General features: G+C 39.3%; 5 protein-coding genes and 1 pseudogene across 10 annotated transcripts; 2 read left to right on the top strand and 4 right to left on the bottom strand.

Moving 5' to 3' along the window:
• Positions 1–1,679: 1,679 nt before the first annotated feature.
• LOC306666416 (glutathione S-transferase A4) lies at positions 1,680–15,695 on the bottom strand. Its single transcript, XM_079148482.1, has 7 exons — positions 15,573–15,695; positions 14,542–14,645; positions 9,285–9,336; positions 7,866–7,998; positions 5,835–5,976; positions 4,156–4,287; positions 1,680–2,260 (listed from the first exon to the last, which is right to left on the bottom strand). The coding sequence occupies exons 2-7, from the start codon at positions 14,626–14,628 to the stop codon at positions 2,138–2,140; spliced, it is 669 nt and encodes a 222-aa protein (XP_079004608.1). The 5' UTR covers positions 14,629–14,645; positions 15,573–15,695; the 3' UTR covers positions 1,680–2,137.
• A 5,982-nt stretch (positions 15,696–21,677) lies between these two features.
• On the bottom strand, positions 21,678–55,953 carry CILK1 (ciliogenesis associated kinase 1). Its single transcript, XM_079147640.1, has 13 exons — positions 55,818–55,953; positions 52,707–52,761; positions 47,054–47,175; positions 46,015–46,094; positions 37,318–37,450; positions 36,500–36,671; positions 34,935–35,102; positions 30,797–31,117; positions 28,936–29,126; positions 28,646–28,794; positions 25,821–25,949; positions 23,374–23,496; positions 21,678–22,437 (listed from the first exon to the last, which is right to left on the bottom strand). Exons 1-13 carry the CDS (start codon positions 55,916–55,918, stop codon positions 22,283–22,285), a joined length of 1,899 nt encoding a protein of 632 aa, XP_079003766.1. The 5' UTR covers positions 55,919–55,953; the 3' UTR covers positions 21,678–22,282.
• Positions 55,948–73,412, bottom strand: LOC306665972 (uncharacterized protein; the record flags this gene model as incomplete). The annotated part of the gene is made up of 2 exons (XM_079147676.1): positions 73,197–73,412; positions 55,948–56,090 (listed from the first exon to the last, which is right to left on the bottom strand). The coding sequence occupies exon 2, from the start codon at positions 56,065–56,067 to the stop codon at positions 55,948–55,950; it is 120 nt and encodes a 39-aa protein (XP_079003802.1). The 5' UTR covers positions 56,068–56,090; positions 73,197–73,412.
• A 121-nt stretch (positions 73,413–73,533) lies between these two features.
• FBXO9 (F-box protein 9) lies at positions 73,534–120,737 on the top strand. Of its 2 annotated transcripts, none has more exons than XM_079147647.1 (13): positions 73,534–73,664; positions 81,314–81,400; positions 83,458–83,616; positions 86,234–86,291; positions 89,353–89,452; positions 92,086–92,216; positions 92,967–93,081; positions 114,981–115,099; positions 115,304–115,394; positions 116,037–116,132; positions 116,452–116,545; positions 117,955–118,106; positions 120,102–120,737. In XM_079147647.1, the coding sequence occupies exons 3-13, from the start codon at positions 83,470–83,472 to the stop codon at positions 120,208–120,210; spliced, it is 1,212 nt and encodes a 403-aa protein (XP_079003773.1). In that variant the 5' UTR covers positions 73,534–73,664; positions 81,314–81,400; positions 83,458–83,469; the 3' UTR covers positions 120,211–120,737. The 2 variants fall into 2 exon arrangements, with proteins under 2 accessions (XP_079003773.1, XP_079003772.1); XM_079147646.1 differs by lacking the exon at positions 73,534–73,664 and adding an exon at positions 75,843–76,533.
• Positions 120,738–138,927: 18,190 nt separating this feature from the next.
• Positions 138,928–140,054, top strand: LOC306665931 (RNA-binding protein 3-like; annotated as a pseudogene). The gene has a single exon. The product of its transcript is annotated as an RNA-binding protein 3-like (transcript).
• Positions 140,055–166,012: 25,958 nt separating this feature from the next.
• On the bottom strand, positions 166,013–185,274 carry GCM1 (glial cells missing transcription factor 1). 4 transcript variants are annotated; one of them, XM_079147648.1, is made up of 6 exons: positions 185,217–185,274; positions 181,347–181,518; positions 171,732–171,984; positions 170,593–170,705; positions 169,384–169,512; positions 166,013–167,804 (listed from the first exon to the last, which is right to left on the bottom strand). In XM_079147648.1, the coding sequence occupies exons 2-6, from the start codon at positions 181,419–181,421 to the stop codon at positions 167,064–167,066; spliced, it is 1,311 nt and encodes a 436-aa protein (XP_079003774.1). In that variant the 5' UTR covers positions 181,422–181,518; positions 185,217–185,274; the 3' UTR covers positions 166,013–167,063. The 4 variants fall into 4 exon arrangements, with proteins under 4 accessions (XP_079003774.1, XP_079003775.1, XP_079003776.1 ...); XM_079147649.1 differs by lacking the exon at positions 185,217–185,274 and adding an exon at positions 172,728–172,846 and having other exon boundaries at positions 181,347–181,407; XM_079147650.1 differs by lacking the exons at positions 181,347–181,518; positions 185,217–185,274 and adding an exon at positions 176,376–176,787.
• Between the last annotated feature and the right edge of the window lie 58,519 nt (positions 185,275–243,793).

Here is a 243,793-nt window from a genome sequence, read left to right as displayed (position 1 = left end):
AATGTTTGCAAAATGACTAAATAGTAAGGAGTTGATTAATATCAGGCAATGGTATTAGATTTTAAAAATACACCAAAATGATAGTACGAAATAGCCCAAATTTGCTGCCATTCCATAAAACTCAGTAATATAATCTCTTGAGTGTGATCAAGTCGATGTTTTATACTCATATGTAAATCAATCTCTGGATGAGTGTAATATGTTTCTCCTCCCAGAAGAGTTCAGAGGGAGCAGTCCACAAGACTGCCTTCGCTTCTGACACCAAATGCAAGTTCAAGGGCTTCCCCAAACCGCCCTCAGTTTCAATAATTCACTAGAAGGACTCACAGAGACCTGTTATACTCACAGCGATAGTTTATTACACAGAAAGGATTCAGATGAAAATCAGCCAAGGAAAGAGATGCAGAGAGCAGGGTCCAGGAGGTTCCAATTCTGGGCTTCTCAAGTTCTCTTTCCGCGGAGTCATAGGCAGTGTGAATTTCTCCTGGCAATAATGTGTGACAATATACATGGGGTATCATCAACTGGGGAAGCTCACCTGACCCCTGCTTCCGGGGGTCTGTGATGTGGGAAATTGAGCACCCAAGCTGGTCTGTTTTCACCCTCTCCAAAGTTGAGATGATACTACCTGACCCAAAGCCCCAACCTTGTGTCACACTACAGGTATAGCTCAAGGTGCTTACCCTAAATCACACCATTACTGCCAGCAAAGGCGATGCTGTCGGCCACACATTGCACAGGTTTAAACACTGTTTCCCAGAGGCAAAGGCCAGTCTCTCTTGGAGCAAGGTGAAATGCTTTCCTATTCACTTCCACATTTTCTTGTGTTGGTTACTACAATTAGGGGCCTGACTGGAGCTGGGACATCTCTCAGATGCAGCCCAGGACATCTTGGTTCCTCAGATTGCTCAGGTGCTGCTCTTGCCACCATCTTTGGTCTTCCAGAAATTTCAAATATCAGTGATAAGAGTACTCACAAAAGACAGTAGTGACCTCCCTGTTTGTGCTGGATTCCCTCTAACAGAAAACACCGAGGCCTTTGTGCTGTGACAGATATTACCAATCACCCTGCAATTGTCTTTTTTTTCTTTTTATTCCCTGTGAGTAAATGATCCCTCATATAGTGAGGGATGAACATGTCCTTTCTACTAGACCCTCATCAAGAACTTGGCTATGAGACCTTCTTTGAAAACTTGCCTTTCTGGACTTTTTAATATCTGAATAGTTGATATTTGAAATTCTTCCTTTTCCAAAATTCCTTTCTGTTATCTACATGTGTATCACCTCCACCCTGTGGTAAATGTTTCTAGATCAGAGGCTCCATTTTATGATTCTGCCCCCTGCACTCTGCCTGGCATACAATAGGTGCTCAATTAGGATTTGAGAGGCAACACGTGTTTCAAGGCAGTATTAATAGACCATACTTAGTTCTGAAATGCAAATTAGAAGCCTATACATAACATTTGGGTAGTAAAATGATAAAATATATATTTCATTTTCTTCTACCTATGTCAAATAAGACTGGAAGGATATATCAAGAATAACTGTATTTGCTTGTGAGAAGAACTCAGTTTCTAGGAGGCAGAGTTGTAAAGACTTTCAAGACTACAGCTTGCTTGACTTTCGAGTCATGTAAATATTTTCTATATTCCATAATGATTAATGAAAAGATTCTAGCAATAGGGCAATAATTGGCAAATTCTTTATTTTGGCTAATATCAACTGCATTCACTACTACCATTTCTTTAGCTCTTAGCAGAGTCATTCACTAGAAGTTGAATTGTTATTAGACACTGAAAATCAGGACAAGACTGGAGCGGGGGTTTAGATAGAAAGAGGAGAAAAAAGCTCAGGGGAGAACATGGGATCCTGCCAATTATCAGAATGGACTAAAATAGGACATGATAACTTGACCAGATCTAACTCAAGTGCTGGCCTTCCCAAAAAAAATGTTTTCCAAAAAATGTTCCATAACAATTATTCACTGGTCAAAAAAAGGTTGGCATTTTTCAAAGAGAAGATCTCCTAGACATGAAAGACCCGACTCAACCATAGCACTACTATAGAGCTGAGAGCAATTAAGACAGCACTGCAGACACAGCCGTCTCTGGGAACAAGCAGAGATGGCCAGGTTATTTTATGGCATAAAGATGTTGTACACGGTTCTCACGTAGATTTCATCAGGAGGGGGCTTCTTCTTGCTTCCAGGCTCAAGGAATCTTTTAATTGTAGGGAAATTACTTAATTTCACCGTGTACTCCTAAAAAGGAAAGCATACAAGTTCAAAGTTAAGAGCAAGAGAATTAGTAACTATGAAAATATGGTTGTGTTAAATGTCTCATTAAAATTTGTTCAATAACTATCTGTTGAAGGGATTCTACCAGAACTGCAGTCCAACATCTGTCTAAGGTCTGATCTTGTGTAATGATTATTTGCAATCTCTGCCTCCAATGGCAGCATCACCAGGGTTTATGCAAAACCATGTTTCACACAGGATGAGAATTCTCTTCAGAGGCAGCAAAATTAAAAAAAGAAAAAAAAAAAAAACTTAAAGAAGGATTGTAATACTTGGCTTAAAGAGAAAAAAAGGAAGGAAAAAGTACACAGGAAATGCTTCAAGGGTATTGATGTGCTCAGAGGACATGCATGATCCATTTACATAAGAGTGCTTCAAAAGTCATAAGATGGTACAATTTCTATTTTGATTCTGCTTCCTTGTTCTTTTTACTCCTATTAGCAAATGAGTTCTCATTTTGGCTATGTGTGGGAGATGGCCAGCGGCATGCTTCATAGTTGGGCACTCAGACACCAGATATTTATATAAACTGTAATGAAAGAATAAAAAATGTGGTTTTCGCTCAGAGTCAAATCTTAAAATTCTCAGCAATTGAGAAGTTCATTTGCTCTATGAAAAATAACAAAGTATATTTAGTATGTATATGAAGGCATGTATACTCAATTGTTTTTAAAATCTTTTAAAATTGTTTTATTAAAAATATTTATTTTAATATTTCTTAAAAATCTTTTAAAATTCTCTTATTAAATTATCTTACTTTAAAAGATTCATTTTAAATTAAGGTCATTTATTTTTAAGATACTATTAAATGACTATTATGTGCAAGACACAGCTTAATTGGTATACATACAAAAAACATAAATACACATGTCACTAATATTAACAAAACCCTAATATGTCAATTAATATACAAATATTACAATCTTTTTTCATTACTTATTTAAGATCTATTTGTGTTATCTAATTTTGAATATTTTATCAATATTTGAAAGCTTGCTCCAAAGGATCTGTCATTTCAAGATTTACCTGGAGTTCATATTTATGTAAATAAAACGTGTATAACTTTAAACTATCCTTTAGTTAATACAGGAATAACCCTTTAATTAACATTTCTATCAGATTCTGAAGTCCTTTAATGTTGGCACCCCATCTGCTCAGAGATTAAAATTATGTTTCCATAGATGTGCATGGGCTTTAAAAGGAAGTTGTCAACATCATGGATATAAAGTATCAAGGTCCTGGTGCCACAGTTTACCAAAAAAGTTAGGTATTTATCATTTAACCTAGACTTTTTAAATCTTTCACGTATATTCAAAGTATAGTATTTCACTGCCTATTAGTTACGTAAAGCTAAAATGAAAACTTCTTTCATGCTTTCATGACCATGAGCTTTTAACTGTTAGGATTTAAGAACCAGAAAAACAGTTTCAAGTTTATACCTTCATTTCCTTTTACTTAAAATAACCCTCACCACACCCCCCCCCCCTTTTTTTTTTTTTTTTTTTTTTTTTGGTATCAGGGGCTGAACCAGGGGTACTTAACTACTGAGTCACATCCTCAGCCCTTTTTTAAATATTTTATTTAGAAACAGGGTCTCCCTAAGTTACTTAGGGCCTCAATAAGTTGCTGACTCTGGTTTTTTGCAATCCCCCTGCCTCAGCTTCCCAAACCACTGGGATTATAGGCATGGGCATGCACCATCACACCTGGCTACTAAATAGGATCTAGAAATGAATCTCCTTCTCTGTTTCACTCACACACACACGCATGCACACACACCGCACACACACACACCCTTCAAAAACTGAAGCTAGGCCCAAGAGTTCTGGGCCAGTCTTCCAATATACCATTTTATTTACCTGGAGGAAAGGAAATGCAGACAGGATATTAGGAATTTTCTCTTCTAGAGCCAAAATGGTCTGTAGTAGAATCACATCAGCAAGGCTCAGCTGATTACCAACAAGAAAGTTTTGTCCATGACCCCTTAAAATCTGTCCGGTATAAAAGGTTTACATTGGTTATGATATTCCATATGCAAAAGCTGATGAAGCTGTTTTATCAGTGTGGTATCTAACAAGGAGTTTAAATTGTGGTCTTGTCCTTTTATCCTTTTATAACAACATCAATGAAGAGGACACCCCTATATCTAAGGTGGGGAGAAAGAGCACAAACAGGTGTAAAAATTAAAGCAGCCTTAAATATCTGCTCTAGATCAGAATGAGACACTGAAAGGGGGAAGGAAAAACTCAGTTTCTGGACTTGGACTTGCATTCAAAAAGGAATAAAGCCACAGAAATGAACTGATGAGTCCCTGCAGCTCAGGGAGGGGTAGAGTGATATAAGGAACCTAAATGATAAGTCTTCTCCATGGGGTCTACTCGCTTCCCACTCTGTGAACCTTGGGACTTGTAGCAATAAACCAAACCTGACCATGTAAATAAACCTTTCACAACTCCCCTAACAGAGAAAATGAAAAGCTTAAGTTCATGCTGACTCCATTTTGAGAGTAACACATAGATACAGGGATTTGTAAGAACAGATTCTGATTTGGGAGAGGCAAAGAACAGTGGTGACAAGGTGTTCTCCATTTCTCAGTGAACTTTTGGATGTCCACAAGAATTTGTGTGTGTGTACATATGTGTGTGTGTGGGGGGGGGTGCCTGACAGAGACTCTGAATGCGACTCTAAACCAAATATAGCTACTAGGGCCAGACTGGTAAAGCATGGTGAATCCAGAATTTGTAGGCAGAGGCCAAGAGTTTCATTCTGGTTCTCCGTTTTCTAGCCATGTACCTTGCACAGGTCACTGGATCTGATTCCATTCATTACGTACATGAAGGATAACAATTTTTACTTCATAGCTGTGTTATGAGGAGTCCTAACATGGGCCACTGGTCCACTAGACTCACCAATGACTCTTTCCTACTTTACAAAGTGCTTATAGGAAAGACACCATGAAACCAAGCTAGCGAAGACCACCCTCCCCCATTCAATGCCAATTCTTGAAGATAGACAGAGGGAGTTTGTCAAATACGTCTTTCCATAATTTTATATACTCTTGTTTTGTGTTTCATTGAAAGATTTTTAAAAAATTCCTTCTAATTCAGGAAAAAAAGTAATTTAAAGCTCAAAGAAATAAGTATGGTAATACCAAGTAGAAAACTGTAAAACAAGAAGAGCAAAGGGAAGAGAAAATGGAAATGAGTCTCCTCACATCAGGAAGGAGACGATCAGGTAGGATGTTAGATCCTGAGAGCTGTCTAACAAGTGTTTGCTGACTGAATGAATAAGGTAGTTTCTCTTTTCTCCCTTAAGCAAGGTAAGTGTTAGATGAATTATGAATAATAATATAGTCCTCATAGAGTCTGAAGGGTTCCAGGGCTTCAGCTTAGTATTGATGGCCATGATTAGCTGGTTCTTAGGAGTCTGTTAACTTTTAGGTTAGTCCAGCTGGGCTCACCTTACACTGCCCTGAACAAAAAAGGGCATCTATGATGCCCCGTGGGGTAATGTGGGTTCATAGGCTTTTGCCACCTACCTTTTCAAACACAGGAAAGTATCTAATTATGGCCTTCTGGGCCATGTTAACCACTTCCTTTTGTTGATCATCTGGCTTTAAGAAAGGATGCATGATGAGCAGTTCCAGCAGATCCAGTGTCCCCTCCACATACATGTCAATCCTTCAAACAGAAAAGCAGGTGTTTCAGTCCTCCTCCTTGAACTCAACAGCTTTCACCTCAAAGAACACAGAGTGCTTTTTCTTAAGGCTCTGGCAACTTAAGTGCCAAGGAACATTTGCCTAAAACTGTCTGAAGAGCAAAAGTGCAGAGTACACTCTAGTTACAGCTCAAAAACATCCTTCACAAATCAGAACTCTGACAGTCACAGCTGCCCTCTCTCCCCAGCTCCTACTCCCCCACCCTCACCCCAACATCCACACCCTGGTCTCCTGGTGTGCAATGAACTTTACATTTGTTAAAATAATGAATATCATTTAAAGAATGCTTGGAGCACATCAGGCATGATGCCAAACACTCTGCATCCATTATCTCATTGAATCCCATTACACCATGTAGTGTCCTGTACATTATTATTATACCCAGTGTATTGGAAACTGGGGTTTAACCCTTTGCCCAGGATCATGCATTGGGGAGGTGCAAGGACCAGGTTCTCAGTTCAACTATAATGCAATGCATGCTATCCCAGGCTTTGAATGTCTGTTTCCCATTCTTAATATTCAAAGAGAGTAAATTTGCAAGAAAGTTAAAAGGTAGCACTGAAGTATTTAAAGATGCTGAAATCTGAAATAATGACATCTTAGATATATCAGATTTCAATTCCTATCATTTTACTTGAGTCTGATCATAAACCCAAAGACACAATCCTGAAATATTAAAATCCTGATTGTTAAATCCTGGAAGTCAAATTTTCTATCTAGGTTATTTTTTTGACAGAGTGTCTTTTTATAGACACCCCCCACCCTCACTATTTTAAGTTGCCAGCACTATTGTTTATAATTCAATATCCATGTATTTCATTTTTGTATCATTTCCAATATTGGAGGTATAAATTATGATAAGAATTTCAGAGAATTCTAATTCATTTTATGTATGTTTTGCATTTTTGACTCCCTAAAGGTACATTATCCCAAGGTTGGCTTTGTGTCTAAGCAGTGTGCACATACATAAAAACGTTGAAATTTTTCCAGTAAATGAAGAGATGGCCTTTGTGTACATCTGCATTTGTGAGAGATAAAATTTCTCAATTATCTCAGCTCTCTGGGTGACTGACTCTGTGGTGGTCGCTCACTGCAGCATATGGCCAATCTTGTCAAAGGTCATAGGTGGTCTCTCACAATATTCCAGATGACCACAGTTGAGAAGCTATGTGTACACATTTACCAACCACAGTGACATGAATTTATATGCTTTGGTTTTGGGCCTATTTTTTTTAATAAATATTGTTTTTCTGCTCATAAATATTATATCCATGTGACTGTTAGTTTACCTGAGTATTTATGTTTGCAAAAATATCTGGTAACAGATATTTTTTAATTGTGTAAAGTAGAAAAACATGTTCTGCCATGTTTTTATGTTTCTCAAATGAAAACACTTTAAAAATGTAAATAAATATTGTTTTAAATTTAAATTTTATATATTTATTTATTTTTGTGTGGTGCTGAGGATCTAACCCAGTGCCTCACACATGCTAAGCAAGTGCTCTGCCACTGAGCTACAGCCCTAGCCCCAATAAATATCTTTTTAAAGAATTTTTTAAAATTAGTTTGTCCAGAATTATATTTTTAGGATTTTGTTCTTTTGGGATTTTAGACTTAGGGATTTTAGACTTTTTGGAATTTTGATGTTTGGGACTGTGTCTTTAGGAATTATGGTCCAAACTTATTTTACTCAGACTTTCTATACTGAATTTCCAACCCATCTTCATAGCCTTTCTGGAGTTATGTCCCCTGTTCACACTAATGAGGCAGGCTTTAAAGGACATGGGGTGTGCTACAGAGGGTTGCTCATCAGCTAAGGCTCCAGAAAGGGCATCAGAGGAGCAACAGTACAGGGTTCTCTCCTTGAGGTCCTTGCCAAACAGCTGGTGCTTTTCTGCTATGTAGTGCAGAATGCTTCGGGTCTGGACCAACTTCATCCCGTCAATTTCAACCATAGGCACTTGTTGGAACAGCAAGTGGTTACCTGGAAACAGGAGCCTAGAGTTAGAATTGATCTCTTCTTCCTGTTCTCCAACCCCTAAAAAAGGGTTCTACTGAATGAAAAGGAAAAGTGGAACCATCACCTTAGGAAATACCATTAAGCTCCCTGATGAAAGTTAACTTCAATTTCAAACTTCATCCAGGGGAGCAGGTTTAACCATAAAAGAAGATTGAAAACTAACACTTCCCTTTTTTACTTTCACCCCATCAAAAATACCTACCACCAAGACAAGGGATTGGGGAGATCACATATTGAAGATACTTGTTCAGAGCTGCAACAGTCAATATAGTATCCGACAGCTACGCGAAGCTATTTATATCTATATTAGAACAATTAAAATACTAAAAATTAAAATCCAGTTCTTCTGTCACGTTAGACACATTTCAATTTTTCGGTGGTCACGTGTGGCTGGTGGTGGCATCACTGGCTAGTGTAGAACAGGACCTTTCTGTCACTGTGGAGTATACTGAACAGCACTGAGAGAATCTGATCATGAAACCTAAGGTACTGCAGATTCTCAGGTATTCCTGCTGGCTTCTCTTGTTCTAAAGTGACAGACCACTTACTACTAAGTTTGCTATCACTGGTTGAAAAGTAACCCAGAGCCTTCTCCACACTTATATCAAACACCTCCCATACATGCAACTTTGGGATGAGATGTGGATAAAGGATTCAGCACAGCCTTCAAACAGCTGGGGCACTGGATTCAGACCAGTGTCACACACAATAGATGGCATTACAACCCTGGAGAGCTACAGCTCCCTAAAGGGAGCCTTGACTTGGGCCTGGGCCCTGCTGATGGGCTGGGAGGGAATTGCTCATAGGGTTGGTAGGATTCCTTAAGGACATGCTGGTGGTTCCCATGCAGGGGATGGGTACGGAGGGAGCAGGGCTGGCCAAGGGCTAAAGGGAAGCCTTTTGTGGATCTCACTTTCATTTGATAAGTAGATGGTACAAGATGAGAAGAAGGGGAGAAGCAAAACGGAGAGGGAAAAGAGCAGAAAGGTTGGGAGGGCGAGGGGAGGAGACAGGCATGGAGAAGGGCTGTTCACCTGGATGGGGAGGAAATGCTCCTGCCCTTCAGTACACTTTTATTAGAACTCCTGAGCAAGAAGTGACTTCCTGGTAATTGCAGCTGTGTATTCCCTCTTACTTTTCTGGTTTTAGGAATCTATTCTTAATATTTCTCACATCCTTGCCCTTCCACATAAATACCAGTTCTTTAAAAACAGCAGTACTCTAGACAATGGTTTCATTTGCATACTCACCATCCTGCAACTTGTGCAACTGTTCTTTCGTTTCCAGAAATTCTTCATCAAACTAAATTAAAAAAAAAAAAAAAAAAGATACCCCCGGGCCCCAAGAAGGTCAATGTCATTAGAGGTGCAGGACTGAAAACATCAATTTAAATTGCTTCAGGAAGCTGCGACCAAGAGCATACTTAGCATCCATGTCTTGGTTCCTAAATATCACTGCCCACTAACATGATCCAGAGCTCTTACAAGAAAACGTTGATACTGTTATGCCAGAAAGCAAGGAAGTGCTCAAAAATGAATGCTACATGGCACAGGAAAAGGCATGGAGGATCCTATTTTAGAGGGATTCCCTAACCAAATGTGAGACAAATCGAGCATGAAAAGAATGATGTCAGGTATAGATTATAACACACAACAAAATCTCTATGCCCATAAATGATGATTCTAAAACAATAGGGGAAGTGGGTAAAAGATCTGTTATGCAAAATTAGTGCTAACTGATGAAGTATTAATGCTAATGAATGATAAAATTAGCAAATCACCAATTTGCATCTTCCAGTGTAATAACTAATTCTGACAAGTATCATAATGAGTGCTGAAATCATTGGGGTAGAAAATATTCACTCATTCTCCAAGTATCACCCCAAAGTTACTTAACTATGATAAAGGAAAAATGTGTCCTTACAATGGAAGGGTCTGGAGATCTCACTGTCTATCTAATGATCAAACTGAGCTCTGCAAAGGGGAGACTTAAGACATCCGGGTGCTTTCTGTCCTGACAGACAAAGAAGAGCACAGTGACACCTGTAAAAACATTTCAAAAAACATTTCACCTGAATTTAATCACAAGGTAGAAATCAGGCATATCCAGGATGTGGGACATTCTGTGACATAATGACCTGGACTCTTGTCCTCAATAAGAAGAGACTAAAGAGACAGAACCACCAAATGCCTAACTCTAGATTAGAACCTAGATGAGGGGACATTGTTATAACTGCTAATTAACATGTAATAGTTACAGAAACATTTGACAATAAGAAAAATCTGAGTATGGACTGCATATTAGATGTTAGGGACTTATTGTTAATTTTCTTAATTGTTCTTTATCAGAACAATTATTTATTCTTTCTTCCTTCAAATGATTCAGAAAAAATACAGAGAGGAAGGGAGAATGTAAATGTAGCAAAGTGTGAACAACTGGTGCACTGAGTTGAAAGGCATGCTATCACAACATTTCTGTAGGTTTGAAAGTTTTCAAATTTAAAAGTTGTGGGGAGAAAAAGGAATGAAAATGAGGCCCTCTTCTGGTGACATTATGAAATGCATTCTGAAATGCTCCCTATCAATACACTTTGTGACCAGAGTCCCCACTGGCTCTGAGCCTGCACTGCACGCCCAGGTCATTCCAGGGAGGGTGGAGCTGAGTGTAGCAGCAGCAGGCCTCAGTTCATCCACCTGAGCTGGCTGATGTGGATGAAGCAGGGTGACCAGGTGTAGGTGTGGCTTCTGCTACTCACCAGGGTCTTCAAAGTGCAAGGAAAGGGGTCCTAACTCCCCAGAGGATCTTCATCTGAGGCCCACAGGGCAGTAGCAATGAATAGGCAACCACATTAGGACATTTGTCCTAACTCCTGGAAGGTCAGAGGTGATCAAGCAGCTTTCTCTCCATACTATTGTTTCTCAAGCTTTTGATCATGATCACTTAAAACACAAGGGAAAGTAGGGGGACACACATATGCCTGGGAGACTCACATTCAGTACTTGAGAGGGCCCACAAGTATGTAATTTTTAAAACAAGAATGATTCTGATTTTTTTTTTATACTCCTGAGAACACATGTGCTAAATAAATGCTATCCCTCACTAGGGTTACTTTGTATCAAGCTTCATAAACCATTGGTATGTAAGAGAAACAGGCACTGGCAAGCAGGGCAGGAGAAACAGAAGGAAGGAAAAATCCTAAGTAACAGCCTATGGCTGCAGGGATAGAGACAGCATCTTGATTTCTATCCACCCAGTCACTTGTCTTTTCTCCCTACTCCAGGGTACAGTTCCCACATAGAATTCTATAGAGAACTGACCTCTTCCACATGGAACATTCTTTCTTCTAAGTGAATTGCTCAGAAGTCCTGAATCAGGAGTTCCTGGCCTTTAACTTTTCTCTTTTATATGTGTTACTCTCCCTCTTAACATGGGTATTTGCTGGGTTTCTGAGGGGTCTTCAGACAAATGAAGTCCAAAGCATTAAAGCATCAAAGACAGCACAACAAAGACCAACAACCAGCTCAGAGCAATGTCAGCAAGGGCTCAAACCAAGTGCCTGAGAGGAGATGCCGATTCCCTGAATCAGGACAGCTGATTTTCAGCAGATGCTAGCCACCTCAAGCCACCTCATTACTTAGGTGTGTGTGTGCTTTCCACAATAGGACCAACCACTCAGTCCTGGGTCACTGGAAATCACAAACTTGTCTAGTGGATGCCTGAGAATAAATTTAGCTAAAAATGTCTTTTTGTAAAGAGATAGGGAGTGACCCTCAACACCATCTTTTAGGAACTGCTACTATAAACCATATGGTTGGCAGCACAAGGAGGATCAATCTAGTTCCCTTCACCCTGGAGATCCCACTGGGCTCATTATTCTGACCTATCAGCCTGTGCAGTATGATTGGTCTTTGGTAGGTGATTATATGACCTAAGTTCTTTTTGTAAACTTATTTAAGGCTGGGATTCTATTACTATAAGGAAGACTCTTGACTCATAAGAGAGTAGGAAGGGCAGAGAGGAACGAAGACAGGGAAAAGAGGATGTTATGACATACATATATAAGACATCTATCAAAACCTATAAAACAAATCAAGAACTACAAAATACGAAGCCTACTAGAATTAGACAAGTGACAAAGAAGTAAAGTCAATCAGGTTCAGGTCCTGGGACCACAATTTCTTTCATTCTCTTCTTCATACAATTAGAAAATAAAAGCTAAGACAACAGGGGATGGTGGGGAAGTTCTTATTCAGATCCAGCAATTGCTGCTCTGTAGAAATTAGGGCCAGTATCATCAGATCTTTTAATTTCTTAAGAGAAGTCAGAAGCAAGATTTGTTTATAAAAATGATGTCAACCAATTTAGAAAACTGTAAAATACTGTGTGGAAAGTTATAACAACATGCAAAATAAAAACAAAAACCCATATTTGTTATCTTTGGAAATTGCTAGAGTAACAACCAATTGTCCTGAAAATTGATAAAGAGAATCAAACATTTACCAAGATTTTTCTATATGTACCATATTTAAAAATTAAATAAAGAGTGAAAATTATTCGTTATAAGGGAATCATCACTAATAAATTTAGGTGAAATGATAGAAAAATTGCTATTGTGTAATTCTAACAATGATGATGATCAGTAGCTGCTAAAAGCACCAGTTGAAAAAGTGATGGGTAAATTATAATGTGTGCATCAGGCTGACATCACAGGAAATAGTGGTCAAGCTCAGTGTCACTGAAAACCAGACAACAGACATTATGCAGCCCCTGATGTGGTATAATAGAAGTATGCTCTCAGTTGCCCTCCTAATGTAGTCTGGAAAGAGAAAAAGAAAAAAAAAAAAAAAAAAAACTAAGAAAGAAAAAAATCTGAATTTATTCACACCACTGGAGTCAATGTGCAACTTATAGGAAATATAGAGAAGAGAGGAGGTATTAAAACAAGAGCAGCCTCTTTTTATCACATTATCTCACAATGACTCCCAGAGGGTAGATAGGCCAAATCCAGAATGGGTGAGATTCTACAAGGCAGGGTTTTTCACAAATAAATGACTTAGAAACAAATGCAGATACCTAGCACCCAGATCTTGGCTTCTAATATAATTTTCTACTATAAGGGACCAGGTCCCCTTGGAGAAATACTTGATTCTATTAGAGCAGTGAAAATACAAGATAAGCATAGAACATCTCATAGTGTCAGAACGTAATGAAGTGCTGAGAAAAAGAAAAAAAGGAAAAGAGCCCCACTGGACAAAGCTGGAACAACCTGAGCAATAACTAAATGGTGTGTGTGTGCACGGGTGTATGTGTGTGTGTAGCAAATCTTCCTTACATAAAAATTCCAAATGTGAACACTCCCTCCGCCAGGAGGTGGAGTTTTAGTTCCCATCATGTTGAGTGTGGGCTGAACTTAATGATTTGCTTCCAAAGAATACAGGGAAAAACAGTAACAACAATGGAGGAATGTGACAGACCTTAACCAAAAAATCATGATTAACAGCTCTAGTGATGATTCACGTTGATATCATCTAACCCAGGCTAAGACGCAAAGAGAACATCAGTTTGGCACTTCCTGCCCTCAAACTAATAAATCCATCTAATCATGGGAAAACATCAGACATGGAGAACATAGTCTACAAAAATATAGTCAAGGAGTCAAAATAAAAAAAAGGCTGAGTAACTATCACAGATTGAGGGCAAGTAAAGAAACATACAAATATGGTGTTGAATCATGGAACAGAAAAAGGACATTAGTGGAAAAAAATAATGAAAGCAAATAAAGTCTGTAGTTAGTCACACATTTCTTAGTTTGACATGTCAGATGTTATTATTAAGGAAGAGAATGTTACATGGCACAATTTTACAACTTTCTATAAATCGGGAATTATTGCTAACTATAAAGTTTATTTTTAAAATTTGGAGGAAACTTGTAGAATTTTAAAATACTGAAAGACACAAAACTAAATGCAATATGTTGACCTTGTTTAGATATGGACTAGAATAAACTACTAAAAAATCGGAGACAATCAGACAGAGTGTTAGATGATAAAAAGTAATTATTTACTTCATTGGGTGTGAGAATGCTATTGTTTAAGTTTTAAATTCCCAACCTGTTAGAGAGAAATATGGAAGTACATTCTTCCCAGATGAAATGATAGATTTTTGGATTTTACTTTAAAATGCTCCCACAAAACAAGAGGAGCTTGACCAAATAGGATTAGTATAAAGTTAAAGATTGTTGGAGCTGGATGATGGGCGCCTGCATAGAATTTATGGCAATGCTCTATGTGGTCTGTATTTGAACTTTTCATAATAAGAAACTAACGGAACAAAAATGCCATGTGGACCAAGGCTCCCAAGTATGCAAGGAAGATGCCAAGGTTGCCAGTTGACCCAAAGCACAACTGTGATTTTGGTGGAGGATGAATAGGTACTCCAAAACTTATTGTTTCCTCAAAGGTCTCAAAGTTGTATGGCAAATCTGTGAAGAAACAGCAGAGAGGGTACCTCGACTCCAGCAGCAGCTAAAACCCATCTTACGGATTCCATGCGGCCTCTTCCGTTGGGGTAGTGGAGCTTGGGCCTCGCTGCCATGATGGCTTTTCAGGCTTCTGAAAAACAAATGCAGCAGACAGCTCCTCACACACGTTCTTAGTGCAGCGTCCTCCGCCAGTGCTCAGGGGCTATATGAATATTCAGGATTTTGGAACAGGAAATTGTTTTCTTTTATTGCTGCATTTCCCCTTACTCTAAAAAAACACACCACCATTTTAAAACATGGAATAAAGAAAAAGCAACAGATTTGGCTTTCATATTGTTTCTATTTATGATTTCTTGTTCTGGATCCTGGGAACCTGGGGGCGAGTTGTTGTAAAGACATTTGTGCTAGCAGTACGGTATGTCACAGATTCACCATATCATTACGATGTTTTTTGACCTTGAGAATCTTAGGATTTTTCCAAATTCAGCTTGGAGGGGCAAGTCACAGAGGGCCGCGGAGGCGAACTGCATGCACACTGGAATCTAAGTATTCATGTTTCACATGCATCCTCATACGTTATCACAGCAACTGGGAGGTGAACAGGCCAAACATTGCTATTGTCCGCAAGAAGTGAATTTCGGTGGCTCTCCCGGCCCCGCACGTGTCCAGTCCCTGCTAGGAATCTCTCTGGCTTGCAAAATGCGCCCAGGCCACACTTGGCTCTCTGAAAACTAGACTTTCAGCTCAATCTATGAAGGGCTGGCAGGAGTCGCCTGGTCGCCTGAGGCAATCTGAGCCTCCCTTCCCCTGGATTCAGACTTCGCAAAGGGGGGTTATAAACGTACACAGAGCCAAGAATGACCCAACCCCAACATAGGGGCCCGCGTCTGCCCAAATGGGGGCGAAGATGCAAAAGACAAGAGGGAGGAAGACAAGGAAAGGACTGAAGAATGAGGGCGTGAGGGATGGATGGGGCGGTCAGGGGCTCGGAGAATCGCCGGGAGGAGAAACAACAAGAGGGGAAAGGGCGGGCAGGGACGGTGGGAGGGAGACAGACCTGGGGTCCACTCGGAGCGCCACGAACTGCACAAAGCGCTCGGCCAGCTGTCTGCAGCGAGGTGGGCGGAGCGCCAGAAGGCGGGGCTCTCCACATGGGCGAGGCTCCGGGAGGACTTCACCAATAGAGACGGCAATATTTAGCATGCCCCACCCAGCTGCAAGGGATTCTGGATACTGTGAAAAAAAATCCCCAATTTAAGCCACTTTCATTTAGATTTTAGCATTTTGGGGGAAACAAAATTACCTTTACTGTGAATATGTTAGGTTTTGTTTTAGTTGCAATATATTGTTATATGCAAAACATGGAGGACAAACTCAACCTATGCGTAAAGTTATGAATCTCTTCAGGTTTATATAGCCTGTGTCCCGCACCGTTCTCTCGGATGTGAGGGCGATCTGGCTGCGACATCTGTCACCCCATTGATCGCCAGGGTTGATTCGGCTGATCTGGCTGGCTAGGCGGGTGTCCCCTTCCTCCCTCACCGCTCCATGTGCGTCCCTCCCGAAGCTGCGCGCTCGGTCGAAGAGGACGACCTTCCCCGATAGAGGAGGACCGTTCTTCGGTCAAGGGTATACGAGTAGCTGCGCTCCCCTGCTAGAACCTCCAAACAAGCTCTCAAGGTCCATTTGTAGGAGAACGTAGGGTAGTCAAGCTTCCAAGACTCCAGACACATCCAAATGAGGCGCTGCACGTGGCAGTCTGCCTTTCTTTTGACCATCAAACTGCAAAATGTACGTAGTGTTTTTGGATTTTTGTGTTTTTCTCCCTTCCTTTCTTCTTTTTTTTCCTCCCTCATAAGAAAGCAACGTTCCAGCTCTTAGGAACGTCATAGAGGTGTACTTACCTTTTAAATGTTGTTAATTAGGCAAAAGACTTCAAGTAGCTATCTAGTTTTACATAAGTACTCTCAACCCATATATGATTAGATCTGTTTTTTTCCTAGTCTTGTACAGACATACCTTTTCCCCCCGCTTTTTTTCTTCCTTTATCCCAATGGTCATCTTAAGCAATCCCTTCAATCTGGACACTTCAGAGGAGTACTATAAGCCTCAGGGCCAAACAGCACCTTAACTGAGGACATTGGGGTTTTAATGGGCGTGGTGTTAAAAAAGAAATTTAGCTCATGAATAAGTTAAAACTTTAAAAATTTCAACTACCAAGCCTATATTAATGGAAAAGAATACAAAATTCACATGAATTTTAAAGTTAAAAATATATAACTGGCCTGAGGATGTGGCTCAGTTGCAGAACAAATATTTGCCTGGCATATTTGATCCCCAGCCATATATATTGTTTACACATATATAAACAATTTTTGTTCTTTTTAGAGGCAGCTTTTGCTATTTCTCAGACTATAACATGTTACTGATTATTGTCTTCACCCATGAGGGGCTCTTGAGAGTATCTTAACCCGATCAGATTTTATTTTTAGTAGATTGCTCTGACAGGAGTGTGGAGAATGAATTAGAAATGTGCCAGTATAGAAAGAGAGCTCTGTTAAGTGTCTGCGTGAACTCAGGTAGCATTGTGAGCTTGAAGAAGATGGAAAAGACCAGATATAGATAGAAGGCAGAGGATTGACTCATGAGGGAAGGAAGAAAGAGGAAAAGTCTAGAATAATGCCCCAATACCAATTCTCTCTCTCTCTCTCTCTCTCTCTCTCTCTCTCTCTCTCTCACCCACACACACACACACATTTCCTTTCATACCTCCCTACTTTTCATAATATTGTCATCTAACATATTATTTATTTGTTTATCTGTCTGTAGATTTATAGAATGTAAATTCCAAGAGGTTAGGGATTTTTGTCTTTGGATTTTTGTTTATTTGTTTCCCTTTTCGAACTCTGCTTAGTATGGGGTAAACATTCAGAGAAAACTTGTTGAATGAATGAATGAACAATGCTTTCATTTCTAGCTCAGTAAATTCCAGAGGAGGAAGACAAAGTTTTGGAGAAATTTTGTATCTTTTGTTCCAATCAATCATCCACCTAGAAATGGCTACTAGACAGTAGAATACTCAGTTATGACTTAGAAGAAAGGACTAATAATGGATCAAACTAGCAGCAGGACAAGTCAAATAAAAGAAAAAGCAATTCTAGAACAATTATGCACCCCAGGAGTCAGGAAAGTCACTTTTACACTAACAGCATGTGTCTAATTTCATCTTCCTAATTCTGACCTAACGGAGATTATTCAGATTAACATGGGTAAGAAACTACATTTTCCAAACTTCCTGAAAGTGATCATCTTTTTATTGAAGTTTTATTTATTTTCAAATAAAAAAAGAACACAATATAAAAATCAGGTGCTACCACAGGCTTAAATAGCAATGCTTTATCCCCTTCGTCCTGAAAGTGATCATTCTTCATTAATTTTTTTCCATCAAATCTTTGTACAGGAATAAGGATTCACTTAACTGAGCTAGGTGAACAAGTGTCATTATTCAACTTTGCTTAGTTCTAACTGGTTTAATCTTATATTGCTGATATGCGACTATCGTTCTTAATCTTCAAAAATGGCTGAGGTCTTGAAGGTGCTAGGCTTTTGAAGGGTCAGGATTGCCAAAAGTTTAGACAAATACTCAAAATGTACCGTAGGGGTCAGCCATGTTCTGATGGTGAAAGGCACATTTAGGGCTTCATCATTATGTGTGTTTGGTAGATCATGTTCCTACAAAATTCTCTTAAGCATTCAGAGAATGTTTAGAAAATGAATTTCCTGTAGCATTCTGTATGTGGTTCATGAATTATGGATTTCTTTTGAAGGTTTCAGTTGTACATATGAATTTGCAGTGAAATGGTAAAAAAACAAGCATGATGAAATCAGCAACAAAAAATTGCTTTGATCGGCTTTTTAAAAAAATCCCCTTTCACCTAATTAGATAAAGGTTAAGTTTTAAAAAATCCTCCACATTGCACAATAACTCTTCATATTGCTACTCCAAGTGTATGCTTCCAATTTCACAGCAGTTAACACTATACTAAGCATTAAGAAAGAGTTATAAATATCAGAGTTCCAAATGAGTAACCAAAATATGAAAATAAGAAACTACTAAAGTTTTCTTTCTCTTTTTATTCTTTTGCAGTGCTGGGAATAAAACCCAGTGCCTTGCAATGCTAAGTACCATACCACTGAGTTCCAGCTCCAATCCTAAAGTTTTTTGATGAAGAATATGAAAACAAAAACAAAATACTCAAATCAGGTTTTTCTTAAACTGTAACTTTATTTGGAGCAGGAGAATTTTCCTTACATAAAGTTAACATTATTAAACACCTTAGGACAAACTATTCAAAAAATGACATTTTATTTCAGAATGGTCTTGCTTCAGTGGTTTCTGCCCTCCAATCTTCTCACTATTATGAATTTGCTTTATAAATAAATATATTCTCTCAGTTACTCCACTGTAATCAACTCCAATCTGTATTGACATAACAGATGTATTTGTTCAGGTCATTTTAAATTCACATTAGCAGAGTGTCTTTAAGGAATCGATAATACAGGTCAATGTGATATTTGCCCCCAATTTGTCTCCTTGATGGCTTCCATGAGAAGGTCCTCACAATAAATTATATAAATGTACAGTACATTTGGTTGGAAATTGTAAAAATAATTCTAAAAACTAAGCACATATATTAAATAAACAAGTTGCTACAATATGCTTAAAATGATATAAAACAATTAGTATGTCAAACATTTTCTTATAAACATATTGCTTTTGGCCATACACTGAGCTGAAGTACACAGCCTGCATTTCATAGTTTTATCTTCCTCTCCTACATGGCACAAAAGGATGGCTTGATGGTGTACGGAAGTGCTACTTTATATGAAAACCAGATGCCCATTAATTCCAACAGTACCTGTATTTGCACTTAAAAATGAGACAATTGCTTTGTCTAACACACGTTACCTTGATGATACTCAATTTCGTATAATTTCAGAAGATGACAGTGTCTTTTTTTAGATCTATGTGGTCCTCAGGCAAGCACATGTCCAAAAAATTGTTTCAAGTTCAATTTTATGCCTATTTCAATCCTACCATACTTAAGCTGGGTGAGGGCTTGGTAATGAAAGGAATTTTATTGTAAAATGAACAATCATGCCAAGAGTAGTTCTTATGGAAATGCAGTTTCCCTCCTGTGCTCACTGTGCCCCTCAGTACACCACTGTCACCAAACCTTTGGACATGGAATAAGAGCCACCCTGTACCATATCTGACATCCCAGAAAGCTTTCTGACAATAAATGAGGTATAGTCATTGGATAGGTACATAAGAACTCATCACTCCTGTTGGTGTCTTGCATTTCATTTTATAATTCTATAACAAATAAAAATATATGCAACAGATAACTTTTTATTTTCACTTAACAAAAAATGGTCCCTATTTCCTTTTACACTATATAGCTTATATATACAATTTGTCCTTTACCTATTTGGGGGAGGGATAACAAAGAGTTCTGTATGGGATTTTGCTAGCTCTTTAGAATTTAGATTATTTCTTCAGTCTTCAGTTTTTTCAACTGCATATCAGCTTTTAACTTGCATGTGAATAAATGTGTTGAGCTTCCCAAGGGAAGTTGTTTGCTGGCAAACTAAGGAAAGGGTAAAAGGAAGAAAATGAAGTATTCTCTGAAGGTGGGCTTTATAAAAGTATTAGGAAAACAATTTTACAATGTATAACAACCAGGTAACTCAGCTTTTCAATTTTAAAATAGTAATGACCTAAACACGAGCTAGAATACAGAGAATATGGCATTGACAATCCATTTGCTTATCTAAGGGGTATTTACAATTTAAAACCGGCTTTCCAGTAAGCTGGGCAAGGTTTCAGATTAATTTACCTTTTATATATAATACAAGGAGAAAAATAAATATTAACCTCACAATAAAGGACTCATCTCTGAAAACACATTTTCTGTTGCTTTAGATAACAAGTTAAGAATATAATACAGAAATGAATTCAGCTTCAAGTTGTGCTTGCATATACATTTTCTGAAGCTTTGCCGCCAGCTTGTTAACAGGAAAATATTATCTGTCAGATTCACATCCATTATGTGCTTCTCTCATGGCCTTCAGCATCATAGTGCTTGGTCAAGTATATTTCTGAGTCAGATTCTCCAAAGCATAAATTACTCCCTGATTTTAGTTAGAGCCCTTTGGAAGTCATGATAATGTGTTCAGGCTGCAACATATCACTAATACATCAAGCAATCATTTGCCAACTTACTAGGTTGAACCCTATGAAAGTATCTATATTCACCTTAACCTATCATTTCAACCTACAAATTAGATCGCTTCATATGGTTCACCTTGCTGTATCTTGGAACCTGGGACCAAAAGAGAGTAGTTTGAGCCCTGGGAGAATGTGAATCGATAATGCTGTTGAGGTCACTATCGCATTCACTGGTGATGACTGTCCCTTTTGCCTCTGAGGTAACCGTGAGTGGAGGCAGACGTGCTATACAGAGATGGATGAGAGTGGACATTCTGTCTTTTTCTGTCTCCAAACTAGCTTTGTCATTTGCAAAACTGCTGTAAACATTCCTCTCAATGGAACAGCCTCTATCCAACAAATAGACTTCTCACTCTTGAAAGAAACTATGCAGGTTAGGAGTTCAAATGTGACACCCTATGGATACTAACATCACAGTAACCATGGCTGCCTAGGTAAGTGGGACTCCTCTAAATCTTTTCTTTTCCCCAAATTGTCCTGAGAATTTGGCTAGGGCAGAAGATTATTTATGAGCTGCTCCTAACCACATCTGGAGAACTGAGCTGAATGCAAAATTCCAACTCAGTTATTACAATAAAAAAATTTTCTGTTGCTTTGAAACTTGGTAGTTTTGATCATGCATCTTGACCAGGACATAAGTTTAATTGATGTGTTTTGTGAACCTTACTGTTGAGAACATTTGACCTGAAAAGTTGCCTTTTATATATGATTTGTGTTTGTGTGTATACAATTTAATTTCAAAAATTGAAGAAAATAGAATGTAACAGCTTAGTATGACTAAACTTGCTTTCATTTGGAAATCTGTAATCACATTAAAATTTTGTATGTAGAGTTCTTTTGTTCTGGGGAACAAAAATAAAACGAAATGAATTTTAATAGTACTTTTAAAATAGCACAGTGGTATAAAAAAAAATCAAACTGATGATAGGGTATTAAGAAAAGCAGAAGATCACTTTCCTAAGGTCAATCCAAGAAAGCCTGAAACACCTAACGAGCCACATTTAAATGTAATCACTTCACAATACTCGCACATATCGAGTAAATAACCCTTAAAATAGCCTTAAAATTGCACCCCTGTTGCAATACTGCATCAATAGTATTACATTTTTCAAAATCTGTATAAAATATTACCTGGAACCCCAAAGGAAAAACACTTAATCTTTAAAAAGTTCATTACAAAGTTGACTGTATAAAATGCTAAAACATAACCCATATGTACAAAATGCTGTTGTTTAAGAAAATAATGGGACCCAGTTTTAGAATAAAATAATTTTATACAAAAAAGGGTACTGCATTCAAATCAATGTTAAAAAAAAAACTTTAAAAAAGAATATTGAAATGTCTTAGTTCAGAAGAATAACTGAACTAACAACTGGTTTGCCTTTATATATCATCAGCATGTCTCTTGCAGGTGGAACACAGTCAATCAAGGGAAAGTGTCCTCTCCCTGACCAAGAGCCTCATTGCGGAGACAGTCATCGCCGAGATGGGTACTTGGAAGCCCAGTCTGTCCTGCCATGCACTGGCTGGGCGGCTGGAGGCCGTGGGATCAACCCAGGATTGCTTCTAGGCTGGGTGTGGAAAAAAGGTCGCCCAGGATGAGGTCTCATAGCCTTCAGGGAAGAATAACCTGCAATGGAAGAGAAAGACTAGTCTGATTGATAAGAGACCCAAACAATCAAAGTACAGATAAATACCTCATGGTAACAAAAATATCAGAAAATGAGAAATTCAAAAGGACCATTTGCCCCCTTCTCTAGTTTTCCCATTCTCAGTTAAGAAAAGTTGTCGAGCCAAAAATACAGGTGTCAATCTTGACCCCTTTCTTTTTCTCATATCCCACTCACCAGTTCTACCAAATCAACTACTGATATGATGTCCTCAGCTAGCATCATTTCCTGCCTGGATAACTAAAACAGACTCCTTCCTCTTACTTAGTCAAATGATAACCAAAAACTTGAGCAAGACTGTGAAACTGGTGGTCAGATAATGTTACTCTGCTCAAAAGCTTCCAGTGGCTCCCTTGTCCTTTAGAGTCAGTGAAAACATGCTTACAGTGGTTTGCTGCAGGGCCTCATACCCTTGGGCCGCTCAGTCACCCCTATCCTCCTCTTGCTACTTTTCACTCTTGCTCCTCCTACACTCTGACCTCCTTGCTAGTCCTTGAGTTTGCCAGGCATGTTCTGCTTCAAAGCCTATGCACTCAAGAATCCCATGTCTGCAACAGTCTCACCCATTTTGCATGCTTGTTCATGCTTCCTTCAGATCTTTACTCAATGACTCCTTTGCAGAAAGTTCTTCTTTGGCTTCTTTGCCTAAAATTACAATCTGTACCACACACTCCCACAATCCCTACACTTCCTGCCTGTTTTATTTTTTCCTTAGCACTCATGAGCATCTGCCTTACTATATGTTATACTTATTCAACTCACTCATGGTCTGCAGAGTGTGAGTTTTCCCAGGGCCAGGAGTTCTAGCTCATTCCAGGCTTACAACATGACTGGTACAAAGCAATTGTTCAGTTAACTATTGAATCAATTAATGAATAATTTGAAATAGAACCTACCTGGGGAAGGATCTGGAATAGATGCTAGGTGTACCCTCTGCATAGCAGAACCAATTTCTTTTTTCAGAAAGGAAGGGATATAATTTCCAGTCAGTCCACTAGAACTTGTAGAGCCGGAACCAACTAATTTGCAAAAGCAAAAGCTCATTACTACAAAGACACAGCTATATGACACCAACAGAGTCAAAGGACAACTGTGCAGAAAATAAAGAATTAAAATTTTACTTTTAGGGGTAAAAAAAAAAAAAGTATGATGAAAACAGTGAATTCTGAGTAGAGCATTCTACCATGCCACACTGTCAGGAAGGTGCGGCGGGGCGAAGACAGTGCTACTCCCATAGCTGGCAACCAAGCTGGGGGTTGCTTGTTAAATGAAAAAGGACTATTTGAAGCAGGGCACACACCTGTAATCCCCAATATTTGGGAGGCTGTGGCAGGAGGATAGAAAGTTTGAGGCCAGCCTGGGTAACTTAGTGAGACCCTGTCTCAGAATTAAAAATAAAAAGGGTTGGGGATATAGCTAAGTGGTAAGTGCCCCTGGATTGAATCCCCAGTACCAGGAAAAGAAAAAAAAGAAAGATGATATGTAACATATTTCTTTATTTTTTGTAAAAGTAAGCTTAGCCAGTTCTGAAATTTGCTTTTTCCACTCATATAATATCCTTCTTTGTCAGTATACACAAATTCTAAATTATAGCTAAACATAACTAATTTAACCATTTGCTTATAAGAATTATCTTAATTATTTAGGTATTATAAATAATTAAACACTAAATACTTTTATTGATAATCACGAAATTATCCTTAATAAAAATATGAACTACATTTGTTGTTGATGTTATTTCCATGTAAGTGTGTTAAAGGCAGGTACTGTGTGCTACTCATCTTTGTGTTCTGGGAGGTTAATGATATGACTTGCATATAGCAGTAATCAATTAATATTGGGGGGGTGAATATCTATAATGCTAATTAGGACTTAAAGGAACAAAATAATGATGAAAAATGTTATTACTAGCCATTACACAAACAGAAGTTCCATCCCTGAGGAGTTAATAAGTGGTGCGGTTGCTCTCTCAGCCATTGTGTAGGACAGAGTGGGAAAATGGGAAAACAGCCTGGAATGCATGTGTGAGGAACTATGCTGTCAGCTGGAGCATATTTTGCAGTTTTGGTGAATAAAAGCGATATGAAGAAGACCAGGAAGAGAATTTGAAGAAGTTAGCCACAAAAGGGAAAAAGAAGTAGAATCAACACACACAAAAAAAGACATTGAACCCCATCAGTAAACAAGACATGCACATTTAAATCACAGTAAGATACCATTTCACATTCATCAGATTAGCACAAAGTTTAGACTTGACAGAACCAAGTGCTATCAAGGGTGAAGCACAACTCCCATACCCTGCTGGAGAGCAATTTGGCAATATCTGTAAAGCCAAAGATAAGTATACCCTTTAACCTAAAGTATTTATTCCAGCAGAGAAACCCTTGCATGTGTGCACAATAGAGATACAATACTGTTCATTTCAGCACTCTTTCTAATAGCAAACTGTAAACAACTTACATGGTTGTCAAGAAGAGAAGGAATAAATAACGATCTAGTATAATAAGTTATGGTATTACACAGTTGTATAGTCTATAATGATATATGTACATATATATGTAATATATAATTGCTACACACATATTTATTAAAATAATTGAAGTGATGACCCAGGATTGACCCGTTTAAACTTGAAAACATGTAAAACCACACTATGAATCTTACAGATTTCTAAAAAATGCATGGGAATAATAAACACCTAAATCAGACTGGTGTGAGGCAGTTGGGAAATAGAGAGGGAAAGCTAGACACTAGGCTTCATGTATATGCAAAATTTGACTTCTTATACCAGGTGGTGGGTACATGGGTACTGATATATTACTTCTCATTTTTTGTGTGCTCCTTAAAATAAAGGAACCCTAAAGGGTGAAGAAGGTGAGGAGAAGTGAAGTCCAGTGTTTACTTGGCAATACTGAAGGGGAAGTAGCACTTGGCAGGGGTTCCCTCAGTGTGGGAAACAACATGGCCAACAGGGCTACCAAGAATGGGGTTAGCATTGCCAAATTTTGAGGACTCGTTTAACGGAAAACACTGAGGAAGCCTTTCCAAATAGTCCACCTTCCAACCAGCAAGAATGCTGATGCCCTAGGCCTAAGGCTGGGTCATCAGACCAAGTACCTTCTGGATCAAGGAAAATGGCCCCATGTCAACGTCTACCTCAGAAGGGCCACTGCCCACAGCACACCAGAGCCTTACTCCCTAGCTCTCCTTGAGGGCAGAACCCCATGGGAGCTTGCCGAGCCCCATGGTACGCTGCCAAGAAAGGCCTTGTCCCATTTCTCTCACTTTGCCACAAATAGAGAATCTGCTTTTTGTCATTTAGGAATTAGTAATAATTACTCACCTGAATTTATTTTGCTGATTACTGATACTGTCCCTGAAGACTTTCCAGACAAACCAGAACTGGACCATGGGTTTGATGGAATGAAGTCTTTGCCTGGATTTGGGAGCATGCCATTTCTTATATTTATTCCTAGTAGAAAAGAAATGGTTTTAAAAAAGCAAATAGATAAAGTAACTATAGTACATTTATACAATGGAATACTATTCACTCCTAAAAAAAGAATGAGATCTTGCTATTTGCCACAACATGGATGAGCCTGGCAGACATTATGCTAAGTGAAATACACCAGAAAGAAAAATATTGCATGATCTCGCTTACATATGGGATCTACAAAAAAAATAAATAATTAAAAATTAGTATACAGAGACAACAGACCAGGGGTGGTAGTTTCCAGGGGTGGAATGGGCAAAAGAACAAGGGAGATGATGTAGGTCATAAAAAATACAAACAGCACATATGTAGGATGAATGAGTGTAAAGATCTGATGTATAACACAAGGACCATAGGTAATAAAACTGTACTACACATGGGATTTGTACTAAATGAGTAAATTTTAGCTCTTCTTGCCACTGAGGGAAAAATTCTAACTACATGAGATGCTGGGTGTTATTTGCCACTTCTTACTAGCTACATGTTATCCATAATATCATGTCATGTGCCTTATTTATACACAATATAGTTTATTTAAAATGCAAAATACACATTTAATCTTGTACCCAGACATCACATATGAAATTGAACCCAATTGTTCAAAAACTTCCTATGGTGCAAAAATCAAAGCAAAATCTGACTGATGATGTCATTTAACAGAGGGTAAAGGAAAGATACCATCACTGAGGTTAATATAAGTCTTACTCATGGGTGGCCTGAGAGATATCTCTTGCCCCTTGTCTTGACCTTCTGGCACTGTCCTGACTTTGGTGGTCCTGGACATTCTAATCTTCCCCTTTCCCAGAAAGCTTTCTTCCTGTCATCTGTCCAGGTTCTTTTCCATCCCCTTCCCCACCCCGACACCCAGCTCTGAAACCTGCTGCTCTCCTCTTTCTTTGTCCTCTGAGGCTCCATCTTCTTACCTGACCTGGACCATCCTCACCATCATGTGCTGATGACGTTGGTTTGTACCAACAACCCTCACAAACTCTGGTCCCTCACATCCAAAGCCTCCCAGAACAAGTCACCTTGACTTTGACCTTAGTCAACTTGACCTCAAGAATCATCACTTTCCCTCTAAGTTTAGAAGTGGTCCCACTTCTGTGATCCCACTTATGTCAGACACTCCAACTACTTTTCAGAACTGAAGGCCTAAATACCTCTTTTATCCTTCTCCTGCTGCCCCCACAGCCAAAAAAGAAATAACTCTCCAATTCACTCCTTGATCTTTTTGCGTGTGGTTTCCTCACGGCTGGATCCCTCTGTACCTATCATCTGTCTCTCTTCTTTCAGGTCATGCTGGGAACTATCAGGCCAATCTTCTAGAACATAGTGTCAATCCCTATGAAGTCTGGCAGTATTTGCCCTGTTCCTAACCTGACAGTGAAAAATTGAATGCACAGGGGGACCTGAAGTGCCCACTGATCCCTTCCCTGCTGACTGTACCCCCAGCTCAGGCTACCACTTCCCTTGCCAGGTGACAGCTGTGGCTTACAGGCCCTCACTCACTCAGATGCATATAAACCCAATTCACTCTTTCAGTTAACACCCTTCAAAGCTTCCCATTGCTCGTGAAATGAACCCAAATTTCTTACAAGGCCCCAAAAGATGTCTCACTCGACACTACACCACCTCCTCTCTCACCATGCTCTGGGCACACTGGCTTCAGCTGTTCCTCTCACAGGTTGATCCCTTTCCTGCCTTTAGGCCTTTGTGCTGCTGTGTTTCTGCTGCCTCATCTTTTCTTCCTTCGCTTCTGCATATTTGGTTCTTTCTCATTCTGTGGGGACTCAGCTAAGAGTCACTTGCTCAGAGAGGCCTTTCCTGACCACTCTATCACCATCTTTGATTACTGCTTGTCTATTCACTGAAGTATCTCTGCCACCACTGGGATCTAAGCTATATGTGCATGAGGACTTTGTCTCCAGGCTGCTGTGTGAAGCCACTGTGGAGGCTCAGACGTGAAGGAGCTCTGTGGAGTTGTGCATCTTAGGGGCCCTGCTTGGCTGTTTTGTTCACGATAGTATTCCCAGTACTTAGCATACAACAGGTGCTCAAAACATATTTACTAATTAAATGAATTTGTTAGTTTAGACACAAAGAATCTAGAGAGAGGCTCAGGCACCCACCAAACTATATCATTGATACTTAAGCCCTGTAGTATTGCCAGAGGGTGTGACTGAGCTCTTGTCATGGTTTCCTGACTGGCAGTTTCTCCTAAACCTGTCCTGATGGAGAGCTTCAGATGTATTGCCTACTTCTCAGCAATTCCTCCCTCCTCTGAGGCTGCACTTAGTTTCCTATACCAAATTTATTGCCTCAGGTGACAACCCAAGGTAAAAATATGAGAACCAGAACTCAGCAGATATTCCTATGATGTTGCCAACAAGTCCGGCAGAGGCCAGTGTGCCCAGGGCATAGCAAGAGAGGAGGCTATAGTAGGTTCCTGAGGCATCTTTTGACCTTGTAAAAAATTTGGATTTTAATTCATGAGCAGTGTGAAGCTCTTGAAGGGTTTTAAGTGGAGAAGTGACAAGATATTATCTATATTTGTGTACTGAGTTGATGCAAGAACCAATTTGAAAGAACTTGTCTCTCAAACCAGAATCTTTGTGATTCTAAGGACAAGATTTTTTTTATCACTGATCAAAGTAAAGGCAAGTCATTCATGTTACCAGGCAAGTATCGAGAGTGCTTCAAGTAATGCTGTTTGGCTGCAGATCTCAGAGTTGGTGTGTCTCGCCTCTGATAAGAAGTCTGGATAGGGGCACTATTTCCTGTACCCACGGGCTCAGAGGGCTTCAGGTCCAAAACACTCTCAAATCTGAATCAAAGAATATGGTTTAAATCAGAGAGAGAGAGAGAGAGAGAGAGAGAGAGAGAGAGAGAAACACACCATCTGACAGGTACAGATAATCGGAAGTCCCAGATTCACTCTATTCATAGGTATAAGCAGCACACTTACCTGCAGAGAGCATCATCGGTCTGTCTTTTTTTGTTTTTCAGGTCAATCCTGGTGAAGGATGGACTGAAATCCAAGTCATCCAATTCAGCCCAATCATCGGAATCCTTTGTTGACCTGGAAATAAGACCCCATCTTCTCCTACTCTTTGGCTTGATCTCACCATTTTTGTGTTCCAGGCCAGCTAGGATTTTCTGTGCATATAAGGACAGAAAAGCAATACTTGGCATTAATGGAGTTCATCTGTGAATAATTCCTCCCGTGAACTTCCTTTGTAATGAGAAGGAGGATCCTGAGGCACAACATTCTTCAATATTCACTGCTTATTTGAAGGGACAGTTGTGGAAAACGCATTCCCAGACCTCCTGTCTCTCACCTTCCCTGACAGATTACATTGGATGCCTTCCATCGAGTGTACTAAGCTATGCAACACAAAAAAGGAATCTTAGAATTCCTCTTACACACTGGAAGATGGCTGGATTCTCACTTGGGCCTCATCCCTGAGAGTTACTATGATTTCTACTGTTACCATAGAGACGTAAGAGATTATAGCTAAGGTGTCAGCCATCCTGCTCTTTTATAGAAAACAGTGCCAACAACGCCTGCTTTGCCTTCTCAGTAGATCTGGACACTATCTTTTGACTACAAAATAGCTACAACAGCAAATTTCCAAACAGGCACCACCATCAAATCATGGGCTAGGATAAAGTGAGCAATGTACCAACCCTGCCACCTCTGGCAGCATCCACACTTAGTTGGTTGGGAGCCCACACTCAGTGAATACTAGTTGACAGAAAAGGTACCTCTTTTGCATAAAAGTTTTAGAGTCATATTCTTCAGACAGTATTACAAAGCTAATGATAACTACAATCCCTTGTCAGGTTATCATTCTACTGAATCTAACACTCATTGTTTCCTTTTACATAACCAGTCCAATAAAAGAAAGATCTGGGCTCAATTAATAGCTCAGCATTACCAAAATCAATTTACAGCAGTAATATGAATAGCAACCAGGAGGCATCTTATGAACTTATTTATTTATTTATTTATTTTGGTACTGGGGATTAAACCCATGGGTACTTTGTCACTGAGCTACATTCTCAGACCTTTTTTTTTTTTTATTTTGAGACAGGGTCTCATTAAGTTGCTTAGGCTGGCCTCGAACTTGCAATCCTCTTGCCTCAGCCTACTGAGTTGCTGGGATTACAGGCATGCACCACTGTGCCTCCCTGTGATTTTCGAAACATCTTCCCAAGCATCATGACCTTTGATCCTCATGAACAACACTGCCTGGAGGGCAAGACATGTATTATGATCTTCTTTTTATAGATGAGAAAACTGAGTATATAGGGATTAATAATAACAACGACCACTAATACTTACTGAGTTCTAACTATGTGCCAGGTGCTATTCTAAATTCTTCTGAAGTATTAACTCATTTAGTTCTTAAACAATTATATCAAAAAAGGCTATTATTAGTTGTATCTTACAGACAAGGTGATGAAGATTGGAAAAGCCAGGTAACCTGCTCAGTGTCACTGAGCTATTGAATACCAGGGCTGAGATTTGAGACTCTGGTGATCTGGCTGCAGAGTCTAGTTCTCAGCCCTTACCTCAACTGACTCCAGGAATGGCACCATTATCAAGAGGCAGAGCCTGAACTTGAATTTAGACCTTGAACCAAAGGTCTCTTCACAATTCCTATTGAGACCTTGAACCAAATTCTCTTCACAAATGCTCCTGCAAAAACAATGTTTTATATTTGGGCCTTATGTAGTAAAAAAGAAAATATTTCATACATTATGTGTGGTTAGAAGAGGAGTAAGTGAGACACAAAATTCATGGGTGAATTCTCGCTACTTACGGATTGAGGATTCTTGCTGTGGAGGGATGGGAAGAGCAGCGGGCTTGGCTTGTCCTCCTGAAGATGACTCAGGTGCTCTGTCCTGGAGGCTTCTGCTTTGTAGGGGTAGATGAGATGCTGAGGGGGCTGGCCGGCTTGATGCTGTCGGGAAGAGATTCTCGTGTGTGGCTTGGTTGGGGGTTGGGCAGGAGGGACCGGCTTGATGAGAGGAGGTGGGCCTTTTTTTTCCAGGATGTCTTTCTGTGACTTTCCTGAATCCTGAAGGCTCTGTGTAGTGCTGCCCAGTGGGTGTCCAACCTGGAAGTAAGGATATCGAAGTGCCTGGAATGACAAATGAGGTGTTAGGAGAAAAGTCTAGCCTGGAGGATAAACGCCATCATGATCACTGGGTAATAGCACATGTGACCAGTTCACTGCAGATTTCTAGCCCAAACCAACTCTAAGACAGCACTCTGAATTAGTAATATCCCTTGTGACTTTCCTTATCTAAGATAACATAAAATTTATGTAGTACTTGCAACACTTAAAATTATTTGGATGAAGTAGTCAGTTACACTGCTACTTTTGAGGAGCATTCTGGCTCAACACAGATCCTGATTTTGTAACTCCCTTGCTATGCGTGTTAAGTATGGTATTTTATGCTTCTAAGCCCATTTTTTCATTCTTCATAAAGAGAACAAAATGAAACAGAAAGAGACAAATATCATGACCTGGGAAGACTCTGAAAAATCAAGTTCAAAATAAGCAAGTACATCTGCTTTTCTCTCAGAAGTACCAATAGTATAACACATTAAACCTCCCTGGCAAGACAAGGTTTAGTTGCCAGTTGATCTGGATTATCAAGTTTTCAGGATAGCCAAGGGATAAATCTTAAATTTCTAGGGCTTATAAATCTTTCTGAAACTTTTTTACCTGTATTCCCTTCTTTGTTTGACATTGTTGAAAATAACAATATTTCTTTATGAGTCCGAGATATAATCATAAACATCTATAACAATTACATTAAGTGTAGATACAGAGGCAAATAATATGGGTACTGTTGCTGAGGTCCTGAAGTCTAGCTTTTAACTTAGAAAGTCTTCTCTGTAGTCCTAGGCGTTCAAGCAAGTCTGGATTGATCTGGGGTATTTTTAGTTTTTCTGACACTATTCTTAAAAGCACACATTTCTCTCTTGATTCCCTGTTACAGAATCTTTTTTCTTTCCATCTCTTGCATCATTTTAAAAAATGATTCAGCTGGGCACAGTGGTGCATGTCCGTACACCTAGTGGCTCAGGAGGTTGAAGCAAGAGGATCACAAGTTCGAAGTCAGCCTCAGCAACTTAGTGAGGCCCTAAACAACTTAGCAAGAACCTGTCTCAAAATTAAAAATAAAAAGGACTGAGGATAAGGCTCAGTGGCAAAGTATCCCTGGGTCCAATTCCTGATACCCCCAAAAAAAAGACTTTAAAAGTGGTTCATCGGCAATCTTCCTTTCTGCCCTGAAGCAGATGGTGAATCTCACCATCAGTGGGACATTTCAGAAAGCTTTCCAACCCTCTTAACAAGCCGGAGTCCTACTTAGGGCAGTAGATTGTAACACTTTCTTCACTGAGTACTTGGAAAAGTGCTTTTCTACACTTCTTCATCCCCCCACCCCCCAACTATCATCTCTCCAACTACCACAAATTCTAACATCACATTATCATGTTCCTTATAGATCCCCACCACTTTTTATTAATCAAATCATCTCTGATTCAAATTAGTCACTTATGAAGCAGGAAGCATCACAATACCAGACCTTAAATTATATACTACAGAGCTATAGTAACAAAGAGAGCATGGTATTGGTACAAAAACAGACATGAAAACCAAAGGACAGAATAGAAGACCCAGAGACAAACCTACATAAATACAGTTATCTCATATGAGACAAAGGTGCCATACACATATATTGGAGAAAAGATAGCCTCTTCAACAAATGGTGATGAGAAAACTGGAAATCCATATATAGTAGAATGAAATTCAACACTTATCTCTCACCCTCCACAAAACTGAAAATCCTAACTGGAAATCCATGTGTAGTAGAATGAAATTTAACCCCTATCTCTCACTCAAAGTGGATCAAGGATCTAGGCATTAGACCAGAGACCCTTCATCTACTAGAAGAAAAAGTAGGTCCAACTCTCCATCATACCAGCTTCAGAACTGACTTCCTCAACAAGACTCCTAAAGTGTAAGAAGTAAAATCAAGAATCAATAAATGAGATGGTATCAAATTAAAAAGCTTCTTCAGAGCAAAGGAAACAATCAAGAGCATGAAGAGAAAACCTTCAGGATGGAAGAAAATCTTTGCCACCTGCACCTCAGATAGAGCATTAATCTCCAGGATATATAAAGAACTCAAAAACCTTAACTCCAAAAACACAAATAACCCAATCAATAAATGGGCAAAGGAACTGGACAGAAACTTCACAGAAGAAATACGACTGGTCAAAAAATATATGAAAAAATATTCAAAATCTCTAGCAATTAGATGCAAATTAAAATGACACTGAGATTTCATGTCACTCCAGCCAGAATGGCAATTATCAAGAATACAAGCAACAATAAATGTTGGCGAGGATCTGGGAAAAAGGTACCCTCACATATTGCTAGTGGGACTGAAAATTGGTGCAACTACTATGGAAAGCAGTATGGAGATTCCTCAGAAAACCTGGAATGGAACCACATTTGACCTAGTTATACTACTCCTCAGCATATACCCAAAGGACTTAAAATCAGCATATTACAGTGACACAGTCACATAATGTCTGTAGCAGCTCAATTCACAATAGCAAAGCTATGGAACCAACCCAGGTGCCCTTCGGTAGATAAAAGGATAAGGAAAATGAGCTGTATTTACACAATGGAATATTACTCAGCCTTAAAGAAGAATGAAATTATGGCACTTACAGGTAAATGGATGGAACTGGAGACTATCATACTAAGTGAAATAAGCCAGGCCCCAAAAATCAAAAGCCAAATGGTCTCTGATATGTGGATGCTAACACACAATAAGGTGAGAGGAAGGGAAAAACAGAAATTCATTGGATTAGACAAAGGGGAATGAAAGGAAGGGAAGGGGATGGTATTGGGAAAGAGTAGAATGAATCCGACATAACTTTCCTAGGTTCGTATATGAATACATGACCACTGAAACTCCACACCATATATAACCACAAGAATGGAAGCTATGCTCCATGCATGTATAAAATGTCAAAATACACTTTACTGTCATATATATCTAAAACAACAAAGAAAAAAAAGAACTGGTCACTTATTAGATCCTCCGAGCAGTTGAGAAAAGGTCAAGTACAACGAATGCAACAGGAGGCTTGCAGCAGGCAGGTGAGTGGTCAGAGCTCACTGCATCACATCTCTTTTGGGTGCACTTCATAATCTATGTCAAAGCAGCCTGGGGGAGGGTGGGTGAGAAGCCAGGAGGCATGAAGTCAGTCAGAGACCTGCTGTCTACACAACAGGACTGCAGCTGGTCACACTCTCCATACTAGTTACTAGATGAGCGATCAGGGAAAAATCACTTGAACTTTCTGAGATTCCGTTTTCTCACCTATGGAAGTGAAAACAAAAATGCCTATCTCATGGAGTCCTCCTTAGGTTAAAATCACCTAAGATACACTCACGAGTTGGTGAGATGTAAAGTGCTATAAAATATGAATTGCAGAAATTTAGCCTGACTCTATCCCATCTGTCATTCTCTCAAGAAGTTTAAGGTTACCTTTCAATAACCAGCACTGGCTAATAACATTAAACTACTCTACAATCTTAATCCATAGAGAATATATTTACAAACACTTTCCAAAGACAGATGAATATATCTGTTTGTTTTAACTTCCACATATATATTGATATATCCTATGAATATATGCTATTTTTCAAAGCAACTATATTGTTTAAACTTAACCTCTTTAATGATACACTGTAAGTTTCAAACTATTTTAAGTTCTTATACCTGATACAGTAATGTAGCACTAGTGGTATTTAATACCATTTGTCACCTATAATACTAAATATGTCTCATGTGATTTATAGAAATCATTCAGTTAGATATGAACTTTACAAGAAATCTATCAAAAAGCAGAAAATGGAGGAAAACCTGACTAGCTGTTGGTCGTTTCTTGGGATCCCACTGAAGCATGTCTCTCAGGAGCTGAATCGCTTCACTACTAGCATTTGGAATCAGGGTCTTCAAGTTGTTGGGTATGCACTGGGGCCAGTGAAAGTTCATAGCACTTGAAAGTTGGTAGCCTTCAGGCCAGTCAGTCTGAAAGAAGGAAAACGACAGAAAGTCTTTCTTGGCTCATTGCTGTGCCTCAAGTGTGTATTCTTCACGTGTGCCCATCAGGGAAAGCAATCGTGCCACGGCCCTGCCACAGTGATCATGGCAGCAGCATATGTCATGAGACCCATGCCATATTCATGAAGAGACTCTGAAGAATATGAATTCCGGAAGAGATACGCCAAATTGTTTTATAACCTCTATATAAGATAGCCCATCTCTTGAATTTGGGGATTAAACATAATTAGTATTTCCCCGACTGTGTGTCAGGAGACAGAGACTTTAGAAATTGCTAATGAGATATTTGTGGGGAAAAGACAAAATAAAACACCTTGTTCCTGGTTAAATGTTTGAAACCCTCCATATTATCATAACCCCAACTTGATGATTTGAAATACACGTGCTGAGGAAACCAAAGGTAAAGTCAGCAGTTGTACCTCATCTCTGGCTCCCACTTTTTCATGCATCGAAATTTGTGGGGGACTGGGGTTGCAGCTCAGTGGTAGAGCACTTGCCTAGCACATGTGAGGCACTGGGTTCGATCCTCAGCATCACATTAAAAAAATAAATAAAATATGTCCATCTACAACTAAAAAAAAAAATATATTAAACAAAAAAAACCTGTGGGATACTGAATGCTGGAACGAATAACAAAAAATGCGGAGCAACTGGTCTTTAAGGTTCCTTCTAGTTCTAACACTACTGTTCCGTAAGACACACCTTGATATAACTGCCTCCTCCCCGCTTTTTTCCAAAGCCAAATGGCACTGTGTATCTTAAAACATCCATTCACTTAGATAGTTCCTAAGAGAACATTTAATGGAACTGAATATCAAAAAATAATTCAATATAAATCCTATATTTAAGAATATCACTGGTCTTAATAGAGAAAATAGGTCATTTAAAAAAATACCACAATAATACAGAATAAAAAAAGACACAAGAAAAGTACAGATATAGATAGGCAGAGGAGGAAGAAATGCCAGCAGGGGAATTTGGAAACCTTGGAGAAGCAGCAATAATGATTCATTCAAATGATTAAGAAAATTTTTGAGGTTCTCGCTCATTCCAGTAATGGTGCTGGGACATAAATAAACACAAGATAAATCTCTGCCAAATGAGTTTACGGTGCAAGAGAGATATAAAAACAGATAGTTACACTAATAATGCAGAACACAGAAGATGAAACAGTGTGGAGGGAGGTTACTGGGGGCCTGGGAAGAAGAGCAGGATTTGGTCACAGAGAGACATTCAGACAGAGTGCATGTGAAAGGTGCAAAAGAGAAATTTCAGGGAACACAGGAGATCTGGAGTGGAAAAGAGGGGAAGGGGTCTGAAAAGTCAGGAGCTTTGGTTCACAGGCCTTTGTTTCACATCATTACCTTTTTTGGTGTCCCCAACAGTTGGCAAATTTTGAATATCGTGTCAATTTCACTGGCCCCAGGGAAGAGTGGCCTGAGGGTGTACACCTCTGCCATGATGCAGCCCACAGCCCAGATGTCAATAGGGGAGCTGTAGTTGGTAGACCTCAGGAGAACTTCTGGAGCCCTGTACCTGGAGGGACAAAGTTAACTGCTAGCTATCACTTCCACTGGCCAGAAATTAAATAACAAGCAATTCTCGATAAAAGTTTATATATTTGTTTTCTTCCTGGTTCAGTGTGGTACATGAACTTTTTAAGGACTTGATTTCTGCCATGGCTGCTGTCAAAAAGCAATGCTTCTCTATTCACATTATTTTCTATTGAGCATTTCTCTACAGAAGTCTTTTCTATAGCATCTTTGAGAGAAAGAGACAGGAGAGAAAGGGAAAGAGAACATAAAACTTGTGTGAGGGCTACTTCTTGATCATGGCGAACTGTATATCAGCTCCTAGGGTCGGAAAGTTTTAGTAATAGCAATTAGACTTTCAGATAGGTCTTTGGAGAATCTTTTATGACTCTTTTTTGAAACTGTCCTCAGGAAGACCCATATATAACATCTTATTTATACTATGGAGAAAGATGATGGGTTTCCTTTAAAAAATTATTTACATCCAAGTTTTTAACCTTGTCCAATGCCAACACACTTACAGTATTTCAGACTGCACTCCTCCTCTTGTGAAAAGTTAATGTTTATGATTGACAATCAACCCTCAATAGAAAGGTATCTTTTTGAATAAGTGCTATTAAGAAATTTTGAGAAAAATAAAAAGTATTCACCATCTGGTAGACACGTAGTCTGTGTATGGAGGTCTTGATCGGATTTCTCGGGCCAATCCAAAGTCTGCGATTTTCACAAGTTCTGGTCCCATACAGAGGAGGTTCTCAGGCTTTAAGTCTCGATGGAAAAAGCCTGGAGGAACAGTGAAGGATCCAAATGCAAGTCTGCTGCATTACTCTTTGTAGCCATACTGCTCTTCTCATGACAGTTACAATTTTAAAAGCACTCTGATATGATACCAAAGACTGTGTCCATCCTCCAGATGATGCACAAAGTTTTGCACTTCTCACAGACTTCAGTCATTTCCCTTTGCAAAATCATTTAAAAATTGATCATCTTCTTATAGAATTGTTTTCTTTTACAAGAGAAAACTTCTCTTAAAATATCAAAGTCCATGAACTCAGAAAACTATAAAACAAACTCACTCGAGGGAAAAATACTATTCTTGCTTTGCCCAAATCAGTCAGAAAAAAAAAAATTGAGATTGAAACCATTTCAAAAGAAAATAGTGTTAATGGGTATTGAGTTTATACTACAGTTACAATTTTTTTTTCTAAAAGACAAAGGATTTATGAATATGATCTTCTCATACCTGAGATTCTGCTGCATGTTTTGACACACATTTAAATGTTAAGTGCTTATTACTTTGCCTAAGGAAGAAGTACAGAGGTGTATCTGTAGCTCACACAGTGAAAGGCAAAGGAAACTCATCAAATGAGAAGCCCATGTCAGCTGCAGAGGTGCTCCGGAGGCACAGGCAGGAGATATTTAACATGGCAGTCTTTTAGGTTTGCTCAGACACCTAGTGATCAGTAATTTTTACCCACTTCCTGACTGTATTACCAACACAGACAGCATTCAGTATGACTCTAAATCTCAATGGGATGCCCAAATTGGAAATTGGTTGATGCTGCTGATGGTGCTATTATACGCCACCATTATCAAAGCTGTGAAAGCTGGACTAACTACCACATTATGAGAGAAATTAATAGCCATCACTGGAAACCTACACTATTCCTAGACCACCTCTGTGCTGACAATTTACATTTCTAACGTGCCATCTCTACTCAAGATCAGCATCTCTAATAAGATAGCACCTGTCAACCCTGTATCAGCTTGGGCACACTGCTTTTCTCCTCTCCCAAATCATTTCTCAAATCTTTGATAAAATTGCTAGATACCTTGTAGTCATGTTGAGTCCATTCTTCCACAGACAGTGATGGGATTGTGTTGCATTTTCCATCAAAGTGCATCCTACCCATCCCTGTCTTCCTTTTCAAGCATCCCCCACACTTTATCTCTTGTCTCTCACTGCCTTATAGAGTTCTCACAGGCTCCCCTCGCTCTGGCCTCCCTGGATTTCCACACATCCTGAAAATTTAGGCGCCTTCTTTCCCTTGTCATGCTTCCGTGCACACACACATAAACACTTTCCATCACATTTTTAAGATTATTTAAAATGTTTTCATCCTCCTTAAACAGATAAATGTATTTTCTAACACTTTTCATCAATTTGTGTAAAATGTGTTCCAGTCAGGTAAAATTCTTCATTCCCTTTAAGTTCATTGCATGTATTCCTATTAATGCTGTTGGGCTTTTTTTTTTTTTTGTCTATCTCAATCCCAATTTTGTCATCCTTCAAGACTTATTTTGAATTTCCTTGTTTCCATGAAGCCATTCTAATATGCTAGACTTCTTCATTCCTTTATTCTACCAAGAAATATTCAGAAGGGCCATGCCAGGCAATTGGTCAGCTCTGTGGATTCAGAAGCAATCCAGATGGCTGTGGATCTTAGATCTCTCTATGCCTCTGTGCATACAATAGGCCCTCCCTCTGAACTTCTTTAGAGTTCTGTCATTTTGAGATATGTCATTTTTCTTAAATTAGATGGAAGCATGTTAAGGGAAGAGGCCACAATTATATTTCTGCTGAATGCCTAGCACAAGGGCAGGAGCATGGTGGTCTCATAATAAATTCTTGTTGATTAAACAAAGGACTTGTGTGGGTTTGCAGGGAACATGAAGGAGCTTAACAATGACATATCTACCTGGGCCAAGAAGGCAAGGTCAACAGAGAGCAGAGTAGAGCTGAGGGGAGAGGAAAAGGAAGAGGGCTCACAAGACAGGAATCTACCACTGAGAGAGAAGAGTAGGGGCTCTGCAGCAGTGTGGAGACAACGAGGGAGGGCACAGAGCTGAATGTCCATGACACAGAGGGGGTTCCAGCAGAACTAAACCTATTAGTCAAGTTCATTTTCCAAAGACTGTCTCTGCTCTAGGGAAACGGCAACTGTGACACGGTTACATGTGAAAATGCACTACGTGAAATGTACCACAGAAAGCAACGGTGTTTTAGTGAATGGACATTCCTCCCTGTTATCATTCTAAAGACAACAGGGTTTAGTATTAGGTCCAACTTCCACATGGACAATATTATGGCAGAAGGATGGATCTGCATGGTAACAGCTTAGATGGACAGATGAATATGGTTACGGAGCCTATAACCCAGCTCACATGTAAGAGGATGGAGGTACAGAACTTATCAAATGCATTCAAGATGGACACAAGTGAGAGGAGGAAGTTCTTCCTTTCCACCTCAGTGCTGCTGCTTTTTCATAACCCAAGGCATTGATAAGATCAAAGGAGACAGCCCTGGGTTACAGAGACAGGTACAAGTTGGTGGTTGTTATAGCATAGGTGTGTGTGTGTGTATACTGTAAAATTATATGTGTAGGTCATTGCTTTACTCTTCATCCTGCCATCTGATAATATACCTAATAGGCTTCCAAATACCAGTTCCTTGAAGTATCCCAATCAAATTAATAGCAAATCAAACCTAAATTACAATAAGAACCATACTTGAGGTTGTCAACTTGACAAGTACAAAGAGTAATTCAATATTAGTCAAGAATGGCCTTTAAAATGAAAGAAAAGAATTTCTGATAAGGACAAATTTGGATGACTTATTATCAGCCTAATTAAATAACGTGTATCCCCGTCCCCCAGCGTGGGTGATGTCTGTTCTAAGCCTCGCTGTAACTGAGTCATTGTGTTTGGACCCTCTGTTCAGAGTACCCTGCAGCTCCCAGAAGACTGGCTATGTGCTCCCATCTTGGACTTGGTTGAAGAGTGTGTAAAGATGGAAACAGCTGTTCAAGAATGACCTTTATGAATATACCTAGGAGGATTCCATTCACTCTTGGAAAAGATATGAACTGTGAGGCCAGGGTTTATAAAAACTTAGGGCATTAAAAACACTCCAGTGAAAAAGAAATGGCAGAAACCATTTTCTTACTGAACAGATGGGAAAACTGAGTCATGGAAGGGGCGGGGTAGATGAATTATTCACAATCTCACCAAGAAATGTGTCATAGCTCTATCAGTGTCAAGCTCTACTCTTTCCATATAGTTAAATCATGATCTGTGGTTTTGGTCCTCTCAAGACCAGATTAATGTTATTTCTCCTTCTTTTTCCTCCTCAAATTGGGGTAATTATTATTTCCAAACTAATGTAGTATTTCTCTTATAATGACTCACCTGTCCTCCAGCCTCTCCCATCCCAAGGCAACTCCTTCCATAACCATCTATAACAGCTAGCTCAACAAATCCAGGTCTTCTCCCAGTTCAGTTCATCCTACCACATTGACTTGTACTTGGATAAGCATCATCCTTGAACTCCTGACCTGGTTCTCTGTATCCACCAGAGTTGTGCTCCTGTAAACACCAGCCTCCTCCCCACAAAGCCAGGCTCTATCCTCTCCCACTGCTGACTCCTCTCCTCCTCCTTCCACAGAGAACATGCACACAAATGAAATGAGGAGAATGAGGATTCCAAGTCCCCACACATCCTTCTAAGCAGCTTCCCTTTTACACTCCTAATTGTTTCCCTCCAAAACAATTAGAGGAAAAATGGCAAGGAAAAAACATTAATTGCAAAAGGCTCTTATTAAGAGTGACTGCTAAAAACTGTCAGTTGACATATGTTGTACCTACTATACAATCTTCAAGTATAAGTCTTTATAATATATCCATGGATATGTCTGTAGAATATATAATCCTCTTAAAGAATAAGATCACAACTACCTTTTAATAGCCTTATGCCCCTGAGTTCTATTTCTTAGGAATTAAAAGTCTAAGGCCCTTATGTGATACACAGTGACATTTTTTCTGTTTTAACAAAACATTACTATTTCCATGTAAAAGGCAAAGCAGCTTAATAATTAAGTGTACAGACCTACCAGGCTGATTTCAAATCCCAATGCTGTTACTCGATATCTGGAAAGTCACTCAACTCTCTGTGACTCACTTTCCCCACCTGGGGGGAAAATAGCACATACCTCATGGGTTATTTTTTTTCCAAGATTAAATACATTTAAAGCTTTTAGAGCTGTGCTTTGCACATCAGCACCTTGGAAGAGTTAGTCATTATTAGTACTAGTATTAGAAAATTCTTTCATTTTACCCTCCCAATAACCTGTTAGAATGCACAGCATAGAACCATCTTTTTTTTTTTTTTTTTCCAGATAAGAATTAAGGCTTGTAGGCTATTGATATGCCCCAACTGTGAAGTGCTTTAGGTATTTTTTCCTATTACTGGAGGAAAGAAATAATAAGCAGGTGCATGTGCACTTAGCCAAAGTCAAGTCAATACCATACAAAACCCATAAGTTTCTAAAAATTTATCAATGAACATGGGCCAGGCCCTGTTCAATTAGTATCCATACCACTTAAAATTGTTAAGGTGGCGCTACAACTCTGATCTGATTCCTAGCTGGGTACACGTTCTGCTGATGAGCACAATGTGATCGCAACAATGGGCCCATTTCTTCCTCTGGATTCCTGATTGACAATGGAAATCCTTATAGCTGGGTAACTCAGAGATCACACCACAGCAGAGTGCTGTTATGATAAAAACCTTCTTGTTCAAAACTGGGAACAGACCTATAATCTAAGCTCAGGATACTGCATGCCAGTTGAACAACAGAGGGATTTTCCCTTTCATCCTGGCAGAAAAATCTGTTGTGCTTACTTTTTTGTTAATAAAAATGGTCAAGGAAAACTCAAGGCTTTCTTCCTGCACCACACTGATATAATTCACTAACAAATTATAATTCATTAACAAATCTGATATAAACATATGGAAATGACCAGAGAATAGTTAAACACTATAAATTTATGTAGCATACCTTCCCGCTGTAAATGTAAATGTTTTGATTTTTTTTTTTTTTTGAAGACCATAAGAACTGTGATGCACAGAAATGTAAAGGACTGGGTCAAGGTCATGCACAGCCAGACAGTGGTAAGACAAAGAAGCAGAGAACTACCTCTTGGGGCAAAACTTTGTCCTAATGCATTTCTATTACCTGCACACGGAAGTATGACCTAGATATTTGTAAAGGCAGGTCAAAGATGAAATGGCCAGTTTGTTTTAATTATTTAATTTCTGGGAAGTACATATACTTTGACATTGTTCAGTCAGTACCAAGTAGAGCTGCATGTTCATTCCCAGTGGGGGAAATACTCAGTGACATGAAATATGGCCATAGCAACTACCTGCAGTGCTGTTCTTCCCTCTCAGAGGAGTCTACTCCCCAAGGCAGAATGTACCTTCCCACAGTGAGAACAAGCTACCAGGGAAGTGTCTGAGACTCATAAGACATCTTTGTGAAGTGTTTTAGATATTTTTTTTTCCTCATCACTCAAGGAAAGAAATAATATGGAAGTACATGCATACTTAACCAAAGTCAAGTCAATAACATACAAAAACTATAAGTTTCTAAAAACCATTTATCAATGAACTTGGAACAGAACCTGTACAAGTAGTATCCATCCCACTTAGAATCATTATTTTCTTCATCTCATACTGTCTTGTTCTCTTTGAGAACTGACAGGTTTTTGTAGTGAATCACAACAGATGGGCACAAACAATCTGAACTATCTTCACTCTAACACTCTATTGTAATGGGACCTCTGATTTTTAAGCCTCTCTGAACTTCAGTTTCCCCTTCTTTGAAAGGAATAGATACCATCTGTTCTCTTTACCTGAGAAGTTGGTAAGGACATAAATAAGGTAACAGATGAGGCTTTATTAAGCTCCAAGTAGAACTGTACACATGACTTCTGGGGAAAAGTGTCCAAAAGGTATCTTTGGTAACGGCAAAGGTACTGAGGTCATAAAAGCAGAGGTCTGATCTTCTCCATAAGCTGAGCCTTCCCTTGCACTGTTTCTACACACTGTAACTGTCTGAGGCATGCAAGGACAGAGTTCCAAAGGGCTGTTTTGATAAAGGGTGTTAAATTCTATTTTAAATATGTGTATGTTTGTACATGCATGTATACTCGTGTACATGGGATGAGAGAGAGAGAGAGAGAAAGAGAGAGAGAGAGAGTGTGTGTGTGTGTGTGTAAACTATGTGGTCTTATAGATGGGATGCATATATATATGGGTATGGGGGATGATGTGTGGTACATATGTGTTTGCATCTAGATATAGATTTGAGTAAGTAGTGGTGTCACACACCTGTAATCCCAGCAACTCGGGAGGCTGAGCCACGAGGATGCTTCAGCAAATTAGTGAGACCCCATCTCAAAATAAAAATAAAAAGGGCTGGGGATGTAGCTGGGGGTGGGGGTGGGAATCCTATCTATCTATCTATAAAGCTATATAGATATCCATTTGATTAGGTAAAGACCTGGATGAAACAAATATCTGAGTCTTATAACAAGTAGCAAAAAGGGGAAAAAAAAAAAAAGCTGAAGAATACTTATTTTCTTTTATGTCTACTCAGTTTCTAGTACTGAGCAAATAGCCTGAAGACCTAAAATGTTGTGATCAACTCACCTGAAAGCATGCTGGTTGACCTCTGTCTCTTGAAAAACACTTTTGACATCTCATTATTTCTTTTTCTTGAGCTCTTAAATTTAGTAAGTGTCCTTCTAATTGTCCTTAAGACACCATGCCAGAAGTTTTCAGTGTTTTGCAGATTCATACTATGCCCTGTGATTTCTTGTGGATAAAGGCTAAAGTGGTAGCTCCATGAATGTCAGTGGAATCATAGGTGAACTGTACCAGAGGCTTTTTACTAGAACTGGTTCCGATCTGACTCAATCTTGCCTGGGTCATACTGACCACTCACCACGTGCCTGAAGCTGACAGGGATTTGTGTAGACAGCTTTTGTTGGGCTGTCTGTGTTCCATTTAATCTCTAACTGGGAGGGGCAACTTAGGAGGTAAAGAGAAAGCTGGTGATGATCCCAGATGAACTGTGCCACCGTGTGCAACACAAGACTTTTCTCCTCACTGCCAATTTACATCAAATCTAAACAGACTGTGTTGTCAAAGGGTTTCAATCCAGTCTCCTTATTGAGTAACAAAATTCATTTGTTGGTGAGGTATTTGCAATGGCAACGACATGCTCAGACTGAGAGTGAATGTATTTCTGCCTGTGCAAAATCAGTCACTTGCCCATCTGTCTGTATGTTTAAATGACCTCAAGTGACCTTCTCAGAGGACTTCTGGCTCCATCCATAAATATGTCCATCTGGCAGCTCTGTGATCACATGGTTATTGATCCAACCTCATGTGGGTCTGCCTCCAGTTAGTAACTGGATGCAGTTAGTTGCTAGAGATTGCAACCTCAAACTCATTGTTGCTTAAAACCTTTCAAAAGCTCAGCTAAGAAGAAAAAATCAAAAGGGAGGATTTCCTAAAGGGTACAGAGCTGTCTTGTCCTCTGGATATTCTAAATCTCTCCCTGTACTAACGGATCATCCCTGGTTTTTATGATCAGGTGATCTAATTAGCCTACATTGAGGAATATGACATAAAATTGCCCTAAGCAGCCATCACTACATTTTCTACAAAGTCATGTGACATACTGTCCCCTCTAAAGGGTTCATGACAGAAGTTTCTCTTTGGTCTTGATATCAAGAATAGTTCTGCTTCTCTTGTGCAACTGATCTGTTTTTACCTCGGGGAAGAATGTATGTTCTAATTGGTTACATTTCACATTTTGCTTGATATGACAAGAAGCTCAGAACCAAATCTGTAGCCTGCTTCTACTGAAATAAAAGTTGCTGGTATGCATTTTAAGGATTAACCTCACTCCTGGCTTATCTATACCTTGTTTTGCTTTTGCTTCTTTCTTCATTTTGCTAATTTTTAATTTATTTTATTCTTCTGTGTCACATAAATCCTATGTCAAGTCATTTTTAAATGCTTTCAAAACAAACTGAAATATAAATACCTTAGAAAAATGAGAAACCACAGGGAAGGGATGTTAGTGGGTTAAACATAACACCTGAAATGTCTCAGAATTCTAATTTGAAGTCTCTCATTAATACACCTGGTCAGGATAATTCTTAGGTCGATACTAACAAGCATAATGTTAAAACTTAAAGAACAAAAATACGACATGCCTGGATGAATATGTCAAAATGAACCCCACTATCATCTATAACTAAAATGCGCTAATAAAAACATTTTTAAAAAAAGAATAAAAAACACAAGGACTTGATAATTGAGGAAAATTCAGAAATCAAATTCCAAAAGATAATATGTTCCAAAATCCATCAGCAGTCTCTTGACTCTTCAATCTCTTTTGGGGATTAGTTACAAAAGACACTAGTGCTTCCTACATCTTCTACTTGATGATATTTCACTGCTATTTGAAAGCACAATGCTCCACATCACCTACCATGCTTGTGAATAAATGCAAGTCCTTGCAATATCTGATACATGATATTCCTTATAGCAGACTCAGGAAACAACTTGTTCCTGTATGGACAGAGGAATACAAAGTTATAAATTCCTATGTATTAAAAGGAAACTTCTGCATTCATATCCTTTTGATTACATAGTAAGAAATTAAGAAAACATTTGCTGGTATACTAATTTTTGGCCAGTTCCTTTGATGATAAATACCAAAGAAAATCAATCATTTGTCCATATAAGGGAGCTACCTTATAAACATCAAATATATTCAGTTATATTATGAAGAAAAGATTAAACATTTTACAATACAAAAAATAATCCCTCCAATGTAACATATAAAAATCTAAAAAATTCTCTCTTTATGATATAAACTAAAACTTTAAAAAATTATTGTGGGGACAGTTTGAGGTCTTTTAGATGAAGCCCTTATGAGCTGTAATGGATGCTAACATTTTTCCCTGGTCAACAAACCTCACAGCTCCAGTGCTGTTGTTGACAATCAAGATGATATTTTTTCACTCAAATCCCCCAAAGGGATGCTCTGAATGGCATTCACTTTGCCACCAAGGAAGTCTGCCCAAGAGGTTCTACATGGTCCACCCTCAAGGTTCAAAATTACCATAGTAGGTAAGTTTTTTATTAGCCTCCCCTTACCAGCATGCAAGCACCTAAGCACTGCAGCAGGTCAGAAGCCAAAATAAACCTAGAATTTTTCAACAGAGGTCTCAAATTAAATGAAGCTGTGTCCACCCCGACTTGTAGTTGCTCTGCCTATACATCCTCACGGGAATGCAGAATTGTAGACCTTCTATAAGCTCTATGAGCTTCTTTGGGGGATTAAATCTTTAAAATCTGAAAACTGCTTCTCTGAAAGCAACTTCCCTGAAGCTATCACTGTGCCCAGTAGTTTGACCTTTTCATGACCAGAGAAAGAACTGGGAGACTGAGATAAACAAAAGGAGAAAGAAAGCACATCTACTTTGCAATATTTGTTTCTAAGATCATGACGACCCCAACGATACCTTTCTTTAATGAGTTGGTACAGATTTTCCTTCATGTATTCGAAGATAAAATAAAGATGATCATTTTCCCTGATAACTTCTTTTAATTTTACTACATTGGCATGGTTGAGCTTCTTCAGTGACTAAAACAGGAGGAAGAAAATGCAAAAAATTTAGAGAAGATCTGTTGTTGAAAAAAAAAAAAAGTGATCCTATATGTGCTCAGGAAGAATGCCTAATTTAGAACCACAGACATGCATGCCATAAGTGATATTTTATTATATTTAATTACCAGTATTTCCTTGAAATCAATAGTAACTCTACCTAGAAAAACTGTTTTGATGAACTGACTAGAAGATAAGTATTCCATTAGACCAGTAACTGGTATTCCTGGCAGCACCCAGCACTCGGCAATAAGCCAGGGTTATTTTAGGCTCAGCCCCTCCAGACCATGGAATTCATTCAGGCTGTGGAAATAGCCAGGAGGGAACCAATATAGGAAGCTGAAGCTTTGAATTTTCTAGCACTGGAGAATGCAGCTGCTTTGGGCTGAGATCACCAGCTAACAGTGTGCTGAGACTTTAAATAGGATATTGCTCAAATAGGTGGAGGCTGACAGCCTGATTCTCTTGACTTCTGCTGACGTGTGTCCATGAGACCTAGAAGGCTCCTTCTTACAACATGAGTTTTAATTACAGAGGAGGAAAGAGATGCTTTGTGGGAAAGGACCTGCAGTTAAGATGAGAGAAATTCCTCTGCTTCCAAGAGCAAAGATAAAAAAAAAAGTCAGGCAGTAGATGAGGAACAAGAGGGGAGTACATAAAACAGTACACGACCTGGTCACTCATGCTCACACGTGTGTGGTTTTGTGAGCCCATGTGAGTACAGCCACATGCACACTTCTTTCTGTTTGCATCATTAGTTCAGCCAGTGGTAAACAAAAACTTTATTGGTTAGCAGCAATATACAACATCCAGACACACACAACTGTTGGTTTGCTCATTGGATAATCAGAATTTGATGGTTTGTTTCCTTAAAGGAAGCCTCCAAGGTTCACTCTGGTCAGTAAAATGAATCTTTAATTCAAATAGACTTTTCCTCATAGAGCACTGAATCCAATAATAATAAATCATAAACCCCTTGTTATCTTTGAATTCATTTAAAAGAACATCCCTTTTATAAAAATGAACAAAATGTTTAAAGATGGAAGTGTTAAAAAATGAATATCCAAATCTGGAAGGACATTCAGTAACCAAGTACCCAAGGGATCAGAGCTTGGGAATGTGTAATATGATCAAGTTACTTCAAGCAGCTGGGAAGAGGGAGGGAATATGGTCAGTGAATGAGGACACAATAAGACTATTCTGGAACTTCTTCCCCAAAGACAAGCTCCTGCCAAGACACTTCTCTGGCACAGATTCTCAGCTGTCTTAGCCAGATCCTTCCAGAATGACCCAACCAGGATGATTATTTCTTGTAGTTGGGTTGGATTCCTGGTTCTCCATGAGTAGCAATCATAAACATTGCTTAATTCTTAAGTATTCACTGGACTCTCCTCACTGTAGCCATCTTTTCTGCCTGCTTGCTTAAAATACATCACAAACAGTAGGGGAGATTGCCCTTGGATAGGTAGCCTCAGGGCAAATTCATTTAGAGAAAACAGTTTTAGAACTTTTCTAGAAGAGATTTCTGGGTGAGGAATGCAGTACCTTTAGCTCTCAGCCTGAAGTCTGTTTTGAGCAAGAATTACTCGTCCAAGTCTAAGGAGTGACTCACAGCTCTTTATTATTTATTTATTTTTCTGTGTGTGTGTGTGTGTGTGTGTGTGTGTGTGTGGTGCTAGGGGTTGAACTCAGGGGTGATCTACCACTGAGCTATATCCCCAGCCCTTCTTATTTTTTCTTTTGAGATACGGTCTCACTAAGTTGCTAAGGCTAGCATAGAACTTACGATCCTCTTGCCTCACCCCACAAAGTAGTTGGGACTATAGGTGTGTACCACTGTACCTGGCAACAGCTCTTGTTTCTAAGGTGAGGTTTTATGAACAAGTTAAAGTCTATAGTGGTTTAATATAAAATAATGAACTTTGTGTGGAAGACTTCCTTATAGAGATGTATTTCCAGAAAGGAGCATCTTGTTTGGCTTACGAAAGGATTCCAAAGAAGCAGTAGTGGCAGGTCACCTGTATCAGAGCAGAGAAGTATAAATAGCAAAGCAAACCTAGTAAGTGGTCCACATGGGGACAGTCCCCATGGATGAAGATTACAGTTGGATATGATCAATTCTGCCCTTCTCAGAGTTGGATGCATAGATTCTAACTATTAAAACTATAAGGTAGCTGGGTGTGGTGGTGTACACCTATAATCCTGGAGGCTCAAGAGGCTGAAGCAGGAGAACTGCAAGTTCAAAGCCAGCCTCAGGGAATAAGCAAGGCCCTACACAACTTAGTGAGACCCCGTCTCAAAATAAAAAATAAAAAAGTGCCAAGGATATGGCTCAGTGGTTCAATCCGTGGTACCAAAAATAAAATAAAATTACAATGTACTGGACCCCATGATATCCTGAGGCATAAAAAGACAGTGTCTGGCTCTTAACAGACAAACAATGTAATTGGGGGAAGATAGTGCATAAATTCAAAATCCATGTAACAGAATAAGGAAAACCATATTAAGTGTCACAGGAATGAAAGAAACAAGAACATTAGAAATATTTCAAAAAGGAGTAATCAGCAAACACTGAAGAGCCAATGAGAGCATCTCTAGGATGGTAACTGAAGTAAGAGTTATACCCAGGCAAGTGCATGGGGAGGGAAGGGTACCTCAAAAGGGAAAGCCCATCCTTTGTAAGGCATGGAAATGGAGTGAACCCTATGCTGCAGACTTAAAGGGTAAGAATCATCCCATTTTGACTCTGGAGGAGGCTTATCTTGAAGACTCTGGTTAGACAAGTGAACAGGGCTCAAAATTTTTATATATTCCAGATATAAAACCTTTGAGTTGTTCTGGTGAATCTTGTAGCTTTGGTAAAGTTGCAGCTAAGAGATGACTGATTTGATTTGGTTGAAAAGTAAATCTACGTGAAGCTCATTGAAGGGAGAAGTTTAAATGTACGATAAAGAAAGGAAAAGAGGTGGAAGACCAAGGGGGAAGAAGCTGAGACATTTTGAATTAGGGGGAATGGTGGACATACAGACTAAAGAAAAGAAGCCATTGGAAAGGAAGAGCTTAAAGATATGAGAAGGGAAGATTGCTGGAGCGAGGATCTAAACACATCAGAAGTTAAGATAGTTAAATAAACAAATGAGCACACTGGAGCAGAGTAGGCAGGCTGCAGGCTCCCTGCTACTCCAGGATGGTAGTTGGAACACCACAGCACCCTGTAAGACAATGCTCAAAGAAAAATGTCCCTGGAACAACACAGGAGTGAGGATTTCTGCCCCTGCATCAGGTCGTCAGCTACAGAATCTCCATAGGTACACGTGGGGATGGATGGGCAGATGGAAATGCAAAAGAAAAGATGTGAAGATGGAAACCGTTGCACAGTGAAGTACCAAAGTGCAGAATTCTCTTCAATTCCTTTTGCTGCTGGAATTAAGCAGGACAAATGGTAACAAGAGTCCTTTAGTGACCTTCCTTTCCAATCCCCTTCTACATCAGCAGGCAGAAAAGAAGGACCTCAGCAAGGAGGAAGGGATGAAAAACTTTGGCAAGGTGCCTCTTTCTACCCTTTCTTCCTTCCCTCCCCTCCGTATTCCACAGCTGGCTCTGGCTCAGTGCTGGCAAGTTTGTGTGAGGATCAACAGGGGCTGGTGGGGTAAGGAAGACTGTGCTTGGCAGCAGATGTAGCATCTGTGTAGGCAAGGAAAGAGCAGGGAATGTTGGTGGTGACCAGATGAAGAACAGTGCCCCCCACTACCTTAACAAGCATTCACTGCTTCCCAAGGTGCTATGTACTTACAGTTCTTCTAAGCTGTTTGTATGAGTGATCTCTCTTCCATGAGAACTAAGACACTGTTAGTTGTACAAAAAAGGAAAGGTTTAGCATCTAAGTTGAGGATGCCAGAGCTTCATGTCACTTAGAAAATGTCCCTGGATCATCCTTTTTTTCCTGTCTCTAATGTTTTAGGATTTCCCAGAGCTTATATTCTGTAGACAAGAGGTTGTCACACTCTGAACCATGGGGAAAATCCAGCCCACCACCTGTTTTTGTATGGTCCATGAGTGAAGAATAGTTTTTACAGATGACATTTGTCATCAAGTTGATGATGGCAACAGTAACTTCAACCCTAATTAAGTTACTTGTGATGTCCCCTCACAAAAGAATGTTATTCATCTCACTGGATGAATACAAAAAAATGGTATTGTGATACAAAAAATGATGTCTATTATTATTATACTTTATATTTTATAAATTAAAACTTTAACCTTGTTACATATATGCTTATATAATATCCTCTATGTGACATTTTGGTCCATGATGTCTAAAAGATTTACTACCTGGCCCTTTACAGAAAGAGACTGTAGATCTTTACTCTAAACCTGAAACCCCCCTCAATATACGGAGTCCCCTGAAGAACAGGCACAACTGGTTTTCAGTACTCTTCTAGCATCTCTAACAGAGCTGGGTGGAAAAGACTAAGAGTAGAAGAAGCACCACTCAGGAGCACAAGGAAGATAATGACACATGCAAACCAAAGAGGTCAGTCTACTTAGGCAGAAAACAAGAGATTTAGAATAAAAAGAGGGGGGCTAGGAAAAAGGAAGGGAGTGGTGACCCCAGCCAGGAGGCTGAATAGAAGTGAAGAAATGTGCTACACAATGCTGACACAACTCACACCCTGATCCAAGAATTCTACCACGGACAATAGAGTATACATCATTAGAGCAAGAAATTGAAATAGATATTGTTGTTATATCTAGGAAAAACAATACACAAACTAGTTGAGGGCCCAGCAATGATCATCTTTAGAGGCAAAAAATAATTCACTAATCAACACACTCAACTTATTTATATTGAAATATATTGATATAAATATCCCATTAAAGATAAAACTTTCTAGTATCAGTACATTCACTAATATAATAACCTAGTAATCTTCTATGTTCAGCTAATAGCTGTATATTATGGTTTGGATATGAGGTTTCCCCCAAAACTCCTGTGTTAATGCAGAAATGTTCAGAGATGAAATGACTGAACTGTGAGACCTGTCACCTAATCAGTCCTTCCTAGTGAATGGACTGACTGGGTGGAACTGTATGCAGGTGGAGCATGGCTGGAGGAGGTGGATCATTGAGGGTGTACCCTAGAAGGGTGCATCTGCCCTGCAGCCCGTTCCCCTCCTCTCTTTTTACTTTCTGACTTCACCAGGAACTGAGCAGCTTTCCTCTGTTGGGCCCTCACCTTGGGCCCAAAGCAAAGGAGTCAGCTGTCTCTGGATTGAGACTTCTGAAATCATGAGCCCCAAATAAACTTTCCTCCTCTAAGTTGCTTTTGTTGGATATTTTGGTCACAGCAATACAAAAGCTGGCTAAAACACTATATATCATTTGCCCACAGTTTTAGCATTAATGAAAAGATACAAATGGAATGACTATATAAACTATAAGCCTATTGATAATATAAATCTATTTTAATCAGTCAAACAAAAATTATTCCCTGGTATGTTAATAAATACCTTAACTTCCCGAAGGTTCATGCATTCCTCCCAGGAATAAAACTTTCTTTTCATTCTAGAAGAGAAGAAAGAAATAGCATACTTATTCCCAATAACAGACTAAACTTTTTTTTTTTTAATGTTTTCATTCTGAACCTAGTCAATATACTTGAAGTTGGTTTCAGTTTCTATCAACAATATACCATCCAAAACAACATTTTAAAAAGTGTTGTTAAATGTGGGCAGTACAATCAAGCCTAAGTCACAAAATTGCTGAGCAGTGGTAGTGTGGTTCAGTGCAAAGAACCTGGACTTGCTCTACTACTAATGAGCTAACTTTTCCTGGAGGGAAATCTCTCAGGTTGCTTCTGTCTGCAACAGAGTTGTTGAACAGAACATTCTGTGTTGGTGAAAATGTTCTATGCTCTCTGGTATGGTAGCCACTAGATTTGGGACTACTGAGCACTTGGAATGTGGCCTAGTACAACATAGAAAACTGAATTTTAATTTCATTTAGATGTTGTATATGGTAGCTCACTAATATATTGGAGTTCTAGACCCTCCAGTGCAAGGTGGGCAAATGATGACCCACAGGACAGATCCACCCTGACATTTGTTTTATGTAGTTGATGAGCTAAGAATAGCATTTGCATTTTAAATAACTGGGAAAACAACTTGAAAGATGAATAATATTTTGTAATATGTGAAAATTATGTGCAATCAAAATTTAGTTTCCATAAGTGAAAGTTTATGGGAACACAATCACACACATTCATTTGTTTTTACGTTGCTCTGTCAAACAGGTGGAATGAGGAGAGCAAGATACAGAGAAATGAGGAGCGCAAGGTACAGGGAAAGTACACAGCTTTCCCAGTGCTGGTTACTAACAGACCAACCTCCATCTCTCCAGCTCACTCCAACTCTTTCCCTTGTCACAGTGTTTCCTGGTTGAGTGATCAATTCCTTTATTCATGGCGCAAATATTATCCCCTCTACGGGGTAGGGACTTTGCAGGCGCAAGGGATAAAATGATGAGAAAGATGTCCTTCCTGGAACTGACAGTTTGTAGTAGGAGGTAAACAATAATTTCTGTACTAAGTTCTATGAAGGAAAAACAGGGCAATATGAGAATGGACCTCAGAGGGTCCTAATCTAGTCTTGGGTATCAGGGAACACTTCTCTAATGAAAATATATTTCAACCCAGACCTGAAGGGTGAGAAGAATTTAGTAGGAGAAATGAAATGGAAATCTGCAGTGAAGGATCTGGGCAGAAAGGCATTTGATGAGTTCAAGAGGCAAAGGGCACAGAGACTGAAGTAAAAATAGGCAAGGGGTTAGTGATAAGGGACCAAGGCTGAAGCAAACAGGCAGGAGTCAATGATGCATCAATTTGTTAGGTCATATTTAAAAGTAGTTCTTGATCCTAAAACTGACAGGAAGACATTGAAGCTATCTAGTTTGGACTCTCCTCAAAAGCAGAGGCTAGGGCTTGGGTACAGATAGTTAATTTGGGAGATGAGTCCAGGAAGCCAGATTAAAGAGCAGAGAAACTGCAAAGAGGCAGAAAAGCCCAATAACGGGCACATGACTGAGCTGGTCCCAAGGTGGGCATGTGGGGCTCAGGCCTATTGGGGGCACTGAAGTTGGGTGGGACCAGGGGCTGTGATGAGCCAGCAGGACTCAGAAAATGTTTGCTGCAAATTATTTTAGTCAATTAGATTCATGTGCTTAGGATAATCTCTTCAGTCTGGTAAGAAGAGGGGAATGAATGGAAACCTGCAGAGGATTTAATGGTCAGTTGGTAAACAAGTTAACGAAACATACAGTGGGAATACAGAGAAGTAGGGGACCAGATAAGTACTTGGTAGAATTGACAGGACTAGATGACCAAAGGTGAGGCATAAGGGGAGGGAAGTCAGGAGGACTGTCAGGTTTTAAAGATATGGTAGTATCTTTTATCAACATAAAGAATACTGATAGAGAAAAAGTATGGGGTAAGAGAGGAAGAGTATGTTGAATATGAGTTCAGTCTGATGCATTTGAAATGTTTGAAGGACATCCAAACATAGACACCAAGAAGGCACTGGCCATAGATGAGCAAGCAGGTAGACCCTAAAGTGGATCCCAAAGACCCCCACCTCCTGGTATCATAGCCTCATGTGACCCCTCTCCTTCAGTGACTTGCTTCTAACAATAGAATACAGCAATTTAAGAGGATGCCATTTCTGTAATTAGTTTATAAAAGAAAGAGATAACACTTCTACTGCAGAAGACTTTCATTGCTCATGGCTTGAAGAAGCAAGCTGCCATCCTGTGAGCTGCTTTTGAAGAAACCCACCCCCCTCCACCCAACTTGGCCAGGAACTGAAGGCCAGCCTCCAGCCAACAGGGAACTGAGGCCCCCAATCCAAAACACCAGTGGTCAATGCTCCTACAATCACATGAATGAGTTCGGGAGTGGATTCTTCCCCAATCCAGCCTTCAATGAGACCCTAGGCCCAGTCAGGACCTTGACTGCACCCTCTTGAAACACTCTAAACTAGAGGACTCAATTAAGATGTTCTGAACCACAGAAACTGAAAGATGATAAATGTGTTGTTTTAAACCACTAGGTCTTGAAGTAATTTGTTATACAGCAACAGATAACTAATATAATACATCTCTGGCTGCAAAGATCAAGAATGTAGAGGAAACAAGATAGAAGTCATCAAACCACCATGCATATAAATGACACAAGTTAATCACTGAAATTTTTAGAAATTGTATCCTCTCCTACAAAATGATGTTTATTCATCTGCTTATCACTACCTCACAAGATGAGAAAATACTTAGAAAAGTACTAGTGCATATAGATAGAACTAGTACTTCACTAGTACTTTCTCCAAGTGGTAAGCAGTAACCAGTAAATGGTAAGTAAGTGTAACATGGGGATTTTGAAGGCCTCTCACATGAGTGCTACAGCATTAATACACTCATCTAATCCATGGTAGTCATCATCTCAGGTTCTTCTCCACATGCCCCACCTCCCCTAAAGGATTGTTTCTGAGAGAGCAACAGGAGAAGGTGGAGTTGAAACTATCTTGACATGTGTAGCTGAAGACAGCATCATGAAAGTGAAGGATACAACTTACTTCTTAATGGCAATCAGTTCCCCAGACTCGTTGCTTCTTCCCAGCAGGACGGAACCGTAGGTTCCATCCCCAAGCTGCTTGATCGTTGTGTATCTATTCATGGTGTGCCTGCTCAGGCCCGACACTCATATCAGGGCCGAGGCGGTTCAGTCCTGCAGTGGTAGCAGGCCTCCCCAGAGTGTAACCAGATTTTTCGATGGCAGCAACAGCACAAGGTATTCAACAGAACGTGACTATCTCCCAAATACATATTTTCAAAGATCAGTCTTCTGCCTGTAAAGAAAAAACAAGAGACAAGGACAAATGCTAATGTATATTTTGAGTTTTTATACTTTTATAATCTAAATCAGGGGTCAGTGAACTGCAACTCCCAGTCCACCAACCATTCTTATAAAGTTTCACTGGGACAGAGTCACACCTACACACTTGTAGTCTGTGGTTACAACAGCAGAGTTGATGCTTGAGACACTGTACGGCCTCCAAAGTCTCAAGTATTTACTGTCTGGTCCTTTACAGAAAACAACTGTCAACCCCTGGTCTAAATAATGTTCTTTTCCAACACTTTATAAACTAGAGATACCATGCTTAGAAAGTAATGAAATGAATCAGCTCCAGTTCAATGCTTTTCTGCTGACTAACCATTCTGAGCAAACTCTGCCCAAAAACTACAAATGGTGAAAACTGCTGACTTATGAGAAATCAATCCTAAATATACTATTAGGTGGATTTCAGCTACAATTAAAAATGTAAACGTGCAAAAGCCACAGAAGGCTAACATTAAGTTCTCCAGAAAGAGCCAGCATGTGCTCCATGAACTATTTGTGGCTAAGCATTAACAGTATTTTTTACAAGTAGACATTTAGAAGCTGAACAAAGAACTAATAATTCAACATCAATGCGTAGGGTGTGCACTTTTTAATATAACTCAGTTTTATGGTTTTTTTTAAAAAATAATATGTCACTGATTTTTTTCACTTATATACTTGAGAGTCAATCATTCTGCCTATAATTAAAAAAATAACTTAAGTAATTACAATGCCTTTAGGTAGATATTAACAACATGTAAATACTTAAATAGGAATGATAAAGGTGTATCTTTGAAAATCTATATACTGTCAAACTAATAATCCAAAGAATCAAAAGATAGAAAATGCAAGCATGTGACATTCTGTATCTAAATACAGTCTATGCAGTTTCTCCTCCAAGAAGAGTTCCTATCTATACACATGGATGGAAAGAGAGGAATAAGAAGTCCACTATTACGTAAATAAAATAAGATTTGTAGCAGGCAAGGTATATTGATAGACACGAAAACCAATGGATGGGATTAATAGGATATCTGTGTAGTCTTGGAGTATCTCTAAGATAATTATTAACTTCAGAGAGAAAGATTGTAACTTCACAAGAAGAAATTCAGCAGAAACTGCTTTACCCAAGTGATTAAGTTTGATACCATCATTAATTTCCTGCTTTCAATCATTGTACTATGGTTATCTACGATGTTAATATTAGGGGAAGCTGGTTGAAGGGTTTCTAGGACTCACAGCACCATTTTTGCAAACTTTCTGTCTAATATTAGTATAAAATTATACTAATACTGGGTCACGGCACAAGCAACCATGGTTATGCATTTGTTTACTACTTTTTTCTTTCTCATATCTATCTTCATCTATTTTTTGACATAGCACAAATGGTTTCTATAGTATCATATTTATTTATAATAATTTATTTTTCTACAAATTAAGACTCCCAATCCATCACAGCATGTCATATTCCTGTTTAAAAAAAAAAAAACCACTGGAACTATGATTTGCCAAAAATCATCTAATAAACCATGTCTTTTATTAAAAAATAAAAAAGGCAGCTTTTCCCTAGAGATAACATGAAGTCAAGTAAGTTTATTTTTTGTTTGTTGTATTTTAACTAGGGTATAACAATCAGATTTGCACCTTATAATCCAGTTAGTTAGAAGATTTTAGTTCATGTTCAAGTAAAGCTAATTTAATGGTAATTTCTCATGTTTAGTTTTTGTGTATTTAAAGGAACCCTGTCATAATAGTATGCACATGAAATTAGTAATCAAGTGTGAGTCTTTCAGTCTTCTTCTGCCTTAATTACACAACCTTTCCTCATAGGACCTATTTTCCATTCCTTTAATTATCTTTGGCATTCATCTCTGAATCCTCACATACTTCTCCATCTCCTTGATGAATTCTAGTGACCAAAACTTAATAATGATCTTTGTTGGGCTGAGGGTGTAGCTCAGTGGTACAGCACTGGCCTAGCAAGTTGGAGGACCTGGGTTCAATCCCCAGCACCACAAAAATAAATAAATAAATAAATAAATAAATAAATAAATAAATAAATAAATAAATAAAATTTAAGAGATAATGATAACGATCTATATTAGAGTGACAGTTCTTCTTTTGCATTGGCATTATACTACCAATTTGATTCTACCTATTAATAAATAATATTAATCGAAGCATTTCTGTGATAGCTAATGCTCCACTTAAGTTGTATAATTAGAACAAGATTTTCCAAGATTATCATGGAGAAAACTGTGAAAGAATTTAAAACTTTATTGAAATGGAGATATATTGGGTCTCCAAGCACAGTGGCAAACACCTGTAATCCCAGCTACTCAGGAGGGTGAGGCAGGAGGATCCCAAGTTTGAGGCTAGCCTGGACAACTTAGCAAGACCTTGTCTCAAAATAAAAAAAGGCTGGGGATGTGGCTCAGTGGTAGAGAACCCCTGGGTTCAAACCCCAGTACTGCCAGAAAAGAGACACAGATTTTCATTCAACACAGAGTCAACCTGACATTCGTCTTTACTACAGTTTGTCACAAGATCAAGGAACAAAACTCAGTTATTCTGGCAAGATCTGACTCTTACCACAGCACAGTAGTTGCTTTCTAAAATGCCATTTCAGGTAATTACATATCAATTGTACAACAGATTACAGTAGTGTCTCTTCATACACCAAGTTGAAAGTATAAAATTCTAGTCAAATTTTACTGAGATGCTAAACATTATGCAGGGTTTTGAAGGCACACTAAGGATATAAGGTAAGGGTCGTTGATTTAAATAATTCATATTTGACACATAACAGAAAGTGCTAAGAGAACATGGTAGAGAGAGCAACCAACTTTTGGGAGGTGGAGAGAAATCAGACAATCCTTCAGAGAAAAGACAGTACTGAGATACTGAAGAATAAGCAATGCTTCGTCATGTAGAAGAAAGAGAAAGGTGGAGAAAACTGCAAAATATTGGCAGGTAAAAGAGCTTCACGTGCTCACAGGAGAGCAAAAGCCTAGTGGTTCTTACCCTCACTGAACGTTAAATCATCTGGGGAACGTCTAACATCTAATGATGCCCACTTCCACCCCAGAGGCAGGTCAAGAGTGGGCACAGAACTCTGATAGCTTTGAGAGCTCTTCAGGTGGGATTAGGACAACAAATCAATGGAAGGCAGTGGGAAAATAGAAACAACTAGCTAGAAACTCAGGGTAGGGGCCAATTATGGAGGATATGGGCATCATGGAAGAGTTTGGTCTTTATTCTGCAAAGGAGAGTTCTCCAGAGTCTTTAAGCAGAGAAACACCAAGAGGAGGATCCCTATGGAGACTAATAGATGTTAGAATATAGGCAGAGAGAGTAGTTAGGGGACTACTATAATAGGCCAGCTGATATATGAACAAAAGCACTAGACTAGATGAATCTGAGATACATAGGGACAATCATTTTTGGATAGGGAATGTGTGGGCATGTGTTTTTGGCAATGTGAAGAGATATGGGTTCTGATTTCTAGGGTGCTGAATTTGAGGTATGTATAAAACTTCTCATTGGAAATGCTCACAAGGCAGCTACAAACAGCTCTAAGCTTTGTTCTATTTAGTTCTTACTAGGAACACAGCATTCAGACAAGGCCAACAGACTGCACAACTTTGGAGTACTGCATTCACACAGAACACAACATGAACAGTCCCAGCAGAGTTAAACAATACAGCAGCCCTGGCCTCAGACCTAGGGATGCCATAGTCTCATCATATCACTGAATTCCTGTTCAATTGCAGATGCCACCTGCAAGAGAGATATTAAAGAACATAGTGAGGGCCTAAATGAAAGCACAAGAAAAGTAGATGAAGAAATACAGGATGCTAGAGGCAAAGGAGAGTTGGGGAGTCAAGATTATTATTTCAAGTATACAAAGGGACACCAGAGAGAAAGAAAAGTTGCATGTATTTATAGAGTCATAGACTAGAACAATGACCACTGTCACAGTTTTCTGTCCTCCTGCTGGTGAATTAGTTCTCATACAAGAAAAAAAAAAAAAAAATGAAATGGTATTAGCCAAATTAGCATCAGATAAGAAGCACTAATGAACTCACAATCAGATCTGAGCATATCCTAGCAAGAAGTGGTTATATACATGTGAGATCCCTCTTGTTCAGCTATTCATAATTTTTGTGGTGGCCCAGATATGTTGACTCATGTCAGAATCAGAAAGTAAAGAACAAAAACTCATTGTTGCTCTGGAAAACAATAGAGGAATGGACAATGCCCTAGGAAAAAGAAGGGAACTCTGGCAGATGCCATTACTAATCTACCCAATAGCAATGTTAGCCTTCTTGCTTGGTTTATAGAACACTGATTTTATTCAGAATTTAACATACTTAGGCTCAGGAGCCACCTATTCCAGCCCCAGGGTATGAACTAGATAAATCTAAGCCAAACAAAGCAATTGTACTTACTACTAAACAGAGTGTAGTACTAGGACTACGGCTCTCGCTTATGGAGATAAAGGAAAGTGAGCTGGTGGGGCGGGGAAGGCTTCCTTAGAAGGAATCTACTCCCTGATAAAGACAGTTGACAAAGAAGCTGCCCTGCATTTCCACCATGAGCATGGTTGTGTAAAACTGTATTATGTAGGGCTTTGGAAGTCTAGTGACTAAGAGAAATCAACTCTAAAGATGAGAATTCCATCAACTGAGGATGAATAGACAAAGAGGCTTAGTCCTCCATGACATCAGCGGGCTGCTGCATGATCTCTGAAAAAAACTGCCTTTGATTTCTTGCTAGATGACCTAATTAAAGGTCTTTGTTGCCATAGTCACTATTAGTCTATCAAGTACAGCTGAATGCATTCTAGATAAAGCAGGCTAAGGCAACGCTCATATAGGAAATGCAATACAAAATTCTTTACAGAGGGTGACAGATCTTCATAGTTAGCATAGTTTTGAAGGTTATGTAGCTGTAAACAAATTAGAAGTAATTCTCTATTAGCCTAAGGTGCATTTTCCACCCACCATTATGTGCTTCCATTTTGAAAGAATATCTAATATAAATATGATATAAACCTACTGTGATGCAATAAGGAATGTCAAAAAAAATGGCCCTGGGGATCATTAAGGGTTACCTGGACAACTGGCTAGCTGGAATTGAGGCTTCTGTCTTCTCCCTAGATTGTTTCTAAACCCAACTTCCGTTGGAACTTTAAGTTCCCCACAGGGTGAACAGATGCTTTCCCATAAAACTGCTATTCACAGCTGGCATGGAAATCCAGACTGCAAATTCTCTGATTATTCCCCCTGCAGACAAGACTCTTCTTATCCCTATATGGCATGTACAACAAAGTAGATGGCCCAGTATGGCTCTCCATGAAAATGATAAGAAACTGCAACCTTCATTTCTGTATTTCCTGCTATCCTTGATTTGAAAGTTTCTCCAATAGAACCTCCTCCTCAATCTATGCCACATGAGGTTCTAGAATCCACCCTAGCCCTGCAACATGGTAGGTGGCAATCATGAATGGAGCCTATCTTGCATGACAAGTAGAGTCCAGTGGGCTCACTTTGCATGTCACTGATGAAATTTACCACAGGTAACAGGAGAGCTTATATCAATGGCCGCAAGAGAAATAATGCTCAAGTTTTAGCAGGAAAAAAGGTTTTAGCACATTAACAACTATTTTTATTATAATTCTTCTTTGATATTCAGCGGGAGACATCCAAATGTAGAGTCAGTTCTTCAAAGAAAGAAGCAAAAAAAATCAAAGATGTAAAATGCATATGTGAAATAGCTATTTTTTAAGTTGGATTCATGGATAGATTTTATTAACCCAAAGTTTTGAAATGCTCATTTAAAACAATAACCACAAATATACCCTGTGTCTTCAATTATATATAGCTCACGTTTCAATTCAGTATAGAAATAAGACATCATCATGCCACCCTGGTTCCTCTCAAGCACATCATGTCTGCTCTTCTCTACAATATCTACACGAAAGTCATTCCACTTACCCCTCAGTCGAAAGGTAGAAGGCAGTTTCTATCACTGGTTTCTTTACAACTTGGTAAAAAGGCCAACAACTATCTTTTCTATGATTGTGAGTTTTGCCCACATTTGTGTTGCATGATATAGAAATATGTGAAACACTTATTTTTATCAAATATATATTTCAAACCAAGCACGGTGGCACATGCCTGTAATTTCAGCAACTCAGGGAGGTTAAGCAGGAGGATTGCAAGTTTGGAGCCAGACTTAGCGGAAACCTTGTCTCAGTGGTAAAGCACCCTTGGGCTCAATCCCAAGAACATAAAAAAAGAAAAGGAAAAAACAAAAGAATACATATTTCAGATATACAGGAAATAGGTTTAAGAAGTTAAATTATCAATAAAGTATCACAGAAGTGAAAAATTAAGCATAAGGCACTATGCTCAGTACTGAAATGTAAGATCCAAAGGACTGTGGGAGTAGATCAGACTTCAGAGAACTTCCCATCTAGCTCTAGGTAGAACACATACACGTGATCAGTAGGTGCAGCATTTGGAGTAAGTTCCTGGGAAGAGCAGAGATGAGTGCTACAATGCACAAAAAAGGAAAAAGTCAAGTTGTAGCTCATTGGCAAGGGAGGCTTGAGGAAGTTTCTAAATACTAGTCTCTAAATAATGGCTAATTTCTCTCGTTAAGGACATGTTACTTTTCTATATTCTGAGTCATGTATCACAGACAAAAAATAAATTTAAAAAATATAAAAGTTTTTCTTACTAACTGTATTAGTTTCCCACAGCTGCTGCTATTAACAAACTTCCATAAAATTTGTAGCTCAAAATAACAGAAATTTATTCTCTCATATTTCTGGAAGCCAGAAATCTGAAACCAATTATCATTGGACTAAAATCAAGATATCAACACTTTCTCCGGGGGCTCTAAGGGGATCTATTTAATGTCCCTTCCAGTTTCTGAGGGCTGCCAGCACTCATAGGCTTATGACCACGTCACTCTAATCTCCGCCTTCATGAGCATGTTGTCTGCTCTTCTGTTTTCAAATCTCTCTTCTCCCTTCCTATCTCTCTCTTATAGGACTTAGGTTTGCACTTAGGGTCTACCCAAGTAATCCAAAACAATCTCCACATTTCAAACTTCTTAATTTAATTATATCTATGAAGTGTACTTAATCAAATAAGGTAACATTCATAGATTCCAGGGATTAGGACCTGGTGTCTTTGTGGGCTATTATTTATTATTCTCCAATACGACATCCCAAAGACTTTCATACAATTATCTAAATTACACAGCAGCGGCATTCATTCGTTCAAAGTTGATTGCATTGGAAATGAAATTGGAAGTGGCTCAGGAGGCTGAGGCAAGAGGATGGCAAGTTCAAAGTCAGCCTCAGCAACTTAATGAGGGCCCAAGCAAATTAGTGAGAACCTGTCTCAAAATAAAAAATAAGAAGGGCTGGGGGTGTGGCTCAGTGGTTAAGAGCCCCTGGGTTCAATCACTGTACAAAAAAAAAGAAAGAAAGAAAGAAAAAAGAAGTGAAGCAAGATCAGAAATCTGTTTACCCAATGAGCATAAGGGCCTTTGTTTTTGAAATATAGAGCATTTCTCTTTAACTTTGCACAGTGGACTGGATTTCACATCTCTGGCCTGAAATCTCCAAATATATGACATTAACATATGGAGTTTTCACACTGTGTTACCAGAGGCCACAAATGGGCAGCCTGGGTGCTGAATTCAAAAGTGTGCTCTAAGCCTATTTACAAATACAAAGTTCATATATAAATCCAAATTTGGGATTTCTTTGGAAAAACCAAAAAGTTAACAACACAGAGTCTTTTAGCCCTGCATACCTGCATAGCCATAAAAAGCTAGAGAAATGCTACCAGTTTTGTAGCTTGATGTGCTCTGCAGCTCTTCAGGACCTTATCTTTTCGGTTGTCAGGTGCCATTTTTTTTTCCAATAGTCCTTTGTGTCTTCACAGTCACTTGTTTTACTGGGAAAAAAAAATCCTCTGTTCCTATGCCTCTACCCAAAGTGATAAAGTAAAAGGCTGAAGAAAAAAAGAAACGACAATTTTTGTTTAAAGAAAAATTAAAAGAGAAGAAAAATTGCTTTTTCTTAGAAAAGAAGCACAATTTCTGACCATTTGACAAGCACACACCCAGCTTCCTGTAGTTTTGAGTCTTTTATGTTTCCTTCCTACCCCTGAGAGTATTTAAGTTCAGCTCCTGGTTTAAACAGCTAACACTGCCAGAAAGAAAATGGAATGTAGGGGCCCATTCATTACATTCATTACCTTGGGAATTAGCATGTCAGAACCAGCATACTCCTAAATACCACTGAGTCCCAGAGTTAACCTGAATGAATCACTCATTATAACTAATACACACAGAGTGTCTTCATACACCAACTAAGCCAAAAATGCAATGATAATAATCAGCAGATCTGCAAGGGCCCTTAGTTGCACTAACCAACCCTTTTCGGTGGAGGCAAAGTGAATGTAGATGAAGAGGGACTGAGTCCAAGTTTTCACTTAGCACTAGACTACTGTGACTTGGGGCATTTCTTCATCCTCAGGTTTACTTTCAGTGGAATTAGGCATTTCTTAATGATAATGTGAGGTGATTTCCTCCTTGAATACTCTGTGATTTTGTGAAGCTAGCATTTGTCTAAGATGGATAAACTTTTCCACTTTTTTCCTTGCATGCACAAAGGTCAATGAAGAAAACAGGGCTCTCTATGCTCTGCAATGGCTCTCGGTCAAGAGAGGAACAGGTACTCCAGTGACTCAGCCAAGCCCCAAAGTTAAGAATCGCTTCCTTTTCTTCCATTAGTACAGCTAACACATACCATTTCCAGAGCCTCCTGCCCAACCCACAGAGACAGCCACAGTTAAGGGTCCTCACCCATAACACCACAGTACCTGTCTTCACCTCACTGTGGTCCCTGCCCCCATGATGAGTGACCCTCTTGCCAGGATGCAACCTACACCACCTTTGGCTTTGTGTTTGCACACAGCAGGTCCTCAAAGATGGTTTGAATGGCCCCAATTTGAAGTTTAAACTTAGCAATTTATTTTCTGTACCTCCTTATGTAAGTACTTCAAAACTTTCAGTGCTTCTATTTCCTCATGTCCAAAGTAAAGATCAGAAAATTGTTTGACTTGAACAGAAATGTTCTGAAGTTCTGAAGTGGAAGAATAGTAAATACCATAGAATGCTGGGAGCCCTCAATCACAGAAAGGACTCTCCATGCCACCAGATCAGGTCTTTGGCCTTTGGGTAAGGCTATATGCAACTAACAGAGAAAGAATTCCAGCAGATCTTTGAAATACACATTAGGACTTTCCTTTCTAAGCGACACTGGGGAAACCTTCCTGTCCTGTGCCCCAATTCCCTCCCCTCAGCTTCAATCCTCAGTGGAGGCAAAAAACATCTGTTCATGACCAGCAGTTGACATCAGGGGCCCTGCTCATTCACAGCCTGGAAAACAAGCTGGGAGCCAGGACTATTGTATTCTGTTTTTATTTTGAAATCCTAGTAGTCATGGGATAAATGTCACAATTGTGCATTTTTTTAAGATCACATAAAATTATGTGTAAACTTGGGATTCTCTGTGAGTTGTGATTTACCAAGCCCATTTACACTCTTCAGACCCTTAGAAGGAGCTTATCTTCCTTAGACTTCATCACTGTATCCTGAAAAGATTCTGTATGTCCATCTGTCCTCATAGGAAACTTGGATTATGTACAAAATTCATAGATGACCCTTCTCATGATACTTCTGAATTCATTCTACCTTTACAGGCTCACAACTACACTTCATACTCTAAGTTCAAACGTGTCATAACTTTACAAGAGTAAATTAATTCTTTTAAAGGGGTGCTAAAAATAGTAAGTACAACTTAGGTTTTTGACCGTAGGGCCTAATTCTTCTGTCCATATACATTTTGGCAAACAAATCTTTTATGCATTTTGCCTCTTGGAGTAGTTCTTTTTTCTGCATTGGGAGCAACAGCTCCGAGGCCAAAAGAACCTTCTTTCAGTGGAACTTTCTTTGTCTTTACCTTGACAGAGACTTCATTCAAGATGTTTTTGGTTATTGTATCAAGTAGATGCTAGCAGAAGACAGTAAGCTATTCTGGTGTGCTTTCCAGGCCCCAGAAACTGCTTCATGCCTTTTGGCCCCTCTCCTCCAACCCCAGCTTCTGAGAAAAGAATTCCTCAGGCACCAGGTCCTAATTTCCTGAGAAGGGCCCATGGGTCCCTATCACTTCTCCTGTACCACCAAGGGTGCTCATGCCCCATGCTTTAAAGAAAAGTCTTCAATCAGATGATTTTCAACTATGACACATAGGTGGTTTTTGTGGAATGTGAAGAACTAAAGGAAGAACAAAATGTTCAAGAGTTAGAGAAAAATAACTTCACCCAGACCTACGTGAAACTAGATGAGCTGGGGTGAGAGCTCCCCAGGCAAATGAAGACCAGTGAGGGAGACAATGGTCCTGCTCCAACTGCTTGCCACCCCGTGTTTTAGAGGTGAACAGGGTAGATGAGGTAAAGATGGGGGGGGATTAAAATGTATCACATATTCATGGCCTATACAGATATTACACATTTAAGGAGTAGATCTCAGTATGAGATACTTTACTACCATGTATAATAAACAAATCAACAAAATCTACTAAGGAAGAAACAGGAACTTAATATAAGAATAAAGCAGAGTAGAGGTCAGCATCTGTGAAAGGCCAGTGACTATTTCAAGCTTTGAAGGCTACATGTCTGTCACGATTACTGAACTCTCTTGTTGTAGTGTAGAAGCATAGACCATATATAAATAAGTGGCCATACTGGTTTTCCCAGACAATTTTATTTCCAGAAACAGGAAGCAGGCAAGATATAGTCCACAGGCCATACCTTGTCAACCCCTGAAATAGGAATGCCACATATAAGCAAAAACATTTTTGTACTTCAGCACCCTTCACATAATGCTTATTTACTTCCAGGTTACAGGCTCATCTTATCACCAGAACATAAGCTCTGTGAGAACAGAAACTTTAGGTGCAAAACTGTATTCCTGATATCTACAAGAGTATCTAGCATACAGCTGGTACATATAGGTTCTCATAAGAAAGATGTGTTGAATAAATGAGTGAATGAATGAATGAGCGACTGTGGACCTCTGAAGGTAATTCTGATTATTGGTGATTTTCCTGTACCATGAAGTTCACCCCACTGTTATTCCTAATACCCTTTTTTTTTTTTTTTTCCAAAATTGAATAATGAAATACAAGCAACAATAGGTGTTGGAGAGGATGTGGGGAGAAAGGTACACTCATACATTGCTAGTGGGGTTGCAAATTAGCGCAGCCACTCTGGAAAGAAGTGTGGAGATTCCTTAGAAAACTTGGAATGGAACCACCATTTGACCCAGCTATCCCACTCCTTGGCCTATACCCAAAGGACTTAAAATCAGCATACTACAATGATGCAGCCACATCAATGTTCATAGCTGCTCAATTCACCATAGCCAGATTGTGGAACCAACCTAGATGTCCTTCAATTGATGAATGGATAAAGAAACTGTGGTATATATATACAATGGAATATTATTCAGCCACAAAGAATAATAAAATTATGGCCTTTGCAGGCAAAAGGATGAAATTGGGGAATATCATGCTAAGTGAGATAAGCCAATCTCAAAAAACCAAGGATGAATGATCTCGCTGATAAGCGGATGATGACACATAATGGGGGGTGGGGAGAGGCAAGAAAGGAGGAAGGAGGGACTGTATATAGGGATAAGAGTGATGGGAGGGGTAGGGGAAAGGAAAAAAAATAACAGAATGAATCAAAAGCTATTACCCTAGGTAAATGTATGATAACACTAATGGTATGCCTGTACTTCATGTACAGAGAAACAAGATGTATGCCATTTGTTTACAATAAAAATAAATTTAAAAAAATTTTTAAAAATTGAATAATGATAGTGAGACTAAAGTACCAAAATAATGAGTATTTCTAAAAATTTTACACTGATTTGGAAAACACTGGCTTTTCAACAGCTAACACAAAGACATGTATATCTTGCTCTCCTCTTATTCAACTTCATTTTAGTTAAATCATTCTCTGACAAATTCACTTTTAAAACAAAGTCTATATGCAAGAGGACAAAACCATTAACTGTTACCTTCTGAGAACTTCAAGTTTGTGCAGATTCAGGTTGAATATCCCTTATCCAAAATGCTTGCCACCAGAAGTGTTTCAGATTTGGGATTTTTTTTTCAGATTTTGGGATATGTGCATATGTATATGAGCTATCTTAGGGATAGGACCCAAGTCTGAACATGAAATTCATTTATGTTTCACATATATCACATATACATAGTCTGAAGGTAATTTTATACAATATTTTTAGTGTACCTATATTTTGGCTGCCATCCATCACATAAAGTCAGGTGTGGAATTTTCTACTTGTGGTATTAGGTCCATGCTTAAAATTTTTCAGATTTTTAATTTCTGGGTTAAGAATGTTCAACCTTTGGTAACTTTCATGGTATTGTCAAATTAGTAGTTGTACATAAATACATTACACCATAAAACTTTATCCTTCTGGTTCTAGGGCATTATCTTTTAAAGCAGTCACGAGGGCAGTCACATGTCACTAGCACTTCATTACAGGTCATGCTGTGCCTACAGAAAGGTTAAAAAGACTTTGATCTTTCTTCAAAAATGTGTGGTTCTCACAGTTCTGTCATCAAAATGGATCTTATCAAGGGCCCACTATAGAACCCCATCATGGTAGAAAAAGTACAAAGTGAAATGTGAGGTTCTACGGTGACCCTTCCATTTCAAAAACAGCTAAGATGACAAACTTAAAATCAAGGAAAATTTTAAAAGTATAATAATGAATAACTGAATGCTAATCAGGGTAGATATGAAAGCTAAATTCAGTATGATCTAGGTTCAAACCATAACGTTAAGGAAACCATCAGACTATAGAATTAAAACTTTTTTTTTTTCCTTCCAGTAAGGGAACCTAATCATCATCCAACATTCTCACTTCATAAGATGAGGTCCAGAGACCCAACTAATAACAATAGAATTCTTGTTATCTTCAGAATAGCATAGTTTTTAGTTTTGTTTTGCTTTGTAGCACTGGAAATTGTACCCAAGGCAGAGTAGAATATTTTTTAAACATGTGAATATATTACATTTTAGTCTACTAAAGGTGTACCACAATACTCTTTCCTTCTCCTTTGCTAAAAGATATATGAATATTTTGCTAATCTTGAGCCTGCACACAACTTCTCAATCAACCTACACAGGACATGTCTGTAGCCTGCACAGTGAGTCCCATCAGAAGAGGCAGATTTCTTTATGAAAGGGGGACTCTCTTCATTTGTCCAATGAAGATTTCAATTTCGAGGGACAGCAACCTACAAGGATGCTTTAATTTCCTTGCAAGGAAATCAGGAATGGAAGCGGCCTTCAGCATGTATTGACTATTTCCCCCAAATCTGTTGAACACTGGTACTTTATCCTAACATCAGACAGCAGCTCAAGAGGAGCAGAGTCTGAGCATGAATGCCCACAGAACCGCAGTTACCATTTTCAGGTGAATCTGAGTGGCTTCTTTTACTTTTTAGCTCTGGCTGCAAGTAAAGACATTGCTGATTTTTTTCCCCTGCCACAGTATTTCCTTAGAATTTAAAGCTATTTGTCTTGGAAAATTACTTGATTCACCAAATTCTTTTTACAATGTAATTTTCTAGAACATATGGCTTTTTTGGTTCTAATTAGTTGTACATGATAGTACAATGCATTTATACATTTTGATAAATCATACATAAATGGAGTGTAATTTCTCATTTTTCTGATTGCACATATTGTAGGGTCACGTCGGTCATGCAGTCATATATGGACAAATGTATTTTTACAAGGAAGTTAAGGCTATATTCCAAAGGTAAGCACAACGACACACTAGCATACAGCTGATCTCACGATAATGTAAATCATCCAGCACACACCTCTGTTTGTGTATTCTCTTAGTCACCCATATCACCCATAAATACCAAGTCACAGGAAGTAGATTTCTGATATTCTAGTCACAGCCCTTCTCAGAATGCCAAGGCTAAAAAATGCTGATGAAAGAATCAACAGTGAGATACTATTCACAGACTTACATATCGACATATACAAAAAGGTCACAATACCCAGAATTCTGCCCAAAAAAACCCAAAAAGCCATAGGTAAGTAGTCCTGCATAAATCACACACGCTCATAATCCACAAGTAGAAAAATGCTTTTATAAGGGCAGACATCAAGAGAGGGCTAGGTACATCTTTAACTCAGTAAGATCCTATAAAATAAAATGGAAGAGCTTACTGCAAGAGCAGAAGTTTAAAAAAAAAAATTTTTTTTTTTTTTTCCAAAGGCAGAAGTGTTCCTGGCAAGGTTCAGATGGAAAAATAGCAACAGATCCCAGAAGCAGAGCTGTAGCCAGGAATAACTTAAGCTCAAGTCATATTCAGTAAGAGCAGAATAATACTTACTAAGGATTCACAGCGTAGTTACGCTGGTCCTCTGGACCTCTTGGCTGACCCATGACTGTTGTCTATTACAAATCAGTCCATAAACATTTTCTAAATATATGCCACAAATTCAGAACTAGTCGTTGTCAAGGGATGAACAGAACTTTGTCAGGTGGTTGGCAGTTACTGAATAGGCACTACAGACCACCTTCACACCACAATTGGCTGGGGAAAATATTCCCCTATTTTATACATGAGAATTGTAACACTAGAAAAATTCCACATGGCCATGTGACTAAAAAATGTAGTCAAGCCCTGACCACAATTCTGCCTGACTCCAAAGCCCACAATACCACATTACCATGCATAAAATATGGCTCCTGACCTAAAGAGGCTTAAAATAACCTAAGCCAATTAGAGATCAATACAGGCAATGTAATGAAGGGCTAACAAACAAGTATCTCAAGACTTTAAAGAAAGAAAAAAGAATAGTTAGAGAAAATATTATAAAAGTAGGACTTGGGCTCCTCCACAAAGAAGAGTGGAGAGGAGGAAAGCAGTTTCTAGAGAGTAATACAAATAATGACATTTCAGTAGAAACAAGACTGGGCCCTTCAGAATGGAAAGAAAACCAAAGAATCCTTTGCACAAAGAAGGGTGAGGCTCATTATGAAAAACCTTGAAAAGTCAGATGTACTAGTATAGACTTGAGGTAATAGATAATGAAGAGGAACTAAAGTTTGCAAGGTCAGAAGAGACATGATAAAAGGATCATTTAAGAAGATTAGCTGGGCAAGAGAAGGCTGAATAGTTCAGAGAGGGAAGCTGCTTCTTCATTGGTTCACTCCTTCATTGGGCAAACATTCATTGAGGGCTCACTAAGAGCCAATCTTGGGAGGCTGAATAAAAAGGTGGTTCCAGTGCTGCAGGAAAGGAAGTGCAAGGGTAGAAATCAGAGGGAATGACCTGCTGAAAACACGTTTCAAAGTTCTTGATGATTCGACAATACAGAGGATGACAGGAAAGAAGGAAAAGATCATAAAGGGAAATTCCAAAGTGTCAGGATTGAAATAATTTCCATCTTTACTAGGAACGTCAAAAGGCAATAAGGATAAAAACAAACAGAAAACTGGGAAAGTATGAAAAGGGCTTTGATGATGTTGAAAAGTCAATAAACAAAACTCCAAATGGCCTGTTCATTACCCTGGTAGTGCCTTACACACTGTAGGTAAGAAACTTCAGCGAGAGAAATCATTTCTTTGTGATCACTGTACATGCTGTTCCCTTGGCAAGGAAGATGGGGGTGTGCTTACTCAGTAAGCTCTAGCAAGCCCAACACAGCCTTCCACTGTCTGAACCATGGCTCCCCTTCCCACCCTGCTACCATTTTGACTTGGAAGAAGGGGACAAGGCAAAGTGGAAAGGGAGAAACAAAAAATGTTCAGGGTCACTGCAGGGTTGGATCTTGGGGATGGGGATGGGAAATGGTACAGGATGTCATTTAAAATAAAAAAAACTCAGCACTTTTCTACACCCACTGCTTAGGGTTTTATAATTCTTGGTCCTCAAATAGATAGGAAGACTTTTTTTTTGGTAAAGATTCTTTACCAAATTGTAGAGCTTTGTTCTGAAACTATTTCAAATGTGCATATTTATGCATATATTAACTCCTTGCACAGTTAAGCATATGGCTGAGGCACAAATTCTTCTTAATAATTTATATGTTGACGATACAAATTTAAAACTCATTTAAATTTTATATTCAGCATTGGCACCATTCACTATTGAGGCACACCCTGAAACCTTACTCACTTGGAAATGAAAACTGTAACTATCAAACTTCTATTAATAAAGAGTGATGAAGGCCAAAAAATAAATTAATAACTAACGTCAATACCTTAGAGAAATCCAGTACGCTGGCAGAATTCAGGGTGGTATTCCCTCAGCCTAGCCCAGCTTTAGCAAAAGCAAAATTTTACTTAGTTTTAAGTGGGAATGAATGTTCTTCTCTGCAGGATGATGCATTAAACTACATTCTATATAAGCTCTTACTGTGGCTGTCAAACTTTAAAAGGCTAACATTACAAAAGAAATGGTTATTCCGTTAAATCCTTCAGCATCCTTCTCAAAACATCTACTCAGGTTAGTAAAAAAGAAATCAGAGCAGAAAGAAATCCAGTGAAAAATGGTTGCAAATAAGTACGTGGAGGTTTCTGCTCAGACAGACCCCTTGCGGGACAGCCAAGGGCCTAGTTAAGAAAATTGCAAGAGCAAGTCCTCAACATCCCCCGCGAGGCTTCAAATGGGCCAGGATCTCCCCCCCTCTTTCAGGGGAAAAGGTAAACACACCCATCAAAATCGTCCAGACTCCGGAGTTTTCATGCCAGGAAGGAAAGACCCACATGCCCGCGGTTTCCGAGGAAGCACAGCGCCCTAGCCTCTTCCTGCCCCCCATCCTTCGCCGGGCCACCGGCAGGCGCCCTCGGCTGCCCCTGCCCGGCCCCCCGCGTGGCAGGGCGCGGGGTGGCAGCCCCTCGATCCACTAGCCCTACTTACTGGCGCCGCGGACTCAGGCGGGGGCCCGCCCCTGCGGTGAGCGCAGCTAGTCGGCGAGTGGGGCGCCGCCGCCGGCCGGGGAACTGGAAAGCGGGGCGATTCCTGCTAGGACGGGCCGCGGGCTCCGCGCAGGGACGCCCGGCAGGTCCGGCGTGTCGCCCGGGCCGCGGGGCGCATGGCAGTGCAGCAGGAACCCGGCCGCTCTCCAGCCTCCTTCAGGAAAACAAACAAAAGACAGGGTGGCTGCTAGTGAGGACGACCGGCCGCTTTCCCTGGGAAAAGTTACCCTGCAGCTCCCCTCGCTGGCCCTGCGCGTCCCTGCAGCGCGGCCATTCGCCCGGCGCCCCGCCGAGGCGGTGCGGAGCGCGGGGACCCGGCCGCCCGGGACCCGAAGGCCACCTACTGATCCTCCGTCATGATGTAGACATGGAGACTGTCCCCGCACGTTCTGAGCACAGCTAACTAAAGGTAATCTGGCTGATACACGTTCCTGGTTTTCAAAAACGTAACTGAGGTTGCAGGACATTGAGTGCAATCAGTGCCATTGAATTGTATCCTCCAAAATGTTTAAAAAACAATTTTTGTTATATATATATTTTATAATTGGAAAATGTTTAAAATAAAAAAAAAATCAACCGATTAATTGTAGCATTCACTTGAACCTTTAAGAGCGTCTATATTATTAGCACTTTAAGTTTAAAAGACTGAATTCTTATCCAGGTTGTGAGGCTTACTACATAACCCTCTACACAGTAATCGTCCTTTCTGCACTAGTTATATGAAATCTAACACATATACCTTTTAAACATATTCTCTTTTTCGCAAACTTTTATTGTAGACTTTACCTTAAATCATAAGGATTGGCTTTGAAGCACTTTATAAAAAAGAATTGCTCCCAGGTCCCTGGTTTAAATTTATGTAACTTGCAATCCAGTGGGTCTCAATCATTTGCAAAAGACACCAGAATCACCTGGAGGGCTATTTAAAACAAATGTTAGGGCCCTACTGTAGGGATTTCTGGTGTGGATGTTTCTGGTCAGGAGAATCACACTTCCTTAAACAACACAATTTTAATTAACAAATCAGTATCCCTCAACCATTGAGGATTCTTTTCTAAAGTTAAATTTCCCAGTTTATTACTATATCAATTTTCTTTCACTACTTATTTCCCATCCTGAGAACTGAAGATTGGGTGGGTGTTTTTTTCCTGAAAGAATCTAACCAAAGACTGAAATCCCTCTCCCTCTTGCTACTGTTGAAGAACACCTACTAGCTAGTCAAAAATCCCTTAGATTTCCTGTTCCAAGAGGTAAAGGGTCATCCTGCTACTGGGCAAATGTGTAACATTTATTTACCTTTGTGTTTACCCTATGTAACAGCTAACATATGGCAAATGAAAATACAGCTCATCTTCAGTGAAAAGATAGGTAGAAAAGGGAAGCCTATGAATCATATAGTACTCATAACTAAAAAATGATCAGTTTTTAGTCTAAATTTAATTGTCCAGGCAAGTCTACCTCACAAATAGAGGTAGACTTAGATCAGTGCTAGCCCTGAAAAAATTACAGTCCTGTAAATACAATTCGATGACAGAATACAAGCCTGTAATGAGGCTATTGGATGCAGTGGAGCAGATCTAAAAGAGCAAATTAATAGGTGTGAAGCATAATGATGTTTTAATAAAATGGGTATTCAACTTATCTTTACAAATATTATTTTTTGAGCCTTATTACTTGCTAGAATAACAAAAACCATCTGCACTAATTGACCAGACTACCTTAAACAGTCAACATTTTTCAATAGTTCTTAAAATTACTTCAATCTTTGTTTCCAAAATTGATATTAGAAATCAAGAGCCCTTTTAATCATTTTCATGTTATAAATCCTAAACCTTTCATCAATTTAAATTTCAAAATCCAATTTTAAAGGGATCATTGGTGAGAAAATTTTTCCTTGAGAGACGTAAACCTTATAGTCTCCTTTACGAACCATTTAAATTGTTGGCTTCTTTTAAACATGATGGTACTTTTATAGGTAGTTAATTTAGGGTGCAAATAAAAACACCCAACCGAAAGGTGTACCTTAGTATTTGGATTTCCTTATTGTAGCTCATCAAATTATGCCCTTTTTTTGGCCTCCATTCTCTGCAGTAGATGCATTTCTAGGCACTTCAGAATAAATAATTAAATTTAAATTCTGTGAGGCTTGCTGAATGTGGGCTCTGGAATCCCTGGTGACAAGTAATCGATGGCACTTACAGAAACTTTATAAACTCCTAAATGTTTGCTAAAAGAAGGTAAGAGGCTATGACGCCTGTGCGTTTTCATAAAACATACACCCATAAAGATTTGTAGTGCTAAACAAGTGTGCCTCCCTTAAAGTGAAATGAAGTGTTTGGGCTTTAAGAGGTGGAGCAGGCAGGTGGGGCAGTCCCGGCGCTCAACGTGCAGCAGCGGACTATAAATCCCAGAGTGCCACGCCAACGTGTCTCCGCAGGACTCGGCCGGAGCCGCACGCCTCTTCCATTGCATTGTGGGATTTGTAGTGGGATGCGCCTCCTGTGGGCTGTTTCCTGCCCTCCTGCTGCGCACATAAGTGCATCCTTTCCTTAGCCTCGAGTCCGTGCTCTTAAGATTAATTTTCATAAGAGCCTGTAACTGCTGCTGCATTCCTGGCGCACACTCAGTGCCCAAGACTGTGTCGCGACTGTCTGGAATATCCAGTTTGATTCTCCTCGGGGAAGGCTTGACTAGGGCGCAACTCCAAACTTAGGAGAAAACATTTTTGAGCTAACGCCTGTTCACATTTGCCTCGGTGTTCTCTGGGCCGAACACGGTGGACGGACTGCCGCACCCGGCGTCTCTTCGCATACACAGTAGGCCCACGCCCCGCTCGACCGCCGCTGGGGTAGAGCTGCCGGGGAGCCCGCGGCGCGCACGGACCGCGGCGGCGACACTACGCATGCTCGGTGCGTCGGCGCAGGCTTCCGCAGCAGAGCGGGCAGCTCCGCAGCGGCGTCCGGGGTCTCCAACAGGGCCGACGCTCTAGCGCTCCTACGGTCCTCCGCGGCAACCGGCGCCCCTCCGCAGCCCGAGTACCCGGCCGCCGCTCCAGCGCGCCCGGATCTGGCCCCCTGTCCCGCGAAGATGGCTGCCGTACGCCGGGCCCGCAGTTACTGCCGCTGCCTGGTGCGCTTCTCCGACCGAGAACTCTGCTAAGCCCAGCTGCAGTAAACAGGCAGGAGTAGACACCCGACACCGAGCACCCCTCTTTTGGGGGGCGGTGCAGAGGGGGCGCACAGAGCCCCTCGACCGCGGCCGGCCGCCCCGCCAGCATGGTAACTTGGGGAAGGGACTCTGGGGACACTGCCGGGCGGGGTTCGGGGTGCTGGAGGGGCTGGGCCTCGGGGTGGAGGCCGAGGGAAGACCGGGAGCAGTCGGAGCTGCATGGCGGCCACTAGTACAGGGCCCTGACCTGAGTAGAAGTGTAGGGAATACTGTCTCTGCGGCTCCCCAGGGTTCATTCCTGGTGGACGAACTCCCCAACCGTCCCTGATGTGAGGAAAGAGTGTTTGCAGTACAGCCCAGAAAAATGCCCAGCCTTACTGACTACGTAGAACCAGTCTCGCACCTCTCCAGTGATTTTATCAAAAGCAGTGAGCTTTTGAGGATTGAGGTCTGCTGCACTTCCCTGCATCTGAATTCGGGAGGGAGCCCTGGCAAGCAGACACTTGTTGATTGCTCCTCTTCTGGAAAGCAAAACCCGCAGAGAGGCGATTCCAGCCCCCGCAGAGAGGCGATTCCAGCCCCTTTCAGGAGATCTGAGTTTAAACGCAGTGCCTATGTAGGATGCTGGCAGGTAGTCCTGGCGGAGTGGGGTTGGAGGGATCCTGTCTCACTTTCATGGCATTGAGGGCCTAAGCATCGTCTTTGAAGTCCAAACGGAGAAACAGCTAAGCTCCTGAGATTGACAGCACGAATACCAGGAGACTGTAGTCCCTACTCTGTGCCTTTCTTTGATGTCCTATAAATTGTCCATCTGAGAAACTCACTCTGGCCAGGGCTAAATGAATCAAGGATGAAATGGTACCAAACTAGCTCTCAGAAAACTCAAATATTTATTGAATAAGTGAAATGACTGAATGAATTTATTTCTTATAACTAATGCTGGAGGATGGGGAAAGCACCAGTTGACTCTGCCTCTAAACTTTCTTAATTCTTTGACCAGGATTAAGCCATTAACCTTTATGTTAATCCTATCTGTCAAACAAGTAAAATGAAGACTTGAGCTGCTCAGAACTGTGAGTAGTCTAGTGAAAGGTGATATTTAGATCAAACTCAGTTATGAAGAAAAGTGAAAACTTCCAGGTGGTAGCTGAGGGCCTACTTATTTCAAGTAGAATTTGAGTTGAACAAATGTAGTAAAACAAATTTTTGTTTCTGTAATACTGTCAAAATCGAGGTAATTACTAGAATCTGTTATAACACAGAAGTTCAGGGGAGAAGGAAGATGTTGCCTTGTTACAGTTTTCCCCATCTTTGAGATATGCATTATATAGCCACATGGAATTTTGTTAATTCAGCCAATTTTTTTTGAGTATCTGTTTTTAGCCTGGTACGGTGTCAGACTTTAGTATAATAGATTTTCAACCAAACCTGTAAGATGATTTATGATAAACTTTTGATCATGACATGTCACATCTGCAAAGGAACTTTAGAAATTATCAAATCTCTTAACACAAGTCTCTGAAGAGGAGAGAGCTGAGACCTAGTTGGGCCTATACTGTGAATTAAGCTATAGGTTGGCCCTAAGGTTGCAAAGATAACCAAGATGCATTCCCTGTCCTCAGTGCACTAATTCCAGTGAAGGAAACAAAAATAACTTGTATTAGGGGACACAAGAAGGGCAATTAGAAAGGTTTGAAAAATGCTTCTGACCACAAGCGCTAATTGGAGAGAGCAGGGGAATCTCTTCAGATGAAGTCAGCATAGTCTAATTGTTAGGCAAGAGGTAGAAAGCTACATTACTAAAAGAATACCCCATAGGACCCTTTTCTCAGATTGAGAGTGTTTAGTGTTTACAGTAATAAATCAGTCTCCTGAGAAATACACTTTTCAAAGAGATCTATACATTCAGTTCTCATATTTTCCTCCTAGAGATGTTCTTAATAGGCATATTAGCTTCCTGTTACTATAACAAAACACCTGAGATAAGTTTTGAAGACAAGGGGTTTATTTTGACTCATGGGTCTAGAGATTTTACTTCAAAATCCAGTGACCCCATTGCTTTGGGCCTCTGATGAGGTAGGGCATCTTGGTAGGAGTACATAGTGCAGCAAACTACTCACCTCATAGCTAGTAAGCAGAAGAAAAAGGGGTCCGACAACTCATTTGGAGGGCATAATCCCAGTGATTTAAGGACAACCCACAAGCCTCTACATCCTAAATGTTCTGCTAACTCCCAGTCGTGCCACCCTGGTGACTGAGCCTTCAACACATGGACCTTTGGGGGACACTAAACCAAACCAAAGCGGTAGAAAAAGCTCCCAACTTAACTGCCTCATATTTATTTCTTCACTGAAATAAATATGCCAAGCATTTTACTACCTACTAATGTAACTAGTTCAAGTGTTAAAAGCATCCCTACTTGGAGTCTGGCTTCCAGAGATAAGATACAAAGACTTATTTATGTTGCACTGTAATGTACTGCAAGTATATCTGGTTTTTGTGTTCAAAGAGCTGTGTTAGTAGAAACATTTTTTTTTCCTGGAAATAACTTACAACCAAAATTTGCAATCATAAAACTTGCTAACTGTGGAACTAGGTAAAATTGGTTTTATTATTATTTCTAGTTAAACTTCAAGGTCATTTTCTTTATTGCCACATTTCTAAATAGGACTGAACACGTTAAATGTTGAGCAAGCTGTATTTGTAATAAGTCTATTACCTAATAGACTGAACTGAAGCAACATTTTCACTAGAAGTTAGGATTCATTTTAACAAACATTGAGACTAAAAGGATAAAACGGAAGGATTCTAACCTGAGATCTCCATTAAGTCCAAAGCCACGCGCAGTATTTCTAGTCCAGCATTATTCCACCTTAAACCGCTCCTATATGTAAAAGTTGGATTTATAAGACAGATAAAATGGGTTTCTTGATAAAAACATTTACTGTTACAATTCTTTGATGAGTTTTCCTAGTGCATTTAAAATATTAATAAGCAGAAGTCATATTACAAGCACATTTAATAATGTGCCTGTTATATAAAAGAAGGGACATCTTTCAGTAGACTGTAGTTTTTCATTTTTGTCACCAGGTGATGCTGGGGATCAAGCCCAGGGCTTGACACATGCTAAGTAAGTACTCTACCATTAAGCTACACCCCCAGCCCTGGACTGTAGTCTTAAGCGATCCTTGAAGTAAAAACTTTACCTAACTCTGTACCACAACTAAACATTTTCTGAGCAATTTTATCCTTTCTAACTACCTACTAAAACATTGTAAACTGGTATCCAGTGGAGTTGATTTTACAGTATTTTAACAATTGTATCAATTTTTATCTGATTGGTTATCATTAAACTTACCAGCGAAGAAGCTAATCTAGGGAAAAACAACTCTATTTCATTGGCATGAAATAATATTCTGGTAAGAACTTGCTAAAGTTTGTGAACACTAAAATTACTTGAGTTTTTGCCTTAGTTGAACTGAAACGATTGTGTTTGAAACACAATTCACAAACACTTTGTCAATTGCATTTCAGAACATTTCCCTTCTGGATGAAAAATACAACATCACCATGAGGTAGTCTTGGGTAAGAAGAAGAAGAAGAAGAAAATCAACAAAATCTAATAAGCCTGTCTAGATCAGTCACAATTTATAGGAAGTAAAAGGGCAGAGGAACATATTTACTGATGCTGCAGCAAAAATGACCCTTTTCATCCCAAATAAGTTATAAAAAAGAGAAACCAGACATTCTAGCACACACCTGTAATTTCAACTACACAGGAGGCTAAGGCAGAAGAATCACAAGTTCTAGACCAGCCTCAGCAACATAGCAAGACCCTGTCTCCAAAAAAGGACTGCAGATATAGCTTAGTGGCAGAGCACTTACCTAGATGCTTGGGGCCCTGGGTTTAATCCCCAGTATTAGCGGGGTGGTGGGAAAAAAACAACAAAACAAGAAGATTACAAAAGAAATGTATCAATAAACTGCAACATGGGTACCTTATTTGAATCTTTTTTTATTCTCAGTTATACATGATAGTATGTATAGTAGAATGTATTTTGACTTAAATATATGGAGCATAACTTATCATTCTTCTGGTTGTACATGATGTAGAATTACATTGGCCATGTAATCACATGCACATAATTGAATCAATTTCACAAACTATTTTCAGAAATATGAATACTGAGTTGGTATTTGATATTAAGGAATTTTTGTTCACATAGGTAATTATTGAAGCTGAATCACGATTGAAGATTAATTACACTATTCTCTTTACTCTTGAATATATTTAGATTTTTTTTTCATTAAAAGTTAAGACAAAATACCCTTGTTTTGTTATGGAAACAAGAATGAAAACAGGGGTGTTCTATTTTATTTCATCTTTTTGTAGGAAAATATAGGTGTTCTTTATTTCATCTTTTTCTTAGGATAAGTGAAAGTAGTGTAGGAGTAAATGCTTACAGGATATATATTGAAGAAGGAACTGGCTTCATTTACCTAATTATATTAAATCATTTATGAATAGTAATGAACTTGAATTATTTTATGTATAATTAGATTGTGTTTTGGATGAATGGAATTGATACTAAGTTTAGGGGATCCGAATATAAAGATTCATGGTGATGTTAATACTGTGGTTTGGAATTAAGAATATACCTTTCAGACTCATTTTCCTTTGGAAATAAATAATAAGATCCCAAATGCACCCTACAGACTTGCATTTTAAAGAGGATTCCACAGACCATTGACATTGTGGTATTAAGTACCAAGTAGCTGAGTAGGAGATTAGATTAGATTACATTAGAGATTAGATTACAAAGGGAAACTCTTATGCAGTATACATGAAAGTGTAATAATCCTTATGTTATTTTGTTCTTTTTTCCTTAGGCAGAAGCTGAGGAAGATTGTCATTCTGATACTGTCAGAGCAGGAGATGATGAAGAAAATGAAAGTCCTGCTGAAACAGATCTGCAGGCATGTATCTTCAATTATATTTTTAATTCTTATTCCACTGCTTCCTTACATAAACAGAAATTGGTCATAATTATGGAGATTCACAGATTTGTGTTTGTGTTGAATTTAACTATTTTCATATTGCTTTATAGAATACTTAAACTATGTTATATATTTCTTTTTCTATGAAACAAATATTAATTTCTGTCATGTATTTCAGTATATGGTTTTAAAATATTCAAAATAAGGCTTAAGCATCACTCAAAACTCATAACTTCAAAGAAAAAGATTGACAAGTTTGACCAGCTAGAAGTTTTAAAACCCGTGCATAATAGTTAGCAAATAACTAGAATAACTGTTTACCACATATATAGTCTACTGACCACTCTTATAAATAAGAGGAACATGGGATAGAAATATGTGAATGGACAGTTAATGGAAAAGTACCTGTAATCCCAGCTATTGAGGAGGCTGTGGCAGGAATATTGCAAGTTCACAGCCAGCCTGGGCAACTTAGAAAGACCAAAAAAGGGGAAAGGGTGGGTGCTGGGGATTTAGCTCAGTGCTAAAGTGCCCCTGGGTCCAGGAAAAAAAAATTTTTTTAATCTGTTTGGTAAATATTGATGAGGCCGTGAGATCATGCATGCAATGTACACGAAAGTATAAATTGCCACAACTTTTCTAAAAAGTCAGATTGGCAATGTGGATCAAAATGAAAACCATAAATTCCCCTGGAAACAGCACTTCTAGTACATTAACCCCAAGGAAGTAATGGAGGAAGTAAGTAAATATGCATAGGCAAAGATGTTTATATGCAAAAGTGTCAAATGACCTAAATATCCACTTATGTTAAGTAATGATGCATTCATAGGGTGAGATGCACTGCAGCCATTTAAAAAGATGAGGTAAATCTTTGTGCATTGAAATAGGAAAAAGAAGTTTAAGCGAATTATTAAATTCATGAGCTTTATAATATTTGTCTATTTGAAATGCTGCTGAAGATCTGTAAGTTAGAGGTATGCATATGGCATGCTAGAACCATATGTGGGAACCAGACCAGTGTCCAGGATATAGAGAAAAAACTATTTTAAAAACATTTTATATGTACGTTTTAAAAGGAAGCTAACAATAATACATACAATTCTATTAACAGTGGCTCTCTTTGGGAGTGGAGATACCCCAGTGTGGTCTCCCTGGGAAGGAAACAGAGAAGAGGAAGATTGCCACTTCTCTCAATAAAATTGAGATTTTATTGAGAAGCACTCTTAGCATCAATGATTATGGAAGAGAAGAATGGTGGGAGGGAGGCAAAAAGGGGAAAAGAGGGCAACCTTAATGGATGTCCTTAGCCAATCCTGTGGGAGTTCTGAAGATAGATATCCTTTCAAGGCTGGCCTGAGTCATGAGAAAACCAGGCCTTTATCAGCCATCAATCACTCACCAGTGAGGACTGGGAAGGGAGTGTGGCCATGCTGAGGCAATACCCAAAGGGTTGACAATTCAGTGTTGTTTTCAAGTGGTTCTTCAGAAATTTGGGGTAACAAGTTCTTTATTCCTGAAAAAGGAGTCCATCACAGTCTACCACATACAGGGCTTCACTTTTTTTATTTCACATACTTAATATGGTAGGTGTTAGAAAAAAATATATTCTCCTTGAAATAGGGAATATTTATTAAAAGAAAGACTTTGAACTCACCTATGGAACCACATTGCTAAAGGAGCATTCTTAATGTCTACAAATGATATATCCATTAACAAATTATTGGAAGCTTTACATTTCACTCCCTAAGTCATGACTTAATATTTTTTATTCTAATTTAAATTTGGCTCTCCAATACTGTTAGTTCTTTTACTGTATAATCAGATTTATTTGAGGCTAATTTTTATTCTTTAAATTTTTAAGTAGAAAATTATTTGAGAAGATGATAAATATTTATTTAATAGTCATTTATAAGAATGTTTTTGGTCTTAGAATAATAAGAATATATACCTGGAAATAGATGTTGAAAATATTATAAATTGTTCCATAATTTAGCTACCTGTCTTTAATGAGTACTAAAATGCTTTTCTCCTTTTAGGCACAACTCCAGATGTTCCGTGCTCAGTGGATGTTTGAACTTGCCCCAGGTGTAGGCTCTAGTAGTTTAGAAACTCGACCTTGCAAAGCAGCAAGAGGCTCTTTACTGAAAGCAGCAGCAGATACCAAAGGAAAACAAGAACTGGCAAAAGAAGAAAAGTTAAGTATTTAAGACATTTTAACAAATTACTTTTTTCCCCCACATAGAATTTTCACTGACATAAGTAATCATTTGTCATACTCTGGTGACATAATCACATAATTTATCAAATAAAAGAATTCTTCTTCCTGTAAAAAAATTTCAACTAAAATGCAAATTTATACATTCCTCACTTTCAGGTGCTTTGCATGATACCACTGTGGTGGGTGGGCTTCTCTCCCTGTAAATATGTTATCTTCGTGGAATTGTCTTTTGTTAATTTGTAGATCCTTTAGAATCACTTGATCCCTAAAAGATTAATGCCTCTGAATTTATTAGCAGAAGCCCCAAAAGAAAAAAGAAATTGTTCAAATCTTAACGCCTTTACAAAAAAAAATTTGAAATGCTTACAGTGAAGATATTTTGAATGCTAACTACTCACTGCTCTCCAGTACTTAATCACATGGAGTAAGCACAGCACACCATTTCATTTTTCATTATCCTCTTTTACAGAGGCTTCATCTTCACCATCAGATCTAAGTTTTTGTTTACAGTTAGTCATTAAATAATTGACATTACCATGATGACTAAAATCTGCCAAACTTGTTTTAATTTTTATTTAAAAATAATTACAGGTTCACAGATGCAGGGAAGTTCCATGCACCCTTCACCCAGCCTCCCCCCACGCCCCATAGTAAGGTTTTGACTAACTATAGTACAGTATAAAAAAAGTAGGAAATAGACATTGGTATAGTCCATAGAGCTTATTCATATATCCTCTGGGTTTACACATACTTATCCATGTATATGTGTATAAATAGTTCTATGCAATTTTATTACATGGGTAGCTTGTATAACCACTACCACAATCAAGATATATAACCTGTCACCAGGCACAGTGGCACAAGCCTGTAATCCCAGTGGCTCTGGAGGCTGAGGCAGGAGGATCAAGAGGTCAAAGCTAGCCTCAGCAGCTTAGCAAGGCACTTAGCAACTCATCGCAACCCTGTCTCTAAATAAAATATAAAAAAAGGGCTGGGGGTGTGGCTCAGTGGTTAAGCTCCTCTTAGTTCAATCCCTGCTACCAAAAAAAAACAGAACTTGCCAACCTAATTAATAACAGAGTGTGACTTTTAAATAATTTTATTGCAGAATAAGCAGGTTGCATTCTGGAATGTGCATGCTATGGTAGGTCATTAGGCATATTCGGGGGCAAAGGAATTGTTTAAAAGGTAAAATGAGTAAGATTGCATAAATTGTTTTGAAATAGTTAACTTTGTCTACAAGAGTTAATAACAACTGTGGCATCAACTCAAAGTTAACAATTACCTGCTAGACAGATGTTCTTGTAGAAATATTCTTTTGTGAGTTTCCATGATCTTTGGACAAGTTTGTAGTTATGGCAGTCTCTTGTAGTAGTTCTTATTTTCAGGCAAATCATGTATGAGAGCCCTTCCCTCATGATACCCCAGCTTTATTTTGCTAAAGTTGACATAAGTGACTGCATTTAGATTCTGACAACTTTCACAAACTATTTTATTGCCTCAAGGACCTTTTTTCTTATAGTTACACTCTCCCTCCTACTTCCTCAGCTATTCCTAATCACTGGCAGCTACCACTAATCTGTTCTCCATTTTATGTTTACATTCCAAAAATGTTTGGAAAATAGTATCACACAGTATATAACCTTTTGAGGTTGACATTTTTCCACTGGACATAATTCTCTTGAAATCTGTTCGTGTGTGTCAGCAGTTTGTTCTTTTTATTTCCGGACAGTATTGCCTGGTAGAAATGTTCCCGTTTTTTTTAACCATTCACTGGTTCAAAAGTATTTGTTTCTGGTTTGGGGCTATTGTGAATAAAACAGCTGTGAATATTTGTATGCAGGTTTTTGCATGAACATAAGTTTTCATTTCTCTGGGATAAATACCCAAGAGTGTAATTGCTGGGTTCTATGGTAAGTGCTTATTTTGTCTTAAAAGAGACTGCCAGTCATTTCCCAAGTATCTGTACCGTATTTCCAACAGCAGTGTCTGAGTGATCCAATTTCTGTGTGTCCTCATTAGCATTTGGTATTGTCACTACTTTTTAAATTTTTGCCATATCTCACTGTGATTTTAATTTGCATTTCCTTAATGGATAATAATGTCATATATCTTATCATGTGCTTTTTTCTCATCCTTACATCCTCTCTGTAAAATAATGTTTATGCCTTTTTAAAATGGATTGTTTATATTATTACTGTTGAGTTTTGAGAGTTCTTTATGTATTCTAGATACAAGTCCTGGAATTTTGTAGAACAAAATTTTTTGATGAAGTCCAATTTACCAGCCAACTTTTCCTTTTATGAATCTTGCTTTTGGTGTCAAATGTAAGAACTCTTTTTGCATAATCCTAGGTCTCCAAGATTTTCTTACATTTTTTTTCCTCTCTAATAGTTTCATAGGTTTTACATTTAACTGTATGGTTCATTTCAAGTTAATTTTTATGTAAGGTATGAAGTTTAATTCAAGTGCATTGTTTTGCCTATCAATATCCAATTGCTCTAGCACCTTTTGTTGAAAAGACCCTCCTGCCATCCATATTCACTTTTAATACAGATTTTCAAAAGTGATTTTTTCACTTTTTATTTTTATAGGCTCGAGAACTCTTCCTAAAAGCAGTAGAAGAAGAACAAAATGGAGCTCTCTATGAAGGTAAAACTAAAGGCCCAAGATCATATACTTACGACAATTTTTTTTAAGAACTCTTTGTTACTGATTTTTTAACTAAACTAAAAATAGTATAGAACATTAATCTTCCTATATTTGAAATGAATTTTTATATCAAAAAATTTTATGATTTTATTTCTATACAGCTTGTCTGTTTCCAAAAAATATTTCTGGGGAAACATCATATTGGAAGGATGAGTAAAATAATGTTTTTCTACATTTAGTTTTAGGGTTTATTCTTCATTAATAAAACCTTTAAAATTGTATTCATTTTAAAATAGGATATACTTTCATAGGTGAAAGTTAACTTCAGAGGACAGAAATATAAGGAATAAATCAAGGAATATATAGATGTTTTCCTTTCTAAGTTCTAATTTACATTTTACCAAAAGAATGTGCTTCATCTTTAATTGTCTTTTTTTTTTTTTTGCGTTTTGCAGATTCAATACAATTCCAATTAAAATGCCAATGACATTCTTTTTTTTAAATTACAATTTTTTTTATTGTAAACAAATGGGGTACAACTTGTTTCTCTGTACATGAAGTAGAGGCATACCATTTGTGTAATCATACATTTACATAGGGTAATGGTGTTTGATTCATTCTGTTATTTTTTCCTTCCCCCCCACCCCTCCCAAAACCTGGCTCTCTTTTAATAACCCACTAGAAATGCATATGTATTCAGAGTGATGGAACTGTTAACCAAAATAGATTTTGTAATTGTATTTTCATTTTTTATGGTAAAGATAATTGAGTCATAGGAAAAATGCTCATGCTTCAATCATTTGGAAATACCCAAAAAACAACACCATTCACTGTTCCTTTATTTCTTTGCAAGTTTTTAAAACATTTTAAACCTTAAAAAGGTCCCATTGGTCAAATCCCTATGCAGTCTTCATTTGTTTGTAGGACTCCCAATTCAGCTTAGTGCATGGTAATTCACCCAGATTAAAATAGAACATGGAAAAAAAAAAAAAAAAAACAATGCTAGCATCACAATACCTGATTCCAAATTATACTTCAGCGCTATAGTAACAAAAACTGCATGGTTCTGGCATAAAATCGGACACATAGACCAGTGGTACAGAATAGAAGACACAGAAACAAATCCACACATCTACAGTCATTTGATCCTTGACAAATGTGCCAAAAACATTCATTAGAGAAAAGACAGCCTTTTTAAAAATGATGCTGGGAAAACTGGTTATCTATAAGTAGAAGAATGAAACCAGACTCATCTCTTGCCCTGCACGAACATCATCTCAAAATATATCAAAAATATTAGAACAGAAACTATGCCACTCCTAAAACAAAATTTAGGGTCAACACTCCAGGACAGGCAACAGCTTTCTCAGTAGGATCCCTAAAGCTCAGGAAATAATGCCAAGAGTTAATAAATGAGACAGCATCGAATTTAAAAGTTTCTGCACAGCAAAGGAAACAATTAGGAATGTGAAGAGAGAACCAACAGAGTGGGAGAAAAATCTTTGCTAGCTACTCTTCCGACAGGATTAATATCTAGAATGTATAAAGAAGTCAGAACTTTACACCAAAAAATCAACCTAATTAATAAATGGGCAAATGAATTAAATCTCTCAAAAGAAGGAATACAAATGACCAACAAGTATATGAAAAAGTGTTCAACATCATTAGCAATTAGGGAAATGCAGAACTACACTGAGATTTTTATCTCACACCAGTCAGAATAGCAATCATCAAGAATACAAAATTCTGTAGAGGACATGGAGAAAAAGGAACACTTTTACTCTGTTGGTATTGTAAATTAGTATAACCACTATTGAAATCAGTATGGATGTTCCTCGAAAGACTAGGAATGGTACCACCATATGACCTAGGTATATTGTTGTTTGTGTTGTATATATCCTAAAGAATTAAAGTCATCATACTATAATTACATGCATACTCATGTTTATAGCAGCACAATTCACAATAGCCAAACTACAGAACCAGCCTGGGTATCCTTCAGTGGATGAATGGATAAAGAAAATGTGTATATATACCCAATGGAGTTTTAGTCAACCATAATGAAGAATTACATATCATGTGCAGGAAAATGGAAAAATTATGATAAAATAAGTCAAACTCAGAAGTTCAAGTGTTGTACGTTTTCTCTCATGTGGAAGCTAGCAGGGAAAAAGAAAAAAGTGGGGCAGATCTCATGAAAATTAAAGGGAGACCAGAAGAGGAAAAGGGACCAAGTGGTGGGAGGGAGGAAGTGCTAGGGAGTGATACTGGCCAAATTATATTGTGTGCATGTATGAATATGTAACAACAAATCCAATCATGAATGCAACAATTTTAAAAGTGAAAAAAAAATGAACATGGCAGAATATGTTGAATTGAATAGAATTCATCCAAGGGGGAAAAGAACTAGTTAGCCTCTGCAGCCCCAGATTTCAGTGGCCTCCCTCTGTGTAGAGAGATTATTAAGTATTACAGCTCTAAACCACTTGACCAGGAGGTTTATAAAAAATGGGTCTTAAAGTTACTTAGCCAAATAAAAAGCAGCTAAGCTAAAGGAAGTTTGATTTGAAGGTAAAATTTCAAACACTCTGTATTACATCAGATAGGAAACATTTGATTTTATTAACTGTGTCCTAGAATGAAAATTTTGCTTAGAAATGTTTTGTTGGGGATGTAGAAATTGCATTTCGAGTCAGAAGAAAGACTTCCATATAAAGTCACTTCTGATGAGACATAAGAGGGTGAGGAAAAACATGAGAAGGGCAAAAAGATAAGAGTAAAATACATCACGAATTCCCATAACACGTTAACTTTAAGAGAAAAAGTTTCTTACTAATTTTTTCTTTGAAAAACTTGGTATGATAATTCCTATGCAAGGCAGGATAAACTACAACTAGTAAGATTTGGAAATTAGTTTGTTCACTGAGCTCCTGTTGCATCTATAAAAAGAGAATTTGCTGTTTGTAAAGAAAGTTGCAAAGTTAAATTACAGTTAAGGGTAATCAAAGGAAATGACAAAAATGTGTGGTCCTAGCTAATTTAGCTTTATTTCTTCTTTTAGCCATCAAGTTTTATCGTAGGGCTATGCAACTTGTACCTGATATAGAGTTCAAGATTACTTATACCCGGTCTCCAGATGGTGATGGCGTTGGAAACAGCTAGTGCGTATATAATCTGATAGACAGTAATGCATAGAGTGTGTTAAAGTTAAGTGTCTTTGCCATGCTGACTCTTAACATGATGAGAAGATGGTGCTAATTCTGTTAAAGCTGTATAGTATTTAGTATATCCTTATTTATAAATTACAGGAAATTTTAAATTAGGAAACTCAAGATTAAAATATGAAAATGTACATTTTAAATAGATTTAACAAAAGTAAGGTGATGAATTTTTTAAATAAAAGCAAGTGATTGCTCAAAGGAGTAAATTAAAGAATACACTTCATCTTTAGAAACATTTGAAATAAAAATACTAAAATATAAAATAGGGCTAGTTGACCAAATGTTAATAATGGTTAAAATTGGATGGTGTGTACATGAGATTTCATTGCACCAGTCTTAATCTTTTTGTGTTTAAAACTCTATTTTTTTTTTTTTTTTTTTGCAGTACTAGGGATTGATTGATCCCTGAGGAACTTTCACCACAGAGCTACATCCCCAGTCCTTTCTTTTCTTTTTTATCTCACTGAGTTGCTGAAGCTGACCTAAACTTGCAAGCCTCCTGCCTTATTAACCTCTCAAGTTGCTGGGATTATAGGTGTGTGCCACTGTGCCTAGCAAAATGCTTTACATTTTAAAAGTGGCATTTTATTAGGAAAATACTGAACTATAACAAAATATTAATCTCATAAAGTATATAGGTAAAACACTATTTAATTCTAAAGTAACATTGTTTGAAACTATAGGTGCAGCCAGGCATGGTGGCACAGGCCTAAAATTGCAGCAGTTTAGAATGACCAAGTAGGAGAATTACAAGTCCAGAGCCAGACTGGCAACTTAGTGAGATCTTGTCTCAAAATAAACAGGACTGGGGATGTAGTTCAGTGGTAGAGTACCATTGGGTTCAATCTCCAATACTTTAAAAGAAAAAAATGATGCAGGATGGAAGCATTTCTAAAAGAAATTGCATTTCACTGTACAGATATCATTTGCATCAAAGTTATGAAGTAATACTAATGGTTTAATATGAACAAAGATCAAGAGAACATATTTTTAAGCCAATGCTATCAAAGGTATTTGCAAGACAATTATAAAATTGTTTTGGCCTAATACCTCTATCCCTTAGAGTCCATTTTGACCATATTAGAAGGGAGGGGTGTCTGTACCCATGAGACAATGTCAGGTTTTAAAACTACAGTTTTGGTAAGGAGATTTTGGCTATTATTATCTTCACTGCCCTGAAGTAATTAGTTACATTAACCATTATTGTCTTGTGTGTGTGTATGTTATTGATGATTAAACCCAGGTCCTCATGCATGTTAGGCAAGTGTTCTACCACTGTACTAAATTCTTAGCCATTTTAATTTTATTTTGAGATAGAGTCTTGCTAGATTGTCCAGGCTGGCCTTGAGTTGCAATCCTCCTGCTTCAGCCTCCTGAGTAACTGAGATTACAGGCATGCATTTACTAGTGTTTCTTAAATGCAAGTGTGTGTGTACATATATGTATATATGCATATGTATACTTATGTATACACACACATGTGTATATAGACGCACACGTATATAAACATTTAAGAATTGGAAAACCATATTATAAACATTCAGTGAAGTCAGTATTAATTGCCTGTTTTATCTAACAGTATTGCTCACCAAATTGGAGTTAACAGTGTGAGGTAGTTCATACTCAAAATGAATCATTTGGGCTTTTTCTAAACCTTGTTTAAATTTGGATAGAGTCATTTAGAACTAGGTCATTAGCCAATTTTATAACAAAAGGCTGGGTGCTGTTAAGGAAGATTGTGTTAAAACGTTAAAGAAGCATTTGTTTTCTGTCCCATTCTTTTATACAAACCCAGATATTATCAAAGTTCTTTAAAGATAGTCATTTTTTAATTACCTGATCTGATAAGCCTTAGAAGTTTGATGGGCTCATTATTGTTTTGGTTTTTGCCTTCCCCAGTAAAATATTGGTAAACTAGCCATTGAGTTCAACTAGCCTTAACCAAACTTGCTTTTTGTTGTATTATAAAAAAAAAAAACAAAACAAAAAAAAACTTCCGGTTCTCATTCAAGACTTTTTGTAAGTCTGATCATCTTTAAAGTTAACTTCAAGAAAAATGGAGAGCTAGACTTTAAAGACTTTTAACTGCACCTTGATATATCTTGGTAGATGATATGTGTAGACCCTAAGATCTTTCCAAAATAGATATTTTCTTTTAAAAGGATAACTAGGTACATCTGTAAGAAAATCCTTGGTAAGTAAGTACCTCAAATGGCATCAGTATATTTGATTTTTATTTATTTAGAAAGAGTTTAGATCACTTAAAGAATTACATAAGATTTTTAGATCACTTGACAATTTCTAAAATAAAACTAAGGAATCTCATTACCTAAATCCAAAAACCCTAATTCTTAATAGGTGATGATCATCGAAACTTTTTTCTTTGAAAAACTTTGTATGATAACTCCTTTGCAAGGCAGGATAAACTACTATTGCATTTTTTTTTTAAAGCAGTATGAAAGCTTGTTTTTGGGTGACTTTCTAAAGCAGATTTGAAAGTGCTATGAAAAATCAGTTTCTAAACTTATGTTCATAGTCTGAGACGTTTTTATGCACCTCCCTCCTTTTTTCAGCATTGAAGATAATGATGATGACAGCAAGATGGCAGATCTCTTGTCCTACTTCCAGCAGCAGCTCACATTTCAGGAGTCTGTGCTCAAACTTTGTCAGCCTGAGCTTGAGAGCAGTCAGACTCACATATCAGGTGTGAATTCTTGATTGTTTTCACCTTAGGTTGAAGTTTTCTGGACTTAACATATTGCCAGATAATTGTAGCCTTAGTTCAGGATATGGTAGAAGATCTAGTTTTGGTAACTGTTTATATATACTCATAAACTTTTCAAAATCTGAAGCAGATCAGAGTTGTAATGCAATTTTTTAAGGATGCCATACATTTCTCAGTGAAGATCTGAAAGGATCAGTTGGAGTTGTTGAGGTAGCCCCCAGGAAATTGGAGTAGTGCTGATAGCCTAAGGATTTCACCAGGGTGGAAAATAGTCCTGAGGCAGCCAAATGTTTAGAAGTTAATGTAATTTTTCTTCATATGTTGAATATTGTTATAGAATTTTTCAGAGGAGGACAATTTAAAGTTTTCAATAAAACAATTTTTTAGTGTTAATGAATGCAATATGGATCACACACATATATTAGATTATTTTTCTAACACATTTATTTTAATATATCTTCCTGGAAAAATAATCTTATAAAGGAAAAGGGTGCTTTATAGAAGTAACTTCCAATCTGTTCTGTACTGAAAAAGATATTTGTTTCTTGATGCTAGGAAATATTGATTACTGTTGGGTAGTTAAATACACTCATGCTGTAGCTCTGAGAAGTACTGAGGGTGTGATTTATACCTCTATAAATTTCTAGTAATGCATAAATGCACTGAGATTGTTTTTTGATAGTGAAATGTCATACAGAAGAGTAATTAAAGGATGGTTTTCTTTTGCAGTGCTGCCAATGGAAGTCCTAATGTACATCTTCCGATGGGTGGTGTCCAGTGACTTGGACCTCAGATCATTAGAGCAGTTGTCTCTGGTGTGCAGAGGATTCTATATCTGTGCCAGGTGCTTTTTTTTAAAAAAAAAATCATGAAGTGGGGTAAAGGATTATAATTTTCTGCCAGTTTGTTGAAGAACTTGGTTGATGTTTTGAGTAAAAGCTTAGAATGAACAAAAGTTTTGCAAAGTTATACTTAACATGGTTTTTTGAAATACTTAGTATTTAAGATTAGCATGTTTCCAGGGTTTAGAAAAATATGTAGAACTATTACAGTCACTGCTTATAGAGTTTGCATGCAGATTAGCCCACTTGAAAAGAAGAATTACATTATAAAAGTATATTTGTTATTTTTATAGTGATTCTAAACCTATCAAGTGATAAGTATTTAAATTTATATTGTATAAGAAATTTCTTTTAATAATATAATTTCTATAAGATTCCAAATGGTCATTCTCTGTTTTATTGTATTTAACAAATACCTGTTAGCTCATTTTGTCCCGTTATCCCAGATGTGGAACATCTATAAACACTTAAATTGAGTATTGTTAATTTATTTTAATGCAACTGTGTCATTGAAGTATTTGCAGAATTGAAAACTTATAATTTAATAGGTTAAGCAACTGTTGAATCACAAACAACCTTTTAAAATTGGATATTCAAGCAGTGTTACTCCATTTATTATGCATGAGAAACATAAAAATTTGGGTCAGAAAGTAAGTTTCAGGAATAAAAAGTTTATATGTCATAATAAAAATAAGAGAAAAAATTTAAATACACATTTCAACATAAATTTTGAGAGATTTATCTTTTTCAGTCTGACACCAATATAAGTAGATTTTGCTTCTTTAAAACTGGGTATTTTAAGTTATAAATGGAGTTATTTTGATCTGTATCAGTATCATGTCAATTTTCAATACGTCTTTTATTCATCTCATTTCACTAATTCCATAACCAAGTCCCATTGATGTTACTCTGAAAATTTATTTCCAGTCTGACCATTTATTTCACTTACTTACACAACTGACATTCCTACTCAGCCACCATTCTGCATGAAAAATGCAGTGGCATCCTCATGGTCTTCCTGCTTTCACTCTTCTAATTCTAGCACACATCTCTATAAGTCCCCAGTAACTGGGCTTTTTAAATTTTTGATTTAAAAAAAAAAATGATAGAAAAAAATGTGTGTATTGCATACAGCATGGTGTTTTGAAGTATGTATACACTGTGGAATGTTTCAGTCTGGCTAATAGTACAGTACTTCCATAGTTATCATTTTTGTGGTGAGAATACTCAACATTCACTCTGCATTTTCAAAGAATACAGTATGTCTTCATTAACAATAGTCACCATGCTATGGGATTATTTCTTGATGTATTCCTCCTGTGTTTATATATTCTTTACTCAACATCTTCGCCTTCCCTTCTGAACCACTTCTGCTTCTGTTAGCCACCATTCTGTTTGCTACTTCTATGGGATCAATTGTTTTTGTTTGTTTTTAGATCATGCAGTGTAGTCTTTCTGTGCCTGGCTTATTTCACTTAACATTATGTTCTTCATTCTTTTTTATAGCTGAAAATCATATTCCATTGTGTATACATACCACATTTATTTTATCCATTCATCCATTAGTGGACACTGAGGTTGATTCTGTATCTCACCTGTTGTGAATAGTATAAATATGCAAGTGAAGATATATCTTCAACATACTGATTTCCGTTCCTTTGGATATAAACCCAAAAGTAGAATTGCTGGATCTTATGGTAGTTCTATTTTTAATATTTTGAGGCATCTCCATACCAGTTTCAATAATGGCCATACTAATTTACATTCTTACCAATAATTTATAAGAATTTCCTTTTCTCCACATCCTTGCCAACACTTGTGATCTTGTGTTTGTTTGATGTTAGCCATTCTAATAAGAGTGAGGTAAGAGTTTATTCTGGTTTGGATTTAAATTTCCTGATAGTGATGTTGAAGATTTATATATCTTGAGAACTGTTTTGATCTTTTGCCCATTTCTAAATTGGGTATTTGTTTTCTTACTATCAGGTTGATTGAGTTACTTATGTATTTTGGATGTTAATGTCTTATTGCATATTTAGTTTGTAAATATTTTCTCCCGTTCTGTATACTGTCTCTTCAACCTGATTATTTCCTTTGCTGTACAGAAGCTTTTTGATTTGATATAATCCCATTTGTCTGTTTTTTGTTTTGTTGCCTGTGCCTTTGAGGTTGTATCCAAAAAAATCTTATCACTGATCAATATCAGGAGCTTATCATATATGATAGTAGTTGTATAATTTTGTGTCTTTTAAACCTTCAGTTCATTTTGAGTTGCTTTTGTATATGGTGTGAGATAACAGTCTAATTTCATTCTTCTGTGTATTTATATTTTTTTCCTAACACCATTTATTGAAGAGACCGTCTTTTATGATTCTTTGTATTTCTACAGTATCAGTTGTAATGACTGTCTTTTCATCTCTGATTTTGTCTTCTTTCTTAGTCTATGGATTTGTTCATTTTCTCATTTTTAAAATATCCTTTTTTTGTTGGTTTTTTTTTCATATTTTACTATTCTCTATTTCATTTATTTCTGCTTTCATTTTTTATTTTCTTCTGACTCTTGAGTTTCTTGTGCTTTTAGTTCCTTGAGGTGCAGTGTTGTTTATTTAAACCTCTTCTTTTTTGATGTTGGTGTTTACTACTATTAACTTGCCTATTAGAACTGCTTTTGCCGAATTCCATTAGTTTGAGTATGTTGTGTTTCCATTTTCATCTTAAATTTTTTTATTTTTGCTGTTAGTTTTTTCATTGATCCATTGATTATTTAGGAGCATGTTGTTTAGTTTGCATATATTCATAGAGTTTCTGAAGTTTCTCCTATCTTTGATTTCTATGTATATATTTTTGTATTCAGAAAAGGTATTTAATATCATTTCAATCTTAAATTTGTAAAGACTTGTCTTGTGACCTAACATATTATCTGTCCTGGACAGTGTTCTTTGAGTAGTTGAGAAGAATGTTTATTTTGCTACTGTTGGACAGAGTGTTCTATGAATGTATTGGGTCTGTTTGGTCTAGAGTGTTTTTTAAATCCACCGTTTGTTGATTTTCTATCTGGATGATGGGTCCATTGATGAAAGTGGAATGCTCAAATCCCTTTCTATTTATACTGTAGTCCCTCTCTCTTTTTAGATATACTAGTATTTGCTTTATATATTTAGTTACTCTTATATTGGGTGCACACCTGTTTATAATTGTGTATGCTCTTGCTGAGTTGACCCTTTTATCATTATATAATTACCTTCTTTGTCTCTTTTACAACTTTTGCACTGAAATTTGTTTTATCTCATGTTAAGTATAGTTACTCCTGATCTCTTTTGGTTTCCATTTACATGTAATATCTCTTTCTAGCTCTTCACTTTCGATCTTTGTGCGTCCTTACAGGTGCAGTGAGTCTCTCATAAGCAGGATAAGTTGGATATTGTTTTTTTAATCCATGTAGCGCTGTCTTTTAATTGGAGAATCTAGTGCATTTACATTTAAAGTAATTATTGATGAATGAGGGCTTACTACTGTCACTTTTGTTAATTGCTTTCTAGTTGTTTTGTAAATCCTTTTTTTCTCTTGTCTTGTGGCTAGCTGATTTTGTCTAGCAGTGTGTTTTAATTCCTTGTTTTTTATTTTTAGTATACCTGTTAGTTTTTTGCTTTGTGGTTACTGAGAGACCAACCAAAAACATCTTCACAGGTTATTTTAACAACTGTTAGCAACTTAACTGATCACAAAAAAACCTGAAACTTTACCTTAACTTCACTTCACCCCTGTATATTGAATTATAATTTACATCTTCTTATATTATATATAATTTAAATGTTTGTGTTATTCATAAGCATCCTTTTCTTTCAGCTTGAAGAACTTCCTTTATCATTTCTTGTAAGAGACAGTGTTCAGTGAACACCCTAAGGTTTGTTTATCTGGGAGAGTCTCTCTTTTTGTGAAGGACTGCTTTACTTGATACAGTATCGGTTGGTAGGTTTGTTTTGTTTTGCATTTTTTGATTTATTTACTTTTTAATTAATGTACAAAAATATAAAAATTGTCCATATTATTGGAGTATCATGTAATTAGTGTTCAATACATGTATATATCATATAATGTTTAAATAAGGTTAAACATGCTTATCTCCCCATTTATTATTTCTTTACAGTGAAGACTTCTAAAATTCTTTCTTCCAACTCTTTGAAATGTACAATATGTTATTAGTATCTGCAATCACCCTACTGTGCAATAGTACACCAGAGCTTCTTGCTCCTATCTAACTATGATTTAGTATCCATTGATCAGCCTTTCTCCATCCCTCCCCAAGCTACTTTCCCCAGCCTTTGGCAACCACTATTCTACTCAAAACCTCTGAGATCAATTTTTTTAATATTCCACATAAGTAAGATTATGTGGTACTTATCTTCCTGTGCCTGACTTATTTCACTCATCACCCATGTTGCTACAAATGACAGGTTTTCACTTTTGTGGCTGAATAGTATTCTACTCTGTATATTTACTATATTTTCTTTTCCATTCATCAGTTGTTGAACGTTTAGGTTGTTTCCATTTCTTTGCTGTTGTGAATAGTGCTACATTGAACATGGGAGTGCAGGTAACTCTTCAGCTACTGGTTTCATTTCCTTTGGATATATACCCAGTAGCGTGATTGCTGGATCATACGGTAGTTCTGTTTTTAATATTTTGAGAAACCTCATACTGATTTCCATAATGGCTATACTAACGTACATTCCCACCACCATTAGTGATCAAGGGTTCCTTTTTTTTTTTTTAATCACATGCTCACCCACACTTGTTATCCTTAGTCTTTGAAGCTGGTCATTCTTTACTGGAATAAGGTAATATCTCATTGTGGTTTTGATTTGCATTTCTCTGCTAATTATTGATGCTGAGCATTTTTTCATGCACATGTTGACCATTTGTATCTTTTAGGAAATTACTATTTATTACCCCCCCCTTTTTTTTTTTTGGCAGTACTGGGGATTGAACCCAGGGGCTACATCTCCAGCCCTTTTTATTTTTTGAGACAGGGCTTCACTAAGTTGCAAGGCCTTGATCTTGTAATGCTCTTGCTTCAGCATCCCAAATCACTGAGGTTACTGTGGTGGCCTATCATCCGTTTTTAAATTGGGTTATTTGGGGTTTTGCTATTGAATTTCTGGAGTTCCTTATGCATTCTGGTTATCTTCTTCTTGTCAGATATGTAGTTTGCAAATCGTTTTTACCACTCTATAGGATATTCCTTTATTTTTATTCTGTGTAGATTGTTATTTTTGCTGTGCAGAAGCTCAGCAAAGCTGATATAATCCCATTGGTCAATTTTTGCTTTTTATTCCTTTGCTTTTGGGGTCTTGTCCAAAAATTTCTTGCCCATTCCAATCTCCTGAAGTTCCTCCTATGTTTTCTTCTGATAGTTTCATAATTTCAGGTCTTACATTTAAGTCTTTAACCCATTTTGAATTGATTTTTGTGACTGGCTTCCTTAATTTGCATACAGATGTCCAATTTTCCCAGCACCATTTATTGAAAAGACTATCCTTTCTCCAATGCAAGTTCTTAGCCTCTTTGTCAAAAAAAATCTGTTGGCTATAGATTCATGGACTTCCTTCTAGGCCCTCTGTTCTATTCTACGTGTCTCTTGTTATGCCAGTAGCAAGGTGTTTTGATTACTACAGCTCTGTAATGTTTTGAAGTCAGGTGGTATACTACCCCTTGCTGTGTTCTTTTTGCTCAGCATGACTTTGGCTAGTCTGGGATTTTTTGTGCTCTGTATAATTTTAGAATCTTTTTTTGTTTTCTTGTTTTTTCAAGAATGTCATTGGTATTTCATAGGGATTGCATTAGATCTGTACATTTCTTTGGGTAGTATGGACATTTTAACAATATTGATTCTTTCAATCCATGAACATGGGATTGGGAGTATTCCTACTTTGTCGGGTCCTCTTCACTTTCTTTGATTAAGTTTTATAATTTTCATTGTAGAGATCTTTCACCTCTTTTAAATTTATTCGTAGCTATTGTTTGACTTTATTTGCAAATAGTGTTGTAAATAGGATTATTTCCTTGATTTCTATTTCAGATAATTTGCTATTGGTGTATAGCAATGCTACTGATTTGTGTATATTGATTTGCTGAATTCATTTATTAGTGTCAGTAGTTTTTTTGATGGACTCTTTGGAGTTTTCTATATATAAGATCATGTCATCTGTAAACTGACAATTTGAATGTCTTCTTTTCCAGTTTAGATGCCCTTTCTTCCTTTCTCTTACCTAATTGCTGGATTGAACTTTCAGCACCATGTTGAATAAAAGTGGATATCTTTTTGTCATTCCAGATCTTAAAAAGAAAACTTTCAGCTTTTCCTTATTCAGAATGATGTTAACTATTGGCTTATTAAAAAGGTTATTTTGAGGTACGTTCCTTCTGAACCTAATTTGTTCAGTGCCTTTATCATAAAGGGATGTTGTATTTTGTGAAAGAACTTTTCTGCGTCAGATGAGATAACCATATGGTTTTTGTCCTTTATTTCATTGATGTGATGTATTAAATTTATTGACTTGCATATATTAAACCATCCTTCTGTCCATGGAATGAATCCTACTTGATCATGGGGAATAATCTTTAATATGCCATTTAGTTTGCTAGTATTTTGTTGAGAATCTCTGCATCTATATTCATCAAGGATATTGGTATGTAGTTTTCTTTTCTTTTTTTTTTTTTTTTTTTTTTTTTTTTTTTTTTTTTTTTTGTTATGTCTTTTTCTGGATTTGGTATCAGGGCAAGGCTGGTCTCAAAGAAAGTATTGGGAAGCAAGGCTGGTCTCAAAGAAAGTATTGGGAAGAACTCTCCGCTTCCATTTCTTGGAATAACTTAGAATTGACATTATTTCTTTTTTAATATTTTGTAGACTTCAGTGGTGAAACCATCTGGTCCTGGTCTTTTCTTTGATAGAAAGCTATTTATTTTTTATTTAATTTTGTTATTTGTTGGTCTCTTCAGGTTTTCTATTTTTTTCATAGGTCAGTCATGATGTGTCTAGGAATTTGTTCATTTCTTCTAGATTTTCAAATTTTTTGACAAATGTTCATAATGATCTCTAATGATATTCTGCTATTGTGTGAATTGTAATGTTTCCTTTTTCCTTTCTGATTTTGTCTTCTTTCACCTTTTCCTGTTAATGTAGCTGAAGGTTTGTCCATTTTGCTTATCTTTTCAAGGAATTGGCTCTTTGCTTCATTAATCTTTTGTATTTTTGTTTAGTCTCCAGTTCATTTATTTCTCTACTATATTATTTCTTTCCTTCTACTAAAGTGGGGTTTGATTTGTTTCCTAGATTCTTGAGATGCAGCAATGGGTTGTTTGATATCTTTCTACTCTTTTAATGTGGCATTGATTACTATAAACTTCCCTGTTAGAACTGCTTTTATTGTATCCCCTTGGTTTCAGTAGTTTCCAATTTTTTTTTCTTCTTATTGATTTCTAGCTTTATTGCATTGTGGTCAGAAAGAATTTCAATCTGATTTCAATTTTTTTTTTTTTTTTTTTTTTAAGTTTACTGACTTGTTTTGTGTCCTACCATATCATCTATTCTGGAGAATGTTCCATATGTTGTTTCTCAAGTGTGGATTAAGCAATAGTTGGATGAAATGTTCTGTAGCTGTCTTTTAGGTCCATTTGGTCTATGTTGCAATTTAATTCTGCTAAATCTTTGTTGCGTTTCTCTCTGAATGATCTGTTCATTGTATATGTAGAGTGGTAATGTCCCTAACTATTACTGAAGTCTATCTCTCCCTTTAGATCTGTTAATATTTGCTTTAATTCTTTCCTCTCACTGAATTGACTCCTTTATCTTTACAAAATGACCTTCTTTATCTTGTTTTTCTGATTTTAATTTAAAGTCTGTTTTACCTAATACAAACATGGCTGCTTCTCCTTTCTTTTGGATTTCATTTGCATGGTGTATCTTATTTCATCTCTTTACTTTCTGTCTCAATCCTTAGGGTTGAAGTGAGTTCCTTGTAAGCAATATATAATTGTCTTGTTTTTTAATCCCTTTAGCCACTTTATGTCTTTTAATTGAAGAATTTAATCCATTTACATTCAAGATAATTATTAATAGATAAAGTCATACTATAACCACTTAGAACTTGTTTTCTTGGTTGTTGTAGTTCAGTTCTTTCTCCCTCTCATAGTCTTCTTTTGCATTTAAGTGAATTGTTCTAATAGTGTGTTTTTGGTTCCTTATTATTTTTGGCTTGTGCATTTTGTATTTTTGCTCTGTGGTTATCATGAATCTTATAAAAAATTCTTTTGATTATAACAAGCTATTCTGAATTGATAGCAATTTGTATGAAAAGAAACAAAATGACAAGAGAATATATACTAAGAAAGCTCTCCACTTGCACTCTATTTCCACATTTTGAATTTTTAATAACCCAGTTTATATTTTGTATATTGCCTCTTATTATGTAGTTATTTTTGGTTGTTTTGTTTTTTAGCTTCATAGTAATCTCATGAATGTGAATGGTTTACCCATTCAGAGCATGATGAATCTGTTTGCATAATTACTCTTAACCAGTGAATTTTCTTCTTTCTCAGTAGCATGTGTTTCAGTTTGAAGAACTTCCTTTAGCATTTCTTGTAGAATAGGTCTGGTGGAGATATAGTCTCTCAGCTGTTGTTGGGAGTGTCGTTTCCCTCTTGGATTCCTAAAGCATATCTTTCTTTTCAGGGCAACAATATTTTTGGCTGATAAGTTTTTTCTTCAGTACTGTGAAAATCTCATGCCACCCTCTCCTGGCCTGTAAGCTTTCTGCTGAGAGTCTGCTATGAGGAGAACTGTAATACCCCTGTGTGTTATTTCTTTTCTTGCAGTCTTAATTTTTCTGTTGTTCATCTTTGAGAGTTTGATTATGAGATGTCTTGGGGTAGATTTGCTTAAAATTTTCAGGTAATCTTCGGCTTTTCTGTATATGGATATTTCTATCATTCTCTAGGTTTGGGAAGTTTTCTGTTATTATTTTAATAAGTTTTCTACCCCTTTGACATTCTCAAGCCCTTCTTAAACCCAAATCACCTGAATATTTATTCTTTTAGTACTGTCCTAAAGTTTCACAAACTTTCTTTGCTCCTTTTATTTTTTTTCCTCCAACTGTATGTTTTCAATTAACCTGTCTTCAAACTAACTGATTCTTTCTTCTGTTTGATCTATCCTGCTACTGATGCCTAGGTTGTATTTTTAATCTGCTGAGTATATTTTGTAGATCAAGAATTTGTTTGTTTTAGCTGTTAAAAAACAGCTTTATTGAAATACAATTGACTGCATCTATTTAAAGTGTAAAGTTTGATGAGGTTTTTTATTGGTTCTTTTTAGTTATATATAATATTAGGATGCATTTGGACAAAATCACAAAAGCATGAAATACAATGTACTGTAATACAGTCTCTAGCACTTCTCTCCTCTCCTCCTCCATCCCCCTGCTCTCTTTCCTCTACTGATCTTTCTGCAATTTATTTACAGGTTTTTTTAAAATTAGTATCTTATGGATATACTTGAAATTGGGATTCACTGTGCTATATTCATATATTTACGTATGAAAGTTGGGTTAGATTCATTCCACTGTTCTTTCCTTTTCCTGTCCTTCTTTCCTTCCTCTCAGTCCCCTTCATCTACTCTACTGATCTTTCTTCTATTTTAGCGAAATTCCCTCTCCCTTTTTTTCTTTTCTCTTTTTCTCCCCCCCCCCCAATCTTTTGGATTAGCTTCTGTATATTAGAGAAAATATTCAACCTTTGACTCTTTGAGACTGGCTTATTTCACTAAACATGATAGTCTCCAGTTTCATCCATTTACTGACAAATGCCATAATTTCATTCTTTTTTTGACTAATACTCCATTGTGTATATATACCACATTTTCATATTTTTTTTTATTTTTACAGACTGCATTTTGATTCATTGTACACAAATAGGGTACAACTTTTCGTTTCTATGGTTATACCCAATGTAGATTTACACCATTCATGTAATCATACATGTACATAGGGTAATGTTGTCTGTCTCATTCCACCATCTTTTATACCCCCACCCCCTCCCCCTTCTCATTTCTTTCTACATAATCTAGAGTTCCTCCATTCTTCTCTTATCTTCCACCTCCCCAGCCCCATTATGTATCATCATCCACCTATCAGGGGAAACATTAGGCCTTTCGTTATTTGGGATTGGCTTATTTCTTTTAGCATGATATTCTCCAATTCCATCCATTTACCTGCAAATGCCATACTTTATTCTTTATGGCTGAATAATATTCCATTGTGTGTGTATATGTATACACACACACACACCACAGTTTCTTTATCCATTCATCTGTTGAAGGCCATCTAGGTTGGTTCCACAATCTGGCTATTGTGAATCGAGCTGCTATAAACATTGATGTAGCTGCCATACTGTAGTGTGCTAATTTTAAGTCCTTTGGGTATAAACCAAGGAGTGAGATAACTGGGTCAAAAGATGGGTCCATTCTAGATTTTCTGAGGAATCTCCATAACTGCTTTTCAGGGTGGCTGCACCACTTTGCAACTCCACCAGCAGTGTGTGAGTGTGCCTTTTTCCCCACATCCACACCAACACCTATTATTGCTTGTGTTCTTAGAAATAGCCATTCTAATTAGAGTAAAATGAAATCTTAGGGAGATTTTAATTTGCATTTCTCTTAATTACTAGAGATATTGAACACTTTTTCATATATTTATTAATTGCCTGTATATCTTCTATAAGGTGTCTGTCCAGTTCCTTGGCCCATTTATTGATTGGGTACCTTGTATTTTTGGTATAAAGTTTTGTAAGTTCTTTATAAATTTTGGAGATTAGTGCTCTATTTGAAGTGCTTATGGAAAAGATTTTCTCCCATTCTCTAGGCTTTCTTTTCCCACATTTTCTTTATGAGTTCATCTGTTGAAGAGTATCCAGTTTGGTTCCATAGTTGGCTATTGTGAATTTTGCTTCTGTAAACATTGATGCGGCTATAACACTATAATGTGCTGATTTTAGTTCTTTTGGATACATACTAAGGAGTAGGATAGTTGGGTGATGTGGTGGCTCCATTTTTAGTTCTTTGAGGAATGTTCATATTGCTTTCCAGAGTGGTTGTGCTAATTTGTGCAACCCACCAACAATGTATGAATGTATCCTTTTTTCCACATCCTTGCCAACATTTATTATTATTTGTGTTCTGGATCATTATCATTATGACTTGAATGAAATGTAATCTCAATGTAGCTTTGATGTGCATTTCCCTAATTGCTAGAGATATTGAACATTTTTTCAAATTTTTGTAAAGTGTCTGTTTAGTTCTTTTGCCCATTTATTGATTGGTTTATTTGGAGTATGTTTTTGGTATTAATTTTTTTGAGTTCTGTGTATATTCTGAATATTGATGCCCTGAAGAGCAGGTGGCAAAGATATCTCCCATACTCTAGGCTCTCTCTTCACATTCTTGATTGTTTTCTTTGCTGTGAAGAAGCTTTTTAGTTTGATACCATCCCATTTATAAAGATTCTTGATTTTATTTCTTGCACTTTAGGAGTCTTCTTGAGGAAATTAGTTCTGAAGCCAATATAATGGAGAGTTGGACCTACAGTTTCTTCTAGTAGGTGAAGGGTCTCTAGTAGGTGCTTGATCCACTTTGAGTTTTGTGCAGGGTGAGAGGTAGGGGTTATATTTTATTCTACTGCATGTGGATTTCCAGTTTTCCCATCGCCATGTTGTTGAAGAGGCTATCTTTTCTCCAGTGTATGTTTATGGCAACTTTGTCTTATATGAGATAACCGTATTTAGGTGGGCTTGTCTCTGTGTCTTCTGCTCTGTTCCTTTGGTCTTCATGTCTGCTTTGGTGCCAGTACATACTGTTTTTGTTACTATAACTCCGTTGCATAATTTGAGCTCTGTTATTGTGATGCCTTCAACTTTACTCTTCTCACTAAGGATGGCTTTGGCTATTGGGTCTTTTATTTTTCCAGATGAATTCCATGACTCCTTTTTATATTTCTATGAAGGCGATCTTTGGAATTTTGATGGGAATTGCACTGATTCTGTATAGCAGTAGAATGGCCATTTTGACAGCTTCATTTCTGCCTATCCAAGAACAGGGAGGTCTTTCTGTCTTTTAAGGTGTTCAGTTTCTTTCTTTAGTGTTCTATAGTTTTCATTGAAGAGGTCGCTCACCTCTTTGTTAGATTGATTCCCAAGTTGTTTGTTTAGATTATATTATGAATGGAAGAGTTTTCTCAATTTCTTTTTAGCAGATTCTTGGAGTACAAGAATATAATTGATTTATGAGTAATCTTATATCCCCTACTTTGCTGAATTCACTTACCAACTCTAAAAAACTTCTGGTGAAGTTTTTGGTCTTTTAGATAGAGGATCATGTTATCAGCAAACAGATAATTTGAGCTCCTCTTTTCCTATTTGTATCCCATTAATTTTCTTCTCTTGCCTGATTACTCTGCTAAAGTTTCAAGAACTATGTGGAGTGTTGAAAGTGGGCTCCTTGTTTTGTTCCTGTTTTTAGAGAAGGTGCTTTGTTTTTCTCCATTCAGGGTAATGTTGGCCTTGGGTTTGTCATAGGTAGCCTTTACAATGTTAAGTTCCTTCTATCCCTAGTTTTTCCAGTGCTTTAAACATGAATACTGTATTTTGTCAAAACCTTTTTCTATTGATTTCTATATGTTGAACCAACCTCGCATGAAACTCACTTGATCATGGTGCACTATCTTTTTACTGTGTTTTTGTATGTGGTTTACCAATATTAAGAATTTTTGCCTCTATGTTCATTAGAAATATTGACCTGAAATTTTTTTGCCTTGATATGTCTTTGTCTGGTTTTGGTGTCAGGATGATACTGATTTTGTAGAACAATTGGCAGTGTTCCCTCCTTTCTATTTCATGTAATAATTTGAAAGGGGTTATATTAGTTCTTTAAAATTCTGGTAAAACTCAGCTGAGAACCCATTCAGTCCTAGGCCTTTCTTTGTTGGAAGGTTTTTGATAAGCTGCTTCAATTCCATTCTAGAGCCTCATGTTTCAATTTGGGTAAGTCATATGTCTCTAGGAATTTGCAATATGAGTGCTTTCTCTATGTTAGTTAGTTTGACTAAGGATTTTTCGGTCTTGTTTGTTTATACTTTCAAAGAACCAAACTCTTCATTTCACTCATTTTATGTATTTTTTAAAATTCTCAATTCCATTAATTTCTGGTGTGATTTTGATTATTTCCTATCTTGCTGATTTGGGTGTTGGTTTGTTGTTCTTTTTCTAGGACCATGTTAGATTATTTGATAGCTTTCTATTATTTTGATGTGTGAACTCAATGCCATAATCTTTCCTCTTAGCACTGCCTTCCTACTGTCCCAGAGATTTTGATATGTTATGTCACTATTTTTTTTTTTTCACTTCTAAGAGCTTTCTTATTTCTCCCCTGATTTCTTCTGTTATCCATTCATCACTCAAAAGTATATTGGGGGGGTAGGGGTGCCCAGGAATTGAACCCAGGGATACTCAACCACTGAGCTGCATCCCCACTCCTTCTCTATATTTTATTTTGAGACAACATCTTGCTAAGTTGTTTAGGGCCTCAATAAGTTACTGAGACCGGCTTTGATCCTGCAATCCTCCTCTGGGATTTTAGATGTACACCACTACACCCAGCCAAAAGTATATTATCTCCAGGTGTTATTAGAGTGGTTTCTGTTTTGTATCTTAGCATTGATTTTTCCTTTCATTCCATTATGATCTGATAGAGTGAAGGTATTACCTCTGTTTTTTGGTATTTACTAAGTTTTGTTTTATGACCTGAAATACGTCTGTTTCAGAAAATATTCCAGGTGCTGCTGAGAAGAAAGTGAATTCAGTTGTTAATGGATGAAATATTCTTTTTATGTGTGTTAGGTCCATATTATTGTATTTTTTAGTTGTGTAGAATCTAGTTTATGTCTGAATGATCTATCTAGTGGCGAAAGAGGTATGTTAAAGTCACCTAGTATTATACTGTGGTCTGTTTGATTTTTAGTATTGAGAAGAGTTTGTTGTATGTATGTAGATGTATCATTGTTTGGTACATATATATTTACATATATATTATATATATACATATATATTATATCTCCCTTAAGCAGTATGAAGTGAACCTGCTTTGTCTTTTTTGATTTGCTTGAAATTCACTTTGATATGACAGTAGCTACTCCTGCTTCTTTTTAAGTACCATTTTCATTCTATGTCTTTTCCCATCCTTCACCTTCAGTCTGTGGATGTCTTTGCCTGTGAGGTGACTCTTTTGCAAACAGTGTATTTTTAGGTCTTGTTCTTTTAATCCAATCTTCCAACATAAGTCTTTTTTTAATATATATTTTTTAGCTGTAGATGGACAATGCCTTTATTTATTTGTTTATCTATTTTATGTAGTGCTGAGGATTGAACCTAGTGCCTCACATGTGCTAGACAAGTGCTCTGATTTCTAAATTAGACTTGATTCTCCTTTTACTGACTATTCTTCTAATGTAATTCATCACTGTTAGTTTTTATTCCTTCATGAAATATTTAAGTATCTTCTGTGGTGTAGGCTTTCTGGTTATGAATTCTTTTAGCTTCTCTTTATCATGGAAGGTTATTTCATCTTCTATTCTGAAGCTTATTTTTTGCTAGGTATAGTAGTCTTGTTGGCATTCATTTTCTTTCAATGCTTGGTATTTGTTATTCCAAGCCCTCCTGGAGTTTAGGGTCTGGATTGAGAAGTCAGTTGTAATCTGGATTGGTTTACCTCTAAATGTGACCAACTGCTTTTTCTTGCAGCTTTTAAAAATTCTTTTTCTATATTTTAGGCATATTCAATATAATGTGTCTTAGAGTAGATCTGTTGTGATTTTGTATATTCAGAGTTCTGTATGCTTCTTGTAATTGAATTTCCATCTTAATTCTTAAGGTTTGGAAAATTTGGGGATATTATTTCATTGAAAAGATTGTACATCTCGTTAGCTTGTATTTCAGAACCTTCAGGTATCCCAATAAGTCTTAAATTTGGTTTTTTTGTTTTTTTTTTTGTTTTTTTTTTTTTTTTTTTAATCAAGGATTGAACCTAGGGGCACTTAACAACTGAGCCATATTCCTAGCCCTTTTCATTTTCTATTTTGAGACAGGTTTTTGCCAAGTTGCTTCGGGCCTCCAAATTGCTGAGGCTGACTTTGAGCTTGCAAGTCCTCCTGCCTCAGCCTCATGAGCTGCTGAGATTATAGGCACATGCCATGGTGCCTGGCTTAAATTTGTTCCCTTGATGTTATCCCAGATTTCTTGACTATTCTGGTCATGGTCTCTTAACATCTTTTCTTTATGGTCTGCTTTATTTTCAAGATTATATACTTTGATACCTGAAAGTCTATCTTCAAAGGTGGTCTAATCTATTGGTGATGCTTTCCATTGAATTTTAATTTGTTTTATTGAATCTTTCATTTCCAGGATTTCTTCTTGGTTCTCAGAATCTCTCTATTGAAGTGCCCTTTCACTTCCTGTATTTTCTAATTTTACTACTTACATCTTCTTTTAACTTATAGGAAATTTCAACTGTGAACTTTCCAAATTCTTTCTCTGACCTTTCCTCCACTGTGGTGTCAGTGGTGTCCATTGTTGAAACTTTATGGGCTGCTTGGGGTTGTATGTTCCCTTGCATTCTTGTATTTGTATGTCTGCCCATCTCTCGTATCACTTACACTCTGTGAGCTTCATTCTCTTAAGAGCCTGGATTGGGTGAATATCCAGTTATTGATGTTTGAAGTCAGTGTGTGATCTCTGCTGACCCATTATCAGCACCACTTTAAGAGAGCCACTGAACCCTATTTACTACAATCACTTGAGAGCCAAGCCTTGTGTCATTCAACTTTATGAAAACCAAAAGCTTGTTGATACTGTTCTCCCCAGTTCCTCAAACCCAGGTATAAACTTGTAGTAAAGTTCTGGGATAGGTTGAAAAATAAGTTCTTAAATTTAGTAAAATCGCTGTAACATTAAATGAGAACTTGAAGTGGGGAGAAAGAAAGATTGGGCAATAGAGGTGGGGAAAAAGAAAGAGAAAAGATAGAAAAGAATAAAAGAATAATATACATCAAGGTAGAAAGGAGAAATGGATGATGGTGGTGTGAGGTAGTATGGATAATATAAGAGGAAACATAGGGGATAAAGGAAACAAGCATAAACTAGAACTAGGAAAACAAAGATAGAAAGGTCGATTCCAATTAATGCTTTAACCCATTAGAGGACATGCATTCAGCCAGTCACCGTGTTGCACACCTGTAATCCCAGTGATTTGGGAGGCTGAGGCAGGAGGATCATAAGTTAAAGGCCAGCCTCAGTAACTTAGCAAGACCCTGTCTCAAAAAGTAAAAAGGGCTGGGGATACAGCTCAGAGGTAAAGTACCCTTGTGTTCAACCAAAAAAGAAAAAGAAGAAGAAGTATATTCATATGCTTTGAAGGTAAATTGCAGTGTTGGGTGTTAGGGTAATAACTATCAATCAAGTTAAAGAATGATATATATGATCTAAGCTAACAGTTATTTATGGTAAACCATGCCAATGTGAAGAAAATTCTTGTTGAATCTTGATTACATTGGACATTTAGCAGGTGTCCATCATTCTTTGACTGTGGATCCCTCCAGAGTTGCTGGCACAAGAGCCACTTCCCTAGTTGCTATGGACCACCCACCAGCTGGTTCTGGTTTGACAGCTCAGAGACCTGCAGCTAACTGCTCTCTCAGAGGGTGCAGTGTCCTTTTCTTGGTTGTTTCTAGTGTGCGTAGGAGTTCGGGATGCAGGCTCTTGAGTATCCCTGTGCCTGCTGTGGATCACCGTGTACCTGTTCCCTTCTACAGGATACTTTTCATGGTGGTGTAGTGCCTGGTGACTATATATAAGCACATCCTCTGGTTGTGGATTTTCTGCAGGTGTTCTGTGATGCAGAAGCATTCCCCCAGCTGATGCCACTCTCTGGGGTACTGTAGTAAAGGGACTTAGGTGGTTCACCTGGGCTGTAGTTTCCACTGCCCCAGGTTGTGAATGGGAGTTGGGGTGGGTGATGCCTACTCCCTCACAAGGAAGCTGAGCAGGGTGCTGGGATAGGTGCACTTTCCTGCCCCAGGAGATTTTTAGCTAGGAGAGATCCCTGTAGAAATTCCTTCTAGCTGGATTCTTAAGAGGTCCCACTGCAGGGGTCTTCCCTCTGATTTAATTTGCAGCTGCCTAGCAGTGGCAAGATGCCATGTTGATTTAAGAGGGTCACTAGGCGATTGAGGGCTCTACAAGATGGTTGCTGGCTCAGCTTTGTTTTCAGTTTGATTTTAAGCTGCTTACTCTGCTTAAAGGACGCCATTATTCCCATCATGCTTTAAATTTTGTCTGCCTTTCCAAATATTTTTAAGTGGGTGAGCTTATAGTTTTTCTGCCCCCACCCTTTCTCTCTCCCTACTTCTTCCACCCTGGGTCCAGTTCAGGATTAGGGGACTCTGCACTTATTTTCTACTCCAATAACCAATCTTCAAGTCTCTCTCGGTCTCAAACTTTGTAGTTCTGAATCTTAGCACATTTATTTTGTTTCCCACCTCTCAATTCTGCTTTTTCTTCACTGCCTCCTGTGTTGTAAGGAGATCAGGAATTGCTGCCTAACTCCCTTGCTGTCTTCTTTTGGCCCTTGTTTGATTTTTTAAAACTCTTTCTATCTCTAAGTTTCTCTCAGAGTATTGAAACATTTATTCTGTTTTCTTCAAGCTCATTGATTTTTCTTAAAACAGCTGTTTTAAATTATCTGAGCATTCTCCATATTGATTACTGCCTGGTCAGTTTCTGACACTTTTTTTTTTTTTTTAAGTACTAGGTGAAATCATGATTTCCTGAAAGCTCTTGATGCTTGTTGGCATGCAATATCCAGATGGGCATTGAAAGATGGGGTATTTTTTTCCAGTTTTTCTAATCTGGCTTTGTCTGTGTCTGTATTTTCAGAAATTTTAAGGAGGTTACTTATTTTCTCTGATCCTGTAGTCACGTTCACTTTCTCACGGAAACATGGAATCGTATTTACCAGGAGTCTGCTGTTGACGTGTTGTCACTATTCCAGAGGATAATCCAAGCCCAGATTCTCCTGTACCCTCCTTTTGGTGTATTATTACTGAAGAACTCACAGGGTACATAGGAAGACTAGTCTGTCCCTGTAAGGCTTTTCTCAAGACCAGGTCAGGTCCAAATGCCTTGTCCTTCAGTCACTGGCCTGAGGTCAGGAACTGTGGCATTCTGTCCTGCTCTGGGAAGGCATCACGGATGGACCATCCCCATGCTCCTACATCACACTTGTGGTTACCCGTGCTGCCAGGCTGTCTCATTCCCTTGAGCTCACAGCCTGCCAAGACTTAACAGCATCACAGGCAATGGCCCACATTGCCATGGGCTACCTATCGCTGAGGTGGACTTGTGACCACTGCAATCTGTCACAAGTGATGCTAGTTAGAATAGAAATTTGATGGACTGGGGCTAGGTGTCTTCCCTGCACATTGGAACTATTCTAGAGGTTCCAACCATAGGTAGGCCTAAAGATAGAGGGGCCTTTAGGATCTGCTTGGTATTAGGTTTTAAATTATCCAGGGCAAACGCTGGTGCTTACTGAACTGTCCTGTCCCCAGCAAACTGGGTGTTACACCATGCTGTGCTGCCCAGAGTTGGGGTAGTGTTGTTGAAGGCAAGCGCTTTCCCACCTAGGCTGATGGCAAGCTGGATTGTGCCTGAGCCTCGCACCCACAAGGACCTGCACAGTCTCAGTGGTTCACGGGGACCCATGGCACAGCTGGCAGTGATGCAAGCCAAAACACAAGCCTATCCCACTGCGATGTAGGTATCTGCTTTGTGCTAGGAGATTCTAGAGCCCCATCTGGAGCACTGGCCTGGCGAGAGCTGTGCTGCCCAAGGTCGGAGGGATGAGTGGTAGAGATAACCCCTTGTCTACCAAGTCTGGTGCTAAGCTGGGTTGTACCTGAATCTCACAGCTGCAGGGGCCTGCACTGGGTGTTCCCAAGGTTCATTCCAAGACTGGAACTTATGCAGGCCAAAATTCAAGTTTACTACTGGCACACAGGTGTTTACCGGGTGCCAGGGCTGGCCTAGAGTCTCCATCTGTGAGGCTCGGCCTATGTATGGGGCCTTCCGTTTCTACCCCAGTGCTTGGTTTCACCTATGGAGGCCTCATACTAGACTCCAAGACAAAAGCTGTCTGCTAGTTTTTGTACCCTGCCTTCCAGTGAATAAAGTCTTGCTCCCCTCTCTATGACCTGAGGAAAAGAGGTAACAAGAGTCAGCCACCTGGCCTAATTCACTTCCATAGACTCAGTCCTTGGGTATTGTCCGGTCACTAGGGATTAGGCTTTGCTCAGCACTCCGTTTCACCATGGTCGGCCTGGTGCTGGTTTTCAATTCAAGGCCTGGGCTTAATTCTCTCTCCATGTTGAGCTGCTTGGAGTTGGGAGGTATGACAAAGGCATCTCTTTCCTTCTTCAGTGCTTTTTTTCATTTTGTTATACTAAAAGCAGGCACCTGATTTTCTTAGCTCTTGAGAAGGTAGTTTGGTGAATGAGTAGCTGTGAACAGCTTGGTATTCTGGAGGAGGAGATTACAGGAAGATCTTATTCAACTGCCTTCTTGTTATGCCCCTTTTAAAATTGAAACATACTTCTTTACAATGTACACTATAGTAACCCAATACATGTATACAATGTGCAACAATCAAATTAGGGTAATAAGCATTTCTGTCTCCTCAATGTAAATTATTTTTAGGTGCTGGGAATTCCATATTCCTCTAGTCATTTTAAAATATAGCATAAATCGCTTTTTAACTAGTAGTTACCCTGCTGTGCTATAGAAAACCAGAACTGATGGCACCTAAGGCAGAGAGGAATCTTGCCATGGTTGTTGTAGCAACTTGGGTTTAGAGGATGAGGGAGGTCCAATGTGAGTTCCTTCTTAGGAGTAGGGCAGCCACTCTTAGACAGCTTCCCAGACTGTACTTAAAGCTTGTGAGGACCATACAATTTTGCAATTAGGATACCCATCTGCTGCTTCAATGGCAGTTACTGGTATTTCCTGCTTACCTTTTCCTGGCAGTGTAGAGCTCCCCAGCCTGGGCACTAGGATTGAAGTTGTAATTTACTTTGTTCTTTTCTCCATGTTGCCTTTCTGATTCTCCATGCTGTTTAGGGTTCTCATCACTTCCTTGCTTATTTCCAGAGTTCTTCCATATAGGTTTTCCTTGGTTACTCTGGTTCTCTGAGGTAGAGTTGCATGCAGGGCACCTCTGTTTAGCCATCTTGGATCATTCCTCTTCAGCTGGCAGGTTTTGGTGTTTGTTTGTTTGTTTTCCTTTCAGCTATATTGTCCTAAACTTTCTTGATCTTCAAGGTTTCTGTTGAGAAGTTTGTTGTGAGACATATTGGAACTTCCATATAAATCATTTGCTTTTTTTTTCTTGCTGATTTCAGTATCCCGTTTTTGATCTTCAACAGTTTGATTATAGTATGTCATGAAAGGGTCTTATTTGGATTTGTATCTGATTGGGATCCTTTGAACTCCATATATCATGGATATTTATATCTTTCTCCAGATTTGGAAAGTTTTCTACTGTTATTTCTTTAAATAAGGTGTCTACCAGGGCTGGGGATATAGTTCAGTGGAAGGGCACTTGCCTGGTATGTGCAAGGCTCTGGATTCAATCCCTAGCAAAGAAAAAGAAAGAAAAGCTTTCTACCCCTTTATCATTTTCTATTCTTTTAACACCACTAATTACTACATTTGCTCTTTTGGTGCTGTCCTGTGAGTTTCCTAACCTACCTTCATTCTTTCATTTTTTCCTCCTTTTGACTGTATGTGTTGAAATAACCTGTCTTCACAGATTCTGCTTGATCAGTTCTGCTGTTGATGCTCTGTTGCATTTTGTCATTTAGTTCATTGTATTTTTCAGCTCAGGATTTCTGATTTTTTATTTCAATTTCTGTTTCTCAGAGTCCTGTTCTACCATCTCGCTCTGCCCTCTCTCCCACAGTGATCTATTTTGTTTTGGTACTGAACAAGTACTCTTTACCACTGAACTACCTCACCCCTTTTTATTTTTTAGAGATGGGTTCTTGCTAAGTTGCTCAGGCTGGCCTTGAACTTGTGATCTTCCTGCCTTAATCTTCCAAGTCTCTGGGATTAGGCATGTGCCACGACACCTGGCACTCCCACAGTGATCTTTTAAAAACATAATCATGCATAGAATCCTCCATTGACATCCATCTCGTGTAAATAGCCACTCCCCGCTATAAGACTGTACCTCAGCTGCTCCTTAATACCTCTCAGATTATGTAGTCCTTTCTCACCTTGCTGCAGCCACATGCTACTTCTCTTTGCTGAACCCACAGGTCACCCTTTGACCTCTGACCTTGTACTTATTGTGGCTGCTGCCCAACACACTCTTTCTCATTGCTGCAGTTACCTTCCCAGAGACCTTTCCCAGTCATTCTCTCTGAAGCAGTGTCTGTTTCCTCAACACCATCACTCCTGTCCACTTAATTCTACTTTGTTTGTCAATTGAATTTTTGTACTGAGCGTACTGCCTGAAAGTTTTCTCTCTCCTTTTGCTTTCCCGTCAGTAAAAGAGCAGGGCCTTTCCCTTGCCTTTCATTCTCTCCTCAGCCCTTGGAACTGTGCTACACAGGTGCTTAACAAATACTTGTTGAATAAAAGATAGCTGGTAGCAAAACTTTTATGTCTGCCTATAGGTTAGCTTTTTGTATTTGATGATGTGTTTTTTGGTGTTTTTTTTGTTGTTGTTGTTGTTGTTTTTACTTAGGGACCCTGAAATATGGCGTCTGGCCTGCCTGAAAGTGTGGGGCAGAAGCTGTATTAAACTTGTTCCTTACTCATCATGGAGAGAGATGTTTTTAGAACGGCCTCGTGTTCGATTTGATGGTAAGTTGTACTCTACAACTCAGGAGAAATAGTGATATGTGATGTATTCGATAATTACATGGTTGTTTTGATTTTCTATAATAGATCTAAGTACTGTGAGAATATTTAAAGGAAACCACAATAAAAATAATGCTGTGTTATATGATTGTAACTTCTAAAGTTTTATTTATATGCTTTAAAAAGTTTTGTTTGTTTTGTTAATAGGTGTATATATCAGTAAAACTACGTATATTCGTCAAGGGGAACAGTCTCTTGATGGTTTCTATAGAGCCTGGCACCAAGTGGAATATTACAGGTACAACTGTAGTAAACTGAGTGAGTGGAAAATTCTCTCTCCAAGTATTAGCTCATTAGTTATTTGGTCTGTTCTTTGTCACTTTTGGTTTATCCACAAAAGTGCCACTTATTATTTTTATCCAGTGTCATGGCATAGGAACTGCACTTGCATTCAAACCAAAAATTTAATATAAATTATATAATTCCTTCTGGTCTCTAAATTATATTTTCAAGCTCTCCTTTTCTTTTGTTGTGGCCGTACCTGTTTATACCTTTTCAAATAGCTTTTTATCCAGCCATAGTGTTTACCAAGTATTACTGTCATTGAGAAATAAATAGACTTATGTATTAATTATCAGATTTTACTTTTTGTTTGACATTAGTGCTTTAGAAAAGCATTTCATTTTTATTCAGTGAGTAAAATTAAAAATTTACCCATTCCCTCTAAGGAAGATGAAAAAATAAAACGTCTTTAGTTCTTTGTCAATAGAGTTAACAGATTGTTCATCAAGTTTGCTTTAATGATATTTTATCAGTTCTTTGGCCCACAATATTTCAGTTTTGATTTCAAAGCTATGAACAGGTTTAGATACTGAAAAATAACGACTTGCTTTATACTTTATGTATACGGTCTGCTTTGGTGTTTTTTCTTTTTATGCAGATACATAAGATTCTTTCCTGATGGCCATGTGATGATGTTGACAACCCCTGAAGAGCCTCAGTCCATTGTTCCCCGTCTAAGAACTCGGAATACCAGGTAGTATTTTTTTGTAGCTTTCTATACAGTTCACATTTTCAGGTCATGCAAACCAGTGCTTAAGTTAATACTGGATGATTAATCTGTCGACTTAATTCTGGATGATTAAAAAGGCAGTCATGGGGGTGGGAAGACTTACCTGGGCCTCTCATACGAGAATATACTTCAGTAGGTTTGTGGGGACTTGGAATCAAGGTTTACATATATCCTAGCTGATTGTCTTTAGGCAAATTGAGTAAATGCTGTTGTAATTCATGGCTTCCTAGATAAATACTAATAATAACCGATAAATAGATTTAAGGTTTTTTTTATTTTTTAGAACTGATGCAATTCTGCTGGGTCATTATCGCTTGTCACAAGATACAGACAATCAGACCAAAGTATTTGCTGTAATAACTAAGAAAAAAGAAGAAGTGAGTATGCAAGGTGGAATTGAGAATTTTATTATTTAACTATTCATCAAGCATTCTTGGAATAAAGTATTGTTTCATTATACTATTTCACAAAATATATTGCAACTTAAAGTACCTGAGGAGGGCTAGAGAGTTTTCTATCCTGTTATTTTTTTATTGGATCAGCTTGTTTTTCTCCAGCTGATTTCCTTTTTCAGTCCAGTGTTTTTACACATGAAAAGATAAAGTCAAAAATCTCTCATGAAAAATTATACCTGACTATATTTTCTGGCTCTTCTCACTTTGAATCATAGAGGTTTTTTCTTCCTAAATTAGCCACATAGGTCGTTCTTTCATAAAGATATTCTTGGAGAGAAATTTGGTTTCTACTGAAAATCTGCTTTCCTTCCTCTTGTTATTCCAAAAGAAAAAAAACACCAAGCAAATGTGATTACTGATAAATTCTCTATTCTAGAGTACTTTAAATTATCTTAACAGATTGAAGGCCAATTTTTTTTCACAGCTTGTTCCTTATGTATTTTTTAAATCCTGGTTAAAAAAACATACATGTAAGACATCAGTTAATAAAATAAATGGAATAAGTATTTGCCTGTTGCCTTTATAAGTAGTAGTTTTTGAAAGAAATTTGTTGTATGAAACCCCTCTTCTCTAGCATCATGTACCAAAATAGAGCAGCATTTCATCTGTGAGTCCTATCTTCTTGTAACCACCTGTCACTGACTTCTCTGTCTCTCTGAGATAGGCTCCTGGAATGCAGGGCAGTAGTCTGAGGAACAGAGATAGTTGCTTTGACTATGACCAGGAGTTTTCTGAGGTCAAAATTGGGAATTATGAGACTCTAGTTGTTTAGGTTTTTTTCCTAATAAAACCGTATAGGAACTCCCAAGAAGATTGTCAGTTTTCTTTTATACGAAATCATTCACAGTGTTTACATTTTTGTGTTGTAGCATTTTCAAAAGTGTAATTTTAGTGAACCTTGTCACATCTATTTTTCCATTGACTATTTTACTGTTATTTTAAAAGATAAGTTATACCCTGTGCTTTTTCTGCAGCTTTTACTAGGTTATCTAATAAAATATTCCTAAGTGTTTTTTAGTAGAAGGAAGTACTAGGTTTTAGGGACGGAAGTTTAACTTTGGTTAACTTGTTTAACCTCTCTGTACATTCATTTCTTCACCCATGAAGTAGAAATACCGCGGTCAGGTTTAATACAGAGTTATGATGAAGGGGAGAGGAAACCTTATATTTTTACCCTTTTTCAAGGCACTTATACATTTTTTTGTGATACCCAAGACAGCTCTTTATTGTGTGCAAATATTGTTACTTCCAGTATTACCCTTACATAGTATATCCCATAAACATACAAATGAAATAGGTTTCTTACAGCTCATCCGCCTTTTCTTTTACAGAAACCACTTGACTATAAATACAGATATTTTCGTCGTGTTCCTGTACAAGAGGCAGATCACAGTTTTCATGTGGGGCTACAGCTGTGTTCCAGTGGCCACCAGAGGTTCAACAAACTCATATGGATCCATCATTCTTGTCACATTACCTACAAGTAAGTGAGTGGAATAAAAAGTTCCAAGATTAGCATAAATGTATAGTTAATATCCAGCTTGGGAAACTGTTGAATGTTTTCAATTTGCATTACAAAGCAAAGCCACTGCAAATCAAGAAAATGACCAAAATTAAAAAGGCTAAGCATAAGTGAGAAAGTAGAGCATCCAGAACACTCTCACAGTGAATTGGTACAACCATCATGGAAATGAAATTGGTATCCCATTACTTACTCATTGATGTACTCAAGGCACCTTTAAATTACCAGGTAATTTTTCTTCTCCTGTAGTTCAGTATTATTTTGTAGAATTCCTTAGGATGAATCAAATGGAAATAAGTGAAAATAATAAGTTTTCATATATTTCAAAGTCAAATATAGTAGGCGAATTGTGTTTAAAGGTGTGGTAGCATAATTTATCACCTGCTTTTCCTCTGCTTCACCGGTTATTTTCCTGTTGTGGAAGCAGTTTCATTTTGAAACACATTTTAACGAGAGCCTTAAATTATTTATATGTATCTTAGAAATTCTCTTAGGAGTATTGAGGAATATGTTTGAAGAACATAATAAAAAGTACCACGTTATTGCAGAGTGCAGTGGCATACACCTATTAATCCCAGCTACTTAGGAGTCTTAGGCAGGAGGATCCCAAGATTGAGGCCAACCTGGGCAACTGAGTGAGACCTTGTCTCAAGAGAAAATGAAAAGGACTGGGAATGGTTGTAGTTCAGTGGTAGAACACTTGCCTAACATGCATGAGACGCTCAGTTCCATCCACTACACCACACACACACACACACACACACACACACCACACAGCACACACAGCATTTTAAAATTGCCAAATACTGAAAACAACCTAAATCTCCAAAGGAAGAATTAAATGAATTGTAGAGACAGGCAGTATAATGTAGAGAAAATAAGATTACTGTTTTACATTTTCATTAATGTGACCAAAACACCCCACGAAAACAACTAAGAGGAAGACGTTTATTTGGGGCTTATGGTTTCAGAGATCTCAATCCATAGACAGCCAGCTCCATTGCTGTGGTCCTGAGGTGCAGCAGCACAGCATGGTAGAAGCACCCAGAGTGGGAAACATGGGGTCAAGAAGCTGAGAGAGGAAGGGTGCCTCAGGTAGAACAACCCTTCCAGGCCATGCCCCCAGTGCCTCGTCTAGCCACACTCCACCTGTCTACAGTTAGCACCCAGTCCATTCAAAGTAGGACAGAATGAATAAGTTACAGCTCTCACAGTTCAGTCATTTTACCTCCAAATGTTCCTGTATTAACAGGAGTTTGGTGGGGAAACTTCTTGTCCAAACCATAACAATAATAGAGCATGATCCCTCTAATAGGTGCTTGGGGAAAGCTCTAGAAGTACTTCATATGGCTATATCGGTGGTAGAACAATTAGTGACCTTGATACTTTTCTAAATTTTCCAAATGTTCTATAGCGTGGCTAAGTTACTTAGAACTTACTGAGATGAATTAAATAATTTTTAATTAAAAGTTAAAGCATCAAATAAACTCACTCCTACAAACACAGAAGGTTTTTAAAGGAGTTGAAATTTCCCTCTTAGTCACCTTTTCATCACTATGACAAATAACTGAGGAGAGATTTATGTTTCAGAGGTATCAGTCTATGTGAGACAGCTCCATTGCTCTGGGCCCGAGGTGAGGCAGGGGAAGGCTGCTCACCTCTTGGCAGCTAGGAAGCAGAGAGAGAAAAAGGAAGGTTCCAGAGATAAGTAATATCCTTCCAGGACATGCCTGTAACTAGGCCTCCCCTCCTATAGTTTCCACCACCTTCTCGTAATGCCATCAGTGAATTAACCCACTGAGGAGCTCAGAGCTCTCATAATTCAGTTGCTTCCCAAAAGCTCCACCTTTGAACATTGCTGCATTGGTGACCAAGCCTTCAACAAAGGAGCCTTTGGGGGATATTACAGATCCAAACCATAATACCTATACTAATAATTTTGTGCTTTCTTTCCAGATCAACTGGTGAGACTGCAGTCAGTGCTTTTGAGATTGACAAAATGTACACCCCTTTGTTCTTTGCCAGAGTAAGGAGCTATACTGCTTTCTCAGAAAGACCACTGTAGAGCCTCAAGTCCAGTCCTGTCACTGTTGCATGAATAAAAAGTATATAGCGCAAAAGAGCACCTAAGTTATAAATGTACATATATATATATATATGGAATTGGAACTTATTTTAAATTGTTGGAATTCTTTTAAGAAGAGTATAAATTGATTATTTTTTTTATTTAAAGGGATAGTTGATTCTTGGGGTGTTGTTTTAAAATTATAAGTTGTTTGAGCAAATTTATGTTGTGAACAACCTTAATAGAGGTTTTAATCATGTCCTTTTTCAAGCAAATTTCCATCACATAAGTCTTCTTCTGCCTGATCATTTTAATATCTAATTGCATCAGGGGAGAGCTTTACTGAGTAAGTATTTTACTTCTCGCATGACATAATGTCTTTGCACTAAGGCTCAAAGTGTGAAAACTTGTTTTAGATTTGTTTGAAACTGTTTAACCAATAAAGATCATAAATGTTTCTTTCAAGGAAATATGTTTGACTAAAAGTGTAAGATTATTTAATAAACAGTCCCAGGATAGCCAGCAAAGACTTAAGAATCACAGCCTTATTTCATTGTTCATCTTTATATTTAGCTCAAACTATACTCTGACTTTATCCAAGTATTATATAAGTGTGAAGTGTCAAAGAGTGAATCCCTCAGGACTGGAACTCTTCAACAAGCTCATCTAACTCAAATTTGCTTCCAAGTTCATATTGACATTAAAAAAACAGAAGTTCCCACAATTCATTATAAGGCATTTAAAAAGCTAACACATCGAAACTGATAGTATCCTTGGGTTTTAATCCCCAACATCAATTTTCAAGTTATAAAAGAAAAAAAAACCACTTGCCTAAGATAAGGCAGATGTCCATGGTATGACTTAACATTTTTCTTTTTTTGAGGCAGGGCCTAAGTTGCTGAGGCTGGCCTTGAACTTAGATCCTCCTGTCTCAGTGGGATTACAGGTGTGCCCCACATGACTATTTTTGATAAATTAATAGAACATATGATTAGCCCATAGTCATACAGCTAGAAAAATACATTCTTAAGGAAAGTAGAATTTGAGAAGTCTGGTGTTCTGTAGTTTGTCCCTGGATCAGGTAATCTGTTCCAGGCAATGGAAACCAAGTTTAAACAGGGATTCTTTTGCAAGGGCTAAACCAATTTTCTCTTATTTAGTTTAGAGGTAGAAATAGTATAATTTTTTACAGATTACATTTTCTGTGTGAAATATTTTTAAAAAATACCAGAGCAATATACATTTTTTTTTTTTTTTTTTGAGAAAATTAGAATTTCCAAAGGACAAAAAACATGTGGCAGAGCAAATGGAAACTGGAAAGCCAGATCTGTGAGTTTGCAGCTAAGTTCCATGTGGGCCTGTCTGAGCAAGGACTTGGTTGGGCCTAGCAAACCCATTGAAAGTCAAACTGGGATCATTTCTTCCCAGGGGAACACAGGTTAGAGAGGCAAGAGAGAAACCAGTTCTCCCCAACTCTGTGAGTCCGGCAGCTCGCAGGGGCTGACAGGGGCTGACAGGGCCAGCTATGGGCGGTTGGCAGATTAGAAGGGTGGGTGTGAGGTCACTTGACTCTCAGCTTGCCCAGCCAGCTGATCTGGCACCTGCTGGGTCAGGGACCTGCCAGGTCCTGCACCAGTCTAGCACTTGCCTGGGCCCCTCCAGCCCCCTAGTCCCTAGTCTCTCAACCCCCAGACCTTGAACCACTGCTCAGCCTACTAGGCCCATAACTTCACCACCAGCCCATAGCCTGCAAGCCAGACCACCACTTGGCTGACAGGCTTGCCCAGCCCAGCACACAGCTCACAGGACCCAGGGCCTGGCCCTAATGTACCAGGCTCAGGCCAGCTAGGCCCCTCTATCATGGCCAGCTGTGTCATTGCCTGAGCACAGCCCAGCTTGCCCAACATGCCAATTCACTGCCAGGCCCACCTGCCCAAGCCAACAGCTTCACCACCCAGCCTGCCCACACTAATCTCCCATTAGGGAAAATTGGGAAGTTTTAAACCCCAACCTTCAAGATGGTGAGCAACACAATAATAAGGAAGGACTTGACAACCCATGGCCCATACATACTCCCACTTAGATTATACCTCAGAAAGAAATGAAAAGAAAATCAAGTGTAGAGAACACTTAATACTCACTGACTGTTTTGTCCACCATAGTAGAAATTATTCCTTAGTTTTTTAACATTTCACCAAGATTTTTCCTTTTCTGTTGTTTTCTTTTTCTTTAATTGGATGTGTACTAATTGATTCAAGGACTCCTATACATATACATATTTGTTTCTCTTCATTTCTAGCTCTTTTTTTATATTTCTTTTTTTGAAGGTGTTATTTTCCCATGCTTTATGTTTTGAGGGTTAAGGTTTTTGATTAGCATATTTTGATTTTGTTTTGCATAGTCCTTGCCATTACTCTTACCTACCTCCCTTGTCTCCCTCTCTTTTTTCTGCTGTTGACATCCAAATTCCATTCTTTCCTCCTTTATAGTCTTCTATTTTTTTCCTTCCCCTTTCACATTAACACATCCTAACTTGCCACTGCATCTGCCCTATTCACCCTTTGAAATTGCAAACAATTTTGTAACCTCCAATCTCTTCTTTCCTCATATTCAACTCTATCCTTAATACCTTGTAATCCTAATTGAGGTATATAATGCCTACCCCTACCACCAATGTCACAGCAATAATTAATATAGCAGAAGTCATAGATAACACCTACTTGATTTTAAGCAAAACAATTCTTGACTATTGTTTTTACTGATGGAAATGCTGATCCTACTATTTCTACATATTGTACCCATTAACACTAGATATTAAAATAGGAACCAAATACCTAGTATAACTGCTTTATGTTGCTTGCAAAGATCTCTCATTGGAGCCCCCTCCCCCCTGATCTATGAGGTACTAGTACATAGAGGGATACTATAAACTCATAAGGTAGAAACTCTTACAGCATGAGATCCATCCACATAGATGGGTAGACAGACAAACGATATTAAAAAGCAAGAGAACAAACCATCCCAAATAACACAATATCTCAACAATAGACTCCATTGACATCACAATGGAGGGAATGTCAGAGATGGAATCAGAAAGTTCATGCTTAAACTGATCTGTGAGGTAAAAGATGACATAAGAAATGAAATCAGAAAATACAAGAAGTGAAAGATCACTTCAATAAGGAGATAGAAATCCTGAAGAAGAATCAGTGGCAAATCCTTGAAATAAAGGAATCAATAAGCCAAATTAAAAATTCATTATAAAGCATCACCAGCAGACTGGACCACTTGGAAGACAGTTTCAGGCAATGAAGACAAAATATGTAACCTTGAAAATAAAGTTATTCATGGAGAAAAGATGTTAAAGAGACCATGAACATAACTTCCAAGAAATATGTGATAAAACAAAAAGAGCAAACTTTGGGGATAGTTGAAGACTCAAGAGATGCAAACCAAAGGAATGCACAATCTTTTCAATGAAATAATATCAGAAAATTTTCCAATCCTTAAGAATGAATTTGAAAACCAAATACAGGAGGCTTATAGACCCCAAATAAAATTACAACAGACCCACACCAAAGCACATTATTATGAAAATGCCTAAAATGCAGAATAAGAATGGAATTTTAGAGACTGCCTGAGAAAAGCTATAGGTCACATTTGGAGGGAAACCAATCCAGATTTCATCTGATTTCTCAAACCAGACCCGCAAAGCTAGGAGGTCTTAGAATAATACATACCAAGCTCTGACAGAAAATGGATGCCAGTCAAGAATACTATACCCAGCAATTAAGCTTCTGAATTGACAATGAAAAAAAAAAACCTTCCATAATAAACAAAAGATAAAAGAATCACAAATATAAAGCCTGTACTATAAAACTTAATAAAATATTTCATGAAGTATAAATAAAAAATAAAACTGAAAACCAGCCAAGGGAGGAACTACACTAGAATAGTTAATCAAAGGCAAAACTAATTCAAATTAAAAACTAGAAATCAAAAGGACAGGGAATAAGAATCATATCTCAAAAATAATTGAATGTAAATGACCTAAACTCGCTGATCAGAAGACAAACTGCCAGATTGGATTAAAAAACAAGACCCAACAATATGCTGTTCAAGAGACTCACCTCATAGGCAAAGATATCCACAGAATGAGGGTAAAAGGATGGAAAAAGCATATCATTCACATAGATCTCATAAACAAGCAAGGGCTTCTACCCTCATATCAGATAAAGTGGACTTCAAGCCTAAGTTAATCAGAAGGGACCAAGAAGGTCATTTCATATTGCTTAAGGGAATTATATATCAACAAGCCATAACAATCATAAATATTTATGCCCCAAACAGTGGAGCATCTACATACATCAAACGAACCCTTCTCAATTTCAAGAATCAAATAGACCACAACACAATAATCCTGGGTGACTCTATCAGGCCTCTCTCATCACTGGATAGGTCCTCCAAACAAAAACTAAAGAGGTTATAGAACAAATCCAATTAATAATTTAGACTTAATGGACAAATATGGAATATTTCATCCTTCAATGACTGAATACACTTTCTTCTCAGTAGCACGCAGATTCATCTCTAAAATAGACCATATTTTAGGCCACAAGGCAACTCTTAGCAAATACAAATAGAGATGATGTCTTGTATTCTATCAGATCATGATGAAATGAAATGAGAAATCAATAAAATATAAAAGGTACTCTAACATTTGGAGATTAAATAATAAACTATTGAATAACCAGTGGATAGCAGAAGAAATCAGGAATGAAATTAAAAAAAAAAAAATTCTTAGAGGTAAATGAGAATAGTGACACAGCTTACCAAAACCTCTGGGACACTATGAAGGTAGTGCTAAAGGAAAGTTCATTGCATTGAGTGCATTCTTTAAAAGAATAGAAAGTCAGCAAATAAATAACATCATTATACCTCAAAGCCCTAGAAAAAGAACAAATCAATCTTCTACAATAAGCAGAGATAGGAAATATTAAAATTAGAGCTGAAATCAAGTCTGCTGGCAATGAACTTTAGAATTTCATTGACTGAAAATGTCTTCATTTCACTTTCATTTTTGAAGGTTACTTTCCCTAAATATAGATTTCTGAGTTGGTTCTATGAAAAATCAAATAAAATTGATAAACCTTTAGCCAAGCTAATGAAGGAAAAGAAAACTCAAATTACTAAATTTCCTGATGAAAAAGGAAATATCACGATGGGCACTATAGAAATACAGATGATAATCAGACACTTTTGAAAATTTATACTCTAATAAAATAGAAAATCTTGAAGACATCAACAAATTTCTAGAGACATATGACTTGCTAAAATCGAATCAGGAGGACATAGAAAATTTAAACACATGAATGTCAGGCAATGAAATTGAAGACACCATGAAAAACCTACCAACAAAGAAAAGCCCAGGATTCTCAGCCGAGTTCTACCAGACTGTCCAAGAAGAGCTAACACCCACCCTCCTCAAATTATTCCATGAAATAGAGAAGGAGGGCATTCTTCCAAACTCATTCTGTGAAGCTAGTATCACCCTAATAACCCAAACCAGACGAAGACACATCAAGGAAATAAAACTTCAGACCAATATCCCTGATGAATACAAGAGCAAAAATTCTTAATAAAATATTCACAAGTCACATACAAAAACATATTAAAAGGACTGCACCATGATGGAGTGGGGTTATCCCAGGGATGCAAAGTTGGTTCAACATGTGGAAATCATTAACATAAACTCATTACCTCAATAGACTTAAAGATAAGAATCACATGATAAGCTCAATACAGCATCCATTCATATTCAAAACACTAGAAAAACTAGGGATAGTAGTAGAAACATAACCTCAACTTTGTAAAAGCTACATATGTTAAACCCAAGGCAAACATTATTCTAAATGGAGAAAAATTGAAAGTATTCCCTCTAAAAACTGAAATAAGACAGGGATGCCCTCTTTCACTGCTATTCAACATACTCCTTGAAACTCTAACCAGAGCAAGCAGGCAAAAGAAAGAAATTTAAGCGCTACAAAGAGGAAAAAAGAGCTCAAATTATCACTATTTGCTGACATGATTCTATATTTAGAAGACTCAAAAAATTCCAACAGAAAACTTCTAGAACTCAAATTCAGCAAAGTAGCAGGATGTAAATTAATACCCATAATATCAATTGTGTTCCTATATACCAATGATGAATCAACTGAAAGAGAAATTAGGGAAACCATCCCATTCACAATAGCCTCAAAAAAAAAAAAAAAACAAAAAAACTTAAGAATCAATCTAACAAAAGAGGTAAAAGACCTCTACAATGAAAACTACAAAAAATAAATTAACAAAAATCTTAAAAGATGGAAAGACCTCCCATGTTCTCTTCATATAAATAGAAAAAGTCATGAAATTTCATTTGGAAAAATAAGAGGTCCTTAGTAAGAAAAGTGAAGCAGGAGGCATAACAATACCAGACCTGAAATTATAGTAAAGAGCTTTAGTAACAAAAACAGCATGGTATTAGAACAAAAACAGACATGAACACCAAAGGAGCAGAATAGAAGACACAGACCCACATAAATAGTTATCTCATACTAGACAAAGGCACATTAACGTACATTGGGGAAAAGATGACCTCTTAACAAGTGGTGCTGGGAAAACTGGAAATCCTTATGTAGCAGAATGAAATAAACCTCTATCTCTCACCCTGCACAAAAATCAACTCAAAGTGGGTCAAGGACCTAGACATTAGACCAGAGATGCTGTGCCTACTAGAAGAAAATGTAGGCCCAACTCTCCATCATGTCAGTTTAGTAACTGACTTCCTCAATAAGACTCCTAAAGAACAAGAAGTAAAATCAAGTATCAATAAAAGGAATGGATTCAAACTAGAAAGCTTCTTCTCAGCAAAGGAAACAGTCAGTAACGTGAAGAGAGAGCCCACAGAGTTGGAGAAAATCTTTGCCACCTACACTTCAGATAGAGCATTAATCTCCAGGGTGTATAAAGCACTCAAAAAACTTACCATGAAAAACCAAATAACCCAGTCACTAAATGGGCAAGGAACTGAGCAAGCACTTCACAGAAGAAGAAATATGAATGGTGAACAAATATAGGAAAAAATGTTCAACATCTCTAGCAATTAGAGAAATGCAAATTAAAACCACAGTGAGATTTTTATCTCACTCCAGTCGGAATAGCAATTATCAAGAATACAATCAACAATAAATGTTGGCGAGGTTTTGGGGGAAAATGTACACTCATACATTGCTAGTGAGACTGCAAATTGGTACAACCACTATGGAAAGCAGTACGGAGATTCCTCAGAAAACTTGGAATGGAACCACCATTTGATCCATTGAACCAACTCCTCAGTACATACACAAAGGACTTAAAATTAGCATATTACAGTGACACAGCCACATCAATGTTTATAGCAGCTCAATTCACAATAGCAAAACTATGGAACCAACCTAGGTGCCCTTCAACAGATGAATGGATATTGAAATTGTGGTATATATACACAATGCAATATTACTCAGCCTTAAGAAAGAATGAAATTATGGCATTTGCTGGTAAATGGATGGAGCTAGAGAATATCAAGCTAAATGAAATTAGCCAATCCCAAAAACCAAAGACCGAATGTTCTCTCTGATGTGCAGATGCTAACACACAATAAGCGGGGAGGGAGAGAAAAGTAAAGTTCATTGGATTTAACAAAGGGTAATGAAGGGAAAGGAGAGGAGATGGGAATAGGAAAGACAGTGGCGTGAATCAGACATTGCTTTCCTATGTTCATACATGCATACATGACCAGTGTAACTCCACATCATGCTCAACTGCAAGAATGGGGTCCTAATTAGAATAAGTTATACTCTGTGTATGTATAACATGTCAAAATACACTCTACTGTCATATATCTAAAAAGAACAAATTAAAAAGTCCAAAAAAATAGAATAAAAAACAATATGATCCTAATGCCCAAAGTTAACTGGAAAGAATTTTTTCTATGTGACTTTCTTCTCCTATTCTCTGTAAATTCTACATTAGAAACTTTTAACTTCAAAAATGTCTTTCATTTGCTGTGTTCGGACATTACAGAAACTAGTACTGTAGAAATTCAACAGCAGTATCCAGATGGATTCTTAGGAATCAACAAAAGATTTTTCAGAAATTGAATTTCATATCCTATTTAAACGAGCTCACATGTCCTCATAGAGAATCTGGCCTGAGAACCCATGTGTTGAGTCACCCCCTCTTCCTCCCTTGCATTTTCCTCCCTGCCCTATCCCTATACCTTAGAAGGCAAGGTAGAATTGCTGGGTACTCTTGGAGGCTAGGGCTGCGGACTTGAATTATTTATCTAGGGCAAAGCTTTAGCCCTGGTTCCTCCCTTCCTGGTAATTGTAATTGCTCTTGATCTTATGGTATTTATCTTTTATGATATTTATCTTTTGACTATTTCATGCACGTATTAAAAATGGGATTTGGAGGCTGGGATTGTATGTGCTAAAGTGTAGGCTTAACATGCATGAGGTCTGGGGTTGATTGAACCCCAGCTTATACGTGGGTGCACTCATACACACACACACACACACACACACACACACACACAGATTATATCATACATAATGCTTTCTGAGCCTTTTTTCCCTTCATAATAATGTCATGTACATCATTTTGTTAATATTTTTAATGGCTTCATAGTCCAACTTTAAGCTCTTTTTAGACATTTTGGTTTCCTATTTAATGCCAGTATAAACATTTTTAATATTTGTTACTGTGGCTAAATCTTCACATAGGTCTGTTTCCAAGTAGAATCACTGAACCAAAGGGTAAATGTTTTAAATATCTTAAATAGTTCTGGCAAGTACCGTATACACCACAGAAAAATGTGAAAATAGATAAACAGAAGAAGTATAAATCATCTGTAGTCCCCTCACCCAACAGAACTTGTTTACCTTTAGATGTTCATTGTTCTGCCCTTTCATATATAGGTGCAATTCTTCATTCATACAGAGAAACCTCTTCGGCTGTGTCTCCTTTTCTGATGATTTCATGCTGTGGATCTTAAAAGCTGGCCTGCCCATCCTTTCTCCGTTGATGGGTGCTGAGTATCAGCAACACCTCTGTAGTATCTTGCAGCTGTGTCATATGGGCTGAGGCTTCTCTGACTGTGTCTTCTAATTGGGGTCAGAGCAGAAACAAGTTGGGGCAGGACGGAGGAAACCTACCCAATGACCATCCATCAGTCACTTTGATGGTCATGAGCCTCTATAGCCAAAGATCAATCTCTAGTTAATGTGTTTGAACAAAGCTCAGACATTTGTCTCTGCTTTCTCCTGAAACCCCACTAAAAAGGCAATAAAATAAAAGGCTTAAGTTTCTAAGACAAGGAGAATAGAAGTGTTGAGAACAGACAAGTGAGGTCAACATTTGGGAAGTAGAAAGCAGATCTGGATGGAATTACAGGGTCTGTGATTTTGTGACTCTGAGCAAGTTGCTTAAACTATCCACTTCACAACAATATATTCGGTGAAATAATGATACCTCTCATAGAATGGAGAGAAACAGTAGATTATGTGCTAGTTGCTTAGAACAATGCCTGATCAAACAGCTATCATATGTATTTACTTGTTCTGGGAAGACTTTGAGACCTCTCAGCCAGACATGGGGAAACTAAACACAGCAAACTAACAACTGACCTCCAGAAGAAGATAAGGCACCACAGGGAAGTGTAAGACCTGCAGGAAGGATGCCCAGGTGACCCCCAGAAGTCAAACCGCCAGGCTAATGTCCACCAGACAGGATAGTTCAGGCTTCCTTTCTGGGAAGACAGCCCCACCTCAAAAAACAGACCTACAGGTACGGACATTTAGGAGTCTCGACAAAAGACATTTAAGAGTCTCGACAAAAGACAGTTCAACTCCATATCTTCCAGTCAAAAGCTGGGTGTCCATAGACGAGAAAGGAACACCATGCATTTGAAGAAAAAGTAGCATGGCAGAGAATCAGACTTAGTAAACAAGCAGAAATAAAGGATATAGAGAAAATAATGCAGGTAGTAGAACAAATAGTAAAAACAAAAAGATATCCCCAAGGAGAGAAAAGAAGAAAGGCATTTGTGAAACAAAAACAGAAGACTATAAGAAGAAAAAGATTATAAAAAACATTTTCCACTGGAAGACTGATCCTTTGGACATTATGAGTGTGATAAATAATTTTTTTAAAATTTCAGATGAAACAGATGTTAAAGCCAAATATCTTAGAAGTCATTGGTCAAATATTCCCAGGTGGAGGTAAGGAAAGAGGAGTCTTGAAGAAGTGGTTTGCCTACAGAGGTGAACTAGGGCCTGCCAAAATTAGAATTCATGGAAAGGGCTAGGCATTAGTCAATACTCAGTGAATTTTAATTTCAGATTCATTGAAAACTGTGTGTCACCACATGATTTTGTGGAATCTTGCCACACACACACATACAAGTGGAGAGCAGAATAGTGAGGCTAGAGGTGGAGAAAGGAAAGACATTAGTCAAAGGGCAAATAAAGTTTCAGTGATATAGGAGGAATAAGTTTTAGTGATCTCCTATACAGCATGGTGACTATAATTAATGTATATTTCAAAATTGCTAAGGGGATAAATCTTAGATGTTCTCATCATAAAGGAAGATTAAGAATGCGAAGTGATAGAAATATTAATTGACCCAATTTAATCATTTCGCGATGTATACATATATCAAAACATTACATTATAACCCATATATATATATATATATATAATTTGTCAATTAAAAATAAATATGGAGGGGTTAGGGTTGTAGCTCAGTGGTAGAGCACTCGCCTACCATGCATGAGGCACTGGGTTCAATCCTCAGCACCACATAAAAATAAATAAATGAAATAAAGGTATGGTGTACATCTTTACTTTAAAAATTAAAATATGGAGAAAATGTGTGTCAAGTGTGACTAATAAAGTTGTTGACCATATTAAGATTATGTGTGTCAAGTGGGTAGGGGAAAGTCTTTAATTTATAGATGCCATCTCATTTATGGTCACGATACACAGGTGTTCTTGCCCCCTTTTTACAAATAAGAAAATTGAGCTTAAGAGAGTCTAAATGAACTTGCTCAAGTTCACCCCAGATAGGAAATGAAATTGACTCCAGAACCCTTGCTCCACATGCTAATCTAATTTTGTTTTTATATGTCAGTGCCCTCCATCAAACTGTGGGTTCTTTGAGGACAATGTCCAGTTCTTCTAAATCCCTGATTCTAAAGCACCTCTCTGTTATGAACATTAAAGAAAATAACACCAATGAAACAGACATTCCATGATCTTTCTTTAAAGAAATGAACCAAAGCAAGCTATTGCCACTAGGTGCCACTCTTGTCCTGGACTTTCTATTTTTCTGTGGTCAGTGGAAGTTGGCTTTCACTTTCACAAGAAAATCAGGGCACCCCCATCTTTCTGAATGACCTTCAAAGAAGGTGCAAATGGTAGCATCTATAAATCGAGGTGTGCATCCAGAAGGAAAAGCCACCTGACCACAGACCGTCCGTCCTGCCATGATGAACTCCTCAACAGCTAGTCAAGAACCCCCATTGTCTTGCTCAGGTTTTATCTGGCCAGTGGGTCTTGGCCATTTGAGGAAATTGAATATTCTGCTTTGGAATGAATAGGAAAGGGATCCTGGGATGATTATTTGTTGTTAGAATTGGGAGGGAGCCAAAAGAGAAGCCAGCATGTCCCTATTTGACAAGCAGACAGCCCAATTTGTGACTTATCTTGGGCAACCTCCAGAATCCCTTCCTATAGTCTTTCACTCAAGGCAGAGTTTGGGTGGATCACTATTAAATCCACACAAGGTTTTCATATTTGCACCTGTTTGCTGTGAATCCATTTAGCAGCAAAACAGATTCAGAAAAGCATGCAAAACTGTTCTAATCCCGACAACACTGAACTGGTTGCAGTCCTTGGAAGTAGGTAGCAAATTGAGGAATAATTGTGTGGACACTTCATGAGCAGCACCGGTTTCTTTTTGACAAAATGACTTTTCTGGGCATACTAACTTTTTCTCAAATCCTGGCAATGCATCCAACCCAGTTTATAGCATCCAGGCCAAAAGAGCATTAAGTTGAAACCTGCTATGTAAGGAAAGTGTCTGTCAACTTGTTTTCAAAACTAGGATACCTCATATTAGACAAAGGAGCCAAAAACATACAATGGAGAAAAGATAGCCTCTTCAACAAATGGTGCTGGCAAAACTGGAAATCCATATGCAGTAAAATGAAATTAAACCTCTATCTCTCACCCTGCACAAAACTCAGCTCAAAATGGATCAAGAACTTAGGAATTAGACCAGAAACCCTGCACCAAATAGAAGATAAAGTAGGCCTGAATCTTCATCATGTTGGCTTCGGACCAGACTTTTTTAACAAGACTCCCAAAGTACAAGAAATAAAAGCAAGAATCAATAAATGGGATGAATTCAAACTAAAAAACTTTTTCTGAGCAAAGGATACAATCAATAATTTGAAAAGAGAGCCTATAGAGTGGGAGAAAATCTTTTCCACATGCACTTCAGATAGAGCACTAATCTCCAAAATTGATAACTTTCAGAACTTAGAAAACTTTACACCAAAAATACAAAGAACCCAATCAATAAATGGGTCAAGAAACTGGTCACTTTACAGAAGATACACAGGCAATTAATAAATGTATGAAAAAGTTCAACCCCTCTAGTAATTAGAGTAATGCAAATTAAAACAACTCTAAGATTTCATCTTACTCCAATTAGAACACAGACAGTAATAGATGTTGGTGTGGATATGGGGGAAAAGGTACACTCACACATTGCTCGTGGAGTTGCAAATTGGTGCAGTCACTCTGGAAAGCAGTATGAAAATTCCTCAGAAAACTTGGAATGGACCTGCCTTTTGATCCTGTTATCCCACTCCTCGGTTTATACCCAAAGGACTTAAAATTAGCATACTACAGTATTGCAGTCACGTCAATGTTCATAGCTGCTCAATTCACAATAGCTAGACTGTGTAACCAACCTAGATGCCCTTCAACGGATGAATGGATAAAGAAACTGTGAATCATATATATATATATATATATATTTCAGCCATAAAGAAGAATAAAGTTATGGCATTTGCAGAAAAATGGATGGAATTGGAGAATATCATGCTAAGTGAAATAAGCCAATCCCATAAAACTACAGGCCAAATGTTTTCCCTGATAAGTGGATGATGATACATAATGAGGGGGACAGTGAGAGAAGAATGGAGGAAATTTAGATTCAGAGAAATCTAAAAGGGAAATGAGAGGGGGGAGGGGGTGAATATATGAAAAATCATGGAATGAGACAGACATCATTACCTTATGTACATGTATGATTACACAAATGGTATGAATCTACATCGTGCACAACCATAGAAACAAAAAGTTGTACGCCATTTGTGTACAATGAATCAAAATGCAGTCTGTAAAAATTTTTTTTAAAAATTTAAAACTAGGATACATTTTATGGAAAGAATGGCACTTTATAATTACATGGGACAAAAATCATAAATTCTGTGGGGAAATTGGGATGAACAGTCACTATACAAGGCCATTGCTCTACAGTCTGCTTTTCATCAGATTTAACTTGAAGGTTATTCTGTTCTTACCATTTATTTTCTCCTGACAGAAAAGAAGATAATGACCATGGTATAGGAAGAGCAGAGTGCCTGTTATTAGATTCCACTCATTCCCACAACTTTGCTGTGAAACTGCTCCGTAGGAAGTTCCCACATAGCTCTTGCACGCGGTGGTTTCTGGAGGTCCTCCGAATGCTTGCCAACTTCTGCATTTGACCAACAGAGGCTCTGGTACCAGCAATCATCAACAGCTCGAAAAATAGCTGAAAACACATCAATTTCTACTTTTCTCACATTCCTGATTTTAGTCTGATTAATTTCTAATTTCTACTGGGGTTGAACCTATAATCCCAAGTTCATGTGGACGGTTGCCAAGAGAAATCCTCCCCTTGCCTTATGATTTGTATCTCCTTAAAGTGTGAAAGTAAGGCTAGAAGCAAAGTTTCCTCTCCTGCCTGTTCCTTCTTCAACCCCATCAGTGGGGCACCTCCATGTGATCTCCTAGAGGAGGATCTATTGTTTGCACTGTGATCTGCAGAGAGCTATGTGCTGTGGTGTAAAGACCACAAATGGGATTAGAATGCAAGAACTCAGAAGACCTAGTGCAGAGCATGATGCTAATAGATGTTCAATAAACATGTTCTTACTGGCGATCAGACCGTCCCAGTCAACCTATGCAGAGAAGGGGAGGCCTCTGTGGTCTTCTCTACCAATGTGTCAGAGGAGTTCTTTGCCTGGATGTCCCACTAAAGCATAGAGCAGATGTTAGTACCCTTTGTAGCAAGTGACTGTTACAAATACTGGGGCTTCTATGGATTGTTGTTTAGTAAGGGATCCTTCCAACATTAAAAATGGTTCCCTGAATCCTTGAAGATCCGAATAGGAAAGACAAGATCATATTTCACACAGACATGAAGAGTAAAGCCTTTCCCTAACTCAGATCTTGGCAGAAATAAGGAAGTAACAGAAAACAGAAGAATGACTGAACTTTGGGGTTACAGAGCCCCAAATTTGAATTTCCACACTTACCAGGACTTAATTAGTCAAAGTCACTTAATGACCAAAGCCTCATTTGTCAACTGGGGTAATAATAACTACCTGCAAAGTCAGTATAACAATAAAATACTACAAAGGTTAGCATTACAAATGCAGAACCAACAGTAATTACTACCAACAGTAACCCCTAGCACACAATAGGCCCTCATAGGGAGGCTTCTGAAGAAACTAAAATATTTCTCCTCAGAATAAAGGGCTATTGAGTTAAAAACCATCAAAATGCAGGGTATTGGCATCAGCTCTGCTATTTTGTTGCTGCCATTATTCTCCCTCCTCAACTCCACTTTACAACCCAGATTGTTAGCCTGCAAACCTCCTTGCCAGCCATTGGTCTGTTATTAGCCCGTGAACTTCCTTGTCAGCCATTGGTACATTGTTATTAGCCCGCGAAATTCCACTACTTAAGAATGGCTCCACTGCCATTCTCTCTCTCTCTCCCTCGCTCTCCCTCTTGCGTGCGCCTCTCTCTCTTACTCTCACTCTTGTTCTCTCCTCTCTCTCTCTCTCTCTCTCTCTCTCTCTCTCTCTCTCTCTCTCTCTCTCTCACCTGCAGGCACTCTGCCTGTCCACTTAATAAAATCTCTTGCATTAGTTCCCACGTCCAGAGTGGTTTCTGGTTGCTTTCACAGTGGATCTCTGCCTTTTCTCTGTGTACCTGAAAGCAGAATAGGTTCACAAAGACATAAGATCTGTCTACCCTTCTGGCCCCCTTTCTACCTGAAGACAGGATATAACTTCTTTATAACACTTACTGTTTTTAGAGACAATAGCACTAAAATCTGTAAGCAGAATTTCTTCCTATAAAATTACTCATACATTGCTGGTGGGACTGCAAATTGGTGCAACCACTATGGAAAGCCATATGGAGATTCCTCAGAAAACTTGGAATAGAGCCACCATTTGATCCATTGAACCTACTCCTCAGTATACACACAAAGGACTTAAAATCAGCATGTTTTAGTCAGTTATTTTGCTGCTGTGACTGAAAGATCTAACCAGCACAGATATAGAGGAGGAAAGGTTTGAGGGCTCACAGTTTCAGAGGTCTTAGTTCATAGAAGGCTGCCTCCATTCCTCAGGGCTCAAGGGGAGGCAGAACTTCATCGTGAAAGAGTGTGACAGAGGGAAGCAGCTTGCATCATCAGGAAGCAGAGAGAGTCTCTACTCTCCAGATACAAAATATATACCCCAAAGCCACGCACTAATTCCAATCTCCTCCAGCCACACCCTACCACTTCAATTAATCCCAACAGGGATAATTTACTAATCGGGTTAAGACTTTAACAACCAATCATTTCTATTCTGATCCTTTCTGCATTGTCTCACATGTGAACTTTTGGGGAACACCTCACATCCAAACCATAACATAGCATAATACGGTCACTCAGCTACATCAATGTTTATAGCATCTCAATTCACAATAGCAAAGCTATGGAACCAACCCGGGTGACAGATGAATGGATACAGAAAATGTGGACTATATACACAATGGAATATTACTCAGTTATAATAAAGAATGAAATTATGGCATTTGCAGGTAAATGGATAGAACTGGACACTCTCATGAGAAGTGAAATTGGTCAATCCTAAAAAACCAAAGGTCAAACGTTCTCTCTGATATGCAGATGCTAACACACAATAAGGGGGCAGGGAAGGAAGAATAGAAGTTCACTGGATTTAACAAAGGGGAATGAGGGAAGGGAGAGGGGATAAGAATAAGAAAGACAGTAGCATGAATCAGACATTGCTTTCCTATGTTCACATATGAATACACGATCAGTGTAACTCCACATCATGTACAGGCACAAGAATGGGAAGTTATACTCCACATATGTATAATATGTCAAAATACATTCTACTGTCATATTTATCTAATAAAGTACAATTAAAAAATTTTAAAAATTACCTTCCTGTGGTTTCCCCAACTCTGAAGCCTGGAACTACTTTCCTTTTTCTTATCACTTCTCTTAAATGCATTGCTTTGTTGCAATGCTACTTGAGTCAGACTTCTAAGTCCTTGCCTTGAGTTGCTTTTTTCCTGCATGATCTGTACAGCATATGTTAATAAAGTTCCTTGTTTTTCTCTTATTAATCTGTCTTTTGTTGCAGGAATCTCTCCCAACTATGAACTTATGAGGGTTGCATAAATGATGGTTTCTCCCCTTACCTATTATAATGAAGGATTGTCTAAAAGAACAGTAACATTGAAGGTCAGTGGAGGAGGTAGCCCTTTACCAAAAAGGGACCAGACTAGGTGGATTACACCAGAAAGCTCCTTATGTCAGGGCAAGTATGCTTTAATTTATCAAATCAGTGCCTGGGCTTGGTCAGTTGCAAGTAATTGCCTGAAGTGTTGGTTGGGAAAGTGTCTACTACTAAGTCTGTGCTGGGTAGGGAAGCTTGCCATGATTGATTGATTAGTGACACCTGTTCTGCACACAGGATTAAGGATGAGGGAGACAGAGAAAGTATAAACCACATAATTACCTTTGTTCCTTTCCAACCAATGGCTGAGACATCCCTTAGTACAGGCAAGAATTTGGAAGTCTAGAACAGCACTTGGACTTCAGGTAGTTAGGGGAAATAAATAAAAGTTAGTGATGCAGAAAAGGCAGATGTAAGGGGAAAGGAGTAGAAGATAAGGGAAATCCTTGATAGTGTGATGGGCAGACGTCAATGATTTCCTAATTTTACCTATGAGCAGCCCAGAAAGGGTAGCCAGAAGGGCCTAGGAAATCACCTGGAAAAGTCAACAAATTCAGAATATTGACAAACCCCAAGTAAAACCACAAAGCCAGAGTTGAAGAGCAGGAAGAGAGGGAAGGCACAAAGGAACATAAGGAAAAATTAAAACAAATGCCCAACCTCATCTTTGGAAACATTAATTTAAATAGTAGTCATTTGTAAATGGCCCAAATGCAAAAAAGCAAGAAAGTCTTGATTGTCCCTGAATTTAATGTCCCTTCAAAAATCCAATGTCCTTGCTCTGATTTTGGCTGAGTGATTTCTCAATAAATCTATTCTGAGGTCTGTACTCTTAAAAAGAATCGAGTAAGAAAAAGAACAGCCTGGTTCTTCCTTAATCATAAAGTACAAAAGATGACCTCTTTAAGTGTCAGAGGACTAGACACAGCAAATGCCTGTTCCTGGCCCTGCCTTCCCCGCTACCCCAGCCACAACAGAAAGTGGCAGTATTTGAAGGAGAAATAGTAGATTCAGAGACCTGGGACAACAGCGTAATAAGAGAAACAAAATACCATGAAATCTTCCACCCTTCCTTAATAGTCAGGGAAGGGGAAGTCTCTCTTTACAGGGATAAGAAGGGAAGAGAGAGTCCCAGAAAACTCTGTTAGTATGGATGCTGGCAGTCCTGACTACTGGAAAGTTACAGTCCTCAAAATTTTGTAGCCCACTTACATGAGTATCCTAAATATGCACAGTATACTTAGTTTGGAAAAAAACAATCTCATATCATCTGCCATGAACAACCAGAGAGCTGTAGTCAGGAGCCATCTTGAGAAGGAAGCAATTGTCTGAGTTTGGATGGCTCTGAGGGGGCAGAAACCCCTGCACTGTTCCCTATCCAAGAACTCACTGCACGGGTTGGGGGTAGCTGCCTTGCAAACCCCACTTGGCCAGTTGAATGACTGCAACAAGCCCACTGAGTGCCCTGCACTTTAGGGGATGGGCACTGAGACATGCAGGGAGCAGGGGGTGCTGCCATCAAGAACCAGAGGTTGTGACCTGGAGGTTGTGACCAGGATTTGTGACCAAGATCTAACCAGCTACTTGTGAGTTCATGTCAGTGCCAGAACTAGACAGGGGCCCACATGGTTCCTATTGCCCTTCCTGCACGTACCATCCTCAAGCATCTGTTACTGATGGAGCAGAAGGGAACACTGCAACTCCACTGCATGTGCTGAGGAAGTCTTGCACAATTCCACAGACCTAGCCATCACCCCACCCCAAGTTGTGCAAGGCCAAAAGGGCTCTTAAAAGGAACTTGGGGCCTATTCTCCCTGCTCTTCAGAGCCTCCTGTCTCTCTACTTTTTGATTTCCAGGATTCAAATTCACTGCCATGTCTTCTGAAGAAGGGAAGCGCTTCGTGGGAGGGCTCAACTTCAATACTGATGAGCAGGCACTGGAAGACCACTTCAGCAGCTTTGGGCCTATTTCTGAGGTGGTTGTTGTCAAGGACTGGGAGACTCAACGATCCCGGGGTTTTGGCTTCATCACCTTCACCAACCCAGAACATGCCTCAGATGCCATAAGCCATGAATGGAGAGTCCCTGGATGGTCGGCAGATCCATGTGGACCATGCAGGCAAGTCTGCCCGGGGCACCAGAGGGGGCGCCTTTGGGGCCAATGGGCGTGGTCGCAGCTACTCTAGAGGTGGTGGGGACCAGGGCTATGGGAGTGGCCGGTATGACAGTCGACCTGGAGGATATGGATATGGATATGGAAGGTCCTGAGACTATAGTGGCAGAAGCCAGGGTGGCTATGACCACTACTCAGGAGGAAATTACCAAGACAATTATGACAATTGATTTGAGGCATGCACATTTAAATACACAAGAAATAACACTTCTGATCCAGGATCGTCCTTCCAAATCGCTGTATTTATAAAGATTTTTGGAGCTGCGCTGAAACATCTGTTTTAGTACATCAACTTCTATTTTTGAATTGAGCTCCCAAGGTAGCTTGTTAAAAGACCTATTAAAAAGCTCCATGTAAATTTTTTTCTCATTTAAAGACAAATTCTGGGACATTTGTTGAGCCCAGGTATTTTTCCTTTTACCAGGTTTTTAGTTTGTGCTCTCAGGATTATTGCTTCTGGCAAAAGAAAAGTTTGGCCAGACTTAATTTTTTTAAAGCTAAAGTTGGGGACATTTTTAAAACCTGTACACAATGTTTATCATGATTAGAGAGTAATTTCCAAATGTACCTGTAAGCAATCTGTGTCAATAACATGATACTTTTTCTTAAAATTCAAGATCACCACCCTGATTATACAGACAAGCTTCTTAAAAATGTCTGTGAATGTCATTTTTTTAATGCTGGAAGAAAAATATTCTGTTGTGTCTCTTGTAGTGTTTAGGATATCCTTCACAGAACTGATTAAAATATGAAACCTGTACACACACACACACACACACACACACAAAAGGAACTTTGCTCAGCTCTAGCTGTGGTTGCCCACAAGGGTGAGCACTGCCACCAAACTGGCAGAGAGGAACACCACAGTTTCTGCTGCCACCACCTACACAGTTCCTGATGCTGCGACATCTTTGAAAATTGTCAGATCATGCACTGCTGTCAGCATGAGCGTGAGCTCCACAGAGGGGGTGACACAGTTCCTGCCACCACCTCTCCCCATGTAGCATCTGGGCCTATATTACTGATGAGTTGGAAAAAAAGCACTTCAGGCTCCTCACCATGCTGGGGCTGCCAGTACCAGAGGCCCTTGTAGTAGAAGAGCTAGCATCAACAGTGCCCTCGGAAAGCCCCGATCTCCCACAGGGGCCACCACTTCCACACCCCACACCTACTGATGTCTACACCACTGCAGCCTGAACTCCAAACATGCCCCCACACTTTTGTGGCCCAAGAGACAGTGTTCAGTCTCTCCAATCTGCCAAAGAAAGCAGTGTACCCAAAGTCATTAATTATAGCCAAAAACACTGTAGGAAGACTGTGCTGTGGTGCCAACTAAAATAAAAGCCACATTATACTTCAAAGTAATACCCAAGACACATCCTTAGGAGATCACCACTTACTAAGAAGGCCACCCCATTAAAGTAATGAGTGACCATGGAAAAAACACTGGAAATCAGCAAAAGAGAGACTGGAACCTTGTATGAGTCAGAGACAAAGGATAAGAGCAATAAAATACCCCCAAATCTGTCACCAGATACAAAAATCTCAAAGTAGGGACACAAGAAATATGAAAGAAACAGGTGATATGATGCATCCAAAAGAAAATAACTCTAACAACAGATTCCAAAGATATTGAAATGCATGAAATACCTGATAAAGAATTTAAAAGACTGGTTATTAAAAAAAAAAGCTCAGGGGCTGAGGATATAGCTCAGTTGGTAGAGTGCTTGCCTAGCATGCAGAAGGCCCTGGGTTCAATCCCCAGCACCACCAAAAAAAAAAAAAAAAAAAAGAAAGAAAGAAAAAAGAAAAAGAAAAAAGCTCAGATTCAAGCTAATGTAGATAATTAAATGAAAGTAGAAAGACAACATAGCATGTGAATGAGAAATTCAGAAAAGAGCAATTTTGAAGAACAAAACAAAAATCATGGGAACTGAGAGCATAATAAGTCAAATGCAAAATATAGTTGAAAGTTTCCACGACAGACAAGGTCAAACAAAAGAAATAATACCTGAAACTGAACACGAATTTGTTGAAATAACACAGACAGACGCATGCGCGCACGCGCACACACACACACACACACACACACACACACACACAAAGAAAAAGAAAGAAAGAAATACAAAAGAATGAAGAAAGTGTTGAAGACCTCTATGTGAAAACATTGGGGTCTATGGAACACAATTAAATTAACAAACTTCCACATTTAGTAATACAAGTAAGTGAAGAGAAAAAAAATTAAATGGGTAGAAAAACAACTCAATTAAATTATAAGGAAAAAAACTGGAAATCCAAAGTGACAAAACAGAGTAATGCAAATACTGTAAGAAAAGACAGTCACTATAAAATGATCCAAGGATCAACTCAATAAGGATCAACTCAATGATTTTAAATCTATATGAACCACCCAGTATTGGAGCACCCAATTTAATAGAACAAACCTAAAGGGAGAGACAGACCCCAAAATAATAATAATGGGAAATTTCAACACCTCACTTGCATCAATAGATCATCCAAGCCAAACCAAAAAAACCAACAATAAACATCAGAATTAAACTCCACTATAGATGATATAAAAATGAAGAAACATTCCATCTGACAACTGAAGAATGCACATTCTTTTCATCAGCCCATGAAACTTCCTTAGAACAGAATATTTATTAGGCTACAAAACAAGTCATGACTAAATTAAAATGTTGAAATCATATACGAAATCTCTTCTGATCACAACAGAATAAAACTAGAAGTCAACAAAAGAAATTACAGAAATTATGCAAATGCATGTAGACTGAAAACACTTTTTGAATAAACAATGGGCAGTGAATTAGTAAGGAAGTCTAAAGGGAAATTAAAAATTTTCCTGGACTGGGGATATAGCTCAGTAGTAGAGTCCTTGCCTAGCATATATGAGATCCTAGATTCAATCTCAACCACCAAAAGAAAAAAAAAAGTTTTTCCTTACAATAAATGAAAATGGAAACACAACATACCAAACTTGTGAATGTAGCAAAAGGAGTACTAAGAGGGAAGTAAATAGCAATGAGTGCCTACATCAAAAAAAGAAGAGGTTGAAGGCGAAGTTAGTGAAGAGAACTTGCCTAATACATGTGAGGCCTGGGTTTGGTTGCCCAAAACACATTCATACACACACACGCACACACACACACACAAAGAAGAAAAATACAAAGATTTCAAATAAAGAAAATAATAATGTATCTCAAAGATTAGTAAAGCAAATTAGTATAAAACTAAAAATTAGTACCAGGAAAGAAATATCAAAGACCAGATCAAAAAAGACAAAATAGAGACTAAAATAATACAAAAGGTCAAATATCCATGAAACAAAGAGTTGGTTTTTTGAAATACAAAGGATCATTAGGGACTGTTGGGGTCTATGCCGAGCAGGCGTGGGGATGGCGCCTGGCAGCCAGCCAGAGGATGCTTTGATCACATTGGCGGTGAGGAGGTTGATTAACATAAGCACACCCAGGTGATTTGTCATTGGCCATATCCAATTAAGTCCACACACACAACAATGCGTGCACAGATGTTCCCGAGTGCTCCTGATCGTGCCTGCTCGTTTTGACCGGTACCATGATTGGGTAGCTAGCTCCTCGCCTAATCTTTGCATAATTGGCGTCAACCCTACCCTTCACCTCCTGGAGGGGATATAAGCCGGCTCTCCTCCAGCACCAAGGTTTGAAGTTCGAGGTCCCAGGTTTGAGGTTGAAGGTTCCAGGTTCCAGGTTCCAGTCCCCAGGTTTCCTGAATCTACAATAAACCATTCTGAATTCAGAAGCCTTGCTATTCGTTTGTCTTCCGCGCCAAATTGACTCCGCTGGACGGCGTCAAGGGACTATTATGAAAAACAAACAAACAAACAAAACAATACATGCTGACAAATTGGAATACCTGGGAGAAATAGACACATTTCTGTACAAATGTAACCTATAAAAATTTAGCCATAAAGTCATTAAAGTTCTGAATATATCAACAACAAGTAATGAGGGTGAATCACTAATAGTCTCCCAACAACTAACTGCCCAAAGGACTTCACTATGAATTTCACCAGACTTTTTTTAATAGCATTTTTTAACTTGTTCTAATTGGTTATAAATGTCAGTAGAATGCATTTTGACACATTGTACACAAATGGAGCATAACTTCTCATTCTTCTGGCTGTACATGATGCTGAGTCACACCAGTAGCGTAATCATAAATGTTGTCTCGAGGAGTGGGATAGCTAGGTTAAATGGTGGTTCCATTCCAAGTTTTCTGAGGAATCTCCATACTGCTTTCCATGTGGTTGCACCAATCTGAAGTCTCACCGCAATGTATAAATGTACCTTTCCCCCCACATGCTCACCAACACTTGTTTGTATTCTTCATGATTGCCATTCTGACGGGAGTGAGATGAAATCTTAGAGTAGTTTTGATTTGCATTTCTCTAATTCTAGAGATGATGAACATTTTTTCATATGTTTGTTGATCGATTGTATTTCTTCTGTGAAGTGTTCAGTTCCTTAGCCCATTATTGATTGGTTTATTTGGTTTTTGGCATTAAGTTTTTTCAGTTCTTTATATATCCTGGAGATTAGTGCTCTATCTGTGGGTGTGATAAAGATTTTCTTCCATTCTGTAGGCTCTCTCTTTACGTTATTGATTGTTTCCTTTGCTGAGAAGAAACTTTTTAGTTTGAATCCATCCCATTTATTGATTCTTGGTTTTACTTTTTGCTCTGTAGGGGTCTTGTTAAGGAAGTCAGGTCCTAAGCTGACATGATAAAGGGTGGGGCCTACTTTTTCTTCTGTTAGGTTCAAGGTCTCTGTTCTAGTGCCTAAGTCTTGAGTCCACTTTGAGTTGATTTTTGTGCAGGGTGAGAGATAGAGGTTTAATTTCATTTTGTTACATATGGATTTCTAGTTTTCCCAGCACCATGTTTTGAAAAGGCTAACTTTTCTTCAATGTATGTTTTTGGCACCTTTTTCTGGTATTAGATAACTATATTTATGTGAGTTTCTCTCTGTGTCTTCTATTTTGGTCTATGTATCTATTTTGGTATCAATACCATGCTGTTTTTGTTACTTTAACTCTGTAGTATAGTTTAAGTTCTGCTATTGTGATGCCTCCTGCTTCACTCTTCTTGCTAAGAATTACTTTGACTATTAAGGGTCTTTCACTTCTTTTGTTAGATTGATTCCCAAGGTTTCTTTTTTCTTTTTTTTTTTTTTTTTTTTTTTTTTGAGGCTATTGTCAACAGAGTAGTTTTCCTAATTTCTCTTGCAAGTGGATTCATCACTTATGTATAGAAGTGTATTTGATTTATGGGTATTGATTTTATATCCTTCTACTTCGCTGAATTCATTTATTAGTTCTAAAAGTTTTCTGGTGGAATTTTTTGGATCCTGTAAGTATAGAACCATGTCAATGGCAAATAGTGATAGTTTGAGTTCTTCTTTGCCTATTTGTATTCCTTTAATTCCTTTCATCTGTCTAATTTCTCTGGCTAGAGTTTCAAGACTGATGTTGAATAGAAGTGGTAAAAGAGTGCATCCCTGTCTTCTTCCAGTTCTTAGAGGGAATGCTTTCAATTTTTCTCCATTTAGAATGATGTTGGCCTTGTGGGTTTTAACATTGGTAACTTTTACAATGTATGTTCCTACTATTCCTAGTTTTTCTAGAGTTTTGAACATGAAGAGGTGCTGTAGTTGTCAAATGCTTTTTCTGCATCTATTGAGCTGATCATATGATTCTTGTCTTTAAGTCTATTGATGTAAGGTGTTATGTTTACTGATTTTCATGTGTTGAACCAAACTTGCCTCCCTGGGATGAATCCCACTTAATCGTGGTGCACTATCTTTCTAATATGTTTTTGTATGCATTGGCCAGAATTTTATTGAGAATTGTGTCTATGTTCAATATCAAGGATATTGGTCTGAGGTTTTCTTTCCTTGATGTGTCTTTGTCTGGTTTTGGTATCAGGGTGATACTAGCCTCATAGAATGATTTGGAAGGGTTCCCTCCTTTTCTACTTCATGGAATAATTTGAGGAATTTTGGTGTTAATTCTTCTTTGAAGATCTTGTAGAACTCAACAGAGAATCTGTCCGGTCCTGGACTTTACTTGATTGGTAGACTTTTGATGGTGTCTTCTATTTCATTGCTTCAGCTTGATCTGTTTAAATCATGTATGTCCTCCTACTTCAGTTTGGGTAGGTTGTATGTCTCCGGAAATTTGTCGATGTCTTCAAAATTTTCTATTTTATTGGAGTATAAATTTTCAAAATAGTTTCTAATTTTTCCTTCTGTATTTCAACAGTGTCTACTGCGATATTTCCTTTTTCATCATGAATTTTAGTAATTTGAGTTTTCTCTCTGTCTTTGTTAGTGTAGCTAAGGGTTTATCAATTTTATTTATTTTTTTGAAGAGCCAAAAATTGTTTTGTCAAATTTTTCAATTGTTTCTTTTGCTTCAATTTCATTGATTTCAGCTCTGATTTTAATTATTTCCTGTCCTCTGCTTTTGGTGTTTTGTTCTTTTTCTAGGGCTTTGAGATGTAATGTTAGGTCATTTATTTGTTGACTTTTTATTCATTTAATGAATGAGCTCAATGCAAAGAACTTTCCTCTTAGCACTGCCTTCATAATGTCCCAGAGATTTTGATATGTGTATCAGTGTTCTCATTTACCTCTAAATATTTTTTTTATTTCCTCCATGATTTCTTCTGCTATCCATTCATCATTCAATAGCATGCTATTTAGTCTTCAGGAGTAGCTTCTATTTTTTATTTTATTGTTGATTTCTAGTTTCATTCCATTATGTTCAGATGAAATGCAGGGCAGTCTTTCTATTTTTTTTTTTTTTTTTCCTGAGCATTGCTTTGTGGCTTAACATATGGTCTATTTTAGAGAAGGAGCCATGTGCTTCTGAGATGAGTGTATTTGCTCAATGATAGATGAAGTACTCTATATATGTCTGTTAAGTGTAAATCATTGATTTTATTATTTAGTTCTGTATTTTCTTTGTTTAGTTTTTGTTTGGAAGATCTATCCAAACATATTTCACCAGACTTTTTAAAGAACTAATGCCAACTCTTCTCAAACTATTTATAGAATTGGAAGAGAAAGAATGCATCAAAACTCAGTCTATGAGGCCAGGATCACCCTGTTATCAAAACCAGACAAGAACACACACATAAAGAAAAGAACACTATATACTAACACTGCTGATGAACATAGGTGCAAAAACTCTGAACAAACTACTTGCAAACTGATTTCAACAGCACATCAGGAAGATATTCACAAAAACAAACAAACAAAAAAACCTTTAAAAAAATCATTCACAATTATCAAATTGGTTTCATTCTAGGAATGCAAGTATGGGTTGAAATATGCAAACTAATAAACATAAGAAAGCACATCAAAATAATGAAGAATAAAAATCATGTGAACATTTCCATAAATGCAGAAAAAACATTTGATAAAATTCAACACCCCAGAATGGGGATGTAGCTCAGCTGGTAGAATGCTTGCCTTGCATGCACAAGACACTGGGTTCAATCCCCTGCACTACACGCACACACAAATAAAATAAAATAAAATTCAACATCCCTTCATGATAGTAGCCCTAAACAAAGTAGTTGTAGAGGATTGTATGCCAATGTAATAAAGGTTAACAAATCTATAACCAATATCATAATGAATGGAGAAAAACTTAAAACATTTCCCCTAAGATCAGAAACAACTCTTATTCAATATAATACTTAAAGGTACAGCCAGAGCAATTAGGCAAGAGAAATAAAAGACATACAAATAATAAGGGAGGATACAAATGATGTGATTCTTTACATAGACAAACCTAAGCACTCCACCAAAATATGATTGGAACTGATAAACAGCCAGTTATGATAGCAAACACTTGTGATCCCAGCTACTCAGGAGGCTAAGACAGAAGGATCACAAATTTGAGGCCAGCCTGAGCAACTTAGCAAGAGTCTATCTCAAAATAAAAAATAAAAAAGGGCTGGTGGTATAGTTCAGTGGTAGAGTGTACCTGGGTTAAAGCCCCAGTTACACAAACAAAACAACAACAACAAAAACAAAAAAATTCAACAGAGGATCAGGATCCAAAATTCAACATAAGAACATCAGTAGCTCTTCTATATACCAATAAGAAGCTTGCTGAGAAAGAAATCATGAGTGAGGTGTGGTGGACACACCTTGTAATCCCAGAGACTCAGAAGGATGAGGCAGGTGAATTGCAAGTTCTAGGTCAATTTCAGCAACTTAGAGAAACCTTTCTCAAAATAAAAAATAAAAAGGCCTGGGGATGTAGCTCAGTGGTAGAAGACCCCTGGGAAGAAAGAAAAGAAAGAGAAAGAAATCATGAAAGCAATCCCATTTGCAACAGCTTTGAAAGATAAAAGAATGTATAATAGGAAGAAACTTATACAAAAAAAAAATATATATATATATATGTATATGTTTATGTATATATATATATATATGCACACACACAATGAAAGTTATCAAATGTTGATAAAGGAAATTATAGAAGAATCTTCCATATTTATGGAATGAAAGAATTAACAATCATACAAAAGCTTTTATTTCCCATAGCAATCTATGATTCCATGTAAATCCTCATCGAAATCTCAATGCCATTCTTCTGGAGAACTAGAAAACAACCTTAAAATTCATGTGGAAACACAAAACACTCCAAACAACCAAAGTAATCCTGAACAAAAAGAACAAAGCTGGGGTTGGGGCTCAGTGGTAGAGTGCTGACCTAGCATGTGTGAGGCACTGGGTTTCATCCTTAGCACCACATAAAATAAACAAATAAAATAAAAGCATGTTATCCATCTACAACTGTAAAAAAATTTAAAAAGAAGAACAAAGCTGGAGACATCACAATAGCTGATTCTAAGACCTATGACAGAGCCACAGTAACCAAAACAGCATGGTATTAACATAAAAACAGACACACAGACCCATGGAACAAATAGCCCAGAAATAAGCCTGTAGCTGCAGCTACAGTCAACTGATTCTAGACAAAGACTCCAGAAATATACAACGGAGAAAGGACTACCATTTCAACAAATGGTGATTGAAACAACCCCCGTCTCTCACCCTGGACACAGATCTGCTCAACAAGGATCAAAGACCTAAAGAACTCTCGAATTCTGAAACTACTAGAGGGAAACATTTTAAGACCTTGCATCAGGCACTGATTTTCTGAATAGAACCCTAAAAGTCCAGGAAACAAGTAAAAAATTGACGAATGGGATTAGATGAAACGAAAAAGCATCTGTACAGCAAAGGATCCATCGTGCGACAATTTGTAAAATGGGAGAAAATATTTGCCAGTGATTCCTCTAACAGAGTTAATATCCAGAATATATACAGGACTCAAAAAACTCAAAAAGCAACTAATTCAATTAAAAATGGGTAAATGATTTAGGCAGACACTGCTCAAAAGAAATACAAATAGCCCACAAGCATATAAAAAATAAAAAATCCTTAGGCATCAGGGAAATGCAAATCAAAACTACAAGATACCATCATTCCTCAGTTAGAATAGCTATCATTAGAAAAGTGAAATAACAAATGCTGGCAAGGATGTGGAGAAAACGAAATTCTGATAACCTGCTGGTAGGGATGAACATTAGTAAGCTACAATGAAGGGCAGTGTGGAGCACCCCCCAAAAAAAAATCGAAAATGAAACTATCATACAATCCAACAATACTGAAGCCAAAATTGGGGACAGGCAGTTAGTGTAGAAATAGAGGATGGGGTCAAATCGAGGAAATGGAGGCCATAAAAGCCATCTGCCTCTGGAAGTCGGAGACTGCCCCCTGGGAGAATGGAATGTCAAAGATCTCTGGAGCCCATTGGTTACCAAATTTACCTGTCCTTGTCAGGGACTACAGGCAGGGAGCTGCTAATTAATGCCCCCTGAGCCCTTGCCTGGCTGAATCACTTTGGCCCTCCCCCTGTCCCATCTGCTTCTCACTTTTTACATCTCACCTGCAAAACCAGGCCTAGTCACCTAGGCAGGAAGGAGAGATAAGCGGGGAAAGAACTGGAGAACAAAAGAGACCTTAACTTATAAAAGATGTAGGGTGCACTCACTTCTTGGGACTTTAGAACATCAACCATGACCCCTTCTCCCTCCCAGGAGAAGTTTGTATTATTACCTTTTAATGAAACCTGCTTAATATGCTTGTCTTGGCGTGCTTCTCTAGTGTTCAAACTTCAACATTAGAGGGAGCAGAACTTGTCACCAATAAACAGTGGTGTCAATACCAATTCTGGATATTTATCCAAAGGCCAAAAATCAGTGTACCAAAGAGATATTTACATGCCTATGTTTATTGGGGCACGACTCACAACAGCTAAAAAATACAATTGACCTAGGTGCCCAGTTACAGATGAATGAATCAAAAAATGTGTTATTTATATACAACAGACCATACAACTTGAACCCTAAAGAAAGAAATCCTATCGTTTGGAATAAAATGGTTGGAAATGGAAGACATTATGTTAAGTGAATTCAGCCAGACACAGAAAGACAAGTGCTGCTTGTTTTGTTTCATATGTCAAAACTAAAAATGTCAACCTGAAAGAGCACAGTGACTACTAGAGACTGAGAATATTGGGGAAGCAGAGGTGAAAAAGGGATGGTTGGATTTGATCAAAGCACGCTCCGTGTGTAAGGAAAAATGCAGCTCAGCTCAGGACCCACAGCAGCTCCAGCTCTTAAATCCACCAGAGCAGGCGCTCCATACGCCTGGTCTGAGTTACGGTCCAGCAACAGCACCACAACGGACACAGGACTTCACACAAGAGATTTTATTATGCGAACAACTAGAGCGTCTGCTCCGGGCTGGAAAGAAGGAAAAGAGAAAGATGGCTGGACGCTTCTCCCAGATATTGGAATCTCCCGGGCTGGAAGGAACCAATAGCGGAGGAGAATACTTGCAAGCTGACTGATGAACCAATAGCTAGCTAGGATGTTCAGACTGACAAGCTAGGATGTAATGTGGGAAGCAGGAAATGACTGTAGTGTAGGCCGGAAATTCCTGCAGCGTAAGGGGCGGGCAGAGCAGCTTTCAGACTGGCAAGTTAGGTTGTAGTGCAACAGAAGGGGCGGGAGATCAGTTTTGTATCCATGCATGTATGAAAAAGTCACACTGAACTGATCAAGATGAATAATTAACATGCATTGATAAAAGTTTTCAAAAAGAAATGTTAAAGATAACTTCCAGCCCAAGCCTTGACCTCCAGCATCAAATCTCTTCATTGAAATGCATTCCTTGGCAATAATCTTTGTCTCCTGGTTAGTTTCATTCTCAGTCATTCTATTAGTTTTCTATTGCTGCTACAACAAATTACCACAAACTTTATGACTTAAAGTGACTCAAATTGATTGTTATGTACTTCTGGAAGTCAGAGTTTTACACTACTCTGGATGGGCTAAAATCTAGGTGTCTGCAAGGTATGTTCCTTTCTGGAGGCTCTAAGGGAGAGTCCTTTCCCCTTCCAGTTTTAAGAGGCCGCCTGCATTCCTTGGCTCAAGCCCCCTCCTCCATCTTCCAAGCCAGCAATGTTGCTTCTTTGGCCCTGCTAGTCAGAGCTACCTGTCTGACCACAACTGAGAAAGTTTCCCCTTTCAAGGACCCATACAGTTTAATTGGGTCCACTCAATAGTCTATGGTGGTTTCCCACTGTAAGGTCCTCAACTTAGTCAATCTACAAGTGACCCTTTTGCCACACGTGGTTAAGTCACAGGTTCTAGGGGTTAGGACATGAACATCTCTTCAGAACCCTCATTCTTCCTACCACTGCCATGACTGCCTGGGCTCCGTCAGCACTGCTCAACCTCCACGCCCCAACTCCTGGGATCTTAGTACAGGTTATGAGCCCAGAGGTTTCAGAAGGCAGCATCGCTAGGTGGGCATTGGCCTGAGCACATTACGGCAGCTTAGCACCTATGGTTATAGCCACCATCTCGTACATCAAGTCTTCCTTCAGGTGCCTATACACATTTGAGTTTTGTCATGTCCACCAATTTCCATTCCCTTTTCTTTGGCTGACCCAGAAATATCCAGCACAAGGCCTGACTCTCTGGCCAAGGGATCTAAAGCAAGGTCCATCCCCATCTTCTCCATTGTCTTTCCACCACCAGTAACAGCCCAGATGGCTCAGGATCCACTGTGTGGAGTGGGTTATGCTGGTGCTCCTGCCAAGCCTGCACCATGTCTACCCCATCCCCTCCCCACACATTTCTCTAATCACAAGATACCCATGGTTGTAGACTAGCTTACGAAAAATGTGGATAACAATGAGCAAACACCCATAGAGCACTTTCTATGTGCTAAGGGCACTGCACATTAGCTCTGAATCTTCACAATTGGGCAAAACGGTGCTGACCTCTTTTCTTATAGGTGAAAAAAATGAGGCACAGAGAGGTTTAATAACTTACCCAATGAAAGGTAAGGACAAGTGTCACACCAGGGCAGACTGGCGGCAGAGCCTGGGCTTGGCTACTATGTTATAGTGGATCTCCTAATGGGAAGCCAGCAATTGAAATCTGCTTACAGTGACCCTCAAACATAAAACTCCAAGCAAATACAATCCAATGGTGACATTCACACCATCACTGAGAATTGAAGTGCTTTCTCCCACCTAAATGTGTTTGTATTTTAAAGAGCATAAAGAAGGATGCCTTGTGGAATGCAGAGGAACACACCTTGACCAGGGGAGATAGAGTCAAAACTCAACACCTGTTGCTTGAACCTGCCTGGCTGTCAGTCTCCTGGCAGAAGCCCTGTCTCTGCATTAACCCCTGCACAATCAAAATTTCACTTTCAAATTAGTATGAGCCAAAGCCTTGCTTTGTTATTCCCAAATTGTAAACGTGTAGACCCTCATGACCTTGTTCTCTGGCAGAGATCACAAACTCAAAAGTAAACAAAGGCCAGAGGTACAAGTGAGTCAAGTGGCCCAGGTCACAGACAGGCAGTCTTGTCCTGTGGGTCTCATCTGAAAGGGAAGCAGTTGTTCAGCTTCTGCTGATAGTGTCAATGAAACCAGATATTCCCATTTTTAAAGAAAAACTGAAGATTAGGGTGCTATGTGAAATATCCATGTATTTCTAAGTTGACTCAAATTAAAAAGGAAAAGAAAAGCCATCTGCAGGGTGAACAGAATCTCCAACTTTTGACTTTTGATGTTCAGGCTGAAACCAAAACATAAGTTTTGCATTCTAGGCCAAATGATTCTAGTAATGACTTGACTGACCTACCTTTTCAGTTTTATCTCTCCAGCTTGTCCTCAGGGTCCTCTGCTTGGTCATGACTGCTTCTGAGTCCTAGGACTCCAGGGGCACCTGCCTGTGCTTGCACCTTTGCTCTGCTGGCATCTGGAATACCACTTCTCCCACCTCTCCCAACCTGCAGCTCTCCAGCTCCACCAGGAAAGCTTTATTTCCCTTGGAGGCTTTTCTGGATTTACCCCCAGTGAATGAATAATTAAATATAATTATAATCTACTCTCCCTGAGCTTCCAGGGCACCTGAAGTGTTGTAGTTTACCTCCACTCACTTTTTACCACATCCTGGAGTGAACCACAGTCAGAAGCCTTCAGAGAAGTTCAGTGGTTGATCTGTCTTTTACTTTTCTCCTACCAAATTAAAACAATTTTTTTGTAGAGGCCCCTACCTGCGCCACCCCCACCAACACTAAGCACCAAGGTAGTGCCTTACAGGTATACATGAATGTCAAGGCTTTTGGAAAACTTTGGCTGTAAGGGAAGAAGACTGGAAGACTGGGCCTGATTAACTCACCAAGTTGAAATTGAATTTTTCCACATGCAGCAAGCTGAGCGAAATCCTTCCTTCTCTCTGAAGAATCTGGGCTCCATTCTTCCGTTGAGCATGGCAGTATCTTACTACATCTGACAGCAGGCCAGGGTGGTTGAATGAACAAAGCTCAACCTCATCCCCTGGAGGAGTAGATCCAGGTAAAAGCCTTGAGGACTATAGGGGGAAGCCAGCATCACCTGGAAACAGATGGAAATGGCACCTGGATCTGGCTAATCCAGATTAATGCTGCTATTACCATCCTAAAATGTCAGTGTCCAGAGGCCCTAGGGAAAAATATTTTTTTTTAAAGCAAGAGAGGCCCTAGGGATGTTTAAACTAAACAGGGAAACTGAGGCCCAAAGAAGGATGACTTTCAATAGGACAAGGTAAGGGCCAGCTCTAGATGAGATCTAGGATGTCTAAATCCAACTTTAAGGACTTTTCCCCACTGAGTGGCAGATTTGCCACTATTGTTTGAAATGTTCTGAAAACACAGGTGAGATAGCTCAACACCACATTTTTTAAAACTCCATTTTGCAGCGATGCTTGTGATTGGTCTTGTCTTTCCTGCTTCTGTGAATGCAGCATTTGAAGCGTGACATTTGCTGCTCCAATTATGCCCTACTCTGGTACGATTCCCTTAGCAAAAGGAAGACGAGGGGGACGGGCCTGTATATACAACACACATTTTAAACTCCCAGGAAAACACTGATTTCGGAGTGGACAAAACAAGAAAAAGCTCACTAATATTCTGCTGTGCTATATCTTGATCTACTCTGTCAAAGCTTGCTGTAGTTCCTCATTCAAATGAGGAAGAACTCCCAATTAAGTCAAGAAAAGACATTTTTTCATATATCTTATACCTGTCAAATCATCACACCGTACCCTATAAATGTGTACAATTGTTATGTGTTAATTAAAAAAAGAAAATTAAAAAGAAAGAAAAGACATTTCTACACTTGTACTACTTTTTTCAAAACAAGAAATTGTCCCATTTCATCCTCAGGGCCACTGTGGGAATCTCTGCTGAAGAGTAAGACAATGTAGGAAGAGATCTACTCAGATGCTAAGGTAAGATCCATTATCTTCACTTTACAGATAAAAACACTGAGGCTCAAGGCTAAAAATCATTCATCCATTAATTTGCATTTCAAATAAGTCTGGCACTGTGCTAGGTACTGGAGATAAAATGTTGAGCAGACAGCTAATTGGTCCCTGCCCTCAAATTGCTTTCAGCCTAGCAGGAAGAGATCATTGATACATTATACAAAATTGAAAGGGATCAGAATATGCCACTTCAGCAAAAGGATTATTTTGATCTGAAGGCAACTGTGAAAAAGCAGCCTGCAGAAAAAAGCATACTTCCTGCCCTTATTTGCTTAAAAACAGGGCATCCATGTCCCTTTGTGAAGAACTCTCCTTTCCCTCTCTTCTACTAGGAAGAGCAGAATGACCCTTAGTTACTAGGGATGTCTACACAGCAAACCTTAGTAAAATCACTCCGATCTTCCTTTAGCTTCCCTCAAATATTTACCTTCTCACAATGTACTGGTCCTAGAAGCTCAAACCTCTTTTCCATTGCCTTGTCACTTTTCCACAAATTTATCAACCTTTATTAAAAGGGTATATAGTCCTCCAGCTCTGACCACCTCTTTGGGGTTTCCATTTCATTTCATTTCTGTGAGGTGCCCCAAGTGTCCCTCCTTTTTTTCCTGTTAATCTATCTTTTGTCAGTTTAATTTCCAGGGCCCAAGCTGCAGAATTTGAGGATAGAGGAAAGAGTTTTTCTCCCTGCCCCGCAACATTTTCCAGCCCTTGGTCCCATCCCTTTCTGCTTCATCGAGTTGATACCACAACTCCTGAGTGGGTGGCAAATGAGATTTACCAGGTCCGGGCTCCATCCCCAATCCTTATCTGCCCCTTTCACCTGAACCTGATTTGTCATCACCCCAGCTGCTTTATTTTGTGAGATGAGGTTAGAGATCTCAGTCTTCCTGGCAAGTATTTCGAAGGCTTCTTGGCAGCATCTTTCAGGGTCAATAGCCTAAAGCAGCCTGCCCAGTGTTTGCATTTCATCAATGTTGTGCTAATGTGACTCAACCAAAGGAAAAAAGCCAGAAGGAGAGATAGGTTCAAAGAGTGTTCTGCTTACAATTACTTCATGATGCAAACAATGCCAGGGTTTGATGATTTCTGGGAAATAACAAATATTTCTAAGGAGGTGTCACTTAGAGTCAGCTTTTTGAACTCTGTCCATCCAGAGTATGTTTCCACATTCAGAACCGGAATTCTTTTTTTTTTTTTTTCTTCCCCAAATTGGGGATTGAACCCAGGGCTCAAGAATCCTAGGCAAGCACTATACCACTGAGCTACTTCCCCAGCCCTTTTTATCTTGAGACAAGGTCTCCCTAAGTTGCCAAGACCAGGCTCAAACTTGTTATCCTCTTGCCTCAGTCTATCAAATAGCAGGGATTACAGGCATGGGCCATTGCATCCAGCTCAGGCCCAGAATTCTTCAACTAAGCTTGTAGTGCAATGTCTCTATCCTAAAGCTTTTGCTGCCAAAGAACCAATAGAAACTACTACTATGATTAAACAGGACGATAGAAAGAGACAGAATGACAACTGATAATGCCAAAGTGTGTGTGTGCTTCTTGGAATGTTGGGGAAACCATGATATAGGAAGAATTCTTATTTCTAAATATTGTAGAGAGGGTTTTGTTGGGCCCAAATGTTGGAGGCTCAATAAATAGTGCTGGCTTCCAGTATGGTGGTACACACCTGTAATTCCAGTGGCTCGGGAGGCTGAGACAGAAGGATCACAAGTTCAAAGCCAGTTTCAGCAACAGCGAGGCACTAAGCAACTCAGTGAGATCCTCTCTCTAAATAAAATACAAAATAGGGCTGGGGATGTGGCTTAGTGGTTGAGTACCTCTGAGTTCAATCCCCAGTACAAAAATAAGTAAATAAAGCTGGAAGCTATAAGCCCAGTTGTAGCTTCTGAGTCCCTAAGCACTGTGTGACCGATATAATCCAGGTATGTCTTAGGCTCACCTGCTTGGATGTCAGGTATGTTCAGACACTTGAGCAGTTTGTCCGAAAGTCTCCTCCACCTGTAAAGTGGCAATCCATCTTCCTTTGGCTTTTTTAAACTTGGAGTGAGGTGTTCTATGAGAGTGAACTTGAACTCTTCATCCCTGCTGGGATACAGGTGTGTACAGATAAGCTGTGGGACTTAAGGAGGATAGGGAGGTTCGCTGTAAGTGAGGCTGTAGGAAGGAGAGTGGAGATCTGAGGGACGAAGCATGATGACTGCTAAGGAGTACAGCAAAATGGCCAAACTCGGCACCAAGACCTGGGTCCTCAAGAAAACAACAGCCTAAAGGCAGCATATCCCAGCCACCATTCAAGCCACCAACTTGGCCATCCCAGAGTGGCTGTCACTGGGTCCTAAACGCCTGTACAGTGGAGCTCACATGGGAGGGGCTGTGTGTGAGAAGGAGGGGGCCTTCCCTATTCTAACTGGACTGGCAATCAAGAGCAAGTAGTGAGGGTGCTCCCCCAGCGACTCCAGAGGTCAGGCAGGTGAATATCCCTGTGCTGCTAATGAGTTCTCACAGGCCAATGAAGGACGGCAGAGGTGTGGACAGGGCCCTGGTGGAGCTGTAGCAGACTGGTGGAGGCATCATCAGTGAGTGGGCACAGATGGCACAGAGCAGAGCAGCCCAATGGCAGCCAGAGAGGTGCACCAGGAGTTGCCAACAGCCACACCCTCCCCACCCACCTTAAGGACTCCCTGACTCGAGAAGCAACAGGAAGTTGAACTGCCACATAGCAAGTAGAACAAACTCCAGGGCAAATTGCCAACATTACTGCCACCCAAGCAGGTGAGCCTGAGGTACGCCTGGGCTATACCTGTCACACAATGCTGCCTCAAAGGCAGCAGAATCCCATGGGGCATTGCGCTCTAAGTGGGAACCTATGTGGACTGAGAGTTCGTGAGAACCAAGATTATCCAGATTTCTTAATACCTAGGTGCTATTTGTGGTAAAATGAACCACTGATGTAATACCAGTTTTTATGGGAATTTAAAAAAAAGAAAACACTACATTAAAAAAATATATATATATATATAGAGAGAGAGAGATGCATCTTCATATTTCAGAAATATTAGAATATGACGAAAAATAAAATTTTTCATAGAATTGAGGTGACTGTGTCAGCTTGGCAACATTTTCACTCACCATCCAGAATCCTTAGGTTATTGGAGACATTGCAAAAACCTGAATGCTGACCTATCTGTTTAAACAGTGGCTGTAATTTGTATTGTTCTGAGCCTGATGATTGACTCACTCTGTGAACTTTATCAAGCCCCCTTGGCTCCCTGAACCTGAACCCTGCCAATTCAGGAATCACAGAAACTGAAGGGAACATTACCTACTGGTCTCTCTTTGCTTGGAAAACTTACATTAAAGTAGTATTTGTTGTAGTGAATTCTAGCTTTGTTATTTAAAGGAATGCACATTTATTAATTCATTTAAAAGTATGGCACATTCTTTACAGAGTTTAAAAAAAGTCTTCAAAGAGGTTTCTAGATGGCTGAATAGGAACACCCAGCACATACCACCTCCTCCACAAAGAACCAAAATAACAGGTTTGTAGCAACGTTTTGAGATTAGTGACCATACCAGAACACTGGAAATGAGCCAAAGAAAGACTAGAACCCTGAAAGATTCAGAAACCTGGGACAGTAGTGTAATAAGAGAAACAAAATACTAATATCTACCTCACTGATCCACAGGTGAGGGAGGAGGAGTCTCCCCTCTGTAAGGGTAAAGGTGAAAGAGAGAGCCCCAGCAACTTCTGGCAGTGCACATCAGTGCAGATGCTGGCAATTGTAGCTTCTGGAAAGTTTCACAGGTTTGCAGCGCTCTTAGACAACTAACCTGAAATCTGCACTGTAGCCTTGCTTTGGAAAAGGATCTCACATCCACTGCCTGCAAACATCCATCCCTGGAGCTATTGCCAGGAGCCATCTGGAGAGGGGAGACACTGTCTGAATTTGTACTGCTCTAGAGGACAGACACTGCTGCACAGTCCCAACTCTGGCACCCCACAGACTTTCCACTGGACTGGCTTGGGAGGCAGCTGCTTTGCAAACCAAACTTGGCCCATATGATTGACTGTGACCCAAGCTCACTCGATAGAGGAACAGAAGGTACTGCCTTTGAGAACGAAGAGATTAGGACACTTGCCCCATGAGACCAAGTGCATGGCCAGCCATGTGTGGGCTCACATAGTGCCAGGACTGGAGTCTGTTATCCATGAGGTTCCCACGGCCCCTCCCCGCTGTGCGATGCTCAGGGGCCTGTTAAAGACAAGGGGAAGGAACACCGCGGTCCCACAGCTGCCTTGCCTCTGGCATACATGGCCAAAAGGGGTTCCCCAAAGAAACTTTGCTGGCTATAGCCGTGGTCCTGCTCCCAAGTAGGCACTGTCACCAAAGTGGCAGAGAGGAACATTAAGGTTCCTATTGCTACCACATTCACACGGTTGCCACCACCACCCAGCCCCTGCACTATGTCAGACCTTGTACTGCTGTGGGCACTGGGCGCGAGCAATATGGAGAGGGTGACGCAGTTCCTGCCACTGCCTCTCCCCATGCAGCATCTGGGTCCACCTCATTGACTGGTTGGCGTGCATCAGGCCCCTGACCCCTGCTGGGGCTGCCAGTGTCAGAGGCCCTTGCTAATAGCAGAGGTAGCATCAACAGAGTCTCAGGAAAGCCCTTTTCTTTTCACAGGGGCCACCATTTACACTGTAGGAGGAGCTAGACAATGAGCTTCCTGCACCAACTGATGGCTACACCACACCTGCCGAACTCCCAGACTGTTCCCATGTTTTTCATGACCCGCAGAGACAGTGGGTCTCTGACTCCATCACAGTATGTACTGTGCCTAAAGTCATTAATCACAAAGAAGCTAGAGGAGACGACACTATAGAACCCAGCTAGGATCAAAGCCAACATTATATAACAATCTGACACCCCCAGACACTCTCCAGGAAATACCTGCTCACTAAGACCACCCCATAAAAATTATAGCAATATTTGATCCACAACATCTATCTCAACATATGAGCACAAAAAATATTTTTTAAAAAATGTAATATGATGCCTCCAAAATAAGAGAACCCAAAGAAATCGACATAGACAAAATGCCCAATAAGGAACTTAAAAGAATGATTTTTTAAAAGCTCAAAGAAATCCAAGAGAATGCAGATAAATAGTCAAATGAAATTTGGAAGACAATGCAGGATATGAATGAGAAATTCAGCAGAAAGATAGCAATTTCAAAAAACAAACACATCTTGGGAACAAAGTGTACAATAAATCAAATAAAAAATTCAGTTGAAAGCCTCAACAACAAACTAGAAGTCAACAACAAAAGAAATTTTAGAAATTATACAAAATCATAAAGACTGAACTACTTTTGAATGAACAGTGGATCATTGAGGAAGTCAGAAGGGAAATGTTTAAATCCCTCAAAACAAACGAAAATAGAAGTACTGTTGTGGGAATCACACAAGAAGAGGCAAAAGGCACTCAAAGGGTGGGAGAAACCAAATTTTATTTTTTCCTTGTGGGCCCAGAGGAGATTAGCGCTCCAAAATTCTGAGCCCCCCTGACTAATTTTTCATAATTTATACGCTATCTAGTGTCATAAATTTTCTAGTCTAAAACAGTACGTATTTGGGCACAAGATTTTAAAAAAAAACGATATATGATTGTGTGTAAGGGTCTTCTAGCAGGAAGTGTGTTTACAATTGCAGGCTACAGTAAAGGAGACTGGCTTCTCTTACAAGGCCTTCCTTAAGTCACATGCCAGAGTCTTCACAGGGTCATTTACACCTCAAAGGTACATGATTAGGTCCTAGGGATAGTCCTTTACATTCCAAAAGGAAGGAGAAAATGGTGCTACCTCTTCCTGAAACCCTGTTAGCAGGAACAGGGAGGGGATCTCTCACTATCCCAGGCACCCATTGTTACAGACAGCATCCTTAGTTTACCTTATACCTAGGCCTGGGTCAGTTACAATACAACATACCAAAACATGTGGGTTACAGCAAAAGCAGTACAAAAAGGGAATTCTACAGCAGTAAGTGCCTACCTTGAAAAAAAAAAAAAAAAAAAAAAAAAAAAAAGAGCCAGGTGCGGTGGCACAGGCCTGTAATCCCAGCAACTCGGGAGGCTGAGGCAGGAGAATCCCAAGTTCAAAGCCAGCCTCAGCAACTTAGCAGGACCCTGTCTCAAAATAAAAAAGAAAAAGGACTGGGATGTGGCTTAGTGGTTAAGCACCCCTGGGTTCAACTCCCGGTAGCCCTCAATAACAATAATAATAATAATGATGAGAAATATATCAAATAAAAATTTTAATATACTACAGAGGCCTGGTAATCAAAACAGCATGGTATTAATATGAAAATGGACGTGTGTCCGGAGCCGGCAGGCCACGCCTCCGCCTCGCCACTTGTTGAGCTAAGATGGCGCCTGCCAGATGCTGGCGGGCGTGCCTCTCCTGCACACGTAACTGTCAGACAATAGCAGGTGTATCAGACTAGATTGCATGGTGCTTCACGACTGGCCAAGTACACTTCCTTATTTGAGCTCTGGCGCACGGACTAGTCTTGCCTCCACGTGCTTTCCCCTGATTGGTTTTTGTACTTTATATTAACTGGGTTTATTCCCCTAATAAACGAGACTTGATCAGGCTTTTGTCTTGTCTCCATTTCTCGTGTCTCTTGTCTCTCCCAATCCCCGCTTTCCGCTCCAGGTTCCCGTTGCAGTCCTGCGGGTCGGGACAGACATGTATACCAATGGAACAGAATACACACCCCACAAACAAACCCGTCAGTCTACAGTCAACTGATTCTCTGTAACCAAAGTGTCAGACACATACATTGAACAAAGGACAGCATCTTCAACAAACAATGCTGGGGTACTGGATATCTACATGGGAAGAATGAAACTTGATCCCTCTTATCCTGTACATAAATCAATTAAACATAGATAAAGACCTAAGTATAAGACCTCAAACCATCCAAATATTTGTTTACTTATTTGTTTGTTTGTTTTGTTTATTGGTACCAGGGATTGAACCCAGGGCGTTCAACTCCTGAGTCACATCCTCAACTCTTTTTATTATTTTTATTTTGAAAGGGGGTCTCGCTAAGTTGTTGAGGCTGACTCCGAACATGATATGATCCTCCTGCTTCAGCCTCCTGAGCTGCTGAGGTTAAAGCAGATGGGGTTACAGGTGTGCCCCACTTGTATTTCATTTTATACCAAAATAAACTCAGCTTCCTGTGACAGATTAAAACCTCCAAAGCTTAGCAAAAGATTCTTTGATTTCCACAATAATTTTTCTTAGCGGCACAAAAGACAGCCGGGAAAAGAATCCCATAGGGTGTGTGTCACCTTCTCCTGGCCAAGAAGAACTGCTGTAGAGGTAGCCTCTCGGTAAATATTTGCGACAATATCACAGGATATTTTGAGGGATAGATTCTGGTCAGAAACTGGAGGGTTGTTTGTTTGTTTGTTTGTTTGAGAGCTTGGGAGTTGGTTCTAGTTTTAAGATTCATCCCTTTCTTTTTCTCTCTTAGTCATGACAGGCAATTGTTTAATTTCCACTCCATCCCCCTCAGTCCTCCCCACTTTTAAATGACCTTCCTCTCTCACTCATCTCCTGAGCTCAAAAGGACCAAGATAGCATATCCACCTTCCAACCAAGCCCTGACATCCAGGTCCTGCTGGTGGACTCCAGGGCAGGGATAGGTTGACAAGAGCAAGCACTTGGGGCTAAAGTGACCAAGCCACTTTTGTCCCGATAATGCCTTAACCACCTGCCCTCACTCCCCACTTTACTACAACACCCAGATCAGGGATACCTTCTCACTTGCCTCTCTGAGCTCAGTGCTCCGCATTTACCCACCTCCTGAGTAAAGCTTCCTTGTGCATGAGCAGGAAGGTACTCCCCTGAGTGGAGAACCATTAGAACCCTTTAGGATCCACCAACATGTCCACGGTAGGGAAATAAAAAGACATGCTGACACCACCCAAATTCCCTTCACTTCTTTTTCTCTTTTACCTTTGCCAATTATACCTTGACCTCTACAACAGTTATGCTCTGTGCTGTGGCTTTTATTGGGGTCTTCTGTGTTTCATCTGTAGTTAATTATAAAAGTTGGAACTAAGTTACTGGGCCTGTGTAAATAGTCCACTGCTGTCACATAACAGGCAAGAAATACCTTTCTCTATCTGTGGGTCAAACGTTTCTAGCATCAAAATCAAGTGTCAAACAACAGGCTTCACTTCTGTGTGTGTGTATGTACGTGTGCGTGTGGTGCTGGGGAAGGAACCCAAGGTTTCACACATGGTAGGCAAGTGCTCTACCCCTGAACCCTCTAAAAAACTTAATATTATTTTGGTACTGAGATTGAACCCAGGGGCACTTTTCCACTGTGCTACATCCCTAGCCTTCTTCATTTTGAGACAGGGTCTCCCTAAATTGCCCAAGCTAGCCTCAAACTTGCAATTCTCCTGTGTCAGCTTGATGAGTTGCTGGGATTTACACTTTACCCCCTAAAAAATGCAAGGATAAAAAGTATTTTATTCTGGGGGAACAAGCACCCTAATAGAAGCCTCAGTTCTCAGAATATAGTTAATTCAACTTGTTTTAAGACAAGTTCTTTTATTTAATTTTTTTTTTTTTTTCACTTCCTGGGATACATGTTTTGGATGAATGCTTGCTTGGAGAGAAGCTCCCCAGTAGAAGCTGACCTGAAGAAGTACCTTCAAGTGCTGGCTCTATTTCCAGTGTCCCCATCCCTCTCCTTATGCCCTTTGGCACAGTGATGTGGAATCCACAGCCCCGCCAGAGTCCTCTCTTTTGTTTCAGCTGGTCAGCATCCTCAATGTACTCTATCCACTTCCCTATCTCCCAGAACTTTGTTGACATTTCTGAAGTGTTTATTCTCTCCTGTTTGTTCTCTTGGCTCATGAATTTGTCCTTTCTTTATACTTTATTACTTACATTAAGATCTCAAAGTGGAGGGACAGAAAATACATAATATTTGGTCTGATACAAACTAAGTAATAAACGATGTCAATATTTTTAGACAAGCAGTGGAACTAGTTTCTACTTTAGACATTTTATTCATACTACAGTTTTATTAAAGTCAGAATAATAGTCCCAATAATTTCCTATCATTTCCTTTTTTGGGGGGGTACCAGGGATTGAACCCAGGGGAGCTTACCCACTGAGCCACATCCCCAGCTCTTTTTATATTCTATTTTGAGTCAGGGTCTCATTAAGTTGCTGAGGCTGGCTATCAACTTGCAATCCACCTGCCTCAGCCTCCCAAGCCTCTGGGATTACAGGTGTGTGCCATTGCTTCTGGTCCGATTATTTCCTTTGATTGGCCTTCAATGTTTCTTTACATTGGACCATTTGAAGTCAGTTACACACACTGAACATTTCCAGGAGTCTGGCATTGAGCTGCGGGCTAAATGGTATTTACCCAGTTACACATTTGAATCACGGCAATATCAAAGTTAATAAATGTTAGTGCTGTCATAACTAGGAATATCCATATTTCCATTTCAGTTGCTTTTTTTTTTTTTTTTTTTGTATTTTATCTTCACCTGAATAGATTTGGGCTTCTATAACCCGGTATTATGTCTAGTGACGTTCTCCATGTTCTTATAATTGGCCAGTGCTCAGAAACATAATTAATAAATTTTTGCATGACTGAGTAACCAGTATAATGACAACACCCAGGGCAAGTACATTAACTGGTACTCAATGAAAACTTGTTGAGTACAACACTCAGTTGAAAGACAGTCTAATAAGTTAACTAGAACAAAGAGTCAGTGTAGTAGCATACACCTATAATCCCAGTGATGCAGGAAGACCACAAGTTCAAGGCAAGCCTCAGCAACTGACAGTTCTACATTATTTTATATTACAATTCTTGTACATTTTTTAACAAGAGGAATGACTAAAAAGGATCACAATAGAACTTTTTAGGTTTGGCAATGTCCTATAAATTTTCATTTTATAAAATTATCATGTATACGTTGGGCAAAGCTCATCAAACTGTACACTTAAAATATTTTGCTGGATTTAGTAGTGCATGCCTGAAATTCCAGGTACTTGGGAGGCTAAGACAGGAGGATCACAAGTTAAAGGCCATTCTGCATAATTTAGTGAGATTCTGTCTCAAAATTTTAAAAAATGGGATGTTATAGTTATAGAGTGCTATATATATATATATATATATATATATATATATATATATATCATCTATAGTTATAGATGCTATAGTTATAGAGTGCCCCTGGGTTCAATCTCTAATGCCACCAAAATAAGAATAAATTGGCTTGGGAGATAGCTCAGTCGGTAGAGTGCTTGCCTTATAAACACAAGGTCCTGAGTTCGATCCCCAACACCCCCCCCCCAAAAAAGAATAAATTTTATCATATGTAAATTGTACTTCAATAAAACTGCTCTTTAGAGTTATTGGGAGGTTGGGGATCATGAGTTTGTGTCCTGAATCCTAATCTTTGATCAAAACACCATAGATGTATAAAAATGTGTAAGCATGCAATCCAGTGACCTGGAGGTAAGTATAAGAAGCAGCAATGGAGTTAAGAACTGGAGGTTTGTTGGAGAGCTGGAAATGACTTGGAAGCAGAGCCAGCTGTTGTTCAGGGCCTTGTTGTACCATTTAATTCTTTTAAGCTACATACATGCCCTTGCTTTGCTAAATATCAATATTATAGTTTTTCAAAGTGAGAAAATGTTTGGGATAAAAGGGCACCTAGTCTAGTGGAGGAACACTCTTTGAAATACCTGGATAGTTTCAGAGCAGTAGGAATAAAGTTCCCTCCCAGTCACTGTTTCTCTAGTTCTCTCAATGCAGCAGGGGACTTTCAGATCTGGGAACGCCATCATGCCTGTGCCACATCCCAGCCTAGGTGGCCCTTAGCCTGTTCTTTCTCCTGCATTTTGAATATTTAATAGACCCTCATTGAAAGGCCATTCTTTGTGGGTAGCCATGGCTACAAGACTATCCTTAATCTGCAAAGTATGTTGGGTTCCATAAGACTAACTAGACGGTAGGCACACTGGAGTGTTCAGACGATTTATTGAGACTCTATGACCTATGGACTCTTCTTTATTTCAGCATTCTTATGTATAATGTATGCTTCTATTTGTTCATTTCCCCGCAAAAAGGCAAAACTAAATGTTGGTTTAGGAGTACATACAAAGGTGGTAAAAATATAAAGAGCCAGCCTAGTGATTACTTTAAAATGCAGAAGGGGCTTAGCAGCAAGAGTGGGTGGGACTGGGGACTGAAATCAGAGGATCTTCTGAAGGGCAAGTTCTTATTTCTTGGCTTGGACAGTACTAACACAAGCACTGACTTTATAATGACTAAATTGAATAAATGTTTGATGCATTCAGATGAAGAAACTTTGTAGGGTCAACTAATCTAAATGCCTATCAATAGGGAACTATTTAATTGTGATAGGCATTAATGCATCTTTAAAATTTTCTTTATAAGTAACTTATTTTCAAATTATATCCTAGGATGACAAGTCACATTAGAAATGAATCTGGTATGACACCACATACTATATATATGTATATATATGTAATATATATAAGTATATAATATATATTTACATGAATACATATATATGTAGAGAATGTCTCTAATCTCTAGAAGAACAGATGAGAAACTGGTCAGAGTTGCAGTAAGAAGACAAGGAACAAAAGATTTCTTTTTTACTTTTTAATTTTGTATCATGTGCATTTGTTACCAAATAAAAAATCATCTATTTTTAAAAATATTTATTTGTTGCATTAATGTACTTCAGCAAAGAAAAGGAACTGGAATTCAAATATGGCTAGCCAATCATGACCATGTTAATTATACAGACTTTTCTTTCTCATTTTCAGTGCTGAGGATTGAACCCAGGGCCTTGTGCATGCTATACACACCCCACCATTGAGCAACATGCCCAGTCTCCCAAAGATACTTTTCTAAGTAACAGTACCCTTACATATTGTGAACCTGGCACTGAGCTAGGTGCTGTAAAGAATAAACATAAATAGGACAGAATCTAATCCCTTTGGGAAGGTGAAGTCAGTGAGGAGGAGGGGGAAGGAAATAAGTAATGCAGGAGACCACTGGAATTCTCTTCATGTGTCCATTTAATTTTGCTGTCCTTTATCTTTATGAAATAGAATTAGTTCATGCTTCTTGTCTTGACAAGTCTTAGAAATCAACTAGAAAATACATATTTTATAAATGAATCAGATTACTAGACAAAGTATTAAATACATCAATTCTAGAATATTCATCTTTCTATACCTGTGCAGCTCTTCTGTCCTCTATTTCTTGGTTCTGTCATTTTTGGTTATAAAAAAAGAAGGCATGGATGAGATCCTAAGTAGGTGGGCTCTTCACATCTTTGCTCCATTTGATATGCGTCTGTGACAATGAAACCCAATAATGCAGCAGAGGTGCTAACAGCCCAGAGCAATGAATGTGGGGTGAGGGGGTCAGAGGGCATTTCACAGAGCAGGCTGGATAAGTTTCCAGTCCTTACTGAAGATGGAAGCACTAGGGCAGAGGAGGCAAAAAGATTATTTGCATGAAAAATGTTTTGCCTACCGCTTGCTGTGATTCCCGTTTATCTGTAGTTAGGATTTGAAAGCTGCTTTCTAAGGAAATTCTTCCAGCCATTTCTCAAAGTAGTTCTTTGTTTGTTTGTTTGTTTGTTTTTGTTTTGTTTTGTTTTTGCAGGAGGGCAGCGATTGTCACAAGATTTGAGTCATCTTAAAGGACAGAGGTTTAGAAGCATTTCGTTGTTGCAATGATCCAAACCCATGTATGTCATTTCTTCCTCAAAATCCCATTTAGTGCTCTTGCCTGGCAGTGAGCATTGCTGGTGAGGATGAGGGGTATAGGTGAACAGAAAGGGATCTTCCTGTGGTGAATGGTAAGTGAGGGAAGGAACATAGCTGTTGAAATCCACAGGCACTTTCTCTTCATAAAGATCGCCTCCCGGATTTGGCCATAATGGGTGGCAGCTAGTTTTGGCAGCAGGTGGTTCCAGTGGAATCTGCTGGGGAAAGTTTTCCAAAGAGTTCTGGGAAGGAAAGAAGTCACAAGGCCAGCTGGTCAGAGGAAAAGGATAATTGGGACAATAGTTGTCATTGAGAGGGTTTCTCCCCAAAGCAGCATTTTTATTCCATGTTTGTAGATTGTCATAATCTGAGTAGACTCCAGAGGTAGAAGGTTGAAACAGGTCTCCACTATTGTAGATCCTATTACTGGAAAATCTGCATTTTTCATACAGCTTAGTGGGGTCTAAGGTGGAAGTCGGGTCTGCCAAATCAGTGGTTCCCCCTGAACCATAACTCTTGGAGAAGGATAAGCAATCATTCAGTGAATTCTGCTGGGGAGTGTTAGCTATTAAATGTCCACTGTAACTGCCAGGCAACTGGACACCTTCCTGGAATGACCAAGTTAAAGGTAAACTTCCCTGACTTTGTGTTTCACCTGGAAGAGACTGGAAAGGAAAGTGAAATGCTCATGTTAATAAGTTAAGTAAATCCACACAACTACCACCGACACCCACGAGTTACTCTCCAAGCAAGGGCTTCATCAGATTCCCCTCGTTCCTGGCATATTTCAAGCAGGGACACACAGCAGATCCACGACAGCCACTGCAGACTGGGAAAGTAAAGGCTGCCCCCATTTCCATTTTAAAGCTTTCCAACCAGTAAAAGCTGGATTTCCTTTCTCTAGCTGGACATGCAGCCAGGCTTCAGATATTCACACTCAAACATAAATCTAATACCCTGCCTTTTCAAGAAACTTTTAAGAACCTATTTTTTAAAAAAATAAACTACTTAATCCCCTTCCTCTCTCTTTCCCTCCTGTCTTCAATTTTTCTTTCAGTGCTGGATAGTCAATTTATTTTTGTAAATGGAGGAATTATATTACTAGTCAATCATAGGAAAAGAATCTGGTTAAGAATTAAGTTATGCTCTTGTTTACGTAAAAGTATCCGCTAATAAGAGGATAGTTTTAGGAGGAGGAAGAGAGACAGGGATATGACCAAGTAGAGTGAATGGGGAGAAATGCCTCAATTTGTCCTGTGCTGGAACAACGGATGAAATACCTGGCACTGGGTTTGGGAACTCACATTTCCTTACAACAGCTTCAAATCACAATTATTTCTATGTAAGCTACATTTAGAACCTCAGGGATGGACCAGCTCCTTCTCTGTTCTCCTGAAAAGGATAACCCCAAATCTCCCCCAAAATATGGGACTTGGGCTGGGGATGATGCTCAGTGGTACAGCACTTGCCTAGCATGTGTGAGGCCCTGGGTTCAATCCCCAGTACTGAAACAAAAAAAAAACAACAACACGCACTCACATACATATATACACACAAATATATAAAATGTATAATGTACTAAAATATATATATATTATGTATATAAATTTTAAAAAAACATATTTCAAATCACTATGAAGCAGACAAACCTACAAATCTATGTTATGATATCATAAAGTGATGGACTTTATATCACAGTTTGTCCATACCTTTCCCACCATCCTGCAATTACCTCATCTTCAGAAACTTTATTTATGTTGGTAGATAAGCAAAGGGAACAATCTACTTCGGGGGCAGATGGAAATTTTGAGGGGAAGAAACCACGAGGCTATTTTATGGAGATGATTTGAATTATAATTTGGTTCTATTAAAACAAAATATTATAGAGTGTCTCAGTACTCATTCAGGTTTCTCTTTTTTAAGTGTAGTAGGGAAGATGATTCTGCAGTTCATAGATTTTATGGTTGAGAGCGTGCTAAGAGATGGCAGAAATTAAGAGTAAAATCTCAGATTCAGAGGCAGGAGGATCCCAAGTTCAAGACCAGCCTGGGCAACTTAGGGAAACCTTGTCTCAGACAAAAAACAAAACAAAAAACCCCCCTCAATTTCTTTGGTGAATGCTTGTCTATAAATGAGCCTGATAATTTATATTCATGGGACTCTCTTTGTCAGTAAAGGACCAGACCATCCACACCAAAGGGGTGGCAAGGTGCTGTGTTTTAAGCACGCTTGATGACAGGTTACCTTTGATCCTGCATTCCCCTTCAGCTTCAGAGAGACAGAAGCAGGTGCCCCGTGCACTTTCTTCATTGCTCTTCTTGCCTCAGCTTCTAACTTGGTTTCTGGCTTTGGATGATCATGCTCTCCCTTTGACTTAAAAGAGACAAGGAAGTAAAAAAGAAAGAAAGAACTGGGTTGTATTTCATGGAGTGTGAATTTTCACCGCTGCACGACAGTATGGTGGTGGTATTGCCTATTGCAACAAGATGAGAAAAACTTTTGAAGTACCTCCTAAGCCCACCGTGCTCCTGTCTGTCTACCCTTGTTCATAAGGCTCCTTCTTCCTGTGGTTCCCTCACCTGCAGGGCTTCCTATAGCATGTGCAGGACATTAGCAATCGCTGCCTATCTCACTTAGCACAACACTTAAGGTTCAGACCATTATTACCACCCCCAGTTACAGAATAGGAAACTGAGGCCTGGAGAGACTGAACCACCTGGGTGAACTCCCCTCATAGTGGTGGTGTGTGTGGGGAGGATTCCCCTAACTGGAACCAGCCAAACTGAGAGCCATTTGTGAAACATGTAGGAATTTTGTGAGTTGATTGTTAAAAATGGTTGGCAGCTTGACATCAGTCACAGAGGAATAGTTGTATCAGCGAAACTGGCAAATGTTTCAAATCAAAACTATTTGTGAGAGTGTGTATGTGTGTGTGTGTGTGTGAGTGAGAGAGAGAGAGAGAGAGAGAGAGAGAGAGAGAGAGAGAGCTGGTTGGGTAGTACTGCACTGATTCGAACCCAGGCAGTCTGACATCAGAATCCATTTGTCACCACTGTTTACACCATTGCCCCCATTCATATTTCATATATGTTTTAGCAAAAAATGGAGCTTTTGGGGGAAAAAGTAACTTGTTCAGGTTTCCAGAGATAGTTAAAAGTCAGAACTGGCGGTGAAGGCTGAGGGCCGTGTGGGCAGAGCACTGTGCTAGCCTGGGTGATCCAATTAGTTGTTACCTCTCCTGAGCCGGCTTCCTCCCCAGGGCTTCCCAGCACCTCCAACCTCTACTGAAGGGTGGGGTGCACATGTCTGCTCTCCCAGAGCAGGGAATCCCAGCACTGGTGCAGGGTTGTCTTCACTTGAGTGTCTATGGCCTCTGAAGAGCCTGCCCTACAAGAAGCTCTGCAAACATTTGTCAAATTACAAAGAAACAGAATCACATAACTCAATTCCAACCTGGAAGAATATGAAGCGTCCGTCGTGCCTCCAGAAGTTGGTGACAGGGAAGCCCCCATGGCCTCGGCAAGGAATCAGCTTCAAGGGCCCATTACAGTTGGGACAACTTTTCTCTACGAGAAGCAAAAGAAAGTAACTGTACCTGGCACACGTGGTTAACATGTGCATGGCTGCACAGACTAGACTTCAGCATAGCAGCAAATATACCTGGGCAGTTTTATGGTCCTCTATCTACTGGATATTACCCTGGACCATTGGCAATCTGTCCACCATAATGGCCTAGATTGGTCTCACACATGGACAGAGCAAAATGCTACCTTCCAAGGTGGGCATTTCACAGGTCAACAAGGAGCTCTTCTGAGCAGAAAAGGTCTCCCTACTTATTTACTGATATTTAAAATTCTTTCTAGAGAAGAGGAAAGATTTCTTTCATTTTACAATTAGAACTAAAGATCTAGGGGCAAACACCCTGGGAGAGAGAACACAGCCACTAAATTTTCACTAAGGTGTAAATGACTGATAACAGGTTCTGACCAGAGAGCAAGTTTTGGAGACAAATTGCTAGGAAAGAATAACTTGGGGTCTGCAGTGGGCTTGGGAAGAGGGAACACTAAGAAAGGGAACACTATTTCACAATTCAGTGAGTATGGAAAATAAAAAGAGTAAATATCGCAGCTTGTGATAATGATATGAACCCAAATGGTTAGATCTGAGTCTAACTTCAAATTAGTCCCACTGTTGCCGCTCCAGATGAATGCATTCAGTAAGAGCACAAAGGGGCTCATTTCCCAAGATGTTAGATGGCAAGCCTGAGAAACTACTTTCTACCGAACTTTACACGGGTCACTGATGACTTCATGTTAGAAGATGTGATACATCTTCTTTTTAACAAGGGACTTGAGTCAGGTGCCTAACCCAAGGGAGCAGTTTCTTGATGGAAGCTCTGGATGGGTAGATCTGTGCAACATTAATTGGGGTACACGGGGGTGGGCTGGTTCCCCTTAATATACTTAGCCTTGCTCCCCACTGCACTCTAGTGTGAAGGTTTGTTGGGACGTGTTAGGAAATACTGGCCCATCTAGACAGGGCCTTCTGGATGGATGTCAGTTTCCTTGCCAGTACTACCAAGCCTCACTCACTCTGCTGCTTTTGCCGGGCTTTGTCACAGATTGCAGGTCTCAGGTAGACCTTGCGCCCCTCCTTGGTAGAGCAGTTGTGGCCACACACCACCACGCCCAGGCACGACTTCTTGAGGATTCGAGAGTTATGGTTGTTAGTGTTGCGCATAGCCCAGCTGCTCAGGTGCCTCTGTGCATTCCTGTCCTCTGAGCTGTAGATGTGCTTCACATAGGAATCTGGCCACTCCTGGAACCAGTCGGTCTTTTTCACATTCTGATAGAAACACAAAGGTCACTATTAGAGTCCCAGTCATAAAACACAACTGTCCATCACAGAAGAGTCAATAGACATGAAGGATGTTTTGGCCATCAAGAGCTCAACATGAGATCCTTGGCAAAGTTGGGTCTAGATTGAATCCTGTAGATGAGATGTGCACAGCACAACAGCAGCAGAAAGACTGCTGTGTCTGTCCAGTCACTGGACCAAAATGAACTGGAATTTAACCCCTTTGAGTTCTATCTGATTGATGTTTCTTTAGTCCTTGGTGATAAAAGTAATGACCATTTCTAAGGAAGAATTTTTGAGGGTGAGGTAATCACTGTCCTCTTTCACAATAACTATGGAAAACTTTGTAGCTGGACAGTAAGATAATGTCTCATACCGCACTGCGGTTACCTTGTTGGGAATCCTACAGGCTTGTACAAAGTCACCAAGATAAGCTGTGGGGAGACTGGAGAGCCCTGAGAGTCACTTTATTCCCCATGGAGATTCTTTCCCTTTTTCTCTATCACCATATACATGTACCTCAAATGACAGAGAACTCAGGAAGAGCTATATTTTAGCCCAGGACAGATGCTATTCCCTATGTGTGAACATCTGATTAAACTCTCCTGTGAAAGGTCAGAGATGAGGGAGCTGTTGTTCAATGGGTATAGAATTTTAGTTTTGAAAGATGAAAAAGTTCTAGAGAGGGGGTTACACAACAATGTGCATGAGGTGATCACTCTTATACATACACTTAATAATGGTTAAGATGGCCAGGGGTGGTGGCTCATGCCTGTAATCTCAGTAACTCAGGCGGCTGAGGTAGGAGGAATCCCAGGTTTGAGGCCAGCCTCAGCAACTTAGTGAAACCCTGCCTCAAAATAAAAATAAAAAGGTCTGGGAATGTGGTTCAGTGATTAAGTGCCCCTGGGTTCAATCCCTGGTTCAAACAAAAAAAAAAAAAAAAAAAAAAAGAAAAGAAAAGAAAAGAAAAAAAAGTTAAGTTGGCAAATTTGCATCATAAAGTTATAATAAGCCTGGCACAGAGGCACACACCTGTAATCCCAGCAACTCAGGAGGGCTGCAAGTTCAAGGCCAGCCTCGGCAATATATTAAGACTGTCTGGAAATTTAAAAGGGGTGGGGCTGTAGCTCAATGGTAAATCATCCCTGGATTCAAAACCCAGTTCTGCAAAATAACAACAACAAAAATTGTTCAGGAACATAGTCCTTAAAGTTATTTTGCTTTCTGTGCTTCTGTTTATTCATCTGTAAAATAGGGGTGATGAGACCTGCCAATCTCAAGGGTTGTTCTGAGGATTAAATATAAATATGTAAAATATCTATCATGACACCTGGCTTTCTGTGGGCTCTACACAGATGTTAGCCACTGATGGTGTCATTCACATCCCCAGGTCCTACGCTGGTAACCTTGGTAATCGATGCTACTGTTGACAGTTCCTACATACTGCTTAGAATGAGGATCATCAAATGAAATGAGCAGTCAGACTTACACTGTGCCCCACAACTCTCAGAGATCTGGCAAGATATAAGAACACTTTTCATCTAGAAGATTCTAGAAGGTCAGAATAGACAATTCTGGAAGACTCAGAGGAAGAGATCAGGGTGCCTCTCCAACAGGAAAGCACAGTCTAGAATATGAGAAAATAAAGACAAAATATTTTTACAAAGAAAAACACAAACATCAACATCAGGATGAATGGACATTTACTGAGTTAGACTTCGAGTGTAGAACATGCCAAAGAACAGGAAGCAGCCCAAGAAGAGAAGGCAGGAAGGGTGTAAAGCACAGGAGAGTGGCGTCTGGAGAAGTCCCTCTGGTTCATCAGGCATCTGCAGTAGCTTCCCAGAGGATGATGCATCCAGGTTGTGAAGTGAACTGATCTCTCTGCTCCTTCCAGGCCTTTCCCTCTCCTCCCCAATCCCCTGGCAATTCTGAGCTTCATAAAATTAAATGCCTGGGGTGAGAAGCTGCCCAGTCAGACTCTAACCTTTTGTTTTCTTCACCCACCTTTTCTTTATTCTAACTAAAAGTCTAGACAATGCCCCTAGAAATGCCATAGAAAGCATAACAGAGTATTTTATCATTTTAAATGACAAAAAATGCAAGTCAAAACATTAAAATATGTACTTATCTTGTTAATCGTTTGAACTGTAAAAATCTGGTAGATTGGAATCATTTGGATTACTGCTATATTATACACAATTATCAGGGTAGTAGGGACAAGAATACTTAGAGAAAAGCTGAGATTTTTATGTTTTAATGGCAAGTGTCCTCTTCAGACAGGTCAGGGCCATAACTCCTACGAACCAGGATAAAAGGAATATATCTGTTAATGTCTTAGATGTTCTGACTAAAGCAAAGACACTTCCTGTGGAGGAAGAAGTGATCTCTGCTATCTTTTAAGCTATTTATTTCTGCAGAATTTCCATTTGGCACCCTGGTTTTCTAGATTCATGAATAATGCAATAATAAACTTAACAGTATATGGATTGAAAAAATTACTAGGAGTAAATGTGATCACATCAAGCTATTCTCTTGGCTATTTATTTATGTCCAGTCTTACAGTACTGGGGTTGAACCCAGGTATGCTCTATCACTAAGCCACATCACTAGCCCTTCTTAATTTTATTTTGAAACAGGCTCTCACTAAATTGCCTAACCCTCAAATTTATAATCCTCCTGCTTCGGCCTCCTGTGTAGCTGGGATTAGAAGCATGCACCACTGCACCCAGCTGTGCCCAGTCTTTTAATCTGACATTTAGTGGGATCTTTGACATCTTTTACTTTGAAATTAAAACTCAGATTCCAAAAATGCAAAACAACCCAAGAGTTGAATGGATGATAGTGATTCCTCAGACTCCGATTTTCTCAGACTAAGACTTTCTTGCAGTGCTGGGGATTGAACCCAAGACCTCACATGTGTGAAGCTAGTGCCCTACCATTGAGTTACGTCTGCAGGCCTGGAAGTATTTTAAAGTCTTTTAAATTTAAGGCATTGGAGAGAATGAAAGAAAAATCCTTTCTTACTCTTGTTTAGCAAATCCCTATAAAATATTTTCTTCTTTTTAAATCCTTTGTTTGTTTTAATTTCTAACTTTTCATGAGTAACTCTTTTGTTTTTCCTCTTGGTTAAGAAGTTTATAATTGAAAGGGAATATTCCTAAGGTTTCCATGTTGCAAATCCAACTAATTTATATTTTAGAATCTCATGGATAACATCATTGAAAATTTAACTGATATTTTTATGACTTCTTTGTATAATGTTTTATTAGGAGATTTAAACTTCTCACTCAAAACCTTCCAAGTGCTATGTAATCAGAGCACTATTTATACTCCCTTTATTCTAATTTAACTTAACTACTTGAAGTTTTTGATAGGGCGTCATAGAATTAGAGATTTTTTTTTTTCTTTGTGGTATTGGGGATTTAACTCAGGGGCACATTATAACTGAGCTATAAACCCAGCCCCTCACCCCCCTTTTTTCAGTTGTTGATGGACCTTTATTTTACTCATTTGTTTATATGTGGTGCTGAGAATCAAAGCCAGTGCCTCACACATGCTAGGCAAGCACTCTACCACTGAGCTACAACCCCAGCCCTGCCCTTTTTATTTTAATTTTGAGACAGGGTCTTGCTAAGTTGCCCAGGCTGGCTTCAAACTTGTGATCCTCCTGCCTCAGGCTTCTGAGTAGCTGAGATTAGAGGCAGATGTCACCACACCCAGCTAAGAATTAGATATTACTACTACGTAAAAGTAATGTTTAAATTCAAATTCTGAAATATCAAAAAACTTTACATTTTGTTATTTTATTAAAATTGAGATGGGTGTGGTGGTATCTGCCTATAACCCCAGCTATTCAGGAGGCTGAGGCAGGAAGATTGAGTTTGAGGCCAGCCTCAGCAACTTGGAGAGACCCTGTCTCATAATAAAAAAATGAAAAGGGGACTGGGGATGGGGCTCAGAGGTAGAGCACAGCATGTGCAAAACCCTTGGTTCCATCCCCAGGACTGAAAAAAAAAAAAAAAAAAAAATGATATTTAGAGCACTCATATAAAGCAGTGATTTGCTGGGTTTTCTTTAATTATATGAATAGGTTATTAAATCCTTATAATAAATGTTTCCAGATAGAATAGGCACAGCAAACAGAAACACATTTAAGCAAATCAGATATAAGGAAAAAAAATTGGATGTTACTCTTTAAAAAAAAAAAAAAATTGAACCAGCATTTTGATTTACATACAACATTTTGGGAACGTCTCTCTTTTGGGTCAGCTGGAAATTGAATTCCAAGTGTCATCAAGGAGAGAAACTCACTTCAACAAAATACTATTGATCATCTTCAAATGATTTCTTAGACTAATCTTGCTATTTTCTACCTGAGTTCAGGAACCACCATTCCTTATATGCTCTGAAAAAACTAAGCAAGACCAAGTTACTCCAGCTTCCAAATTTTCTCTCGTCTACTTCTCTACTTCTCTCTTCTGCCCTTCCTTTCCCACTTCACCTAAGTAAGAGACTTGCTGGAGGGCACCTGGAGGAGAGTCTGTATTGCCACAATGGGCAAGAACATTCCCATCCCCATCACACCAGCAGTCCAGAATGGCAGAAGAATTCTGGCCCCAGTGATGGGAATCCAAATAATCATGGGAGTCCATATAGGTGAAGCTGTGCCAGGAATGTTCACATGACCTTGAGGTCCAGAAGAACACTGGGCAGAGGGTAAAGTCATGGGTGATGAACTGTCAGACGAACAATGTGACCTGATCATGTAGTCAAATAATAATTGACAAGAAATTCAGAATCTGGTTTATCTGTTAGCTCCTTAGCACCTAGACACATCTGATTCCTACAGTTGCTTCATTCTGATTGCATTCAGTCACATGAATAACAGAAAGAGTTTAGAAGTTGCCTTTGTTCACAATTTTGGGCTCATTCTCTGCAGAGTTAAAGGAAATTTTACTAGCGAAAATTGTAATCTCAGAACAAACTAATTGGAGCTATAGTCCTTTTGTACCTGATTCTACCAGTCTATTCTAGGAAATGTTTTCATTTTTTTTTTTTTTTTGTACCAGGGATTGAACCTACAGGCACTTAACCACTGAACCACATCACCAGCCTTTTTTATTTTTTATTTGGAGACAGGGTCTCACTAAGTTGCTTAGGGCCTTGTTAAATTGCTAGGATTACAGGCATGCATCACCATGCCCAGCTGGGAATTTTTTCTTTACCCAAAAAAAGTACTTAAAGCTTGGAGTTGGGCTGGGGTTGTAGTTCTTTGGTAGAGTATTTACTTAGGATACAGTAGGCTGTGGTTTCAATCCCTAGTATTGCAAAACAAAAGCAACCTAGAAACCCCTGGAATCATGTGAGTTAATGGCTTAGTGTGGCTTTGGCCATGGGTTTGATCTGAAACCTGGTCAGGGCTTAGAAGCAAAATGATTCAGTGTGTTTTCTGCTGTGGTGTTATTGGAATGACCCATTTCTACTTAGAAGAACTAATGTTAGGAACAGAATGGATACTTACTTCCCTCTGTGAAATGGGAATTCTAAAAGAGAAAAATAAACTGAATTTCTTCCTAATAAATACATTTCCTACAAGGCTCTCCCATAAATGTTACAATCAATTTTAATGAGAGCATGACACTCTCTGGGAGCATGTAATCCACATTTTTAATGAAGGTCAAAATAAACCAGTGCCCAATATTTGCTGCATAAACTAAGCACTCGCTAAAGTAATTGGAATTGAACTTTTCCAGTGCATGTAATTTAAGGGAAATGGAAGGGAAAGCACAATTGGTGTATTATATTGGCTCTAATAAAGGGACTTTTATCAGTAATGCTTATACAACAGGTACCTGTGCTTCTGGGCTGGCTTCCTAATGGTTGTATTAAGGAGAAATAAAATCCAAACACGAACAGTGACATGAAGATTAGTAAAGACATTATGCAGCTGAAAGGAGGAGGAAACATGCAGAAACAAATCCAGGTAGCTAGTGTGGTGGCACATCCTGGTGAGGTGCTGGGTTCAATGCCCAGATATCAAGAAGGAGTTACTGAGGGCAAGTAGAGTTGGAGGGATGAGCCTTTCTATGCCCAGGATCTGATTTAAATGGTTTCCAGTCCAACAACCTAATGGTTTCTCACTACCTGTATAATAGCCACGTCCTCTATGGATAGCCTGCTTCCAAGTCACCTCTCCAGCCAGTAGCACCCCAAATATTCTTGCTGAATTCCTCTTCATGACTCCCTCAGGTGGAGACATCTAAGAGCCTTCAGATTTGGTGCCCTACTCTTTCCCTTGATGGTCAAAGTCATTGCTCCCCATGCCAGAGTCATGCTGAATGTGTATCCCTCTTTCAAGTTCCTCTAGCATTTTTCTACTTGGTGTTAATTCTGTATGTGGGCCCTGTATTTGTTCCCCTAGACTAGAAGAACGTGAACCCTTCCATGGAAGTTAACACTACTGAATGGCCTCAGCATTCCTTAGCCTGCTACAGGGTCTGGTACATTCCAGCCACCCAAAAATGTTTAATGTTCTCATGAGGACATCACTGCTGTCAAAAATTAATCCACAAATTTTAATATATCTGAGGGGTATAAAGGGATGCAGAGATTCTAGGACCAGAAGATTAGCAAATGGGTAACCAATTACCCAAAATAACCAAATTAGCATATACTGATTGAAACTTGAAGCATATGAAGAGCTGAGAACAGATAAAGAATGTGTACCATATGTTACAGAAATAAGTTATTCCAGCAAGAATATAGAATTATGAAAAATAAACTGAATTATTTTTATAGGTGGGAGAGAGAATGTAATTGAGAAATTAGTAATAAAAAGACATTGCATTTGATGCTTTGAACCACAGCTTTTATGTGCAAGCTGGTGGTCTGAGGAACACTAATCACCTGCAGATCTCCGTGCAAAAGAGAGCCATGAGGAAAATATGTTCAGGCAATACCTCTTTTCTTTTTTTTTTTTTTTTGGTGCTGGGGATCGAACCCAAGGCCTTGTGCTTGCAAGGCAAGCACTCTACCGACTGAGCTATCTCCCCAGCCCCAGGCAATACCTCTTAACGTAAACTCCTCCTAAACACAGGATGGAAAAAGAGAATACAAGTCTACAGTAAAAAAAAAAAAAAAAAAAAAAAATTGTTTAGCTTTGTGGAACTTAGCATTGCCCTTTTACTTTCTTAACAAGACCTTTTAAAATTCTTTGTAATTTGTACTACAGCACACATGTTGAGAAACACTGCTCCAAATAACTTGGAGATTGAGGCAAGATATGTAAGGAGTTACCATTTTCATTTTACAGAGGCAGTATCAAAGACGCAAGAAAAAAATAAATTTGTTCAGAGTCACACGGACATTAAGCAATACAGCTATTCACCAACAAATTCTAGAATCATCAGCTGGAACTCAAGTCCAGGGCTGTCTCCAAGTCCTAAGTTTTCCATAACTCACTAGAGTGATTCTAGATATGTTCTAGAAAATAACATCTATTGTTTGGAAACCTTTCCCAGATCTTTTATTTTTTACCTCAACTGGTTCTTGATACAATTTCAGAGTTGGCTGAATGGTGTGATCTTTGCTCAGAAAATATTAAGAAATATTTGCACATTTTAATCATTTCTCTGGTATATTTAACAAATTAAAAGCACTTACTTATTTCCCTAAAAAATCTTATACCTTTTCTATAAACTTTAAATGATACTTTTACAAAACTGAATTTGCATTTTTGCACTAGATTTCTCAGTTTACTCTCTCAGGTAGCTAAGAATGCTTTGTTTTTGGAAATTCATGTTGGAACATGAGCTTCTATGAGCTCTGAGTTTCCCTTCAGGGAAGTAGTTCTTCCCTTTCTTTGTTTATGGATCTGATGAATGATATGGATCCTCTGTCCCAGAAAAAAAAAAAAAAAAAAAGTACATGTCAATACACAGTATTGCCCACCACTTCAAGGAGTTCTGATTTCACTGAAACCCTGCTCTAGAATGTGACATTACAACATCTTCCACGCATCTGCTAGCTTCAGTTCTTGATGTTTGTGTATCTCTAGTTCCTATTTAAGGGTTGCAATCATGAAATTAGAAATAGGCAGAAATAAGGGTCCTTGAGCCAAGAGAAATTAAAATTTACCTTAGAGTTTCCCTAAAACTATATTTATATTACAAGAACTTTAATATAAATCAAGAGCAGTTATAATCACAAGTTTCTAAAAATGAATATGGGCATATTTTAGCTGTGATTCATTTAGCCATCCTCAAGTAAGTAGAAAATAGGCACATTTTCTATTCTTCAGCTCTCCCAAGACCTACCAAGGGAGAATATGAGAGGAATTTAAGGAAAGCAAGTCTTTATTAGAGTAAAAATACCAATTAATTATAAATCAAGACTCTGGGAGCTCTGTCTCCTCTCCTCTACTTGTACCCCAGAATCAGGGAGACTAACATGGACCTTTTCATTTCTTGGTACTAGTGGTCTCCACTCCTGGTCTACCTAATTACCTTTTCAAACAACCTCCAGTGAAAACATTCTGAAAATACCCAAAAGGGAAGTCAGGAATGATACGCATGGAAACAGTTTTGAACGACCAGTGCTTTCAATTAAATTAAGACTTAGTCAATTGCCAAAGAGGAAGTCAAAGAAAACATAAAGTGAAAGGTACTCTGTACCTAAAAAGCAACCCAGTGTGGGTATGTGATGTTTACAAAAGTCATACAAGAGCATATCATATTCCACAAGAACACTATCAGTCAGACATTCCAGCTATAGGCCATTATCATGGTTAATAAGATGATATGGGACTTGTCTTCAATGAAGCACAATCCATGGGCAAATAAATTGTCATGCATTTGATCACACCAACTGGCCAGCTGAGAAAGAGAAAGGAAATAGCACACTCTTCGTCTCAGTCTAGTACTGGGAGCATCTGATAAAGAGCCACTCAAATCATATCTCCTCTTAAAATGCCTCAGTTGGGCTGGGGTATAGTGGTGCACATCTGAATACTGGTTACTCAGGAGACTGAGACAAGAGGATGCCAAGTTCACGGGTAGCCTGGGCAACTTAGCAAAACCCTGTCAAAGTAAAATGTAAAAAGTGTTGCTGTTAAGTGGCTCTACCTAGCATCATTATGTCCCTTGAGTACTTGCCTAGCAAGCATGAGGTCCTGGGTTCCATCCCCAATAATGAAAAAAAAAAAAAAAAAAATCCTCAGTCAGGTCAGATGTCCATCTGAAGCTCGGAGGAAATTTACCCAGCTGGGACCCTTACCAATTTCCTTTAGGTACTAGTCAAGGATTCATAGCCAAATGGCTGAAGACAATCCTGGCGCAAGTACATACCTGTGGCAGTTTCATGTCATTAATATCCCAGTTTAGTATCTCTTTGTCTTCAGAATCAAAGTCGTCGGGTTCCATGATAAAGTCAGGTCACCCACACCTTTTTCTCCACTCAACTTCCTTCAGTTGCACTTGAGAATCTGCTCTTAAAGGTTCTTGATATAGTTGGATCAGTCTATTCAAGCAATGTAAACCAGAAGATTGTTTTCAGAGGCTAAGGAATAGATAATAGTAATATCAACCATTCAAGAGATAAAAACCAGTTTCATCTGCCAGAAATATCTGGTTCACTAATATTTTTGCAAGTACCAACATATTAATTAAAAAAATTGAGAAGACACTAGTGAACGTATTGAAATAAAGCTTGACCATTGGGAACTAGAAGCATGACAATCATGGCTTTGACTCCTGAGTTTGGGGTTCCTTTCTCATTGCTAGGTTATGGAGTCCTTACTAAGAACTACAATTGTGTGTAGCCAATGGTTAGGACCCTTTTCTTCATAAATGTTATGGGAAGGAAGGATAACGGCTTTAGACTTTTTTGCAAAGAAACAATTTCATAAATTAGCTACCATTGTTGAAGTTATAAGAGGGGAACATCACATTGGATTTATTTGGAAGTACTTTTGTTTTGTTTTGTTTGTGGTTCTGGGGATTGAACCTAGGGCCTTGTGCATGTGGGGCAAGCACTCTACCAACTGAGCTATATCCCCAGCCCTGGAAGTATTTTTGTTAACTTAAATTGCCATAGGGATTAATTTTGGTCTCATAAATATATACTGTGAATATTCAAATATCATCAACAAATATTCTCTGAAACATAGTTTCATAACCTGAACATTTTGGACTTGGTAATTCTTTGCTGTGGTCTAACTTGTACACTGTAGAATGTTCAACAGTATTCCTAATCTCTACCCATTAGGTACTAGTGGCACCTCCCTTTCCAGTTGTGATACACCAAAATCTCTCTAAATATCCATGAGATGGGGGCTGAAGTTGCCTGTTTGAAAAGTGCTGTTTTAAAATAGTGTTTCTGGGAGTGCTGAGCTGCATACCTTTAATCCCAGTGGCCCAGGAGGCTGAGGCAGGAGGATTGCAAGTTCAAAACCAGCCTCAACAACTTAGGGAGGCCCTAAGCAACTTAGTGAGACCTGTCCCAAAATAAAATATAAAAAGGACTGGGGATGTGGCTCAGTGGTTAAGTGCCCCCAGGTTCAATTCCTGGTACCAAACAAACAAAAAATAAAATAAAATAGTGTTCCTCCTACTCAGGAGCTAGGCAGGAGGATTGCAAGTTCAAGGCAAGCCTCAGCAATTTAGCAAGACCTTATCTCAAAATGAGAAGGGTTGGGGATGCAGTTAGATGGTAGAGTACCCCTGGGCTCAATCTCCAGTATAGCAAAGTAAATAACAATTCAATTCTAAATTGAAAAGAATTTTGCATGGTACTGGGGATTGAATCAGGTGTGCTCTACCGCTGCTCCCTGTCCTTCTTATTGTTTTTATTTTGAGACAGGTCTTGCGAAGTTTCCCAGGCTGGACTCAAACTTGTTATCCTCCTGCATTAGCCTTCCTAGTTGCTGAGAGGATAGGCATAGGCAACCACACTGGGTCTAAATTAAAAATTTTTTAAAAAGGCTGTGATGTAGCTCAGTGGCAGAGTACCCCTGGGGTCAATTCCTAGTACTGCAAAAACAAATAAAAAAAACAATAAAAAAGATTTTCTGACTATCTTCAGCAATAGCTCTCTCCCTACCCTCTCAAGAAGATGCTGTCTCGCTTCTTAAATTTTATTATGCAAATGATATTTTAAAATGTTTGTTTGAACTGCACTTCTTCCCTCAAAAGAAATATTGACCTTATTTCTAACTACAATTGGTTAAAAAGGATTTAGGAGGGAGGGTGGGAAGAAGGAGGGAAGGAAGGAAGGAAAGGATGAAGGAAGGAAAGAAATTTTGAAAAATGTTCTCTGCTAAGGGAATTATTTTTGCAGATAAAATGTTCTTGCTAGTAAGATACAAGATAAAAAGTGAAACATGTTCACATATGAAACATTCTCATTTGTTGGTACTCTTATAAAATCAAAGGACATAATGATGCTATGTAGAACCATTTAACAATAAAGTCAAAATACAAATTATAAAAGTAGACTGAAACTTAGCAAGTCCTGCAAACTTCCTTCTTTAATTTATCTTTATTTATTCCTTATACATATCCATCATCAAACTCCACTGAGGGAAAGTGTGTTTATATAGTGTTATAACCTGAACATATAAATGAAGTGTTAGCCATTAAATAACAAGCTAAACTGAGTTCTTCCCTCCATCCTTCTTCCCATACTCAGCTACTACCCAGTGGCCACAGACTCAAAGCACAGGAGGGCCCCACATCCCAGTTCAAACATTAACGTACAAGAATAAATGCCGATAATGGTGGTTGTTGTTGCTGTTGTTTTGTTGTTGTTGTGATTTTTCTTTTTGCAGTGCTGGGGATGCAAACCCTCTACCACAGAACTACACCCTAGACCAATGCCCACAATTTTTAAGTAAAATTTTATGTTTGAGAAATAAACATTAAGTTGCCGCTGAAAAATGACTGATTTTAATTTTAAGGACTTAAATAACAAGTACAAAAGACACAAATATGAAGCATCAGTTTTATGTACTTACCTCTCTTGAGTAGTAGCAATAGTAACTTTAGTAGCAATAGTAACTTTTTTTTTTTTTTTTTGGTACCAGGTATTGAATCCAGGGATACTTAACCACTGAGCCACATCCCCAGTTCTTTATATCTTCTATTTAGAGACAAGGTCTACATAAGTTGCTTAGGGGCTTGGCAATAGTAACTTTGGTAGCCCAAGTTTTGTTACGAACAATTATAATAGAAGTAGGGATATAGCTCAGTAATAGAGTACATGCATGAGGCCTTGGGTTCATTTCCCAGCATGGAATAATAAAAATAAATGGATCTTTTTAAACTTTGGAAAACAAGATTTATATTTTCAAATATCAAAAACAGCTTGGGATGTATGTAGCTCAGGGGTAACAAGCACAAGGACCTGGGTTCAATCTGTAACACCACAAACAAACCAACCAACCAACAACAACAACAACAAAAAATCCATGTTTCATTCTCTTTGAATGTACTCATAATTTACTATCATAAATATATTCCCAATGTTCAGATATTCTAAAATATATATAATTGTTTGCTTTTAAATTAAGGGAAGGGAATTGGGTGTGGTAGCACACACCTGTAGTACAGCATGCAAGAGGATCCCTTTGAGTTTCGGATTTCAAGGTCAGACTGAGCAACACATTGAGACCCCCCAACTCAAAAATAAATACTTGAGGGGAGAGAAATTTTTTAAAATCTTGCTTCAGGAAAAATTGTTACTGCTTAGATTTTTTTCTGATGTAAACATTTGCCAAATGAATGAAAATTAAGAATAAAACACAGAAAAGAGGAAAAGACAGGTACACACCTGTAATCCAAATGGTTTGGGAGGCTGAGACAGGAGAATCACAAGTTCAAAGCCAGCCTCTGCAACTTAGTGAAACCCTAACTAACCTAGTGAGACCCTGTCTCAAAATAAAATATAAAAAGGGCTGGGGATGCCTGGTACCGAATTAAAAAAAAGAAGAAGAAAAGACGGCTTTACAGCCCTTAAACAAGTAATGCAAATCTTCTTCCAGGTTAAAAAACTAAATCTGTTAAGACTTCATTTTTTTTAAAAGCATGTTGGCCAAAGTATATTAAATGTTCATCGTTTCTACAAAGAATGAACTAGAACAAATGAACCACATAAGAGTGGGTGGCCATTACCACAACCCTTACATTTAATTCTCCTCCCAATAGTTCTGGCTTTCTTACCTTCTGACTTCTTATCCAGATGTAGACAATACTGTCAAGATCTCATCTCCTGTTCAGGTCCCAGTAAGTTCTGGTCATTTTCTTGTTCCCTATTCCAGGTCAGGGTACACTATGCTAATGAGCTCTGGCAACAATCCAATCAAAATCTAGATGCTTGTGGCTCAGGACAGGTAAAAGCAGCCTGTTTCTTCTCAGCAGTCAACAATGTAATGAATATTCTATAGTGTGCCTCTGAACTTTCCCCTCCTTTCTATTGAGGACCTTGTAACTGAAATGGACATTGAGAAGAACCTGGTGAAGAAGTACAGATGCCTTCCTTCCTGTAGTTTCATAGGTTGAGCCCAAGCAGATTCAAGCACTGTAGATTCTCATTCTCTGATCATTTATCCAGCCTGTGTACAAGACAGAAGGCAGACACATAGATACATAGACACACAGACAGACATGTTGAGAGATATTATGGTGATGGAAATTATTGGAATAGATTCCACATAGCCAACTCTTCTAAACCAGAAACCCCATAATGCAATACTACTCCTAACAATGATGACACTAATTCTGAGTGTTCAAATTCCCCCAAAATACAGATCTTCCTTCTCAAGATATCCTCAGTGCAATTCTTCCTTGAGAGCTATCCTCAGTACCACCTGAGTCAGTTCAGCTTATCTGCTATGCTCCAGGTGCTCCACTAGGCTCTGGAGGTACAAGGGATATTTAGAGCCATTAAGAGTTGGGCGTGGCAGCACATGCCTGTAATCCCAGCAATTTGGGAGGCTGAGGCAGGAGGATTGCAAGTTCAAAGCCAACCCTCAGAAACTTTGTAAGACCCTGTCTTAAAATAAAAAAAATAAAAAGAGCTAGGGATGTGGCTCAGTAGTAAAGTGCTCCTGGGTTCAATCCCCAGTACCAAAACAAAAGATAAAATAAAATAAAGCCATTAAGAAGTTCACTCTAGCTTCATGGGGTGATGCACACCTGTAATTCCAGTGACTCAGGAGATTAAGGCAGGAGGATTGCAAGTTTGAGGCCAGCCTCAGCAATTTAGTGAAATGCTGTCTTAAAATTAAAAAAAAAAAAAAAAAAGGAGAGGGGGATGCCTGGAAATCCTCACAGTTGTATAGAGTAGCTACCAAGAGACCTCCAGCAATGCTGAGTTTACTTACTAGTATTTCAGTTTATGAATGAAATCCTCTCCTGCCTTGTTTAAGACCCTGTATAATTTCTTGTGCTGTATCTAACCCATCCTGGTTTCCTCTATGTAGTAAATGCCATCTCCTTATAGGACCTTCCAATACTATTCTAGAACACATAATTTCTCATTTCTGGGGTGTTTAGAACTCTTAACTCTGAATTATATTCTGTTTTACATTACTCAGGATTAAGTGTTTTTCTAATTACAAAATAAATATATGATTTTTTAATTTTTAGCCATACTCTCATCTAGAGATTCCCACTATCCACATTTTGATCGTGCCCTTTCAGGCTTTTGGTTGTCCCTACACATATAACCTAACATAGATATTGTATGTGTAGTAGCAATCCTCCTGTACATGTACTGCTTTTAGTTGTTGGAGAGTGTTAGTCCTGGCTTCCCAACTAGAATATTGTCCCTTCATGGTGGAGTTGTCCTCTTCCATGTTCCTCCTTCTCCTCACAGGAAGACCTGCTGGATTCCAGCTGCAGCATGAGAGCCAACCTTGTCCCAAGAACCAACCCTCCTCTGACAAAGGTGGGAATGAGAACTCTATCTCCACACTTTGATTAAGTGGTGACAGTGTCCCGGGCTGGTAATGGTACGTTTGCTTTTAAAGGTTGAGGTCCTGACTTATTAAATCCAGAGCTCTCCTCATTGGCTCTCTGTCAATGTTACTGATAACAACAGTAGTCATAGCAGCTTTCCCGGATTGAACATCCACAGTGCATCAAGTGCTAAGCATCTCCCTTGTGTTATCTATCACACTTGATATTAAGGACAGAGAAATATCATCACACAAATGGTAGAACTGGGGTAGAACTCAGACATGTTTGCTAACTGGTTCTGCAGGGAGAGCACTGTGCTGGTCATTGTCTGGAGTCTTGGTCTTAGTTTCAATACACTCATGGCTCCATGTGTCTCTTTCTAGTCTATGCCCTCTGCCTGTAGATGGGAGTCCTGCCATAAGCTAGGGGGCTAGCTAGAGACCCTGTTCCTTGGTGACTGAGCTCAGTCGCTTACACTGAAACTTCTCCTATCTGTGCTCTTGCATTCCCTGTCACTCTGGGGCCTGCCTACTCAGATCATTCCAGTGTCTTCCTTCTGCAGTGATGCTGCCGGCAGGAGAACTCTTCTTTGCGTAGAGCTATCCCGTGCACTGGATCCTCAGATACTAGGCACTCCAACATCCCAGTCAGTGTCAACCATGATTCACTACCTCCAAATTCCAAATGTTCAGGGTAGAGTGGTGGGGTAGGGAGAGAGTGGCAGTGTGCTGCCTCCGGTTCAGGATGACTACGCCAGATCCTGTAGGCTGAGGGGTTGGCCTCAACTACCACCTGTGGATTCCCATGCATAGCTTCACATGCCTTGTTCTATCTAATAGAAGAACTTCCACAGGTACAACCCATTCTATCCTCCCAGTGTCTTCTCTGTCTCAACAGATGTTCCAAGTCCTAGTTCATTTGCTTTGTCTCTCTGATGTGAACTTTTATTTAATACTTATCATGTATTAGGCATTTTTCCAAACATTTAACTCTTACAACCACCTTATGAAATATATTATTAAACTATATTCATATAAAATTAGTAAGAGGAAACTGAGGCTCAGAAAAGTTAAATAACTTGATCTTTAAAAGATCATTGAGGAGCCAATCTCTTTGCATCAGCAAACTGACACTGGTCAAAGGAGAAACATCAACTAAAGAATGATGTCAATGGTAGAGTGCTCGCCTAGCATGTGAAAAGCTCCAAGTTCAATTCCCAGCATCACACTAATGATAATAATAATAATAATAATAATAGCAATAACAACAACAACAGTTTTCTTCATGGTAGAATAAACCTATCTACTTTGTGATCCTTTCTGGTTGACCGTGGTTCTCCTGTCTCCTTACCTTACCATTTTTTAGGAAGTTGTTTTACCCAAGGCTATCCATTGGAACTTTCTGTCCCTTCTGGCATAGGACTCAGCCTGCCTAGTTTTTCCCTGGAATTTTCCAAATTAGAGGTGGGGGGAATAGTGCTTTCATCTCAGATGTCAAATTGTAAGCCTGACCTCAGATTTGCTGATGGTCATCTCTCCTGCCACACGGCAGGATCTAAGGGAATGAAGACAGCAAGAGGAAAGGAATGGATAATGGGGGGGGGGAAGGAGAGAGGCCTGGACACAGGCCTGAGGCTAGCTCCAACATGCTCCTCTCCTATTAGGTGACCCAACAAATACCTTTTATATTTTTAATGCTTGGAACTGGGTGTCTTTAACTTACACCTGTCAGAGATCTGCTAGCACATTTCCCATCTCCCTAGTCTGGGTAAGCCTGAATCTAGCCCATATTCAAAGTAAACCTACTGTCCTTTTCATTTCTGCTTCCAAAAGTGAACATTCAAAGTGACATCCCTTAAAATCAGAAAATACTTTGTAAGTCTTATCTGAATTGGTGTGTAGGACACAGAGGTCAATGTCAGCCCCATTAGATGCTTACCTACCATGAGCTTGCCACAGCAGGTGATCAAGGGACGCCTCAGAGACCACTTTTCCCACTGAACTTTGAGTTTTTCCCTCAGAATTTCTCAAATTCTAACCCAACTGTGGCTTGTATGTGGAGTTTTTACAAATTTAATGTAACATACTTTTAGTCCTACAGACCAAACTATCGTCTTAACTTGGATTCTGAGCTGCATCTGTCCTGAGAAAGAGGAGGCTTGCCTGTGTTCTCTTCTAAATCTCTAGGAGATGAGACCAACTGGATTAAGGTCCCTAGTTGGTTGTTCATTGGGGAAGCCTCCGGAGGTCACTGTTCTCTTTGGAACATTCTGTGCCATTTAAAAAATATTTACTTTAATTATCAGACTTGAAGAGTTGGGGGTGTAGCTCGGTGGTAGAGTACTTGCCTAGATACATGTGAGGTTTCCAGTACCACACACACAAATGTAATTATAAGATTTGACACTGTCTCACTAATGGAAATCATGACTAACATATGTAATATCAAAATCACAACCAGGGACCCCACTATCAATTCCAAAAAGATGAAAAAATTAGAAACAAACTCTCAAGTTCATAGTGGTGGAGTTTTTCCAATTTCCTTCGATACTTTACTGTTCTCTTTTGTGCCAAAAGGCAAGCCATGGGATGTCCTATAGGTTAATACAATGTGTGTCTAAAATCAGAATTGAGAAAACGGTTCTATTTTTCAAGTAATTTTGCAATTTGGGAAATCGACATTAACTTTTTAAAAATTTATTGGTCACAATCAAATAAATCAGGATTGTGAAGCCAGGCACCCTGGCTTATTTCACTTAGCGTGAAGCCCTCCAGTTTCATCCATGTTGTAGCATGTGCCAGAATCTCCCTCCTTTTCAAGGCTGAATAAAATATCCCATTGAAGCAGTTGGAGCACCCCGGTAATCCTAACAGCTCTGGAGGCTGAGGCAGAAGTATCACAAGTTCAAAGCCAGCCTCAGTAATTTAGAGAGGCCTGAAGCAACTTAGTAAGATCCTGTCTCAAAATAAAAAAAATAAAAAGGACTGGGGATGTGGTTCAGTGGTAAAACATCTCAGGGTTCAATCCCTAGTACCAAAAAAAGAAAGAAAGAAAGAAAGAAATCAGAAATCCCATTGAATGTATTTAACATATTTTTTTATCTTCCATTTATCCATGGACATTGGAGTTGGTTCCACTGTATTAAGTACTAAGTCTAGGCCATCAGAGAGGAGGGCAGTTTCTGATAATATTCATTACTCTGAATATAAACTGTTTCATCTCTATCCCTGCCTAGGCTCATATCTCAGGACTATATATCATATCTTAGGAGGCTGAGGCAGGAGGATAGCAAGTTTGAGGCCAGCCTAAAGCAACTTAGTGAGACCCTAAGCAACTCAGTAAGACCCTGTTTCAAATTAAAAAATAAAAAGGCTGAGGAATGTGGCTCAGTGGTGAAGCATCCTAGGTTCAATCCCCAGGACAAAAATAAAACCCAAAAAAAAAAAAAGGTCATGCTCCCACCACTTCCATAAGGGAGTGAGGTGCCCACCCATGGTTATTTTTCATACAAATGTGTAAAGGTAATGGGGTGTTCCTATTACTTTAGATTAATTCATACATATTCCTAAAAATATTTTAGTTCTAAATTCTATTATGAAAAACAATAAATGCGGCTCGTTTGAAGTTTGAACCTCTTTGAAGTGCTCATGAATTTTGAAGAGTGAAAACTGGTCCTGAGACCAAAATATTTGAGCATTGCTGCTGGACTTTGTGTAGTTCAGTAATATTAACCACATTCACATGTTGTGCAACCATCACTATCATTCATCTCCAGAGCTCTTTTCATCTTGCAAAACTAACAATACCGCCCCTTCTCTCCCTTCAACCCTGGCAGCCATCATTCCGCTCTCTGTCTTTATGAATTTGACTGTTCCAGGTGTTTCAAGTAAGTGGCACCATACAATAAATGTGTATCTGTGGCCAGTTTATTTCACTTAGCATGATGACCTCAAACTTCATCCATGCTGTAGTATGTACCAGAACGTCCCTCCTTTTTGGCTGAATAAAATATCCCATTGAATGAATTTGACACATTTTTTTTTTTTTTACATTCATATATCCACAGACATTTGGGTTGGCTCCACTGTATCAGGTACTAAGCCTAGGCCATCAGAGAGGCTGCTTTTGACGGTATTCAGCAATCTGAATGTAAAATATCCCATCTCCAAACCTGCCTAGGCTCATATCTCAGGTCTAGAAAGACGGCAGGAATCAAAGTGGGGCGGGGGGAGAAAAAATACTTTCTGTAAAACTATGTATCATCGATACTCAGAACAGCAAAACATGGCTCTAGGGGAGGGAGGCTCTGCCCACAGCAAGGCCTTGGGACCCCCAGGGCTGACTCTGGCACACGCAGCACCCCCCGCTTCCATACCTCAAGAGCTCTCACTCATTGGCAGTGGAAGCACTCAGCAGAGTCAGTAGGAGATGGCTTACCAGGGACAGCAGGCCATTGAGACCTTAGCAGTCAACATCACCAAGGAGGGCTAGAAGAGAAGAAAAAAGTGAATGCTGCAGGACAACAGAAGACCCATTGATGAGCACACATGAGACAACGTCTAAAGGCTACACAAGAAGCTAGGCTTGGTGGTGCTTGGGAGGCTGAGGCAGGAGGATTGCAAGTTCAAAGCCAGCCTTAGCAATTTAGCAATGTCCTAAGCAACTCGGTAAGACCCTGTCTCTAAATAAAATATTAAAAAAAGGGCTGAGGAAGTGGTTCAGTAGTTGAGTGCCCCTGAGTTCTATCCTGGTTACCCCTCCCTGCCCCCCCCCCACCCCCCGGTCAAAAAAAAAGACTATACAAACCAGAAATACCTGGCGTAGAGCTGAAGTCAGCATCTGGCTCAAAGGCCAGCAAAATACAGCTAAAAGTCCTAATACTACCACCAGATAAATTCTGTAGACTGGAGAAGACACAGAGTCTATTTTTATAATAAATATCATTGAGAAAAATATATAAAAAAAAAAAAAAAAATGGCAACAGTTGCTGGGTGTGGTGGTGTTTGCCTGTAATCCCAGTGGCCTAGGAGGCTGAGGTAGGAGGAACACAAGTTCAAAGTCAACCACAACAACTTAGTGAGACTCTGAGCAATTTACTAAGACCATGTCTCAAAATAAAAAATAAAAAGGGCTGGGGATGTGGCTCAGTGGTAAAGCACCCCTCAGTGTGATCCCCAGTACCAAAACAGGGTGGGGCAATGGTTGTTATTTGTGTTATAATATTTTTCTTCTTTTTTTTTCCCCTTTTTGGTATGGAGATTGAACCCAGGGGTGTTTTACCACTAAGTTACATCCTCAGCCCTTTTTATTTTTTATTTTGAGACAAAGTCTCACTAAGTAGTTGAGGGTCTCCCTAAGTTGCTGAGGTTTGCCTTGAACTTGCTGTCTTCCTACCTCAGCCTCCCAAGTCACTGGAACTACAGGTTCGCACCACCATGCCTGGCAATATCTATAATTTTCTAAGTGTTCTATAAGAGGCCTGCATCCCTTTTAATCATGTGATACATGGTACTTTCTTCTTTAAGTCAATGATGTAAAATAAAAATATCTACTATTTGTACAGTACTTTATATCAGCAATTTTCAAATTTTTTGACCTCAGATCAGTTTATGCTCCTAAAATTTCATAAGAACCTCAAAGAATCTTTGGTTATGTAGTTATAACAAACAATATAGGCCACATGGGAAATTCAAACTGATTTTTTTTAAATGGAACTAGGAATTGAACCCAGGGGTGCTCTACCACTGAGATACACCCCCAGGCTTTTTTTTTTTGGACAGGATCTTGCTAAGTTACTGAGGTTGGCCTTGAACTTGAGATCCTCCTTTCTTAACCCCCAGAGTTGCTGGAATTACAGTTGTGTGCCACTATGCCCAGTAGAACTGAAAACATTATTTTAAATTGTATTAACTAAAAGAAGCATAACAACCCATTCCATTTAAACATAAATGACAGTTTATGAAAAGTAGTTATCTTCAGATCAAAAAATAAATGAGAAAAGTAATGCTTATTAAATATTTTTTGCAAACCTCGAATACCCAGCCCATCAAAAGTCAGTTGAATATCTCATGTTTCCTGCACTCAATCTGTTACAAATATCCCATGTCTCACAGCCTCTGGACACGCCACCCATGAGAGACGTATAGTCGAGAAACAACATGTATCCCATTTGTTTATAATAAAAATAAAAAAAAATAAAAAAAAAAGAAGGTAAGTAACATCTTTGTATTAGCATGGAAATCATTTTGATATTTAAAATCTCCTCAAAGGGCCTGGGGAACCCCAAGACACCCTGGGCCACATGTTGCTTTATACCATACACGATGCATTCATAAACAATCTCACTGAACTCTCACAAAAACATTTTGAGTTGAGCATGTTTTTAAACAGATGAGGAACCTGAGAGCCAGTGAGCTTCATCAGTTTGTCCTGATCACAGGCTCAGAGTCCTCTTGAGTCCAGGCCTTGATCTCAGATAAACAGCACATCTTCCCCTGAAAGGTTTTTGATCACACACCTTTATCCAGATAAGAAACTGTCTGGAACACTCAAAGAATGTTTGCACAATAATTAGGCCATCTAATTTGTAAGTCTATAATGTGGTAGAAAATGCCTACCCAGAAGTTCTATAAAGCACAGCAGGATACGAAGCGTAGGTGCTGGGAGACGGGCTGAGTGCTGGATACCATTCTGCCACTTGCTGTGGAATTGAGACAAACTTCTTTACCTCTTGGGGCACAAGGGTCACCTCATCTGCAACATGGGATGATATCATACATACCTGAAGGCACAAACTGACCCAGGCGATTGCCCAAGACCACTGCAGTCGAGGGCCTGTCATTTACCAAAAATCCCAGTCATTTAGAAGGCTAAGAATACAATGCAGCTGAAACAGACTCTTTTGTTGTGTGTGTGTGTGTGTGTGTTACTGGGATTGAACCCAACAGGGCCTTATGCATAAGAGGCAAGTACTCTACCACTGGACTATACTCCCAGCTCTTCTTTTGTTTTGTTTTGTTTTTTGTGCTGTTGTTGTTTTTGCTTTTACAGTGCTGGGGATGGAACACAGGGCCTCATGCATGCTAGGCAAGTGTTATCACCGAGCTGCACCCCCAGTTCTGGACTATCCTTTTCAAAGTAAAATCCCTTCCAATTATTCTTTTTCTCTAATGGACCTTAGTTTTTATTGAAAGCTTTTTTAGTCACCTTTCCTTTAACTTCTTCAAATTTTGTCCAGAAAACTCAGCCTTAAGAACAACTTCAGAAAAATAAATAAATAAATAAAAGAACAACTTCAGGCTTGAAATCACTTGAAAAGTTGCCACATAGAAATTCAATGCAATCCAACGCACACAGTTGGTACCACAAGTATGTTGATCACCTCCTGCTGTATGGTTCACATTGAAGACTCTGAGGCAGCCTGCACCCCTGATTTTATTTCTCAGGATGCTACTGAATTTAAACATGTTTCCAATGAATTTTAAAAAATTTTTTTGCACTTCTTTTTTTTTTTTGCGGTGCTGGGGATCGAACTCAGGGCCTTGTGCTTGAGAGGCAAGCACTTTACCAACTGAGCTATCTCCCCAGCCCTGCACTTCTTTTTTTGTAGTAAAATGTACATAATATACAATTTACCTTTTGAACCATTTTTAAGGGCATAATTCATAATATTAAGCACATTCACACTGCTATGCAGCGCTCATCACTATCTTCCATCTCCAGAACTCTTTCCATATTACAAAACTAAACCACACCTATTAGACACTGAATCCCCTTCCCCTCAGTCTCTGGCAATCACCATTGTACTTTCTGTCTTCATGCATTGGATTACTCTAGATGCTTCATATAAATAGAATCACCCAGGATTTGTTTTTGTGACTGGATGATTTCATTTGGTATAATGTCTTCAAGAATCATCCATTTTGCAGCATGGATCACAACTTCCTTCCTTTTGAAGGCTGAATAATATTCCATTGTGTACATACACTATATTTGGCTTATCATGCAACCACTGACAGACATTTAAGTTGCTTCCACTGTATTTAAGTTTTTGAACTTTCATATCCAAGTTTTTCTTTTTCTTTCTTTTTTTTTTTTTTTTCAGGATAATGGGGAGAGGTGAGGATTGAACCCAGGGCAGGGCTCATGCTCACTCTACCACTGAGCTATACCCCAGACCAAGAGCAGCTCTTGAATGCTGATGGAAATACAATCTAGTATGATATGCTTCACAAAACAAGCAAAGAGAAAAGCACACTAGAGCTAATGGAAATAGACAGGAATCAGAGAAAAATGCTCTGAAGTTATTTCAAGTTGGAAAACAAATTCCAGTGTTTAAAAAAAAAAACAGATTTTTGTCTTTGTTGTTTTCACCTCTTCTCTACAGAGATATTACTAAATTCTAAGTTTCATAAGGTCAGGGACTGTAATACTTTTAACTTTACATTATGTATTATACCCTATAATGTTTCTGGCTAATTCCATGAACTTATCCATAGAAACACCACCATAGTATACAATTCAGAAACATTTTCATCTAACCTTACAATATGGGAAAGGTAAATATTTATATATTTTTATAGCCAAGCTGAGGATCTCAGTCATTAGCTCATCAGCAGGCAATGTGGGATCAGGAACACCAACAGGGGTCTTCTAGCACCATATCCAGCTCTGTCCCTCTGTCCCATCACAACATCTCTCATTAGTTGTGAATGAACATACAAAGTCTCTTCCCAACTATAATGACTCAGAAATATAAGCTAGATAGCAGTATCAGGTCCTTCTGATCATGTGATTTTTTTTTGTTAAAGTATTTTGCCAGGGTGGCAAATATTTATTCGTGTATATATAAAGGTGTGTCTATCTGAGATCTGGCTTACTAACATAGATATTCAGAAAAAAATGAAGAGAGCCCAGGTTCCATTTGAGGTTTCATAATCATGAGAGGAAATCAACAAAATGTGATGAGAGTGTTGAACAATTTGGATAGAAAGAGCATTGAATGCTTTTTGATCCTTAAACTTAGTTTAGAAAAAGTGGGTATTTAATTGGTTTTATGGATGATGGCTGATGCAAGGAGGACTACCCAGAGCAAAGGTATGCCCATCCTTGTAGTGCTCCAGCCTTCCCGGTGCCTTCCTGCAGACCTTAGGTCGCACCATTCTGAGCAGTGCTCAGGGATTGCCTCAAAGCTGCCCGACATGCTCAGCCTTCTGTATACCCTCTGAACTTCCTCCCAGGAGGAGCCCTATCCTCTGACCTTTTTCTGCACCAGGGGTTGAACCCTGGGGTGTTGAACCACTGAGCTATATCCCCAGCCCTTCTTTTCTTTTCTTTTAAGACAGGGTTTCACTAAGTTGCTTAGGACCTCACTAAGTTGTCAAGCTTGTCCTTGAACTTGTGATCCTCCTGTCTCAGCCTCCCAAGCTGCTGGGATTACAGACCTGCTCCACTATGCCCAGTTCCTCCGATTCTTAATGAAAATTCGTCTATTTAAAACTTCCAGTTAAAAATGGCCGATTTCCCACACCCATTTGTTTCCCTTCCTTCCTGAAACCCTGCTAGAATAACTGAAAGAATTTTAGATGATGGGGGAGGTGAGGAGGCCACAGCAGAAGAGAAAGATTTCAATACATTTTGAGAAGACAAAGCAGACATCAAGGGATCAATTTAGCCAGAGAGAATGTTACGATCTAAGCTGAGAAGTATATGGAAGAAAAGAAAATCAACTGGCTCGCAGCTCAATGTCTGGAGACCAGGAAGGCCAGACTTGAACAAAACAAAAAGCATTGGTTGAATGTTGAAGAACCAGACAGCTGAGTATTTCTCCCACATCCAAGGCACTGTGGGGACCTCAGTCATTTTACTCATCCTGACCTCAGAAGACTGACAATGACGCTTTCATTTCTACACCATTTGGCTACAGAAAATGGATGATCCTTTTCTGCAGAAATTCAATGGTCACATAAAGAAAAAATGCCAATAGTGTAGGACTCAATGAAAACGGCAGCACACTGATCCTTGGAACCCACTAGTCTAGCACAGTGGCACATGCTTGTAATCCCAGAGGCTTGGGAGGCTGAGACAGGAGGATCACGAGTTCAAAGCCAGCCTTAGCAGAAGTGAGGCACTAAGCAACTGTCTCTAAATAAAATACAAAATAGGACCGGGGATGTGACTCAGTGGCCGAGTGGCCCTGAGCTCAATCCCTGGTACCCATCCCCCCAAAAAAGAGAGCCCACTGGTAAGTTCAAAATAGAGCTTTAAATGACCTGATACTTAAGTATGAATAGATAGCCAACAGCGGCTAGACATTTGGGAAAATCCCCAACATAAAAGAGATTTAAAACTAACCAACTGCCTAAGACTTGGAGGAAAGAGAAACAGTGCATAGGACATGTTGCAACCATGACATTAAGGTCCTTGAAAATGGAGCAACTAAAATGAGACAGAAAAAAGAGTGCACACAGACTTGTGTGATGGCGCACGCCTGTAATCCCAGCACCCAGGAGGTGGAGGCAGGAGAATTGCAAGTTCAAGGCCATTCGAGTCAACTTAGGGAGGCCCTGTCTCAAAATAAAAAATAAAAAGGACTGAGATGTAGCTCAATGATAAATTGCTCCTGGGTTAAATACCCAGTATCCCCCCCACCCAAGAAAAATATCAGAGAAAAGAAAATTAACAAGGTGATACAAGAAATTTGCCCAAAATGGAAGGACATGAGATTCCAGACTGAAAATTCTACTAAGTGTTCAACATAGTAAATGCCCTGGACATAGCACTGTGAAAGTTCAGGACTCTAGAAATTGAGAGGAAAAAATTCCTAAACATCCAGAGAGAAAAAACAGGTTACACACAAAAGATGGGAGAGAAGAATCTCTCCAGATTGTTCTCAAGTACCAGCTCTGGAAAACCACAGAAAATGGATTCATGACTACAAAATTCCAGGGGAAAAACATCTCCAGAGATGGTGAAGTGAACCTTGATTCTATGGTGACCCCTGTCAGTAGAGGGTGAAAACATTCTAAACGTGCAGGGCTTTAAGGTTCATGTTCTATGCACTGGAAGCTACTAAAGAATACCTTCAACAAAAAAATAGGGTAAGCGAATGAAGAGAAAGGATTCCAGAAAAGTCCAGAATGATGGTGCAGGAGGTTCCAGTAGGGCATGCATACAGAAGGCCATACTCACCAACAGAGGCCCTAGGGCAGAGCTCATGATGGTTTGGGTTTTAATTGTGATGGTTAACCTTACGCGTCAACTTGGCTAGCCCACGCTGTCTAGATTCAGTCAAACACAGTCTAGATGTTGCTGTGAAATATATTTTAGATGAGATCAATATTTAAGTCAGTAGACTTTGAGTAAAGCAAATTGCTTTCCATAATGTAGGTGGTTTCATTCAATCAATAGAAAGCCTTAAGAGACTTTGGAAACTGAATAGACTGATGTCTTCCAAGAAAGAGGGAAATCTGCCTCTAGATTACCTTTGGGCCTGAGCTACACCATCGCCCCTTCCCTAGATCTCAACCTAATAAGTTACCCTACAGATTTTGGATTTTTCACACTCCAAAACTTTGTGAACCAATTCCTTCAAATCAATTGATCAACTTCTCAATCTCCTCCACCCCTCTTTCTCCTTCTCTCTCTCTCCACACACACACACACACACACACACACATACTCTCTCTCTCTCTTTCCACACACACACGCACACACACATCTCCTACTAGTTCTGTTTCTCTGGAAAACCTCAACTAATACAAAGATATTGTGCACAGAGGAAAAGTTGAGAGGTGAAACTTTGTGAATATGGAAAATATTATTGATCAGTGTGTGACGAGATTCAGGAAAACAGCCAGGTGTGGTGGTGCACACCTGTAACCCCAGCAACTCAGGAGGTTGAGGCAGGAGGATTTCAAGTTCAAAGTCAACCTCAGGATCTCAGGGAGGCCCTAAGCAATTTAGCAAGACCCTGTCTCCAAATAAAAAATAGAAAAGGGCCGGGGATGTGGCTCAATGGTGTTTAATCCTTGGTGCTAAATAAATAAGTAATATTTTTTTTTTTTTAAGTTTGGGGGGCATAGCTCAGTGGTAAAGTGTCACTGGGAACAGTCCCCAGTACTAAAAAAATATTTAATTGAAAAATATTTGCCCACTCCCAGTTTAAAAAATTTTGGGCCTTATTGTCAGGTAGCTAATCTGTTATATGTTTTTATTTGTTGTTCATGAACCTTTATATAATTTATTTGTATGCAGTTCTGAGAATCGAACCTAGTGCCTTATGCATACTAGGCAAGTGCTATACCCCTGAGCCACAACCCCAGCCCCTATTCTGTTATACTAATAAAATAAAACCTGATATGTTATCTAAGCCTATCAGATTATTTATTTTTTAAAGGACTCCAATACTAAAAGGACTGCCGTAAATTTTTTCTTTCTGTGGTTTTGGGGATCAAGGCCAGAGACTGATGCTTGCCAGAAATGTGCTCACTGAGCTACATCTACAGTCCTTGTAAAAATTTTAATCAAACCCCAGTGTGATGGTGCATACCTGTAATCCCAGTGGCTCAGAAGGCTGAGGGCAGGAGGATTGCAAGTTCAAAGTCAGCCTCAGCATCTTAGAGAGGCCCTGAGCAACTTAGTGAGACCCTGTCTTTAAATAAATTACAAAAAGGACTGGCTCAGTGGTTAAGTGCCCTGGGTTCAATCCTGGTACAAAAAAAAAAAAAATTATTTTTAGTCAACACAGGAAATAAATGTGAAGAGTGGGGACTACTCAAGATTTCAGAAACTAAAGCACCGAGTAATGAGTGTAGTATGTGGGGCTTTGGGCATCATGGGTTTTCAGTTAACTTCTAATGTAAATTGTGACAGAAAAAGACAAAATTCAGGCTCAGTATTACTCTGAGGATGGTGCCCCGTCTTAGTGGGAAGATGTGGGGGCACAGTGCAGACCCTGGCATGGAAAATATTTCAGGTGCTTGTTTCCCACAAAACCTTGAAATTCAGTGACTTATTGATTTTCAGACTTGTCTGCTAAAATGGAGACTTCCCAAGAAAGGCTCACACCTTAGTAAGGAATAAGAGTGGAAAAGTGAACGTAGGGAAAGGCAGAGGTAATGGCCACAAAGAACTAGCCTTTGGCCAGGTCACAGTTTCTGCCAGGCCCTGGAAAAGTCCAGGTGTAGGTGTTAACCTGGCAGACTCGTAGTAGCAGCTACTGACCACGAGGTGACAGCCGTGTCTCATATGTTGCCTGGACCACAGTTCCCATGAGGGCCAACAGGGGCCCTGCAAGAATAAGCAGGGCTTTATTAGCAGGTGCTTAGCAACTCTGAGCCTAAAAAGCAGTTTCATTGTATGCTGCTGGGGTGAAAGTAAGCACTCAGCAAATATTTGAGCGAGTCAATTCTATGATAAATTGTTAAGATCACTCCCTTTGTGCATGCCCTGTAATCCCAATGACTCTGGAGGCTGAGGCGGGAGCATTTCAAGTTCAAAGCCAGCCTCAGCAACTTAGTGAGGCCTAACCAACTTAGTGAGACCCTGTCTCAAAAGATAAAAAGGGTTGGGGGTGTGGCTCAATGGCTAAGCACTCCGGGGTCCAGTCCCTGGTTATATATATCTATCACTCCTTGAATATACCTTCAATGTCCCTGCAGGTGCCACAACTTGGGTTATCATTTTAAAACCATGTCCAGGGGGCTGGAGAGATAGCTTAGCCTCAGCCAGTAGAGTGCTTGCCTTGCAAGCACAAGACCCTGGGTTCAATCCCTAGCACCACAAAAAAAAAAAAAAAAAAAAAAAGTCCATAAAACCAGCCTCATTTTTCTCTTTCCAGTCATTCTCACACTCTCCTAGATAATTATTTTGCACATTCAATTGTCTCTACAGAGCTGCAATACCTCACCCTACTGATGGCCTTGCTTACCACTTCATTGAGAAAGTGAAGTCATAGGACAGAACTTCCACAATGGCCCCACCACGACACACCCTCCAGGTCAGCCTTCCTGCTGGTTATGGTAAGTGAACTGCCCTGGCCCCTCAGGGCAAACCTTCCCACAACCTGGATGAAACACTCTTTCCTCCAAGGGAACATGACTCCACCTTTCCCCCTCATCGTCAATTATCTCCTATCTACTGGGTACTGGGTTGTTTCTATTAGAACACAAATTTTCTGTATCTATCACATCATTGTTTTTAGTCCTTTAGCCTCAATTTTCTATCAGTCATGGCCCCATTTCTCTCATCCTTTTTCTGGTTAAATTCATGGAGTTTTCCATACATGCTGATACCAGCTGGCTCCAAAGGCTTTCCTGCTGTTCTTGGTTGCACTTCCTGCAATCAGACTTTGGCTCACACCATTCCAAAGAGACAACCCCTGGCCTCCACATCACTTAAACCCACTGGTCAACTTGTCCTCATCTCGTCTTAGACAGCTCTCCATAGAGTCAACGACTTGCTTCTCCCAGAAAATTGTTCTTCATTGGCTCCCAGGTACCATCATCTCATCATCTGCCTCCTGCTCTCTCCTTTATTCTTTGTGGATTCTGCGTTTTCTCCCCTATGTCTTACTGTGAGACTTCTTCCCTATTATGGCTCATTCCTTGTACTTCTTTGCTTCCAATCATTGTCGTGCTCCTTTAGTGAACTCCTCTAGTCGCTTGACCTTATAAAATACTATTTTGATATTAGAATTCCCAATTTTTTATCTCCAGTTCAAACTTTCCCCCTGGCTCCATACTCTAACATCCAACTACTCAACATCTCCATCTCACTAACTGATACCCAAATTGATATCCTCATATTCCACTGTACTGCCTAGTCTTCCTGTCTCAGTCAGTGGCAACCCCTTCTTTTTTCTCAGGCTAAAATCATTTCTCCCGCACCCCATATCTCATCCCACAGGAAATCCTGATGGTGCTACCATCTGAATAGGTCAGGATTCTGACTGCATCTCACCACCTCCACTATCACCACCATCTCTTCCCTGGATTACTCAGTGGCCTCCTAACTGTTCTCCCTGCTTCCATGTATGAGCTCCTACAGCAGCCAGAGTGATCCCTTTGTGTGTATGTGTAGTACTGGAGACCAAACTCAGGACTTCATGCATGTTAGGCAAGCACTCTACCACTAAACTATACCCCAAGCCCTTCTTATTTTTATTTTGAGATGAGTCTTGGTAAGTTACCCAGGTTAGCCTCAAACTTGCTAACCTCCTACTTCAGCCTCCGAAAGAGCTGAGAATTACAGGCACATGACAGAGTGGTTGCTTCAAAAAAAGTCCAGATCATGCCGGTCATGATGGAACACACCACACACCAATAATCCCAGTGACTAAGGAGGCTGAGGTAGTAGGATCGCAAGTTTAAGGCCAGCTTGGGCAACATAGAAAGACTCTGTCTCAAAAATAAATAAATGAGAAAGGCTGGGAATATAAGCACTCCTAGTTTCAATTCCCAGTATTAAAAAAATTTTTTTAAAAAGTCATGTTACTCCTCTGCTCAAGGCTCCCCAGATGCTTCTACCTCAGCCAAAATAATAGCAAAATCCTTAGAAAGGCATAGAAGACTCTGGACCAGTTTAATCCAACAGAAACACATGAGCCACTATGGCATTTCAGAATAAAAAAGTTAAACAGGTGAAATGTATTTAAATAATATACTTTCTTTAACCCAATACCTTAAAAATTCGTATTACTATAACATAGAATCAGCATAAAAATGAGAAATTTTGATGGTGTTTTCAGTCTTTGAGATCTGATGCGTCATTTAGTCATATAGCACATGTCAGCTTGGACTAGCCACATTCCAGGGCTCAGCAGCCACATGTGCTAGAGGTATCTGTACTGGACCGTGCAGCTGGACACCACCTCTCTCTGATCGTCAGTCAGATCCTTCCCCCTCTCCCCCTGTCTTGCTCACACTGCTCCGGTCCCCAAGGCATGCTCTAGCTTTGGGGACTCCACAGCCTGCTCTCCTGGCCTCCATGGTTCTTTCCCTGGATATTCGCCCAGCTTATTCACTCTCTTGTCTTCAGCCATGTAGGCAACCCAGGTAAGTGGGAACCACCACAATTCCCATCCTGACATTTCCATGTTTCCCCATTTTCTTTCCCCCTAAGACTTGTCACCTTCTAGAGGGTTACATATTCATTTTGTATCCTTTGTTTTCTCGTGCTAGAAGATAAGCACCACAAAGGCAGGTGTCTGTCCTTCAGTGATGGGGATTCTGCATGAACAACCGTGCCTGGGACAGAGTAGGCACTCATGAACACTTCTTCACTGTATGAATGAGAGAACAAATCGATCTTCCCAGGAGGTTTTCGGGTTGGGGCTTAGAGCCATGTCTCACATAACACAACAGCAGCAGTGACCTTGCGGTGACTGCAATGAGAGCTGTTTCATCTGTTAGCAATCATTTTGAGACAGGGAGAAACTAGAGTCAATGCAGCAAGTGCTGAGTCTCCACCTTGAGGCAGGTCAGGGGCTCCCCCAGCTGTGTGGAGGGTGATCGCTAGGACACAGCTGCACCCCCTGCACCTTCAGGAAGCAATGGATTTCCTCTGGGCAGCTCCAGAGGCCAGACCCAGGTTCATGGGGTGAAACTGAAAAGACAGAATTCAGTTTGGGGGGAATATTTTTTTTCTTTGGGGTGCTAGAGAGCAAACCTACAGCCTCCTGTGTGCTAGGCAAGTGCTCTATCACTGAGTTATATTTCCAGCCCTGGAGAAACAATCTTTGAATAACCAGCACCATTATTGCTCCAAATCTGGAATTAACTATTACTGTGAATATTTTAGCTTTGGGTGTGAGGTTGAACTAAACCACAAAAAATAGTCTACATTTTGCTATAGTGAAAATAACATGGGTTTTGATATCAGACAACCTGGGTCTGAAGTCCTGCTGCATTACTTAGCCTGCTACTGTTTAGCCTTTGGCATACCTCCTATATTTTTTCAGGATAGTGCCTGTCCCCAAGTATTTTTCCCAGGATCAAATGAGATAATGGATGTTAAACTGTCTTTCATTGAGGTGTCATGATAGAAAGTAAAAAAAAAACAAAAAAAAAAAAAAACCAGGCTCAAAGGCACACCTTTAATCTTGGTTATGAGGGATTCTGAAATAGGGGGCTCACAAGTTCCAGGCCAGCCTTGGCAACTTAGCAAGACCCTGTCTCAAAATAAAACAATAAAAAGGACTGGAGATGCAGTTCACTGGTAGAACACTTGCCTAACATGCATGAGGCCTTGTGTTCAATTCCCAGCACTGAAAAAAAAAGAGGGCTGTGCATGCTGTAAGCCCAGTCACTCCAGAGGCTGAGACAGGAGGACGCAAGTTCAAGGTCAATCTCAGCAACTTAGATAGACTCAGTCTCAAAATAAAAATATAAAAGGGCTGGGAATATAGCTCAGTGGTAGAGCAACCCTGGATTCAATCTCCAGTATGGGTTGAGGGGAGAGAGAGAGAAAAAAACAAATTAAGTAGAGACAGAAACAAAGTAAACAATGAACTTTACTTGGAGAATTTTCCTCTAGGTTTCAAGATTTCCAAAATTTTAAGGTTTTCTTTTTCAAAAAATTGTAAATTGTTTCCAACAATTGCCTCCCACCAAGCAATGAATGTTCCTCATCTTTCTTTTTTTTAAATATTTTTTTAGTTGCCAATGGACCTTTATTTTATTCATTTATTTATACGCAGTGCTTCATACATGCCAGGCAATCGCTTTACCACTGAGCCACAACCCCAGACCCCTCATCTTTCTTTTAGTACCAAGAAGAGTCATTACTCTTAAGTGTTAGGTACTGTGTCATTTAATCTTTGCAAAAAATGTGGAGATGTTTGTTAAAATTAGTCTCATTCAGATGAGAAAACTGAGGCTCAGAGATGCTAATTAACTTGCCCTAGGCCCCTAACTAGGTAAGTGGCCAAAGCTAGCCCAAAAGATTCCAAAATTTTTCTTTCACTATTCTGTACTTATTCATTTACTCACGCAGGAAATATTTATCAGCCAGGCATGGTAGCACATGCCTGTTATTCCAGTGATTCAGGAGGCTGAGACATAGAATAGCAAGTTTGAGGTCAGCGTCAACAACTTAGTGAGACCCAATCTCAAACAATATAAAAAGTGCTGAGAGTATAGCTCAGTGGAAAAGTGCAATCCCCAGTATGACCAAAATAAATAAATAAATAAAACTGACCTGTGTCAGAGGCTGTTCTGAAACTGTTCCACACAGCTGTGCACAAACACCTCTGCCCCTGGGAACTTAGTCACTAAGGGTTAGAGCTGGAGGGCCCCTTTCAGTTATGCTGTTTTCCCCAAGAGTCCCCATAAGGATGTCAGTAGATGCTATTGGCTTACTGACTCTACTGAGTAATTTTCCTGAACATACTGCATTTTATACTTGTGAAAATAATCTGTGGAAGTGGATTGGAAGTCATCATTTTCAATATCTGATTGGGAAAAATTTTTTTAAATTTAAATTAAAAACATTTTTTAAAAATTTTTAAATTTTTTCATACATGTATATAGTGTAATAATGTCGGTCCCATTCTACCATCCTTCCCATCCCCACCACCCCACCCTTCCCCTCACTCCCCTCTGCATAATCCAAAGTTCCTTTATTCTTCCCTATATACCTCACATTGTGGATCAGCATCCACTTATCAGAAAAAAAAATTTGGCCTTTGGTTTTGGGGGATTGAATATACTTTTTAAGGGGTGGCCATACATCTTAGCCAACATTTTCCAGAGGAGACTCTAGGCTGTACTTCGAAAGCCTGATGACTCTAAAGTCCCTTTCAAGCCCTTTGACTTCCACTTTGTTTCCAAATCTCAGTTACAAACTGCATGTAAGATGAGGAAGGGTTGTGGTGTAAACAGGCTTAAGCAGAGCAGGCATCAATCAGTACAAAATGTGTGCTTGCTCCTTCTCTTGAAAGTTCTGAACCTACCAACCTGGTCCCACCACCTGAGAAGGTCACCTGACTCCTCCCTAACCTCTGCTTAGGCCAACCGAGCAGCACCAACCACAGGTATCCAAGGCTTACTTGAAAGGTCTTGGATTTACCATTCAGCCTGATTTTATTCATGTGTTTAAAATTTTTTTCTTTAAAGCATATTCTAAATGACTCTCCTTTAAAAAGAAAAAATTGCTAAGCTGCAAGTGTAACTCAATGGTAGAGTGCATGCTTCGCATAAGCCCGGGGTTCAATCCCCAGCACCAAAAAAAAAAAAAAAAAAAAAAAAAAAAAGGGCGGGGGAGGGGCGGGGAGAAGGAAAAAAGAAAAGCAACTAGAAGATTATGAAGGCTTAAAAAAAAAAAAGCAAGAACTAAAAAACTACTGCTTATCCAGTCCCAGTTCATGATATCATAACACACAATAGAAGAAAAAAGTAGTTAATGATCCAGCCCCCGTCCCTACATATACATAAACAATAAAACCAAGAACCAGCCACCTGGAATGTCTTACCTCTAACTCTGGAATAAAAAATCTCAAGGACTAGGAGAGGTTGGTTCAAGGATTTAAAACTCTCTCCTATTCAGGTGTGCTGAATGGGTTGGTGGCATGCTGATTTGATTGATTTTGCTACCTTCTTCACAGGAAAGGGAGCATAGCATTTCTTAGCATAACATTCAAGGACCTTCCTCTCATTCAAAATGAGTTTTCCAGCCTCTGCAGATTCCAAAGCTCACCCTAACCTGGAAGCCAATTTAAAAATATTCATTTCGGGGCTGGGGAGATAGCTCAGTCGGTAGAGTGTTTGCCTTGAAAGCATAAGGCCCTGGGTTCAATCCCCAGCACTCAAAAAAAAAAAAAAAAAATAAATAAATAAATAAATAAAAAATATTCATTTCATGTCCCTGTAGTGTTGGACATATGGTAAGCTTGCAAGTTGTCATTTTCCAGCATTATCAGGACACCATCCATGCATATGAATGGATGAACTCTCAGTTCCTTGAAGTCTTCACCTCCAAGATGTGTCCTCACCCAGTGGCACCCACTCACCACCACTCATAGTTGGACCCTAACCCTTGTCATGACCAGTAATGTCATTCCATTCTATGCCTCATACCTTGTCCTTCCAGCCCATCCTTTCTGGTGGCCCTCTCCAACAGCCTTTCCACCACCAGAACCTCCCACCCATGGACCTTCCAATGTCTAACACTCCCACCTACATCATGTTCTCCCTCCTAATATTGGTACTTGAAACTGATTATTTCCTCTATGGTACTGGGAATTGAACCAGGGACACTCTTACCTGGCCCTTTGTAGAAAAAAAAAAGATTGAAATTTCGAGACAGGTCTCTCCTAAGTTCCTGAGGCTGGCCTTGAACTTGCTCTCCTTCAGCCTCAGTCTCTGAAGTGACTGGAATTTCAGGCTTGTGCCACTGCACTTGTCTGTATACAATTTTTAAATGAAAAGAAATGCTTCCTTGTCTGAAATTCAAATTTAAGCAGCTATCCTGTTTTTATTCGTTGCATCTGGCAACCCTATAATCATTATAATCACTTATATATGAACCCTCAAGTTTCTTGGCTTCTTCCAACTTGAAACTTACTTGGCCAGACATTAGCTGAGGTTAAGACTCCCCTTTTTCCTTTTTTTTTTTTTTTTTTTGGTACTAGGGATTGAACCATTGAAACCAGGGGTGCTTTACCTCCCCAACCCTTTTTATTTTTTGTTTAGAGACAGGGTCTCATTAAGTTGCCTCGTTAGGGTCTCACTAAGTTGCTGAGGCTGGCCTCAAACTTGCAGTCCTTCTACCTCAGCTTCCCCAGGTGCTGGGATTACCAGTATACACCACCATACCCGGCTCTAAAGGCCCCCTTTCTGACAACTGTGTCCCCACCCATGCAACTGTATGTGTTTGGAGAAAAGTACCCCACTGGACATGGCTCAGTTTACTTCATGACTACAGACCTTGCTCCACCTGCATTTCCTCATCAGTTCACATGCTATTTTATGCCCATGCTCCTCTGCTTCTCCCTCACTTCATCCTCAGCGTCCTACTTCACTGAGAACATCAAAGTGCTCAAATTTTCCACATTCCCCTCACCACATCTATCTACTTGCACACATCCACGTTGACCTCTTGTCTGTTACATTGACTAGAGGGTCATCAAACTATGGGCCCTGGGCCCAATCCAGCTTCACTGCCTAGTTTTGTACAAACTACCAGCTAAGGATGGTTTTTTCAATTTGGAATGGGTGGGAAGGGGAATCAAAAGAATATATTTTGCAATATGAAAAGTATATGAAATTAAAATTTCAGTGATCTTAAGTACAGTTATAGTGGAACATAGCATGCCTGTTCATTTATGCAGGGTCCATGGCTGCTTTAGGGTTATAGTAGCAGAATATTTTGTACAGAAATCACATGACCCACAAATATGAAAATATTTATTCTCTGGTCCATTATAGAATGTTTTCAAGCTGGGCATGGTGATGCATACCTGTATTGCCAGCTACTCCAGAGGTTAGGAGATTTTGAATTCAAGGCCAGCCTGGGCAATTTAGATGATCTCAAAATAAAAATAAAAAAAGGATAGGGGGTAGGGGGTAGAGTGTTCCTGGGTTCAATTCCAGGTAACAAGGAAAGAAAAAGAAAAAGAAAGAAGTTTGCTGACCTCTGCCATAAATTGTATACTCTAATCCAAGGCCACTAAATCCATTTCTTCTCCCCTACTTCAGGATATTGCCCTACCAATTCTACCCCATATTACATTACATTATTATTTTTTCTTTGTCCTAATAAATCACTCCCATTAGTGTGCCAAAAATCTGTTATTTTTCTAATCTTTAATTTTTTTAATTTAAATTTTTTTAATTTTTTTTTTTTTCTGCTAAGTGCAGCAGTGCATATCTTGTAATCCCAGCAGCTCAGGAGGCTGAGGTAGGAAGATCACAAAATTCAAGGCCAGCCTCCTCAATTTAGCAAGACCCTGCCTCAAAATAAAAAATAAAAAGGGTTAGGACATGGCTCAGTAGTAGAGCACCTCTGGGTTCAATCTCTAGTACTAGGAAAAAAAAATTTTAAACCTAAACACTACCTTGCTTTCCCTTCCCACCACTAGTCAGTGATCTCATTTGCAGCCAAAACCCCCAGTCTCCTCCGAATCTCTCTGATCTACTCCAGCAGCGCTAAATCCGGCGGCCATCATTGATCCCAACTTACCTGATCGAGGAGCAGGCAGCAAGTGACACAGTAGTGACCCTTTCTGCCTCAGAGCACTTTTTCATATGGCTTCCCAAACACCACGCCCTCGATTTTTTTCCCTGCCTGCAGGATGCTTCCTTTTAGTCTCCTTTCCTCTTCCTCTTTTTCTCTCATCACTGGAGGGCCCAGGACCTCTTCTTTTAGACTCTTCTTGCCCTCTCCTGCAGTCTCAGAGGCTGTTAAGACCAGCTCTTGGGTCAGTGATGCCCACATATCCCACATCCTCAGCTCAGAGCTTCTCCTGAGCCCCGGCTGCCTTATCCAGCTGCCTACTGGCATCTTCACCTGAGCATCAGACAATTCAAAAATCAGCATCCCAGGAGAAACCAGGGTCCTCTGCACTTGATTACTGCTCTCCCCTCTCATTCTCCTTTTCCCTGAAAAGATGAATATATTTCAAAAACACGATGTGTCTTATTAGATTTCCTTTCCTAGCCAGGCACGATGGCTCATGCCTATAATCCCAGCAACTCCGGAGCCTAAGACAGGAGGATCACAAGTTCAAGGTAAGCCTGGGCAACTTAAAGAGACCCTGTCTCGGGCTGGGGAGATAGCTCAGTTGGTAACAAGGCCCTGGGTTCGATCCTCAGCACCACAAAAAAAAAAAAAAGAGAGAGATAGACCCTGTCTCAAAACAATAAAAAGGGCTGGGGATATAGCTCACTGGTAGGGCACACCTGGGATCAATCCCCAGTTTAAAAAAAAAAAAAAATTTTTTTTTTTTCCTTTTCTAGGCAAAGTTCTCTTTGGACAGTCACATCACAGATCATGCTGCAGATTTTCCACATTAACCCCAGGGAATATTCTTTAATTATTCTTACCTGTCCCCTCTCCATTGGCCCAAATGGCCAAAGCCAGAGTGCTGTGTGATGAATGGGCCTTCATTTTGGAGCCATACAATGGTGTCTGGGAGCTACAGGAGGAAGCCCAAGAGTGAGCAGCCCCCGTCCGGTCTGGAGGTGGAAAAGGAGAAGCAGACTCTCTGTCCTTGTCCTCTGATCAAGCCTGGCTGATGGAGCCTGGCTGACCTCGGGCCCTGTGGGGGCTGCAGAGCCCTTAGGGCTTCGGTGGTGGTGGGTGTGGCGTGCTGACTCTTCACTCTTCAGGTGGAGTCAATATGGATGTCCTTGCAAATTCAAGCAGGGGTCCTAAGAGCTTCCAGCCCAGACTGGAAGCCCCCATGACTTCTGGCAATTGGATATCCAGGGGATGGAGTGGTTTTGGTGAGAGCAGTGTGCCTCTCCTGCTGGGTGTCACACACCCTAATGGAGGGTTGTGGGAGGGGGTAGGGCCTCAGGACTGGACTCACATCCTGGTGAACCTGATGTGAAATTCCTGTCAAACAACAAAAATTTAAAATGACTTGCTTGGAATATTTCTGTGATGAAAAAATATTCTAGTTACCCCAGCCTTTTAAATTTTATTTTGAGACAGGGTCTGGCTAAATTGCCCAGGCTATCCTCAGATTTGCAATCCTCCTGCCTCAGCTTCCTGAGTAGCTGGGATTACTGGCACACCTGTCTTTCTAATTATAGTTTTTAAAAAATACTAAAACTAAAGGCTCAAGCTACCTTCCCCTTTCCACATAAATCAATGTGCCAATCCAAAAGATTCAGTCCAGACCGAAATCTCTCCATCCCCGACCTGTCTTCCTTCCCTCAGTTCCTGGCAGCCCCATGCCTCCTTCTGGGCCTCAACCTTGCAATCCCCTTTGGTTGCTCTTTCCTACTCCACCTGGACTCTATCAGGAAGTCCTGGTTCCCAGTTCACAATTTCTCCAGCAACCATTTCCCATGAGATGGAGCCTCACTTCATCAGTCTCAGCCAGATAACTGTAAAACCTTCTTAACAAACCCCCCCCCCCCCCCCCCCCCCCCCCCCGCTCTCACCCTTGTCTGGCATACTCCTCTCTACCAGAAGCAAGAAGAACCTTTCATTTTTTATTTACTTACTTAACTTAATTTTATTTTTTTGGTACCAGAAATTGAACCCAGGGCTGCTTAACCACTGAGCCACATTCCTGGCCCTTTTTATACTTTATCTAGAAACAGGGTCTCACTGAGTTGCTTAGGGCCTCTGGAAATTGCTGAAGCTGACTTTGAATCCGGTATTACAGACAAGAGCACCATACCTGGAGAAAAGAACCTTTTAAAATGGAAATCAAATCAAAACCCTCCACCAGGCTTCCATTCCATTCAGAACAAAAGCCAAGTCCCTTAGACTTCTACAGCCTGCTTCCCTGCCCCCCTCATCTCCTGTCACCACCCCTCACCACACGCGCGCGCGCACACACACACACACACACACACACACACACACACACACACACACTACAGCACATTGACATCCCCCTATCCTCCCTGCCTCTGGAATAAGACAAGTATACAGGTTTGTGCACCCACCGCCCCAGGGCCTTTGTGCTGATTATTCCCTATGCCTGGAAAGTCTTTCCCTAGAGAGCAGCATGACTCACCTCCTTGTTACCTTCAAGCCTGCTCAGATGTCACCTTTTCGGTGTGACCTCCCCAGGGATCTGGATAGGAAGTCCTTGGATGTCCTGCTGTTTGACTTTGCTCAGTCAACTTCTGACATATACAATGTACTAATTATGCCATTTGATAGAACACGACTTTTACAAGGCAACATGCTTTTGTCTGTTTTGTTCACTTTGATTATTTCATTTCAAGCGCTTGGAACTAAAAAGCATTCAATGAGCTGGGTGCGGCTCGATTCCACTGGTGCAGGAAGATTGCAAATTCGAGGCCAGCCTCAGCAACTTAGTGAGACTGTCTGAAAAAAAAATTTTTTTTCAGGAGGCTGAGGCAGGAGGATCGCGAGTTAAAAGCCAGCCTTAGCAAAAGCAAGGTACTAAGCAACTCTGTGAGACCCTGTCTCTAAATAAAACACAAATAGGGCCGAGGAGTGGCTCATTAGTTGAGTGCCCCTGAGTTCAATCCCTGGTACCAAAAAAAAAAGGACTGGGGATGGGGATGTAACTCAGTGGTAAAGCATCCCTTTGTTCAGTGTTCAGTACCACAAAAAAAAGTGTTCAGTGAATGGTTTCTGTCACTGTTGTTGTTTTTGTTTGTTTGGTACTGGGGATTGAACTCAGGGATGCTCTACCACTGAGCTACAGTCCCAGCTCTTTTCATTTTTTATTTTGAGACAGGGTCTTGCTGAGTTGCTGAGACTGGCTTTGAATTTATGATCCTCCAGCTTCAGCCTCTCTTGTCACTGGGATTACAGGTGTGTATCACCATGCCTGGCTCAATGAATGTTTGTTGAATGAGCAAACTGAATATTTGCTTGCTGAATGACTTCACTTAACTTTTTAATTGATTGGACAGTTATGTATTATCCCCATTTTACCTACAGGTCATCAACCCTCAAAAAACTTAACTTGCACAAATCACAAGTTATTAGGTTGAAAAGAGAAATTGGAGATCTAGGTGTACATAGGAAGATAAGATGGTTTATTATTTTCCTAATCAATCAAACTTTATGTCTTTAACAAATGCACTTTGATCTGAAAGCGACAACTCATCAAAGGACTTAGGACCTTAATTTAAGATGAAATAAACAGGTCGTGATGAGGCAATGATCTGTCTGACAGGTGTCCTGAGATCAGGGGTTCCAGACTGGTGTGACACAGGGGACACAGGTGCCAAAATGGAAGTTTGAAAAGATTCTCCACAGGCCAGGAAGGATGCTGGCAGGGGACACTGTGGTCTTCTATTTGTCCCCTCCAGGTGTTTTTCAACTATTCTTACCAGGCTGTTGGCAGTAAAATTACTAATCTGTTCATTTACTTGGATCAATACAATTAGATTCTTTCCCCCAAACCCCTGGGTTCTTCCCTGTCCTGTTCCTGGAACAGGCTGCTCTAGTTAAATCAAAGTGAGATGAGTGTTCGTCCTCTGCTGTCAGTGGCCAGCACTAAGATGTCAATGAAAGAGTCCTCCCAAGGGTGAGGGGAGAGACCCTGCAGGGGAGCCAGGGCTGCACTAGGAAGCACAGCAGAGCAAGCACCAAGGAAAGAGTGGCTGAACAGGCTTCTTCCCCTGCTGCAGAAGGCTGCAGGAGACCATGGCCCCCAGGGTGACTAAGTGGCTTGGGGATCACAGACAGGTCTTGCCTGCTCTGTGAAGAATCCCACCCTCCTTTCTTCCTCCCCAGCTCCCTCCCTGTCTCTCTTACTTAGCTCTATGCTTCAGTCTGGGTTTTTTTCTGTTTGTTTTAGTTTAAAAGTCAGGTTTATTAAAATATAAATTTACAAGCCAGGTACAGTCGTGCCCCACTGTAATCCCAGCGATTTGGGAGGCTGAAGCAGGAGGATCACAAGTTCAAAGCCAGGCTTAGCAACTTAGTGAGACCCTGTCTCAAAATAAAAATAAAAAGAACTGGGAATGTTGCTCAGGGGTTAATCCCTGTTTAAATCCCCAGTACCAAAAAATATATTTTACATATATGTGTATATATAATATATAATTTACATAGAGTAAAAGTCACCCTTTTCTGACGTACAGGTCTGTGAATTTTGACAAATGTATTGGGTATATAACCGTCTAATAGAATTCGTTTTCATCCAGATATGCGGCATCTCCCCACTCCCTGCCTAATGCTCTGTGCCTCTCAATACCCCCCCCTGTCAGATGGCCTCTGTTGGTGGGCACTTCTACTGTTTACTAATTGTGAACCATAGGCTAATGACTTGGCTTCTCTGTGCCTCAGTTTTTACATCTGTTTTGATTTTTTTAAATTTTAGTCATGCTGGGGACCTAGGACCTCAGGCAGTCAGGTGCTCTATCACTGAGCTACACTGTAGCTGTAGCTCTGTTTGTACATCTTTTTTTTTTTTTTTTTTTTTTTTTTGTATTGGGAATTGAATCCAGGGAATTGAACTACATCCTTGGTCCTTCTTATGTTTTATATTGAGACAGGGTCTCTCTAGGTTGCCCAGGCTGGCCTCTAATTTGTGATCCCCCTGCCTCTGCCTGGAGGTGCTGGGATCACAGGCATGCACCACTGCTCCCAGCTAGTCTCTATATCTTTGAAGTGGAGAGAGAAGGCTGGGGGTGTAGCTCAGAGGTAGAGTGTGCATTGAGCATGTGCAAGGTCCTGGGTTCAATCGCCAGCACCGAAAAATAAAACAAAGTCAAATAAAGTGGGGATAGAGATAGAAATTAACTCTTGATGCTATTAATGAGGAATAAATACTCAATAAAAATTTCACGCTGTCGTCATCATTACTGTGGACAGTCGGGTCTCTATAAACCGTTTGGGTGAGCATTGCGGTATCTTTTTCTTACTTTGGGTTTAGGACTTGAGCACCACTGTACAGTTGTTTTCGTTAATTTACGAGATTTTATAATCCCTAAACTTTTGGTTACAAGAGATTAACTACTCCAGTCTCCTGCCTTCCACAGGGGGTAAAATACTATCACTCATGGTAATCATGGTAATCATAACAGCTAAGTGTTGGACGAGGATCAGATTTCAGGTTTCCTGCTTCAATTCCAGGGTTCTTTTCTCCCACATCCTCATAACACTAAAGGATTTATCTTCTCTTTAAATCTTCTGCTGCAGTTAGGGACAGTAGCTGTAGCCAGGAGTAAAGACTAAATTTAAAGGGAGGAAGATGCAAAGCCAGTTTTGTAGGAAGCCTACTTCTGCAGCAGTTTCTTTGTTCTAGTTCCCTTGCACTTTCTTCTCCTGCCTGTCTATCCTAATTGTTTCCAGTAGAAAGAAAGAAAACAGCTTGCTTTTCCTTGCTTGAATATCTGCAGGAGGCATACAGGGCGTGGCCGGGCCTGTGCACAGCCTGTGTGGCTGAAGCCTGGGAACAAGTAGTCTGCGTGGAAGGCCCTGTGGGGCCAGACAGGAAGGCTGCTGTTCAGCCAAACCTACCCCTAACCTGGAGCTCACACCCACCTCCAAAGAAATATAATTTTGCCAGAACTCTCTCTCTTCAGCCAAGGTTTGGGCTCCAGGGTAACTTCATTAAACTGCAAATGAACAGGTGAGACTCACTGTAACAATAACAATGGCTCAGTGCACCTCCAGTCATTCTGATTAAACCTAGAAGATACCTCACAGTTGCTAATCATCCTTTTAACAAAGGATCCCACCCTTCTACAGCTACAGTATTATGCTAGATTTTAAAAATACTGTTTTAGGGTCTAGCGGTGTATCACAATGGTAGAGCCAGGGCTTGCCTAGTACGCACAAGGTCCATCCCCATCACTGCAAAAAAAAAAAAAAAAAAAAAAAATTAAAACAAAATATTGTTTTATTTCTGTTGTATATTTTTTAAAACTACTTCCTATTTTGGCAAATGGTTTTCCATTTTATGATGTCATGTAAAATTTTCTTTGATGGTCAGTGTCACACACCTGTTATCCCAGTAGCTCAGGAGGCTGAGGCAGGAGGATTGGGAGATAAAAGCTAGCCTCACAACTTTGTGAGGCCCTCAGCAACTTAGTAAGATCCTGTCTCAAAATAAAACAAAAAAGACTGGGGATGTGTCTCATGGTAAAACACCTTTGGGTTCAATCCCCAATACCAACAACAACAAAAAATTTTTATGATGTAATTTAAGTTTCTTAAAAATGCATAATAACAAAAGCTATTAAGTAAATTATAGTAAGATGATGCAGTTGATCCTCTATATCGATGGGTTTTCATTTGCAAATTCAACTAACCTTGGAAGGAAAATATTTATTCAGAGAAAAAATTACAGACAGTTCTCAAAGAGCAGAAACAGGAGAATCATAAGTTCAAGTCCAGTTCAAGCAACTTAGACTCTGCCTCAAAATAAAAAATAATAAGTGTTGCAGGTGTAACTCAGGAGTAGTGCCCCTGGGTTCAATTCCCAGTACAGAAAAAGTAACTTTGAAAGGCAGAACTTGAGTTTGCCCCATGTAGACCACTACATGGGATCCATAGGAAATGAGGTGTAGACATGTGCTGTGGCTTCCCACGATTTCACAGATCCTTGAACTTTTTTGAACACTTTGTGTGTGTGTGTATGGTACTGGGATTGAACCCAGAGGTGCTCTACCACTGAGCGACACCTCTAAACCCTTTTTATTTTTTATTTTGAGACAGGGTCTCACTAAGTTCCTGACACTGGCCTTCAACTTGAGATCCTCCCTACTCAGCCTTCTGAGACCCTGGGATTATAAGGGTGTGCATCACACCTGATGATCAAACTCACATTGTTTTGAATATTGTTGACCTGTCTCCTTCATCCACTGCACTGGGTACTGACAAAGTACAGAAAATCTGTTTTCAAATGACTGTTGAACGATGCCATCTCTGATCTAGTAATAACGTGGTTTAACTTTTAAATATTAACTTTAAAATATAAAATATTGAGCCAGGCTTGGTGGCACACACCTATAATCCCAGCAGCTTGGGAGGCTGAGGTAGGAGAATTGCAAATTCAAAGTCAACCACAGTTACTTAATAAGACCCTATCTCTAAATAAAATATTTTTTTAAAGGCTGGGATGTGGCTCAGTGATCAAGTGTCCTGTGGTATAATCCTTGGTAATAAATAAATAAATAAATAAATAAAATATTGTGACCAATTCACAGAAAGTTTGAGAATAAATCTTTTACTCATGCATATTCTCTATGAACTGTTCACACTTAAGAAGAGCTCACTGAAGTCAAGTGCTTTGGCACACACCTATAATCCCAGAGACTCGGGAGGCTAAGCAGGAGGATATCAAGTTTCAAGCCAGCCTCAGCAACTTATGGAAGTTCTAAGCAATTTGGTGAGACCCTGCCTCAAAATAAAAAATAATAATAATAATAATAAGGGGCTGGGGGTGTAGCTCAATGATTCAAAGCCCCTGGGTTTAATCCCTGGTACCAAAAAAAAAAAAAAAGTGTTCATTGGAAAGGGCCTGTAGGATCAGTGCCATGGGATTTAGGAGATAGGGCAGGTCAGTCTGATAGGGTGAGAAGGGGATTACTAAATTAGAAGGAGACTGCCCATGAGTAGGACATCCTAGAACAGATCTGTATTGGAGGATGGCAAGAAGAGGAGAGAACAATGTAGGGCAGTAGTAATAATAAGAAAAGAGTTTGGAAAAACAGATGAGGGAACGTCAAGGGGACCATTCCCTAAACTTGTTAAGCAGTTAATGTTTGGGTGACCTAGTAGGAATGATCTGAAGGGAAATCTATCATATCACCTCAGTGCCTAATGGCCAGATTCAATCTTCCATTTTCAAGGACCAGTGATACCTACTGCAGAAGACAGGACTACCCAAAATACTCAAGAGACTAGACTGGGCAATGGAATGCTGATTTACTAATTTATAGTGCAAAATGTACCAGGCATGCTCAGAAGTTCTTGTGCGGTATGATCAGAGACTCCCACATGAGGCTGTCACATCATAAGCAGAATAATTATCTATTTCAAGAATTCATTCTGTACAGGGGGGAACAAAAGTTTCATGCAATAATGAATAAGTTTTCATTGTCTCTTCCAGTGAGATGAGAATAGAGTACTATTTAAAAGTTACTTGGTGGACATAGAATCAGAACATGGAGTCAGAATTTATTGAATGCCTACTGTGTGTGAGGTGTTATAGAAACTGTGCATAAGATGGTAAAAGATGGACAAGGCCAAGGACTTGCAATCTAACTAAAGACACAATAAAAGAGATGAATAAAAATATTGACTAGAAATAACTGCTCTAGAAACAAAACATGGTATAGGATGAGGAGGGAGCCAACAAATGGGGGTGTGTGCGCTTGCCTGTGCACAGCGTCTGCCTGCTGTTATTTCTTTCAACTGTGTGATTAGGGGAAGGCCTCTTTAGGTAGGTAAAATTTGAATTAAGACCCAAAGGAATATAAAGGATTCAAAAAAGAAGGGGGTATGGGAGTACTTAAAGAACTAGGCAATGCGGAAGCACAGGCCAACCAAAGTGGGCCTTTTTGAGGAACTAGGAAAGGCTAGAGGGGGCGGAGGGTAAGGTCAAAGAGGAGAGAGGGACAGTGTCAGGCTAATGAAGGCATTCAGCATAATGGGTTAACCCCGGGGCTTTAGACTCCCTGAGCTCAAAGCCCCACTCACCACACACCAGTATGATCTTGGACAAGCTACTTGACTTCTCTGTGGCTCCATTTCTTCATCTCTAAAGAGAGGGAAATTACAGGGAACTGGTCATGGTGTTTTGTGGAGATGATATAAGAGTCTACCTAAAGTGCCGTGCTGAGGCACAAGCTTAGTCCTCAGTGAAGATTAGGTATTAGCAGGAATGTGTCCATCTCCACAATGCCCTCTTGTCCAGGAAGTGAGACCTGCACTTGGAGGGACTGTGCCGTTTGGGGTGTCAATGACTGCTTTTTCAAAGTGCAGACATAATAAATCAGAGGTCTACAAACTTTGGCTCCCATGTCAAACTTCTGATGCTGGTTTCTGTAAACCCTCAAGTTAAAAAATAGTCTACATTGTTTTTTGGGTTTTTTGTTTATTTGTTTGTTTTTGTTGGTTCGTTTGTTTGTTTTTGGTAAGGAAGAAAAATATTGCCAGGCATGGTGGCACATGTCTATAGTCCTAGGGATTTGGGAGGTTGAAGCAGGAGGATCACAAATTCAAGGCCAGCCCCAGCAACTTAACAAGCAACTTAGTGAGACCCTGTCTCAAAAATAAAAAGAGCTGGGGATATATCTCAGTGGTAAAGTGCCCCTGGGTTTATTCAGTCCCCAGTACAAAAAAAAAGTTAATAAAAATGTGTATTTTGGGGGGCAGGGAGAGTATTAGGGATTGAACCTTGGGCACTTAACCACTGAGCCACATCCCTAGACCTTTTTTATTTTTTCCTTGAGACAGGGTCTTGCTAAATTGCTTAGAGTCTTGCTAAATTGCTGAGGCTGGCTTTGACTTTCCCATACTCCTGCCTCAGCCTCCTGAGCCATTGGGATTATAGGCGTGTGTCACCACACCCAGCAGAAAAATATTTACATTTCTTAATGGTTGGGGGAAAGTCAAAATATTGCCAGGCAGGCAGGGTGGTGCATGCTTATAATCCTGCAACTCTGGAGGTGGAGACAGGAGGATCACAAATTCAAATTCAGCCTGGACAACTTAGTGAGACTGTTTCAAAATAAAAATTAAAAAGGGCTGGGGGTGTAGTTCAGTGTTAGAGTACCCCTGGGTTCAATTCCCAGTAATGCCATAAAGATCAAGATATTTCATGCTGCATGAAAAAACACATGAAATTCAAATTACAGTGTCCATAAATAAAGCTTTACTGGAATGCTACTGTAGTTCTCATTTACATGTTGTGTATGGCTTCTTTCTTGCTCCAACACCAGAGTTAAGAAGTTTCAACAGGGGCCAGAAATGTATCTCAGTAGTAGAGCACCTGTTTGTCATGCATGAGTCCCTGATTTCCATCCCTAACATCAAGGAAAAAGAAGAAGATTCAACAAAGATCATTCAACCCATAAAACCTAAATATTTGCTCTCTGATTTTTGCCAACCTCTGTATTACATCATTATTGTGAGGTGTAGGGACCACTGAGTTACCTGGAGCTTGAATTTTCTTCTAAGCAAAGGGGCATTAACAACCTCCTCCACAGATTGCTAAGACAGTTTAAAAAATTTGTCCCATAGTCTAAATTCAACAAGCAGTACCCATTGTGTGAATAATGAAAATAAAGATGATATTTCTCTAGATGACAGTTCAGTGTCTGACTCCTTTCCTGCCTAACTTATGTAGATATTTTCCATTAAGACATAGTCTTTCCAGTCTGGAAGCCACTCTTCATTTTTTTCAGCTCACTTTCTATTTCTATGTCCATCTTAATAGCTTGAGTCCTGGTGAGCATATTTTCCCTTCATTTATTCAATCTTTTTATTTATTTATTTATTTATTTATTTATTTATTTGTGGTGCAAGAGATTGAACCCAGGCTTTATGCACACTAAGCAAGTATTCTACCATTGAGCTATATCCCAGCCCCAAATTTTTAAAAAAATTGATTAATTTTATTTATTCATTTATTTTTTGATACTGGGGAATGGACCCAATGGCACTTAACCACTGAGCCACATCCCCAACCCTTTTTATTTTTTATTTAGAGACAGGGTCTAAGTTGCTTAGAGCCTCACTAAGTTGCTGAGACTGGCTTTGAACTTGTGATTCTCCTGCCTCAGCCTCCCAAGCTGATGGGATTACAAGCATGTGCCACGGCACCTGGCTTTAAGTGGGGTTCTAGACAAACATTGCAGAAATGAATGTAAGGACACATCGCTTAGAAGTACAGACAGATGTAGGAAAGCAGAGACCCATTTATGGGAGAATACAGTCTGCCTCAAACTTTTGGGGTTCTTAAGTTCTTTTTTTAAGGGAAAATTGATGAGGGGTTGCCCTGGGAAGGTATGTGGGAATGACATCAGTCTGCTGATCACAAGCTGGTTTATTGTTGTCTTGATGTTGGCAGCATCCTTAGATTGATGTGGTCTTGATTATATGATCAGTAGATAAAGTTGGAGAGTACCCTAGGTCATAGGTTTCTTAAAATATCAAATCTCTTTGCACAATCTATTTATTACATGGGTTAATTAACAGTGCACAAGGCAATTTGCATAAGTGGGTGAATTTCTGGTAACTAGGATTTGCAGATTTCCCAGAAATTTGGAAGTGACAGGCCTAAGGGAAGAACTAATTTAGAGAGCGACAGGCCTGGAAAGGTGTGCAGAACTTTAGATTGTAATTATATTTCCTTGTCCCTAATTTCCTCTACTTTGTACCTTTTAAAAAATTCCTTCTGTCCTACTTCATACTTTTTGTCTGCCTGAAGATTTTTAGGGACAGGAAGAATGGCAGGTGACTAGACTTGCTTGATGGAGCTCTAGCTTCCAAACCCACAGGGAGGAGTTTGTGTTTTTTGATAGGCAAAGCCATAACCAACCAGGACCATGGGAGGGAGGGATGTGGGAGGAAAGGACTAGTCACAGGCTCTGGCTGGTCCCTGTTCCTTCTGACACATTCCCTCCTCTCTTCATCCCTCACTTCATTCTTCAGGTCTCAGGATGAATCCAGAAAGGAGGAAGAACAAGAAGAAAAACAATTGTTCTGCTGACAGGGGAAAAGGCTGGAGATGACAGAGTGCTTGGAGCTGGTAGGAGGCTGCTGGAACCTTAGCTGTCACTGCTTCCCTATTCTTTGAGGAGGGTATTGGGGCAAGGAATGAAGCCCTCAGAACCTTCATCGGCTTTGTTTCTTGTCCTTGACTAATAAGACTGTGCGCTGGCCCACACTGGACACAGGTAAGATCGTGCTTTTCTCTAGCTCTCTGCCTGTCATCTCTGTGAAGCTCCTGTTTTTCCTTTCAACCCCATGCAGACTATAGGAGGCTGGCCAACAGAGAAGTCCATCCAGGTCTTGGTGGAGTTCTTGAAGGACAGCAGGTTCTGCGGTATGAAGCACGATTCTGTGCCTGGAGTTCCAAACAGATGGCAATTGGAGACAACCTTGCAGGAGATGGCAAAAAGGAAATAGCACCACCCTGGAATCTCACATGATCCTGTTCCCCTGGATTCCAACATCATATGCTGGGGGACCACAAGCAATTCAAGGCCTGTGGGATACTATAGTTGGCAAATAATTCAAGCACATGGCCCAGCTGGCCCAGCTTCCCACACAGTGATCAATATTACCCATGGTTGTTTCCTGAGGTCAGTCACCATGAGCATGTCCAGCTACATTTGCACGAGCACCATGCTCTTCTTAATGTGCTCCAACAGCCAGATCACAATCTTCTTGTACTTGAAGAGCCCCAGAGGAAGGCTTGGCTGTGTGATTTTCTCTTGCTGACACCTGTATCAGTTTCTCCTGCAGTTCCACTTTCCTAGAAACCATGTCCCAACCTGCCACTCATATGTTCCTTCCCAGGGCACTCTCGTCATTGCAGTGAAGAGACTAGACCTGGCCACTTTTGTGTACATTATGGTGTGCATGCCCAGCCTTGGCCTTCACAACCTCCTCCAGAACAGGCACCAGGGCTGGCTTCTTCCTGTCCAGCACTTTCTTACTCAGGACCAGTTGGCCACATCACATTGTCCAGGCTCAGTGTCTGCACCAAGCTGTGGCACAGGACCATGAGAGACTGGGGCTTGAAGAAGAAAGCCTGTGGTGGCATTTCTACTTAGGAGAGCCTCTCGATGGGAGAGGAAGCCCCGCAGTAGGAGTAAGAGCCAGGAACAGGGCAGGAGGCAGCAGCCTCTACTGCCCAATTATAAGAGCCTTTCATATTCTTGGCTTTGGGGATGGCGTTCCCCTATCCTTGGTGAAGATCAGCTACAGGAAGTGCCATACCCACCAACAGGATACAAACAGCTCCAATCCCAACCCTGAACCAGAGAGGGCATTTATAAGCAATTTAAGGTTTTAAAAAATTTTTTATTTTTTATTTTTTTACTTAAGACCTCAGTATTTAAAAATTCTACAACTACTGAGCTTCCTAACTTCCCTCCCTTACCCATGCCTAGGATGGGAAAAATTAGTAGTTCTGTTTGAATGATAGTTAAACAGAATACTATCACAGGTTCTGTTTGATTCTTGGCTATGCAACCCTTGCATTGTTTTATACTATCTGAAGACAAATTAGTGATATATGTATCATCAGAGGTCAAATGTTTTCCTAAACACACTGAATTTTTTCTTTTCTCAGGTTATATTTTTCAGAGCTGTTTTAGGTTTACAGCAAAATTGAGTGAAAAATCACAGAAAATTCCTGTGTACCCCCTTGTGCACAAACATGCATAGCCTCCTCCACCACTAACATTCTGCTTCAGAGTGGTGCATTCCTTATGGTCAATGCACCTGCACTGACATATCATTACCACACAAAGCTCATAGTTCACACTAGGGTTTGCTGTTGGTGTTGTATAGTCTGTGGATTTTGACCAATGTATGACACATATCCATCATTGTAGTATCATACAAATTTCATTGCCCTAAATATCTTCTTATTCTGCCTCTTCATACCACCTGTGTCTGTTAGCTTTTCATTGCTGTGACCAAAATACCTGATACAAACAATTTGGAGAAGGAAAAGTTGGTTCACAGTTTCAGAGGTTTAGTCCTTGGTGGGCCGACTCCGTTGCTCTGGGTCCAAGGCGAGGCACAGCATCATAGCAGAAGGGCATGGTGGAGGAGACCTTCTCCTTTCATGTTGGCCAGGAAGCAGTGGGAGTGGGGGCTGCAGGGAAGATGCACCCTTCTGGCGGATGCCCCCAGTGACCCACCTCGTCTACCACGCCTACCTGCCTATAGTTACCACCCAGTGAGTCCATTCAGACCAGCAGGAACTGCTTAAGCTTCAGTCCTCATAATCGAATTGTACCTCTGAACATTGCTGCATTAACACAGGAATTTTGGGGGGATACCTCATATCTAAACCATAACACTACACAACCCTGTCCCCTGGCAAACACTGATCTTTAACTATGTCCATAGTTTTGCCTTTTCTAGAGTTTCCAGTTGGTTGCCTTCTTTCCAAGTGACCTTCATTTAAGATTTCTCTATGACTCTTCATGGTTTTATAGCTCTCTTCTTTTTTTCCCTTTTCTCTTTTTTAGTACTGGAGATTGAAGCCAGGTCTCACACATGCTAGGCAAGAGCTCTACCACTGATCTATGCCCCTGGCCCAATAGCACATTTCTTTTTAGCTTGAGTTATATTATATTGTCTGGATACATCACAGTTCCTTCACCTACTAAAGAACATCTTTCCAGGAGCCATGCCTATAATCCCAGTTACTTGGGTGGCGGAAGCAGGAGGATCACAAGTTCAAGGCCAGCCCCAGTAACTTAGCAAGACCCTATCTCCAAATAAAATAGAAAGGGCTAGGGATGTGATTCAGGGTAGGGCACTTATCTAGCCTGTAAGAGCCCTGGGTTCAATCACCAGGATTTAAAAACAAAAACCTTGGTTGCGTCTAAGTTTTGTCAATTATGAATAAAGCTGCCATAAACCATAAATCCCCTCCATGGAGTTTGGGGCCATGAAGAAGATGGAAAGACTGCTCACACCTGCATAAACAAACATCACAAACTTTCTTATCTCCCACTTGCTCTTCTAGAATCCCATTTGTCTTTCCTAAAGAAATCTATCTGTTCTTCCTGTAATGGCCTTTTGTATTTCCTCCCTTCTCCCAACTTAAACTAAGTTAGGTAGAGAAGTAAATAACCAAATTCCCACCACTCCCTTGAGTTACCACTGAGCACCTCATGTATAGGTGTGCTGCACACATAAAATTAGATGAAGTATCTTTATCTTTCCCTCGTCTGTGTATTGTTAGTCAATTGACAGGCTCCTACATACTGAACCTGTCCTCAGGAAGCTTACATTCTACTGATAACAAGGTTGAGCTTCTCATACAACACCTCAGGCTTCTAAGTGGCAAAATCAGACTTCAAGCTCGCCAGTGTTGACTACACAGTGCATTGAAGTTTTTCCAGGTGCTGTGGGGCGCTCCTGTAATTCCAGCTACTCAGGAGGCTGAGGCAGGAGGGTGGTTTGAGGCTAGCAGTTCAGGGACAGCTAGGGTGACAGAGCAAGACTCCATTTAAAAAAATACAAAACATGAGCTCACTGAAATTCCAGGAGAGCCAGGATGAACTTCTCAGGGGTTTTGAGTGCAACCCAGTTACCAATGTGGAGAACTGTGTAGATCACAGATTCTTTCTAGAGCACAATAAACACTGAAGTGGAAGCCATTGTCTTCCGTATAAAATTTATATTTAGGGGCTGGGGAGATAGCTCAGTTGGTAGAGTGCTCGCCTTGTGCTCTACCAAGCACAAGGCCCTGGGTTCAATTCCCAGCACTGAAAAAAAAAAAAAATTATATTTACATTAATTGTTTTCTAAAGTTTGTTTTAAAAAAGTATCTTTAAAATGATATTATAGGAAGTACATTATAGCAATGGGAATGGCTGTCTCTACCCAGTCCCACCATCCAATTAGAATTAGAGAAATAAGATCCGGAAGAATTAAATTCTGTATCAGACAAGGGAGATATATGCAAAGTCCTTATGCAATGCATTGCTAAGTGGCCTAATAGCATGAGCAGGACTAAAGAAAGAACATGTGAAACAGAAGGATGGGGGCTTTGATCATCAATGACAAAGAGGGAGAGAAAAATGAAAGATAGGAGCAGTTGCTGTTCATTGTCAACACCCTCAGGGCAGGGTGTTGACAGGAGGTCCACTGTTCTGTGGATTGGCACCATATGTAGGAAAATATTTTCCTCTATTAAAAGATAGACATATATTAAAAATTTAAAGAACCAGGTGCTGTGGTGCACGCCTGTAATCCCAGTGTCTCTGGGGGCTGAAGCAGGAGGATCATGAGTTCAAAAACCCATCTTAGCAATTTAGTGAGGTCCTAAGCAATGCAGGGAGACCTGTCTCTAAATAAAATATTAAAAAAGGACTGGGAATGTGACTCAGTGGTAAAGTGCCCCTGAGTTCAACCCTGGTACCAAAAAAAAAAAAAAAAAAAAAAAAAAAAAAAAAAAAAAAAATTGTGTGTGTGTTTGTTTTATTATTTTGTATTTTATTTAGAGACAGGGTCTTGTTGAGTTCCTTAATGACTCTCTTTTGCTGAGTCTGGCTTTGAACTTGTGATCCTCCTATCTAAGCCTCCTGAGCTGCTGAGATTATAGGCATGAGCCACCAATCCTGTCTCAAAAAAAAAAAAAATGTTTTTAAAGTTTATTGGAGGGGCTGGGCTTGTGGCTCAGTGGTAGAGCACTTGTCTTGCATATGTGAGGCACAGGGTTCAATCCTCAGCACCACATTAAAAAAAATGAATTAAATAAAGTATTATGTCCATGTATAACTAAAAAAAAGTTTTTTAAAAAAGTTTATTTGAGCAGATTCTAAATTGGGCAATGCCAGCCCTTATGTACAGGGGCTCTACCAAAGGGTCACGTGAGTAAGACTTTGAAAGGGAGAATGCAGAAGCAGGGTGCCATGGTTTGGATATATTTGAGTTCGTCCCCCAGAGGTTCATATGCAGGAAGCTTGGCCTGTAATTGGAAATAATATTAGTATCTCTCTCACAAAACTTTAGTAAGGATTAGGGGTGTACCACTGCACCTGGCACAAGTTACACTTATAATTTGACCCAGAGAATTTCACTAACTTTAGAAAAGGCAGAATGAGTGCAGAAAAAGAGAAACCAGGAAGCCAGGTGGTCAAGAATTAAATGCTTAAAAAAGAAAACAACTGTGACAGAAAATGTAGATGAGCAGCAGTTGGAAAGGACAGAAAGTTTAAAGATTTTTCTAAGCAGGTGATTTAGCCATATTGAAATATGATTAAATATTCCATATTTAATACAGAAGGGAACAATGCTAATGAGTGATAGTTTGGATAGATCTAAAAAAAGATCTTGGTCTAGGATAATAATTAAAATCTCATTTTCTCTGATATATTCATTATTGGCTCAGTAAAATCTCAAAAGGGTCACTTTCATTTCCAAATATGCTGACCTGGAGCATCTATGCTCTGGGTAATTCAAGACTCAGCGGAGAAAGTTCAATGATGAGAAGGGTAAAAGAAAAAAAAAATTATTCTAGCAATTAACTGTCAAAAAGTTTCCGAAAATCTTCTGGACAGAAAATCTAATTATATTAGATGAAAGTGCAACAAACACTATCAAGAAGACAAAAAGGACTCTTTTTTTTAAAAAAAAAAAAATTTCTCTTAGCTGTAGATTGACACAATACCTTTATTTTATATTCTTGTTTTTATGTGGGGCTGAGGACGGAACCCAGTGCTTCACACATGCAAGGCAAGTGCTCTATCACTGAGCCGCAGCCCCAGCCCCCAGAAGAACTCCTGATGCTATGGACTGAATGTTTGTGTCTCACCAAAATGCACATGTTGAGCCCTAATCTCAGTGTGATGCACAACAGTCCCCGCTTACCCATGGTTTCATTTGGTGCAGTTTCAGTTACCTGCCGTAAGATATGGAAAATGACAAACCCCAAAATCGTGTGATCTGTGAAGAGGGAGTGAGGAAGAAAGCAACATATTGAAAACATCGATCCTTTCCCAATACATCCTTTCCTAGTGACAGGACAGTCCCTTGGAAGGAAGCAAACATCATCCAATGACAAGACACTCCCTGGGAAGGAGATACCCATCTAGCCTAGAATGGCAGTCTCTGGGAGGAAGCCCAAGCATTGATCATTCCCCAAATAAATCTTTTCCCAGTGGCAGTACAATGGGACCCTGAAGGGAAAGAGATAAGCACTGAATGCTGATCCCAGGCCTCCATTCTTCCCCAAGTAAAAATATTGCCCAGTAAAACACACATTTCAAAATCCTACAAACCTGTTTCCTGAGTGGCCATACTGACATGCTCTGTCAATAATTAAGTCACCTCTCAGTGTAGCATACATAAGCACAGACTCCCTCTTTGGCCAGTTGCTCATTTTCCATCAGGAAAGTAGGTCCATCAGATGCATCATTCCACTGCTGAATAAAAGCTCTGCTGATCCGTGAAGTTTGCATCTGGCTTGGTCATTTTGTGCTAACACCTGCAGTCAACCATGGCCTGAAAGTTTCTTTTTCTTTATTTTTTTCTTTTTTTTCTTTTCTTTTTTTTTTTTTTTTTTTTTTTTGGTACTAGAGATTGAACCCAGGGATTCTTAACCACTGAGCCATATCCTGATATCCTGAGCCCTTTTCATTTTTTTATTTAGAGACAGGGTCTCGCTAAGTTACTGATGCTGGCTTTGAACTTGTGATCCTCCTGCTTCAGCCTCCGAAACCACTGTGATTATAGGCATGAGCCACTGTGCCTGGATCATGATCTGAAAATCTTAACTGGAAAATTCCAAAAATAAGCAATTCATGTTTCAAACTGCAGGTTGTTCCGAGTAGCATGATGAAATCTCTCTCTATCCTGCTCCAACCTGCCTTTGCTCGGCATATGCGTGCTGTGGGCTCTGCCTGCTGGTCACTGTGGAGCCATCTTGGATCTCAGCAGAACAGTCTAGCAGTGCTTCTATAAAGTGTTCGGTATTGACTTCAGTTTGAAGAAATCACTGGGGATCTTGGACGGTATCCCCGAGGATAAGGGCAACTACTGTATTGGGGGAGCTTTTGGGGGTTGATTAGGTGATGAGGGCAGAGTCCTCATGAATGGAATCAGTGCTCTTATAAAAGAGGCCCTGGAGAGCTCCCTGTCCCTTCTGCCACATGAGGACATGGCAAGAAGACGTCCATCTATGAACCAGACAGCAGGCCTCACCAGACGTCAAATCTGTTAGCATCTGACCTTGAACTTCTGAACCTCCAGAACTGTGAGAAATGAATTTCTGTAGTTTATAAGTCACCGGGTCTATGGTGTTCTATTATGGGAGCCTGAGTGACCAAGGCACTCGATACAGTCTTAACATAGCTGTCATAGGTAGTAGATCATGTTTAGAAATACAGCTAAAGCCTTTGGCACTATTAGAAACTAGTCCTTTCCTTTTGTTTTAAAAGAATGAAAAGCCGGTAAGCAGTTTATGGATACTGTATAAAACACAAGAACACTGAAGAACAGGATCATCAGCGTGGGACCAAACAAAAAGTGTCCTTGAGAAAACATTCCCTGTGGCCCTGGCTAGACCAAACGGCCTTTCCTGGGCCCCTGTCTACTTCTTCCACAGCATGTTGCACATTATACTGATATTATTGATTTATGTGCTGGTTTCCCTAGGCAGAATGTAAAATCAAGGTTAGAGGCTGTGTCCTATGCACATCCCATTTCCCAGGACCTAGCACAGTGCCTGATTCACAGTGGAGACCTCATAAAGAAAGGTGAATTCAAGTGAGTGATGTTGACAGAGGTCAGTTAGAGAAGATCTTAGGCTTCTTTTGTATCCTTAGACTACCTCGTTATGGTTCTAAAATTAGAAGTATTTATATAAGAATGAAATTTCCATCTATTATGTTTATGTTTTTCTTTCAGCTCTTTAGTGGGGAAATGTTTCTAATGTAGGAAGCCTAAGAAATGTGAGGTGTTCTAATATCTCTTAAGCATAAAAACGCAGGCAAAAGATTTACTCTCTTTCTTTTACATTCTAACTGGGGCATTTACATAATGAATAGAATGGGTCCCTGAATTTCCGATAGAAAAAAATTGAGTCTGTTGGTCTATAACTATTTATTGAGGATCTCCCATGTGTTATTCTAAGTCCTAGGAACACGTAATAAGGTAAGGTCCTTGGCCTGAATGAACTTACATTCAAAAAAAAAAAAAAAGGAAAATTTCATATAACATGAGCTGTGAAGAGAAAACTGAGATGGCAAGTGGCTTAAAGAAGAGGCTGCTTTACTGGTGGGACTGGGAAGATTTCTTAAGAGTTGACGTTTGACTGAGACCCAAGCAAGAAGGAAGCAGACAAGTGGATTGTGAGAAGAGCATTCCTAGAAGAAAGTACACTGATTCCAAACCCCTGGGACTTGTTTTTTTTTTTTTTTTTTCCTACAAGGGATTGAACCTAGGAGTACTTAACCACTGAACCACATCCCCTGTCATTTTTATCTTTTTATTTTGGGACAGGGTCTGGCTAAATTGCTTAGGGTCTTACTAAATTGCTGAGACTGGCTTTGAATTTGCCATTCTCCTGCCTTAGCCTCCAGAGTCACTGGGATTACAGGCCTGTGCCACCATGCCCCCTAACCTCTGGGCATTTAGGGATAGAAGGAAGCTATTGTGACTGGAGCATGCGGGATGAGCCGAGGAGCTGAGGGTGATAATTGGAAGGAGAAGGTGAAGTCAAGCACAGATATTGCTCAGGGTTGGAATGTCCCAACATAAATGGAAGCTACTAGAGGGATAGTGATTTGTCTTAGTTCATTTTCCATTGCTAAAATGAAATACCCAATTTCTGAAGGAAAGAAGTTTATTTAGCTCATGGTTCTGGAGGTTGGAAGTCCAAGACTGGTTAGCTATATGTGGCCAGAGCCTCATGGTGTGTCATAATATTGAATGAATGCAAAAGAGCAATTAGGTACATGCAGAAGAGACAAAACATGAGGGGCAGCCTAGACCTATAGCAACCTGTTCTTGCTATAATGAACTCAGTCCCAAGAATGGTGTTAATTCCTCTTTTTTGTTTTATGTAGAGATTGAGGTCTCATAATGTTGCCCAGGCTGACTTGAATGAAGCAATCATTCTGCCTCAGCCTCCCACATAGGACTACAGATCTACCCCACTGTTTCTAGTTCACATGAATCCCTCTTAACAACCTAATCACCTCTTAAAGACCTTCCGACACTGCCAAGACGGCACTCGACTTTCAATGTGAACGGCTGGGGAGGTATTCAAAACACAGTATGATGTGATTAAGTAAACATCACTCACATTGCCATCTGCAGATAGAGGCTGTCAAGAGGGCAAGAAAGGAAGCAGGAAGAGGATAGGTATGGAAAGTGGCAGGGGTGACCAGACCCTGCTGCTGGTGCTAAAAGGAGCAATCTTAATGATATTGAGTGAAATCCTCCTATACAGAGAAGAGAGAAGGTAAAAATCTTTTTACCACAAATGTCTGAAAAACATCTGCCACCCTCAAGAATCTATCCTTCCTGTTAATGTGAGGATAATGTTTTAGAGCTGTACACCAAAGACACTCCAAGATGTGGCTGTGGATCATTGGGTAGGCAGTTGTTACGGCTTGGATGTGAGGTGTCCCCCCAAAAGCTCACATGTGAGACAATGCAAGAAGGTTCAGAGGAGAAATGATTGGATTGTGAGAGTCTTAACCCCATCAATGATTAATGCCCTGATAGGGATTAACTGAGTGGTAACTGAAGTGGTAAGGTGTGGCTGGAGGTGGAAATTGAGGCGTGGCTTTGTGGTATATATTTGTAGCTGGCAAGTGGAGTCTCTCTCTCCGCTTCCTGATCACCATATGAGCTGCTTCCCTCTGCCACACTCTTTCGCCATGATGTTCAGCCTCACCTCAAGACCTGAGGAATGGAGCCAGTCTTCTACGGACGAAGACCTCTGAAACTGTGATCCCTCAAATAAACTTTTCCTCCTTTACAATCATTCTGGTTGAGTCCTTCAGTCATAGTGGCAAAAAAGCTGACTACAACAGCAGTGTTGGGGTGGTGTGGGGTGAAGGGGTGTTGTGGAGAAGGCAGACAAGGCCGCTCTGAGGAGGCTATGTAGGCCCATGTCACAGGCGAGCAACCCTTGTCATGGGCAGACATTTTAAACAAGGCACGCTTCTGCATTTGGAAAAACCAGAAGAGCAATGAGCTATGGAGGGAAACATTCAATAAGACACCAAAATAATATATTAAGGTTATCCAGGCCTACAGGTGTGTTGCAGTGGAGAGCAAGGCTAGGGATTGTTGTTGAGGGGATTGGGTCAGCTATGCTAAAATGGCCTTCCTCTGGGACAGTGAGAGGGCATGATCTGGCCAGAGGTGAGACGGTCAGCTGACTCCCTGGATAGCTCTGAGGTAACACAGAAAGAGCTGTGCACAGGGAAGTTGCCCACAGGTTTTGAAGAAATGAGTCAACAAGAACACTGAGCTGGGGTGAGGAGTAATCATTGCTGTTTTAAAAGAAGTTTGCAAAATTGTTAAAAAATAAAGGCCAGAATATAATCACTTGAGAGGATTTGCCACTGCTTGTTCAGGTATTCCTCCACTACCAGACACAGAGAGTTCCCAGGCCTCAATAGTGCTGTATGGAACCACGTGGAAGAGCAGGTGACATAATAAGATAGGCAGGATAGCTGGGACATGTACTCTGGTTTCAGTCACATGAAAATGTCATGCAAACGAGAAAGAGTAGTAAGGGATATTGAGAAATGAAAATCTGTTTGTTAGGACTATGTGTGCTCCTTAAACATTTAAATTAATGTTATTACTTATTTAAATGCTCAGTACATTCTTTAGTTTTGGCAACAGATGAAACTGTGGGATGCTGGGCAAACGGCAGCCTGAGCTCATCTCTGTTGCCCTTGTCCATTTCTCCAGTCCAAACTCTGCACTTCTCCCAATCAAAGAGGTTGGTGGAGCTCAGGAGTGTCCTCTACAGAAGAGAGTTGACACAGTTATCTTCTCTGCTTGAGCCTGGTAAGAGTGAGATCAGTAGCAAAGGCCTGGGGTGAGAATCAGACCAAACTCTAGATGCTCAAGATGGGAAGTCTGTGGATCCCTGGAGGAGATGTTTATCCACTCCAACTTTTCTTGAAGATTGGTCTGCCCTCCCAGGCCCCAGAGAAGGAAGGGAGCTGAGTCCTCTCCACTCCTGAGGACTTAGGACCCAATCAGCTGAGGAGACTGAAAGGAGAATTGCTTCTCTCGGTGCTCAAATGGGCTCTGACAACTGGGTAGTGGATGCTAAGTCATGAGAAAGGAGAGTGACATACCTCCCACACACATGGGATGACTATCACTAGAAGTTCTCCCCAGGTCTCAGGAAGCCAGCAAGGAAGGAGAGCAAAGATACCTGAGAGGCCCGGAAGCCAGAGAGAGGGCCAACAAGCAGAAGCTACAGTCAGCAGTCCCCATGAATACCACCGAACTGTTGGAGGAAGCAAATGACAATGAAAATCAAAAAGTGGCTGGCACCGTGGCGCACGCTTATAATATCAGTGACTTGGGAGGCTGAGGCAGGAGGATCTCAAGTTCAAAGCCAGCCTCAGCAACGGCACGATGCTAAGCAACTCAGTGAGACCCTGTCTCTAGATAAAATACGAAAGAGGGCTGGGGATGTAGCTCAGTGACAGAGCACCACTGGGTTCAGTCCCCAGTACCAAAAAAAAAAAAAAAAAAAAAATAGTGATCCCAGCATTTAAGAGAATCTCCATGTAACACAACAAATACTTGTGTGTATGTGTGTACTTTCTGGAACAAAAAGCCTTAATTTTTGAGCTAAACTATTAGTCAATGATTTAACTGGGAGGATGGTCACTGTTGAGATTCCAAATATTTGAACTGAAAGACTAAAAGTGGAAGAATTAACTCATAACCCAGAAGAAAAAGAAAGAAAAACTGTTAAGAAAATGATAAAGGACTCGTAAGATAGATCCAAGAGACTTCTTGTGCAAATAACAGTAGTTGCAAAAGAATCAAAAAGAGGTATGAAGGAGAAGAAAGAAAAGACTGAGTTCCAGGCAGATTGATTTAGAATTGGAAAAATAAAGAGGAAATCTTTCAAGTTTCTAGGCAGAAAAATTAAGCACACTGATATGAGACTTTTGGCCTGCAATACTGAAAGGAAAAATACACTGGTAGTAACATCCTCAAACTAACAAGAGAAAAGTATTGCAACTCAAGGCTCTGAATCCAACCAAGCTATTGTTCACTTATCAGGGTAAAAGAAAAGCATTTGCAGATAAGCAAGGAATCATGGACTGTCACTCACATGTGGCACTGAGAGCTCTTGACAATCACAAGGGAATCAGAACAGAGATTTGTTAGATAGAGGAAGATTTATTTCACATTGGCATGTGGTCAAAAAGATAATGATTGACTAGGAAAGTCTAATTCAAACACTACATTGAAATATCTTGAAATAGAAAAGACACACCTCATAAGAAAACCTAACGATCAGAAACACAAAGGACTAAACCATCTCTTCAAGACCGAGGAGCTGAGGAATGCTGGATAGAAGGGGAAAGGAAAGGTGATTTTGCATTTTCACCAAGTGGGATATAGTTGAGAACTAAAAGCATTCTGAAGTTCTCATTTTATAGGAAAGACCTTAATCAGCATTTATATAAAGGAAAACTGCTGTTATCTTATATTCACATAATACTAAAGAAATGTAGCAACATAGGGAATTAATCAATATTGTAATAACAAAATACAGTAAACCATTCAAGTCAGTAAGGCAAAAAGAATGCAGAGTGACTTGTCACAACCTGCAGAAGCAAGAAAAAGAGAAAAAATTAAATAAATACTAATATAGGATGGAAGAAAAAGTAAAATTTTCACTCAAAATAAAAAAAATTCTAAAGGAATTGTGTCAGAAAGCAACTTCTCTAGTTGTATATTTCTTTAAAGAAAGATACATAAAATGGGGGTGATGAGGTTTTGAAAACAAATCATTGCACCAAAGTGATGCAAATATAAACAAAGAGAAGAAAGATGTCAGTATAAATAAGCCTACAGTTTTCAAAGGTATTATAAAAGTTTTAAACCGATTTGTACTAAACAATCATGAAGTTACATGTAAGGGAGGGAAATGTGATGAAATATGATTTTTAAAAATTATTATTATTGAAACTGGGCATGGTGGCATATGCCTGTAATTCTAGTGAGTCAGGAGGATCACAAGTTCAAAGCCAGCAACTTAGTGAGGCCCTACGCAACCTAGTGAGCCCTATCTCAAAATAAAAAATAAAAAGGGCTGGGGATGTGGCTCAGTGGTTAGGTGCCCCTGGGTTCAGTCCCCAGTACACTCTCCCTCCCAAATATATATACATATATATACATACATATTACTATTAGGAAATTGTATTGTATAGGACATTTTGGTATATATCTTTCACTACATCTTTCAGAATCTTTTTTTTTTTTTTTTTTTTTTTAATGGTACTGGGGATTGAACCCAGGGGCTTTTACCACTAAGCTGTATCCCAAACCCTTTAATTTTTTTTATTTTGAAACAGGATCTCACTGAGTTGTTCGGGCTGGTTTTGAACTTGCAGTCCTTTGGCCTCAACCTTCTAAAATCTCTGGGATTACAGGGAAAGAAATGTAATAGACAAAAAACAAGTAAGGATATGGAGAAATTGAATGATATTATCTACTTCAAATTAATAGACATGATTCTTTTGTCCTTCAAATAAGAATATATATTTTTCCAATATGTCATTCATAAAAATTGTTTGGTATTTGGTCTCAAAAAAAATCTCTAACAAAAATTTAAGATTTTAACCAAGTTTACAGGCCCTAAGGAAAACCCTTACACCAAAAATTTTAAAGATCTTTGACATTGACAAAATAAAATTAGAAACAAATATTAAAAAGATAAATAAAAAGATTATCACCTGTAAACTTTAAAAAATTTCTAAAATACCTTGGACTAGTGAGAAAATCGAAACAGATTACCAACTTGGAATGCAATGAAAAGAATAATACTTCAAGCAAGACAGAGGGGATACAGTGAAAGCTGTATTCAAAGGAAGTTTTATAACTGTAAACATATTAATTTCCAAAGAAGAGCCAGGTTCATGGTGCACGCCTGTGATCTCAGCTATTCAGGAGGCCAAGAGCAGGGGATCACAAGTTCAAGGTCAGTGTGGGCAACTTATTGAGACCTTGTCTCAAAATAAAAAATAAAAAGAGTTGGGGATGTAGCTGAGTGCTAGAGCACTTGCCCATCTTTTCTCTCTCTCTCTCTCTCTCTCTCTCTCACACACACACACCCAATTTCCAAAAAGGTTAAAATAAAAAAGCTTCACATTATACATTTAAAAAAACCCATATTTTCAAAAATATGAAGAGTAAAATAATGAAGATAAAACCTGAAAGAAATAAAATATAAAAAGAAAGAATAGGGGCTGGGGAGATAGCTCAGTCGGTAGAATGCTTGCCTTGTAAGCACAAGGCCCTGGGTTCGATCCCCAGCATCCTCCCCCCCCCAAAAAAAAAAAAAAAAGAAAAAGAAAGAATAGCTTTACAAAACAAATCTGAATGCTGATAGTTTGAAAAGATAAATAAGAGAGAAACTTCTGGGCTGGGGGTTGTTACTCAGTGGTAGAACACTTACTTATCACATAGGTTCCATCCCCAACTTTAAAACAGAGAGAGAGAGAAGAGTTTCTCCTAAACCAGATTAATATTTTTAAAGGGGAGAAGGTAGCAAAATTATACAGAATTATATTGAAATAGGAGGTGCATGTAATCATAGACCCTGAAGTGATTAAAAGAATTTTAAGTATGATATTCAGCCTCATGGATAAAAAAAAGACTTCAAAGAAATCACTATTTATAAAAATAAATCACACTTTGATCTAAGGAGACTAACTTCAATAAACTGATAACCAGTAAAGAGATTGAAAAACTCTATGAAATAAAAACTTTTATGTAACCTTTAAAGAACAGAAAATTCCTTTGGCAATGGGGGTATTAAGGATTGAACCTAGAGGTGCTCTAGCACTGAGTTATAGCCCCAGCCTTTTTTAAAAATTTTAATTTGTTCTTTTTAGATATATATGACAGTAGAGATGTCCAGCCCTTTTTATATTTTATTTTGAGACAGGGTCTCATCAAGTGGCAGAGGCTGACCTTGACCTTGAACTTGCGGTCCTCCTACCTCATGCCCCCTAGTAACTGGGATTACAGAAGTGTATGATCAACCTGGCTAAAATCAGCATAATCTTAATAGTAAAACCTACAGAGAGAGAGAGAGAGAGAGAGAACCAGGAAAGAAGCTACAGATCAATCTTACAAATACATGAAAAAAAATCCTAAGCATTACCAATTAAGTATAACCCAACAGCAAAAGATTATCACATAACCATTTAAAGTGTGACCTTGAGATGCAAGGATGTATAATATCAGGAAGTTCTCATTAGAATGCATTACATCATCAGACTAAAGGAGAAAACCATTAATCAAATGAGTAGATGATAAAAAGGCACTTGATAAATTTAGCTGCCATTCCTAATACAAATCAAGCAAACCAGAAGATGTTTGGGGAATTCTCCCAGGCTGCCTTAGAGCTACAGCTCAGGCACCAACCCTATGATATTTCATCCTATCTGGTGTAAGACATATTTCACAAGAGCTGGGCCTCAGGAAGGATTTCCTAAGAGGGCAGTGTTAGAATATCATTTTGATAAATTTCAAGGATGAGAAGCTTTTCAGTTAAAAAAAAAAAATACAGAATTTCAGACATAGGTAGAAATGACAAGGACAAATTTTTCTGGGACAGCACTTTTAATATAAGCAATGCCCAGTTCAGAGATGTGCAGTGTGTATATCACACATGGACCTACACTTAGAATAGCCTGTGTTTGGTTTAACGCTTTGTTGTTCTATCTTAAAATTCTTGTTTTTCTCTAACAACAGTACCCTGCGTTTTCATTTTGTACTAAGCTCTGTAATGTTTTTTAATTCTTTCTTATACATATTTCGGTACTGGGGTTTGAACCCAGGACCTCATGCATATTAGGCAGGCATTCTACCACTGAACTCTATTGCAACATCCCTAGTGAGCTCTACAAATTTTGCAGTTGGTTTTGAGTGTAAATTAGCACTCATCATTTTGCTGCCTAACACAGATCAGTTTTGACATATTTTAAGGGCTCTTAACTCAATTAAAGAAGGCAATATAAATTTGTTGGTGGTCACACTCAAGAATGAGGCTACCTGGGGTGGGGGGATGGGCAGATAAGTTTAGTGTTTCTAGGCATTGCTATTTTTAGGTGTTAGAATGAATGCCTTTAATTTCACAACTAAATCTAAAAAAATAAAAAATTTAAAAAAAGTTTAAGAATAAAGCTACTTCTGAATATTACTAAACCTTCAAGAGGAAAGAAATTCTGACATACACTACGACATGCATGGAACTTGAGGCTGGCTTGCTAAGTGAAATGAACCAATCACAAAAAAGACAATGTTGTATGAGTCCACTTAAATAAAGGATCTAGAATAATTAAAGTCATAGAACCAGAAAGAAGATGGTGGTTGTGGGGGGTGGGGGCAGGGAGACAGTACAATGGGGTTATTTTTCAATTAGTATAGTTTCAGTTTTGTAAGATGGAAAACATTCTTGAGACTGGTTACACAACAATGTGAAAATATATATATATATATATATATATATTTTATATATATATAAAACACTACTGAATGGCATGTTTATTTGTTTTATTTTTTATTTTTTATTTTTTCTGGGGCTGGGGATAGAATCCAGGACCTTGTGCATGCCAAGCATACTGTCTACAACTGAGCTGCACCCCCAGCCCTGAACTTTACATGTCAAAATGATTAAGATGTTAAATTTTATTATGTGTAATATTTCATGTTTAAAATTTTTTAAAAATAGAGAAATAGAGTTTTCTAAAACTCGTGTACAGAGGTGCTTGGCAGAACATTGCAGGGAATTTCCTCCATGGTAGAAGAGACAGTGGTATGAGATTCTTGGGTTGTTGATGAGAGATTTGGCATCAAAAAAAGTCAATTTTTTCTTGGTACACAAACTCATCTATTTGCCCCCAAAGAACTATACCTTGTAAACTATTTTATGTCCCTCTGACTTTCCCTAAGTGTGTTTTTCATTTTCCTGATAAGAGTTTATCCTATTCTCAAATGTATTTTTTCAGAACATACAAAGCATATGGCACTGGCCTAGACACGAGGCGTCCTCTCATTCCCTGCCCTCTTTGAAGAGATGTTTCATATGAGGGAGAAAGCTCCTCACACAACCCAACTTGTGGTAAATGTTATGAAGCAGACATTAAAGAGGCAAGGAGTGGCTATAACAGGGTCTGTGACTTAAACTGGAGATCAGGCAAAATGCCATTATTGTGGGAGATAAAAGATGACTGTAGATCCTTTGAGCCCCCCTCATGGAGAAGTGGGCTCTATTGTCCTTCCTTTGAACCAGGCTGGCCCTGTGACTTAGCAAGTTCCTGTCTCAAAAATAAACACATAAATAAGACTGGGGATGTAGCTCAGTGGTTAAGCAGCGGCTTGGTTCAATCCCAGGCAACCCCTGTTGCTGTTTTGAGTCATTACCTTTGGAGTAGTTTGCTACATAACTATAGCTAACCAAAACATTGAGAAGTGATCTTTGACTAAAATAGAAGTGGTATTTTTGCTTTAGCACATAAGTAAGATTCCCAATATTGAATCAAACTGTGCATTTTAGAACCATTTTCAAAACCCCAAGGAAAGGTGGAGAAAGAAAAAGGAATCTGATGGTTCACAGCTGGAAAGGAATGAGAGTCAAGAGATGATGTGATATTTACCCAAGCAATGGAGACTTACTTTCTCTGAGACTCATGGCTGCAGTGATGGTGTGATGAATTTATAACACTTAAAAGCCAAAAGATTTGAGGGCCGATCTTAAGGGAATACAGAGATAAACATAAGCCAATGCATTCTCTGGTTTTGTGCAACAAGGCTATCTATAAACCCATGAACTTCTCAACCCTTCTGATTTCTGGCACCCATGCCTTCAACTCTAAGGTCCTGAGGTTGCTATATGCCTACTCCCCAAAACCCAGCTGCCCTGGAACACTACGTTGAATCAAAAGTGAGCGAGTTTCTGGAAGACTTCAGCCTTCCCTTCTGCTGTCTTGGGCCACGACACCTGCAAGGGACTGCCTCTCTGCAGAAAGTCACACTTGCTAGTCAGGACATCTCTCTTCATCTTCTTCAGAAAGGGGCTTAAAATGAGGGGAGAGGCAGGCAGACTATGTGTTAATAACAACCACTTCAGTTTATTCCACACTTAAAGTGTTCCAGGATCTTACAATATCATGACAAGCCCACAAGGTTGTTTTACCCCTATGCCATAGATATGGAACTCAAGGCTCAGAAAATATAAGAGCTTTGCTCAAAAAGTTACACTGCCTGTAAGTGACAGTGCCAGGATTGAGCCTTTTGAAGAAGGAAAGGCTCTCCCTGAACACACTACAAACCATTCAGTAAGAAAGGCCTATGTTCTCAGGGCGCTTCTTCAATTGTGGGTACATATATTCTTTCAGGTAAGGTCTTTCCTTAAAAGGGAAAGAGGTTTGGGGATATGAATTAGCACTTGAAAAATTATTCTACCTTAGTGCAAATAGCCTTTTTCTGGAATGCATATCTGTTTATAAATAGAGTTCACCAAATACAAATAGCAAGTGGTTCATGTGAAGTGTTGGTCAGAGAGGGCTTCATTACAAGTCAGAGGACCCAAGTTCTACTTGCAGTATGAGCTGGAACTTTGTGGCAAATGACTTTATTATTCAAATTTCTCAGACCCCAGTCTGTTCTCTTTACTAAACTGAAAATAATTTGAGGAAAGGGAATGTTCTGAGTCTTTGTTTGTTTTTGTATCTCCAGTATCTAGCATAAGACCCCAAAAGGTCTGAGGTTGGAAAAGTTAGAGAAGGAAAAGAAAGGAAGAAGGAGTTCATCATGTAACACCAGTCATGGGGGTGACAAGATGGGTTAAAACAGTTTGCAGGGTGTGTTGACAAGGTTTGTTGTTAATTTGGGTGGTAAGCTTTTTGGAGGAAATGGGATCTGCAGCAGGGGACTCTTGCATAAAGGGCACAGAAAATAGAATTGATGTGTACACACAATCGGATGCCTTGGCAACCTTCCCTTCCCCTTGTTCCTCCCAAATCAACTGATACCACAAATGACAAAGAAGTGGAACAAGAGGAAGGCTGTCAACAAAGACGCTGCTTCCTTTTTGATTACCTTCGGGAATGGCAACAAGAACGTTGGAGTCAGAGCTACCCCCGACACAATGTAGAACTGTGACTTAATTTTGTGCCACCAAACTCATCTGATAGCTGTTCTTTGGTGTCCTCAATTCTTTTTACCTTTGCAAAGCTAACTCCCATTTTAGGATTGTGCCAGGATTTAAACTGGGAACATCAGCAGCAGAGGGCAAAGGAGTCAAGCTAATAAGCTCTCCGATTCTGCTTCTTGCAGACTACTTCAGTTTTGAAGGAGAAGGTATTATTTTTAGAATTCCTACAGGCTTTCACCCTGTGCCCTGAATGATTAACTCTTAGCATCTTCTGTAAGTTTAACCCTTTTCCTCTCTGGGTGCTCCTGGAGAAGTAAGTGCGCTTTCCTGTCCAGAGACCCCGTTTTTAAAATAACCATTTTCAGTCCCTCCAACACCTCCCTAATTTTGGCTTTCACCCTCCACCCACTTTCTATTAAAATCATCTCCAGTCAGTCTCCAGGCTCGTGAGAGGTAGTATATAAGAATGTTTTATTTCAGGGGGGCGGGGGCTGGAGATGTGGTTCAGTGATAGAGAATTTGCCTGGCATGTATGAGGCATGGGGTTCAATCCCACCCCCACCCCCACATAAAAGAATGGTTGCTTGGTGCTGAGGATTAAATTTAGGGTCTCATACATGCTAAGTATGTTCTTTTCCACTGAGCTACACCCTTAAGTCCCAAAACCTTAAGTAATGTTTAAACTGCAGTTTAACTTTTCTGGTGCCTACAAAGGTTGACTTTGTTCGATTTTTTTTTTTTTTTTTTTTTTGGTACTGAGGATTGAACCTAGGGATGCTTTATCACTGAGCCTTACCCCCAGCTCTTTTTATTTTTATTTTGAGAATGCTTAGGGCCTCACTAAATTGCTGAGGCTGGACTTAAACTTGTGATCCTCCTGCCTCAGCCTCCTGAGTCACTGGGATTACAGGCACGGGCCACGGTGCCTGGTGACTTTGTTGGATCTTAAAACAGATAATACAGTTGCTCATCTATGTCATTCAAATACAGAACATAAAAAGATGAAAGGAGAAGGGATGCACACAACTCAGTAGTCTTCAAGTTTACTTAAAGCTTCTGTGGTCTTCCATAGAATATGCAGAGGAAGTCACTGCTGACTTATAAATCAACAATGTACTTTAGAAATGTAACTCCTTTCCATGGTCTACTATGCTAATTACCCTTGACTAATCTTTAGGAAAATCAAAGAGAAAGTTATGATCTTCACTCAAAACCTTTGTGTATCTTTCAAATCTTAAGAGAAAAATAAACACAAATAGTTATATTTTTGGAATGTTTGTACCTAAAGCAACAGAACATTCTCTGTGGTAATAGGGAGCAGTTCTTAATGTTGACTTCTCTGATTAAATGTATTATTTTTTAAAAGAAGACATAAATATGGTAGCCAAAAAAATACCCCCCCCAAAAAAAAACATTCTGAGAGTAAATGCAAAAGCTTATGTGGACTTGCACTTTCAGTGAAAAAATGGATGCGTTTTGTGCTGCTCCCCACGTGGGGTAATGGGTTCTGACATCCTTCTGAGGCTGGTGGTGATGGTGGTTCTCAAGGTGGTGATGGCTACGTTTTAAACAAGCCTATCTTAGCATTTAGTTCTCTAAAGCAGGTTTTAAATAAGGTCTGCCTCTGACAGAGAATCTTACTGTTCACTCTTTACAAAGTTACTAGCAGTCAAAAGGAAGTTCTCAATTTCTTTGGTGTGACTCATACAAATAAAAATTGGCATCCAAGATCTAAAGAACACAGTTTTAAAGTCTGAAATACAAATGACTTTGGACAGGGGCCCAGATGAGTGGGGAGGGGGGCAATGGGAGAGATTTTTCTCCCATGATCACCAAGCAGATGCCTTGTGTACATTTTGTAAGGTCACATGTTGAATAATGATTACGAACTCCATGAAAATAATCAGCACGCACAAGACCCTGGGTTCAATCTCCAGTACCACAAAAAACAAAAACAAAACTTGATGAAAATAAGTTTGAGAAAGTCAGTACAAAACATGGAGATGGAACATCGGTGGTGAGACCTGGGCCCACGCAAAGAAGGTCATGAACACTTGCCATCTTTTTATTTCCTTTCTCTCCCACCACACAACATCTCTGCTGATGTTAAAGAAGTAGGAAATATTTGTTGATGACACATTCACCCTGACACATATAGTCCTTTACTAAGCTTATGGCTTATCCAGACAAGATTGAACTCCCCCTCTCTCTCCCTCTCCACCCCACCTTTCTTCCTCTCACCCTAACCTCTTTCCTCCTCCAAGAAACCCCAAATAAATCAGATCTGCGAGAAATGATTTCTTCCATAGCGCCCACGGTCCTCAGAGTTCAGTCTGACCTGACCAGCAGACCAGCCCCCTGTGAGCTCGCCCTCCACCTGGCCTCCCTCCCTCCCCTCCACAACTTCACCTTCACCTTGTCTGCTCTGAGGTTCTAGGAGCCACCTCACCCGTCCCAACCTTTGCCGTTGCTGCTCCCCTTCCCTCCAAGTCTGCCTAATCCTGCCCTCCCCTCCAAATTTAGTTCACATGCCTCCTCCCACTCCTGAAAACCTCGGACTGCCTCCTTGCTCAGCTCAGGATTAGCTCCTTGCTAGTGTGTTCCCACACAGGCTGCCCATGCTCGACCACAATGTCATACTAATTGAAATGCTTTTCTTTTCCTGGTAACATTTCTTTCATTATAGTACAAAACCTGTCACATCACAAGCACTCCATGTACATTTGATGGATGTATTGTTTAATCAGAGTGTGTTTCTAATCTTGTTTCTAGCATACATTGGCTTAATCTCTTGTGTGCCAAAGTGGGTAAGACAAATAAATCTTAAATAGGTCGCTTGACTAAGAATATTTTCCTGGTAGTGATTTGGCAACCTGAAGATGAGTAGAGAAAATAGCAATGGTTACTGAACAGACTGCAGATCTGGATTTTGACTTTCTGTGATGAATCATTTATTTAACTTAGAGTGCTTTAAGTTATTTTTCTGGGTGTAACAATAATGTGACTAATTAAAAATAGTGAAGAGCACATTTGTTGTGATTATATTAAATGTCTTTTTTTCGCTGCTGTTCTAAGGGCTACAATAGCAACCCCCAAATTTATCTCCTTGCCCTGCCCTGCCTATACTGACACACAC

Source organism: Sciurus vulgaris (assembly GCF_902686455.1).
Source record: "Sciurus vulgaris genome assembly, chromosome: 7".
Lineage (NCBI taxonomy): Eukaryota > Metazoa > Chordata > Mammalia > Rodentia > Sciuridae > Sciurus > Sciurus vulgaris.
Note: the sequence above shows the minus strand (reverse complement) of the source record. Positions and strands in the feature narration are given on the sequence as shown.

Bases quoted from the DNA above. Each gene is read 5' to 3' on its own strand.
- FBXO9 (XM_079147646.1), top strand. The intron at 89,453-92,085 runs GTGCGTATATAA...TCCTTTTTTCAG, and splicing joins GATGGCGTTGGAAACAGCTA to CATTGAAGATAATGATGATG. The intron at 116,546-117,954 runs GTGAGTATGCAA...TTTCTTTTACAG, and splicing joins TAACTAAGAAAAAAGAAGAA to AAACCACTTGACTATAAATA.
- LOC306666416 (XM_079148482.1), bottom strand. From the start codon at position 14,628: ATGGCAGCGAGGCCCAAGCTCCACTACCCCAACGGAAGAGGCCGCATG. The intron at 9,337-14,541 runs GTACCCTCTCTG...TTTTTAATTTAG, and splicing joins TAGCTGCTGCTGGAGTCGAG to TTTGATGAAGAATTTCTGGA. The intron at 5,977-7,865 runs GTACTGTTGCTC...TTCTGTTTGAAG, and splicing joins GACCTCAAGGAGAGAACCCT to GATTGACATGTATGTGGAGG.
- CILK1 (XM_079147640.1), bottom strand. From the start codon at position 55,918: ATGAATAGATACACAACGATCAAGCAGCTTGGGGATGGAACCTACGGT. The intron at 47,176-52,706 runs GTATTTATTAAC...CTCCTGTTTTAG, and splicing joins TGAACCTTCGGGAAGTTAAG to TCACTGAAGAAGCTCAACCA. The intron at 46,095-47,053 runs GTATCGTTGGGG...CTGTCCATACAG, and splicing joins TACCAACTCATTAAAGAAAG to GAACAAGTTGTTTCCTGAGT.
- GCM1 (XM_079147648.1), bottom strand. From the start codon at position 181,421: ATGGAACCCGACGACTTTGATTCTGAAGACAAAGAGATACTAAACTGG. The intron at 170,706-171,731 runs GTGAGTGAGGCT...TGCTTCTCGTAG, and splicing joins AGCCCGGCAAAAGCAGCAGA to AGAAAAGTTGTCCCAACTGT. The intron at 167,805-169,383 runs GTAACCTGTCAT...TTTCCTTTCCAG, and splicing joins AGGGGAATGCAGGATCAAAG to TCTCTTCCAGGTGAAACACA.